Here is a 288,358-nt window from a genome sequence, read left to right as displayed (position 1 = left end):
CTGAATGTAGATTATAAAATTTTTACTAAAATATTAGCAAATAGGTTAATGTTGGTCACTCAACAATTGATACATACGGACCAAACAGGTTTTATACAAGGGAGACAGATGAAAAGTAATGTTAGATTAATTATTAATGCATTAGAATATTTGGGAAAGAACAACCAGATCCCTGCTGCGTTTATATTTTTGGATGCTGAGAAGGCCTTTGATCGAGTTAACTGGCAATTTCTGTTGAAGATACTGCAAAAAATGCAGATAGGAGATAATTTTTTACAGTCAATTAAAGCAATATACCAACAGCAAACAGCACAAATCATAGTCAATGGAAGTTTAACAGACTCTTTTCAAATTGGAAAAGGTACAAGACAGGGCTGTCCTTTGTCCCCATTATTGTTTATTATAACTTTGGAAGTATTGTTGAATAAAATACGGGGCTTGGATGGTTTAAAGGGATCAAGATTAGGCAGCAAGAATATAGAGTCCGCGCTTTTGCGGATGATTTGGTCATAATATTGGAACAACCGCAGGAATCCAGTATGGTTTTAATGAATACGATTAATCAATATGGTCAAGTGTCGGGCTTTAAAATAAACTTAGGAAAAACCAAAATATTAGCTATAAATATGAATATTAAACAAAAGGAAGAATTAGGAGTGATGCTAGGATGTGAGGTAGTTAAAAAAGTCAAATATCTTGGAGTTAACATTTTAACTTCAAATGGGAAATTATATAAGCATAATTATGAACCACTTTGGCATAGCATACAGACAGAGATGAAAAAATGGGAGAAATTGCACTTATCTTTGCTGGGTAGGATAGCGGCAGTGAAAATGAACATTTTACCAAAATTTTTACTTCTTTTCCAAATGTTAAAAAAGATGCGAACCTTTTAGAATGGCAGAAGGGTATCAACAAATTTGTGTGGGCAGGAAAGAAGCCGAGGGTAAAGATGAAAATAATGCAAGATGTACGTGAGAGAGGAGGATTGAAACTACCTAATTTAAAACTATATTATGATGCAGTGGCATTATCTGTAATTAGTGATTGGATTCATTTAACCAATGATAGAATATTGAATATTGAGGGACACGATCTGGTATTTGGTTGGCATGCTTACCTGTTATTCAACAAAAAATTGGATAAGAATTTTAAAAGTCATATTTTAAGAAATGCTTTATTGCGGGTTTGGAAGAAATACCAATATAAATTAAATGACAAGATACCCATGTGGGCAATTCCTAGACACGCAATTGAAAATATGAATACAGCACAAAAACAGGACAGAATTACTTACAGACAGCTTCTTACCTCGGAAAGGGGGGTATTACAATTAAAATCTTTAGAGGTATTAAAAGAGGAGAAGGTAGTTCAAACATGGTTCCAGTATGGGCAATTACAGGCTAGGTGGAAAATAGATCAAAAATTGGTTTTATTCAAGTTGAGGATAATCTGTTTAAACAAATAAGAGATCAAAGCTTAATGCATATAAAGAGGATATATAATGTATTAATACAGATGGATTCGGAAACAGAATTAGTTAAAGATTGTATGATAAAATGGGCTCAAAATATTGAGGAACCAATAATGTTGGATACATGGGAAAGAATCTGGGTAAGAAATGTGAAATTTACACAAGCTCAAAATCTGAGAGAAAATTTTTACAAGATGTTCTATAGATGGCATTTAGATCCTAAAAAGTTGGCTTCTATGTATCCGAATGTACAGCCTAAATGTTGGAGGTGTGGTTCTCTCGATGCTACATATTATCATATATGGTGGACCTGCCAAAAGGTTAAGGCATTTTGGATAAAAATATGGTGGGTCATGCAAAATGTTTTTAAAAGAAGGATAAAGTTTAGTCCTCAGTTATTTTACTAGGTATATGTACTGACTTTACAGTGGTAGAGACCAATTTGATTCTGCACCTGATAACTGCAGCAAGACTGTTGGTGGCGCAATATTGGAAGAAGGAAGACTTGCCTACAATCCAAGAATGGACATTGAAAGTAACAAACTTAGCTGAAATGGCTAAAATATCGGCATATCTCAAAGATCATTCAAATGAGATATATAAACGAGACTGGAAAAAATGGATTGACTATATACAAAATAAATACGAGACTAAGAAATTCCAGTTAGCCTATGCTTAAGATCAGAAATGATTTAAACTGTTAAAAGTCAGTTCAGTAAGAAGAAGCTAAGGTCAATCTAGAATGTCATTAATTTCTTTATTTCTTTTTTCTCAATAGATTTTAGACTGTGTTAGTTAAAAATCCATACCGTGTACGGGTTCTGGGAAGTCGGGGGGGGGAAGGAGGAGGGGGGTGGGGGGGTGGAGGGAGGGAGGGGTACACACAACAACAACAAAAAATTGTACTTCAATGCCTAAACTTTCCCTTTAATAGGATCCAATTTATCATGGAAAATAAATACAAAAACATACAATCAATTAATTATTCATAATCTCCTCAAATTCATTTGATTTTTAAACTGTTTGGGTTTTTTTGTTGTTGTTTAGGAAAAAAATCATCCAAAGTAATAATGGCTGCTTTGATGTTGCTTTTTTTTTGTCTTCATGCATATATACATCAAAAAGAACCACAAAGGTTCCACTCAGCCACTCTTATCATTAGCAACTCTTCAGCAGTTGGGTAGATCAATACACCTGAATATATCCTTCCACAGAACTCACTATCTGTTCTACTTTTGGAGTTGTTTTGTCTCTTTACAAATGAAGCCAACACATAATGGAGAAGAACAAAAATGCAAGATTGCCGTTTATCTCTACACAGAATAGTGCTATTCAGAATTATATCAATAAATTCAGTTATGTTTTTCCAGAACCTTCACATTTACCAGCCCAATCTGGATGAACACTATTATGCATCGAATATATATACCGTATTTTTCGGACTATAAGACGCACTGGAGTATAAGATGTACCAAAGTTTTAAAGAAGCAATTTTTTTAAAAAAGGTTTTGCACTCTGCAAACCTGCTAAAAACGACCCATTTTTCACAAAAACTGGCCCTTTTTTTGAAAAGAAAAAGAGCATGAATAGCCCTTAGAAAGCTTGTATAGTTATTCCCGAGGGGGCCCAAAAATGAGCAACAAACAGCACATTTTCATGAAAATGGGCCCATTTTTCATCAAAAAAGAGCATTAGGACGCTTATAGAGTGCTCCTGGGGGCTGGGGGGGCAAAATTGAGCAAAAAACAACCTGTTTTTTGCTCATTTCTGCCTTCCCCAGGCCCCAGGAACTCTCTGAAAGCCTCCTTCAAGCTACGCAAGGCCATTTTGGCAAAGGGGGAGGGGTTTCAGGAGGCAAAAAAATGCTGTATTCAGTGTATAAGATGCACCCAGATTTTCAGCCTCTTTTCTGAGAGAAAAAGTTGCATCTTATACTCCAAAAAATAAGGTAGTTGTGTTAAGTCCTGCAAAAGTGAAACTAACCTTTAGATGATCCTGTTAACGAATGTCCAAAGTTGCCCTCCAAAACAGTTGGTTTTGGAAGGCAACTTTGGACATTCGTATTTGGGTGGGGTTTTTCATGTATTATGACTGGTTAAGGCCCTGTGGGCCAGAGGTGGGTTTCTACCAGTTCAGACCAGTTCAGCTGAGTAGGTAGTAACTCAGCCTGCCACGCCGCCAAATTGGTTCTATTGGCAGTGCCATAAGCACCGTCATCTTGTTTTTAGTTTCTGCGCATGCGCAGAAGCATTTTCTTTTACTGCTGTGCATGAACACATAGCACGTATCAAGAGCATACATGCCCAAACAGCATCCCTGAGCAAACCGGCAGTAGAAGAAGCTGGAACCCACCCCTGCTGTGGGCCCAGAGTATAAATTACAGACAATTGCCTGCTGTTCCTCAGTTCCAGTTTGAGTCAATAAATGCTGTTGTATCTATGCTGGTCCGTTGCTTGCCTACTAAAGCCCACTACACAATAGACCACCAAATTGAGGAAGATTGCTTTGGACTAGGTTAATGTTCCCTATTCAGAAATGAAAGATTTGGGTTGATCCATGAGAAAAACAACAAGGTAGGGCAAAAACCAAAATTCATAGACCGTAACAACTGTCTGAGCTGTGATAGTCTTGTTTATTTACAGGTTTGTTTAGGATTTTTTTTTTTTTTGGCACAATTTTTCTAGTGGCTGGCAAAATAGTCACTGATTGTGATTCTAACCGGTTTGGGAAGATTAATAATTACTTAAAGTTACTCTTCACAACCTCAAGCTGATAAACATATGGACAACACCATGCCTAAAAGATTTTCAATCTGTGTAAATAGTGAGGACAAATGGGGGGAATGTTAATTGGTTTTGAAGTGTATTGGAAACTATCTGCAAATTAGTAGGCTGTTGGTGTGGCAGTGTTCATTAACTGTAAGAAATTTATGGTTGGACCAATTAAACAATGGCACATTTTTATTGTTCATTTGAACTTATTAAACCACTCAATTCAATTCAGAAGACTGAAATAATCTTAAAAAAGGGCAAAAGCAAAGAAAACACTGTCCCTAGACAAATAATCAACTCCAGACCTGGGACTAAAGCCAAGTTTTCAAATGCTTTCCAGGACCCATGAAAGTTAATTAATACATGAGCATCTTTTACCTATTTGTCATAATAAGGGGAAAACAGAATGGATGATTTTTTTCACTCAATTCAAGTTCTGATCTTCTAGGAACTTTTCTTTGAGCCAGGGAATCAAACTATACTTTTAATTGGGAGTTTATGTTTCAGCTTAAGAGCCAAAGTATGCTTTTGAGACATCATATATAAGAAGACATGCAAAAGATTTCAAAACTGAAATGTTTTCAACTCAAAATGCAACATCACAGAGAGATAGAACCACTCCAGAAATATTTCCAGTTCAAAATGTGTTGCATCTGAAATGTTTTGCACCCACAGTAAACATGCTAAAGGTAAAGGTTCCCCTCTTACATAGGTGCTAATAGTTCCCAATTCTAGGGGGCAGTGCTCATCTTCATTTAAAAGCCAAAGAACCAGCACTGTCTAAAGAGATCTCCGTGGTCATGTGGCCAGCATGACTAAATGCCGAAGGTGCACGGAATGCTGTTACCTTTCTACCAAAGGAGGTTCCTATTTTTCTACTTCATTTTTACATGTTTTTGAACTGCTAGGTTGGCAGAAGCTGGGACAAATAATGAATCCATTATGCAATGCTAGGAATTCGAACCGCCAAACTGCCAACCTTTTTGATTGACAAGCTTAGCCACTGAGCCACCGTGTCCCCAGTAAACATGCTATGTATTCCTTTTATGTCTTCTTTAAACAGCAATGGGAAAGGCAGCTGGTATTTTCCAATATACATCTAAAAAGTCGGCAAGAGTGAATAAAACAAAGATAAAATGGAAGTATTAATAATGGGAGATGGATCTGATTTCCTTTTCTGGATGGAGCCATCTGAATGATCAGGTGTGTTATGCTTTGGAGGCTCCAAGATCTGGAACTGCTTCTGGAATGTAAAGCAACAGCTGTATCCAGGATTGTGTTTTAGCAAAAGAAAACAAGAGGTAACGCTCAAAAGCAGAAGATCAAAGGAAGAGGTGGACTTCAAGTAGTTGCTTGAAAGCAGCAATTTGTTTTATGAAGAAAGGTCAATATGTTACTGACCTTTAGTCTTTCTTGCAGGCAAAGGGTTCTCTTGTGTCTAATTCTAGTGTTAGAATTCTAGTCGATCATCAGCTGCTCTTTGAAAACTTCAGAGAGCATTTCAGAGGTTCAAATGTCAGCTGTTCTGATCCATTATAGAGATACTGAATATTAGAAATGTGGTGAACCACCTTGAAGATTCAATGGAAACATAGAGCATGAGTATTTCTGATCTTCTTATATCTAAAGCTTTGCTGTAAGTTTAAGGTAAGAGCCCTTCCAGTAGCAGCTTCTAAGATGTTGTTCCATGGAGAGCAATCTAGTTCTATTTCTGCTTTCCTATTAGCCAACCATGATAGTTCTGTTCAAATGCTTTTAATAGAATCAGTTTCACCTTTTTCCCTACTTGCTTTCCCTTTGACTTGCTCTAATGCTTCTGTTTGCTATTCTACTAAATTGTGTGTGGCTTTTTTTAGTGCCAGTCACTTTGAATCAAGACAAAGACATACACATACATGCAATAAAGTTGATTTCTCTCAACTGAGAGTGTGAACATCCTGCTCTCATTAATTTCATTGTTCATTCCTATGCAAGGATAAACATGATCTAAACATAGTAAGGAGTGTATTCAATGCTAAACTTCTCTTTCGGTGTAGCTTGTTTGTTGGAATCTTTTGTGGTTTCTTTAACTTGAGGGGACACGGTGCCTCAGTGGCTAAAACGCTGAGCCTGTCAATCAGAAAGGTCGGCAGTTCCGCAATTTGAATCCCTAGCGCCATGTCCCAGCTTCTGCCAACCTAACAGTTTAAAAGCACGTAAAAATGCAAGTAGAGAAATAGGAACCCACCCCCCTTGGTTGGAAGGTAACAGCGTTCCATATGCCTTTGCTGTTTAGTCATGCCAGCCACATGACCACGGAGACGTCTTTGGATAGCGCTGGCTCTTCGGCTTTGAAACAGAGATGAGCACCACCCCCTAGATTCAGGAATGACTAGCATGTATGTGCGAAGGGAACCTTTACCTTTACCTAACTTGAGAAGGTGAGATAGAGTTCTTTTTAGAACACAGAAGCCTCCAATGACAGTGCACAAGGCAGATCTTTTTATTTGCAATTCAGGCCAACAAGGAGTATTTTAGCTGCTTTGCCAAATGCAGAGCATAAATTGCATTCAGGTGGGAGAAGGGAAATGGATGCTGGATTGGATGATAGGTGAGGATAAATGGATGTAGTTGATGAGAGCAAAGGGAAACAGCAAAGAATCAAGGAAGACTGGTGAGATGTTTCAAATTGTGTAGGTGGGGGATAGTTTGAACACAGGGAGCAATTCAAAACACAGCTTGTCTAAAATATTCAGTCAGAAGGAATCAGTGGTGGGATTCAATTTTTTTTTTACTACCAGTTCTGTGGGCATGGCTTGGTGGGTTGGCTTGGTGGGTGTGAAAGGGGGAGGATACTATAAAATCTCCATTCCATCCCACTCCAGGGGAAGTGCAAAATCCCCATTTCCTCCCAATCAGCTGGGACTCAAGGGGCAGAGAATAGAAGGGGTGGGGCCAGTCAGAAGTGGAATTTACCGGTTCTCCAAATTACTCAAAATTTCCGCTACTGGTTCTCCAGAACTGGTCAAAATCTGCTGAATACCCCTTCTGGGAGGAATGCTAATGTCCACATGAGGATTTTTAGGAAGGCAAGAACATTCCTCCTCACTATCCAGACCGTCATTCATAACTGGGAAAGATCAAGAAAGCAAGAATTGCAGAAATGTCAGTGTGGTGTACTTTGGGATAAATGCAGTCTTGAAAATAGTGGAAAGAATTTCCAAGCTGTGTTCACAGTGAGTTCATTAAGGTGGACTCTGTTAGTGATTTGAAACATGTCTTCCCTGAATTCAGTTTTTGAAACTAAACAAGCTGAACAGCAAAGAGGCAAGAGATTCTCTCTGTCTCTTGATTGTTTATGTCCAATCTCCCTCCCACTATTTTCTAGCCTTTTTACAATCACTCACTAAATGTAATGGGCAACAGTGAGAATACCTTTTGAGAGAGAAGAGAGGTAGAGGAATTTCCAGTGGAGGCATGGTGACGTTAAGAAACTTCTCTGTGGCGAGTGGGAACTGTGGCAAAGATGACTAGACCAGTGCTTTGGAAGCCTCCCCAGATAAGGAAAGGATAGGAAATCACCCACATGCAGACTAAACGGCTAATCCTTGTAAGGGAACAGCATTCTCTAGATCAGTGGTCACCAACTGGTGGTTCATGGACCACTGGTGGTCCGCAAGAAAATTTGGGTGGGGTCTGCAGAAAAAGTATTTGCATTTTTTATATTGCACTAAATCAGGGGTCCTCAAACTACGGCCCCTGGACCGGATACGTGCAATGAACATTTGTGTTGCTGCAGAGGGTCTCCCTCTTTGGAGTCTTTTTGTGTGGGTCAGGGGTGGGGGAGAAATTCTGACTTGGGGCCTGTTTCAGTGCCGGGCTTTGGGTGAAGCCAGAGGGAATTGCCACTGGTGGCAAAGAGCTGGAGGGCCTTGTTCCAGTGGGACAGTGGCCTGGAACTGGCTGCCTGAGCCTTCAGGTGCCAGTACCTTGCCTTACACTCCCACAGGTCTTCCCTCTGCTTGGAAAGCCCATGCTCATGGTCCTCAGTGCGGTGCTTCTGCTGAGTCTCCTTCTCGGTGAGATCCAATTTGAACTGAACCAGCTGTTTTGCCAACTCTTTCTTGTGGTGGCTGCTTAGCTCCAGCAACTGTTTCCTGTTGGGCCCCTAAGGAGCCTGGGTGGGCAGGCAAGGAGTGGTGAGTAGAGGCTGGTGAGGCACCCCTTGACGTGAGTGACATCTAGTTGGCCATGCCCACTCAGTCACATGACCACCTAGCCACGCCCACCCAGCCGGTCGTTAGGCAGATCGTATTAGAGGTCCGCAGGATTTAAGATTATGAATTTAGTGGTCCCTGAGGTCCGAAAGGTTGGTGACCCCTGGTCTAGATGGTTTTAGTAGCAAAAGACAAAGGGATTAATCATCAGACTCATAACTGTGGCCGGTGGTTTTTAAGGAGATCAAGTTTGCTAACCTTGTTTCTAAAAACTTTGGGAAATTGCTTAATTAAATATCTTAAGGCTGTTAGAAGTCTTATTCTCTGTTAGAATGACAGATCTGAAAAGTGAATTGGTGAATGTATCTTTATTCCCAAACAAAACTAAACAAAAAATAGCTAAAAGTTTAAGAATTTAAAGAAGTTGAAACAAATGGGGAAAAAAGCTAAACTGACAAAGTTACAAAAAAAATTAAGGCTATTTCAAATTTGGAATATTGAAACATTTACTGTAAGATTTTCGAATTCACCATATAGATTGTTTTTGACTACAGCAAGTCATAACAGAGATAAGAGACCTTATGATTTAAATTGGACACTTGAGGGGACTAAAGTTCAGGCAAAAGAGGGAAAAAAGACCTTTCATATTGGAATTTACAAACAGTACAAAATAATATAACATTTAAAATATTAAAGGTTATCTTTGAAGAATGGGGACAGAAATCAGTAGCCACAATACTAACTTTATCGGTAACAATGCTTCTATGGACAGGCTAGATGTGATTGAAAGATTGATAGATAAATGATGTGAATGAAGGAATGACAGGTATGAAACAAAATTTGCTTAATGCAATCAGAAATATTAGATTTTAAAAAGTGTGAATTAGATAAGGCATTGAAAATGGGAATACAAAAATGTGGCTTACAAAACAGAAAGGTACGAAAATGACCCTAATAAAGGCTTTTTATTGAATACACAAAAGACGTGGTTAAGAATTTGAAAATCAAAGAGGAAATACGAAAGACAAACCAAGACAATGACTTGGATAATTATTTTCCATAGGTTTTACCAAAGAGGTCTGTTAAAACCTTGAAAAAGTCTTTGCAAAAAAGAAAGACAACATCTGAATCAATTAAAGATCAAGATTGTTAGAAACAAAATAGCAATAACACTTAGACATATACCACTTTCCAGTGCTTTCCAGCCCTCTCTAAGTGGTTTACAGAGTCAGCATATTCCCCCCAACAATTTGGATCCTCATTTTACCCACCTTGGAAGGATGGAAGGCTGAGTCAACCTTGGTGAGACTTGACTTACCAAATTGCAGCAGTCAGCAGAAGTATCCTGAAATACTGCTCTCTAACCACTGCGTCGCTATGGCTCAAAAGAAAGGAATATAAAGTTGCTTTGTTTGATTAAGGTTAAAACATTTAAAAAAAAAAATAAAGTTCTGGTACCTCTTAACAAACCTCTTCATGGCACCAGGATTAAAAAGTTGATGATTTATGGTATGACATATAGAAGGGATGAGTTATGGGAAGAAGAAATATTTATATTCTTCTAGGGGTTGATGAGTTATCAAATATGTTTTTACTTGCATGAAAACTACATGTCATTTCTTCACACATTTCACACATTTCTTTTTAATTATATTTATTTTCTTTTTTAATATTTTAATATTTTTCTTTTTTTTTTCTTTGTACTTTTAATTTTTTTCTACCTTTTTTTCTTTTCTGGGTTTAATTTGTATTTGCTTTTACTCTTGTATTTAAAAATCTTTAATTAAAAAAAATTCAAAAGTGAGAAAAGAGGGAGAGAATGGGATCTCCGATTTAAACAATAAATGTGATCCAGGCTTTCTGTCAAAATTAAATATTCCAATAAAATTAAAATAGTAGTATTTTAGCATTTAGATGAAGAAAGGTCAGTCATAAATATGTTTCAGTGAAAGAGGGAATGAAGAGGGTTAGCTTGCTATAGGAAATAGAGTTCACATTAACTCTGAACGATCATCTTTCTCACCCTGAAGACTCCCAGAAACAACCCTACTCCAGTAATTTCCAAATAGGATGGTTGATTCCCCTCAGTACATTGGAAACAGAGGTGGTATTCTACCAGTTTGAATTGATTCACCAAAACCGATAACAGAAATTGTGGGTGGCCCCGCCCAATCACCCTGGCTCTACGGTATCCCATAGAGGCCCTTTTTTGCCAAACATCATCTTAAAAACTTCCAGTATTGGAGCATCCACAATTTCTGGAGGCAAGCTGTTCCACTGATTAATTGTTCTAACTGTCGGGAAATTTCTCCTCAATTCTAAGTTGCTTCTCTCCTTCATTAGTTTCTACCCATTGCTTCTTGTCCTGTCCTCAGGTGCTTTGGAGAATAGCTTGACTTCCTCTTCTTTGTGGCAACCCCTGAGATATTGGAACACTACTATCATGTCTCCCCTAGTCCTTCTTTTCATTAAACTAGACATACCCAATTCCAGCAACTGTTCTTTATATGTTTTAGCCTCCAGTCCCCCAATCATCTTTGTTGCTCTTTTCAACCCTGTTCAACCCTGAGCCACATACATTCTTTTCTTTTAAAAAAATGTCCTAGAGCAAAAGAATCTCCTTTAGTTTAAAGGTTGAAAATGCGACCTTGAATACATTGTTCGCTTACATTTGAACAATCTTTTGTGCATCCTTGATGTCTTTTAAGACTTTTCCTTTTATAGATTTAAAGCTTTTTTACGCAAAAACATTCCAGCCTGAGCAAGGAACATTACTTTTATTTTTGTATTTATTATGAGACCTCTACTTAGTCTACTGTTTGCCAGTTTCTGAAAAATGTCAACATTCAGGTACAGTAGGAAGCAATCAAATATCAGATCAGTAAAATCTATGAATAGTGGGGGAAAATCCAGCTGAAGAAAGGTTTGCTGTTTAAAAAAGGTATACGATTTGAAGCTAACAATAAAACATGATAAGAAATGGGAAACACTCCGCCATCAAAATATCTAGTGACAGAATGTCAGTTATAGTTGATGTTTGGTTGATTGGTTCACTGGCTTTTAACATTACCAGATTATATGATGAATTCGAAGAGGCAAAGGAAACACAAAAAATGCTGTTAATGTTTCTCTTGTAATAGCACTGCTACACTCTTTATTCATCAAAGGTTGATCCAGAGAGGATCCAGAAATCTACTTCTGTGTTATGTGTGATGCTTCAAAAACCTTGGCCCAGGACATCTTGGTATAAGGACATCTTGGGGTTCTTACAAAACATAGTACAGGTAATCCCCGGCTTATGAGCATTCCCTTAGCAAACATTTGAAGTTATGCGCTAAGCACACCCTAGTGTTTACAAACAAATCCCCAAACAGAAAATGTTGCAGCGCCATGTCAGTTGTTTGCCCTTATAAACAACCGCAGAGACTCTGCAACATTTGTCCTGCCTATTCCCCTCCATTCTGCACTTTGCAGCCAAAATGAAGCTGTTGCTAATGCTATCTTTGCACAGTAAGTGACCCGGAGTGGCAGGTTGGTGGGGGGAAAGCAATTGTGGAGAGCATGAGGTATTTTAGCAGGTCAGGGAGGCCTTGGGTAGTCTTAAACAGGTGGCCTGTTCCATCACTACCCCCCCCCATGGCCTTCCCCACCCTGAAATAGCTCATGTGCACTTAACAAACCGCGCATTTGATTAGCGAATGTGTGGGCAAAAGGAGGAAGTGATCGCGTTCAAGGTACAAGATTCACACCCACGAATCCTTGGGTTATGAATCAAATGGACAGGCTCCATTACATTCATAACTTGAGGACTACTTGTATGATCCTTATAAAAATCCCTTTTACATCACTAAAAATATCCAGGATGGAAAATATACAAACACACACATATACACACAAACAGAGGTCTACTTCTCACAAAGTACCTGTCTGATGAGAGGTGATGAAATGACACTATGCAAACTCTTAACCTACTCTAATTGCCCGCTTAATTGTCCAAGAAGTCTTATTAGGGATTAAACTAAATGCTCCTAGTCAACTATTTCCCTATTATTTATAGAGGTAATGGTTCATTTTCCCATTCTCAAAACTGAAAGTGTCTTAAGATCCAGAGAGGCTGTGAAAAAAACGGAACTCCAGTCAAGAGAAGGGGCAGAAGCAGGGGTGGGTTCCTGCCAGTTCTAACCGCTTCTATAGAAGAGGTTCCACAAATCTACACTGCCGTTTAGAACCGGTTCCAGCTCCCTCCCCCTGTCCGTCCGCACATCATCAAGATGAAGAGTGAGAGGAGGAATTCTGGGAGTTGAAGTCCACAAATCTAAAGCTGTCAAGTTTGAACACCCCAGGACTTCCTGGGAGGAGCCTGCTGATGGTGGCAGCTTAAAAATTAGCTGTCCCCGAATTCCTGGTTACGTACCTGTTTAGATGATCACCCATCTGACGTCTTAACAGGTTTTCTTATCCTTCAGGCAAGAAGGGAAGAAGAATTGTTTTGCTGGCAAATGCCCTTCGATTTTTGCAGTTTTTGTGTCTGCAGAGAGAGGGGGGCCAGCCCAAAGCAGAACGGCGTCCGTGCTGGGAACTTCAAACTGCCTTGTGCGGTACAAAGTAGGTCTCCCCCACTCAGTTCAAAGCTTTGATTTATTTGATTTTATCACGAGCTGAATCCATCCACGTGGAAATTAATTGTTTACCAAGATTTTAGCTTCTTTTTTTATAAGAGCTTCCTCTGAAAATCTACTTACTTAGAGGCTTTTAAAATGGCGCCGAGCAGGCTGGACTCTCCGGTAATAATGATTATTACCTTATTTTCTTAAACTTTTTGTTAAATGCTACAGAACTCTAAAATTTCAAAGGAATATCCTTATCACCTTTTTTACAATCGGCCAGCAGAAGCTTTCTAATTAGTTTCACTTTTACAAGACTTCCATTCTCTCATTAATCTTGCTCATCTGGAATTTAAATGGTGATGAATCTGCTGAACTGTCTTGTTACAATGCTTACTTTTTGAAAGTTTTGCCAAGCCTCAAATTTCAAAGTAAAGGGAGAAATTCAGTGTCTTTACTTATAGCTGCATAGTCAGACAGCAGAGTTTTATTAATTGCTGGAACATAAATTTTGGAATGGCCTCAAAACCTAATCCTAATTTGAAACCGTCGCCCTCTATTCCCAGGGGCACATCCCCAGTGCCTGCCACAAGGCTGCAGCCGCCGCTCCCTACGCCCCCTGCTGGGGATTTGTTAACGAAAGAATTCTTCTTGAATGAACTAAGCAGGGCTCTCAACACAGAGACAATTAAAATGGAAGATAAACTTAGAGATCTTAAAGAGGAGAGAAAACAGGAGAGAAAACAGGAGAGAAAAGAGGAAATAAAAGAAATAAAAGAGGAAATTAAAGATGAAATAAAAGGACTTAAACAGGAGTTGTATGAGAAAATCGATGCCAGGGTTGTTAAAATTAAAGATGAAATGCTGAGACTTGTAACTGTATTGACAGAACATGTTTCCGGAATTGAAGATAGTCTAGAGGATCTTAATGAGGCCAATACCAACTTGACATTGAAAACAGAGGCGGTGGAACAAAAAGTGGAAAATGCTGAAAAAGAAATTATTATGATACAGTATAGACAAATGGAGTTCGCATTAAGAGTAAGGGGGCTGCGTGAGGAGAAACAGGAGAACCTGAAACAGATCCTATCAGAAGCCTTTGACCGCTTGGTGGGAAGACCAGGGACCAATCTTGACTGGCAAATTGACAAAGTTTATCGCGTTAACTCTTGGGTGGCAAAGCAGAAGCAGCTTCGAGACATCGTTATATACTTCACTACAAGAGAGCTTAGAAATATGGTACTACAAGAGTCTTATAACACTAAGCTTCAAATTGGCGGTCAGGACCTGATTGTTTTGAAAGAGATACCACCTCAAATGTTAAGAGCCAGGAGAGACTATGCTTTTTTAGTCGAAGAACTCAGAAATCGTCAGATACAGTATAGATGGGACGTACCATTTGGCATTATATTTACATTTGATAGGCAAAGATATCGCCTCAACTGTGTGGAAAGCCCGAGATTTTTATCATAATATTTTGAAGGCTGGATATCCTGCATCATCTGGACCTGGAGAAAGACCACAAGAAGGACAGGACAGACAGCAAATTACACAACCACTAGATAAGATGGAGCATCTCTCTCTTCTAGAAGCGCAAGGTGTTATGGAACAAAGACCTAGACGCATGATTACTAGACGAATGGAGAAACAAGCTAAAAAGCAACAACATCAACAATCACCGGCCATTGATCAAGGAGCTACAATAACAAGTCTGGAAGCAGTGGGAGGAGCTAGACCTAAGGTTAAACAGGCCATGCAGGAAGCTCTAAAAATGCTTCAGCCAACCAAAGATGACAACTAAGATTTTAACATGGAATGTCAATGGACTGAATTCCCCACAGAAGAGAAAGAAAATATTTCACTATCTCAAACAGTTTAAGAATGACATAATTTGTTTGCAAGAAACTCATATCAAATCAACTGATCAAAAATATTTGATTAACCATTTCATTTCATTTATTAAGATTTATAGGCCGCCCTTTTCCCTGAGGGGACTCAGGGCGGCTTACAATCACGGGGAAGGGGGTGCAATATCAAAAAACAAACAAAATGTGAACAAAAGAAAATAATAAAACACAACTTTCATTCAACAGTCAACACTCGGGCGGGTAAATTGGGAACCTATCCCCAGGCCTGATGGGAGAGCCAGGTCTTGAGGGCTGCGCGAAAGGTCTGGATGGTGGTGAGGGTGCGGATCTCGACGGGGAGATCGTTCCACAGGGTCGGAGCTGCAACAGAAAAGGCTCTCCTCCGTGTAGTCGCCAGTCGACATTGACTGGCGGATGGGATTCGGAGGAGGCCCAGTCTGTGCGATCTAATCGGTCGGAGGGAGGTAATCGGCAGAAGGCGGTCTCTCAAGTACCCAGATCCACTACCATGGAGTGCTTTAAAGGTGGTCATCAGTACCCTGAAGCGCACCCGGAGACCGACAGGTAGCCAGTGCAGCTCGCGGAGGATAGGTGTAACGTGGGCGAACCGCGGTGCGCCCACTATCACTCGCGCGGCTGCATTCTGGACTAACTGCAGTCGCCAGATGCACTTCAAGGGCAACCCCATGTAGAGCCCATTGCAGTATTCCAGCCTAGAGATCACAAGGGCTCGAGTGACTGTTGCGAGAGCCTCCCGGTTTAGGTAGGGCCGCAACTGGCGGACCAGGCGAACCTGGGCAAATGCCCCCCTGGTCACAGCTGACAACTGGTGGTCAAAAGTCAGCTGTGGATCCAGGAGGACTCCTAAGTTGCGGACCCTATCTGAGGGGTATAAAATTTGACCCCCCAGCCTAAGTGTTGGAACATTAGCCAAATTGTTGGGAGGGAAACACAACAGCCACTTGGTCTTGTCCGGGTTGAGTACCAGTTTGTTAGCGCTCATCCAGTTCTTAACGGCCTCAAGACCCCGGTTCATCACGTCCACCGCTTCATTGAGTTGGCACGGGGCGGACAGATACAGTTGCGTATCGTCCGCATATTGGTGGTATTTTATCCCGTGCCTCCGAATGATCTCGCCCAGCGGTTTCATGTATATGTTAAATAGTAGGGGGGATAAGACCGAACCCTGCGGCACCCCACATGTTAGGGGCCTCAGGGACGATCTCTGCCCCCCGACCAACACCGACTGCGACCTGTCCGAGAGGTAGGAGGAGAACCACTGCAAAACAGTGCCTCCCACCCCCACCTCCCGCAGTCGTCGCAGAAGGATACCATGGTCGATGGTATCGAAAGCCGCTGAGAGGTCAAGGAGAACCAGGATGGACGCATAGCCTCCATCTCTGGCCCTCCAGAGATCATCGGTCAATGCGACCAAAGCGGTTTCTGTGCTGTAACCAGGTCTGAAGCCGGACTGGAAGGGGTCAAGATAACTAGCTTCCTCCAAGGCCCGTTGAAGCTGGAAGGCCACCACCTTCTCCACAACCTTCCCAATAAAGGGGAGGTTGGAGACAGGACGAAAGTTGTTTAAAATGGCTGGATCCAAGGATGGTTTCTTCAGGAGGGGTCTCACCACCGCCGTTTTGAGTACGGCGGGGAAGTGCCCCTCCCGAAGGGAGGCGGTCACGACCGCCTGGATCCAGCCATGTGTCACCTCCCTGCTGTTGGCAACCAGCCAGGAGGGACACGGGTCCAGAATGCAGGTGGAGGCACTTACAGCTCGAATGGCCTTGTCCACATCCCCAGAGGCAACATCCTGGAACTCAACCCAGAGATGATTTGCCAAGTAATCCTCCTGTGTCTCGGCTGGATCTACTGCGGTGGAGTCCAAGTCCGACCGGAACCGAGCTACTTTGTCCGCCAAGAACTGAGCATAGTCCTCAGCCCTACCCTGCAAGGGGTCTCCCGCATCCCTCCTATTAAGGAGGGAGCGGGTTATCCTAAACAGGGCGGCTGGGCGTGACTCGGCGGACGCTACCAAGGCGGAGATGTGTGATCTTTTGGCAGCTCTTATTGCCCGAACGTAGTCCTTGGTGCAGGTAGTCAGAAGTGCTCGGTTCGCCTCGGACTTATCGGACCTCCACAGGTGCTCTAGGCATCTCCTCCGGCGTTTCTTCTCCCGGAGCTCCTCGGTGAACCAAGGAGGTCTCCGGGATCCACTGACCCGGAGGGGTCGTAGTGGCGCAATCCGATCAAGAGACTCCGACGCCGCCGAATGCCAGGCGACAACCAGAGTCTCCGCCGAACTGTGGGCGAGAGTATCAGGAATAACCCCAAGCTCCGTCTGGAACCTCAACGGGTCCATAAGTCGCCTGGGGCGGAACCACCTGGTCGGTTCCTCCTCCCTACGGTGGGGGTTTGGCCTCCGGAAGTCAAGCCTCAGTAGGCAGTGGTCTGACCACGACAGGGGTATGATCTCATTACCCCTCAGACCAAGATCACACATCCACTGCTCCGAGAGGAATACGAGGTCGAGCATGTGACCCGATGCATGGGTTGGGCCCCAAATTACCTGGGTCAAGCCCATGGCTGTCATGGAAGCCATGAACTCCTGCGCCCCATCAGAGCGTTCACCGAGCGATGGCAAATTAAAGTCCCCCAGAACTATAAGCCTGGGGAACTCAACTGCCAGCTCGGCTACTGACTCGAGGAGCGAGGGGAGGGATGCTGCAACGCAGTTGGGAGGCAGGTACGTTAGCAGCAAACCCACTTGACCCTTGAGGTCCAACTTTATCAGCAGGGACTCACACCCGACAAGCTCCGGAGCAGGGACCCTACGAGGTAACAGAGACTCCCGGATAACAATAGCCACACCGCCACCCCTTCCCTGGGCTCTCGGCTGATGAAGCACCTGAAATCCCTCTGGGCACATCTCTACAAGGGGGACTCCTCCTTCTGTGCCCAGCCAGGTTTCAGTAATACATGCCAGGTCTGCCCTCTCGTCAACAATTAAGTCCCGGACGAGAGGAGCTTTGTGTACAACAGACCTGGCATTTAGCGACAACAGCCTGAGACCAGGGTCCTGACTACTCGCGCCATCTGGTCTTGGAGTGGGGCTCATAGGGCCGGAAGGAGGGATCTCTGTGATGTAGCGAACCCTCCTTCCCCGGTAATGGCTAGCCCTAAAGTCCCCGCCATGTCTGCCCCTCCCTGTAATGACCGTAATGCTCCGACCCACTCCCGTAGCAGTAGTCCCCCTGACCACCCCACTGACCCCCGCCTTCCCCAGCAGGCCCTCCGAGTCAAACATTCTCATTTATCCACCCTAGCAATTCCCACGTAATATTTAAAAACATATAAAAATACAATAGTAACAAATAATAAAAGTGGGCCATTCATTCAATTCCAGCCAACTCCCATACACTCATCATACTGTTTTAAAATTGCGCAATTATAATGTATAGTAATGTGGAAAGGGTGGAGGGAGCGGTGATCCGCTCCTCTCCCTTCTTATGTCCTGGGAAGACGTCCTTGGCCACCAAGTCAAAAGTGCGTGATATATAAGGTGGCCGTATACAAGCAGGATTAGATATAAAGATCCAAAATTCATGGGCGGCAACCATGCAGTCTTACCCTGCCAATGAAGGTTAGCGGGCTGTATATTTAAAAGTCTCTTTCCTGAAGATGGGTAAGGGCCCCAATGTAGGGGGCCAAAGTTCGAGGCTGACTTGTGCCACTCTAGCAGATGGAGGGGGAAGTACTGATGTTTTCGGGGCTCAGTCCTCGCCACTGCAGCCGCCATCCTCTATTGCTCCCACGCCAGCTCAGCCACAATCCTACTCCTCCTAATGGTTAAGCAAGGCCCAGGAGCAAAATCCGGAGGAGGCTGCAATGACGCAGGGTCCAGTTCAAGGATCGTCCTCTTCCCTGCCCGAGTAAGCACACCAGTCAGCCTAGGACGGCCAGATCTTTTCTAGGGGCCGCAGGAGCAGGCAGCAGATAGTAGGTAGTGGGATAGGTAACAGATAGTGAGGTGAGCAAAGGTAGATCCGGGGGGGGGGCGTCTGGGGCGGCAGCGAACACAACCATTCAGTCCGTCGCTCCGCAGTCTCAATGCAGCCTCCGACAACCCCCTTTCTTTAAGATGAAAAATTAAGTTGAAAATTAACCCCTCTAAGCTCACTAGTCACCAGGGCTCACAGTCACAGTCACTCAGCTCCAGCAAGTTCGAACAGGCTGGCCAGGAAAGAAACATCCGAGGTGTAAATGCTGTGAATCAGCTGTTTGGCGCCGCCATCTTTCCCTCCACGCTTTCCTTCTAGTTCCAGCAGCTGCCGTTCCGCTGTTCAGGGGACAACTGGTAGGACCAGGGGCCAGCAGATAAATGGCCAGGGGGCTCACCAGGCAGCACCAGGAGCTCCCAGGGATCCAAAGGTGGTAAGGGGAGATGCCGAACGTCAGCGCGCCGCCGTCGCCGCGCGCCGCCGTCGCCGCCGTCCCCATGCAGCTGGGCGATCCGGGCTGCTGCTGTGAGGGAACGCTAAGCCTCCGGGTTTCTTCAGGTCCTTTGGGTTCCGCAGGTCTTAGGCTCTCCCAGGGACTCTTTCCAAAAATTTTGCGGTTCGTTTGGAAGGCTTCCCGGTGCTTTTTCGCCAAGTTTGCACGGAGTGAAAAAGCCCGGTCGCCATTCCAAACCCGCACATGCGCAAGCGAATTAACCCAAAACTTGGTCAACATTTTGTAGCTTCTGCTATGGAAAAGAAGAATGGTATAGTTGTATATTTAAGAAAAGACATGAAAGCTGAATTAATTGAAGCAGATCCCTTCGGAAGATATATTGCTTTAGACTTAATCCTAGAAGGGAAAAAGACATTACTTTTGGGAATTTATGCCCCTAATCAACAGCAAGATGGATTCTATAGAAATCTTCATGCCAAATTAGTACAGTGGGACTATAGTTCCTGTATACTACTGGGTGATTGGAATGGAGTAATAGACACTAAGAGAGATAAGAAGACTTCTCGCCCAAATACTAAGATGCGAGCAAAGTTACCCAAACCTTTTTTTAACATCATGGATGACTTTGAATTGAGAGATATTTGGCGAGAAAGAAATGCAGAGGAACATGATTTCACTTTCTTCTCTGATAGGCATCAATCCTTTTCAAGGATTGATTTTATACTAACCACTAATGATTTGCTTTCTAGGGTCAAGAAGACAAAGATTGTGGCTAGGGTCCTTTCGGACCATAACCCAGTTTGGATGGAGTTGGGAAGGGTAGTGCAGGCAAGAAGGTCTTGGAGATTGAATGAAAACTTATTTAGATATGAAAAGTATATTAATGATTGTAAAAAATTGTTATCTGAATATTTCATTTTGAATATGAATAAGGGTACATCTATGGAATTTGTATGGGATGCAAGCAAAGCATATATGAGAGGAGTGCTGATGAATATAAATAAAACACATAGATATAAACAAGGGTTAAAACGAACAGAACTGGAAGAGGAAATTAAGAAAAAAGAGTTGGAGTTAACAATGAATCCAGGCGATACAAAGGTTAAGGAAGCTACCACCATATTAAAATCTCAATTTGACATGCTGATCTCTGACCAGGTAGCTACTAATTTATTATATGCAAAACACAATACCTTTTGTAACGCAAACAAACCTGGCAGAAATAGCTTATCAGATTAGGGAAAAAAAGGAAAACTCAAAATATATCTAAACTGATTTACAGAGGGAAGGAGGTGTTTCAACAGGAAGAGATTCAAAAGGTATTTTGGGAATTTTTTACAGAATTGTATAAAGGGGATAAAATTAATGGTCTAGATATAGACAAATATTTAGATAAAGAGGAAATACCTTCAGTTAGAGAAGAGCACAGGCAAAAATTGAATCAACCAATAACCTCGGGGGAAATTTTGCAGGTAATTAAGCAATTAAAGTTAGGGAAAGCACCAGGCACAGATGGTTTGACAGTGGTTTACTATAAAAATTTACAGTTAGAAATGGTAGAACCTCTTAGAGAATTATTTAATAAGATTCAAACGGAAGGTAAAGTGCCTCCATCTTGGAAGACAGCATTCATATCTTTGATACCCAAAGAAGATCAAGATACTACCCAATCAAAAAATTATAGACCTATCTCATTACTTAATGTAGATTATAAAATCTTTACTAAAATACTAGCAAATAGGTTAATGCTGGTTATTCAACAATTGATACACACTGACCAAACAGGTTTTATACAGGGGAGACAGATGAAAAGTAATGTCAGATTAGTTATTAATGCATTAGAATATTTGGGAAAGAACAACCAGATCCCTGCTGCATTCATATTCCTGGCTGCTGAGAAGGCCTTTGATCGAATTAACTGGCAATTTCTGTTGAAGATACTGCAAAAAATGCAGATAGGAGATAATTTTTTACAGTCAATTAAAGCAATATATCAACAGCAAACAGCACAAATTATAGTCAATGGAAGTTTAACAGACTCCTTTCAAATTGGAAAAGGTACAAGACAGGGCTGTCCTTTGTCCCCGCTATTTTTTTTTTTTTTTTGCCAAATATATTTTATTCATTTTCACATTCAATTTTTTACAGTCACTTATATACTGGATATTTGCTATAAGAAAAGAAATAAAATAAAATAAAAAAGAAAACACAACTCATCATCATTCAACATAAAACAAGACCCCACCTGACACTTCCATCCTCCATACACCCCATCTTCCCCCTCCAACTTTCCTTTCCTCCCTCTAACACTCCCCTTTCCTACTTCCCTTTCCCCTCACACCTTCCTTTCTCCCCTTCCTCACCCTAGCATTCCCCTTACACCCTCCTTACATTCCCCTCTTACTCCCTCCTTGCTCCTTCCTCTTCTTTCCCTCTACCTCTCCCCTTGGTGTATTCCTTTATTCAACTCTTATTTATTAATATTGAGCTATGAAGATAGAAAATAGGAAACAAAATATGATAAATAAATTTAAAAAAAAAACCAAGGAAAAAAATATAAAGAAAGAAAAAAAAGAAGAGACAACCGTATACAAGTGCATTCTTCTTCTTAATGAAACTATATTACCACCCACCCACCCACCCCCAGTAGGTCCCCCTCCCTAGTCCCCCCCGACTTCCCAGGGCCCACACCTGGCACTGCCCTCTGTCAAACCCCTTCTTGTGATCCTATGGATTAAAAATAAAAGTAATATGAGAAAAAACTAAATAAAAAGAAATTACAAATTATAAAAAGGAAAAGAAAAGAAAAAAAAAGAAAAAAGAAAAAAAAACTCTTTGTATTAAGCTCAGCCCCCCATCTTTATTAATGTTTAAACAGTATAAATCATTCTATATGTATTTTATTCTCGTCTCTTGCTTCTTTGTTATTTACCCCATCTTCCTGTAGACTCTCCAATTCATCTTCCTTAACCTTATATTCAAATAAAAATTTATGCAGATTTATGCAGAGATCAATTTAGGATCTAGCTCAAAATAATCTCACCAAACTTTCCCTTCTAGTAGGATTTAAGCAGTGTGGATCATTCCACATATTCAAATAGTAATTTACACAAGAATCAATTTGCATTCTGTCTCAAAATAATCTCCCCAAGCTTTCCCTTCTAATAGAGTTTAAACAATGTAGATCATTCCGCGTGAATTTTACCCTCGTCCCTTGCTTCTCTGATATTTACCACTACTTCCTGTAATCACTCCAAATAATCTTTCTTAACCTTATTTTCGGATAATAATTTACACAAGAGTCAGTTTGCCTTTTAACTCGAAATAATCTGATCAGGCTTTCGCTACCTCTCCACCTACCCCGCGTTACCCAGCTCCCTTCCTCCCAAACCAAAGTTCAGTGAAGTTACCATCTCCACTCTCTTCACTTTAAAGTCCTGGACAATTTAAATTAAAGTTCAAACATACAAGTCCCGTGAAATATGTGTTCAGCATCCGCTCCACGCAGTTCAGTCCCAATATCACACCACCAGTATCCAATTCCGCTTTTTCTACCGGAGAGAGACCGCAAACCCCCATTCAATCCACAACTTTGACAAATATTTTGGAATGTCTAATAGGAAAACATCGTAGTCTAGAGACTGAATGTCTTACAAATTGTTGGGTCTAGACAGGATTACCGTATCTTAAACCAGACAAATATTTTGAAGACATAGCTAAATCCTCGATCTCCGCTCTTCTGCTTCTCCGGAAGGGGGAGAGCTACACCCTCCGTCTTGCAACCATGTGGTCTGCTGCTTGCCTTCCCCTTCGCCTTGTCTTTCCTCTTTTCCGAGTGAGTCAGGAAGTCCCGCCTTCAAAGTCTTATAGTAGAAATCTCGAGCTTCCGAAACAGAATTGAGACGAAATCTTTGATTCTCAAATGTGACCGTGATGCCAGCTGGCGCATCCCATTTATACTGTATCTGGTGGTTTCTAAGCTCTTCAGTTAGGAAAGTATAGTCTATTTTTCCTTTTAACATCTGGGATGGTATTTCTTTGAAGACAATCAAATCCTGCCCATCAACTTGCAACCTATTATTGTAAAACTTTTGTATGATCGCATTTCTGGATTCTTTTGTGGAGAAATATATGATTATGTCCCTCGGGAGCTGTTGCTGTTCTGCTACCAACGAATTCTGGCGATAGATTTTTCGAATCTGCCAATCAAAATTAAATCCCGGGCTTCCCACCGCATGGCTGAAGGCCTCAACAAAAGTCTGTTTCAAATTCTCTCGCTCCTTTTCGCGCAATCCTCTGACTCTTATTGCAAATGCCTTCCTGTTAAAATTTATCATAACGAGCTGTTCTTGAGTATCTCTAATTTTTTGTTGAAGTGTTTGGATGTTAGTAGTCAAATTAGAATTAGCCTCCTCCAAGCTTTCCAATTTATTCTCCATTTCAGCGGTGTAATCTGTCAGAGCAGACATGGCTTCAAACGTATCCGCCTTCATTTTGGCAATCTTAATCTCTAGATTATCATATAACTCCAATACAAATTCTTTAATTTCCTGTTTAAAGTCATCAAGCATTTGAGAAAGAAATTCCTGTGTTAAGAAATCTCCAGTAGAGGGCGTAGGAGACAAGGGCAGCGATTTTGTAGCAGATTCTTTAAGCACATTCGTAGAAAGACGCTTCGGCTTTGACCTGGGAGCCATTATAAGTAAAAGCTAAAGATAAACAAATAAACAGCGTTCTCGCTCCCCTCAATTTCCAAAAAAAAAAAAATTTGTTTATAGATTTTGGGTAGTTAATGAGGAATAGTCTCCAGGAAGGTAGAGCCGGCTAAGTACATCCCCTATCAGTCACCAACGGAGAAAAATCGCCATTTTGTAACACGTTTGAACAAAGAAGCCTCTAGGACAAACGAGGCTGGTGTTTAAGATAGTAATAAAAGTAAAACCTCTCAGGGGTGGGACCCGCTCGTATTAATCATAAATAACTTCAAACAACTTTGCTTTGTCCTGAGGGGGGAGTCTCCTGTCTGGAGCTGCAAAAAAGGCAGCTGAGAAGAACTGGCTGGAGATAAGAGCTCAGCTAACGCTGGATCTAATCTCCGTCCACAGCCAAAAAAAAAGAAGGCTGTGAACTACGAATAGACCCTAGCCACTGAGCTTCTCCCTGCCCCTTTCTTGCCAAAAAGGGGTGATATCTTTGATCTTATTTAGATATACAGACCAGATCTCTGAGAGGAGCTCCGTTGAGCCCCTTTCGGCAACAGGCTCCGCCCCCGGAAGCCCTTTGTCCCCGCTATTGTTTATTATAAATTAATAAATAAATTTAGGAAAAACTAAAATATTAGCTATAAATATGAATACTAAACAAAAGGAAGAACTAGGAGGGACACTAGGTTGTGAAGTGGTCAAAAAAGTTAAATATCTTGGAGTCAATATTTTAACCTCAAACGGGAAATTATATAAGCATAATTATGAACCACTTTGGCATAGTATACAGATAGAGATGAAAAAATGGGAGAAATTGCACTTATCTTTGCTGGGCAGGATAGCAGCAGTATGGCATTTAGATCCTAAAAAGCTGGCTTCTATGTATCCGAATGTACAGCCTAAATGTTGGAGGTGTGGTTCTCTCGAGGCTACATATTATCATATATGGTGGACCTGCCAAGAGGCTAAGGCATTCTGGATAAAAATATGGTGGATTATGCAAAATATCTTTAAAAGAAGGATAAAGTTTACTCCTCAGTTATTTTTATTAGATATATGTACTGACTTTACAGTGGTAGAGACTAACTTGATTCTGCATCTAATAACGGCAGCAAGACTGTTGGTGGCGCAATACTGGAAGAAGGAAGACTTGCCTACAATTCAAGAATGGACATTGAAAGTCACAAATTTAGCTGAGATGGCTAAAATATCGGCATATCTTAAAGATCATTCAAATAAGAGATATAAACGAGATTGGAAAAAATGGATTGACTATATACAAAATAAATACGGGACCAAGAAATTCCAGTTAGCCTATGCTTAAGATCAGAAATAATTTAAATTGTTTAAAGTTAGCTCAGCAAGAAAAAGCTAAGGTCAATGCAGAATGTCATTAATTTCTTTGTTTCTTTTTTCTCAATAGATTTTAGACTGTGTTTGTTAAAAATCCATACCGTGTACGGGTTCTGGGAAGTCGGGGGGGGGAGGAAGAGGGGGGTTGGGGGTGGAGGGAGGGAGGGGCATACAAAAAAAATTGTACTTCGATGTTTTACTGATTGAGGAATGTTGAAATATTTGTGTTTTAAAAGAAATAAAACTTTTGAATATAAAAAAAAAACTAAAGAAAAAAAAAGTTTGAACACCCCTGGGGCGTTTTTTCCTAAAGGCTTAGGGCTGCAAGGGTCTTGTAACTTGACAGCTTTAAGACTTGCGTGCTTCAATGCCAGAGTTCCTGAGCCAACATTTTGGTTGCTAAGCAAGAGTGTTGTTAAGTGAGTTTCACCACATTTTACAAGTTGGCCACGCCCACCCAGTCACATGGCCGGCAAGCCTCTCCCACCCAGTCACATGGCCGACAATCCACTCCCACAAAGCAGGCCACACCTACAGAAGAGGTTCTAAAAAAAATTGAAATCCACCACTGGGCAGAAGGGTGAGATGAATAACCCTTCTAAGTTTATTTACAGCATTACCAACATGCATTGTGACGCTGTGGATCAATTAAAAAAAAAATCTCTCCAAAACAGGGTGGGGAGAGATTTAAAAAGAATGAAAACAACAGATGGTTTTATTTGTAGCAGGTAGAAAATTTTTCCATAGTTGTTGCACAGACCATGACTCTGTGTGTCTCTCTCCATTTGTGGTATTGGAAGTTAATTGTCCAGCATGAATTAATTAGTTTGGATTGAAACAAAGGCAGTGACTATGCATTTTTAAAAATACAATGTTCCAAATTTTATGTCATGAATTTAATAGGGTTTGTTGGGAAAATCTGTTTATTGTGTGCCCATGAATTTAAAAAAAAGAAATGTGTACACTAGAATTAAATCTAGCTTTTCTTTCAAAAGTGTTATAATTAATTTTAAATCCTTTTGAGTTTATGTAATTGGTCAGTTATGTATCTGCTAACAGCAAATATTTTAGTTTTAGGGGCTTATATAGTTCTTTCCCTAGATGAAGTCATAGGGTTTGGAAGCAATACATATTTTACCAGTATGAGCACCTATGCTCCGATTAGCATACTATGATTTATTATTGCACAACAGCTATTAGAATTTGCCAAAGGCAGCTTTTGTTATAAAGATGGAAAATGAAATTCAGCACTTCTGGGGTGACCAAGAATTAATCCCACCTTGAGTTCATAGATGCTTGCCTAGCATTCTTTGAAATCTAAAAACTGGTTCGATCAAATAGGATATTCCAGCTCTTTATTGCAATGTTCTTTGAATTTTCAATATGTATCCATAATTGAGCTATCTATTTAAGCTCCACCAACACTCTTTAAACATGATTAATAATTTAGAAATCTCAGATTTGTTTAACAATCAAATACAGGTTGTGGTTGACTTACAACCACAACTGAGGCCAAAGTCACATTTTTCATTGCTGTTGTAACTTTGAAAGGTCACTAAGTTGAGAGCTACCTGCACTTATTTTCAACTTATAACAATGAACGTGATTTTTTCATTAATGTAAAAGACACTGGGACACTGCAACCATCATAAATATGAACCAGTTGTCAAACACACAGTAAATCATGTGTGTAAATCATATGATCATGGGGATACCACAATGGTCATAAGTCACTTTTTTTCAGTACCGTTTTACCGTTTAGTACCGTTCAAACGGTCACTAAACAAACTGTCATAAGTCAAGGACTACCTGCATTGCCACAATCCTGAAGGATTCTACCAATGGCAAATTACAAAATCAAGAAATGTTTTAATTGGGTACCTTGCTACTGAGCATTTTTGATTCTATTCACTCAAAAACTTTAACAGATCTTTAACAGACTCTTTAAAAATTAATTGTTCTGAAGTATTAATTACTTTTTTGCCTGTTTTCTCTGAAACAAGCCAAACGTTTACCAACAATTTTTAAATTAGTGTTACCTAAAATGCTCAGGATCACAATGAAACCTTCATTCCAAAGAACTTCCCATATATCTTCTTGTTAAAGCTAGAAAATAATGTTAACTAAAGTTAAAACCAAGCACTTGCTAAGTTTTCAAAGGACTAAAATTAATCAATGAAATAAATTCAAAAGAATTTTAACACATATGGTTTGAGCTATCTTTTCATCCAACGGTCTCCAACTTCTCTTTGCGGACCAGCAGGGGGGAGAGGGGAACGGACACATGTACAAGCAGCTCCATTTGAACAAGTGACAGGCACATGCATACACCTCTCACACAAATGTGAGTGCACGCTTGCCTGCCTGCTGTGCAGTGGTGGGATTCAGCCAGTTCGCACCTATTCAGGAGAACCGGTTGGTGACTTTCTAAGCAGTTCGGAGAACCGGTTGTTGGAAGAAATCTCCTTTTGTTTTTTCCCCACTTTACAGGGCTAATCCTGTACGGAAGGCAGGAAGAAAACATTCTGGTGTTGTTTCTAGTCTAATTTTTATTGCCCTGCTTACAGAAATTGCCTCTTTGGTTAACCTTTATTACATTGTAACAGCTAAGGGGAAGCGCCCATTGACCTGAGTGACACTGAGTTGGCCACACCCACCCAGTCACAAGACTACCAAGCCACACCTACCCAGCTGGTCATTAGGGCAGAGGACCAGTTGTTAAATTATTTGAATCCCACCACTGCTGCTGTGTACGTAAGTGGAGTTGCATGCGCGCTCACCCATCACTTCCACGGCCCAGTTCTGAATGGGCCTCAGCCTGGGGATTGAAGAAAACCCTGTTTTAGGCTATCCATTGTTGATTTAACATTTGAATATGGTACTGAAAAGAGGGGTGGTGTGATAGCTCAGCAGCTAAGACTCTGGGCTAGTTGACTGGAAAAGCCTGCCGCCCAGGTTCAAGACCCAAGCACTATGCAATGGGTTGAGTTCCCATCCTTGCCTCAACGCCTGCCAATCTAACAGTTCAAAAGCACGCAATTGGGAGTAGATAAATAGGTACCACTGCCATACAAAGTTAACAGCCCTCTGTGATGTCATACTGGCCTCATGATGGCAAAAATATCTTCGGACAGCGTTGGCTCAATGGCTTTGAATGGAGATGAGCATGCCCCCTATAGTTGGCAATGACTAGTGGTGTAAAATCCACAGGGACTCATTTACCAAAAAGAGAATTATTTTAAAGATATAAATGTAATATTAAACAATATCCTGGAACATTTGAATTTGTCAGTCTATTAGAATTTTGGCTGCATCAGACTTTAGGAACAAGGAAAAGCAATGCATGGTTGGAATAAATTACAGCACCTACTATAAAATCTTGGACTTAAGAAATGTGTTCAGTTTTAGCCTTTGAACCAGCTCTTAATGGAAAAATGGATCAATATGATTTCAAGACATTCAGTCATAATTCAATTTGTTTTTAAAAAGGTAATTCACTTAGAATGGAATTGTATTATACAGATATGCTGTGATGCATTTTGTTTTACTTTCCTTTTAGAACGTGTGAATTTTTTTCTTTTATTACTTCTTCTTTTTCTTCTATTTTAATATATACAAGTCATAACAATATTTGTTAAAAAGATGGAGGGCAACAAGTTGAAGAAAACTGAAGATACCTTCAAGTATTGGAAGTTACTTGCATGCATTTAAGCTTCGTACAATTTAATTCTATATGTATCTTTAATAAAAATAATAATGAAGAAATAGCTCTATTTGACTCAGAATTAGATACACTTGAGTATGCTCATTTCAGAAATGAATTACCTAACAGGAAGAAGTGCATGTAAGTGTGCAATTTTTGACTCAGCTGCTGGGAATACACTTCATTAAACTCAGGGGGACATATAGGAGTATAATGAAAATCCAATTAGTTAAAGCCCTTTCTATGCAATCTGGCATGGACCTTATTTCTAAATAGATTTCCAAATGACATTGTGTACTTATTAGGAAGCAGCTACACTTGTGTGTGTGTGCATGTGTGTTGATTTGTGGATAGATCTGTTTAAAGATGACTTGATGGGTCACTAAGCTTCAATACTGGTGAAATTTAATTTTCCATCAAGTCAGTGGTGATTATTAGTGACCATGTAAATAGATTTTCTCTATTACGTTTGGTATCTTATGGTTATTTCAGATCTTCCAATGGGATATCTATTACCAATGAAACTGAGTCAGAATTTAACTTTAAACAAAGCAAACTTAGAAGTACTCTTGTAACATTTACGCTGGAATTTCTTGTATATAATTTCAGGTGTCTTGCTATTCAGCACCCAACAATGGGCAATTTTGGAGACCATAGCAGAATCTCGATCGCAGAAATCAAAAATTGCAGGGCTAACAGCAATAGCAATAGTACTTAGATTTATATACCGTTTCATACTGCTTTATTATATAGCAATAGCAATAGCAGTTAGACTTATATACCGCTTCATAGGGCTTTCAGCCCTTTCTAAGCGTTTTACAGAGTCAGCATATTGCCCCCACAGTCTGGGTCCTCATTTTACCCACCTCGGAAGGATGGAAGGCTGAGTTAACCCTGAGCCGGTGAGATTTGAACCGCTGAACTGCAGCTAACAGTCAGCTGAAGTGGCTGCAGTACTGCACTCTAACCACTGCGCCACCTCGGCTCTATCCCTCTCTAAGCAGTTTACAGAGTCAGCATATGGCCCCCAACAATCTGAATCCTCATTTTACCCACCTCGGAAGGATGGAAGGCTGAGTCAACCTTGAGCCAGTCAGGATCGAACTGCTTGCAGTTGGCAGAATTAGCCTGCAATACTGCATTCTAACCACTGTGCCACCACGGCTAAGGGACAAATCCATATTACTAACCAAAGAAGTTAAAGAGAAGGTATTTTGGAACTAAGGAAATAGAACGTTGGTCTTACCTGAACGTGTCTTTTAAGAGGAGGGGAGGGAGTGGTCACCTGTGGGTATTCTCAAAGCCTGATTGGTCCAAAGACTGAGAGCAAAGCCTTAAATACTGGTGCCTTCCAATCCTGGCCCAGATTCTTGAAGTCGAACGGTACAACTGAAACAACAAAAAAAAAAAACAACCAACCCCCCCCCCCCGGGACCACCCGGGACCTCCCCTTGGCCCCAACAGAACACAACTCAGGGTGAGTCGTGACCACTCCCTCCCCTTCTCTTAAAAGGCACGTTTAGGTAAGACCAACGTTTTTTCCAGAGGAGGGGAGGGAGTGGTCAACTGTGGGACATACCCAAGCTATAGTCCCAGGGAGGGAGAACAAGAAACCACTAGGACCCAAGGGGAGCATCAGCCGCCACCCTCTGCAAGACTCTCCGACCGAACGACACGTCCGCAGACGCGAAGGCATCCAGATGATAATGTCGGATGAAAGGCGTCAGAGAAGCCCAAGTAGCTGCACGACAGATGCCCTCAAACTGGGCCCTCTTGGCCCACGCCGCCATGGTTGCGGCACTCCTGGTAGAATGGGCCGTGATTCCCAACAGGGCAGGACGACCTGAAGCCCCGTAAGCTTCCACAATGGCCTGATGCAGCCAACGGCCGATGGTAGCTGAGGACACCCTAGAACCCAGCGTCCCCGGCTGGAACGAAACAAACAAGGCCTCCAACCTACGGACCCCCTCGGTCTGCCGGAGGTAGATCCGCAGAGCGCGGCAGACGTCCAACCGATGCCAGAGCCTCTCCCTGTCATTGGCCGGACTTGGGCAAAGGTCAGGCAGGACGATCTCCTGGGCCCTATGAAAGGGAGTATTCACCTTCGGGATGAAGGTAGGATCAAGGCGAAGCACCACCCTGTCCTGGTGAAAATGGCAAAGGTCGTCCCTGGAAGACAGGGCGCCTAGTTCTGAAATACATCAGGCGGAGGTAACCGCGACCAGGAAGGCCACCTTCAGAGACAAGAACCATAGATGAACACTGGAGAGGTTCGAACGGGGCCCCTGTCAAGGCCCTGAGCACCAGGGAAAGATCCCACGTGGGGAACCTGTGGATGGGGGGAGGCCTGAGATTAGCCGCCCCCTTCAGAAAATGCTTGATCAGGGAGATTCCGGTGACGTCATTGGCTATGGCGGCAGGCTTGGAGATTGCTCCGAAGCCTTGCTGACAAATCAGGGGTCTGGCGGCATAGAGAGCTGTCGTTCGCTGTCTTGGAGGGACTCAGCGAAGAATAGAGGTGCTTCTCTGCAGGCGGGGGGAAGTGCAATCTCCTCGGCTAAACAGAGGCTCTGCATCGATCCCAGACTTCTGGAGAGGGACGCGTGAGCTGTCCCAGCCATGACACAGCACTTTTGTCTGGCATAAGATTTTTGGAGTGAATCTGGACGCCCTAACTTTTCTTGAAGAGTAAGTTGGAGTTACTATTTGGTTACTGCATCTCTGGCAATCTTTTTTTTCTCTTTGATGGGACTTTTAGCGGCAATTAAGACAAACAGGAGTAAATGAACTAACAATTGAAGACGGATTTACATTATAAAGAGTCTTTGAAGGCGGCTTAGGTTGGTGGAAACAGAAGAGGGAAGCTTTTTTCTACCCAGAGGCATAGCTGAGAATACTCAGCGAATCTGCTCTGCTTGCTATTAAGACCTTTGGAAAACTTTTGCTGAGTAACCAGCGAACTTGCTCTCTTGCTATTAAGACCTTTGGAAAACTTTTGTGCTGAGGCTCCACGTGAGACAGTCAATATTATATTCACCGTGTGCATTGTTTTCTCTTTTCTCCTTTTGGAATTGATGTTGGATACTTGAAAGCGGAACACTTCGAGTTGAACCTTTCTTCTTTTTTATTCTCTCCTCTTTGAGGTCTGTTTTTTCTTTTTTTCTTTCTGTGTTGATGTATTTGCCTCCCCCTCTTTCCTTTCTTCCTGATATGAGCCCCTTCCTGTACTTTTTTTAGACCTTTCTATGGGACTTTATTTACATATAATTTTCGGTATAGATAGCAGCAAAATAAGTTGGAACATTGCTCAAACTGGTAGCAGATAGCTTATGAAGCAGTGGGATATTCTTAACTTAATTGATATGAGCTGGGCAAAGGTGGGAAAAAAAACCTCGACATTACCTACTCAGCCGTCCCCATCTTCAACTCCTCCAATATCACACAGAACTTTAGACAATATGGCTGGGGTAGAGAAGGCACCCACATTGCAAAGTATACAGACAACTTTGCTATCGATACAAAATAATATTGCTAGGAATCAAGAGACCACCGAAAAATCCCTGGCCGACATCAAAAATGAAATGGGAGACATGAGGGGTGAACTGAAACAGTTGAATTTACAGCAAAAGGAGATTTGGGCAAAAATGGAGAAACAGGAGGGTCAAATTCAAGAGTTAGGAGTAAAAATGAAGGAAAGTGAAGAGAATATGGCAAGGTGGGAAATGAGGCAGCTACATATTAATAGAAGGTTGGAAGATGAGATTGCTATGTTGGAATTAGAAAAGTCAGCCTTCTTTCTCAGATTTCAAAATATCCCAGAGGAAAGAGGGGAGAAACTGAAAGAAATCATGGTGGAGATGATTGCAGGGATCGCCCAGAAAGATAAATTGTTGATACAGAGCAACATCGATGACGTATATAGAGTCTATACTTCTTATACTAGGAGACAGAAACTGCCACGTGAAGTGCACGTGAGGTTTACTAAGCGATCCCTGAGGGAAGAAATTTACCAGAAGGCACGTGATCAGAATACCATGTGTGCGGGGGAGATGGTCATAGTACTAAAACAGATACCAAAAAGAGTGAGGGAAAGGAGGCAGAAATATCAGGACCTAACAACACAACTGAGAAAACTTCAGGTGATGTATAGGTGGCTTTTCCCAGAAGGGTTATCTTTTTTCTGGCAAGGCCAGAGTTTTCGGATTGAATCATTGCAAGATGCGCAAGACTTTATCGAAAGCCAGCTGAAGAAGGGAACTCAGAATAACGAGGGAGAACTGGACAATAAGAGCCAAGGAAAGGAGCGAAAGAATAGTGTCCCGGGAGATGAGAAAGGGGGAAATGAGAAACAAAGCAGAGATGAGAGACCGCAAACGAGTCAGACAACAAAAGCTAAAGCCTTAAACAAATAAACATGGCGGATGAACTTCGCTTAATCTCCTTAAATATAAATGGTTTGAATTCACTAAGAAAGAGAAATAAAATACTAAATGCTTTACGGAAAAAGAATTGTGATTTGACATGCTTGCAAGAAGTACATATAGCGAACCACCAGCAAAATGTGTTGAATTACCCCCGGCTGGGTATAATGTATACAAGCTTAGCAGATGAAAAGAAAAGGGGCATTGTGTTGTATGTTAAAGACCATATCGATTCTAAATTGGTGTATACGGATGGGGAGGGTAGAATCTTAATGGTCGAATTGAAATTTGGTCGATATAAAATCTTGCTGGTGGCCATATACGCACCGAATGACAACCAAAGTACCTTCTTTAGAAGGTTGCATTTAAAAATTGCAGAGTTAGGCTATGATCATATTTGTGTGGTGGGTGACTATAACGCGGTGGCAGATAGGACAATGGATTACAACCCAGGAAACATCCAAAAGGGGGGGAAATTAAGAGAAAGGAGGAGAGTTCTCCCCAAAACCTTTGAAGACATGAGGGAGGAATATGAATTAAAGGATGTATGGCGTGAACTCCACCCACAGAAACAACAATTTACTTTCTTTTCACATAGACACCAATCCTGTTCTAGGATCGACATGGCCTGGTTGACACCAGAAATTGGGGACTTGATTAAGGAAGCAGCAATTGAGGTCAACACCTGGGCCGATCACAATCCACTCTTATTGGTGTGGAAGGGAGTAAGGCAGGGGAGGAAGAGAAGGTGGATGATGAATACAGAGATAGTGAAAGAACAAGAATTTCAGCAAATGTTTAAAAGGGAAATGAGGTTTTTTTTTGAAGAAAATAGGAAAGGAGTAACCCCACAAATACTTTGGGATACGGCCAAGGCTTATATGAGAGGCCTAGCTATTAAACATACAATAGGTACCCACAGGAAAAAATTAGAAGAGAGGGCAAAATGGGTAACTAAACTGGAGGTGGTAGAAAAAGCCTTGCAACAGAACCCACTAGACGACAGGAAAAAAGAAGAAATGGCTAGAATTAAGCATGGGATCTCTCTTTTAGACCAGGAGGATGTCGCCCGAAAACTTAGGGGGATTAAGCAAAACTTTTTTGAGCATGCTAACAAACCGGGTCGCTGGCTCTCTTATAGACTTCGAAAAGAAAGAGAGAGCAGACGTATAGCTCAACTGCAGAATAGTAAAGGGGAATTAGTAGAAACCAAGGGGGAGAAACAGGAAATTATCCAAGGCTTTTTTCAGCAACTATATAGTAGGGAAGAAGTTTCTGAGGTCCAAATTAAGGAATTTTTAGATAATGCAAATCTACCCAAGATCTCAAATGAAGCAAAAGGGGTACTGAACCAAAAGATAACATTAGAGGAACTAGAAAAGGCAGTTAAAAAAATGGGAAACAACAAAACTCCTGGCATGGATGGTTTGCCAGTTGAAATCTATAAATCTTTTTTGGAAATTTTAGGACAGGAGATGATAGCAATATTTAATGCTGTCTTGACGGATTCTATTGCACCGAAATCATGGGCCGAGGCTTATATAACCCTTTTGCCTAAAGTTGGAGCTGACCGTACCCAAATTAAAAACTATAGGCCCATTTCACTTTTGAATGTGGATTATAAAATCTTTGCAGCTATATTGGCAGATAGACTCAAATTTTTCCTTAACAAATTTATACACTCTGATCAGAATGGCTTCCTGCCATCAAGGCATTTGAAAGACAATGTCAGAATTATTTTGGATGCCTTAGAATATTATGAAGCTCGGCCAGATAAGCAAGTGGCCTTTATGTTTCTTGACGCACAAAAGGCTTTTGATCGGGTAAATTGGAATTTTATGTTGTCACAACTAGAAAACATGAAGTTTGGAGAAAGTTTTTTAAATGCAATTCGGGCAATTTATGTACGACAAACCACGACAATATTGGTAAACGGAGAAGAGGCGGGTGACATTGTGATTGGTAAAGGCACAAGACAAGGATGCCCGCTTTCCCCCCTACTGTTTATCCTCACATTAGAACCCCTTCTTAGAATAGTGAGAAGCGATACACAAATTAAAGGGTTACGAGTTAAAGCTCAGGAATTCAAGGTCCAGGCTTTCGCCGATGACCTTGTTTTTATCCTGGAGGACCCTATGGCGTCTGGGATACAACTTTTACGTAAAATAGAGGAGTACGGTAGGATAGCGGGGCTACGTATAAACAAAGAGAAGACAAAACTGTTAATTAAAAATATGACTCTGAACCAGAAAAGGGAAGTACAAAGCCTGTTAGGAATCAACATGGCCCACAAAATACAATATTTGGGAATTTGGCTGACGGAGAGATGTTCCTCTATCAAGGTAGATAACTATATGAAATTACTACAACAGGTATCCAAAGATATGACTAATTGGAGTAGCAAACAATTGTCTCTGATGGGCAGGATCGCGACAGTCAAGACATATGTATTACCAAAATTTTTGTTTTTGTTTCAAACGGCACCAACTAAATTGGACAAAATTTTTTTTAAATCCTTGGAGACAATAGTGACACAGTTTATATGGCAAGGCAAGAAAGCACGAATCAAAGCCCAAACTTTACAAAAACGCAGAGAACTGGGAGGCTTCGGAGTACCCAACTGGGAAGCATACTATAACGCAGCAATCATGACATGGGTGAAAGATTGGGTGATGTTGAATAGAAGGCGCCTATTGGCTATAGAGGGACATGACCTCCCCCAGGGATGGCATGCCTCCCTCTGGCAAGAAAGAGACACCCCCCATAGGTACTTCATGGGACATTATATTCGGAATATTTTGATGGGGGTCTGGGAAAAAATGAGGAAAAAATATTATCTTAGGGTTCCGTGTTGGTTGGCACCATTAGAGGCCTTAACGCATCCGAGTTTATTTAATTGGACAAGAAACATAACATATAAAGATATCATGACAGAAGAGGGCAACATAAAAACAAAGATGGAATTAGAGCAACAGGGCAGGAATTTGGAATGGTGGGAATATTTACAGGTTAGAAACAGGTTTAAAAGTGATAAGGCACGTTTCGGGATCTACCCAAACCCTCAGGGGCTAGATAAGATCTTGTTTGGTGGAGACAAAAAATGTTATCGAAGATCTACCAATTTTTGACCTGCCAAGATACTAATGAAGAGATGGACAAAAGCCTTCTAACAGTATGGGAGAGAAACCTAGGTTATGAAATTGAAATGGGCAAATGGTGGGATCTATGGAGTAAGACCATTAAACTTACAACATCCACTGCATTCAAAGAAAACATATACAAGATGGTTTATAGGTGGCACTTCCCCCCAACGAGGTTAGCTAAGATGTTTCCTGGGTTATCTCCATTGTGTTGGAAATGTGGAAGAAAGGATGGCACATTCTACCATATTTGGTGGTCCTGTACTGAGGCCACGAAATATTGGAAAAGGATTAAAAAATGGTTAAAAGAGGTTACCGGGGCAAACATTGAATGGAGACCTGAGAACCTGTTACTAAGCATCAAACCAGATAACATAAGCAGTTCAATATGGCATTTGAGCCTGCATATAATTGTGGCCGCAAGAATAACCTATGCACAATTTTGGAAATCCACCACTATACCGCCGGAAGATGCATTAATTAAAAAGATCTACGAATGTGCAGAAATGGACAGAATGACGGGTTGGCTGAGGGACAAAGGAGAAACAGAACATTATCTTAGCTGGAACCTATGGTATATGTGGGCGACTAGGAGAACAGCAGGGACTTAAAATGGGGAAAGTTAACATAGGTACTGTAATAGATCCCTGAATCTTGCAATGAGAAGATGTGGCTTAGAGACCTAATAATGAGGAAAGAAAGAAAAACTGGGCTGTGAATGACTGTCACCGTGGGGGGGGGAGGGGGGGTTGTATGTCTAAAACGGCATTTGTATCTGTATGTTTTACTTTATATTGTTATGTATGATTTGTCTTGCTTATGTCGTTGTATTTATGTCGCTGTATTGTTTTTTTCTGTTTTTTAAAGGTAATAATGTTTAATAAAAATTATATTTTAAAAAAAAAAAACAAACAAACGCTTGATCAGGGAAACATGGGAGAGGGAAGAAGGATCGAAGACAAAGTTGCCACCTGGCGGCGCAAAGTATTCTGCGAAAGTCCGCTTTCAAGGTCCTTCTGAAGGAAATGCAAGACGTTAGTAATGGTGGCCCTATCGTGAGAAATGCCCAAAGGAGAGCACCACCGGACAAAGGCCGTCCAGGTGGAATTGTAAATGCAGGTTGTCAATGGACGCCGAGACGCCTCGATGGTACAAATGACCCCGGAGGACAGATTAGCCCCCATTAGAAGCCACTGTTCAAGAGCCAGGCAGTCAGATGGAGCCACTGGGGCTCCAGGTGAACCAGAGCCCCCTGCAGCAAGACCACGTCCCCCCGCGGAATCCTCCACGGAGGGGCCACCGACAGCTGGACCAGGTCCGCGAACCAGGGTCTCCTGGGCCAATAGGGGGCCACCACAATGACCAGGGCCCTCTCCGCCACCACCTTCTTGACAGTCCCCAGGACGAGGGGAATGGGAGGGAATGCATAGAGAAGGCCCGGGGGCCACCGGCTCCTGAGGGCGTCCATTCCCTCTGCTGACCTGGACTGGAAACGGGTGAAAAACCGAGGAAGTTGGGAGTTCGCAGGCGATGCAAATAGATCCACCAGAGGAGTTCCAAACCTCTGACAGATCCGCCGAAACAGCGACGGGTGGAGCTGCCACTCGCCATTGTCCAGAGTCGCCCACCTGGACGTTGGATAGCCCAAAAATGTGTTCCAACACCAAGAACAGCAGGTGTCCCTCCGCTCAGGTGCCCAGTCGCAGAGCCTCAAGCCAGAGGGCCCACGAGTGGGTCCCCCCTTGACGATTGATATGGGCCTTGATGGCCACATTGTCTGTCAGGAGAAGCACGTGATGCCCCTCCACCGAGGACTGAAAGTGATGCAGAGCCAGGAGTGCGGCCTTCAGCTCCAGCCAATTTATGTTGTGGCGGAGATCCGAGGCCGTCAACCTGCCCTGAGCCATCCGAGAACCCACCAGGGCCCCCCACCCGAACAGACTCGCATCTGTGGTGACCGTCACCCTGTCCGGCTCCCAGAAGCAGCAGCCCCACTGAATGGCCGGGGAAAGCCATGACGCCAGAGAGACCTGGACCCCCGCCGGGAGATGGAGGGTCCGAAGAGAATTGCTCAACCGCCCCCTCTGAAAGGGGATGAGGTCCCACTGAAGAGGCCGAAGGTGAAGCCTGGCCAATGGGACAATCCCGATGCAAGAGACCATCTTGCCCAATAACTGTGATAGAGAGAGGATGGAAGCAAACCGCCTTCAGCGAACGCTTTCTGCCAGTTGACGAAGGCTGCTCTGACTTTACTGGGACAGACTCACCACCCCCGACATGGAGTCTATGACAGTCCCCAGGTGGAGAATACGCGTGGAGGGGAAAGATGGCTTTTGGCAAAGTTCACTGAAAAGCCCAGACGCTGAAGGCTCCGAATGGTGAGCCGAAGGTCCGAGATGGCCTGAGGGAGAGACCCCGTCTGAACCAAGACATCGTCCAAATAACATTGGAGACGCACTGGAATGGTGCGCAGGTGGGCCACCAGGGCCGCCAGAACCTTCGTGAAGGTCCGGGGAGCCGAGGCCAGTCCGAAAAGAAGAGCCCTGTACTGGTAGTGGTGGGCCCCGTGCGAGAACCTCAGGAACCGGCGGTGAACGGGCAGAATAGGTATGTGAAGATAGGCCTCCGTGAGGTCCACGGAGGCCAGGAAGTCCCCTTTCCTGATGCCCTGAACGATAGATTTGAGGGAGGACATTTTGAAACGCCTGTACACCAGGAACCTGTTCAGGCGCTTGAGGTCTAGAATCGCCCTCCCGCCCCCTGTGTTCTTCGGAACTACGAATAGATTGGAGTAGTGGCCCAGGCCTCGTTCCCCTAGAGGAACTGCCTCCACCGCCCGAATGTTGAGAAGGTGGGCAATCGCCGCTCCCGGCTCTGAGACGGAGGGAACGACCTGAAGAGGTTTGGAGGGGTGGAGAGAAACTCTAACCTGAGACCGTGACGAACCGTGGCTTGGACCCAAGCATCCAACGTGATTTCGTCCCATTGATCCGTATAGAGGGAGAGGCGGCCGCCGATGGGACGACTCGGGTTCGAGTCACTTCCCCCAGCAATAGGGACGGCCGCCTCCTCCACGAAAGGGCCACCTGGACTGTTTCTGGAAACTATTCCTGTCCTGAAAGGATGACCCGGGGAACTGCCTATCAGATTAGAAAGAAGAAAAACGCTGGTTATAGCCGTAATCCGCAAACCTATACCTTTGTCTACGGAAAGGGCGTGACTTAGTCTCGGGCTTCTTAGCATTAAAAGAAAGAACCTTCTTCTTGTCCTTATCCTCTACTAGGATGGGGACAAGGGCCTCCCCGAAAAGATTGGGCCCCTTGAAGGGGGCGGCTGCCAAATCCCATTTTGCCTTGTTATCCATCTGCCAGTGACGCAGCCAAAGGAGCCTACGAGAGGTGACAGAGGTGGCCAAGGCACCGGAAGCAAATTTGACCGTGTCCAGGGTTGCATCAGCTGAGAACTGGCAGGCCGCCATGATCTTAAAGAGATCCTGGTGGAGCCCGCTCGTCCTGAATGGGAATGTGCTCCTGGAGCTTCTTAAGCCACATGACAGTAGCGCGGTTAAAGGAGGCCGAGGCCGCGGACTTGATAGCCCATGCTGTGGCATTAAAATTCTTCTGCAAGGTAAGCTCTGCACGCTTATCCTCTGGCTTCATCTTATTTGCCGCGTCGCCCAATACCACCGGAAAGGAGGAAACAAGGGCGGCCACCGGGGTGTCAATGGCTGGCAGCTGAATGGCTTGAGCAAAGGTTTGCTCCATGTTATAGTGCCGGCAGTCATTACTCCCAGGAGCCGAAAAATTGGAGGGGCGAGCCCACTGATTGGTCAAGACCTCCAGAAACAGGGGAGGAGCTGGAACCTCCTCCTTGTTAGTGGCCATGGCAGAGAACATGGCCATGTCAGGATCCCTGGGGGGGGCACTGAAGGATCCCCCATTCCTACCTTGGTGGTCTGCCTTGCCTTGTCCAAGAGAATCTTGAACATGGCTGGAAGAAAGAGGCCCTTAGAAGAGGGCTCGTCTGGAAGACCCGCATTCTCATCATCTGAGAAGCCCATGTCCTGGAGGTTCTCCCCCCCCCCCCAAGATTGAAGCTTCGCTAACCATGGAAGGAGAGGACACCCGATACTGGGACCTGCCTAGCCCCCCATGCCTGGGAGAAAGGGAGCCCTTGTCCCGCTGGGCAATGCCCCGTGAGATGGCTGCAGAAATAAGCCTTTTAATCCCTTCAGGGAGGTTATCCAAATCCTCTACATCCCCATAAGCAGAACTAGGCCCCTGAGGCGCCAACCTGCGAGAGGTACCCCTAGACGTACCCTCCAAAGGATCACCTGAAGGGGAAGGGGAACTCCTCCTCCTGGAATAGGCCCGAATCCTGTCGGGGGAGCTCAAGGAAGAAGCAGGGCTAAACCCCCTAGGGGAAGACCTGCTGGAAATAGGCCCGAGGGGGGACCTGGACCTGGACCTGTCTCGGGATGAAGGCCTGGCTGACTGGGCCTGCCTTTCTGCCTTGGCAAACGTCTTCTCAATCGCCCTATGCCACCTGGCTGGTGGATGACCTAGGAGAGCGCTGGGCAGCCAAGGATCACGGGGGAACCCCCTGCCCCACCTCCTGCTCTAGGGCTTTCTTGCCCCTAATCGAGCCCACCACCTGGCCCTGGGGAATCTCCGCTCCCTCGTCCATAGCCCACTCACGTGTCCAACAAAGGCAGCAGGAACACAGGCCTCCGAAGGTCCCAGTGGGACCAGGGCCTAAAGGCCTGTGGGGGAACTAGGCCAAAAAGTCCCTTGCCAGGCCTCACCCACAAAGTAGGCCGAAGTAAAGGCCCCGCGCACGTGGCAACCTCCAAAATGGCCACCTGAACTCCGTGCGCGGGCAAAAAGGCCGGCAACTAGATCAAGCGGCTCAGCCGGGCTTCCAGGAACCGGCACCGCACTAATCAGAGTTGGGGAGAGCCATGTGGCACCCAGGCACGCTCTCCTCACCCCCGTTCATCCCCCTCAGCAGCAAGATAAATATTGATGGAGCGGCAGCCGCCCGGAGCGATCAGCTGTTCCGCAGGCGGCTTGTGTGCTCCACGCGGCGCCGAAGCCACTGCTGCCGCCTATCCTTGCAAGGAAAGCTGCTCCTCAAGCAGCTGAAGACTGGAGTTGGCACCCCCGCGATCCCGGGGATAGGGCTGAGGTTCCGGGCCCACGAGGGGGAGCCAACCACCCCACAGGGCCCTCCCCAACCGCCCAAGGCAGAGATCTGTCCCTTGGGGCCGCAGCTGCACAATTTAGAATTTATAAAAACTTTTAAAGTGCCCAATGAAGCCAAATAGAAACCAGATTGCAACAACAATAAATCCTACCTATGGAATTCTCAAACAATACTTGGACCAAAAAAGACTCAGACAATCTGGGCCAGGTTTGGAAGGCACCAGTATTTAAGGCTTTGCTCTCAGTCTTTGGACCAATCAGGCTTTGAGAATACCCACAGGTGACCACTGCCTCCCCTCCTCTGGAAAACCAGCAGGGCACTTTAAGGACAGAAATGCACAGTGTCACCTTCATCTTGCTCTGTTGCCGAAGATCGAAGCTGCTATGGTAAGACAGTAAGTACTCTTTCAATTAACAAGCAATTACTGAATGTTTTATGTTGACATGTGGAATCCTGAAATCCTGCATAGACTTGACTAAGAACAGATCTTGGTGAATTAAGCAGGATGGCATTGCAATACATTGTAAATGCAGTAGCACTGTAAAGATGCTGATGCTTGGAGAAAGTAATGGGGAGGTATTCCTAATGTTTTGGACTGTGGCACTTCTTTTTGTGACATAGCTTTAAATGTTCCTGGTTTTGAAAATGGGTGATGGGCAAACCAGGATATTTAGAATATTTATTTTTATGTCAGCATACGAGTGCCAAACGCTAATGCATTTTACATCCATACACTATGTCAGGAAATTTCAAGCTGCCAAGTTTTAACTAAAACTGCTGATGTTGAGAAAGTTGGCAATATAGAGAGATGCAGCAGAAATGCAACCCCCACCCCTCTTTCTCTAAGGGCTTTCCAATGAGAGTGACCAGTAGCAGGTACTCTGCCTTTCCGTGCGAGTGAGTAGCTGCTTGTTTGTGGACAAAATGTACAGTCAGCAGGAATGTAATCGACAGAAAGACACTTTTTGGGTATGGAAGCTTATCGCCTTTTAATACTGCCAAAGCATTTGCACCCAAGGGATCCCTTCTCTCTATAATGGTGCCAGCACTTTTACAATTCACATCTAAGCACAGTACACAAAATTGTCTGCTACAATGTCCTACCTGTCAATGACTACTTAAATTTCAGCCTCAATAATACATGGGCAAAAAATAGATACAAACTCAAGGTAAACGGCTCCAAACCATAGACCAAAATTCCTGGTATGTGAAATTGATATTCCTTTGTACCAGCTGCTGCAGTGCATGAGCTTCTCTCTTAGATTGTTCAAAGCTTGATCTCCACACGTCCTGGAGAACAGTTCTCTGCACAGAGAGAGGAGAAAAGGCAAATGCTTGAGGACTGGGGCAGCTCAGATGGTTTGCTTTTGCCTTCCATCTTCTTGGTGGCATTCCCTGATAAAAAGATAAAAACACAATCTGTGTTTATTTGTTGTAGGGCTTAAGACATGAAGGTTGGTATTCTCCCATTTCAAATACTTGGTATTCTGGTCTTCTAGGCCAGGAATCACCAATTTTTTGGACCTCAGGGACCACTAAATTCATAATTTTAAATCCCGCGGACCACTAATATGATCTGTCTAATGACTGGGTAGGCATGGCTAGGTGGTCATGTGACAGGGTGGGTGTGGCCAACTCAACGTCATTTGAGGATGCCTTGTGGGCCTCTATTCCCCCCTCCCCTCCCAGCCACTCCTTGCCTGCCCACCCAGGTTCCTTAGGGCCCCAACAAGAAGCAATTGTTGGAGCAAACAGTCACCATGAGAAAGAGTTGGCAAAACAGCTGGCTCAGTTCAAATTGGATCTGACTGAAAAGGATGCTCAGTAGAAACACCTCACTGAGGACTATGAACATAGGCTTCAAAGCAGAGGGAAGATCTGCGCAAGTGCAAGGCCAGGTACCGGCACCTGGAGGTTCAGTGGGCTGAGATGGCCAGCCAGTTCCAGGCCATGATGCAGTCCCACTGGAACAAGGCCCTCTGAAATACGGCTTCGCCAAAATCCCCACACCAGGAGGCTGAAGCACACCCCAAGTCGGAATTTCTGCTCCCTTCTGACCCGCACAAAAAGACCTAGAAGGGGGAGACTCTCTGCAGCAACACAAACATTCATTGCATGTATCCAGCCCAGGGGCCATAGTTTGAGGACCACTGATTTAGTGCAATATAAAAAATGCAAATAATTTTTCTGTGGACCACCAAAATTTTCTCACAGCCCACTAGTGGCTCATGGACCACCAGTCAGTGACCACTGTTCTAGACCTACCACAATATAGAATTTAGCTTCAGTGTCTAATGGACAAATGAACCAACTGATAATATCTTACATTAAAAAATAATGAATAAACAAGACAAGAAAGCCAGCCTGATGTAGTGGTTAAGGCATGGGAAATCTATCCTATCTTAAGCACAAAGCCAGCTGGATGGCCTTGGGCCAGTCACTTTCTTTCAACCTTAGGAAGGAGGCAATGGTAAACCACATCCAAGAAAACTGCAGGGGTTGTCCTGGAATTATCTGGAGTCAAGAGTGTCTTGATCTTACCAAAACAAAAAACAAAAACAAAAAAACCTGACAAAGATGTTTGCCAAGAGCATGGATGGGTAGGTTTGAGGGTTGGTAGAACACAAATCTTAATTTTTCTCTCCCTCTCATCTTACAAAACAAAACAAAACAGAAAAAGGGCAAGGTGCCATTGCCAATAAATCTCAAAATTTACATGGATACAATGGATCATTGTTGTAAGCTCTCATTTAATATTTGCTTTGCATCTATATTAATTTTGAGATCCATTGGCAATGGCACCTTGCCCACTTTCTGGTTTGTTATGTTTTGTTAAGATGAGAAGGAGAGAAAGAATAAGAATACCTCCAAATCAGGGATGGTACTCTGAGGTATGTACTTCCAGCACTTCACCAATAGCCCTCAGTCAATATTTTTCCATTTCTTTCTGCACTTTGGGTGGTGGTAAAAGGTAAAGGTTCCCCTTGCACATATGTTCTAGTCGTTCCTGACTCTAAAGGGCAGTGTTCATCTCCGTTTCAAAGCCGAAGATCCAGCACTGTCCGAAGACATCTCTGCGGTCATGTGGCTGGCATGATTAAATGCCGAAGGCGCAAGGAACGCTGTTACCTACCCACCAAAGGTGGTCCCTATTTTTCTACTTGCATTTTTACATGTTTTCGAACTGCTAGATTGGCAGAAGCTGGGACAAGTAACAGGAGCTCACTCTGTTATGTGGTGCTAGGGATTCAAACCGCCAAACTGCCCAACTGCCCACCTTTCTGATCAACAAGCTCAGCGTCCTAGCTACTGAGCCAACATGTCCCTCCTTGGGTGGTGGTGATGGTGTGTGATAAATTGGCAAAATGAGTACTTTAATTCTTACAGAGGTTTAAAGCACTTGTTACATCCCTGAAATATAACTTCCAAAATGGGTTTTTTTTCAATGTTCATTTTCCTTTTTATCCCTTACAAACTCCAAGGACACATACTTACAAATCACCAGGTAGGGGATGAAGATATTCTTGGTTATAAAACTAAGAGGAGGTGAAGAGCTACAAAAATTGTTTAGGCATGTTGTGATGAAGGTTGAAAGTCACTTCTTTATATATTTATTTTCTATATTTCTTCGCTATATTTTTACTTTTCATTTTTCTTTCTTTTTATTATTTTTCCTTCTCTTTTGCACCCGTCACTCTTTCATTTTATTCTGTTTCTTTTAGTTTTTATTAGACTGTACTATTGTAATTAAAATCCTTAATAAAATTATATGAAAAAAAAGCAAATTGCCAGAGTTTTGTTCTACCGATTCTGATAGCATGGTTTTTATGGGTTCAGGCAGAATACAGTTTGGTTCCAACTTGCTAAATACAAATATATTACAAAGACACACATGTTGAGTTCAGTGCTGGAGAACAAGAAGTACAGATTCACTCAATGTAACTTTAAAAGATTAAATTTAAATCTAAATTATGTTGATGGCGATTAGTCATGCCACTGAAAAATAATTAACCATTTTTAACTTTTAAAAAACTCAGTAGCAGAATTCATAGACATTTTAAAACAATATTATTATTTTAGAATAAAATAGTGTCGAAAGAAATAATTTCTCCCTAAGTGAAGACTCCATAAAAGCCAGAACGAAAATACTCAAAAGAAATGAGGGAACTGATGGATTCCATTAAAAGATTCCAACATTGGTGACAGAAGAACAAGATTAATTATTCTAGCCCATTACAATCAAAATATTTCATTAAACATTCTCAAAATGACTGAACTGCAGAAATGAGTTGAATTTATACTTTTGATCATATTCTGTATAGAGATTTGCTATATATTCTAAATTAAAAACCAACTTTACATCAGAAAAGAGAACAGTAAAGTTTAAACTTTACAGCATAGTTATACTTTAGGTATAAACTTTTCTTCAAATCAGATCATCCCAATATTCAGTTTAAGTGCTAAGATCAGACTCAGAATCCAACAAAGAGGATTGAGATGGAATTACATGTAGGCAATTCTACAAAGTGATGTAGGCAGCTTAGTGACCTAGTGAAGGGGCGCAATGGCGCAATGATTAAAACGCTGAGCTTGTCAGCTGGAAATCTGACAACCCGGGTTCAAGACCCACGCACCACACAACGGGATGAACTCTTGTTCTTTACGCCCGTTCCTGCTTACCTAGCAGTTTGAAAGCATGCAAATACAAGTAGGTTAATAAGTACCACTTTGATGGGAAGGTAACAGTTTTCCATGCACCTTTGGCATATAGCCATGCTGGCCGCATGACCATGGAAAACGTCTTCCAATAGCGCTGGTTCCTTCGGCCAAGAAAAAGAGATTAAAACCGCACCCTTGAACTGGCCCTGATTGAACAGGGAAGCCTTTACCTTTAGTGACCCAGTTCAAATTGTGTCCTTTTAAATTCTCTGCATCTCTGTTTTGAAATTAATGTTCTGGCAATAATTGAACCTGCTAATTATCTAAGGGCTTGTTTAATTGGGGACATCATATCTTCAGAAGATACATTTCACTGAATGTGGAAAAGAATAAAATGGATAAAATATATTAAAATTATTGATAATAGAAAACCAGCAGATCCATGTGAAATACAAAAAGGAATAAGATAGGACTGCCCTAGTGTCCCCCTCTTCTGTTTATTTTGGTTCTTGACATACTAAATAAAGATATAAAACAAGACAAAAGGATTGTGGGAGAAAATGATTTGGAGCTGGTTTTGAAGGATCCTTTAAAGGGAATTGAAATATTGAATCAAGGCTCCGGCTCATGGGATATTTAGATCTGACCCACAGGGTCACCCTGACATGAGTGACGTATAACTGACCACCCCCACCCCGCCGCCCGAGGTCAAATACAACACTGATGCGGCCCTCAATGAAATCCAGTTTGACACCCCTGGTCTAGAATGTATAAAGGTAACTTAAATGTACGTTAGAAATATGAACAAGAAGGGACATTTTATCCCTCAATGTACATCCAAGAAGATGGGAGAGCAGAGAAAATAATGGACCTGAAAGTAAGATGAAGTTGCAGTGGCGCAGTGGTTAGAGTGCAGTACTGCAGGCTGCTTCTGCTGACTGCAGCTGCCTGCAATTTGGCAATTCGAATTTCACCAGGCTCAAGGCTGACTCAGCCTTCCATTCTTCCGAGGTGGGTAAAATGAAGACCCAGATTGTTGGGGGCAATATGCTGACTCTGTAAACTGCTTAGAAAGGGCTGTAAAGCACCATGAAGCAGTATATAAGTTTAAGTACTATTGCTATTGAAGTCAATGTGCTCTATCTTCTTTCAACATTTATGGATCACAGAATGACTCATGGACCTCTCTTGAAGCCACATCTTATTTCTGTAGGAACTCTGTAATTCTGCAAAATTATTTGCCTCTGTTACACTGATTCTGCTTGAGAATCAAAAGAAAGCAGTTGACTTAATGACGACATATCCCTATGGAGAGACATATTTATACTTACCTTTGCTTGTCTCCTGATATTTTCCCATACCCTGGTGCACACCATGCACTCAAAGGCATCTATGTAGTTGTCTTTCATGATATCCTGCACTCCCCATGTGCGTTCTTTGATAACAGCAAGCAGTTGCCTGTTGGAAATGTCACCTTTCAACTTCCATTCAAGGTAGGCCATATATTTCTTGTCATCCGCATCCAAAGCTTTGATATGCTGAGCCAAGTCCTTTGGGTGTGGAAAATCTGTGACGAGAACGGCACTCTTGTTGCTTGGAAGCCAGTCTTGTATAGTGGGAGAGCCATAATAAACAGGCACGACTCCCAGCTTCAGTGGCCTCCAGAGTTTTTCAGTGATATAATCTTCACAGACGGAATTCTCAAAAGCCAGGACGAATTTATACTGAGCGAGTATTTTGTAAAAACTATCGCTGTCCATGGCGGATGGATTTCGGAGATGGTCTGGAAGGTCTCTATTATGCAAACAAGCCCCGTAGGAATCAATGTCAATGTGAGCCATCAGCTCCTTTACGTAGTTGTCTCTGTCAGAGGGAGGGTCACAATCAGATTGTACATAGACCAGAGGCGCAAGGCTCTTCCGCAAGCTGTTCTTTTTTTGCAAAGAAACTGTGTACTTCAGGGACCTCAAGGCCTCAATACTTTCAAGGTACTGGGTGGTAAGCGGTAGGTGTGAGTGGCGGCTGAAAGTGGCTGTGTGGTTGAACAAAGTGATGGCAGAAGGATGGAAAAGCTTGTAGTTGTTCTTGGGGGACTCCTCGTGAAAAAGAGCCCAGTCATGGTAGTCTGCACGGGGCAGAGGTAAGCTGTGTATGCTGAAATCAGTACCTAGATGTTGAAAAATATAACAAATTCCTTTTAATTAAATTCAATGGACTTAGTTGCACTTTCTTCAATAATATAAATAGTCATTATTTCAAGGTAATGTGGTCATCGCCAATAATGCAGATATTCTTCAATTGTAACATTCATACTAATACAGTGGTACCTTGGTATTCATCGTTAATTGGTTCCAGGAGGCACAATGAGTTCCAAAAACAATGAGTACCAAACAAATTTTCCTATAAGGAATAATGTAGCGATTCACAAGGCAGCCAACGTTGACAAATTCTAGCTTGTGAGTCGAATACCAAACAAACAATGAGCACTGGGATGAAATTTTCACATCTAAATGTGTTGAGTACCAAATTCGACGGGTTTCAAAGCCACTTATTACCAAGATACAATTGTTTTAGAAAATTGGAAATGGCATCAGAATGACAGATTCGAAGCAGAACAAAAATTCATTTTTGGGGGGGAAACTAAGAGGAGGAAGAAATCTGGAAATTACCCAATCAGGATACAGCATGCTCAGTGGCCATGAAATGTTGATTTTTCAGGATGAGGAATAAGAAATAGGAGAGAGGAAGTATCTGTACGGGTAGTTTTTGACTTAAAATAGTTGCTTAATGACCACTTGAAATTAAGGTGGGTTTGGACTGGTGGTGTACAACCCATAAAACACTTCTGGCCATAGTAAAATGTGGTACAACCTCCTAAGATCACATGATCCTTTTTCGGGCACTTGGCGGCTGGCTCATATTTATGACTGGTTGCAGTGTCCCACAATCACGTGACCATGATTTATGTTTCATGCAAGTTTCTGGCATTTTTAAATTAATTTCTGGCAAAAAAAAAAAAACCACCCACACAGAAGAATGGCTTTGCACTACATGCAAAAAAGTCAGGTCTAGCCACATTGGTCCTTCCTCTTATTACCACAATGACTTATGATAAGAAAACCTGTCCTAATTATAAGTCAAGGGATACCTGTAATATAAATCACCATATTCCCAGTTGGTTCCACTTTTTTTCTGCATGCCCAAATAAATATGTAAATTACACAAGAAAAGGGGGAGCAAGAGATTACTCAATAACCTTTCCAAAACTTTAGCCAGTCCCTTACCGTAAAAAAGAAAGGCTTTAGTGATAGGATTGTGTTGGTAAGTCCTGTTGATGGTAAAGAAGCAAACATCCTCACCACACTGAGCCTGCCGTCCAGATTCTCCCGTGAGCGGAGACCACCAGAGCAAAACGGGATATGTGCCTCTGTGCAATTTTTTTCCTGCACTGTAGTCAGGTTTTGGCTTTTTGAAAAACAGGGGAGGGTATTTCTGGAACTCATCTTCTCTGAAAGCATTGTTTTGTGAAACTGAGTTTTTTGAGGTCAACTGTTCAGACTTGCCCAGTTCCACAACCACCTTTTGAAAGCAAAGAAAAATTAAGAATGATCAAAGGCTTAAGAAATAAGACATTTATTCTTTAAGAGAGTATGCACTGATATTGATTTTAAATTGACCTTCTAATGAATGCTAGTTTGGTGGAGTGATTAAGGTACCAGGCTAGAAACTGGGAGACTGTGAATTCTGATTCTGCCTTAGGTGATCTTGGGCCAGTCCCTTTCTCTCAGCCCTAGGAAGCAGACAATGGCAAACCACTTCTGAAATTTTGCCAACAAGACTGCAGGGACCAGGCCAATATGCTCCAATACACACATACACTTTCTTCTAACATGTACTCAGTGAGGCTATGATAAGCATATTATTTCTGGACTGTTAACTTATTCTGTTCATATATTAGTCATATCAGGCTACCAGTCTCTAGTCTGTAAAGCTCCCTTCCTAATGGTTTCCAGAAAATCTTTAAAAGATTATTTTATTTAATCAACCTTTCTATTTAACTCTTATCAAAATGTTGCTGCCACTGGGAGAGGGCTGATTTCTTATTACTACTGAGGTTTTTTTGGTATTTTTAACATTATTCTTTTGTTTCATTTATAATTCTATTTTGTGCGGGGCAAGCTATACATACACACTATAAAATAAACCACCAAGTAACCAAACTTACAGAAAACAGTTTTATTCAAAAACATCTAAGGTGCTTGTTTCCTTCTAGTTTTTAGGAATTTTCCTTGTCTGTATACCATGTCCTATCCCCATGATGGCAAACCTATGGCATGTGTGCCAACTCTCTGAGGTTACGCAAGCCATCGCCCAGCTCAGCTGCGCCATGCATATGCGTGTGGCTCCTGCCAGCCAGCTGCGTGCATGCACGGGGGTCAGGGGTCGTGCATGCATGAATGGGGGGAATGTGGAGGTAGCACACATGTGTAGGGGAGCACAGGGGTTGTGTGTGCATGCGCCGGGGGGTGGAGTGCATTGCATTATGAGTGTGGACATGTGCACGCACGCTGTCACGCACATGATTTCAGCACACGAGGACAAAAAGGTTAGTCATCACTGTCCTATCCTGTTCTTCAGATTCCACAACTTTGGTGTAATATTTCTAGAGGACTGAAGATACTAATACAGAAGCTAGGAAGTCTGCTATCCCCATCTCATCTGGATTCCAGCTTACAAACAGCAGATCATAACTTTAATTTAATTATACCACGTCACATGAAAAAATGTAGAGTTTTCCACAGGACCTAGTTAGGACAGGGGTCCCAAACCCCTGTCCCAGCACTGGTCCATGGCATGCCAGAAACTTGGCTATGCAAACAAGCAAAGCCCCATCCACGGGATGTAGGCAGCATACGAAACCACGCCTGTTCTGGTCCACAGAAAAACCACTCTCCACAGAACCGGTCCCTAGTGCCCAAAAGGTTAGTGGCAGGGGTGGGTTTCAGCCGGCGTTTCTGCCAGCTCGCTTGCGTGCGCACATGCGCAGTTCAACATAAATTGAAAAAAGATGGTGACGGCAGACACCAGGGAACCAGTTCGGGGGCGTGGCTAGCCTGGGTTGCTGCCAGTTCTGCAACCCAGGCCCGCATACCATTACTGGTTCAACCGAACTGATAGGAACCCACCTCTGGTTGGGGCCCACTGCCTGAGGAGGAATTCTGACCTGTGACAGAGTTACCTCTGATCTGGCTTCTCCTTTTTAATTGCATTAGCTCACAGCTTTGCTAGAGGAACCAAGCTGTGGCATTATTAGTTTGAATAATTCATGATAGTAGAACCAGAATAATGAGAATGAGGATGTGTTTTGCTCAAAGAAAATGATTTACCCTGTATTTTTTTACTGTTTGTGTTTACAGGTATACCTTGACCTACGACCATAATTGAATCCAAAATTTTCCATTGCTAAGCGAGACAGCTGTTAAGTAAATAACTGTCACTTTGCACCATTTTATGATTTTCTTGCCATAGTTGTTAGACAACTGTCATTGCAGTTGTTAAGTAAGTAACATGGTTGTTAAGTGACTCTGGCTTCCCAATTGACGTTGCGTGTCAGAAGTTCGTAAAAGGTGATGACATGATCCTGGAACACTGCAACCATCATAAATATGAACCAGTTGCCAAGCATCCAATTTTTGATCATATGACCATGGGGACATTGCAACAGTCGTAAGCGTGAAAAATGGTCGTAAGTCACTTTTTTCAGTGCTTTCAAACAGCCACTAAATAAATGGTTATAAATCAAGGACTATCTATATTATCTATTGGTGAAAACCCAGCAATAGAAAAGAACAGAGATTTGAAAACATTGAGTATATAATTAAACCCCTATCACTAGGCTGAACCCCAAAGTTGATATAGCAGTGTCCCCATTATCTCTCCTACAATTTTACGTTACATAGCTATTCCTTCCTCTCTTTGGGGCATTTCTGAATATATTCCCAGCTCCACCCCAAGTATCTTTGGTACCTGGAAAGTGATCAGGAGAAAAAAGAAAGCCATAAAGCAGAAGGAAGATGCCAAAAATCTTTTCTTTATAATTCTTTTCATGCCTTATGATCAGGTACACAACACCTTCATGTTTGGGGACTCAAGAATCCTTAACATGCCCAATAAGTGATCCACTTGTATTTTCCCTAGAAATCCTTGTTCTTCTCCGTTGTCATCACTGGTGGGGGGAAAAGTGCCACCAAACCTGAATCGATCCTTGATCTTGTATTTCTGTAGCTTCCTCAATCAGGGATTCCTTAGAATTAATGCACCTGCTAAATGAAAAAAAAATACAGTTCAGAAGTACATTCTTCTTGGCATATGTGCTAGAAAGCAGGTCCTAGTCTTCCTGATGTATCTGGATGATCATATCCCCATCAAAAACATTTGAGAGCCACATAAACCAAGAATTAGCAAACTGAGTGTGGGTACTACAGCACGTGTGTTCCTCTCCAGGCGGGATCCCCAGGACTCCGACATAATACAAATTATTTGGGAAAGGCGGGGCTTGACATCGCGACAACACGACATGCAATCTTGGGGCTCCAGAATTGCTGTCAATATCTCTGTTGCTGGACGGTCCTTTGTGGATTTAAACCGTTCTGAAGGAATAGTGATAGAGAAGAGCATGTCCTGCTGATCTCAGGGACATCGCAAAGTTCCTGATCGATCCAGGAGAAAGCTCTTTTTGCCGGCTACAAGAGAAGCAGCCAAAATGGCTGCAGAAGGTTGGAACAATCCCCTGAAATGGAAGCAGAACAGGAGAGACAGTGTGTCGAAATGGTGAGAAAAATCTTTATTATTAGAGAAGAGAAAACCCAAAAGACTTAGAGTTAAAATAAAATTGAAGACAGAAGAAAGCAAGTGGCGAATTAACCCTGGTTTAAAACTATCATGTTATCTTTTTCACTTAAATTTTGTTTGTTTTCTATGAATGGACTTTTTACAAATGCCTCTTACTTTTAAACTGGACTGGTCTTTTTTTTTCCTTCTTCCTCTATACTTTTTCCATTTTTTGTATTTGTGGATTAAGTGTTTCTTTCCTTGCAAGGCTCGGCTGGGTCGTAATCTTTAAACATTTTTTTTCTTCTCTTCCAGAGTTCGGAGCTTAGAAAGACAGGCAAAAACAGAGGGAAAGGATGTAACACTGCTATCTAGAGGCTAGAGGCTTGGCAACATCTGATAATACTAATAGATAATACTATTTGTTTTGTTTACTGAAAGGGTCAGTGGAAAATGTCTTGTTTATACAGGTGTTTCTTTGCAAAAAAAGAGAAAGCTTTGGCCTGAAAAACTTTACTGAATTTGTTTGAAACCTAGCAAAAGCCTTGGATGTTTTAGTGGCAGTGTCTATAACCTGGAAAAATGGCCCAATATGAAGAAGAAAAGGGACTAACATTGCAAAGAATTATGCTAGAAATTCAAAAAGTCTTAATAATCAAAGAGAGACTTGAAATTATAGATCAAAATACAGAAAGTATGGAGGGAAGAGTTGAGAATACTTATAAAACAACGATGAAATTTGAGGACAGAGTTCAAAAAACCACAGAGACATATGAAAGTGATAAGAAAATTGTTGATACTGACAGCAAATCGAGAGTGGAGGGAAATGATAAGTGCGAAATACGTAAAGGAGAGATCGATGAACTGGAACTCTATCTCAGATGTCAAAATATAGATGAAGAAAGGGGAGAAAATTTGGCCGAAATAAGTAAATTCGGCAGAAGCACCAGTGACAACAAAAGTCAAGCTGGTGAAAGGAACAGATAGAGGGTTTCAAATCTTTATAAGATATGCAATGAATCACAAGTTGTCAAGAGAAGTCCGCATAAGACTTATCAAGAAAATACTTAGAATACAGATTCTACAAATGGCAAGAGATATTGGACTGCACTATTTCTGGAAGGATACAGGATGATGAAATGAAATATCACAATAAAATTTAGTTAAATGTAGTTAAATTTTGAGTACTATGTATAAGACAAAGTAAGAATAGCTATAGTCAAATAAATGATCAATAATGATAATAAAGCATTTATATATATACTAGATTGATAATATGAAATTTTATACAAACTGTAAGTGAGGATGATGGAGATGATGTTGAAAAACCTTTTTATAAAAGTTAAATAATTCTATATAGAATAGAATATAAAGATGTAATGATTTCAGGATGATGTAATGAAATGCCATAATATAAATTTACTTCAAATTTAATGTTTCATATAAAAAGGATGTAATAATAGCTATGTTTAATGTATGTTTAACAATTATAACAATTTGTATACATGTATATTAGATTGATGATACTAATGGAAAAAATATGGAATTGAAAATTATTAGAGAATGTTATCAATGCTAAAATAATAGAATGACTTAGAATAGGATATAAAAAATTCTTTATTATTAGATATATTGAAGATGATATAATGAATCATTATAATATAAATGGATACATATTTAGAATACCTTGTTTAAAATGGAGAAACAATAGTGATAATCAAACAAATTAAGTATAATAATAATGTATACAAAGATATTTGATTGACAATATGTGATTTTTGATAAAGCTCAAGTGATGACTATGGAAAGGACGCAGAAAGACCTTGTAACCAATCGACATGCTGTATGCAGTTGAAGAGGTTTTTATGTTATATGTTTTGTGTGTTTGTGTTTGTTTGAAAATAAAAAAAAATATTAAAAAAATACAAATTATTTCTTTTAAGGCCCAAAGCTTTTGAGACTGCCAAATCGCTAGACTATTAGGAGGACAAGTCCATGAGATTGCAATAATTTAAAATTTAATCTAATCTAATTTATTTACCAGTACAGCACTAGTGGACTACCAGTCATGAATTGTTCTACATTGTAGTTCCATTCATCTGTAACAAAGATGATATAGATATTGCTGGATCGATATGACTGGAGTTTTGATTCAACATATACAGGCAGTCCTCATTTTATGACTACAAATACTGTATTATTATTATTATTATTCTCATCCTTCCTAATATCTATCTCTTCCCTCTTACAATTATGTTGCTTGTATCTTACAATTTATTTTGTTTTATTTGTTTCCTAGTATGATTTGATTGCTTATTAGTAACCTATGACTATCACTAATTGTTGTATCTTAGGATTCTTGATGAATGTATTCGGTTTTATTTTTCTTTAAGTACACTGAGAGCATATGCACCAAAGACAAATTCCTTGTGTGTCCAATAACACTCGGTCAATAAAGAATTCAATTCTGTTCTGTTCTTTTCTGTTCTATTCTAATTGAGCCTAACATTTCTGTTCTAAGCAAAACAGTTGTTAGGTGAGTTTTGGCCCATTTTAGGACTTTTCTTGCCCCATTTGATAAGTGAATCACTGAAGTTCTTAAGTTAATAACATGGTTGTTAAGTGAAACTGGCTTCCCACTGACTTTATTTGTTAGATGGTCGCAAAAGGTGATCACATGACCCAAGGGCACTGTAACCATCATAAATATGAGCCAGTTGCCAAGCAACTGAATTTAGATCATGTGACCATGGAGATGCTGCAATGGTCATGTTAAAAATGACCTTAAGTCTTTTTTTCAGTTCCATTGTAACTTTGAATTGAATTGAATTGAATTTATTAAATTTCTATGCCGCCCTTTTCCCCTAAGGGGACTCAGGGCGGCTCACAATCCAAGTCAAGGGAGGGGGGTACAGGACTTCCTGGGAGGAGCCTACTGGTGGGGGCAGCAAAAAATCAGCTGCCTCCGAATTCCTGGCTACGTACCTGTTTAGAGGATCTTCCATCTGACGTCTTATCAGGTTTTCTTATCCTTCAGGCAAGAAGGAAAGAAGAAACTGTTTTGCTGGCAAATGCTCTTCGATTTTTGCAGCTTTTGTGCTTGCAAGGAAAGGGGGGCTAGCCCAAGGCAGAACGGCTGTCCGTGCTGGGAACTTCAAACTGCCTTGTGCAGGACAAAGTAGGTCTCCCCCACTCTGCTCAAAGTTTTGTTTGATTTAATCTTATCACGAGCTGAATCCGTTTACTGCGTGGACAATAATTGCTTATCAACATTTTAGCTTCTTTTCTTTTTCTCTTCCGAAAAATTATTTACTCAGAGGCTTTTAAAATGGCGCCGAGCAGGCTGGTTTCTCCGGTAATAACGAACACTTTTTGCTAATCCTCACAAGAATTCAAAACAAAAGAGATTGCTCATCATATGTTTTGGTTTCACAATAGAAGAATTTTACTCCTTCATTAACCTTGCTTATCTGGAAGTTAAATGGTGATGAATCTGCTGAACGGTCTTGTTACAATGTTTACTCACTGAAAGTTTTGCCAAGCCTTAAACTTCAAAATAAAAGCCTCTTTACTTAAAGCTGCATATTCAGGCAATAGAGTTTTATTAACTGCAGGCAGATAAATTTTGAAATGGCCTCAAAACCAAATATTAACTTGAAGTCGTCACCCTCTACTTCCAGGGGCACATCCTCAGTGCCTGGCACAAAGCTGCAGCCTCCGCTTCCTACGCCCCCTGCTGGGGATGTGTTAACGAAAGAATTTTTCCTGAGTAATCTAAGCGAGGCTCTTAATGCACAGAAAATTAAAATGGAAGATAAATTTAGAGATAATAGAGAGGAGAGAAAAGAGGAAATAAAAGAAATGAAAGAAGAAATTAAAAGTGAAATAAAAGAACTTAAACAGGAGCTGTATGAGAAATTTGAGGCTAAGGTTGATAAAATTAGAGACGACATGCTGAGTCTTGTAACTGTATTAACAGAACATATTTCTGGAGTGGAAGATACTCTAGAGGTTCTTAATGATGCCAATGCTAACTTGACATTGAAAACAGAGGTGGTGGAACAAAAAGTGGAAAATGCTGAAAAAGAAATTATTATGATACAGTACCGACAAATGGAGTTCGCATTAAGAGTAAGGGGGCTGCGTGAGGAGAAACAGGAGAACCTGAAACAGATCCTATCGGAAGCTTTTGACCGCCTGATGGGAAGACCAGGGACCAACCAAGACTGGCAAATTGACAAAGCTTACCGCGTTAACTCCTGGCTGGCAAAGCAGAAGCAGCTTCCTCGAGACATCGTTATATATTTTACTACAAGAGAGCTTAGAAATATGGTACTGCAAGCGTCTTATAACACTAAGCTTCAAATTGGCGGTCAAGACCTGGCTGTTTTGAAAGAGATACCACCTCAAATGTTAAGAGCCAGGAGAGACTACGCTTTTTTGGTCGAAGAACTCAGAAATCGTCAGATACAGTATAGATGGGATGCACCATTCGGCATCATATTTACATTTGATAAGCAAAGGTACCGCCTCAACTCTGTATGGAAAGCCCGAGATTTTTATTATAATATATTGAAGGCCGGACACCCTGCACCATCTGGACCTAGAGAAAGACCACAAGAAGGACAGGATAGACAGCAAACTACACAACCACCAGACAAGATGGAGCATCTCTCTTCTCTAGAAGTGCAAGGTGCTATGGAACCAAGACCTAGCCGCATGACTACTAGACGTATGGAGAAACAAGCTAAAAAGCAACAGCATCAACAATCATCGGCCATCGATCAAGGAACTACAATAACAAATCTGGAAGCAGTGGGAGGAGCTAGACCTAAGATTAAACAGGCCGTGCAGGAAGCTCTAAAAATGCTTCAACCAACCAAAGATGACAACTAAGATTTTAACATGGAATGTCAACGGACTGAACTCTCCACAGAAGAGGAAGAAAATATTTCATTATCTCAAACAGTTTAAGAACGATGTAATTTGTTTGCAAGAAACTCATATCAAGTCAACTGATCAAAAATATTTGATCAACTCAAAACTTGGTCAACATTTTGCAGCTTCTGCTATGGAAAAGAAGAATGGTATAGTTGTATACTTAAGAAAAGATATGAAAGCTGAATTAATAGAAGCAGATCCCTTCGGAAGATATATTGCTTTAGACTTAATCTTAGAAGGGAAAAAGACATTACTTTTGGGAATTTATGCTCCCAATCAACAGCAAGATAGATTCTATAGAAATCTTCATGCTAAATTAGTACAGTGGGACTATAGTTCCTGTATACTATTGGGTGACTGGAATGGAGTGATAGACACTAAGAGAGATAAGAAGATTTCCCACCTAAATACCAAGATGCGAGCAAAGTTACCCAAATCTTTCTTTGACATTATGGATGATTTTGAATTGAGAGATATTTGGCGAGAAAGAAATGCAGAGGAATATGACTTCACTTTCTTCTCGGACAGGCATCAATCCCTCTCAAGGATTGATTTTATTCTAACCACTAATGATTTGCTTTCTAGGGTCAAGAAAACAAAGATTGCAGCTAGGGTCCTTTCGGACCATAACCCAGTTTGGATGGAGTTGGGAAGGGTAGTGCAGGCAAGAAGGTCTTGGAGATTGAATGAAAACTTATTTAGATATGAAAAGTATATTAATGATTGTAAAAAATTACTATCTGAATATTTTGTTTTGAATATGAATAAGGGTACATCTATGGAATTTGTATGGGACGCAAGCAAAGCGTATATGAGAGGAGTTTTGATGAATATAAATAAAACACATAGAAATAAGCAAGGGTTAAAATGAACAGAACTGGAAGAGGAAATTAAGAGAAAAGAGCTGGAGTTAACAATGAACCCAGACGATACAAAGGTTAAGGAAGCTATTAACATATTAAAATCTCAATTTGACATGTTGATCTCTGACCAGGTAGCTACTAATTTATTATATGCAAAACACAATACTTTTTGTAATGCAAACAAACCTGGCAGATGGTTAGCTTATCAGATTAGGAAAAAAAGGAAAACTCGAAATATATCTAAACTGATTTACAGAGGGAAGGAGGTGTTTCAACAGGAAGAGATTCAAAAGGCTTTCTGGGAATTTTTTACAGAACTGTATAAAGGGGATAAAATTAATGGTTTAGACATAGACAAATATTTAGACAAAGAGAAAATACCTTCAGTTAGAGAAGAACACAGGCAAAAATTGAATCAACCAATAACCTTGGGGGAAATCCTGCAGGTAATTAAGCAATTAAAGTCAGGGAAAGCACCAGGTACAGATGGCTTGACAGCGGTTTACTATAAAAACTTACAGTTAGAAATGATAGAACCTCTTAGAGAATTATTTAATATGATTCAAACGGAAGGTAAAGTCCCTCCATCTTGGAAGACAGCGTTTATATCTTTGATACCCAAAGAAGATCAAGATACTACTCAACCCAAAAATTATAGACCTATTTCATTACTGAATGTAGATTATAAAATTTTTACTAAAATATTAGCAAATAGGTTAATGTTGGTCACTCCACAATTGATACATACGGACCAAAAAGGTTTTATACAAGGGAGACAGATGAAAAGTAATGTTAGATTAATTATTAATGCATTAGAATATTTGGGAAAGAACAACCAGATCCCTGCTGCGTTTATATTTTTGGATGCTGAGAAGGCCTTTGATCGAGTTAACTGGCAATTTCTGTTGAAGATACTGCAAAAAATGCAGATAGGAGATAATTTTTTACAGTCAATTAAAGCAATATACCAACAGCAAACAGCACAAATCATAGTCAATGGAAGTTTAACAGACTCTTTTCAAATTGGAAAAGGTACAAGACAGGGCTGTCCTTTGTCCCCATTATTGTTTATTATAACTTTGGAAGTATTGTTGAATAAAATACGGGGCTTGGATGGTTTAAAAGGGATCAAGATTAGGCAGCAAGAATATAGAGTCCGCGCTTTTGCGGATGATTTGGTCATAATATTGGAACAACCGCAGGAATCCAGTATGGTTTTAATGAATACGATTAATCAATATGGTCAAGTGTCGGGCTTTAAAATAAACTTAGGAAAAACCAAAATATTAGCTATAAATATGAATATTAAACAAAAGGAAGAATTAGGAGTGATGCTAGGATGTGAGGTAGTTAAAAAAGTCAAATATCTTGGAGTTAACATTTTAACTTCAAATGGGAAATTATATAAGCATAATTATGAACCACTTTGGCATAGCATACAGACAGAGATGAAAAAATGGGAGAAATTGCACTTATCTTTGCTGGGTAGGATAGCGGCAGTGAAAATGAACATTTTACCAAAATTTTTATTTCTTTTCCAAATGTTACCTATACTTAAAAAAGATGCGAACCTTTTAGAATGGCAGAAGGGTATCAACAAATTTGTGTGGGCAGGAAAGAAGCCGAGGGTAAAGATGAAAATAATGCAAGATGTACGTGAGAGAGGAGGATTGAAACTACCTAATTTAAAACTATATTATGATGCAGTGGCATTATCTGTAATTAGTGATTGGATTCATTTAACCAATGATAGAATATTGAATATTGAGGGACACGATCTGGTATTTGGTTGGCATGCTTACCTGTTATTCAACAAAAAATTGGATAAGAATTTTAAAAGTCATATTTTAAGAAATGCTTTATTGCGGGTTTGGAAGAAATACCAATATAAATTAAATGACAAGATACCCATGTGGGCAATTCCTAGACACGCAATTGAAAATATGAATACAGCACAAAAACAGGACAGAATTACTTACAGACAGCTTCTTACCTCGGAAAGGGGGGTATTACAATTAAAATCTTTAGAGGTATTAAAAGAGGAGAAGGTAGTTCAAACATGGTTCCAGTATGGGCAATTACAGGCTAGGTGGAAAATAGATCAAAAAATTGGTTTTATTCAAGTTGAGGATAATCTGTTTAAACAAATAAGAGATCAAAGCTTAATGCATATAAAGAGGATATATAATGTATTAATACAGATGGATTCGGAAACAGAATTAGTTAAAGATTGTATGATAAAATGGGCTCAAAATATTGAGGAACCAATAATGTTGGATACATGGGAAAGAATCTGGGTAAGAAATGTGAAATTTACACAAGCTCAAAATCTGAGAGAAAATTTTTACAAGATGTTCTATAGATGGCATTTAGATCCTAAAAAGTTGGCTTCTATGTATCCGAATGTACAGCCTAAATGTTGGAGGTGTGGTTCTCTCGATGCTACATATTATCATATATGGTGGACCTGCCAAAAGGTTAAGGCATTTTGGATAAAAATATGGTGGGTCATGCAAAATGTTTTTAAAAGAAGGATAAAGTTTAGTCCTCAGTTATTTTTACTAGGTATATGTACTGACTTTACAGTGGTAGAGACCAATTTGATTCTGCACCTGATAACTGCAGCAAGACTGTTGGTGGCGCAATATTGGAAGAAGGAAGACTTGCCTACAATCCAAGAATGGACATTGAAAGTAACAAACTTAGCTGAAATGGCTAAAATATCGGCATATCTCAAAGATCATTCAAATGAGATATATAAACGAGACTGGAAAAAATGGATTGACTATATACAAAATAAATACGGGACTAAGAAATTCCAGTTAGCCTATGCTTAAGATCAGAAATGATTTAAACTGTTAAAAGTCAGTTCAGTAAGAAGAAGCTAAGGTCAATCTAGAATGTCATTAATTTCTTTATTTCTTTTTTCTCAATAGATTTTAGACTGTGTTAGTTAAAAATCCATACCGTGTACGGGTTCTGGGAAGTCGGGGGGGGGAAGGAGGAGGGGGGGTGGAGGGAGGGAGGGGTACACACAACAAAAAAAAATTGTACTTCAATGTCTTAATGATTGACAAATGATGACATATTTGTGTTTTTTTTAAAGAAAAATAAAAAAGTTCTGTTCAAGGGAGGGGGGTACAGATAAAGAATAAAAAGACAAACAGAACAATACACAATTTAAAAGCACACAACAACCATACCATTCGAGGGGGGGACAAAAGCTCTTTAGCCCCAGGCCTGTCTGAACAGCCAGGTTTTAAGGGCTTTGCAGAAGGCCTGGAGGGTGGTGAGGGTTCGAATCTCCACGGGGAGCTCGTTCCAGAGGGTCGGAGCAGCCACAGAGAAGGCTCTCCTCCGGGTGGTTGCCAGTCGGCATTGGCCGGCGGATGGAATTCGGAGGAGGCCTAATCTGTGGGATCTAATCGGTCTATTGAAGGTAATTGGCAGCAGGTGGTCTCTCAAGTACCCAGGTCCAATACCATGAAGGGCTTTATAAGTGACGACTAGCGCCTTGAAGCGTATCCGAAGACCAATAGGCAGCCAGTGCAGCTCGCGGAGGATAGGTGTAACGTGGGTGAACCGAGGTGCACCCACGATCGCTCGCGCGGCTGCATTCTGGACAAGCTGAAGTCTCCGAATGCTCTTCAAGGGCTGCCCCATGTAGAGCACGTTGCAGTAGTCCAGTCTTGAGGTCACAAGGGCACGAGTGACTGTTGTGAGGGCCTCCCGGTTCAGGTAGGGACACAACTGGTGCACCAGGCGAACCTGGGCAAATGACCCCCTGGTCACAGCCGATAAGTAGTGTTCAAAAGTCAGCTTGGGTCCAGGAGGACTCCCAAATTGCGAACCCTGTCTGAGGGGCGTACTGTTTGACCCCCCAGCCTGAGAGATGGAAAACTTGGCCAATTAGTGGGAGGGAAACACACCAGCCACTCGGTCTTATCCGGATTGAGTGCAAGCTTGTTAACCCCCATCCAGACCCTAACAGCCTCGAGGCACTGGCACATCACGTCAACCGCTTCACTGAGTTGGCACGGGGCGGACAGATACAGCTGTGTATCGTCCGCATACTGATGGTATTTTATCCCGTGCCGTCGAATGATCTCACCCAGCGGCTTCATGTAGATGTTAAACAGGAGGGGGGACAGGACCGAACCCTGCGGCACCCCATAATTCAGGGGCCTAGGGGTCGATCTCTGCCCTCCGACCAACACCGACTGCGACCTGTCCGAGAGGTAAGAGGAGAACCACCGTAGGACAGTGCCTCCCACCCCCACCTCCCGCAGTCGTCGCAGAAGGATACCATGGTCGATGGTATCGAAGGCCGCTGAGAGGTCAAGGAGCACTAGGACGGAGGCATGACCCCCATCCCTGGCTCTCCAGAGATCATCGGTCAGCGCGACCAAAGCGGTTTCCATGCTGTAGCCAGGCCTAAATCCCGACTGAAAGGGATCTAGATAATCGGTTTCCTCTAAGGACCGCCGGAGCTGAATGGTCACTAAATGGTTGTAAGTCGAGGACTACCAGTAGTAGGAAACCTTTGAAATAGCAACATAGTGAGTAAGGTCACATTATACAAAAAAAACCCGGAATACACACCTACATTTAATTGTCACCAATGATCTTTATTATATGAAAATATAAAATAGGATAAAATAAGATTTCACATTTGGAATATAGCTAAGAAATTTTGTCTTTCTGCAGAAAATAATGTATCCAATAATTATTGTAAAGCTTTGAGGCAGACTTAGAACAGAAACAATATGCATTGTTCTATAGAATAGATACAATAATACTGCATAATAAATATATGCAAGTTCACATTTATTTGCACTGAAAAATTTGCATACTTGTAGAAACTGATTTGAGGTGTCTATAATTTGCTTTTTTAAAGCAAAGAGCACACAAGACATGCATAATTTCTACAAGACAATTATGGAATCTATCTCCCAGAATTGTTAAATAGTGTTATTAGCACTAATATTTTATTGAGGTTTGTAAGGTTTTCCTTTGAAAGGTAAAACTATTGGTCTTTGCCTTTAAAAAAAAAGGTCGCCTCTGCTTCTCTCTTTCAATAATACTGAAGAAGCTTTAAAACAATAGCTTAGAATTGAGCGAAGCTTTCAACTGCACGCTATTGTAAAAGCTTTTGCTATAGGCAGATAAACAAAAGTTTAAAAATTCAAAGAAAGGGGGAACTAGCTGAAGCCGCTAGTGCTAAAATAGGCCCCAAGTTTTTCCTTTCTCCCTTATGCGAGAGGCGGAGCTGCAACGTTAAAATGGTATTTTTAGTGTAGAAAAGTTAACGCTACGTTTCTCCTTTGATTTGTAATCTTTTGGCTCGTTTGTTCGTTCCTTCCCAGCTGTAAATGCCCCATTGCACTGCAGAACTGAAGACCAAAAGTAAACCGAATGAGGAGAGTCTCTCTTTTTAAGATCTACAGGCGCCTTTTCATACCTTTTGCAGACATGCACAACCAAGAGGGAAACTATCGCAATGCTTCCATAGGAAATAAAGATACTCACCTAAGTCCCCGTTCTTCTTCCTGGTTGTTGCGAGGCGCTTTTTTATTTTCAATTTGTACCTCTTACTTCCCTTAGGTTGACAGTAAAACCTGCAGCGGATCGCGGCCCTCCTTCCCAACAACATCCCTACGGAGGACCATCTGTGTCTGCAGAAGCAGATCCCGGGGATCCACCTTCCACAGTTGCCCGAATCCCGCTTTGGAAAACAGGACGTTCCCGGGTTCGTGGGAAGGAAAGTTGGTCTAATCACGCTCATTGTGGCATCGTTTCAATATAGGCACCCAACGTCCGGACCGAAAGGATCTCCATCAAAATTGGGGGGGGGAGGGGAGATAAATTCGGTTTCTAGAGGAAGGTTTCAAGTTTCTCTTTGTGGGACCGCATTGACGGGGAGGGGGAACCAACATAGTGAACGAGGTTTCCATAGCGGTTTGCACAGCTCTTGCCAACTCGCTTTAGCATAATGCAGCAGTTTGAGAGCTGCGTCAGACACATTCCTACGCCGCCTCTGAGTAAAAAAAAAAGGCTTAAGGTAAATTAATTGCGTAAATGACATTATAAAACTTTAACGTTGTTTTTTCTATTAGAAATAATTGCCTGGCTCCGCTAATAACTACTGCATTCGACTGCAAAACTCCTTATGATCACAAGACGTCAGTAAACATGATACTTGGTACACTTCCTCGTTGTTGCCATCTACTGGTCAGATCGGACATAAACGGCGGGAGAATAAGCCCCTCCACATTTCACCCAATATTTCAGAGATGAAGCATAACATTAATTCTTTTCCACGTTTTTCTTTACAGTTTCCCCTTTTAGCTACAACTGTAGACAAGTATGCAGAAACTTGGGGGTGAAGATTAAAGCATTCATAGGGTTGTGGTTGTGGACAAAGTAGGAGCTTGATCTCCCAAGCCAAATAATGGATTACACAGCTAACAAACTAATTACATAAAGTTAATTTCCTAGATAGGGAAAAACCAACCTGGCAATTAGATCAAATTCTCATGAGCATGAACTTCAGTGGAGGAGGTCTGTATCTTCACCTTGCTAAGGCACCTAAGCAGAGGTGGGTTCCTACCAGTTCGCACCCATTCGGTAGAACCGGTTCATCAAATCTACCAAACCGGTTAGAAGAGGTTCCACCAGTGGACCCGGAAAGCAGGCCACACCTACAGAAGAGGTTCCAAAAATTTTTGAAACCCACCACTGGTCCTTGGATATGATTATTCTACACTATCATGCTCTCATATTTATAAAACTCAGTGCCTCTGTGAAAGGTAAGGATGACTACTGCGTTTGTGGTGCAATCAGAACATTGCGTGTGTTGAAGTTGTTTTAACGCAAATCAAAGATGCCTTTTAAAAAACAAGTTTACATCATATTCTTATGCATGCCAGTGCTGTGTGTGAGGTAATTTAAGGTGGTTCTGACAAGTGTCATCGGCATCTTCATATCCGGCCACATGGGCAGCAAGCCACTCCCACAAAAGAGGCCACACCCACAGAGTAGGTTCGAACAATTTTTGAAACCCACCACTGCACCTAAGGCTTGTTTTGTCCAATTTGCCTGCTGTTCCACATCAAATTGATGGTCAACCATATGGAAGGGAACTCTATAAAAGTAAAAGAGAGGTTTGGCAGCTACTTATGGCCCTGATACCAGGTTGCTCAACTCTCATCTTCGTTTTTAAGATCATATATTTATTTCCCCATGCATTAGCTTTTCTTCTACTAATCTAAAGCCCAAGCCAAATGTTATTCCTTGAATTGATAGATAATATGCTCAGAATATTATTTCTCTGAGAAATGATAATTTGGTATCTCTGTGGCCTTATTCAAGCACAATACCTCTCTGATATTAATAATACTTTTAAAACTTTTTATAGCTGATAAAAGATGCTGCTGTTTTAATAAACCACCATTTACAATAGCATATTTATTATGACTCCAGGCAGCCTATTTTTTTTTACATTTCAGAAATCTGTTGCTAAGCTTGCATTAGCCTGAGACCTGATGTATAGCTCCAAAATTATTTTGAAGAATGCACAACTTTATCTTATAGAATATTGTTAAGAATCAGCAATTAAGTATTTTCTTCATTATACAACCATGAGATGAGTGGCATATAAATTCAATACATAAAATATATATATAAAAACAATTTATTTCAGTTTTTGTTCATGAAAGACTGCAGATGTTTATGTTGTAGAACTGTGGATATTATGACATAGGAGAAATAAAAAAAGAATGAAACTGGTACATAACAATTTTCAATTCATGCATTAGCTATTAGTTCCACCATGAAGCTAAACTAAAACCATACACTGCATGAGTCATTGAGAAAATGAGCTTGAAAAATGTTATAAATTCAACATGATTAAAAGTGTAGTCTGCATGTACTGCATGCTAAATGTGAAATTATATGTGATTGTTAGTAGGGGAGATAGCTGGATCAGATGCATTTTTGTAGCTGCTGTCTAATTTTAAACAATCAAAAGGCCCTTTGATATGGTGGACTAAGCGGTACTCTTTGATATGGTACACTTAGAATGAAAGTAGATGAATAAATGAATGCTTTGTGACATTTCTCTCATTTTATGTGGACAGGAGAAATAGAATTCTGCTAGGGTTCTACTCTGTTGTAATTGGGCTAATTATAAATGTGCTTGCTTTGCTTGTATTAATTAAGGTTGCTTGTTTTTTTCTTGTATTAATTACGGTTTTAGAGCTTTTCTGCTTTCATGTATTAATTATTTTTATTCTAAGCTGTCCAAACAATCACTTTTAGAGCAATATGATATATGAAACTTTTATAAATTAAAATAAACTGGAATTAAGCATTTTCATGTCTTGGCTGTATCTTAGACACAAATATATAAATCAGTGACAATGAAAATAAGTGGAGCTCAAAAGAATAATATCCTCAAGCAGAAATATAGAACTTGCCATTTCAACCCTTACAAACATGATAATGATGATGTTATCTATTCAGTCTTATCTGACACTTGGTGATTTTATGGGCCAGGTCTCTCCACATCTTCCAATCTTGCACTCTTCTTAGAGTTTGTCTTTGCTGGGGCTGGTACCAGCTTTGATGCCATTTATCCAAATGTTCTTTGGCAGCCTAATTACAGATAATTCTTTCCAACATAATTTCTTTCTCCAGTGAATTCCCACACATGACACAACCAAAATAACAGAGATACTGTTTGGGATTTCCCCCCCTCCCTTCTAGTGACATACTTTTATGTTCTTTCTTTTTCTCTCTGGGCCTTTTACAAATAATGTAAATATGAGCCAATCTTATGTTATATTGGTGTAAGAATTATTGGATTACTACAGTAATGTGTAGGAAACATTTTGTAAACTCTAAAGTGCTACAGAATTGCAAGATGGCATTCTAACTGTTGATATTACAAAAAATAGAATCCGTTGTTTTTAAAATGAATTTGCTAAAAGAAATATCTTTTCCAAGTGTTCTGCCATGCCTCAACCCTAGAAGAAGTTCATAGTGAAAGCTTTATTATACAATTCTCTTTTTTCATCCAGCATTGATTGTCTTGTCTCTACTGGTTCTGGACCACCAATTTTGTTTTACTGAGGGAACTGATAAACTCCTATGAGATTCCTAGTCAAACAAACATTGTTCTACCAGGCATGGCCGTACTACATACCTTTCCAGATTATACCCTATCATGTTCTTGGATTAAATAGGGTATGTAAAGACTAAGAAACAAACTGGGTTTTGTTCTGTTGTTTCTTTTATTAGCTACAAATTTAGATACAAGGGTATCTAAGGTTTGATATGTAATTACAGAGATAAGTGATTACAAAATTAATCCTAGCGGAGAAAAGGGGAAGGGAAAAGTGGGAAGTGGGGAGGGCAGAGTCTCTTAAGACACCCGTTCAGGTAGAGGGGGATGGGTACGGTAAAAAGGAGAAAGTGGAAGGATTTGGGGTGAGTCCAAAATTATCTTTCTCAGAACTATCTATCTTATCTGAGCCCATTCCTTTCTTCGTTCTTTACCTCATTTTGCTATACAGATTACCTGACCTTCTGTTTTCTGACTTTCTCCATTTGTGCTGGTATCTTGCATTAACTTGTTAGTGTTTAGTTACTGGCTATCTACTTTAGTGACCTGTATCAATTCAGCTGCCAAAATATACACTGAAATAAAGGAACAAAAGAAAGGTTAAGGGAGAAAGGTTATGTTTTTTAAAAGTTACTCTGCAGCAAAACTAAGTTTTATGCTTTGTTTTTTGGGGGGCAAAGCAAAGCTTCATGTTATATTTCTAGAAGAATGAAGTGTAATTCTTGCAACCACCTGTCATATGTAGGCATGAGATAGAATTGGCACAGGATGTTGTGGGGTGACTTGATATCTGAATGGGTTGTGCCTCTCCTGAGCTTTAGGAGAACTGTCAGTGGTCTTCTGTGCCTTTCACAATGGTGTCCTTTTGCATTTCCTAGATGTGTTCAGGTCTGCTTATGGAGTGTCCTGGGATTTGTTCTCTTTCCCTACTTTTTATAATCTATATGAAAACCCTAGGAGAGGCCATCTGTCACTTTTCCAGCCTAATTGTTTCGCAGAATAGGGACCAGCAATGGGGGCATCACTTATGTGGCTTCAGTTTTCTTTAAGTTAGGATAGCACTTTATCTCAGGTATCTTGAAGAGTCCAAGGCGGCCCAGAACTATCTTTCCCAGAATTAAATTTGGGGACAAACGGGGCAAATGATGTCACAGCTTTCAAATGGAAAATGTTTTTACTCCCAAATATCAGCTTTATAACTTCACCTTCTTACAATCAGACACATGCATGGAGAATACAATGGAATTAACAATTTAGATGGCTTTTGGCAGGGGCGGGATGAAAATGAATAAGGAAAATGAATAAATGAGCGAGCAGCTCCTCCCCCCCATTTTTCTTTAGGGATTCAACCTGGATTTACTGTGAAGGTTAATTGCGCTGTAAAGCAGGATACCGCAGTAGTACCCAAACCCCCAAAACTTTAACCTTAAGACTGTCTACTGTCGACCTCACCCCATTCCTAAAAGGTCAGTAGGGGCGTGCATAAGCGCACCAACGTGCCTACCGTCCCTGTCCCTAATTATTCGTATCCATTTCATGTATCCAAAATCAAGTTTATACATATATATGTTGTCTAATACTTGCTTGACTAAATAAATAAATAAAATAGTTGGGCGCTGCACTCATCTACGAACAAATGGCGTTTCCCAAACGGGGTCGAGATATCACCAAGATTTTACCGAGGGACTAGCAGAAACAAATAACTGCGATTTTTGCTATTCTGTGTCTTAACATCTGGTAGATTAGATTGGCTAATATACTAGGGAGAAATGCCAGCAGAAGGCACTGGGAAGCCGCCTTCCCTTCTCTATCTAAGCGCAGAGCGGAAGCTCAGCCTCCCGCTCAGCCTTTGCAATATCGGAACCGGCTGGGAGCAAAAAGCGCGTCCGCGTGAGATCAGAGCCACTTCCGCCGTACAGCCGGCTGCGACTCTATGGTGCGGGGAGGGATGGCCGTTTTGTTTCTCATAGGCTCCTCCAGGTTTTGTTTCTTCCGGGGTGGGTGGAGGCGTTGGCGATGATGGCGGACGAGGAAGAGAGAGGGAGCCCGGAGGTTTGCACCCTTCGGTTGAGGACGGAAGCCGATGCCGCGGGAGACGGAGAGCTGCTGGAGTGCGGTGAACCCTTAGACTCCGCTGGATACGTGCTGTACAGGTAGGTAGGGCTCTCCTCGACCTAGGCGGAGCCGTCTGATTAGAAGCCGCTTCCCCCTGAACTCGGTTAAGCTGCTTTAACTTTCATTGGAAGAGGTCTATGGGGATTCTCAGTCATCCAGGTCATGGGTGTCCCAAGGATGCTTTTTTCAAGAGGCAACTGGATTTTTCTTTTGGTTTTCTTTGAAGACGTTTTGTTTTCTTCAGCTTCTGAAGAAGCTTCTTGGATGAAAAGCGAAACGTCTTCAAAGAAAAACCAAAAAGTCCAGTTGCCTTTTGAAAAAAGCACTTTTCAATGGAAGAGAGTATCTAGCTCACTTGAACTGGTGGAGTCCTTGGTACTCTCTGAGCTCAGTTCATTACCAGACCAGGTAACATCATCAATGCAGGATTTAATTTTGCTAGTAATTTGGAGAAGCCTCGATGTTTTAAGGCACCCCTTATATTGCTAAATGTCCTTAATTGAGATGTAATTTCATTGCAAGGAACTTCACGTTGGATAGGCATCTAAATCAAGTGACAAATCTCATTTGTTGATGTGGGGAGATGAAGGAACGGTTAAGTCCACCTAGGAAAAGCTAGGTTCTCTCTCCAGCCATTCATTCCATTCCAAATCTAGAATATTCAGGGATGCTTGTTCAGCATGGAGGAAAAGTGTTTTGAATTTAAATAAATGTTGGAAATAAAAACCACAGTAAATACTCTTTGAGGAAGCATAGTGTTTCATGAAATTTAAATGCTTAAATCCCTCCCCCAAAAAATATAAATTTCCTGGTCTGGAAATTCTTCTTCTTAAATATGTTGGGTCTCAGTGGAGAACTCATTTTGTGCTTCTTGCTCTTTTTTTTCCAGAAAAAACATTCAACATATATAAATTGGTAGAAATATAAAACCGATAGTTTAATTGATAATCATTATTTAAATTCATTCCGGATATTTTTATAAGATTGTATAATGGTTTTTAACTTATAGTTATTGGACTGTTTTTACTTGTGAGTCCCTAACTCTAACCCTTAGATGACAAGTTGGATAAACAATAATAACAAGTCACAGTGCCATCTGTACACACTGTCAATTTTCTTGGATATATTGCTACATTAAGTTTATAGGGCTGACTTTTTATTGTTATCCAGCCTTCTGCAACCAAATGTATTAGAGTACAAGTCCCAGAATGCCTTCTTTGTTTAATCCTATATATCAGCAAGGTACCTAGTTGGGTAAAAGACATGTTTCCTATGTTTCTGCAGATAGGGCTCCTTGTGATGTTGCATTTGTACAGGTTTATAGAGAGCCATAGTAATAGGAATGCTTAAAACATATCAAAGATTTGTTTTACATACAAATTATTCTTTCCCAATTGCAAATACAATTCTCAGCCAGGAGCTATTCTGTTCTACAACATACACCAGGGCTGTCAAACTCCTGGACCACAGGTGGATGCCTCACGTGCTGGCCACGGCCATGCCTGGTTTAATGAAGGGGGGAAAGTGCCAATAAGTGATGTGATGCTGCTGTGTCATGAGTTTGACAACCCTGACATACGTGAACAAGTCTTTGATATTTAGGAGATACCCTTGAACTATATATTTCCTTCAAATGTTCTTGCATTTGCTACCTGCTGACTGATTTGTTTTTTTACAGGAACAGGAAGGAATGGGCAGATATTGACCCAGTTCCTCAAGATGATGGGCCACATCCTGTTGTTCAGATCATATATAGTGAAAAATGTAAGTTTAGAGGAAGCTTGAGAGACTTCTTCTCAATAGTAGGGAATAAATGGACCACCTAAAGTTTATCTTCTCTGCTGGTTTTTGGATTCTCTCACTGAGACACTATTGTAGTCTAATTGAATTGTACTGGCTGATACATTACTGAGCAGTGTAAATTAAAAAAAATTTTTTTTTCGGGCTGCTGAGGTTGACTTTGGAATAAATTGTAGGATTTCATAATGGTCCATAAGTATCTGGAATTCTGCAGTGTGTTTTTCATTGGGATTCAAAGATGAAACAGGTGATTAGATCATCAAGACATGAAAGAAACTAAGATTAGAGCTTTGCTTGTTATAAGCTATTACACGAGGTTGCAGTTAATTAAAAGTTATTCTATCTACTTATTAAATAATCCCAGAAGTATGAATGTCATACTTTAAAACTCAGTTCTGAAAGGTAGGTTGTTTTTCCATTAGTCAAATGTTAAGTGCAAAGAAATTAACAGAAGCAGATTATTGCATCAGGAAACAATTATATTGATGCAATGTAATGTGAGTAGTAATTTTTGATCTAGAATTCACTTTAAATGGGAAAAAGAAAGTTACTATGCAATTGGTGCCAAATATCTGGAAACACCAAGATTTTTTTTCCTGCCAAAACTACTAGAATATTTTTCCATCAAAACCCTGATGCCCTCACCAATGACCAATGTGTTCTGTGGTTATTCTAATCTGCAGTTGCTATTACTGTGGTATCAAAATGTCCATCAAAATCTCATCCAAGCTTCTTACCCAATAGAAAAAGGATCTTTGTAACACTGGAAACAAAGACGGACATAGTAACTTGCACCAAAGTTGGTAAAGAATCCTTAGCTCTGGGACAAAATTTTTATCTGGGTACAGATATGTGCAAAATAATAAGGAATGAAAATGAAGTTCATGGTGCTGTAATGCATTCCACTATTTGTCTGCCATGATACACATTAGAATTCCGATTGTAGAAAAGGTGGATGAAATGTTTTTATTTTACATAAGACTAGGGAACAAGGATAAAAATATGTTTGAATAACACAATGCATAAGAATAGAACTCTTAAAAATTATGAATACTTTTGTCAATATATTCGGGGTACAAAATTTGACACCTTACCTCATAATCTCTTTTTTTCCAGTGTCTCAGTTTGTACAACTTTGCTTTATATGAGGTTTTTGGAGAATAGAATTGAATTGAATTGAATTGATTTTATTTGTAGGCCGCCCTTTTCCCTGAGGGGACTCAGGGCGGCTCACAGAAAACCAGGGAGGGGGGAATACAGCACTAAGACGACAACACATAATAAAATAATAAGCAACATGCATACAACATTCGGGCGGGGTAATGGTCCTTATCCCCAGGCCTGACGGGTGAGCCAGTTCTTCAAGGCTGTGCGGAAGGCCTGGACGGTGGAGAGGGTACGAATCTCTACGGGGAGCTCGTTCCAAAGGGTCGGGGCCGCTGCTGAGAAGGCCCTCCTCCTTGTGGTTGCCAGCCGACATTGGCTGGCCGATGGAATGCGGAGGAGGCCTAACCTATGAGATCTTATAGGTCGTAGGGAGGTAATTGGCAGAAGGCGGTCTCTCAAGTATCCAGATCCACTGCCATGTAGGGCTTTATGGGTGATCAATAGCACCTTGAAGCGCATCCGGAGATCGACAGGTAGCCAGCGCAGCTCGCGGAGGATAGGTGTAATGCGGGTGAATCGGGGTGCACCCGCGATCACTCGCGCGGCTGCGTTCTGCACTAGCTGAAGTCGCCGGATGCTCCTCAAGGGCAGCCCCATGTAGAGCACGTTGCAGTATTCCAGCCTAGAAATCACGAGGGCCCGAGTGACTGTTGTGAGGGCCTCCCGGTTCAGGTAGGGTCGCAACTGGCGCACCAGGCGTACCTGGGCGAATGCCCCCCTAACATATCACTCCTAATCCTAACATATCACTCTTCTGTTTGCAATTCTATGCATTTTAGAATATTATTACCTACCTTGCTCTGAGTGGACTCATGGTGATTTGAAATAAAGATGTGGGGCAAGAAGCTGTTTCTTGTCCTTGGAACAATGGAATGGAAGATAAGATAAAAATAAAATAGTATGTGATAGATGTCAGCAAATACAGTTGCCTGTATTCAGTTAAAGTTAAAAATTAAAAGAAGCAATTTTGAAGAAGAGTATCAGAAGATTTTTTTCAGTTTTCTGGGATACAAGTAACCAGTGACAGCTAACATTTTCGGCACCGAGTGCCGAAACTGGAGCATGCGTGCGCACGCTGGAACACAAGAGACCAGCTGGCTTATGTGCATGCACGCAACGGAATCCATAAGAGCAGCTAGTGATGGCGCACGTGCCCACAGAGAGGGGTCTGCATGCCATCTTTGGCACTGTGTGCCATAGATTCACCATCACGGGAGTAGGCAATAAGAGGATCAGTGCAGATGATTTTGAGATGGTGGATTTTGAAGGTACAAGAACATGAAGGTGAGAGCCAGGATCCTAGTGGGAAATATTAAAAGAGAGAATGTAGGAAAAGATACAAAGAGCTGTAAAATTAAGGACACCAGTAATTTGTGCTAAATATGGGGCATGAAAAAAAAACAGTTTTGTATCTGAAAAAGTAAGAGTAAATGTGGCAAAGGAAAGCCAAAGACAGATTTGACAAACTAAATTTTTCTGCCTAGTTAAAGATGTGTATGATTACTTCCGGGCCGTTCTGCAACATGATGAAAGGAGTGAAAGAGCTTTCAAGTTAACAGGGGATGCCATTGGACTTAATGCTGCAAATTACACAGTATGGTATGTAGCCATCTTGGGATTTGTTGTTGTTCTTCTGTTCCGAAATTCTAAAAGAAGACAATTTTAAAATACTGAGACGATTCAGATTATTTACAAGTTGCCTTTTGATGTGATATTTGTAAACTTTTTATTCATTTGTTTGTGCCACCTATCCAAGTGACTCTAGGAATGAATGAATGCATGAATACACACACATTCTCTCTCTATTTGGCCAAGTGTGATTAGACACATAAGGAATTTGTTTCTCGGTGCAGAAGATCTCAGAAGATGCAAAGAATAATCATTATTATCATTATAACACCATTAAGGAGGGAGTAAAGAAAACAATAAGGATGATGATGATGATGATAATAATAATACAGCTATATTAAATGAGTACACTCAGTGGTTTGTAGGTGATTAGCTTTATAATAAGTTTACCAAATGAACAAAATGCTATAGACATTACAAAGTTACAACCTACAACTTAGTTCATAAAGCCAAGTCATAACACACAAAAAGCTTAATGATCCTCACAATAGCAAAGTTAATGAAAACATTAAATGGAACAGACTGTTTAGCCCATAGTTATTTTCTTTCATTGAATGGGTTGTATTTATTTGTGGCTTCCGTTCTTACTGATTGGACACAGTTCATTTTTTAAGTCGAGCTTATCTAGGAAATGTATTACTATTAACAGCAGCAGATATTCATCAATGTGAGACAGTCCTCAATGCTGTCAGACTGCAACATCTGTCATTCCTAACCATTATGGGCTCGAGTTGATAATTTGGGGAGTTCAGCAAGAACTTATGAGCCGTCTCTGAAATGTAGCAAATGTAGCCATCTTCCATCTTACAGGTTTGGGAGTCTGATTCTCAAAAAAATTGCCCATCCTGAACTATTATTTATTTGGAAATGATTTATTTTGAAATACTGACAGTAGTAGGGAGTAATATGGGGAAGCAGCTGAACTCATTGACAAGAATTCCTGCCCCTTCTTTTCCCCTGTAGGCATTTCCGTAGGGTACTTCTGCAGTCTTTGAAGAAAGACTTAAACGAGGAACTCAATTACATTACTGCTATCATTGAAGATCAGCCAAAGAATTACCAAGTCTGGTAAGCATAGATTCTTTGATTTAAAGAATAAATATTTGATTTAAAGAATAAATAAATGAAATATTTAAAGTTATTTCCTATAACTTTATAGGTTATAGGAAAGTTATTTCCTATATATGTAAATATTTGATTCGTTGTAATACGTAGTGCAGAATTGTTACACACAGACTGTTAAGCGGAAGTTAAACAGAAAGTTATAGTGAGAGTTCTTTAAGATGCAGATTTTGTTGGTACGAGGATAATGACGGAGATAATCTGAGAAAATGCTCCTGTTGTGGTGGTCTTGGTTTTTTTTTCTAAATGACAAGATATTATTATATTGGCTATGCTTTGTATATTGTGCTGGAACAATGTGATGGAAATAATATATCTCAGTTACTGCGGGAGCAAAACAAGGGTGTTTAAACAAAGCACAGACTTATCTAAGATGCAGAGGCTGCATCTGTCAAGGAGAAAAATGCAACAGGGAATCCACAACAACAACGGTTCAGTGATTCTATGCTGTGCTTTGTTGGATAATTTGTCTTTGTGGTTTTTATATGCTTGGGTGTTCTCTCTTATGCACCATTGCCACACTTCTTGTGCAACAGGTTTTATTAGCCATGTGATTACAAACTGAAGAGGCAATTTTAGTAGGTATGGCATATGTTTTTAGGCATCTCTGAAGCATCAAATGATAGTTTGGGCAAGTGAAGGAGCTGTTGTAAAGCTATCATTACAAGGGAAAGTTTCTTACATCCATGTCAATTAAAATATTTTTTAGTGGATGTATGCAGGTCACATTTCCAAATGTTATAAGATCTCAACCTCTGCTGAGCTAACAATCCCTTTATTCACACAATTCAGTTAACCTGATTAGTGAATAAAATCATTTTCAGGGTTGGCACAGAACACTTGGTCATAAGCCATTGAAATAATGGAGCTGAGGTGGCGCAGTGGTTAAATGCAGCACTGCAGGCTACTTCAGCTGACTGCAGTTCGGCTGTTCAGATCTCACCGGCTCAGGGTTGACTCAGCCTTCCATCTTTCTGAGGTGGGTAAAATGAGGACCCGGATTGTTGTTGGGGGCAATATGCTGACTCTGTAAACCGCTTAGAGAGGGCTGAAAGCCCTATGAAGCGGTATATAAGTCTAACTGCTATTGCTATTGCTATAAACTGAGTTTGTCTAACCCACAAATAAAACATTTCTCATAGTGGTCCTAGACTCCCAGGATCCTCCTAGGGGAATGCAAAATCAAATTAGTTTTCCAGCCTATGTTGAAAAATAAGACAATATTAAAACCCCATCAGTCAACTATGAGAAACAATATAAAATATAATTCATACAAACAAAAACTTTTAAAAGTGGGAAGAAAAGCTGAGAGAAAAAATTTTTTAAAAAACTCTATACTAATGTACAAATCCTATTTAAGTTTTAACATAACCAGACTCAGCATCTCATGCAAATCTCGTTCATGGCTGTTTTTCTGGCAGGAGCATTCCCATAATGAAGAGATTGCAGATAGTCCTCAACTTATTATCTTATTTGGTACTGGAAACTCAGTTATTGAACAAAGTGGCTGGTCAAGCAAGATGTTACGTGATTGCTTTTTTCAATGACAACAATATCACCACTCCCAGTTGTTAAGGGATTTGAGGGTTGTTAAAGGGATATAGTCCTGAATAAGGAGTATGGGGAGGAATGGGGAGGACCCTGAGAGGGCTGACACAGACAGCACAAGTGCCTTTCGGTTCAGGAGTTGAAAGTCTTCCCTGTCGAAATCCTAGCAAGAAGACACTCATGTGCAGTCTGTGCAGGCCTCCCAGGATCCCCCATCCCTGAGGCCCCAGGCTCTCCTTATGTTATCATGCTACCTTCATTCAGCGCTGAACATCCTGCTTGAATTTTGGCTTCTTCTCATCTGTAGGGACTGGCTGAAAGAGCTCCTTGCCAAAGGATTTCAGCTCTGTGCCTACTTGCATGGAACTGAAATCCTTCATGCCTTCTTGCATGGAGCTTGGCAGAGAGTTCTTTCAGCCAGCTCCTAGAGAAGAGAGGGTGTCTTCTTGGCAGATGGTAGCAACTTGCAACCTTTTCTGCTGGCTTTGCCATTGACTTTCTGGGGAAGCTAGCAGAGAAGACTGCAAATGGTGATCACATGGTTGACGTGCTTGGCAAATGGCTGTAAGTATGAACAGTTAAGTATGCCAAGCAACCAGATTGCAATTACAAAACACGTGCTAACTACTGTTTTTTAACATCCTTGATTTTTTTTAGGCACCACCGGCGAGTTTTGGTAGAGTGGTTGAAAGACCCATCACAAGAACTCGAATTTATTGCAAACATTCTTAACCAGGATGCCAAGAATTACCATGCTTGGCAACATAGACAATGGGTCATTCAGGTATTTTCCTGTGGCTGTTATTAACAATTGCTCATTGTTAATCTGAGCAGGAAATGTATGAAAGGAAAAGTTGGAAGTTTTTGTTTTGCTTTATTTCCCCTCCCCCACTCCCACCCCACCCAAAAGGAACAAACGGCAGTTGTTCATTTATCTGCTGAGAAAGTGAAATGATGTCTATGGATGCTGTTTGAATTCCATGATGTCATTTATAACAGAAGTTGGGGAAGTGGTTTTGTGTGTTTTGATAATTGCATTAGTACGCTTCAGACAGATCAGGTTGTTAGTTCATATCTGTAATACTTTTCCCTACAAATAGTATACAAGGTATATAATAAATATCTGACGTTTAGCATGTGGTTAATTTGGTTTTGACATTTCAGATATGGTAGCAAGATAGTCATGTTGTTGCTTCTGTAATTGCTATAATTATGTGAGAATGCATGTTCACTAACTCTTAAATCTATAATTGTCTCAGTTAAGGTTAGAACTAATGGAAATGAGATAATTTTCCTGATGCAGTGTCTTTATGTTTCCTTCAATTTTATATATTTAGGAATTTAAGCTGTGGGATGATGAATTGGAATATGTTGAGCAACTTTTGAAAGAAGATGTCAGAAATAATTCCGCCTGGAACCAAAGATACTTTGTGATTTCAAACACATCTGGTTACAATGATCCTGCTGTTCTAGAGAGAGAAATTCAGTATGTAATGTTTTATTTGGTTTTATCTTGTTCCATGAATGAATACAAGGGTGTACAAGTATACATGTAGTGTATTTTATGGATAATTTTGTACACATATCCCCAGTGGACTTTTAGAATCCTTTTGCTAACTTAAGCATTTTGCACTGTAGCTTGGGGTTATGGCCACTTCAGTTTTCCAATTACAACTTGATATAGCCACATCAAAAAAGAGAGGTAATCCAAAATTGTAGAACTACAAAATATATTGTAAGAAAATCCCTATCGTTCTGGAAAGTACTCCTAAAAGAGGCCAATTAAACTCATAGACTTGGAAATAAATGGGGAAAAAACCTGGGAAGAGGGTGTGGTATGATGGAGAACCTGGAATTTGCAACATATAATTCATATGGTAAAAATGACTTAACTTCTTTTTGTTTAAAAAATTGGAAATACTTTGGGCATTATGTATCTTGTGATATAAATCTACTCGATGTATGGTTTCTCTCTCCTTTATCTATATAGAAAATGTTTTGATTTGTAAAAGTATCATTAGGCGTAACTCTAAAACAAAAACTGTCCAAAGTATGGAATGGAACAGTTCTATGGATTATTGCATTACTGGAATAAACCCTTAAAACATTTCCATGATAAGGAACTAGGTGAATTTAAAATAAGCCCTTTTTTTCTTTTTGTTTTAATAATACAGTAAAGCATGCTGAATACTATCTGGGTTAAAATTATCCAGATATTGTTTCAAAAATATTAAACTATGTGCACCCAAAGACAGTAGGGATGGAATTGTCCCTACTATTGGCTAAAGCATCCTTCAAATCTCTATAAATTGGAGAATGTTTTTAAGGTAATTACAAGATGACAGAGTCCCTGACGCATGTGCAAAATCCTCTGGATTTCTGTCGTAAAATTAGAATATTTTATGTCTAGTATCCATAAACAAAATCACTCAATAAATTGATGCGTCTGTGTGTGCCATTCAGGATTTATGCTACCTTGACACATATATGGTTATTCCATAGTTTCCTTATCCAGATTGTTTTTCCTTTTCAGGTACACCCTAGGAATGATCAAGCTGGTACCTCATAATGAAAGTGCCTGGAACTACCTGAGAGGGTGAGATTGTTTTACCTACATGTTTAATGTTGCTATGTGTTACAAATTTAATGCACATAAAGAAGGGTAGAATTTGGTACCAGCCCAGGATTCAGATAAAAATATTATTGCTTTATTATTATTGTTAAAGTTTTTTTTTACCTTTTCGATTATAAAAAGTGCTTTGACATATGTGGCTAAGCAGAAGCCACAGAACCACTATTTTTGTTTCACTAAACAAAATGTATTTTGATGGTAAGAGGAGATGCAAATTACTTGCCCTCTCTTAAGACTAGCAAATCCAGAAACTCTTCAAAAATGTCATTTTACTATTGATTTTTTATAATGAAGAGAGTTTCCTTCCCTGGGATTTTCTGGAACCATATATGGGACTCTATTTATTCTGCATGAAAAGGGTTTCCATAGAAGAAATTATGAATACACTTATTCAGAGAATGTCCTGCTAACAGTTCCAATAAAAGGAACTGACAAAGCAAGTAGTGTACTCGTTAAGGTGCTGATCTAGAAAGTGGAAGACCATGAGTTCTAGTCCTCCTTTAGGCAGGGAAGTCAGCTAAGTGACATTCGGCCAGTCATTCTCTCTGAGCTTAACCCAACTCATAGGGAAGTTGTTATGGGAAAAAATAGGCAAGAGACCTTGTATACAAAACAAAGGTGGGATGTAAATTACACGATAAATAAAAATAAACATTCAACTAGCTAACAGCACAGAACATGATTTTAAAAGATGCTTTGCTTTTTTAAATAATATTTTATTAGGTTATAAAATAAGATACAAAATAAAAAAGTAAATAGGAAAACAGTGGGGAGAAAAAGGGAGAAGTGAGGAAGGGCTAGGGAAAAGAAAAAAAAGTGTTGACTTCCAATTCCCTCTGTTATAGTAAAATAAAGCATTAACATCAAACCACAACTTTTTCACAGTAAAAAATGCTTTGCTTTTTTATATTGGATAGGTGGTATCCTTTCCATAGCCAAAGTAGAGTAGTATAAGTTCTTTTAATGCTTAAAATACTGCAGTAAGATAGCTGGCTAATTTTAGGCCCTGGGTTTAATGGTCCTTCCATTAAAAGATCACATTTCATCACCTAATGCATCCCTCAGAGATTGTAGCAAGTGGGCAGAAGAAGTTCTGTCCAGGAGGAAAGATAAGCTTTGTTTTGAGAGTTAAATGAAGGATGAGGGAAAAGCACAGGTGCTTTAATTTTAATTAAAACACCAAATAACTCCCTGATTGATTACATCCTTGTGTTTTTCCTTCTGCTGCTATTAAGATGAGCAAGCAGAACATGAGACTGGAGCTAGGATACCCATGTTTCTAGAATGTTTACATTTTTTTAAAAAATGGCAAGTTGATTGAAATTTAATATGATGTTCATCAAACTTTTTCATTTCAGGATTTTGCAAGATCGTGGCCTTTCAAAATATCCAGACCTGCTAGAACAGCTACTGGAATTGCAGCCAAGTCATAATTCCCCTTATCTAATTGCCTTCTTGGTGGACATATATGAGGACATGTTAGAAAACCAGAGTGAAAACAAGGAAGAAACTCTCAGCAAAGCATTAGAGGTTAGTTCTTTAAAGCTTAAAGTTCTTTACAGTAGCCACCCCCAACCTGCAGTCCTTAACAGAAGTTATAGTAAATCTATTTTTTTTTCTTGACAATTCAAAATTGTATTAGTTTATTGGAATATAAAATACAAAAGACAATAATGGGAAAATAAAGGAGGAAAAGGGGAAAAGTGTAGGGCAAACGGAAAAAAGAGAAAATGGGCATTGACTTCCAACTCCTTTTGGTGCAGTAGAATAAGATAACAGCATCAAACCTCAACTTTTTACTTTTATATAATAACATAAACAACAAACCTTTCTATAACAACAAACCTATATAATTTGCAAAACTCAAAATCAAAGTTTTGCTTTTTTCCACCAAGCATAAAGTCTAAAAGTGATTTCCAAATAGAAACAAAGTTAATTGTGTTCTTTTCTTTAATCAGAGCAATCAATTTGAACATCTCTGCTAACTCCATCAATTTTTGCAGCCTTTCATTCATTGTGGGAATCAAAGTGTCCTTCCATTTTTGTGCATAAAGTTATCTTGCTGCCATCAATATAAATATATATATATAAATATATAAATATATATAACATCAAAGTCAATTTCTCCCCCAGCCTTTTTCCATTAAACCCAAAAGAAAAGTCTCTGGTTTTATCTTTATATTCACTTCAAGAATCTTCTGTATTAGAATATGAATCCTACTACAATATTTCTTTGCCTTATCACATGTCCATCATAAATGATAAAAGTCACTTTTTCTACATTTGCATTTCCAACATTCATTTGACATATCTTTATACATTCTTGACAACTTGTCCAATGTTAAATATCAAAAATAATCCTCTTATAAAAATGTTCTTGTACATTGTAATTTAATGTACATTTTACACCTTTCATCTACATATTCTCCCATTGTTCAAGCATTATGTTATATCCTAAATTCCTTGCCCACTGAATCATACAATGAGAAGTTATAGTAAATCTCCAAAAGGATGAAGAAAATGACATGCTCATTCATGTAATGTGTCATACTCTTATTGTTGTTGGTTTCAAACATGCCAGTTACCATGGTGTTTTAGGCCAAGTATAATAAAATACATTAATCATTTGACCTTAAGGGTCTTATGGTGTAAACTCTTCTTTCCCATATATTATTGCACTTTAATTGCAACTGTAGCTGATTTGGTTATGCTTATAAAATTGTATGCAGATGGCAGTGCTAAATAAGATGATGAGTATTTATGATAACTCTTCTTCCTTTAGCTAGGTAGTTAAAAATTGGCATCTTCTAGCGTAATATTGGTACCTAAGTGATCCAATTATATTTCAAACATTATGTCATCCTTTTCGTTGTAGATATTTTATCACCCTAACCCAAATCAGTGAAATTGGTTTAATTTATTATTATAAGCATTATAAGAAGTTTCAGGGACTGAACTGAAAGGAGCCTGGAATAAGACTGTTAAGTATTTAATAATGAAGAATTCAGAGTGAATACTGTTACCCAGTTCACTGGCTTTGCCCTTTATTCCTGCTAATTTAATTTATTGTATAATATACAGCATATAAATTTTAATTACTGTATAATTTACAGTAATGTCTCCTGCTTTACTATAAGATCTCAATAAATTATTCTGTAAAATACTGTGCATACTGAAGGGAACTAAATATAAGTAAAACTGTAATTTTCCTTTTTATAGTTGTGTGAAATCCTCTCTAAGGAAAAAGACATTATACGGAAAGAATACTGGGGATATATTGGAAGATCCCTTAAAAGTAAATACAGCCCAAATGAGGAACAGACTGTGCCAACAGAAAACGATCAGCATTAATTTCATGTGAAGGAGAAATGATACAGCATTCAGCTTCTGTGCATTTTACAAAATCTTTAAACTAGGCTGGCAATTAATAGAGTGTTCCCCTTCTTTCCAAATATGTTTTAACTATACATTAATTGCAGAGGTATTGCTTCTTAACCACATTGAAGACTGCAAAGTGTTCTGCATAACAAACTGACCCATGGTAATTGCTGCTACACACATTAGCTATGGGGTAATTATAAAGCACTGTGCATTTAAAAAACACTTTGTAATTACCTTATTTGTATCAGAAATATTTTGCCCTATTTGGTACATGAATAACACTGTACAAGCAATTCTGCTATCCTAAATTTTAAAGCGACCCTTCTTCTCATAAAGTAAGTGCAGTGAGACTCTGAATGTATTTGGACTACAGAGATCTACTGCGGACGTACAGGCTAATTTAAGTTACAGTATGAAGAACATGCAGTTGTACATTGGAGCAGCTATGCAACACTATGTTTTCATTGTATCCAACTAGTGCCATCAATAATTTGTCATAAAGATATAAATGCTGTACTTGTACAAGAATGTAATGGCTTTGTTCTATTTTCTAGAGCAAGGATGTCAGAATGGGGCCATAGTTAGTGAGGATTTTCAGTGTGGCCATGGTTCTATATAGATTTTTAAATCACCTGTATACCTACAGTGGAAATAGTTTTTGACAATAGTTGACCTAGTTAAGTCTTTATAAGTTTTCCTGGCTGATTTCTTGCAAGTGGAGAATATTTGTACCTTGGAATGTATTTAAGAGACAGATATCTATATCTACGCATACACACATAGGTTTCATTATTTTAATATTTAAAACCAATTCATCAATACCATAGTAATTGTTTCAAGTTTTTCTCAGTTGTCTCTGAAACTAGGATGGCAGATTAGGATGATCCTGCATTCAGATTTATTTTTAAAAATGGTTTAATTCTTTCTAAAAACTCTGCAAAATTAGGTTAAGACTGAAACCAATTAAAAACAAATAAAACTCCATCTATTTTTACCACATGAATTCAACAGGGCTTCAACATGATCTTTTACAAGCTAAGTAACCAAAGTTATTTTTGTCACTGAACTTGTCAGTTTTGCTTTTTTTCATTCATGTTCTTAAACCTTGAGCATTTTTCTTCCTGTTTATGAAGAATTGTACAAACTTTTTTTGTGAAATAAACTGAACAAATATACCTTTCTTCAATTTATAGCTATCCGTAAATAGATAATTTAATAAAAATAAATGAGAATGTTACTTGGATCAATTTCAGCTGGAGAAATTGACTACTTGGGAAGCCTCGTAAGCTTTAATTGTGATGCGGTAAACATACAGTAGGTAGTCCTCGACGTATGGCCATAATTGAGCCCAAAATTTCTGTTGCTAAGTGTAACGTTTAGTAACTTAATTTTGCCCCATTTTACGACCCTTCTTACCATAGTTGTTAAGTGAATCATTGTAGTTGTTAAGTTACTAATATGGTTAAGTGAACTGGCTTCTCCATTGACTTTGCTTGCCAGAAGATCTCAAAAGGACCCCAGGTCACTATACCCATTATAAATATGTCAGTTACCAAGTGTCTGAATTTTGATCACATGACTTGGGGATAGTGTAACACTAGTCATAAATGTGAAAATAGTCGTAGGTCACTTTTTTCAGTGCTATTATAACTTTGAACAGTCACTAAACAAATCGTTGTAAATTGAGAGCTTCCGTTTCCCTGAAAATATGGTAAGACCTAACCAGAATATAAGCCCTAGATTAATTTTAGCCTGCTCTTAATATAAGCCCTACCCAAAAATAAGCCCTATTAGCTGGGGGGATGGCCAACACCGGAGGCGGTGAGGGTGCACTCAGGTGCTGCACAGCACACACAGCACAGGTGAGTTACCTGCCCAAGCAGCAGATAGAGGCAGAGCGGGGGGGGGGGGGGGAAGGCAGGCAATCCAGACATGTCACACTTTCCTGCGGCCCGCCTTCCCGCCACATCTCTGCTTCTGTCTGCTGCTTGGACAAGTAATCAACTAACCTGCGCTGCACAGCCCCAGTGCTCCAACCAAGGGGCTGGCAGGCTCTGCCGGGCACCCTCGGCCTCTGTGCGCTCATTGCCTCTTGTGCACATGCCTAGGATGGGGTACCCAGCTGAACTAATCACTTTGATATCCTGTTTTCCCAAAAATAAACTCTAATGCTTATTTTGGAGCCCCCAGAAATATAAGACTTGGTCTCCTTTTTGGGGGGAAACAGTACCAGTATTCATAATGCTAGTTTACACTGACAATTCTGAGCTGATTTTTTTTTTTTGATAATCCTGCCTTTCTACTTAAGTGGGACAAGGCATTATTATATATGGATTACTTGTATAAGAGATCTTACCATTCCAATTCTGGAAATCAGAAAAAGTTCTGTCCACAAGAAAACAGCTCTAACTTCATTACTGCATTGTCACAAAATTGAGAGTGAAGGTTCATGAGATGTCTGATAGAAAATTCTGAATATGGGTTAAAATATCTCAGTTTTTGTTCAGTGAAATAAATACGATATGGCTGTAACTCTTCTATGAAAGCTGCTACAGCACAGCAGCTGGTATACAAACTAGAAACTGCCAAGTTAAAAGAATTTCTTTGTCATGAATTCAGTTGGCAAGTTAGGGTTTCTACTCTTGGCATAAAAATATCAAGTCCATCAACAATTAAGAGGAAAAGCAGCATCAAGTGTCTGGATCTGATACTTGGGACCTCCTACACATGGTTTATTTCAGATTCTATAGAGGAAATACACCATACAAATCAATTGTCTTGGGCTAGAATGTAACAAGTTCAGCCATTTGTCACATCTTCAGAACTGGGGGGCGGGGAATCATTTATCAATCAGAGCATCCTCTGGAGAATGGTGGGGATAAGAGGATAGTGGATTCTATTGGGAAACCAAAGTTTTTGCCAACTCTAAAGATGTGACAAATGCCTACACTTGTTACTCTATAGTTCTGTAACACATTTAGCCTGTATATTGTTCAGTACACATCTGAAAGTTGGGTTTTCTGAAATTGATGGTAAAACTGTAGGCAAAGGAGTATTTTTCAGGCTCAGTTCCTAGGTTACTTAAAGTATTACAAAGTTGAGCTTTCATTTAAGTTTTATAAACCAAAAAAGAAGTATTAGTCTCTCTTTTTCAATTTGAATGTGCACCAGACTGGTATATAAGAAGTTAAGCCAATAATTGATCATTATCACTTCAACACTGTATACAGGACAATTCTTTTTTGGGGCAAAAACTGTGTTTTGATTTCATGAAACCCAAATTAGCATGATTTTTCCTATACACCATTTTAATCCCAGAACACCTTCAAGATACAAATCTACAATTATCCTTTCATGGTCTCCCTACTTTCCAATCTAGTAAGATATATTCCCCAGTTTCCAATTATAGTACAGTACATTTCTTTTAAAAACTGGACAGTACTGAATTAACATAAATTTGAATATTCTTCAAAAAAGTATGCTTACATTTGAGCAAAACAGCTTACTTCATCGGCCAGTTCTTTATTGTAATAAAATGAGATTGGAGAAAATATATCTTTTTTATGTTTGGGATATTAGGTTATTCTTAATGTATTTTTAAAATATTTTAAATAATATTTTCTGCTTTATCCAAAAATTATTCTTTCAAAATAAAAATGCCTTCAAATCATTCTCAGCCACAAATTTCAATTGAGTAAAAATAAGGAGCACCACCACTGTTATAATTTGAGACTGAAGCAAAAATGCCTTCAGAAAAGATGGGAGAAAAGAGTAGTTTGGAAAATTCAGCATAGAAGAGGAGGAAAAGAGGAAAATGGACTGTAAAGTAATGTACACATCTGATTTAAAATAGAATGTGTATATGAAATGCATAGTACAGATGGTGATAACAAGAATATGATAGTGGACACATGGTAATGGAACCTAGAACACTTATGATGTTATGTTAACAAACTGAATTGTGTCATTTAGGTCTAAAGAATTTCACAGCAGTTACATAAAACCTTATTAAAATTGCAATCCAAAATGTGTGCCTCTGGATACAATAAAATCACTGGGGTTTAGTTCTCAGTAAATATGTTTAAAGAATAAACAAATGTAGAAGCTGAAGCACTTGTTAAATATAATGTACCCCTTGAAAAGCCAGAAAAATCCAACCTCTTTATAGGACAGGGCTAGATATTTTTTCTCCTTTTCCTTTTTAATTTTTTATCCTCATTTTTTGAAGTTTTTTTTTCTTCTTCCCCACAAGGATGTTGGAAAAGAAAGGCAGATTACTATAACAGGCGTCTTATTTTTCCTCCCCATCAGAAGGATTTTAATATTAAGGAAAATTTGTTTCTTTTTATTTGACATTCAAATTAAGACATAAATTGTATATTGCCAGGATTAGGAGAAATTTACGACTTCAAGGAAAAATAAGTAAATTACCTAATTTACAGATTCTTCCACAAATGTATATAATTGGATACAAAAAAGTAGGGTTCCATTCTTCATTCCCTGGAACAATTTAAAAAAAAATTCAGTAGAGGATCTCAGTAAGGGAGATAAGAGGCAGTGACCAGCAGAAACGAACCTGTCTCCATAATTTTATTTTGTCAAGTTACCTTATCTAAGGAATTACGATAGTTGAGAAAAATTGCAAATTACCATTTCTTTAGTATCCTTAATCTTCATTAGCTAGGACCTCACATTGTGGGTGAGTCACACTTTTGGCTGGGCTAAGAAACACATTGGATTGAACCCACTTCACAGGGTTGTTATAGGGAAAATAGGAGATGGAAGATATATTGGATGTGTTCGCCACCCTGATTTATTTGTAAAAATAATAAAGGCAAGATGCAAACTAAATAAATATGATACAACGTAGGGGAAGCCACACATAGGTAGAAGTGGGATTTTCCATTTTTCCCCCCTGGATTTCAAAGTACTTTTATATTAAAATAAGCCTGTTTTAGGATGCACATTATAATTTTTATTTGTTTTTAACCAAAATTGTGAGAAAAAATACTGCTACTAAGACAGGAAATTTTGAAAGCCTTAAAAAAAAGTGGTGGATGCAGGCTGTAGATGGCTCAGCCATAGGAAGAAAACTTAGGGATAGCAGTGGAGATCAAAGAATAGGAGGAAAGTAAAGGCGAAACAAAAAGTACTTGTAAGGAATATGTATGTGTAAGGAATTTGAATATGCAGGGCAACATGGGAAGGATATTTCTTAAAGAGATAGTATACACTATATTAATGAAATAGTACTGTATGTTGGGAGTAAAAGAAAAAAATCCAGAGAGGGTTTGGGTAGTCTCCTGTCTGAAAACTAAGGAAGTCTCTTCCTACTTCGTTTTTCACAATTTAAGGTCACATAACTGGCATGATAAAATAGATTATTGGAGTTTTACTGGATTTGAAAATTGTGAATTCAGGATTTGCCTTATAAACCTCTGACATATTATGAGTACTTTATTCAGGATTTGAAGAATTACTTATTTTTTATGCACACTATTTTGCCTTTTTGGGGGTGGGATTTTTAAAAACTATTATGATAACTATGAATGGGCTCTCTCATAGTGCAGTTATTTTACAACAGTACCTTTTCAAAATTCCAAATATACCCTCTAACATAAAACAAATCGTGCTGTCACATATGAAATCAGGAGTTAAGGTGGTTCAAATGAATACAAGTTTAATGAATGCTAACGTTCCACAAGAATTTGAGCTACTAATGGTGAAAGCAAATTGGCATAAGTGTCAACAGAATTCAAAATGGGCTGGACTTAGATTCTAAACTGATGATGTACTTGACCCCTCCCTCAGGCTCAGCCTGGTCGTCTCCTACAGGAACATCTTCATTTAAAACTCCATCATTCGCTCTCCCAATTTAATAATTAGTCTTGAGGAAAAAAGCTGTTGTATGACTGCTGCTCAAGGAAAGGAGTGAAATAGAAATAGAAAATAGAAAAATCAGCAATCACTGACTTAGTGATTTCCAATTTTGTTCTTAAAGTACTTTATAGCAGTAGCCATTAATTAAGAGACAAAAATAAAGAAATTCTGTGTCCTTTGTCTTTAACTAGTTTTTATTGAGGAACTTTTGAAAAATAAGAGGTAGTTTGAAAAAGTTCTAATATCAATTTTCCTCTAACTGAGGAAAATGTTCACATTCATAGACTTAATAAATATACAAGGGACAGATTTAGATTCTGAAATTTCCCCCCCACTGTATGGATTCTTCAAAATGTAGTTTATAAATCTAGTTCCCTAAGAATGACCATGAACCTCTGTGACTGTTGAAAAGGGAGGACATCTTCACAACAGATATTCTCTTTTCTCTTCCAGGAAGGAGAGAATTTGTAATGTGTATCTGTTCCGCTATCACTTTCCTTAGGCAGTCAAGCTCTTCTCAGTAAAAACCTAAACGTTGATGTAGCTGCCTGCATTTTGCTTGATAATTGCTCTAGGAGGAAGTGATACAAGATAGGCTCAGAGCTGCAATTACTTCATTATGCCCACATTTTTGATCCTCTGTACCACTGTTCATTATTTGAACATACCAACTATCCAACTTAAATACCACTTGTTCCCACGTGGAAGTTCAATGCACAGTAACTAGTTGAGAAAATTTGCTGGGGATTTTAAGATAATTGGGAGAATTGAGGAAAAAATACTATTTTCAGCATACATTACAGACCCAAGCCAGGGAATTAAAGATGCGGGTAACCACCTGTAAAGTTTGTACAATAGGAAATTCTGGAACTGGACTGAGGACGATTCTTTTGGGGGGGGGGGGGGGCGTGGTGACCCTGAGGACAAACAAAGCCTCCAAATTCCTCAACGACCCTCTAAAAAGGATGCAAAGGACCAGCTGTCTGCAAGGAATATAAATCCTTCCATTCCCCACTATCCTGTCAGAGCCGAAGAAGCTTCTCGGATGAGAGGTGAAACGTCTTCAAAGACAAAAACAAGAAAGTCCAGTTGTCTCCTGGGAAAAAAAAGCGGGGGAGACAAACTTGATGACTGAGAATCTCCACAGATTTCTAAATGGCTAAACGCCTCGCCTTGCCCTCCGTTCGCACGATCCTAGCTCGGCTTTGGGACGAGCGGGAAAACCTCAGTCCTAAGAGAAGGCAGGCTCTACCTTGGGCTGCTCAGCCGCCGCCGCCTCTTCCCTCACCGCTACCTCTCTCCTGCGGGGCGATTTCCACTTCCTCTCCGCGGGAGAGAAAGAAAAAGAGGCTGGAGGAAAAGGTCGCGGCGGCGCTGTTACCGTCCAAAGACTCTCTCGCTCCTTCTCTTTTCTTACTTCTCTTTCCCGTCCTCCCTCCGCCCGCCCTGTGTGTGTGTGTGTGCGCGGATGGCGCGGGGAGGGGACTAGGCGAAAGAGGCCGACGGAGAGCCGCCGCTGTCGTGGTCGAGCGGGTGTTGGGGAGGGTGGGGGGGGAGGCGGCGCTACAAGCTGGCCTGGGGCTGAGCGAGCTTACGAAGTCACCGTGTCACCGCGGCGGCACTCGCCGCGCCCGCCTCATTGCTGCTGCTTAGGGGAAAGGGGGGGAGGGAAACTGCCGCCGCCGCCGCTTCTCTTTACCCGGAAAGGCCCTCTCCGCTCTGCTACCGCCACCATCGCCAACCTTCGCCGCCTCCTCCACCGGAACCGAGTCTCCTCCCTCCCTCCCTACACACACAGACACACACACAGGCGCGCGCGCTCTCTCGCTCGCTCCCCAGCGAGCCCTCCCGAGCCGTGCACACCACCAAGAGGGGCGACTTGGGGACGGGGGGGAGGGAAGCCCAGGCTAGGCCAAGACGGGCCGGGCCGGGCCGAAGCTGCAGAGCGGGCGCCGAGCAGCCGAGAGCCGGGGGGTGGGTGGGAGGGGGGAACTGGAGCCCGGGACGGGCCTGGGCTGGGCCGGGACAGGCCGCTGCCGCCGTCTTCTCCTCTGAACTAGGATGTCCCGACATGAAGGTGAGTGCGAAGCCGGAGCAGGCCGGCGCTGAGCGATACGAACCGGGAAGCGGTGGGGTTGGTGGGGAGGGAGGGAAAGAGCAGCGAGGTAGAGGTGGCTCATCATGGCGCCGCCGACGCTGCACTAGGAGTGGTGATGGGAGTAGTAAGTGGGTCTGGGAAGAAGCCGGCGATCGAGCCCGTCCGAGAGGGCCAGCCAGAGCGACAGAAGGGCGGCCCGGCCCCGCTTTGCATTGTCATGGGGCCTATGGCCGTTACGACTCCCTCTTCCTACCCGATCCACGGGTGGCCTGAGGTGCGGCCTAAAAACCGAGCCGAGGCGGTTCTGGCAGCCTCGGGGCCGGCCCTGGCCGCACCCTGGGGGGGGGATAGTTATTGAGCGAAAGTTTCCCCGGTTTCCGGGACGATCTCTGCCTTTAAGGGGGGCGTCCTTGAGAGAGAGAGGAGGGAAGGGGATCGGGCGAGAGCCGGGTGGATGGCAGTGGCGCGGCTGGGGGTGGTGGTCATAGGAATGAGTAAGGATGGACTTTCGGGGCGGCTGGCATCTGGGACAGAGTTGAGGGTTTGTCCTGCGGCACATGGGAATGACGTGCCTCCATTTGAAGGGTTAGGATTAACGGGCGTAAAAAGTGTTGCGGAATGAAATAAGAGGGATGGGTTTATGATCGCTTGGTGTAGGGCGCATGGAGGGAAAAAGTTTTCCTGGGCGAACGGAGGGTCTGTGTGGAGGACAGATGTTGGGGAAGGTTTGATGAGGACTGGCGTTGTAGTTGCCGGAGAGGAATGGGTAACCGGGAATCCACCGTAGCCGGTTAAAAACTGTGATCATCGAGCGAAGAAGGCGAGCCTAAGGAGGAGAACGACTTGCGGCAAGGCCGCAGGAAAATGCATATCAGGGAGGAAGGAGGGAGGTTAACGGTTGGAGATCATAGGCCCGAAAAGTGGAGGGAATGTACCTTGTGCACTTAAAAGTATATTTGGGGATAGTTGGACTAAGGTTAAGATGCCTGCACAGGAAAATGTGAGATTGGAAGAAGAAGTTGATCCTGAACTTGGATAAACTTCATCTATTTCAAACAATGCACCCTTTCTTGAATTCCAGAAGAGTATATAGTACTGGTACCAGAGAAAAGTGAAAGATAATTTCAAATGGAGAGAAACACACAAGAGACGGATCAGATGGCATATTTAGCTATTGATGAATGGATGTGTGGGATATATGTTATTGACTGAGAAAGTGTTGAGTTTTTAAATGATTTCCTGCAAACTTAAAATTTTATAGATAGTCTTGTCCAATGTGTAAAATTATCACTATTTAGGTACTTCTCTCATCAGGCATCCTTGTGTCTTGTGGTACTTTATAGGTATTTGCAACTATTTTTTTTTATAAGAATGGTTCCTTGAGAAAATCTTGTTGTTGACAGAATATAGTAGGATCTTTTGCTTTGTTTACAAAAGTGATAATTCAACTTTCTCTGCCTTTTCATTCTTGAAATAAGAAGAATTTGGAAAATAATATCCTTAAGAAGAAGAAAGAAAATTATATGCAGGACTGATGGATCATTCTTTCTTCTCATATTTTGAAGATGTCAATAATCAGAAGTTACTTGTTTAAACAACTTCTATTCAGATTTGTGCAAGATTAGTATCAGAGAAAGCAAACTAAAGGTTTCATTATCAGTGGGCCTGAAATATTGTTATGGAAATACATGACAGGCATTTGATTTGGGGTACTCTAATGAAGAACTATGACAAACAGCACTTTTACGTTTAAAGGTAATTGAAGAAATTAACCATTTATTTGAACAAAGATTTTCAATATTTGCTCTTGGTTATTGTCTTTTATAATTGGAATTCCAATAATGGTAGTGGATCTGCGTACTTGAGAGACCGCCTCCTGCCAATTACCTCCCTGCGACCAATTAGATCACATAGATTAGGCCTCCTCCGAGTCCCATCTGCCAGTCAGTGCCGACTGGCAACTACACGGAGGAGAGCCTTTTCAGTAGTAGCTCCGACCCTTTGGAACGATCTCCCCATGGAGATTCGTACCCTCACCACCGTCCAGACCTTCCGCACAGCCCTTAAGACCTGGCTAGCCCGTCAGGCCTGGGGACAAAGATAACCTGTCCCCACCCGAATGATGAATGAATGTTGCTTACTATTTTTACTTCTATGTATTGTTTGTGCCTATTGTCCGTATACCCCCCCCCCTCATTTTATGTAAGCCGCCCTGAGTCCCCTCAGGGAAAAGGGCGGCCTATAAGTACTAATAAATACAAATACAAATTCCATCAGTTATTAGTTGATAACTATCAGAATATAGTTATTCTTTATAATTTAAATAGCTTAATAAGGGAATTCATGAAAGATAGCTCTCTCATAATTATTAGCCATTATAGGTTAATGGATCTTTCAAGTTGTAGGCAGAATGCCATTGAATAAGATTGGAGCCAAATGATAGCAGAAAATTTTTGCTCTCCTCTTAGTTTTCATAGAACCTTTTGGCTGATCACTGCTGGAAGTGATGCTGGACTAATTAAATTCTTGGTTTGTTTCAGTAAAGCTGTAGACTACTATTGTCTTTTTGAGGAATGAATGGTTTTCAAATTGTTTTTAAGGGCTGCAATCAAGTTGTATGGAGATTTAAAGCATGCTAGCGGAATAAGGCACCATTATAGCTATGCTGATTAAAATTATAAAGGAGAGATGCCAAGTACTTGTGAGGTTTGTATATATCCTGTTGATACCAATTCTTCATCTGAGTGATTTCCTTATAAATAGCAATAATAGTGAATTTTCTTTTTTTTAAAAGCTTGCTAGATTTTGGAGAGATTGTAAGCGGACAGTAAAATGGGAAAACTATTTGAAATTACTTTAATTTGTAAATGTTTTTAGTTTTACAGCTGAATCCTATGCTTATTAACTGAGAGGTGCCAAATCAGTGTTAAAGAGACTGAAAATTAGTGTATTCTTCAATAGATTTTAGTGATGAAGAAAAAGTTATTCTGATCAATTTTACAAAGTATTGCTATTTTGTTAGGTTTTCTATGTAAATTATTTTGACTGGATTCATAAGAAAAACTATATTGAATGTATGATGCCAATATAGCTTTGCCGCTACTTTCAGTATACCAGTATTTAACTATAGTAGAGAATCAGCACAGATACCATATCTGGTCTTTATGTGTTGGACAGGTGTCAATAGCAAGCAAGTAATAATTCTCTTTAAAAGTTTATTGTCTTCTTGTTTGACAATTAACATGGAGAATTGAAGCCAGAGAACCAACAGTTGATAATCTTAGAGGCCACAGCCTATCAGGGCCACATTGTTCATTATTTACAAGCAGCAAGGCATTTTCCTTTTATATTAGAATATATTTGCACCACTTGTCTTCATATTTTTTTAGGGAGTCAGTTTATTGCTGATACAGTCAATAATGTTCCACTAGTATAACAACATCTTTTATATTCTGGCTTCTGGGATCCTTGCTGAAGTTTATCTAGATGCAGCCATTATGCTGCAACTAGCTTTATTTATTCTTTTCTCAGAAAAGTGATAAATGTGCCTCACCTTTATTGGCAACTCTTTTTTTGCATTTGGTTTAATAGTTCTATTACTGAGCTAAGATCTGATGAACTCCTTAATTAGGTTTTAGGGAGTTCTGTGTTGACAGTTGTTTTCACTATAAACAATTCTCTATCTCCCTAAACATTTGAATATTAATCTTTAGTTATGGAAATTTGAGCTAGGAATAGCTTTTGCATATCTGAATTCTACACTTTAGCTCTTTGGTGTTTAACTCAAAGTTTTCAAAACATTACTGTACAATACAGACTCCAAGATAAGCTAATTAAAAATATAGTACTTACAGAGATTACTCTGGGGTGGAGAGATACTGGTATGTAAATAAAGCTGAATAGCGATACTGCTTTTTTGTACATTGTTCCAGTTATTGTACGCATTATATTCTGCTTCAGTATTTGCTATTTATCTTGAATTCTTCCTTCTATGATCAGTGTCCATCTAATTCAGCAATTTGTTTTGAACAGCACCTAATATGATGAAGACCTTGGGAAATTCATAAACAGCATGGTGGACAAGTGTCTTTTTACAGTACTCAAAGGCTTATTATCTTGAGTTACCAAATTCCATTTTTAATTTTCTGATTTAATAATGATTGAAAGACACTTGTTCCTTGTTCCTTCTAGTAAACCTGTTTTTAACGTCATTAACCTTTTAAGTACCATGTCTTGAAGCAATAAATTTCTTCTGCTTGCCTAACTTTAAATTATTCTACATTAAAAGGGTACAGCTTAAGCCCATTAGGAATTGTTTATAACAGGGCATACTTCTGTTAAGGTCTGGTACTAATAAGTACTCAGTGGCTGTGGTACAGAATATAGTAAAGCATAATGTGATTTGGTTTAGAAGTTTGTACCTAGTATTGGGATTTATTAAACTATAGTTTAGTATACTTGTGACTTACTTAATAAAAAATTGAAAAAGTGGCTTTTTGTGAATATAAGAATGCTGTTTCAAATAATGGGAAATGTATTTTACTAATATAATTTGTATTAAATTAAAAGATTGCAGTGTATCACAGAATGGAGAGAAAATGAAGAATTGACATAATTTATGGTTTATTACAGAGACATAGTGATATATAGGGAGTAAATATATGAAAAGTTTTCATAGAAGATTGGTTTTATGGAGGAAGAATTTGAAAGGAGAAATTTTAAACAATGTTGGGGAAAACATAAGTAGTAGCATAAATCAATTTAAGAAAAATAGTTGGGTTGTGCTGGGGTAGTAGTAAGGGACAGAAATACATGAGTATATAATAATTTTATATTCTTGTATTAATATTTAAGAACAGTTACATAGACAAAGTTATAGATAACTTTGAAGATATATTTATATTAATCCCAGTGTGAAGAAAAACATCTAGATTTAAAGGACACTTGTGTTCCCAAATGCTTGCGTTTTGCAATTCTTTTCTTCCACTTGGTAGATGATTGTATCTCAGTGAAAAAAGGAAATATGCCAGAGAATGAATTGATTGTTTATTTGTTAAAATACCAAACCTGGAAAGTATGAGTCTATGTAAACTCGGAGTTGAGCTTATGTTCAGGACACTTTTACTGGCACATTTGTTTCAATCGGGGAACAAATAGGAAAACAGTGCGTGCGAGGTGCTGTATATATACCAAGATTGCCAGCCAGCAACCAGTATTTTGTAATAATTAAATCTGTAGCTAAAAAATGATCCAGATACAAGACATTGTCTCAACCTGGAAGTAACTAGCACATGAATAATCAACTCCATTTTCTTTCAAAAGTTCTATCAGTGAGTCAGCAAAAGTTGGTAAAAGATACGCCAATTGACAATCTTTCTTTCCCAAAGACAGTAATGAGCCTGAAATCTCTGATCAGCAGTATCTCTGTCTTACCTGTATTGTTAATAGTTCACCCTTGTCAGCGCCTAAACTGATTTTAAGCACCTATGAATTTTATCCTTTGCTTTCTTGAAACTATGAACATTAAAAAATATGAACTAATAAGATGAAACCTTGTTAGATTTCAGCTAATATCACATTTTCCCTGCATCCTCCTGCAGAAATGAGCACAGTTACTTCATTATAATGCCCATGTATATTTATCTCCTATCATGTCCTGGAAGGATGCCAGAGTTGAAAATTCTAGGAGAGATTTGGGAAGGGGGCAGATTTGATTGGAGGCCTCTATCTCAGTAGTGTGCCTGTGCCTGTATGTTGGCATTTGGGTGAACAGAGGATTTGAATCGTATATCTAGCGATTTCTGTAGGGATCTTCCAGCCCATTTATAGAACACATCTGTATTATATTAGTTTCAACTCAGTGTAATTACTTCACGTTGACAGGGTGGGCAGCTAAATCATGGTATACAAGTAGTCCTCGACTTATAATCACAATTGAGCCCAAAATTTCTGTTAAGTGAGACATTTGTTAAGTGAGTTTTGCACCATTTTATAACCTTTCTTGCCACAGTTATTACGTAACTCACTGCAGTTGATAAAGTTAGTAACTTGGTAGTTAAGTAAATCTGGCTTACCCATGAACTTTGCTGATCAGATCAGTAAAAGGTGATCATATGACCCTGGGACACTACAATTGTCATAAATATGAATCAGTTGCCAAGTATCTGAATTTTGATCACATGATCATGGGGATGCTGCAACTCTGAAAAATGTCCATAAGTCACATTTTTCAGTGCTGTTGTAACTTTGAAAGGTCACTAAATGAACTGTTGAGGACTACCTGTACTTATTTTCAGCTTCTAATAATGGACTTGATTTTTTTCATTAGTGAAAAACACTGAGATATTTCTCAATGGACTTTGCACATACTTCTAAAATAATTTCCTCTTATGTAATCTTTCTAAAATTGTAATTTCCATATACATTTAAAGTTTGACCCTTTTGATTTGGTTTAAGAATATTGTAAATAACTACCACTGAAGTATAGATGGGAGGCACATACATTATTTTAAAAGGTGTACATTTAGTATTTTTTGTAGTCCTAATTATTTATAAACACACATTCTTTTATTAGCTAATGGCTTGGTTTCTTCAGAATTTTTTTCTAAAGAATTCTGTCAGTTTTTTTGAAAGCAAGCTTTAGGTTGTTGTTTTTAAATGAAGTGGTATCCTTGAAAGGCTTAGGAAGAAAGATTTCTCTTTTGTAGGCATTTCTTTGATTTGTTCAGCAAAACCTTGATTAAAACTTATGATCTCCATTTTACTCACCACTTAATTTACCTGATACACTTTAAATTTGCCTCACAAATACTTTTAAAATGCACATTCCATTAGATATTGTCAGATCTTATGACAAACCATTTCACATTTTAGTTATTAAAGAGCTACTGAATTAGATTAAAGCCAGCTTGTAGACTTTTAAATGGTTATTTCTGAAATGTCATCTTTGACTACATTTTTTACACAATTCTATAAATTGATTTGAATGTTTTCTAGTATCTGGTAAACATTAATACCTATAATTTATATGTTGACATTACCTCACTGAAGGAGTTTTGATTAGCAATCTAGTACTAATGATTTTTTATTTCTCTATAATACATTATAGCTGAACCATTATGTTTGATGAACGCCTTGTGAAACAGGAAATATCATAGTGGACAGTGTAATGATCTCTGCAGAACAGTTTATTATACATAAATGGTATACTTAAGATTTTGTTGATTTTTTGCTGCCTCTAATATTTTATATCTAAGCTAGAATTAAAAGTTGTCATGTGAGCTGCTTTGATAAAATAGGTAAGGTCGCTGTGAACATTTCGGCCATTGATCAAGAATGTAGAATTAAAATCAAAAGCCATGGCCATGTGATTAATAAAAGCAGTGACTCACTTAATGACTGAAATGGAAGTGACAGTGTAAGTCCATCATGATCATGTGATTTTCTGCTTGGCAATGGAATTTCCAGTCCCAGTTGTGATCACTAAGCAATTCTACTAGTGTCACTAAAAAATATAACAAGTTAGTGATGGGCCTTTGAACAGCTTGTTTGTTGCTCTCATTTCTGGCACCCAGCAACAATTACTCCCCCCCCCACTACATTTTAAAATGTTTTATAAGCAGTCCCCATGTTAAGAATATTTGATTTATAGACAATGCATACTTACAAATGGACTGCCTGTTACTAACAGTGGTGGGCATTCTCCATCCTCAAGCTGATGAACTACTGAAGCTGCACAATGTTTTCATAAATCCCTGAATCTACATAATTTTTTCATGAGCTTCACCAAGTAGTGCATGTCTTTTGTAATATGTAGGATGTATATTTGGTGATGCTCATGAAACCATTGCATGGTTTCAGCTGTTTGTCAGTTTGAAGAAGGAGAATAATCATTACTATACGATTATGTGCTGTATAATTATTTTTTAAAATGTGGAGTTGGAAGTAACTCTTAAGTTTTACATGTATAGAAATGTGAAGTAAATACTACATACTAAGACAAACATTTGACTGACAATAGCCTGTTTCAATTTACATACAAATTTGAGTAACATACATACAAATTTAACTTACATACAAATAAGACAGACTTAGAATCTTGCATCTTCATAAGAAAGAACCTGGGGAGTTAATAAAACTTTAGATTATCAACTGGACACTCAAGCAGCAGAAATGTTTCCAGTGGCTGATAAATCTGATAGATTATTTGGAATTGACATCCATTAATCAAAATTAGGATATTTAAGTTTTAATCAACTTTTTCAGCACAATTTTCTGGGTTTAGAGATATGGTATATTATTGTTGTTTTAAATGACATAGATAAAACACCTGCCACTAAAGTTTGCATTTCAATTAGGATTACATTTCATAAGAATTGCACTGATAAACTAAATTGGTTGAGTGAATCTGCAGAACTTTGACTAAGATAAGAGTTCATACATGCTTAATAATGATTTACTGAATCAGCCAAAATTATCCATAAACTACGGATTATAAACATTCATGAATTCAGGAAACATGCTAAAACCAAATATACCATATTTTGGTTAGCATGATCAGTTAAATTACTTTCTCCTTTCAGAGTAAATGTTTGCTTTGAATATTATTATGGGACAAATCGCAACTATCATCATTGGGTATAATCTTAATCTGTGATTAAGATGAATGTTTTACCAAAGATGCTTTTTTTTGTTTCAGACTTTACCAATACTTCTAACTGATACTCCATTTAAACAATGAAAATGGACACCTCTATGTTTATCAAGCAAGGGAAAAAATCAAGAATTAGATATTAATTATTGCAAGATGCTAAGGAAAGAGGAGGTTTTGGTTTACCAGATTTGAAATTATCCTTTGATGCCTGTTATTTGGTTTTGGTGGATGACACTCCAAAATAAGAGGTTACTCGAGCTAGAGGGTGATTAATTAAGGTTTGGATGCCACAGTTATTTGTGGTATGATAAGGTTCAAGCAAATGTTGATTTTAATAATACCTTTGTTAGATGTGCCATTCTAAGAGTTTGGCATAAATATAAAGTAAGGTTCTTTCAAAGATGCCCCTTTGGGCATCTCCCAAGGAAGCTTTTGTGTAGTAATGATGCTAACATTTATAAATTGCTATTGAAATTGAACTTGGAGAATATGTGTGTAAAGCATTTCATGATTCAATGGGCAAAGAACTTTGGATTTAGTATAATGCTTGAACAGTGAGAGAATATATGATCGAAACATCTAAAATTAACATTGTTATAATTTAAAATAAAACTTTATAAGATGATATATCTCTAGTTATCTAACACTGGACAAATTGTCAAGAATGTATAAAGGCACCTTGTATTTTGGATATGTAAACATAAAGATGGAACTTTTAATCATTTAAGGTGGACATGTGACAAAGCAAAGAAATAATTGGAGTAGGATTCACGTCTTAAAACAAGATTCTTAAAGTGAATATAAAGATAAAACCAGAGACTCTTATTTTAAGTTTAATGGATAAAGAACTTGAAAAAAATTGGGAACTTTGATTTTCTATATGTTGATGGCAGCAAGAAGATTTTTTATGCACGAAAAAATGAAAGGATATTTTGATTCCCACAATGGCCGAATGGCTGCAAAAGTTGATGGCGTTAGCAGAGATGGCTAAATTGACTGCTTTTATTAAAGAAAAGGACACCATTTTGTTTCTACTTGGAAACAGCTTTTGAAATGTGCTTGAGGTAGAAAAATATTGAAACTTTGATTTTGGGTTTTGTTGATTAGATAGGTTTGTTGCTATAGAAATGGCTAGTATATAATTATCATATAAAAGTAAAAACTTGAAGTTTTATGTTAGTACATTATTCTATTGCACCAAAAGGAGTTGGAAATCAATGCTTTCCTTTTCTCTTTCACCCTCCACTTTTCTCTCTTACCCTTTTCCTCCCCCATTTTCCCATTTTTTTAAAAAAACCTATATTTTATCTTTAAAAAAACACACCTATATTTTATCATTTCAAGAAACTATGATGAACAATTAGAACAGGTGGAAATAATTTTCATGTAAAACCTTCACTTATAACTCCAGTACTTTGTGAACTGCAGCAGGTACTCGGTGGTAGATCTTTTTCTATTGAAGTGAATTTTGATGTTTGTTTGTTTTTTGATCAATTTTCCCTACCAGCTTCTAAAATGATAGCTTGTTTTTCAAATATGTGAATGGGAAGAAATGGATAGACTCATGATATATTTAATGTTTGCTGAAATAAACACCATTATTTACTTGGCCATTATTAGATTCTTACGTGACTATGATAGCTAATATAGTCTTTGAATATTGGATGGACTGTACTAAAATCCATGTGAGGAGTGACCAGATGCCTTTGGGAAGCTTGCAACTAAGATTTGGATTTACTCAAGCATCACATGATTCACTTAGCAATTACAGCAAAAACTCTGATGCAACACACTTAACAATTGTCTTGCTTAGCAACAGAAGTCCCAGTGGTGGTCGTAAGTCAAGAACTACTAGTAACAGAAATAAAGGAGGGGGAGAAGTGCAGTTAAATAAACTCAAATTAATGTGGAATCAATGATCTCACAATATTATTCTTCCTTACAATACCTTGAAATGAATAAGCATATTTTTGCTTATTGATTTTGTCAGCCGTGTTGTGTTGTAGTTTAGGAACCCCATTGAATGTTAGTGTTACTGAGCAACTCAGCAGTGTTGTTTGCCTATTGCTGTGCTTTTAGATTCAAGCATACATTCCTCCGATTGGTTGAGACAGAAGATTTGAATCGAACAAGTGGATTCTTTGGCATCTTGTTCAATATCATATATAGATACAGAGATATTATAGACTGAGGAAAGGAGGCAAATACTATTTAATCTGCTTTTCATCCTAAAGATACAATGTGACTCCATTTGATATTTGATCTTATCTATGGCACAATGGAAATCTTGCTAGCATTACAATAAGTACTTTATGGAAGATTAAATTCTGTTTTGATTAAGTTTTTCTTTTTTTCCTACGTTCAGATTTTCTAACATCTGATACATGCTTTCAATATCATAGGGAGCTATATAAAATATGATGATTGGATTTAATAACCAAAATTTTAAAAATAATTTATATGGTATATGAGATTTGCGTGATTTGTTTTTCATTTGTCCTGAAAACATTCCATTTTAATTTACAGAGTTGGAAGAAGCCATTTGAGCCCTCAAATGCAGCCCCTTGCATAGTATAGGTACCCAGATTGTAAAATCCTAGAGAGGTGCTTGAATATATTTTATAAAGGGGAGACTACAAGTTTTCTGGGTTGTTGGTTTCTCTGTCAAAGTGATCAATCTGTAGTTTGCTGAATTTTTCTGTTTCTGAAGAGTTATGTTTTCTCTATCCCAGCTGTAAGTTCTCCGGGATTTCTGGTGTCCAATTCATCCAGTTGTCCAGTTGTTTTAGTACTTTGGGATGTATTTCATCTAGAGTTTTTAAATTCAATAGTGTGATAACATTACAAATAGCACGAGACTTTAATTTTTTAATTGGCATGTCAGAAAAGGAACATTGATCCTACCTGATATGTTGCTTCTCAGTAGGTTGTGGGAGAGTCCAAGAATGGGTTAACATGTCCTTTCTGCCCAGAGATTGAGTCATCAAATTGTAGCCATGCTTCCATATCTGTCTGGTTCCAGTTTCGATGAAGGCGCAGCTGTGAATAAATGCTGATCTAAAAGACTTCTGGGCCCCTGGACTACAAACCTACCATCTATAGGGTGGGTTTGGACTCTCCCGCAACCCACTGAGAAGCAATGTATCAGGTAGGATCAACATTCCTTCTCCAGTGTGGTTGGGTGAGAGTCCAAGAATGGGACATACCAGAGCAGAAGTCCTAAGTGCGGGGAACTGACTGATCAGAGTCCCTGATGTATGCATTCTTTGAAGGACCCTTCATCCGAAGGAAGCCTCCGCAGATGCAAAAGCATCCAGCTTATTACGCCGGGTGAAGGGCGACGGTGAAGCCCAAGTAGCTGCCCTGCAGATACCTTCAATTGGAGCCTGGATAGTCAATGCCGCTGTTGTAGCAGTGCTTCTAGTTGAGTGGGCCGTTATTCCACTCGGCACTAGTAAGGTTTGATCCTCATAGGCTCGCGCGATACACGCCCTCAGCCAACGATACAAAGAGAGCCTCCATTCTCCTAAAGGAGGAGGTCCTCTTTATGTAAATTCAGAGAGCCCTCCTAACATCTAATTTATGCCACTTCCGTTCCAAATCATGGGATGATCCAGGACAGAAGTCAGGAAGAATGATCTCCTGAGCCCGGTGGAACCAGGAATTGACTTTAGATATGAAGGAAGGATCCAGTTGGCGGACTACTTTATTTGGATGAAAAATACAAAGGTCCTCCCTGACAGAGAGGGCCACTAGCTCTGATATGCAACTAGCTGATGTTATGGCTACCAAAAATGCTACTTAAAAGTCAGGGTGTGAAGGTTGATTGTCCTAAGGGGTTTGAAAGATTCAGTTATGAGAGCCTGCAAAACCTTGGATAGGTCCCAGGTGGGAAATCTGTGAACTACCGGGGGTTTCAGATTGGCTACACCTCTGATGAATCTCTTGATAACAGGGTGCTGAGCCAGGCTCCCCCATCCCTCACTTGCCAACATGGTGGACAGTGCTGCCACCTGTCTGTAAACTGTGTTGTGGGAGAGATCCCTATCCAGGCCATCCAGAAGCCACCGTAGGGTCTAGGTGATCTTTTTGGCACACCTAATGAAGGAAGTCCATGTAGCATAATAAATCCTGGTGGTGGACAGTTGTCTGGATGCTTCGATTGTCACTCTGGAGGAGAAATTATCTTTCCTCAGGAGGCCCCTTTCAAGTGCCACATGGTCCACTTAAGCCATTGTGGCTCCAGATGGGCCAGGACCCCTGGCAAAGGGAGATTTTCTTTTGAGGAAACCTTCAGGTTTTGGATAGAGATAGGCTCACTATGTCCGCAAACCAAGGCCACCTTGGCCAATGAGGGGCCAGGAACAGGATTTCCGCCCTCTCTGATGCTATCTTTCTTAAAAACTCCAGAATTAGAGGAAGGAGGAATGCATAGAGTAACCCCTTGGGCCATTGGCTGTGCATGGTGTTGGAACCCTTTGCTCCCAGGGTCAGAAAACGGGAAAAGAATCTTGGCAGCTGAGCGTTCATCAGGGTTGCGAACAAGTTCACTTCCGAAGGGCCGAAATTCTGACAGATCTCTCTGAAGAGGGCAGGGTGCAACTGCCGTTTGCCGTGGTCCACTGTGGCCCTGCTGAGCCAATCTGCCTGTTGAGTTGACACCCTCGAGATGTGCTTGGCCTTGATTGACAGAAGATGTTTCACTGCCCAATGATCTATCTTTCCACCTCGATCCAGAGGGCTCTGGGATGAGTCCCTCCCTGCTAATTAATTTGGGCCTTTGCAGCCACATTGTTCATCAGGAGTAGGATGTGCTGTCCCCAGAGCAAGTCCTGAAAGTGGCAAAGGGCCAGATGCGCTGCTTGGAGCTTCAACCAATTTATGTTGTTTCTCAGCTCACTTTGTGACCATCGTCCCTGAGCCAGGTGCAAGTGGAGAAGAGTCCCCCAGCCGAAGAGGCTTGCATCTGTGATCACCGTAAGTCAGGTGGTTCCCTGAAGGTGCAACCCCTGGACAGAGCTGGAGATGTCCACCATCGTAGAGAGAAGTAGTATTGGTGATGAGACCTGAATTCGGACGCTGGAAGCACAGCTGCCCCTCCGTTGGAATGGGGAGAGGAGCCACTGTAGTGCCCTGGCATGCAACTATGCCCAGGGCACAATGTCTATACACAAGATCATCTTTCCCAGTAGTCATGATAGAAGAGATATGGGAACCGTGTGTTCCTTCAGAATTTGATGTATCAAGACCCCGAAACTGTCCCAACAGTCCTGGGACAGATACACCTCCCCTTTTCTGGTATCTATCTACTCTCCTAAGTTGAGAAATTGAGTAGTGGGGCTTTTCTCAAAATTGACCGAGAAGCCATCGTCCTTTAGTGTCTGAATCGTTAACTGAAAGTCCTGCTGTGTCCGAGAAGGGGAATCTGCCTAGATAAGAATATTGTCAATGTAGCACTGTAGTCTTACTGGAATGGGGCAGAGGTGAGTGGCTACCCCTGCCAGAACCTTGGTAAAGGCTCTGAGGACCGAGGGAAGGCTGAAGTGCAGAGCCCTTTATTGGTAGTGAATCCCTGGATACAAAAAGCAGAGGAACCTGCTTTGATCTGGAAGAAGCATAATGTGAAGATATGCTTCTGTCAAGTCTATAGAGGCAAGGTAATCTCCCTCCCAAATGTCTTCCAGGCATTGATCGGAGTGAAGACATTTTGAAAATCTTGTAAATAAAATGGACATTCAAATTTTTTATCTCTAGTATTGCCCTCCACCACCCCCGAACTCTTCAGTACAACAAACAGATTGGAATAAAATCCCTGTCTCCTCTGAACCTCTGGGACTACTTTGACGGCCTGGCTCTCCAACAAGTGTTGGATTCTAGTCCGCATGAGGCCGTGCTTTGTTTTGTTTTTAGAGACAGAGCAAATCTTGAAGTGGTTTGGGGGTGTGGAGTAAAACTCTAAACTGAAGACGAATCTGACAGTGCTGAGGAGCCATGTGTCCGATGTGATCCCTTTCCATAGATACGCAAATAAGACCGCCTATAGGAGAAATGGATTGTGAGTAACTTAGGCCTGTGAAAGGAGCAGGTGCCAGACCCCTGAAAGGGCTGCTTGTTTTGGTATTGGAATCTAGATCTGTCTTGAAAGAAAGATCTATCAGGTTGTCTGTTCTCGAAGGAAAGTATCTCAGCTGTGGATGGAATTCAGGATCTGGAGACCAAAAGGCCGGCCTGCAGAAATGTGGAGAGGGACAATGTTCCGCTTGTCTGGTCACAGTGGGTAATTTCTTGCGCCTGTCTTTGTTCTCTATTAAGATTAGGTCTAGAGACTCCCCGAAAAGGAAGTTTCCTGTGTAGCTAGTCTCCATTTTGATTTAGCGTCCGCCTGCCAATTGTGAAAGCACAGCATTCTCCGAGGTGTAACAGATGATGAAAGAGCTCTGGAGGCATATTTCACAGAGTTTAGTGTGGTATCTGCTGAGAACTTCATAGCAGCCAACAACTTATTTATGTCTTGCTGTAACCAAACATTCTGGGGTGAAACTCTTTCCTGTAATTGACGAAGCCAAATCAAGGATGTACAGTTAAAAAAGGAGGGTGAAGAGGCTGTCTGAATAGCCCACGGTACTAGCCCATGAGACTGGTACATTTTATGTAGAATCAGTTCAGATCTTTTGTCCTCTGCCCTCAAGCTGTCCGCTATGTTGCCTGACATTATTGAGGAAGAGGAGCAAGTGTCGCCACTGGGGCATCTACAGTTGGCACCTGGGTGAGTTCACACGCCATATTATAGAACCGCCTGTCATTCACACCGGGAGTGGAAAAGAGCCTGGTCGAGACCATTGTTTTTGGACTACATCCAAGAATAGTTTAGAAACTGGAATCTCTTCCCATTCTTCCAGAGGCTCAGAGAATAGCCATTCTCCTGGGTCCTGCTGCCCCATGGATGTTTCTGGGGCAGGGGGCTTGGTTCCCACTCGGGCCCTGGCCTTGTATAATAGTGATTTGAATAGGACTGGTGGGAATAAAGGTGTAAAGGCAGTAGGATCAGGGGTTAGACCCTTGTCCTCAGAAAGGTCAAGTTCTCTCTGATCTTATCCTCCAGGAGAGAGGCCTCGCTCCTCAGGGAGGGGAAGGTAGCCCAATGTTCTTGGAATACTGGTAAGTCTGCAGGAGGCTGAGACTGCTACAGACAAGTGTAGGGTTCATAAGCTACAGAGGCAGCTGGAGTTCTTTGCTGGAGACCAGTCACTATGCCATGAGTAGTGACCTGGGAAATAATAAGTCTGAGATTCTCAGGTATCTCGGGCATTGGGCCATGAACGTGGCCTGCGGAGCTAGTCTGGGTCTTATTGGATCCTGTTGCCGGGTTGCAGATGCCATGCAGGCAAATGGATCATAAGTTGACTCTCTGTCCTCTGTAATAGACAATGGGGGAGATTACGACTCATAACCTCCTGGAGACCAACAGGGTTGGCCTGATAAGTTGGAAGCGGATACTGATGGGAGGTAGGGGGGATGGCCCGAGATAGTCCTGTAAATCTCCCCTGATTAGTCAGCTCCCTTTCAGCCCTAGAGATCTGCTTGTCTAGAGCTTTCTGTCTTCTTTTGTCCTTCTCTGTCGCCCTGGAAGGACACTTGAGGAGAGAAGGCTTCTTTCTCTTTAAGAGGGCAGATGATCTGCTAGTTGATTGCACTCCCTCTGATTCCTTAGCAGGCCCTTGGGGTGGCCCCCTTCTCCCACAGATGCGAGATCCGCCATCCTTGATGGAACCTCTTGAATACAAAGCGATACTCATGCAGTTGCTGCAGGTGGGCTTAATGTACCAGACTATGCGCAATCGTGATCTGACGATGTACGAGGCTGAAAACCTTGAATCTCGCAGGTGGTTGAATTAAGGCTCGCTGCAGGCAGCCTTCTGCAAGGCTAGAGCCTTGATTCGCTGGTGATCGAGAGGAAGATCGCAGAAGTTGGCTGTTTAAGTATGCCTGGGTCATGCAGGGACTTTGAGAATACCCTCATGGTGGCCACGACTTCTCTGGGAGCTCCCGGGAGAGCCGGCACACTCTGGGTGGCTTCAGGAGAGTTCCCCATTCAGGTAGTCAGTCAGGGGAATCCTGTTGCGGCTGCTGATAAATGGATGAACCTGGCCTCGAAAATGTGGCAGGATGCTTTGAAGGTGGCAAGGGGAGTTCCTCAATCAGGTGGTTTGTGAGTGGAATCCTGAGGCAGTCGCCGATAAACGGGTGACTCTGACCTTGAAAACATCAGCAGCACTAATGGCGGACAGCAGAACCAACACACTGAATGAGCTCTGAGCCAGCCATGTGGCGAGCAATAGATGTGTGCAGCTACCGACCCTGAGTCCTTCGCGAATAACAGCTCAGTTGAAGTATTTGGTTGATCCAAAGAATGTTGAAAATCCTACAGCCAAAGAAAATATGTCTCTCGGGCAAGACTGAGTCAAAACTGGAACCAGACAGAGATGCATGGAGGCGTGGCTACAATTTGTTGACTCAGTCTCTGGGCAGAAAGGATACATTAACCCATTCTTGGACTCTCTCACAACCACACTGGAGAACGTATGTATAGTTACAATGTAATGGTCAATGTGCTCACATTTACAGACCTTTTCATTATTAGGAGCATCTAGACAAAACCTAAAGTTACAAAAGCTTGCTTTTATTTTTGAGTTGAGTCTTCTGAATTATCTTTGCTGCAATACACCATCATCTGAATGTACAATGTGCAACTTTTTTTTATACCTGACCTATGATACAGTGTTTTTATTCAGATAATTCAGTGACTGGGATCCAGGGATAGTATTAACCTCTGTTTCTGCCTGTTGCACTCTTTTTTTCTGATCCCTATTTCTATTTACTTTTCTCTTTGCTTAGTTTTGACCAGTAGTAACAGGATTCGACTTGTCCATGCCATTTTATTTGCAATGTTGGATTTTTTAAAAGCCAATTACAGAATTCTTGGAATAAAATAGTATATTTATTTTGTGGTCAGGATAAACTATCGCAGGATGGGTGTTTTATTTAAATTCAAAGTGCACAAAACAATATCTCCCACTTAGGATATTTTGGTCATCCCTTGATAAATGTAGAGCATTTCAACTGCAAAGAATTGAGCCCTTTTTAGTATGTTGGGCATAAACCAAAATATGCTTTTTTGTCCCAAGGATGAAATAAAAATATGTTTTGTATCTAGAAACAGAATCCATTCAAGTGGATTCAAGTGGATATAGGTGGGTTGTATGAGTGTAACAGACAGATACTGGCTGGGAATGAATGTTTATATGCTGTGTATGTGTTCACTTCTGTTTTGTAATATTTATGTTACTCATGCTGTTAAGAAGCTCTAGCAGTCTTCTTTTTCTTTCTTTCACCCACTCTTTTGCACAAGCAGCAGCACTGGAGAAGAATAACATAGTTCTTTTGCATCTGGCAAACAGGCATCACATTTTTGACAGCCTAGTCAAAGAAATTAAGAAAAAAAAACAACCTTATCGGGCTGATGCACCAATTAAAAAGAATGTTAAATAATTTAACTGTTCTTTTTTGTTCTATTATGTGGTAGCTCAGCCACCCGGAGAGGTTATTATTTTTTTAAAAAAAATCACCTATCCATTCTTTATGTTGTGGGGTGGGATTTATAATGTGACATGCTAAGGTAAACAGTGATGCCCTTGGATAAACTTTCTGAAGTTTGGGAGATGGGTAGCATTCAGTAAGGGAATATCACTTCACTTTTGCAGACCTAGGATGAAAAGCAAGGGAATGATCCTGAGTTTTCATTGCATTTGAAATATTTTGTGATTTGTTCATAGTGTTTTGTTCCACGAGATTACAGCCAAGATAAAACGTTTCAACAGAATTCATTTGAGTCAGACTGTTTTGTTATGCACTTGAAATTAAAAAATGTTTTTATTTTGTGTATAGTCCTGTGATTCCTAAACCTTTTTGAATGTAAGCCATGTAAGTTTTATCCATATATGTTGTGCATTGTATTTTCTACAGTCTTGAATCAATATTAGGAACAATAAAATGATGCAATGTAGCTTTAGAAATCAATACTGCACAAAGTACTTAGTTAATCAGGTTGTTGGTAAAATTAGATCATTAAGAATGTAATCTGTAACAAAATTATCCTGAATTTGAAATAGAAAAACGTTCCTGTATGCTAAGTAAACCATAGTTTAAAACAAGATTGTGAACACGAGTTTCTTTCAAATATAGAAATAATGGGGTTAATGCAAAAATATCCATGAAATTAATTGTTGCTCTGTATCTCTGAGTAACAAAATTTAAATACCGGTAATATGATGCATGCATTGCAATAAGCTTCCTGTGGGCCTTCATTGTGAGAAAGGCTTCTACTCTCTAATGTCATAATGTTCAAAGATTGTATCTTGTTTCTATTGGCATTTCAACTCTGTTGGAGAATTAAGCAGGGAGGGTCCAAGAAGGCATAAAATAACATTAGAAATTGTTTCAAGCTTTGAAAGACAGAAAAGCTAATTTATTTGTAACACCATTGTTGGGTAGTATAGACATCCATTAAAATAAAAGAGTGTTAGCTGAAAATATTGGGGTAACTCAGGTTTGGAATGCAGTTATATTGAGTTGCCACTAATAGACATGCATATATCATTTATCAATAATATACTAGGTATAGTTGTGTTGGTATTAAAAACGATATATCATGTATATTTATTATAAGTTGTTTGTATAGCAAACATATTTCTGAGTGCTTGATCTTTGGTACAAAAAAATACTGTCATACCTAAAACATTTTTATAAAATTATTGAAATAATCAATCATGAAAATTAAGTATGAACTAGAATATATTACTACAATTGTGGCATCCTTGGTGCTGTCCAAGCATGGTGGTTTTTTTTTTTTTTTAAATAAATGTTTTTTAATTTTAATTTAAAACAGGTACAGCATTTTTCTTTACATCTGTAGAAAATGTATCAATCAGTTACAGATAAGTTTTGGTACATCTCCTCCACAGTCAACCAACATAACTCATATTAACTCAAGCATTATTATATATCCATTTTCATTTAACTGTAATTATTATTTAGAAATATTAATAAAAGTAATAATCTTGAACAATACCTGCCCACACCGGTGGGAGAAGAAAAAAAAAGGGGCAAATAAAAAATTAAAATAAAAAATAAAAAATAAAAATAATACAAAACAAGACAAAAACGACAAGAGACAAGGCAGGAAAACAAAACAAAACACAGGTGTCTATTATGAAAAAAAAAAGAAGTATATCAACTGGTTACAACATGCTTTGGTGCTTCTCTTCCATTAGCTCATATTAATTCAAATATCTTAACTCGGATATTTACCATATCAACATCATTATACCTCCAGTTTTAATTACCTATGGTTATTTAAACATCCTTCATCCTTAGCTATGCTAAAGAATTAATCCATAACACATGCTGACAATTCATTTACTTATTTGTAGAATCCTCTATTATCATCAAATCCTCATGTCCTATTTTAGCTGGACATCCATAATATTTAATTATATCATATATCATAACATTTCCCCAGTATTGATTAACATTTGATTATATGTATTTTATTTAGTTTTTTTAATAGTGATAATTATTGTAGTTAATACTCTTTATGTATAATCTAAAGATGTTTTCTCATATCCAATTGTTAGTTATCATATCAACTCCACATTATATACATTACTATCAATATCAATTATTATTCAACTATATCTGTTACAAAAAAAACAATTAGGTTTAGCTAGTTTTCAATTGTATTCTTCAATCTATCAGCCAGTTCCAAATTATATATATTACTATCCATATCAGTCATTATTCAGCTATATCTATTCATTAAGGTAATCAGATTTAGCTAATTTTAAATTACGTTCTTCCATCTGTCAGCCAGTGTCTCTCCAGTGTCCATCTGTGTCCATCTCTCCAGTGTCCATCTCTCCAGTGTCCATCTGTCAGCCAGTGTCTCTCCAATAGCAAAATCTTCTCAAACCAATTGCCACGCGTTGGATAAATTTACCAAATGTTTTCATAAGCAAATCCAGACAAAGATATTTTCGCACCTTTGGACTCTGAATGTCAGTGATGAAATAATAATGTTGTCCTGGGCTTGTAAAATTTTCCAAATTAACTTTGATTCTCAAGGGTGGATTTTCCATTCCTCCTGCACTCTGTCTCTTTAAATGAGTCTTCTTTATAGCTCCCCCCCTCCTTTCTTCCTCTGAGATAGACCAGACACCATTTCTCACATTTTCCATTTGTATTTCAGGAACATTTAAACATTCAACGATCTCAGTTTTTACTTCATATTTTAAAATCAGATGATCCAATTTTCTTTCCAGCCTTTGATAAGAGTCAAAAAGCCCTCTACATGCGGAAAAAAGAATCTGAAATGAAATCTTAGAGGTATTTTGAGACGCCATGATGTGTCGCAGTTAAAAATTGCAAGCTCTTTTTTTTTTTTCCCACAGACTTCGAAGAACTTTTCTTATTCTCTTGCAGGCTGTGCAATCTTATCTGATCATAAACAGAGCCAAGTAATAAAGTAATAAAAATGTCGAATCGTGACGGGCTAATTAGTAGAAAATAAATTTTACGATCCACTTAGGGAGAGTCAGAGGGGGGAGGATGTCGAGGAGTTTCTTGAAGCATTTAAGAAGTAAAGTAACCACCAGCCATAAATCCATTAAAAAAAGCCAATTCGCCGCTAAATTTTCCTATTCTTTGGTTCAGGTTAGCTTAAGTTTTTAACGCGAACAGTCTCTTGGATAATAAAATCAGCTTACCAGATGACATCACTTCTACCATTCTTAGGGGCAACCTGCAGTTTCAGTTAGCACGTAGCTAATCCAGAAAGGAATTGGCACGAGGAGTTAATACCCCCCCCCCCAGAGACTTGCGGGTGTCTCTGAGGTCCTGGGTCTCTCCTCACCTTCACTGTTGTCTCCGGGACAGCTAGAGTTCAAAGAACCCGTCCAAAAATCCTTCGGTATAGAGGAATTTCAGGAGTAGCCTGAAACTCCATCTTCTCACTGCTAAACCCCGCCTTCTTCCAAGCATGGTGGTTTTTTTGCAAAAGTTTCATTACCAAACCTAGGTAATAACATGAGTCCTAGTGGAACAGTGGTTAAAGTGCCATATTGCAGGCAAACTCTGTCCACTGCGTGGAGTTCAATCCTGGTGGGGCTCAAGGTTGACTCAGCTTTCCATCCTTCCAAGATTATTAAAAGGAGAATCCAGATTGTTGGGGAAAATATGTAATATGTTTCAATGTTTTAAAATTTGTTTTATAATTTTAGAATTGTTAGCTGTCCAGGGTCACTTGGTTGAGTTGGGCACCTAGAATTGATTGTTGGTCGAGTGTTAATCTTGGTTTTTATCTCTGTTCATGAGGGTGTTTGATTGCTAGTGGAGTGGAATTTTGGTCTTTTTGTTTTGTGGCTTTTGAATGGTTATCAAAAGAGATAATCAAATTAAGTTTAAGACCAAGATTAACACTAAACCAACACTAGCAGCGCTCATGCCATTGCCACTGTTAACCAAATTCCACCAGTCACTAGCCAAGGACCCACCCCAATTCAAGATATTCTTCTACGTTTAGGTGGGCAGTTTGCTAAATGCCTAATTTTAATAACGTGACCATGGAAGTGTTGAAATTGCCATAACTTTGAGGACCAACAGTGAGTTACTGTTTTCAGCACTGTTGTAACTTTGAACGTTCACTGAACAAATAGACACAAGTGAAGGATTACCCTTGTAGCATTATTACGTAACAGTATTGTAACTTTGTAACATGAGTTCTGAACATTGGGCAGAGCATTTCAAATAATATAGAGTTAGGTTAATATTTTTTCAAACCTGCCTTGGCTGTCAAGGCAATACAAAACATTGTAGAATATATTTTCAGGACAGGAAAGCTTCGAGAAGCAGTAGCAAAATAGTGAAGCTATTTACCAAAATGATTCCATGACTGCTTTATATCCAGTGTAAATATTGTTTATAGCAATCGTTATTCTTTTTTTTAATTATTGTTGATTTTCTTCTACCTATTCTATGTAAAAATTTGGAAGCTATTTTTTTTTTTTTGTAGATGAGGTAGTTTCTATCTTTCCTTGTGTTGGCAAAGACCTGATCTGCTATAATAGTTTTTCACTATGAGAATTTCCACACTTATTGGAAGCTTCCTATATTGAACAATCAAATTTAATGGGAAGAATCTCTTCTGCTTTCGTGGTGGATGAATAACCTAGATTAGGAGAAAGCAAACGGACTGAAGTTTTTATAATCGTTGACTACTGTATGTCAGCTGTGGTGGAGGTACTTGAGTTGTGGTGGGGAGCTCTGAGGTAATAAATTACCTCCTACAGATTGGCATACCTTATGAACTCTTGCAGAAGCTAAAATTTATGGAATGTTAATGTTTTATTAAACTAATATGAAAGAGTGAACCCCCTTGGATTGAGGTGCTGTTCTAATCTGTCTTCTGCCTCTTTGCCTTTTTATTCAACTGCAAAAGCTTTCACCAAGTAGCAGCAGTCTCCTCTGACTTGACCTTGCCACAGGAATGGAATCTTCTTTGACATTTTATCACTGATGATCCTCATCCACAATTTGAGATCAGCCGATTCTGTTCTTTTTCTCAGCCTTTTTATCACTTGGCTGTTCTGTCAAGACAGCAGCAATGCCAATCCTCTTTTTCTGTCAAGTGTTGAAGCAGTGATATTAGATCTATACACTCCTGAGAAGAAAAAGAGGAATACAAAAGTACATCAAAAACAAATGTCTAATCCGCACAAGCTTTCTAGTTGTTGACACAATATTTTCAGGACATGAAATGAAAATATCAAACAAATGAAAAATACTAAGGCTATTTTATACTTTCTGGTTCTCAATCCCGATTACAATATTGTCTCGACCAATCTTTGTTGATGAAAGCCACATCGTAGGGAGAAACTAAACATCTGCATTGCTGGGTTTTATTAAAATAAAGGTTCTTCACTAGACTATTATCTTAAAGAATTGTAATACATAAAAAATGTCTTATAGTGCAAAAAGCAAAGAAAATTCTGTTTAACATCTTCAATTCAGAATTTTCTGGAACCTACTTCACTAGAACCGAATCTGTACTTTCAAAACTGTATACATGTTGCAGTTAATGATAACTACTGTATTTAATACACTATAATTATTAAGCATGATCAAACTTTAAATCCTTCTGCAATGTTAATTACAGAGACAGTATCATCAATAAGACTTTGGATAAATCATGGGGTCAATTGAAATGGAAAATATAACTATTGGAAGATTCTAAATAAAACTAGCATTTCCAAGTTTTAGCATACAAAAGGATTTAACAATATTAACACTAATTTCACCTAAATCTTCCATCTAAAAATGCTATAGAATTATTTTGCTTTTATTTTTAAACTTTCAGATGGAAGCTTAAAATAGTTTACTGATAATACTAACCAAATATCATACTTCCTAGTTTGCTAGCATTTTATTTTAAATGCTTTGTATAAAACAACTGTATTCTGTGTTGATTATTTGGTTTAAATACATAAACATTCTGAAATATAAGAGAAAAAAATAAAAACCTCAGTGTTAGCTAAATATGCCACTTTGAATATAAAATTATATTAGAAAAATTGGAAACATTTAAATACAAAACTATTTACCTTTCCTTATTTAAATTAAAATGTACTGAATTTGTATTGAAAATTATACTAATAATTTTGTGCACTGTATACTGTCTACCACATAATTAGATTTTTGTGGTACCTATTACATTGTTTGTGCTTTTACAAATTTGGTTATTGTTTTTATTCAGATTTTAATTGTTTGCCATTCAGAGCCACATGTGATGTGATATGTGTATATGTAATGGGCAGCTCTATAAAGGTATTAAATAAATATTTGAGTTCCAACTCCATTAAGACAGACTGTGATAAATGATAATATGATAACAATTGATATACAAATTTGAAATTTTAATCCAGTGCAGAATTTTGGTTGGAAAGATGGGTACTGTTTTCAAATCAGTGCATCACTCTTTATTTTCTTGATTTTCTTATGAAATTGTATTTGTAAACACAATGACTTCCTTGAATAGCTGCTATTAATTTCTGAATTTTACAGTTTTACCATTGCAGGAAGTACCTGGAGATACTAATGAAATTTTGAAAGCAGTCTTCCAGTACTTGGAGGACTCTCACAGGGAAGAGGTCATCAATTTATTCCCCATAGTGAGGGGGGGGAGGAGTATCCAGAATAGGTTGACCTTGTCCTCTCATGATTGGATGAGTCAGATAAGCTCTTTGGGCAACGCCCCCTGGCCAGCCGATATTCCCCATATTTGACTCATCCACTCACTGGAAAGCTTGCATCACTCTGGACTTCCAGTAATTTACAAAGGATTAAGGAAAATAAACTTGGACCCAGCGAATCCTGCCTCCCTACATCGCACACAGCCTCCTTCTGCAAGGACTGCCACAAGCCCCCTGGGGCGGCACGCTGCCCTGGCCACTGAGTGAGACGGAGTCACTCAGTGAGGACCTTTGCCGGGCAAGCAGGAGGACAGGGCACATGCTTCCTAGAGGCAAGCCCTTGCCGCAGAGGCTTCTCAGGAGCAGGAGCGCTCCTCCACTCCCCTCAGGGTTTTTTTTCTCCATGTAAATATGTTTTATTTTCATTTCATTTCGTACCGTCACATGTATACTGTGCATAACCGGGGCCATATAACATTGAACAATAAACACAGCCATCCCTCTTGTCAACAATACCCCCCAAAATACAAACCCAATATACCACTTCAACCCTCTGTACACCCTTTCTTTCGCCCCCCTCCAACTTTCCTTCTTCCCTCCAACATTCCCCTCTACCCTACTTCCCCTCCCCCTCTATCACTCCTCGCTCCCCTCAGGGGTTGAGCCACGAACCACGGGTTGTTAAAACCCCCTGGAAAGCCTGCGCTGGCAGCTATCACCAGTGAACAAGGTGAGAGCCGGAGAGGCTCAGAAAGAGCTGTGGGAGGCAGGGGGAGGCGAGAGAGACAGCTTCTAGTGGCAGCGGCAGCCACATGGCAGCCTGCAAAGGTACAAGCCATTTCCATGTGCTCCAGCAAAGAGGAGCCTTTTGAATTTGGAGCCGGGGGCCATCTTGAAACCACGTGGTCCAAGATGGCGGCCCCCAGCAGCTCAGAGGAGCCCAGCTCTTAGCCCTCCAGCAACACCACCACCGGAGGCTCTGAGGAGCTCTTTAAAAGGTGAGAAACCATCACAGAGACATTAGCCAAGGGCAGGGGAGGCAGCAAAGGGCCAAAAGGAGGCTTATCAAGTAGGTTAAAGAGGCAGGGGGTGGATCAATACCCCCCCCAAGCCTACCTCCTAGATGAATCATAGAGGCAGCTGCCACAAGGTTTGCAGGAAGAACCCCTACCCCCCACCCCCAACCTGAGAACTCCTCCCCCAGGGGAGGATCCCCTTCGGCTTGTCCTCAGGTGTTACAGCAACCTTGCCTAACGATGTATGCAAGCCCGTTTCTGTCCCTTTTCTGATTGCCAAGGAACAGGAGAATTCCAGAGGCTTCCCCCTTAAGAACACTCTCCTTTAAGTAGGAGAAAGAGGGGGGGGGGCGAGAAGGCTCTCAGAAGGAGGCCGGCCAGCAGCTCTTAGTAGCACAAGCTGTGTTTTTTGTGGCTAATTCTTGAGGGCGGGGCTATGGTATTTGCCCCGCAGAGCCATTTGGGAAGAAGGGGGAGGACAGGACCCACGTGGCCCAAGACGGCAGCCCCCTGCAGCCTGGAAAATCACAAGTAGAGGGGGGAGGAATAATCAGCCCGGCTGCTAAAGGCTGCAGCTCTCAGTGGAGGGACAGAAGAGCCTCAAATCAGGTTAGAGATTACCTCTGAAGGCCTTCCAAAGGTGGGGGCGACTAGGCAAAGAGCAAAATACAATGCAATACAATACTATGCAATACAATAGCAGAGTGGGAAGGGACCTTGCAGGTCTTCTAGCCCAACCTCCTGCCTAGGCAGGAAATCCTATACCATTTCAGACAAATGGCTATCCAACAGCTTCTTAAAAACTTCCACTGTTGGGGCATTCACAACGTCTGGAGGCAAGTTGTACCACTGATTAATTGTTCTAACTGTCAGGAAATTTCTCCTCAGTTCTAAGTTGCTTCTCTCCTTGATTAGTTTCCACCCATTGTTTCTTGTTCTGAACTCAAGTGCCTTGGAGGATAGTTGGGCTGCCTCTTCTCTGTGGCAACCCCAGAGATATTGGAACACTGCTATCACGTCTCCCCTAGTCCTTCCTTTCAGTAAACTAGACGTACCCAGTTCCTGCAACTGTTCTTCATAGGCTTTAGCCTCCAGTCCCCTGATCCCCTCTGTTGCTCTTCTCTGCACTCTCCCTAGAGTCTCCACATCCTTTCTACATCATGGTGACCAAACTGAATGCAAAATTCCAAGTGTGGCCTTACCAAGGCCTGATAAAGTGGGATTAACACTTCATGGGAGCTTGATTCTATTCCTCTGTTTATGCAGCCAAAAACTGTTGGTCTTTCTGGCAGCTGTTGCACACTGCTGGCTCATATTTAAAGGGTTGTCCACTAGGACTCCAAGATCCCCTTCACAGTTACTACTGTGGAGCAAGGTATTCTGTACCAGTGCACTTCATTTTCGTTGCCTAAAGGTAGAACCTTACTTCATTGAATCTCATTTTCTTAGAGAGTGCCCAATGTTCAAGTGTATCAAGATCCTTCTGTATCTTTAGCCTGTATTCTGGAGTGTTGGCTGTTCCTGCCAGCTTGGGGTCATCTGCAAATCTGATGAGTCGCCCCACCAATCAGCATTTAACAAACAGAGAGCTAACAGTCATTCTGGCTCCTTCTTATGACCACTTGAGATAACAGCAGTACTTAAAGAAACAGTACTACTATCATGGCATATATATTGGTAACCCAACTGTTAGCTTACAGACCTCATTCAAATCACTGATGAAGATGTTGAAGAGTACTGGGCCCAACACAGAGCCTTGGGGTACTCCACTGCATTCTTCCCTCCATGAAGAGGCAGTTCCATCGAGGAGTACAGGTGTGTGCGGTTGGTCAACCAGTTACAAAGCCATCTGGTGTGACAATGTCTAACCCACATTCTTCTACCTTATCTTCTAGTATGTTATGGTCTACCTTATCAGGACTTGCTGAAGTCCAAGTTAACTATATCGATGGCATTCCTATGGTCCACTAGTGTTGTCAGTGTATCTAAGAAGGCAATATGGCTAGTCTGGCATGATCTGTTTTTGACAAACCCATGTTGGCTTTGGGCTCTTGATCTGTTTTTCTCCCTTTCTGAAGAGGGGAACCACATCAGCAATCCTATAGTAGTTCTCCGGTACTCCAGGATCTCTGATAGATATAGTTCAGTTGTTTGGAGATCTCTTCTGCCAGTTCCTTCAGATCCCTGGGGTGTAACCCATCCGGTCCTGGGAATTGGACTTTGGCTAGGGTAGACAGGTGCTCACTTACTTTCTTCCCTATCTCATCTTGGGTTCCTAATCTGATTTTTGGGGTGCTGTTCTTGATAGGTTGGACTGTTTTATCCCTTTGGGTAAAGACAGATGCCAAACATGAGTTAAATAGTTCTGCCTTACCCCTGCTGCTTGTCACCTTCTGGCCACTTTCTCCCAGCAAGGGACAATCGTTTCCTTAATCTTTCTTTTTAACATGTGGGAAAATGCCCCCTTTTGTATTTTATTTTATTTTATTATTATTATTATTATTATACAATTGTATCACAGCGGCCAGTTGTTTCGCCGGATTTGGCATTGGTTACTAGTCGGGCCCCACCCAGGGGCCTAGGACGTTGTAACGTATTTTCGTAATATGCGTGCAGATCCAAGCAGTGCGGCTTTTTGCATTTGACTGATGGTGATTTTGTCAATTTTTAACTGTTTTAAATGTAATTCCAGTGCTTTTGGAATAGCAAAATTATTATTATTGTTGTTGTTGTTGTAATTGTTGTTGTTGTTGTTGTTATTATTATTATTTTACCTTTGTGGCAAGCCTTTCTTTATTATGAGCCTTAGCTTCCCTCACTTCATCTTTACACACACTCTAGTGGCTGACCATTGAACTCCATCTGTGTTTACATTCAGAATATCTCTGCACTAATCCTAGCCATAAAATCATAGCATCCTTATGGCCAGGGGAAAAAGGGTCGGACAGGCTGGTCCTCATGCCAGAACACACCACAAACTCAGAATGGGATGTCCGACTATGAGAAATCGCAGAAGCACCTCAGATAGCCTATGATCTTAGACAGCATTCGCTGAGGGCAGAACATATAGCAGGGGTGGAGAACATCAGAGCCGACTGGCTCAGCCGGACCGAGGTGGACAATTTGGAGTGGAAGTTGCAGCCAGCAATCTTTGAGGACGCCCAGAGGTCGACTTATTCACCACGCCCCTCAACGCTCAGCTCCCGAGGTTCTTCTCCAGGTACCAGACACGGGCAGAAGGGGTGGACGCTCTGCGAAGCCCCTGGCGCAGGGGTCGTCGGTATGCCTTTCCGCCCCAGGGTCATATGGAAAATCCTTCGGGAGGGGGCGGAAGGGATTCTGTTGGCGCCTCACTGGTCCTGGAGGCCATGGTTTGCAGATCTCCAGTCGCTTTCAGTGGAGAGGCCCTGGGGAATCCCCCAGGAGAGGATATCCCTCAACCAGGGGTCGCTGGAGCACCTAGACCCTCAATGGCTCCAGCTGACTGCTTGGCTCTTGAGCGGAGCATCCTGGGAAAAGACCTCCCCCAGGGTGATGCAGACTATCCAGACTGCCCGAATACCCTCCACAGAGCGTATCTATGGCTCCATGTGGCGGGCCTTTGCCTCATGGTGCAACTCCCTGGGGTACAATCCTATCCAGGCCTCAGTGCCTCAGATTCTGGACTTCCTCCAGGGAGGCCGGGACAGAGGGTTAGCTCCTAACACGATTAGGAGAAAGGTTTCAGCCATCTCGTCAGTTCTCCTGTGTGGCAGGAGCCAGAGCTTGTCTCACCATCCTATGGTCAGGCAATTCCTCAAGGGGGCTTCCAACCCCAAACCGCACATGGTATTCAGGTATCCTTCCTGGGACTTACACAGGGTAGGGGACGCTCCAACAGACGCTCCATTTGAACCTTTACGAACAGTTTCCCTTAAGTTCCTGACTCTTACGGTGGCCTTTCTGGTGGCCATCACCTCTGCCAGGCGGATATATGAACTGCAAGCCCTGTCCACCAGGGAGGATCTCTGCGTCTTCCACCAAGACAGGGTGGGGTTATGACTGGATCCGTCCTTCATCCCCAGAGTGGGCCCCTGCTTCCATCGAGCCCAGGAACTGATTTGCCCAACTTCTGTCCAGACCCTTCTCACCCATTGGAGAAGTGGCACACTCTGGGCGTAAGGAGGGCTCTGAGGATTTACCGCAGGAGAACCGGGCCAAACAGGAAATCCGAAGGTCTATTTGTCTCCTTCCAACCAGGTCCTGGGTAACAAGGTGACTTCCACCACAATAGGCAGGTGGTTGCGAACCTGCATTGCCACTGCATACCAATCGCAGGGCTTACAGACACCAATCATATCATAGCTCACTCCACGCGGAGCGCAACCACATCCACGGCCTGGGCCACGCAGATATCCCTGGCCGAAATCTGCAGGGCAGCCACGTGGGCTTTCCCCTCTCCCTTTGCTAGGAACTATAAACTCGACTCTTTTGCCTCGGCAGAAGCCTCTTTGGCCACAGGGCGTTGCAGGCGACTCACAGGGCGGGGCCCACGCGTCAACTGCCCTGAGGGGGGGGAATGGGGCCTCAGGGATCTCCCTCCCTAGGGACGTGCAGGTTTTGGTACGTCCCATTCTGGATACTCCTCCCCCCTCACTATGGAGAAAGGGCGTTGGTACTTACCTGATACGCCTCTTCTCATAGTGGGGGGAGGAGTATCCAGTCCCTCCCTGACTATGTTTGTACGACTAAGTATTACGTTCATTGTTTTATGAAGTTATATAATGTCGAAGACGATAAAGCTAAGAACTGAATTAAGAGTCTGGAGTGAGTGGTGCAACGAGTCGGATAGAGCTCTTCCTCAAATATGGGGAATATCGGCTGGCCAGGGGGCGTTGCCCAAAGAGCTTATCTTACTCATCTAATCATGAGAGGACAAGGTCAACCCATTCTGGATACTCCTCCCCCCACTATGAGAAGAGGCATATCAGGTAAGTACCAACACCCTTTCTCCATAACACTTGAAAGCAGGACAAGAAGCAATGGGTGGAAGCTTCTTAGAGAGTGATTCAACCTGAAAGAGAAAATGATTATTCAATGGAACAGCTTGCTTCCCAGAGTTGTGGGTACTCCATTGCTGGAGGTTTTCAGATTACACAAAAATTAAAAATAATTTTAGCAGATAAAATAAATCGCCTGAAAATAACAATAATTTTAATAAAGAAAAACATCAAGTTCAGCTAGGAAACAAAAATCAAATGCATGAGCATAATATGGTAATGATACTTGTAAAAGAGATCTTTTAGTCAATAGTAGTTGAGTAGAAATAGAATATTAGACAGGAGTGTAGTGTGGCTGTCTGCAAAAGTCAAATACAAATTTAGACTGCATCAACAAATGTAATTTGCAAATCACAGCTTGCACGTGTTCCACTTTATTCTGCTTTAGTTAGACTGTTCTGGGCACTATTCAAGAAGGATTCGGAGAAATCGGAGCATGTTCAGAGAAAGGCAATATAACAATGGTCAAAGGACTAGTAAGTAAGTTATAAAAGAAAGAAAGAAGGAATTGAGGATGTTTCCCTTGAGAAAAGAAAATGGAATGGGAAAACTGTATTATTCAAACATCTGCAAGGATGTCACATAGAAGATCAAGATGGTTCTCTAGTGTTCTGCTGTTCAAAACATGAAATGCCGTAATGGAATTTAAGTTACATAAAAATAGGGTTTGATCAAATGATTCTTGCCTTTACTAGTTTTTTTTTATTCAGAGAGGTAGTGGGAAGAAGCCAGACATACAAACAAAGAATTTGTATTTTTTTACATTGACTGGGGGGAGGGGGGGTTAGTCTTGATGTTTCTAAATGGTCCCTTCCAGTTCTTATAAGTCCATGATTCTCTTTTAAGCTTACTAAGATTGCAATACTAAATGGAGCAGTTAAATACTTTAGAATGAGTATCGTGGAACCCAAATAAACTCACATTTGAGGAAATTTATAAGTAGACATGTGTTAAATTACAAATCTACTTTTTGCTTTCCCTTCCAGTAAAATATTTCAGTTCAGCTGTTTTTTGAACAAAAAAAAAATTCAGATTCTTTTTTTAGTAGAAAATAGGATTTGGAAGATTTTGAAATTCAATAACATTTTGGAATTTATTTATTTTTTAATTTGACATATTTACAAAGCTAATATGAATATTTCTGTACACGGTATGCCTTTAATGCCATACATTATTTGCTTCAGCTATGTTATGCTCTTAATCTGTGCTTGAAATATTTTATCAGTTTTTTTCTAGACAACTTTAAACAATATGCTTTTAATGGACAAACCAGTGATAATTTTTGTCTGTATATAACCAGAATCAACTAGTACAGATTCCTTTCAAACCAAAGATTTAGCAGTAATCTCAGTCTCTGTTTGTTTTAACTTACAGTAGTTATATAGTTAAGATACATTTATTAAACGAGTATTATGTCAGTATGCCTTGGTCAGCATGAAATGTATTACAAGAACTATATCCGTTTGGTTTTTATAAAAATGCTTTTATCTGGTAGTGTGAACTATCAAAATAATGGAGTATAGAAAGTCTTCGGACTTTAGGGCAAGGATCTCAAACTTAGTTCATCACAAGCCTTTCAAAAAGACCGGTTTATTAGTTTTAGGTCTGCAACTTTAAAAGTTTTATACATTGCCATAAACACCTATAGTCACTATCAGAGTTTCTGGACAGCAGCTGCTGGTAACAAGAGCTGCACCAGTGATGTGGGGAACACGCAAGTGGAAAGAGGAGGTTTCAGTCCTGGGCATTGCTATGATAGCACTTCTATAGGAGACAAAACATGCAGCCATCCTGCTTGTCCTCTCTGGACATGGAACAATGCCTTCTTTCCTGTTGGTCTCAGTTTGTTTGATAAACTTGCTGAATTCCACAGCCTTGCATATCTCCATCAGTCTCCTAGTCTGCGGGAAGGAGGGGATGGAGAGGGTGAAAATAGGATTAAAGTTAAAGACTTGATAGTTCCTGTTTTGCTGCAGTCAATGAAGGAGGTGCTTTCTATTCTGGGTAGCCGGCAAGCTTGTACTGTCTTTTTCTATCCGTTCTTGTCTGTCAGTCCACCTCTCTATCTTACTGTTGTCTCACATGTTACCCTCATTTAAATGGGCTGCACACAATACCATCTTCTTTTGAAATAAACTTGTAAGCATGCCTTAGTGGTCTTACTTTTTGTAAGTAGTATTATTGGTCTCAAAATGGACCTGGAAACCCTCACGTTGGAGAGCCCTATCTGAGAATATGAATAGTCAGCATTTTAATTGATTGATGTAATGTGAGAAGCATGTTTAGGATAATTATGAAATCATGAACATTAATTTTCAACTACAAGGTAATTGATAGAATTGATAGTAATTTAGGACAGTGGTATTACAATGAAATTGCATAGATGTTGATTGTTCATGCAAATGGCTAATGATTTTCTGTTTATTTTTTTTTTGCAGGTGTCAGCTGCGATGCATGTTTAAAAGGCAATTTCCGAGGTCGCAGATACAAGTGTTTAATTTGCTACGATTACGATCTGTGTGCATCTTGTTATGAAAGTGGTGCAACGACGACAAGGCATACAACTGACCATCCAATGCAGTGCATACTAACAAGGGTAGATTTTGGTAAATGATTCTTGTCCTTTATTTATTTACTTACTTACTTGCTTACTACTTAATGTCCTATATTTTGAGGTAAACAAAAAATACTTCTGGAATTTTATTACAGAACAAACAGAAAAACAGAATAAACATAAAAGATGGTAAAAACACAAAAGTCCAATAGGATCCATGTATTGTGGTTTTGCAGATTGTAACTTTATAGCTCTATTAAACTAATGAGTTTTTGGTAGACTGATACATGTCCCATCACAGATTTTTGCTCTTTTTCTTTGGCATCCTCGAGGAGAGGCTTGGAAGTGAGGCAGGCTAGAGTATGTGTGCCATTAAAAAATGTGGTAACTTGTCTTCTTGTGTCAGATGTCAGGAGGCAAGTCAATAATGACAGCATTTGTATGACGACTTGTACTTGGGGGGAGGGAGAGGTTTTACATTGGAAGTTTCTTTAGAACTAACAATGTACCAACAAACAGATCATCCAAAAATAAGTAAAACTAAGGTTCTTCTAGCCAACTTATGATTTAAAACTGCCAGGTCTTTTAATTCAGAATCAACCTGTATGAGTTAAAGGGTATTTTCTTCTACTGTTTGAATTGTAAATTTGCTTAGGGTTTTTGTGGTTTAAAAATTAGAAGAAGAAAAAAACAAAAGAGAGGAGTTAGATATGATAGGAGAAACAGCTAAGAAAATATATTAGTAGAATGAACATTCAACAGAAATTGCTGTGAGAAAGATTTCATTGTTGGCTTTGATATTTCTATAGCTTTTACGCTTTTTCATGTTTCAAATATTTTTTAGAATTGTAGATGATAGAGGGATTGAACTGCTGTAAATGTGCTTACATTCTGCTTGATAGTTCTCCATACTATTAAAATCAAAGCATTTCTATTCATGAGATATGAAAAAAGTGACATAGATCAAACTTTTATGGTGTTTTCAGTGCTGTTATAACTTGAACAGTTGATGACATTTTTCGGTTCCTAACAGTTGTCGGAAATGGTTTAGGGTCTCCTGCTTTGGGGTGGGGATGGGGATGGGAGTGTTGGACTAGATGATTTACAAGGTTTCTTTCCTACTCTGTTAATCTGTTAAACGAATGGTTGTAAATTCAGGACTACTTGTTTAAATCAGCCAGAGACAATTTCTCCTTGACAAATGGCATTTACTTACTGCAAGTATTTCTTTTTCATCTGTTGATACCTTTTTCTTTTCCTTTTTTGGGAAAACTTTTGTGTAAAAATATCTCTTCAGTTTCATTTTTGTATGTGTGCTTTCTATAAATCTTAAAATAGAACATTGATGTTCAAATGGATTACATTGTTTGTGCTTCAGTGGCCTATAATAATAATGTAGTCATGTTGATTTTTCTTTTAAGTCAAAAGGGCAAAAATTGTATGTCACAAATTCTAATTTGCATATGACTTTCTGTGAAGAAATAGGATTTTTGACACTAAGAACTTGTTTTAATAAGAAAATGTGGGCTCCTTTTTAAACAGGGATTTCCAAAACTGTTTTTCTTTTCATATTCTACACACACACACATGGAATGAAAAGAAAAACAGTTTTGGAAATCTCTACACACACGCACACGCACACGCACACACACCACATATATGCATACCCATCTGTGTGTTTATGCATCTGTGTGCAAGTGTACCTTGAAGTCAGTCTTGCCTCCTTTCAACTATACAAAAAGTCACTGCAGTTTTCATGACAATATTTTCTGAAGTGGTTTGTCCTTGCCTCCTCCTTAGGGTTGAGACAGAGGAGCTGGCCCAAACTCACCAGCTGGACTTGAGCCTAAGGTGGGATTGGAACTCAGTTTCTAACCTGGTGTCTTAACCATTACACTAAATGGCACTCACTCATATGATGATCATGATGATGATGTTATCCATTCAGTCGTGTCCAATTCTTGGGATATTCTTCTGATCTTGCACTGCTTTTTCTATGCTGTGGTTGGTGCCAGCTTTGATGGCATCCAACCCTCTGCTAAATCTTCCCAGCATAATTGCTTTCTCCAGTGAATTCTGCCACAGGACATAACCAAAAGAAGTGAGACCTCACATGCATACCCTCACAAAATAAATTAAAAGTACAAATAAAATAAAATAACTAAGTCAGTGAGAAGAATGGGCTTATGAGCCAATGATAGATATGGGAAGGTTGGCTGCTCTTTCCTATTTTCCCCTGAAACAACAACCTTATGGGTAACTGTGGTAAGAGAATGTGACTTGCTCCAAGTCACACAGCATAAATTTAGCTTTTCTTTTTATTTTCCAGGTCAAGAACACAGTGGGAAATGGCAATGAGACACTGAAGGTCTTGATTCAAAGCACAACAAAATGAATACTTACAATTTTAAGTTTGATATAGAAAAGTTTGCAGTTGCCCAGTCTGAAAGCCTTTGAGGCATATGCAGAGCATGGCAGCTAGTAGATTAGTGGGACACTTGGTTCTATTAATGCCTTTAGACTGTAATATTTTGTCAGAAAATTGTGTTAGGAATGTCTGTCTGAGTTTTTCTTAACACAGATGAAGTTTAAATCAGGAGGTTACTTTTATACTAGTTTCAGACTAGAATAGAAATTATGTATGTACAGGAAAGATTTGAGGGATTGAAAAATCCAATTTCTAGTTGCCAGCCAAAAATTAATTGAGACAATTGTATCAGAGTGCTCTGGGAGGAAAAAAATATCTTTACATAATACTTTGCTTCTACATGCTTTTCCCCAGTTCTCTCATCTGAACAATAAAGAAAACAGTAAAGCATTTTAGAATTAGTGAGAGGAGAGGATTTTGTAACTTGTTTATCTCCCTACTTTTCTTATCTTTCCATGTTTTTTCTTCCTACTTTTCTTTTCTTACTATGTTTCACTCTTCATTAGGTTACTTTGATCTTGCATCAAATTCTACCCTAGGTTTTCAGTTCTTTTGTTTAGGAGTGTTTTCATGTGTGTGTGTGTGTGTGTGTGTGTGTGTGTGCGCGCATGCACGCGCACACCAGTATTATATCATTGTCATTATGTATGTCCTGTTGTCTTGGTGTATATTCCCTGTGATACAACTCTTACTAAATTTGCTGTGAGCACTTTGATGAGCGCTTCAACTGTTACTGTTTACAAACAGAAAAGAAATGACAAAATCTCACCAGTTTTGAACAGATGGGTAACAGACCTTTTTCCTGCAAATGACATTTTTGGGGGGGGGGGGGGGCTGGAAGATTTAGAAACAATGACAGAAACCTCGGCAGTGACATTGAAAGGGGCAGGCAAGAACATTTTGGCTATACAAAAAAATTCAGAAGTTTGCTGATTCAGTAGCTTAGCACACAGATGTTTTTTTTTCTTTCACAGCTCTGCTATTTCCTTAGAGGAGTTAGTAGCAGTGTTTCTACGTGAAAAATGGAAGACAAATGTTTTTCCTTTAAAGCCCTGTAGGCTGGAATGGCTGGAATTTAGGCAGTGATACTGAGTCACAGAAAAGACAGAAAAGTATTAGCAATTTGCAGTTTTATTTCACTCTTTCCAACATAGATAAGAAAGATTGAAATCAATGCATTTAATTATATTTGAACATTATTACATTATTATATTTTTATCTCATGTGTGGTTTGTGTGTGTGTGTATTTATTGTCACCTCAAGACAGCTAACATATTTGGTATTTTTGCCTTCTATTTTTCCTGCAACAACAACCCTGTGGTGGGGTGTCCTTGACTGAAAGAGTGTGACTTGCTCAGTCACCCAGCCAGCTCTGCCTAAGGGAGGACTAGCATTCACAATCTTCTGCTTTTTAGGTTAGCACTTCAACCACTACGCCAAACTGGCTCTCATAATCATTTGTCCTCAATCTACAACCATTGGTCAGAGATTATCCCAAGCTACGAAGGCATGGTTACAACTGATCCTTGGAGTTCCAGCTGTTCTTGCACTTATGGTCAGGTGATCCCAAACTGCATGCCTGACAACACCTTTAAGTTTACAATTGGTTGCCAAGTGCAATTACATGGTAGTGATTTTCAGTATTCCCTGTTGACTTCCCCAGAAAGACAATGGGGAAGCCAACAGGTTAACTCGGCTGCAACTTCCTGATTGCTTCCCCACTGAGTTTGGTCATGGAAGCCAGCAGGAAGTTGCCTCACCTAATGTCTATGGGATTCAGTTAACAACAGCAAATGGGACTATAGGGATTGCCATCACTAAGTGAGAGTCTTGCTTTACAATTGCATTGCTTAGCAATGGAAATTCTGGTCTCATTTGTTGTAAGTTGACAGCTACATATACTTGCAATGAATTCATCTAATGACCTATGTGATACTTTTGAAGATAAGACAGTACAGGTAGTCCTTGTTTAGCAGCTGCAATTGGGACAGGCAACTTGGTTGTTAAGTGAAGTGGTCACTGAGTGAAATGACAACTGTGTTACCAGCTTTCTTTTGCTTTGCACATCTGCAAAGGCTGTAAATATGTAGACTGGTTGCTAAGCTACTTTTTCATTACCATTGTAATTGCAAACGGTTGCTAAAAGAGGCAGTAGCTAAACTAGAATACCTGTAAAATGGGCTTGGAACATCTGCTCGCTCCCTCTGTTTGTATATACAGTATTCCATAATGATGGCTTTATTTTCTATAATTAAATGTCTAACGTGATAAAGTCATCTACCCTTCCATCTTGGCAAATTTATCTTCATATTGGTTTTTAAAAAATGATGTAAGGGGTGTTGAATTAGAGAGTATGAACTATAAGTAAGTGAAATGTTTAATTTTCCAGAGTGGGAGGAGGGAGTGGTCACGTGTGGGTTTTATCTTAGCCTGATTGGTCCAAGACTGAGAGGAAAGTTATAAATACTGGTGCCTGTCCACTCCTGGCCCAGATTCTCTCAGTCTGGTCCAAGCACTGTTAGAATAATTTTAGGTAGGCTTTCTTATTGTTTCAATTTGACTCCCATTTGGTTTAATTGGGCACTTTAAAACTTTGCAAATTTTCTAAATTGTACTGCTGCGGCCCCAAGGGACAGATCTCTGCCTCGGGCGGTTGGGGAGGGCCGTGTGGGGCGTTTGGTCTCCCCCCCGCGGGCCAGGAGCCTCAGCCCTATCCCCGGGAGCGCGGGGGTGCCAGCTCCGGTGTTTCAGCTGCTTCCAAGCAGCTCGCGTTGCAGCAGCGGCGGCAGGAGAGGTTTCGGTGCCACGTGGAGCGCACGAGCCACCCGCTTTACGGCTGATCAGCCCAGGCGGCTGCCACTCTGCCGCTTATTATCTTATTGACTGGGGGGGCTGTGCGGGGGTGAGGGGAGCGTGCCTGAGTGCTGCGCGGCTCCCCCCCGGCTCGATTTAGCGCGGCGCCGGCTCTTGGAAGCCTGGCTGAGCCGCTGGAGTGCTTTGCCTACTTTTGCCCGCGCACGGAGTTCCGGCGGCCATTTTAGGAGGTCGCCACGTGCGCAGGGCCTGTTTCGGCCTACCTCGTGGGTGAGGCCTAGCACGAGGCTTTGGGCCTAGCTCCCCCCACAGACCTTCAGGCCCTGGTTCCAATGCGACTTTCGGAGGCCTGTGTTCCTGCTCCCTTCGTTGGACACGTGAGTGGGGAATGGACAAGGGAGCGGAGATTCCCCAGGGCCAGGTGGTGGGCCCAGCTGGGGGTGAGGAGGTCCTGGAGGTGGGGTGGGGGGCTCCCCCCCAGGGCTCCTTGGTCACTAGGCGCCCTTCTAGGTCCTCCACTAGGGAGGAGGCCAGGCGGCATAGGGCGCTGGAGAAGACTTTTGCCAGGACAGAGAGGCAGGCCCAGTCAACCAGAGTTGCTCGACTGAGCCAATCCGCCTGGATATTGGAGAGTCCCAAGATGTGTTCTGACACCAAAGACCGCAGGTGTTTCTCCGCCCAGGAGCCCAGCCGCAGAGCCTCCAACCAGAGGCCCCGTGAGTGAGTCCCACCCTGACGATTGATGTGAGCCTTGGTGGCCACATTGTCCGTCAGGAGGAGCACATGACGCCCTTCCACCGAGGACTGGAAGTGACGCAGAGCCAGTCGCGCAGCCTTCAGCTCCAGCCGATTTATGTTGTGGCGGAGGTCCGAGGCCGACCACCTACCCTGCACCATCCGGGAGCCCACTAGGGCCCCCCACCCGAACAGACTCGCATCCGTGGTGACGGTCACACTGTCCGGCTCCCAGAAGCAGCAGCCCCGCTGAATGGCCGGGGAGAGCCACCATGCCAGAGACGCGGAGCCCCGCCGGGAGACAGAGAGTCCGAAGAGAATTGCTCAGGCGCCCTCTCTGAAAGAGGATGAGCTCCCACTGCAGGGGCCTGAGATGAAGCCTGGCCCATGGAACCACCCCGATGCAAGAGACCATCTTGCCCAATAACTGTGACAGAGAGAGGATGGAAGTGGACCGCCTTGCGCGAACGCGGAGGCTGTCCTGCCGTTCTTGAGACAGACTCACCACCCCCAACCTGGAGTCTATGACAGTCCCCAGATGCAGAATGCGAGTGGAGGGAGAAAGATGACTCTTGGCGAAGTTCACCAAAAAAACCCAGGCGTTAGAAAAAAAATGAAAGAGTGGTCCTTTTGATTATTGCTTCCTCCTTTAATTAACGGTAGGACTTTTTTTGTCAGTTCCAACTCTTGGAAACTACATTGTTGGAAGTGTTTTTCTACTGCCTCCTTTCTAGGCCTGAGACAGTGATGGGCTTAAAGTTGCCCATTTGGTTCGTGCTTAAGACAGGACTTCTACTCATGTTTCTCAACTTCTAATTCAGTGATTTAACCATTAATTATACAAGCTCTTTGTTACTGTGTTTTTAATTCCACCTTGATTTTACATAACTAGATTCATAAATATATATTTAAAATTATTTCCAGTCCTTTGTAATAATATCTAATCCAGCTACTGTGTAGAATTCATCCAAAACAATTTGTAATCATGTACCCACCATTCCTGTAAAAGAAACCTCCTCTAGGTTTCATATTGCTGCAGAGCAGATAGTCCAAAAATGTCAGAAAAATATAAAGTCGAGTGGTAAACCAGGTTTGTAAAGAAAATAACAGAAAACAAAGGGCTAGAAAGGAGGAGGCAGAAAGATGTTTCTAGCAGCAACCCAGATTTCCTTCAGAACATGGCTAAAGGTATTGAGATTGTGGAGTAGAATTCAGGCACAGTTACGGAAAAGAAAAGCAACGAGACCATCTGCCAGGATGACATTCAGCCAGACATAGCATATTACCTGGCCAAGTCAATGAAGGAATAGTTGAACATACCCACTGAGCCCTGGGCAGCCTGCCAGGAGTTGGCTGCATTTTCCTAAGAGCTGGTATTACGCCATCAATCAATGTATCAAGGAAGAGGCTGTAATTGATGATGGGTAACCTTTTTGGCATCTCATCACAGTTGATTGACGTGACTTTGGTGGAGCGATTAATGCTGTTATCTCAATTGTTGTACGCCATTTAATTTTTCATTTAACTTTATGTTGAAGTCTGCACTGGTCCAGCACACTTCCTCAACTCCAAAAGAACTTGTTTTCTTTTGTTATGTTGTTTTGCTATGCTGTGAAACCATAGCAAAATCAAGTGCAGCTCATAACCCCTAAGTTTCACTGTGCAGTCCATGTACCATGCTCCTATCACAATACAGGAGCTGGGTCTGCTTAGCTTGGATGTTTTTCAATTCTGTCAGCCACTTTCTCTTCGCTATATGTGAAAAGAAGTTTGTGGCAGTTTGGACACTGGCCCTGTATGAGCCAAAGGCAAACTTTAAATGTCATTAGGCATGTTATACAGCAAAGTTTTAGTTACGTCCAGCTTCTTTATATTTTTAAGGACTTTATCTTGTTGAATGTAAAAAAATGTGGATAGAGGACATGCTTTCTGTCTCTAGACTTCTGTTCAGTGCTCCAGTCATATACAAGCATCTCTTTCTCATGTGTATATAAAGAGAGCTGTCACCTTACTATTATACAGGTATCACAGCTTACTACTATTAATATACTTACCTAAGGCGTTTGTTGTAATTCACACTATAGTTGTTAGTTCGGCACATTCAATAAGTGTTAGTGATGTGAAGATAGGAAGCTTAATGTTATGCCTTTGATCGTTTCTGGGGAGGCCAAAATAATGTTGCACTTCTGTTAAATTGGGAAATTGTTGAATTAAGTCTCGAAGGAAGGCTGATTGTATTTTTTTTTTTAAAGCCTGTCTTTTTCTAACTTCAATCTTTCTTATAGGCACTTTGTGAATGCTTTTCAACATTGGCTATACTTAGCATCTGTGAAGCCATAGCAAAATCAAATCTTAATTTATTAATTGGCAAAATAATGTAGCTTAAAACCACAATTTACTTTTTTGTGATGGTGTATTAACACTAGCCTGCCATTAGGTATCTGTGCACAGTACACTTTGGCTTTGGCTAATCATGAGACACCTAGGCAATGATTCAGAGAGACCACAGTTGATAATGGTTTCCGTCTATTGCATCTCCCGCCACCTATGATACCCCAGAAACATGGTTGACCAGCATAAATAAAAATAGGCAGATAGCCTGATTGAGACTAGAGCCATTGTACATGGGTGAGTGCAAGGGAGATGGATGATCAGAACTGGGAGGAGTGGAAAAACTGGGCAAATATTGATTTTATTTTGGATCTCTTCCTAATGCTACCCTAATGTCTAGCAGTAGGAAGTGAGAGTTCATAATTTTGCAATAGCAATAGTAATAGCAGTTAGACTTATATACTGCTTCATAGGGCTTTCAGCCCTCTCTAAGCGGTTTACAGAGTCAGCATATTGCCCCCACAGTCTGGGTCCTCATTTCACCCACCTCGGAAGGATGAAAGGCTGAGTCAACCCTGAGCCGGTGAGATTTGAATCGCCGAACTGCAGCTAATAGTCAGCTGAAGTGGCTGCAGTACTGCACTCTAACCACTGCGCCACCTCGGCTCTTTAAATTTCATAACTTGGATAGCAGACAGAACAATGATTTTGTAAGCCGTGATTCCTGACTGGTGGTTACAAGGAAACTTAACTATAGGATTGGGTCTAAGGATAGTTAGATGACCTACTTAATGTAAATCTGGTAACATACAATGTGTTGTATATGCTGTATGAATGTTAACTTATGATTCAGGTATTGGTAAAACAAATGAAAGTCTGGTGGCAAGCCATGATTAATATGTCTATGTGTAAGAATGATTTTCAATAAAGCGTTATTGGAATAATCCCTGTTTTGTGGAAAGGCAGTCAGAGCTTCTTCCCTGCTAAAAGTGGCGATTTCTCTAACTACTTGATAATAACAAATAATGCAGGTAGTCCTCAACTTACAACCATTCATTTAGCAACTATTTAAAATTACAACAGCACTGGAAAAAGTGACTTCCCCATGGTCACATGATCAAAATTCAGGTACTTAGCCAACAGTATGTATTTAAGATAGTTGCAGCATCCTGGTGTCATGTGATTGTAATTGATGACCTTCTCAACCAGCTTCCAACAAGCAAAGGCAATAGGGGAAGCTGGGTTTCCTTAATGTTCACACGATTCACTTAACAACTGTGGCAAAAAAAGGTTATAAAATTGGATGTAACTCACTTAACAACTGCCTTGCTTAGCAATGGAAATTCTGGTACCAATTGTAGTTTATAATTTAAGAACTATCTGTATTGCTGGTTTAAAATTTGAGTTGATCAGAATTGTTGTTCCTTAACCGTGATTTAATATTTTGCTAAGAGGCTGCTGTAGCACAATTAAGTTATGGGAAATATCCACCTGGGCTCATATAGTTATTTCAATTGTGGGTATGGCATCTTATTATTCATAATATCAAGCCATCAAATATATAGCTGATACATGAAATTCATCATTGTTAGGAAGTTTTTTGCCCACATAGCTAGTAAGAGCTCACATATATTCATTCTCTCATAGAGAGCAGTCATGTTGCGGATCCAAGAAACCAACAACTTGGATAATGAAAAAAGATTATTTGGGGATTTGGAGCAGTTTTGTGGTCTGTAAAAATATGATTTAGTATTGCAGAAGGTTTACAAGACACAGAGTGCCCACTGGTGGCATTTGTTAATTTGCAGTGCAACATTTGTCAGGGGGCATAGCAAATAATTCCACTTGGATTTGAATGGAGAAGTTTTATATTTTAAGAAGAGTTCTACAATGGAGACCAGAATTTTCATCATGAAGTAATGCTGTCACACAGTGGAATGTCACACAATTGCATTGCTGTCCTGGTCGCTATCACAACCCCAGAACCATATCAGTCACTAAACAGAAAGAGACTGGAATTCCAGGGGGGGGGGGGCAGGTTCTCCAGAGGATGGGGGGGAGGTGCTTCAGGCAGATGCTACAGAGTGCAGATAGGTGAAAAAGTGGCTGGGGTAGCTTCCAATTTCCTGCCAGTTTCCCCATTGACTTTGCTTGAGGGAAGCCAGCAAGAATTTGCAATCACATTGGAAATTGCAATCATGTAACTGCAGAATTCTGCAGCATCATAATTGAAAGCCTGGCATCAAGTACCAGGATTGCAGCCGTTGGGATACTGCAACTGCTTGAACTGCTCGAGGACAGGTCGTAATTACTACTTCTTCACCATTTGAACATAACTTTGAACAGTCATTGAACAAGTGGTTATAACCTATGTACTGTCGGTATTTCAGTTTGAACAACGGCGAAGAATGGCTGTTTATATTTCAGCTTGAAATTTTCTCTTACTTGTTTAGTTATGAACCTTCCCTAAGAGTCAGACTATATAAATGCTATAAAATTTTGAGGAAATAATAATGTATATCATTACTTCAAAATGTCTTAATAGTTGCTGGCATTCATGTGTTCTCAATACAGGAAGCAAAGAGAAAGTAGATGCTACCAGTATTCAGTAGGGTTGGATCAATTTGTGTACTACAAAAATTCAGGTTATAGATTGATCAATAGCATTGATGCTTGTAGTTTAAAATAATGTGATTATAACATGTAACCATGATAGAGAAAAATAGGATAATATTAGCTAGCTGAAGTTATGTGTGGTTCATTTTGCTTTTGAATGGTAAATATTAGTAGTTTTATATTCAGAAAGTTCAGTCCAGTAAATTGTATGTTGGGCTAAATAGTTCTTAAAAGCTTTTTAAAAAAGAATATTTTCTATATTTCCAACATGATAATTTGTTTTGATTGTAGTTGTCATGTTCTTTATTATTTCAGATTTGTACTATGGTGGAGAAGCTTTCTCTGTAGAGCAGCCACAGTCTTTTACTTGTCCATATTGTGGAAAAATGGGTTATACGGAAACATCTCTTCAAGAACATGTTACTTCAGAACATGCAGAAACATCAACAGAAGTGGTAATTATAATAGCCATACTCCTCAATTAATAACAGAAATTAATATTTTTTGTTGCAAGGTGCCCGGATTTCTTTGCACAGTGTAAGAGATATAAACGCCTTAAAATAATATAAAACACATATTTTTCATGTTGTACTGTTAGAGGAAAACAATAGTTAACAGAATCATTACATTTAAAATTCATTGATCTTATCTCCAAATGTAGCTGATGCAATCTATTGTTTTTACATGGAAAAATATAAATGAACTCTGGATGCAGGTAAAGGCTTGCTATTCTTAAACAATGAATGATTACGAAAAATAGATTTATCATTAAAGCAGAGTCAGTGAAAAATGCAGACTCGCACTTTGTAAGGCAGTAGTGAAAGCCTTGGAAAAGATACTTGGATTCCATGACATGATTTTATGTACAAATGTTAGAATTGTGCAGGCAGTGATTTTTTTCCCCTTTGGCCCTCAATGGAAACAAAAGTTGGATTTTGGAAAAGCAGGGATAGAATTTTGCTTTTGAACTTCCATGTCGGAGAAGATTCTTTTTTTTTTTTTTTAGTTTATTTTTTTGTTACATAAACACACATACCCACAACAATGAACAAAACAAAACAAAACCAAAACAGAAGAAAAACCCATCATCACATATAGCATGTCATTTGGTTACAAGTGTTTTAACATTTATCATTCTTATACATTTATTATTTCATTTAATAGGTTATAATATACGGTTTGGGTTGCTTTGTTTACCATCCCTTCCTCCTGTTATAACACCACCTTATTTTCCTTTCTTTTCTCCCTTCCTCCCTTCTCTACTTTCTTCCTTCCTGCTCTCCTTTCCCTTCCTTCTTCCTGTACCTTTCTCCTCTTCCTCATCCCTATCCCTTTCCTACCCTCTCTCCTCCTCTTTCTCTCTTTTCCATCCTTCTCTTCTTACCTCTTTCTTTCACCCTCTCTCCCTTCTCTACTTTCTTCCTTCATCCTCTCCTTCCCCTTCCTTCTTCCCTTGTCTCTCCTTCGCTCCTACTCTTCCTTTTTCCCTTCCTACCCTCTTTCCTTCCTTTTCTCTCCCTTCCATCTTCTTTTCCTTTCCCTTTCCTTTCTCCCTCTCTTTCCTTCCCTTCTCTACATTCCTCCTTCCTCCTCTCCTTCCCCTTCCTTCTTCCCGTACCTTTCTCCTGTTCCTGCTCTTCCTCTTCCCCCTTTCTACCCTCCCTCCTCCTCTTTCTCTCCTTTCCATCCTCCTCTCCTTACCTCTTTCTTCTTTCCCCATCTTCCTTTCATTTTCTCCTCTTTTTTCCCTTTCTTTTTCTACTATTGTTGGTGTTTCTACTTTAAATCTCAATTTACGTTTCCTTGGGATGGTACTTCCGCCAACCAGATATAATTTAGTATCATTTCTTATTCCCTTACCTTTGTTAATCTATCCTAACTATATTTCCCCCCCAACAGACACACTTTGTATCTCTCTATTGTATATGCACTTATATATTTGATATACACAACAATTAAAAAAAACACAGAAAAAAAGAAAATAAAACACAACAAGTATATGTTATAAAAAAGTATATCAGCTGGTTACAAAAAAAAATTTGTGCATCTCTTCCATTAATTCATATTAATTCGAATGTCGTAACTCAAATGTTTACTATATTAACATCATCATACCTCCACTTTTAGTTGACTACAGTTATTTAACATCCTTCATCCTTAACTATACCAAGATTTAATCCATAACATGCTGGCATTTCATTTACTTATTTATAAAATCCTCCATTAACATAATGTCCTCATATCCTGTTTTAGCTAAACATCCATAATATTTAATACCAAAAATTTAATCCTCCATGTATAAATTATTATCATTCTCCTTTTTTAATTAATTATATCCTATGTCATAGCATTTTCCCTATTATTTAAGATTTAACTGTGTATAGTTTTATTTTATTTTTTATAATAATTATTATTGTTATTAATAATCTTTATATATAGTCCAAATATCTTTCCAACCTTCCCTTCTCATATCCAATTATTACTTATCATATCAACTCAACATTGTATACATTACTATCATTATCAATTTTATTCATCTACCTATTGCAAATGAATTTAACTAAGTTTAGCTAATTTTAAGTTATACTCTTCCATCTATCAACCTGTATCTCTCCAATAACAGAACAGTCTTATATCTGCTGCCTTTTGTGGGTCCAGTTCTCCAAACATCTTTATGAGCAAGTCCATACGAAGAAATCTTTGCACTTTTTTGTCTGTAATGCCTCTCTTTATTCCCTCTTTATTTCCTTGATCAGTTTGTCTTTAATTCTCAGTGGTGGTATCAAATGTTTTGCAGATGGTATTTCATAAACTGTGGATTCTTTGATGCTTCCCACTCCTCCGCGCCCCGTCTTTTGAAGTACATTTTCTGTCCGTTTAATTCCTCTTCAACATTCCATTCTTTCCTCCCTCAGAAGTAAACCATTATCATGAGTATCAGGTTCTTTATCTCCGACATTCTTATTTTGTATTTGAAAAACATTCTCAGTTTTTTCCTCATATTTTGTTGCCAAAAAACACCAAATAATCCAATTTTCTCTGAATTCTATCTTGTGTGTCAGACAGTTTCTGTAGTGCTGAAAAAATCATTTGAATAGACGCTTGAACAGACGCCATGTTTGTACGCAGTTAGTATTTTTTTCTTGAGAGCTCTGAAGTATTTACAAGTAAAAGCAGGACTGAAAGCTGTGCAATCTTATCAGATCTTAAGCCAATACAGCCAAGCAATAAAAGTGTCAAGTTGTAAACAGCCAATTATAGTGAATTGGTTTACAGCCCGCTTGCAGAAGATCAGAGGAGATGTTGAAGTAATCTATCCATTGTCCGTGTGAATAACATTTAAAAGGTAGGATACCACCGTCCAAAAATCATTAAAAAGATCAAAATCGCCGCTAGATTCTTCTGTTCTTAATTTAAATTCGTTTGAATTTTAGGCGGTCCGTTTGTCTTTGAATAATAAAATATTATTACCAGCTGGAAACACTTTCCTCTTTCTATAGGGCTGTCTGCAGTTTCAGTTAGCCTTGTGGCTAATCCGGAAGTCACTGGCAAAGGAGGTTTTTCAGGTCCCCAGAGACTTTGCGAATGGTCTCTGGGACCACTGGGTCTCCCCCTACCTTTCACTGTCTCTTCGGGACAGCTTGGTCCAAAAAGGAACCATCCAAATGCTTTGGAATAGAAGGAGATCCAGGAATAGCCTGAAAGTCCGTCTTCTCACTGCTAAGCCCCGCCTTCTTCCTTGAATACTTCTTGAATACTATAAATACCCAAGAAAGCAGATAACTGGATCACAAAACATCTCAATTCAGAGTTTCTCATTTGAGGCACAAATGACTAGTCTCAAATGATTATGTTTGGACACATGGTTGTGAAGTCCCAGCTCCCTTGAGAAATCTATAACTACTGGAAAAAGCAGAGGGAAAGGAAAGAGGACAGCCAGCAGTGAATGCACCTTTCAGGGACCGCGAGTGCTCATCCTAGAAATGTATCTACATAGTCACTTTAATGTCAACACCAATCAGTCATTATTTCATTTATGTTATCACACAATTCCTGTTATCCTATAAGACCTATATTACCCTTCCTATGCGGTTGCATTTAGACTCTACATATTTCAATGTGTGCACATATATGAGTTCTTGATAATTTGATTGGCCATTTTTTTGACTGGGGCATCCAGGAAAAAATTAATTTATATTAACATCCGTATAGTTTCTTTGTTCTGTTATAAGAAAGAGCTTAAAAGAATGCTGTTTACTTTTACTTTAAGAATGATATAGCAGGTATTATTAATGTTGCCCATATTAGAGTCTATTTGCATGTAAACACTTAGTAATAAGAGAATGGAGTCTTTATAGGTAAGTGCTGAGCTACACATTCGAACATATTTGGTGTGGATTTGAGTGGCAGTCAATTAAAGAACTTCCTTAGTATGTTCCTTTTCCCTTCAGTTATATATAACTGTGTTTATTGGGAAAAGAATATATATTATTGAAAAAAGAAATTCTTATAGGAACAACTCAAATGAGCTGAATTGGCTCAAAGGCCATCTTGTCTAAAATTCTGTACATAATGTACCAACTTGCCTGCTTCATTAAATCACACAAACAGGCCATGAGAATAGTAACATTCTTCCACACAGATTCTCTATTTATTGAACTTGGATTCTGGGATGAAATTTTGAAAGCTATTTTGACTTACCTGTTTATAACTTTTATTGTCTGTGATTTCTTGTTGTAACTCAAACATGTATTTAATGCATCTGCATGAATAAAGTCTTAGGATATTTACAGTGTGGTCTAGTGTAGAGAATTACAGGAATATGTTAAAGTGGTATAATTTCTACCTGCAGAGCTGCCACCAGAGAATGGCAATGAGACATTTATATTTTGGCCCAAAGTACTTGATTCTAATGGTTTCCCCCTCCTGTTCGTATCTACATAAAGCATTGGGAACAATTATCCAGAGATTTAGAGTACTGCCTCAATCAGTATACTGATTGACACTGGACTCTATTTCTCCTTTCCACCAGAAAAAGATTGTACAGATGTTTGAAAGTTGCCTGGAGCCACTGGTGACCAGATAAGGGCAAAAACCCTGAACCTAGATAGATAAAAGAATGTGGATAGATAGATAGACCAAGAAATTTGGAAAATGCACAGAGGAAGCTGTGCTTCTTCTGAAATAACAAAATATATAACTTGGGAGCTCTCCTTGATTCAAGCCTTATCATTAGAGGCAAAATGGCCTGAATGGCAAGGAAGGCCTGTCCCAAACTTAGGCTGGCATGCCATTTTCCTGTGCACCACTTGGAGAGTCCAAGCAACGGGTTAAATCAGTCTGGTTGCCCTGGGACTGAGGAATCTTTTTCCTTGGCCATGCCTCCTGGTGTTACTTGGCGCCAGAATTTTTCCTCAGTCTGCCACTCAGGACTTGTTTTTGTGAGCTCCAGCATAATTTCCCCCACCAGAGATCATCGGTCAGGGCGACCCAAAGCGGTTTCCGTGCTGTACCCAGGCCTGAAACCGGACTGAAAGGAGTCTAAATAATTCATTCAAGGTCCGTCAGAGTTGAAGTGCCACCACCTTCTCAACAATCTTCCCTAAAAAAGGAAGCTTGGAGACAGGACGATAGTTTTTTAAAATAGCTGGGTCCAGGGAAGGCTTCTTGAGGAGGGGTCTTACCACTTGCTTCCTTTAATAGTTGCGGGAAAGACCCCTCCTGCAAAGATGCATTAGTAATCGTCTGGAGCCAGCCTCGTGTCATCTCTCTGCTGGTCGAAAACCAGCCAGGAGGGGCACGGGTCCAATAAACAGGTGGAGGCACTTATCGCTCCCATGGCCTTGTCCACTTCCTCAGTGGTGACAAATTCAAACTCATCCCAGAAATCCGATTAAGACTAGCCCTTGGCATCCCGGCTGGTACTGCCCAGCGGAGTCCAGGTCTGTCCGAATCTAAGTGAATTTATCCGACAGAACTGAATGAACTCTTCAGCTCTTCCCTGCAGGGGATTCCCCGCCTCCTCACCTTTCAGGAGGGATCGGGTCACCCTAAACGGGCTGCTGGGCGAGATTCCGCGGACGCAATAAGAGCGGAAATGCGTACATTTTGCCGCCCATATCGCCACTAGATAAGTCCTAATAAAGGCTCTTAATAGTGATTGATCGGATTCAGAGTTACTAGCCCTCCAATGTCGCTCTAGGCGTCTCTTTTGGCGCTTCATCTCCTGGAGTTCCTCGGTAAACCAAGGTGCCCTCCTGGATCCACTGCTGCGGAGGAGCCTCAAAGGCGCAATCCGATCCAATGCTCCAGCCGCCGCAATGTTCCAGGCAATGACCAAAGACTGGGCCGGATTGCGGACAAGGGAGTCAGGTATCTCTCCAACCTCCCTCTGAAATCCTTCCGGGTCCATCAGGCGCCTGGGGCGGAACCACTTAATCGGCTCCACCTCCCTGGAATGGGGGAGTAGCGTCCTGAAGTCAAGCCTCAGCAAGGAGTGATCTGACCATGACAAGGGCAAGGTCTCTATTCCCCTTAACTCGAGATCACGTCTCCACTGCCCCGAGAGAAATACAAGGTCAAGCGTGTGTCCCGCTCTATGAGTCGGACCCTGAACTACCTGGGTTAAGTCCATGGTTGTCATGGAAGCCATGAACTCCTGTGCCCCATCTGAGTGTTCACCGAGAGACGGCAGATTAAAGTCCCCCAGTACTATTAGTCTGGGGAACTCCACCGCCAACCCGGCTACTGCCTCCAGCAGCACAGGCAGGGCTGTCGTGATGCAGCTGGGAGGCAGGTCCGTCAACAGCAAGCCCAATTGAACCCCTAGGTCTAACTTCAAGAGGAGAGACTCCACACCCCACAATCTCTGGGGCAGGGATCCTGCGAGGAACTAACGGCCTTCGGACGATAACTGCTACTCCTCCACCCTTCCCTGGTGTCGTGGTTGGTGAAGCACCTGAAACCCATCTGGACACATTTCTGAGAGTGGGACTCCTCCCTCTTGGCCCAGCCAGGTTTTGGTTATACATGCCAGGTCTGCCTCCTCATCTAGTATTAAATCCCAGATGAGGGGGGCTTTGTTCACAACCGACCTGGCCTTTAGGAACAACAACCTGAGACCAGGGCCCTGTACTCCTCTGCCACCAGGTCCTTGAGTTGAGCCTGAGGAGCCGGAACAAGGAATCGCTGTAATATAGTGAGTCCTTCTTCCCCGGTAATGGCTAGCCCTACAGCTCCCGTCATATCTGCCCCTCCCAGTCGTAACCGAAATGCTTTAACATCCCCCCATCCCCGTAGAGGCCCCCTCCCCCATGGCCCCCATTCTTCCGGCAGGCCACGTGTACCATTCACACCAGGACGGGAGGCGAGTCTGGGCCCCCATCCACTTCTGCTTCTGCACATCAGTGGAGGGGACTCCCAGTCCTATCATACTCACCAATGAAACACTCTCTTCAGACACACCCCACAATAGTTATTAAAATACAATAAATTAAATTAAAAGTGGGCACACTTTCTCTCACATTCATACACTCATACACCAGCAAACCAGCTAAAAATGCCGTTCCTAAATCGATGGCAATTAAAATAATTTAAGAACAGTAAAAAAAGAAAAAAATGGAATGTCCCGAAAGGGGAAAGAGGTTGGGATGGGGAGAAGAGGAGGGAGGGAAGAGGGGAGGAGCTGAAACTGAGATGGAGCGCCTTCCCTGCGGGGCTCGGACGAGGGCCCGGTCTCGGGCCAGGCTGCGGGAAGCAGCAGAGGAGAGGCCCCGTGCCGGAGTGGAGACGTGAGTCAGCGCGAGTCCGAGGCGGCTGGAGCCGGTGGTAGTTGGGGGGGGAGCTCCTTGTTCTCCTCTGCGGGGCCTGAAAGCGGCGCAGTTTGTAGTTGTGGCCGTCGTTGTTGTTGTCCCAATACTCAGTGTCGGCCACGCGGTAGCGAACGTGCGAACTCGAGCATCGTGGTCCCAAAGCATGGGCAGGTGGAAGGCAAAGCGGTCCGTCTGGCCATCGTGAGCAGCGGCGGGCGGCAGCAAGTAGCCGGCAGGCACCTCGTTGCAGCTGGCCCAACACGCATGGCGCCGCGCAGCCCGGCCGCCTCGGGCCGCACCCATTTCAGCTTGACTCTGTGCTGCTGCACTCGCTCTGCGAACCCCGAAACAGCGCCGGGCTGTGGTGGACTAAACCTGCCCCAACGGTGCAGCAGCGGCATTTTCCATCATTGCTCCTCTGTTCGGGCTGCTCCCTCCGAAAAACGCAAGCACCTAACGCCAGCACCAGCACCATTCCAGCCGCAAAAGCTGGGACTCTCCCGGCACAGTTAGAAATAGAGATAGCCTTTGAACGGAGGTCGTGGACGAGGCCAAGGGTCAGGTCGGACGACGGGGGTCCTGCTGCCTAAATAATCATTTAGGAATCGCACTCGAGCGAGCATTCAGGGCTTGTCTTTGCTTGCAAATCCGGCCAGTGTGCTGTCTCCGCTCCCTTCCGCAGCCTCCGCTCCCTGGCGGATAGTTGGATAGTTAAAGTATCACGTGATGTTTCCTGGTACATTATAACTTAAGGGAAGGTCTTTCAGCGATGACAAACCAAACAATTCTTGTCGGGCGTCTCCTTGGCAACACTTGGGGCATCCAGGCAACACAAGTTACGGGACGACTCATTGTTTTTTTCTTCTCGTCGTTTGTCTTCTCCTCAAGACTCGGAGGTAGGCATGGTGGTGGAGCTGCCGTATCTGCCTTAAAGCATGGAAGGGGCGGTGAGGCTGCTGGCGGTTTGCTTTTTAGTTGATCCCCACCCTTTTTTTGTCTTTTGGAGGACAGCCTGCCGCGGAGAGGTGCACGGCCGTTTTAAAACTTGTGGCCGCCATCTTTATCTCCTTCTCCCTCGCACCGGAGCAGTGGCCATTTGGGAAAGGCCTAAAATTTGCATCTTTTCCATTGGTTTTCCCGCTCAGCCCGCTTCAGCAGATAGCCGCAGGGTGGTTAGCTGGCCTTGTTTCGGGGTCTCCGGCTGGTTCACTGCCACCCACAACTTCTCCCCAAGCGGCGCTGGTGTCTTGGCCACCTGGAGGTCATACACCGGCACAGGGAGAGCCTCTAATTATATCCACTGTCTCTCCCTGCCTTATCTGTCTGGTCTTGCAGCCTCAGTTGCTTTTCCACCTTCTCACCTCCCGTTGAGTGGCTGGATTGCACAGCCCCAGTTTACTCCTCTGGCTTTTTTTCCATGAACTGTTCCTGATTCCACAATACCTGTGTGTCATCTGATCCAGCATCAGCCACCATAGTCTCCTTCATCACCTGGTCTCCACCTGTATTGGCCTCTTGTCTGAAGATTGTGCCATCAGGCCATGGAGCACCCTGGCCCATCTGACTCCCCTGACGGTAGACCAGGCCCTCTCAAGCCCCTAGCAAGGGAACTTCTGCAGGCAGCGGCAAGGGTGTAAGGAAGGGCAGGGTGGCCAGTCAGGATAGTCATCCCTATAAGGCAGTGTTTTTCAACCTTTTTTGTGCAAAGGCACACTTTTTTTCACGAAAAAAATCACGAGGCACACCACCATTAGAAAATGTTAAAAATATTTAACTCTGTGCCTATATTGACTATATCTTCTCAATTTACAATTATCTCAATTTGCAATTGTCTTTTGTGAAGTATAAATCATTTATCAATTTAAAATCCACTCTCTTGAGATTATACTTCCTAGAATGCTAGCATCCATCCAAGGGTATGAGGTAGGTATTACCTAGTTCCTCACTCATTATTCCAAAACTGAAAGCTAACAACAGCATCATTGAAGTATAGGAACAGTATTGGGAGAGGACCAATTGAGGGCATTCAAAATCTTGGAACTGTTTTGCATGAGTATAGCTTGTGCTTTAGCTTCGGAGCCATCCTACAGGAGCGAGTCCAGTGAATTTGACGGGGGGAGCAAAGCTGCTCCCCGAGGCGCCGCAGGGAAGAGGCGGCAGAGGTGGGGTGATCGCGGGAGAAACTGCGCTTGGGGCGGCGGGGCTTGGGCTCCCTTTCTGAGGCAGCGCAGGGAAGAGAGCAGCGTCTGCGCTGCTTTTGCTGGAGTGGGGGGAGCGCATGGGAGTCCTGCGGTCTTCTGCCTTTCAGGTTCAGGGCGAGGCTCATGCGCGGAGTTGCCCCTTTGGGCTCGTGTTCATCGCGGAAGGTCTCCCGTTCCAGCTTTGCGATTTCCCCTTCCCGAGTTTGCCTTGAAACCTTGCCCCTTCCTCCCTTCCCGGACGAGAAGAGCCCCGTCGGCTTGTCTGGGCCAAAATCTGCCTGCGGGAGGGTGACGGGAACGGGAGGAGGAGGAGACATTGCTAGGAAAGCGGGGATGCTGGCTTTGTTCCTCTTGCTTTGCGTTCAATCTCCTTGTCCTGATTTCTCTGCCGGGAAATAAGCCCGGAGGAGCCAGGTGCAAGTCAGCGGGCATTTGCGTGGTGCCGGCGAACGCTATCCCGGAATCCCCGGCTGGGGTTGTCAAGCAGACCAATCTGCAGCGCTCCCCGAAACGGCGGGGGAAGCAGTGGGTTTTTTTGGAAGTGAATGGCCTCAAAACCTGTGGAATTCAACAAGTCTTGTTTTGAAGAGCTCCGCTGAAAACTACCCGGCGGGTGTTTTTTCCCACGGCACACCTTACACTATGTCACGGCACACTAGTGTGCCGCGGCACAGTGGTTGAAAAACACTGCTATAAGGCACCTTCCACAGTGGCGACTAGGGATGCAGAGAGGCGGCAGCCCAACGCCAGGGAGTGAGGGAGACCCCTAAGCTTACCTCTCCTGTTGGGCCAGTCATTCTACCATTTCCAAGGGGGGATTGTCTGTCAGTGATTGATGAGGAAGTGGACTCCCCAGATAGGTCTCTGGCAGAACCGGATTCTCCTGTCCTTTCATGGCGTTTCTGAGTCAGGGCTCGCTCCTGAGGATCCTAACCCTGGGTGGCTCGCGGATCCCATCCTGTCCCAACAAGTTTCCCCTCCTTCCAGGGACCCCATTGGGCCGGACACTGGTTTAGCTCAGGAACCCAAGTTTATCCACCCGCATGCAGGCGGTGGTTGCCCGTTGCCATCTCTCAGGGCATAGCCAAAGGGATACACAGACGTGACCAAGTGCCCGTCGCCCCCAGTACTTCCCAGCCCAGGCAGGAGGCTCCCCCACCACCAGGTGGGTCCGTCACCCTTCTCTGGAATCCTCAGCGCTCAGCGAGGCTTCCGTTTTGGAGGAAGCCTTAGGAAGCTTCCAGAGTGCTCCTGGGGGCTGGAGAGGGCAAAAATGAGCAAAAAATGGGCCGTTTTTTGCTCCCCACGCCCCCAGGAGCACTCTATAAGCTTCCTAAAGGCTATGCATGCCCTTTTTTTGACAAAAAAACGGGCCCGTTTTGCAAGGTCTGCAGAGTGCAATATTTTTTTTTTTAATTGCCTCTTCAAAATCTTGGTGCGTCTTATACTCTGAAAAATACAGTATATTCAGCAATGCTGATAAATCACAGGACAGACATTAAATAAATAAAATAAAAATGTTGAGCTTTCCATTTGTGTAATGTTGTTACCTTTGAATATTTTCTTGATTTTTTCTTATTGTTAACAGCATTATAATAAAAAGGTGATGGCATGGACTTAATGCTAATTTAAGGACTGATACCATCGTAAATATGATTATAATGAGGAATTTTTAATACTATACATCTCTAATGCAAAGTTTTGCCTGCATGGTGATATCTACAGATGCTCCTTTGGCAGGCACAAAAGCCCTTCTCCCAATTTGATTTTTTTATCTCTTTACTCTAAATTAGAAGGGTGAGCATATTGTAAGGGCCATTCATTTTCTGAACTACCTCTGAGACATATACAAACATGTAGAAATCCTGAAGAATTAAAGTGTAGAAAATAGTGTATGTTAATGTTTTATTTTGTAATATGCCCTGGAAATAAAGAAAAAATAAAGTATACAATAAATACAACAAACTCTATAGCAATAATGTTTTATTTGGCTTCATAGGGAATGAATACATAAAACCCTAACACAAAATTACAAAAAAAAAACAAAAAAACCAGAACCACTAATATTTTAAAAATACCAGTGCTTTTTTTGTGCCTATCTATTTCATCACCTTTCATCTATCAGTTTATGCAGTTGTAGCTTTCAGGAGGTTTTGCTGACCCACTCGGTGGCAGTAATGTTTCATAGCTACCGGATGTTATAAAAATCTACAGATGATGTCAAAGCATAATCATACTGAACAGTTATTAGATTCTTGCTTAAAAAAACAGAATTGGATAACAGTTTATTACAGTTATTTATCAGATTTGATGCATACATTGGCAGCATTGATAGATGAATATTTAGTCTTGCATGCATACATGTTTAATTTTTCTTGCCCTCGTACCCACTTCTTGGTATATTTTTCTTAAGTTAGCATTCCAATTTATTTAAGTGCTTTGTGCTCTTTAATGTGGCAGCTCCTGCTAGAGATTTCTTGTTGTTGAAGACCATAATGCAGATAGACTTTCTAACTTTTTATCATTTTCAGATTTGTCCATATGTGCAGCATTACCTGGAGGAGATCCCAATCACGTAACAGATGACTTTGCCGCTCATCTTACACTGGAACACAGAGCTCCTAGAGATTTAATATCCTTTCCTAAATTAAGAAGAAACAACAGGATAATTATTGTTGTAACGCATTAAAGAAGTTAATTTTGAACTAGGTTATTTTATTAACATACAGGTTAGGCATTGTCCAAGAGGACATGGTTTGAGTTGATAGCTACGTCCAAGAAGCTGTGGTTGATCACTTTGTGCAAAATTGATTAATTATATAATAAGTTTATTTTTCGACCCTTAAAGAAAGACTTCAAAATTTGTCATCTAAAGAGGTGTAGTTCAAGCATTAGACTGGATTAGGAGTCAGGGTTAAAAGCCCCAGTTTACCATATTGTTCCTTTAGTGGCATCTTCTCATCTCTTCTCAGTCGACCTTATTGTGAGAATTAAGATTCCTAAGAGATCTATATTGAACTCCTAGAAGAAAGATGAAAATATACATGTGCAAATGGTTCTTGACTTACAAACACGGTTGAGCCCAAAATTTATGTTGCTAAGTGACATAAAAGAATCACATGGCCCTGGGACATGTGCAGCTATCGGAAATATGAGTCATATGAATTTTGATCACATGACTTTGAAGATGATACAACAGTCGTAAGTGTGAAAAATGATTATAAGTCCCTTTTTTAGTGCCGTTGTAACTTTGAGTGGCCATTAAACCAACCGTTGTAAGTCAAGGATTGGCCTTACTAATGAATTCCTATTTGAAGAATTGTTCCTAGAAACCTATGTGAATAGTTTCCTTTGGTATAGAAAGCATAATGAACTGACTGCTGTGATTTAATTTGCTAAATATTATATAAGCAAATTGTTTAATCAAGAGATCTTCAGATAAAAATGTGCAGGTTTTCACCTGCAAGGATAATTTTATGGTTTTGTCATTCATGAGTGCTTTTTAGCCACAGTTCAAGGTACTTAAGAGCAAGATACAGAAGAATGTTAGATTCAAATCTTTATTTAGATGCCAGGATGTAAGAAAGGCTACTTTAATGGGCATTTCAAATCATTGCCCATGAAACCTTCAGTGTTTTGTAAATTCTTAAGGTGGGTCTCTCTTTTGTCTGTTACTTCATGATGATGGTTTATTGTATGGCTTTGTCTTAATGTAAGGTTTCTTCTAATTGTGTAACATTAAATTAAAAATGAATCCATGAAGTAGCAGTTAACTAAATAGCTTTTATTTTTGTCTTTAAAGTTCTTTGGTGAGGTGTCTATGGAGATTCTAAGTCATCCAGGTCATGGTTGTCCCACGGGTGCTCTTTCAAGAGGCAACTGGACGTTCTGGTAATGTTCAGGATGACTGTGCATCTTCCTTTATCAGCTAGCAGGATGGTGATGTTGGGTTTCTTCCTAGTGATGTCACTGCTTTCCTTTCTTGAACTGTGAGATTGGAAAGGGGGTGTTTTGGCACCAGCGAGGGCTGCATATACCTTCATCCATTAATTCTTCTGGTTCTGCCAGTTTATTGCTCTTAATGGCTGACTCTGTGGCTGCGAGAGAAATCTACAATTGGTAGCTGTTCTGATACTACTGCAGAATTCAGACCTTTGGCCAAAACATTATTTTCTGTTTGGATAAGCTCTCTGTCAGACAGATTTCTCACCTGTCTGTCAGTTTTCTGAGACATGTCACTGTCCATCTGGGTTGGTTTTACTGTTTTCTGTGTGTTTTTTTTCCTGTCTAAGCTGTAGGGTATACAATTTGCCTTTTTGTCGTTCTTTGCTCTTGTTGTGTTGGACCAGAAAGTTTCGAGTTTAATAAAATTTGTATGCCGCCCACTCCCATTGGGACTCTGGGCGGCTCACAACAAGACAAAAGAAACATTTAAAATTTAAGAATAAAAATACAATTAAAAGTCCACATCATCCATTCCATCTAAGCGGGGCTGGATATCAATCAACAGCCCCAGGCCTGCCGGAACAGCCAGGTCTTGACGGCTTTACGGAAGGCCGGGAGAGTGGTAAGGGTCCGGATCTCTACGGGTAGATCGTTCCACAGGGAAAGTCCAGTTGCCTCTTGAAAAAGCACTTTTGGGATTCTTTAGGTGGGGGTGGGGGAAGTTTTCTTTGTTTGCAGCTCTGTGTTGATGCTTTTTCGTTAACTTGTTGGTGACGATGAATCCAGCGGTGTTCGGCATGTACGTAGAATGTTTCATCCAGGTCGAGGATTGGGTGGCCCCCGCGCACGTAGATCAAACATGCACTTTACTAGCAGTTCCACTGGTGGATTTTCATCATCACAGAGTTCGTATTCTCCAAGCAATAGAGAAGCCATGGATCCTATAGCTGGTAAGATCACGATTATTTGCATCTTTTCCTTGCACATCGCCGTGTTCTGAATGAAGCAAAACCCACTTCTAAAAACCAAGGATTTGTCACTGTGTAGATACAGATTAACAGAGTTGGAAGGAACCTTTTAGGTCATCTAGTCCAACCCCCAACCCAAGCAGCCCCTACACCATTTTTGACAGATGTCAGTCCAGTCTCTTCTTGAAAGCCTCCAGTGATGAAACTCCCACAACCTCCGAAGGCAAGCTGTTCCATTGGTTGATTGTCAGAAAATTTCTCCTTATTTCCAGGTTCCCCCTTGTTCAGTTTCCATCCATTATTCCTTTTCTGGCTTGAGTCCTGTTTAATATTATTAGTTGAAATTATCATTTACCAAGAGTGCCCATGTCTTGGAGGTTGTCAGTAGTTAGGAGTATTTCACACAGTCGCAGCAAAAAATCCAAAGTTAATGGAAAGCAGCATGGCCATGGTTTTTGAATAGATTTTAGTCTCTTTTCTTTTCTTGTTGGCAGAGCTTTTATCTCAGTTATCTGGTGTAAGGCGTTCTGCAGGGGGACAGCTCAATTCCTCTGGTCCTTCGGCGTCTCAGTTACAACAGTTGCAGATGCAGCTGCAATTAGAAAGACAACATGCACAGGCAGCAAGGCAACAACTGGAGACTGCACGCAATGCAACGAGGCGTACGAATACGAGTGGTGTCACCACCACTGTTACACAATCTACAGCAACAACCAACACATCTAATGCAGAAAATAATCAGCAGGCTATCCAGAACTCTCAATTTCTCCTTACCAGGTAATGCATTCTAGTGAGATGACCGTGATTGTTCTCTTTTTTTGCTCCAGGCATTCAAAGCTGCCATTGTATATTGTGATGCTATCCTTCCACCCACCCCAATCCTCCTGAAGATTGGTTTTCATTCAATGTGGAATATCCAGCTAACATTGAGAGTGTACTTTTCCCATGACTAATTGCATCTATTAGGGAGATACTGTATGCTTATATTCCAGAGATCAGCAAGTGACTTAAACTAAAACGGAACAACAGAGGCTGAGAACATGTGCCTTGAAAAGTAATCAACAGTCTGAAGACTGTTTATATATGAAAGGTTTGGCAGTTTTGTGGAGCTGAACTTCACATTTTGTTCAATTTGGTTTTGTGGCTATGGAATTTTTATTGATCAAAATTTACCAGATAAACCCCTAACAAACACAGGAATGATTTATTTCATATTATTACAAGTAATATGAATAATTTGTTTTCTGTAGCATGTTTTTAAAGAATTGTTACGTTCTTTGATCCTTATGCATCAACGTATAATAAATTTTGAAGTCATATCATGTCTTATCATGTCTTTAACTTTAATCTAGAAAAAGGAGAAGAAAAGTGTGTGTATATATGTATATATAAATGCCCATTTTAAACTGTAAATTTTAAAACAACTTTGAAGTTCATGGAGTAGAGCAAATTTCAATACATGTATATGTGTGTAGAGAATGATTTTAAATAGTTGAGTCAAATAATAGATAGTCCTCACTTAATGACAGGTCACTTCTGGGCTCAGTTGCAGTTGTTAAGTGAGGACTGCCTATTTAAAAAAACATGTGAAAACTAAAGGCTTAGATGTAGAGAGGCACTATTAAATTGTATATACAATCACATCACAACCAATGATAACAGTCATGATCTGTATACGTAGAATGCATCATATTTCTTCAACAAATCTGTATGTGAAAGCTGTCCATTATCTATTCTATTTGCACAGCAACTTCACATGATTTAAGAGCCTCAGGGGCCCAAGTGCTACCTCCAGCTGGCAATACCTAAATTTTTCTAGTAGGCAAACAGTAAAAAAATATGTAGAATCAATGTAATATCACAAATACATAAAGAAGCAAGTAGAAAAATATTTCCTTTTTTAATGTTGCTACTATTGATCTAAAAGTATTTTTAATGAAAGAATATCAACTGGACATGCAAAATGTAATATGTAGAATTACAACACAAACCTAGCGTCTTACATTTGCAAGTAGAATTATTGGGACCTCTTTACCTACCTACAGTATTTATTTTAAAGTGACTCTTTTTCTTGTGCCCAGTCATATTACTTAATAATGCTTGTTATTAGGAAATGTTACCCAACGTTCCCTCCAAACCCAAAGGGATTCCATCTAGTATAACAGCAGTAGGTGCTCAGAAGCAATTATGTTAGTAGTCCCTCTTCATTTTCTTGGGCCTCAACAGAATCGGTCATATCATCTAGAAAATCCTCAGAGCCTTCAGGATTTCCTGACTATCTGGCTCAGATCACACAAATGGATCCACTACTTCTACAGGATTTAGGCTTAATCCACTTGCACCTCACTAGGGAATGATGATGATCTGTCAGTGACAATGAAGAATGCCATATTACCTTCCCCCATTACCAGCATCTCACTCCCAATCTGTTCTGACTTTCAAACCAAGTTGAGATGTGATCTGTAATTCTTGTTGGGCCCATGTATATGAAAACAATCCCAGGATGGTCACAATAATGATGAAGTCAGAGCCGTTACTTAATAAGAAACAACAAGATTCTTCTTCTATTCAGTGGTCATCTGTGCTTTCACCCACATGGCTTTGCTCCATGCAAAGAATTTTGGGAAACTATTTAAGCTGAGGTTCTTAGCAGGACACTATTGCCCACCCAATGTATGTTTACAGTCCTTGGCTTTGCTAATTTCCTTCAGTTCCTAGATTTCCACTGCTGCTACATTCATTGATGGTAGGGGTATCTATAGTGGTATAAGCTGATGGATTCTAGGAATATGGAGATGATCAATGGAAGAGCTACAGTTAAGCAACACAGTTTGTTGTTATCCGTTAATCAAACTTACAGTAGCTTTGTACAGCTTTAGGAGGAGGGGCAGATTGCATTATGTTAAAATAACAGCAAAACTATAAGCATCTGCTCTGACTTGGATATCTAGCTGATAATGTTCCACAAACATGGAAGGTGTGGACAAGCCAGCAACTCCACATATTTTGGGAAGAAGCCCTCCTCAAGCAAATGCAGTCAGAAATTGCTGTAGCTCTGGTGAAGTGACCATGAACAGCTGATGGAGCAGGTAAGTTTGTCAGCTGATAACAAAATAGTGCCAGCAACGAATAACACAATAATTGCTAAGGGACAGATAAGAAATTCCTAAGAAGTAGATTTTGAATCTTGATCTTTAAAAAAAAAAACCTCACACATTTTTAATATTTTACTGATTAGAGCAGAGATAGTTCAACCATGTTTCAGAAGCAACTGTAATTGATATTGGTTCAAGAAAATGCAGTCTCAGAATTGAAGATGATCACGTTAGGGTTAGGGGTGGCAAGAAAACAGTGAAAACCTCCCATACTGATTTTAGATTTGGTATTTCAAGATTGCAACTGTAGAGGCCAGATGTTGGCCAATTTGACACACTAGATCAGGGGTGTCAAACTTGCATCATCATGGAGTCATCACATGATGTATCGTGATTTTTCCACTTTGCTAAACCAGGCGTGGCCAGCACATGATGCTTCTGGTCTGTGGCCTGTGAGTTTGACACCCCTGCACTAGATTATTTGACTAGAAATGTAGCCACAGTATGTGTTCCCAAAGAGAACCTCTCAAGTGAGACCATTGGATTTCAGAATGCCTGAAAGGTAGGAAGCATACATTGCTGATAAGTTCAGACAAATATTTACCCTATTCAGAACAATAAGCAGTGGGAATATACTGTATATAGGGGAGAGTTTATATGGTAGTTTGGAAAGAATAGATGAGATCTAACTGGCTTTTCCAAAGTGAGCAAGTATGCTGAGAAAAATGAAGAAGACAATGAGATAGGAGGATAGGAGAGGGATCTAAAAGGAAATAAAAATAAATGAAAATCAGCTGGTTTGGAGTCAGAAAGATGAGAGAACTCCTCTCTTTAATTGGTGCCGAAGCAGCAGTTAGAAAGGGCTAATGGAGTTTAGCCAAGGCCAGAGTGCAGAGCAAGAAGGAAGCAGCATTTTCACCAAAAGCTCAGCTGGGGAATTTTCCAGGTTGATGTTTTGTGCAGGCACAAACCCATGAGTGATGCACAGAGACCACAAAGAATAACCATTGCCTCTATTCAGGCTCAAAGTAACTGAAGTAATAATACTTCTCAATAGATTTTCAGTTAACCCCCACTATACGTATTGGATGTAATCTGTGTGTTTCTGATTTTTTCTTCTTCAAATTTGTGTCTGTGTATGTGTATGCCACAATGAATTCTGGTCGTAAAGGCTTGTGTACTGTTTAAGGTGCTCACGCCTCTTTATTTGCCTCATTGTGATCACATTCCTTCATGGTGCATAGGTTCCTGATGGGATGTCTTCAGCCCCACAATAGTCACCCTTTGACTTGACTTGGAATGAGCAGGAATGAGTCACTTAAACTAAATTTACCTGGGGGCGCCATGCTTGAATTGGAACTTGAATAGTCCAGCATTTCTCCCCTGACCTGTTTATCTCTTATTTTTCAGGGTGCTAGATGATTTGCAAGCTTTAATTGTATTTTAATTAGTTTAACAAAAAACATCCAATTGAACATTCCTTAAGTACTATATGCAGTCTGGAATAAATGTATATGAAAACTATTTTAAAAAAACAATAAACCATAAGCATCTCTATAAGAAAGGAGTCCCAGATATAGGGGATCAGCAGTGAGAAAGCCTTCTCATATCCAACAGCCTGAAATGTTAGATCATCTTAGTTCATCGAAAGATAACCTTCCTCAAATAGAAGAAAACAAAAACAAATACCTTAAAACTGACCTTTGAAGGAAAAAAACAAGGAAATGTAAGCAGAGTACTAAAGTGTAATGGGCAAAGAGTCTGCCCTCCTTCCCCTTGCTAAATAAATAAATAAATACATCTTCTCCAGATCTTCCTCAACTCTTGGCACACAATTGTTGAGCAGTAGTGAGCTTACAGAATCAAACGTAGAAGCTCTGGTTATTAGTCATAAGCAACAAGTAACTATTTCCCTTTCTCTTTTCTTTATGGCCTGGAGATAAACTTTGGATTTGTTTTTTGTTCCCGACACCACCCCCCATAATTCATTTAAAAGACTTGTATGGCTGCCCATATTGGAACAGCAATTCCAGGTAGCTTATGACTTACATATTAAATTCAAAATGATTACCATTCTAACATCCCCAGAGCCTTACATGGCTTTTTAGAATTATTGGTCCTACAACGAAACACTTGTGATCTTTTTCAGCTATATCCTGTTCCATCTTTTATGCAGGTTGAATGATCCCAAGATGTCTGAAGTAGAGCGTCAGTCAATGGAGAGTGAGCGGGCTGATCGCAGCCTGTTTGTTCAAGAGCTTCTATTGTCCACTTTGATGCGGGAAGAAAGCTCATCCTCTGATGAGGATGAACGTGGGGAATTTGCCGATTTTGGTGCTATGGGCTGTGTAGATATTATGCCTTTAGATGTTGCTTTAGAAAATCTAAATTTAAAAGAGAGTAATAAAGGAAATGAGCCTCCTCCACCTCCTCTTTGATGACATCCCACTTCGCAGACAATGTCCTCTGTGCTGTATTTGCCAATGAAAGTGGACAACAACTATCTTGGGTTTGTTTTGGTGATTGTAATTTCAGGTCTGTCACTCTTGTTACATTGTGTACATTCAAAGGAAGAGAGAAAAAGATATATATGATAATCATTTCCACTTAAAATAATTTTTACTTCTAGCAGGTAAATGTAGGTTTCAGTGCAGAGGGGAATCCTCTGTGCTCTGTACTTTTGACATGCAAAAGGCTCTCCTAATACTCCACATTCAAACTGAAGAGGAAAAAAAAAGAAATTCTAATGAAGCTGCTGTGTGTATTTATGAATATTAATGAATAAAAACTGCTTGGATGGTTTACCTTTACTGCATGAGGTTTTTTGCAGCGTGCATGAGTTTTAGTGACCTTGTCATTTAAAAAAACACTTTTAAATACAAGGAATAAAACTACAAACAACTCCCTCTCCCAAAGCTTTCCTATTATTCAAAGGTTACAAGACGAAGACGTTAGTGCTCATTTAGTGACGTGTGACCATCAAGTAGCTTTTGAATAATGTATATGGGAACCACCCTTTTTTCGTGTGCTGTTGGCACATCACGCAAGCTCTGCAGTGGGACCGCTTGTTGTTTTTCAGGGTGTGGCATTTTGCTCAGTGTGTCTTTTAATGTTGCCCACTTTAACCATCAAACTTAACGTATGGAATAAATCAGCCTGGTTTTTATGCATCACCGGGAAATACAAAAGTAAGACCACTGCCAAGCTTGGCAACAGGAACTTTTGTGTACCTTGGAATCTGCACACTTGTTCAGCTTTGTTTAAAAGGGTTTTTCCCCCCTTCTTTTTAATGGTTGCTTTTTTAAAAAAAAATTCAAACTGTTGACACGTTTTATTCAGGTGTAGATGGTTCATTTATTCACTGTCTTAAAGTAAAAGTTAACCTGGATCATAATTGTCTTCTTTTAAAACGTTCACCATCTTGGTCATATGCCTAGTTATTTATGTATTTGCTTCCTAGTTGCAGAGACTTATCAGTATCAGGAGAGCTTAAGATGATTCCCAGACTTTTGTCAATATATTGCAACTGCATTCTTAATGCTAATTCCAGCACCTTTTAATTTATTATTTCTTCATATATTTTTTTCTGGCATAAAACATTTTTAAGCCTTTTAATGGAATCATGCCACCTACATGCCTATACTATTAATCCTGTATGTATAAAATGTACAGTGTTTTGTGCATAGACTTTCATAATAACTCCAAGGCAGGGACAGGTGGGGGTATTGTGGTTTGGGAGGGGTGGAGGGTGGGGTTGTGGGAAAGGGAATGTAAAGTTAGACAATAAAGACAAAATTGCACACTGCTTCTGGTTAAATCTAAACTAGGCTTAGACCACAATCATGTTTCTGCCTGGTTCTCTCACTTTCTTCACCCCTCGTTTGCCTGTATATTCTTCCACTTCTGCCACATTACAAGCTTTTTAAAATAAAATAAAATAAAAATCCAGATTCAAATAGAAGATAGAGTCTTGACATGGATACTACTCTTAAAATGGTAAACTATTGACGGCTGTCAGTTTGACTCCAATGATTTCTTTATAAAATACAATACTAGATTTGTTTTTCTCTTTACTTTTTGAAACTGAATGTTCTAAGGGGGGGAATTCTATAGCTGCCCTCTGGTTAACTTGGGTATTAAACCCGGTAAGGGTTTTTTTTTTTAAACTGTTGAGGATTTAAAAAACCAGTTTTCAAGCTGTAGTCTTTTCAAACACACCTGCACATTACAGTAAGACCCACAGTTCAATAAAGCATTTTCAAGACTGTTTGTTCAGTTGATTCTTTGATGTTGCTGTGTTATCCAAACAAATTGATTGCAGGCCTCTACACTATGCAGGCCTCTACAATGATGCTTTAAGGAAGCTTACACTGGAGAAAGTCTTGGTTCTCTCTCGCTCTCTCCGAACACACAACTTCCTTTTAAACTTTGGTCACAAACTTGAAAATACATTAAAAGACTACATGATTTGTTGAGGCTTGCTTGCTGACTATAGAGGATGTGGTGTTCTGTCATGAAACATTAAATGTTTCATTATTTCACTAGATATGCCAAAACTACGATGCTCTATTAAAACCATATGCTCATTTAAAGTGTTTCTAAGTTGTAGGAGCTTAAGTGGCCAGGGGCTTTCAAATGTTATGGGGCTTTTACTTCACATAATTTTGTAAATAAGTTAGTATCTTGTTTGGAATGTTGTCAACATCAGTTTCTTAAAAAGCATGAAATGGAGGCAATAAAAGCTTCACAAAAGAAGCATAAAATTGAATCTTATTGGAAATCTTGGAATATGAAGCAACCCATCTCACAAAGTTGTGGGGAAAATAGAAAAGAGTATTATATGCTCGCCACCCTGAGTTATTTAGAAAAATAATACAGGTGGGATAAAAATAAGGTAACAGAGCATTTCCATAAATAAGCTATACTTAAAAAGCCTTCGATCAACATTGTTTAACTTCAAGTGAATGGACAGATTCAAGGCACTGAAAGTTTATACTCTTAAACTCGATATTTTTTTTTCAATTTGAATTGGCTGAAGGAGCCATTCAACAAATTGTAGAGTATTACAAGACACAAAACGATGATCTGACTTTACCAGGTTGGTTATTAGGTTTTTTGATTGCAGTTTGCTGTTCAGAAATTGGACAAGGGAAATTCTCATATTCTCAGTTGACAAAAACGGAGAAACCTCATCATCTCATTTTTAATTATTAAGAATATATTTAACACATTCTTAGATTACATACTGGATGTTTGGTTGGTCCTGTTGTCTTACCCCTGACAATTCAATACAGTATTCTCAGTTGCCTCATTTCAGACTGATATATTTGACAGTTAAAATATTTAATTGATTTAAAATCTTACCCAGAACAAGGTTGTCAAAATTAGTATGACTTTTCAGTTTGTATAATCATTTGATTTGAAAGTACAGCTTTCTAGTTTTACTTGTATCAGGGTAGCCTTAGGACCCCGGATTACTTTTTTAAGATATATTTTATTTACAAAATGTTTCAGAAAAGTTGTTAATCTACATCAGATAAAACCTAGGAATTCAAATCAAAAGGCCATTTTTCATTTAATGCAAACAAGTAATTTCCAAAAGCCAGCTTCGTTTTTTGGCTTATTGGCACAAGAAATCATATGTGAGTGAATTAAACTCCTTCCACGTGGTGGGTTTCAAGTGTTTTTATTTTGTATTCCTCGCAGCAGCAGCAGCATCTCACTAAAGCAACATGTTTAACTTTGGATTTTTACTGTATACATATAGCAGATAGAAAAATCTTGTCTATACCTTGTAATTGTATAGTGCCATTCCAATAATTCAAATCAAATACTTTTAAAGATGCATCCATAGTTTCCCACATCACTGCATTTTGCACAAGCTGAAGCTTTCAAATACTGTTAAAGGTAGCTCTATGTAGAACAAGTTGCAGAAATCTAATTGGGAAGTGACCAAGGCATGTGTGACTAAACAGGGATTCCTGGTCCAGGAGTTGGTGCAGACGTAACTGCAGCCTCATCCAAAACTCAAGATGGAAGGTTTACAGAGATTGGGGAGGGGAGAGGTTTTCCTAAAACCTAAGAGTTATTCCATTTTGCTTGGATTGCATTGAAGCCTGTTGTTTCCCCATCACACCTGTAACCCGACAACGATTCTTCCATGGCATCAAATGGCCTACTATGGAGACGAAAAGCTAGCATACTGATACCTCACCCAGAGACTTCATGTTTATTTATTAATCAGATAGTTCTATAACCTCATCTCTCACCAAAAGCAACTCTGGTATTTGTGTTGTTAGTAACGGAGATGAGAGTACTAGCCCTTGTGGCACCCCACCAAACAGACCCTGTGGCCTAGGCATTCCTCCCTGTATTCTATCATTATCCAGCTTCTTTGGGGAACAAAAGTGCTTTTTGACATGGATTTGCATTGATAATTTCATGACTTGGTAAGAAGGGAGTTGGAATGAGCACTTAAAATCAAAAATTAGTTTTGTAAACATGCGGCCATTACAAACATTTTAACCTTCCCTCATATTTAGCAGTTGGATTAAACCTGTATAGGTAGCCCTCAATTTACAACAGTTCATTTAGTGACTTACAAAGGCACTGAAAAAAATGACATGAACATTTTTCAGAATTACCACCTTTGCAGCATCAACATTCAGATGCTTGGCAACTGATGCATAATTATAACGGTTGCAGCATTGGGGGGGGTCACCTTTTACAAACTTCTGATATGCAAAGACAATGGGGATGCCAGAGTCCCTTAACAACCAGATTACTAATTTATGAACTACATAACTTAAGAACTGTGGCAAGAAACTCAACAAATTCTGACTTGGAAACAAAATTTGGGCTCAATTGTGGTCGTAAGTCGAGATCACCTATATATGGTGGGTTGTATAAGTTTTATCCATATGCTTTAATGGAAACAAATCCAAAAACCTAAAAGATGCAAATGATGAAAATAGCAGGACTCCTGCTATAGCAGGGGACATTATCCAAATTTTCAGTTGGATAAGGTGAAAGATATTTCTACTCCCAAAAAATTAAAACATCCCTATAGATCTTCTTAAAAAATCAATAGGAGCAATGAAGAAAGGACAGCATAACAACCTCCAAATTATCTTGCAAAGAGCCCATTTGATGTGTGCCTGGGGTATAGGCAGTCTAATGTAGCTTTCTCTTCACTGGTCTTGAGATGTCTGGTTAAATAGACAATTTTGGCAAGACATTACCTCTTCTGGATAACACTCAGAATTCACTTGGAACTGTTTTGTTGCCTCTGCTTATTGATTTTCTAGGCTGCTGTCAGAGCTGGCTGGCAAATTCAGCCCCTTTGTCACTGCCAGGAGTTGGGTTATGTTATTGTTGCCAAATGCAGTGTTAGGAAAGGCAACAGAAGCAGGGAGGCACAGTAAGATCTACTGTATTATCAGAGGTGGCCCAGCTACGGAACAAGACATTTGGGGTCTTGGGGTCCACTCCTACTTTTACAGTAATAAAACACTGAGTCCCCTTTTAAGTGTCAACTTTGCATCCATTCATTGTGAGGAGTCTTCAACCTGCCCTAACTGCAAAACATAATGGCAGGACCAGACTCGAAGCAGTACTAATAATGGTGAGAGCCAGTTGGGTTGGCATGATCAGCATGGAAGCATTCCATTCCATGAACAGAAGACAGCAAATGTCTGGAGATTCTCAGTCATCCAGATCATTGTTGTCCCTTTTTCAAGAGGAAACTGGACTTCCTGAAAGGCTACTTTAATGGCAGCTGAGAAAGTGAGTGAAGTCCAACACTTTGCCACTCCAAAAAGATTTATCACTGGCTTCCTTCTACCCCATACCACACTGAGACTTCCATTCCCTACCATTGAAGCAGATGGAGACTCCTGGAAATGTTATGAACAAAGCTGCACCAAATGGTTAGAAATCCTAGGGAATATAAAAGCCCCCTCATTTCCTTGCTCCTCTGTAAAGTATTTTTCATAACTTTTTTTTAAAAAAGAAATCTGCTTTAATTCCTACAGGAGCTTCTGTGAGTAGGCTTTAGATTATTGTACATAAGTTCTAAGGACTGCTTTTGTTCACTACAGCAGCAAAGTGGATCCAACAACACCTTCTGATACAAGTAGACTGGATAGCATATATGGCTTAACCAAGAAGATAGGAATTCATATTCAGTATTGAAAGCTAAGCAATTGACTGTCTCAATTTCCTCAAAGAATTCTTCTGAAGAAAAAAAGACTGCTAGTTGTGACAAGATGTTCTCTTGTAATAAAAAGCATCACACATTTTATAGAAGTCTTTATTTACAACTTGTTTAACAACTGTACACTGGTTTTGTAGTCTTGGAAGAATGTTCCGGACTGAGAGGAAACATCCCGATCTCCTTCCTCCCAAAAGATATCTGAACTTACAACCATTATTATCATGTTTATATACAGATAGGTTTTTAAAATCACTACAATGGCGGTATGGTGAGAAATCATACTTTGGGGAAAATTAATATCTAGTAATCCTAGAACTTCATTCTTACAGAAAAAATACATTTTATTGGCAATGTGACAAACAAGTAATTTTGGTAGCTCAGGACAGTCAAACAAGTTGTTATTGAAACACACAGATAGGTCGAACACATGCTTAGGATCTCAAAAAATGGCAGTTGCATCATGATATTAATGTTGAAGAAAACCTAAATCATTGCAAGTTGACAGGCCAAGTTGCCTAATGGGGCTAAAAGCAACATACTCTTTCCCCTTATCTGATGGTCTAAAGAGTTTCTGTAGGTGGAAAAAATTAAAACAAATAGACATATTAAAAACGCTCCCAATCGCAAGCACATATTTTAAGATCAGGCCAAAACACCAAGCAACTCACCAAACAACTACAAAGCAAGTCTTCATAGGAGCTAATACAGTACAGACAAGAATATGCAAGGGAACCAAGGTAGCAGGACACATGATTTTTTAATTGGAGGTATCTAAATAAGGAAGGCCACTCTTATTGTGAGACAATGATAATTTCATTTTTATGGCACTGCTACCAAAACAACTCAGAAGACTGACAATGTTGAAAGCCAAATTTCCAGAACTGGCTTCTCAACTGCCAGGTCCAGCCAAACATCTTTTCCTAGTATTGTCTATGTACCTGCAACAACTCAGTAATTCCAGCAGTAAACTTTCTCTGGAAAAAAAATCTTAAGTGTCATAACATAGCCCCCCCCCCCTCACCCCAAATGAATCAACACAGCCAGGAATTGACTCTACTTCAGAGTCTGAAGTTGCTGGAGGACAAACATTTCGGCCTCACTTTCCCACCCTGTCACTGTTGAGCCACTATTAAGTTTTGCCTCAGTCTGATGGTAGAGGGGGTTAGCCAGAGGTATCCTTACTACTCAGTATAGTTTTATTTCTATCTTTGATGCTGAATGTTAATGTAGGACACAATCAATTTATTTGAAATAGTAGCCAGACTGGAACTGCCAAAGATCTCTCTTCCACCATGGTCCAAACAACCCCATTCTAAGTTTTCTTTCTCTACATCTTCCCCCTGCAGATGGAAAGACCCTGTCATGTTTCACAAAAAAGAAACAGACTCTTTCTGAAACCACTGAATACTAAACACTCCTTTGTTTCACTTGGAACACGTGGGGAGACTGTTCTTATGGTTTAAAAATAGAAGCCAGCAACCGGTGGTCTCAAAGCCAAACCCACCTCCCAGGTAGCTACAATTGAGAATCATAATCAGATTATAAACTTATTTCAGATGCAGTTGCTCCTGCAATGAGGCTTAATGGAAGTGAGGCTGGCTTCCTCCCTTCAATCTCCTCAAAGCGGTTCTCCCATAAAACTGACCAACTCTTCCAAAAGCTTCATCTCTAACTACGAGATGAAAAGTAGTGATATAAATATAATCGTAATATTCCCTCAGGTTTTCTCTCGTAGTGCCGTGTTTCCTACATCTGCCTCAATATAAAGTGAAATCTACAGCAGAACAAGCCAATACTTACAAGTGTGGGGGGAAAAAGCAGCTTTAAATTTTTTAAAGGCAGCACAATGCATTCCAACTGTCAACGTAGTCTACATGAACAACAGCAATATTTCATAACATAAAGAAAGACACATTAGTGCAATCCAAAGGGAAGGTAACATAGATGAAGGACAGAGATCTTAAGATAAATACACTCAACCCAAAGAACAATCTAAGAAAGTTCTATCACATAACACTGAAATGCAGGAAAGGCACAGTTTTTTTTTAAAATGTTCCTGCTCTCTACATTCCTTTCCAGAGCTGCTTGTGCATGTATAAATGGATAGAATAGAAAAACAGAAGGGTAACAAATCTGCTGAAGGAGATGCATAAAAACAAAAACAGGGATCTATATATTAAGATGGTAAGCAGTCTCAGTACATACAATATTGCATCTATTGAGTGACAAATCTTGGGTATTAAATTAAAAGCTGGAAAAGAAACTGGCAACCTTTCCTATCCATTTTCTCCAACAATAACAATGACAAACAAAATTGTTCTGGTATATATATATATATATATTGAACATTAGTGCACTTCTAAATCATACTAGTAAATAAAGGTGCATTATAAAACATACTTCAGTCTAAAGGTGTGTATTGCAAGAGGTCTGTGTGTTAATACTGTTTAACAGGAAGAACGGAAGTCGTCAAATACCACTGCCAATGAATGCTAACATATTATGTGCTATAGGAGCTTGGCCATCTACCCATCTTTTTTTCTAGAGCTTCAATTTTTTGCTAGGTGGGAAAGTGGGAGATGATATGGTTATCTCTTTCTATACTTCTCCTTGCAAATAAACTCCACTCTTTAAAAAAAAAAAAAAAAGCAGATGCCCAGATGATATGTATTTGATATTAACTAAGAAAAAAATTCAGCTAACTTAGAACAGACTGGGGGTGGGGGGGGAGAAATTCAATGTACGAAAGCCCTATTTTCTAAGCAAGTTAGCAAATTTTGGGACAATTGTTACTATGTAGTTAGCTTAAAACAATGCAATTAGATTAATAATACAGTGAGCGCGTCTAGATGTGAAGATATTTGCAAAAAAAAAAAACAGTCTACAGAATTTATCGGCCCTCAAAAAATCCAAAATGGTGTGATCCTTTGGGCATTATCTGTACTAGACAATATACTAAAAGAAAGAAAGGAAATTCTATCTAGCAGTTCCCTGCCTGGTTGCATATATGAATTCATAAGCTATTTATATAGGAGACTTTGCTGTATATAGCAATCAAGCTTTTTAATATGCCAAATGTAACATAAAACAGCTGAAAACACTTGAAATTGTTAAGTCATTTTGCACAAAAACTTTCCACAGCTTCTCTTATACTATGCCTCTTGCAGTTTGATTAACAAATCTGCTTTTCCCTGATCGCATTCAGTCCTCTAGTTGCCCAAATGTCTTCTGAAAACCCAGCTCAAACTGGGCAATTATTTGTGGAAAAAATAATTAGGTATATTTTCACACATGAAAATAGTCCATCTTGAATTATATTCCAGCTTCAGACTTTCAGAATCCAAACTGAAAGTCTAATTAGTTTTCTAGCCAAAAGGCAGCTTCAGACATCGGTACATGAGGCCAGGATTACCATGTAGATGGCCTAAAGCTCATTATAAGGTAAAGACTATCTGTAACCTTTATGCAAAAAACATAAGACTGAAAAAAAACCCTGGCTAAGGAGCAATGTCTCTTGCTGCTTCTGTAAAAGAAGGATAATGGAAGTGAGCAACCCACTGTCAACTGTCTTAATAATGAAGCTGCAGCCTAGTTTTTCAGCCATGTAAATTCAGCTAAATGATATAACAAAAAATTCATATCAAACATTCCTTTCCCAGAAATATGAACAATGTTTATTGTGCTCATAACCCAATACTGAAATGAAATACGTCCCTCCGGTGTATTTTAATGGCTAATTAATGGTTAATTTTCTCAACCTGATATGCCTACCCTAAAGGTACATTCAAGAATGCAGTAGGAAATATTAAATATTTGGTGTGCTAGCAGGTTACCTGCATTCATTTCCTAGAATTCCTTAAGTTTTCAGTATCTCATTGGAATTAAGATTTAACTGATCATTTCATACATTAAAAATCATGATTAATAGGAGAAAATTAGCCATGTCACAAGTATGAAAGAAGAAGAAAAACTTGTAACGGAAAAAAACCTAATTATAAAATTCTAGAAACAATAGTATAACAAAATAGAATCCAACTTTAACACAACTCTATCAGAATTTTTGAAATCTTGATGTTGCAAATAGTGTTATAAGAAATGTTTCAAACTAAAAGTGTAGACTAGTTTGAAGATCCTACATGATTTTTTCTTCAAATTACCTTAGCCAGAGAGTCTGCATGTAGCAACAAATTACACAGCTCCTGAATTCAACAAATTACACAGCCATACATGACTCCTCCATAAATTAAGGACAGTTAGATGCAACTAATATCCCACTTATTTCAGTAGGAAATACCGGCCACTAACTTTCTTTGGCTTTCTTAATATGATATTTGACTTTCATTTTTTTAAACTTCCAGAAATGTGTGTCTGGGCATCAAAATCAAAGAAATATGTAAATTGCAAAGCCTTAAAAGAATTAGATTTTACATCGGACATACTTATCACTTCTGCACAAGTAGATCTGAACTAGCCAGACTGGAGAAATAAATTCAAGGTGCTTTCAGGAAAGGTGAAAAATATAAAAGACTAATTAAAAAACATGAAATAAAGCTGATCAAAACCTCAATAATAACTAGTCAGAAAGGAGAGCTAGTGAATAGACTGAAAGTTGAAAAAGAAGAGAAGATAGATCTATTTATGAAAAATTACATTCAAGGGTTTTTTTTCAGGCAAGACTAAATAATCAGGTTTCATTAGATTACCATAATAGTTGGCAGAAAAAACATCTTCAGATATGAGTTTTGCTCTGTTTTTGCATACAAAAGCACAGAAGTAGTCAATTAAGAATGTTAGACCTTCTATATAACTTGAACAAGTTAACTCTCGAAAGAGTAAGTACTGTATAGGCTTTATCAAAGTAAGTTTAATCAACAAAATCTGATATATATTTTTGCATTAGCACAAAAATCATAATGATTACCTAATATCATTTGCTTATAGGTGTAAAAACCTATCAAAGGAATTAGCCATACACTGATTATGAAATGATTTTTCTGCAGCAGGGACATCATCTGGCCTACTTTATCAAATACTGGAACCATTCTACAGAAGGACCAATGGCATTACATCTTATTTTGTCACCTTTACATGAGTGGATTTCAAAAACTTCTTTCATGTGCTTAGATGGCAATGAGTTAAAAACAAGCGTCTTTAAGTCAGAAAATTGTTGTGCACAGTATGAATGCATTAACAAAAATGAGGGGAATAATATCCATACCTAAATAAATATGGTGATAAAATCCATATACACTCAGTTCAGAATGAAAAACAGGGTTCTTACCTTACCTTCGACCCAAAGAGAGCCAAGGTTCTTGAGATATTCTTAAAAAGTTAACATAAGCTTATGTTTAGAAAAACATACAGCAAAAAAAATCTCTCTACTAAAGTTTTCAATAAAACCTCCATCCATATGGAACTGTTTAATTTGAGTTAATCCCAAATATTTGAGAAGGGTGTAATAGGTAGCTCCGAAACCATAATTCATAACTTGCAGAATCAGAGAAACACTAACTGTACTTCTGACAGATCGATAACTGCACAGGCATGAAATATCACTTAGCACAACAGGTTAGCAAGTTTACATGGTAGAATGATCTTAATTACCCTAAGACATCAGTACCAATGTCAATGGTTTGTCCTTCTTATTGACCTATCAAAACACTCCTCAGTAATGGAGGGCATTTTTTTTAAAGCAGCATTTAAACAATCAACCAGATGAAGCCAAAGTAAACGAATTAACAGCAGCATAAGATAATGTCATGAATATGTCTCATCGGGTTCTTACAACTTCTGCCAGCATGTCTATCTAATCTTTGCAAGTAATATTACACATCTTCCTGCGTAGCAAAGTTAAAAATTGCAATACCCAATTCAAACAGATCAAATTAGTGTGAAAAAGAAAACATTATAGGGTTTTTTAAGAGATGACAACTGCATATGAAAAGGGGTATGGGAAAATTCCATTAATAACTTTCCCATTGGGTGTTTTTTCAACATCTTGGCACATTAAAAGACAAAAGGAAGACTCCAGAAAAGAAGAAGAAAATTAAAAAGAAAAGTTCTCTTCTGGAAATGAGACATGAAGAGACAATACTGAAAGAATGCTGGCTAGGTTTTCCTGAAATACAGTCACTTATAACAGAAGTACGTCTTGATTCCAGGATGGCTTCCATTCAAAAGGCAAGGCAAGGACTCTCTACCTTGCTGCGGCTGGCTGGACATGGCCCGGATAAGCTCTCCTTGTGCTGGTGGCTTGCCTTTGCCTAGCTAGGAAAGACTGTCCTGAACCAGTACTAGCAAGTCTGTCTTCTACTGCTTTTTTATGAAGAGTCATCCCCTACAGAGAGAAAGAGATTAAAAGAAAAGGCATGTAGATTTAGTCTGGAAAGCTGACTGGTCTGCACTATTTCTTCACCAAACCTATTAAGTCACTCCACTAAACTATTTCCAATAAAATAAACCAAGGTTTGCTTGGATTAAGCGGATGGCCTTAGACACACTTCATCCCTCTTTCGGAAGAAAGAATGTTTTGGTCCACCCGGGGAAGCTCCCTTATGTTAAAAAAACAGACCAGAAAATATAATTGAACCGAGGTGGCGCAGTGGTTAGAGTGCAGTAATGCAGGCTACTTCAGCTGGAGTTCAACAGTTCAAATCTCACCGGCTCAAGGTTGACTCAGCCTTCCAAACTTCCGAGGTGGGTAAAATGAGGACCCAGATTGTTGGGGGCAATAGGCTGAGAGAGGGCTGCAAAAAGCACTATGAAGTGGTATATAAATCCAAGTGCTATTGCTATAACCCTCTGGGTTAGGTTCTGTATATCAATCATGGCCCTTTCTGATTTTCTGATTCTAAATTGGATGCCCTCTTAACAACAGTTCTCTTTGGTTGCTTCCAAAGGCATTCATTTTAATTTTCCCTGTCACCTCCATGAAACTTCTGGGGGAGGCAGATACACAGGATGAGGGCTGCACTGTATCAATACACAGACAATACATTCCTTAACACCCTGAGGCTGCGTTGAAGCAGAAATATATGTTTCAAAACTGAGCATTATAAAGGGAACGTTCTACAAACAATTATGATACCAGGGACACATCACCTTTGAAGTCTGAATATCAATTTAGTTTTGAAAAACATACTACAGAAGTGAAGCAACTAATTAATCTTTGCTGGGACTCTTATTCTACAATCTGGACTTTACTTACCATATTGTACCAGGCACTGACAATGTATCTCTCCTCCATTTCTCTTTGACTCTTTGTCTTTTCATATTCTTTCTATTGGGGGGAAAAAGTATTTCTCATGATTTCACATGCCTACTACAATGGGAGTATACTGTGCTCAGTGCTCAAATCCATATTTTATTTCTGTTGTGTGGAATGGTGGCAAACTGTGGAATTTTAAATTCATAAAATTGTATATGGTTCTTAATTTTCATCATGAAAGCTCATATTTCAGATTAACAGCTCAGGATAAAAACCATAATGGTTGCCTTTCATGTGCTTAATGTAATTGCCAAGAAGACTCAATTGTGTGTACTCAAGATAAGACCTACTGAGATAAGACCTACTGATTTTGAGCAGGGCTTAATTTGGTTTAAATATGCACAAGATTTCATAGGAAATTACCTCTAAGGAATGGAACATCCTCTCACGTTCCTGCAGTTGATTCTTTAGTGCCTGAATTTCAGGTGCTGAACCTTGGTTCTGTTTGGGATCTAAAGTACGGATGACCTGCAAAAGCAAGAATCACATACTAAGAAGTTAACTCCAAATAGGAACACAAGAAGTTGAATATATGTTAATCTACTCCATAACAGTCTGTTCTGATTGGTGCAGTTATCCAGATCTTAGACAGGAAAAGGTCTAAGCAGGTGACTGCCAGACTGAATCTAAGATCTTTTGCATGCAGAAGCTGTGTTACATTACTGAGGCAGTGAATCTTTGGCAAGTTAGAGTTGCTTAAGTTTACAGAGTCTACTACAGAACATCCAGAAGTATATCAATTTTAGCTTTATAGGAATTAAGAACAACATAAGCATTTTACCACAAGGTACAACTGATCTAATGTTATAAAAATACTCAATTTAAATACTTGGGAATATATGAAGAACCTAGCCTAGTTCTCTTCCTAGTATTTATGTTCCTTCCTATGAATATACTGAGGGAGAGGGGATGGAAGGGGAGAGGAGAGGAGAGAAGAGGAGGTGGAGTAGAAATTAGAAGACATTAGCTACTAAAGAATGTGAGCTTCAAAGTCTTTTGTCATGAAAACGAAAATCATCCTCATTATCCCTCCAAGGGGTAGATCATTGTGTGGAGGACCTGCATGCTCTAGCGATGATGTTGAACAGATAAAATCATATCAGACAGATCTTAGCTGAAGAGTCTGACTAAATGTATTCCAAAAAAGCCATCTGGTATGGTGAGAATGTGTAATTCAAATTTCATGCCGGATCGAATGTTGCCCGGATTTTAAAAAGTCACATTGGATGCTATGACTCCTGGGCATTCACTGAAAAATGTTCTATAGAGCTCAGCTGCCTCTACTAGGCAACCAGGGCATGGATCTGACAGGCAAGAGAAGGCAACAGACAGCGAAGAATTTGGTTGAAAGAAGAAATAGCAATAGCACTTAGACTTATATACCACTTCAGAGTGTTTTACAGCCCTCTAAGCAGTTTACAGAGTCAGCATATTGCCACCAACAATCTGGTCCACCTTTCACTGACCTTAGAAGGATGGAAGGTCAAGTCAACCTTGAGCCGATCAGGACTGAACTGCTGGCAGTCAGCAAAGTTAGCCTACAATACTGCATTCTAACCATTGTGTCACCACAACTCTTACTACTCAAAACTACTCAATTATGGAATGTTTCGGTTAACAAACAAATTTATGGACCAAACGAACTTAATTTTCAAACACAAGTTCTTTATCAATGCTGAATTGATTGAATTGAAGCAACTCAAAACCAAGCAATTCAAACTTCAGGTTTATTTAGAACTACCATCAAAAATGCCAATTTGCATAGTTAGCAAAAAACAGAAAGTGAAAAGACTATAGGACATAATGGAGAACAACAAAGAAAAGAAACTGAAGTTACCAAAGAATTGCCAACACTATCGGTTAATGAAGAACTAGTTGGGAAAATGGACCGAATGAAAGAAGCTAAAGAATATATTTGCCTAAACTTTTTGCCTTTTTAAAAAACCTTCAACTACAATAAAAACAAATATTAATGGAGCTGTCAAAAATATTCCAAATGAAACAATGACCCAAATCAACGTCTGATGTATGCCATAGTCTATGTAACAACTCAAGAATTGGAACTTAAAATATGAAGGAATGAAGGCATTAAGGCAGGAAATCCTAAATGGAACATTTGTGTAGCATTGAAGAAAAAGAAAATTCACAATGGGTTTGAGCAATTTGAAGAATCTGAGGCAAGGAAATTTGACGAATAAGAAAATCAAAACTAGCCTGTGCATGAAGTACAACCTAGACAACAAAGAAATAGCAGACACTGCAGAATAATTGAAACAAATAGTTGTGGCCATCGCAGAGAAGATCAACTGATATGGCAATTAAATAATTCAATTCCATCAGAATTTGCAGTTTAGGGCAATACATTCTACAAAACCTTTGAAAATGGGAAACTACAAATAATAAAAAACTTGGCAAAGAAAAGACCTTGAATTTTGGACAACAGGAATCACAGTAAGAATGCGACCCGAATCAAATTGAAAACAGTCGAAATATCCAGCATGGGAGACATTAAGATAACTGAGAAATGCCTTGTGGGGTTAAGAATGAATGGCAAATGATGGCTGACCTAAAATCTCTTATTAAGATTCATCGTAAATTATAATCTGTTTCCGCCCTTCCCCCAAAAAATCTACCTTTACAATATGTCCATTTTGGCCTTGCTGGCTCTTATGTTTTCTCACTCTGTTTTAAATGAATCTTCAAAGTGAAGTAATTCCGTATTTGATTTAATGTATGTTTTTGGACCTGGCTTGCTGAAGATCTCCTGCTTAGAATTCTCATTAATCAAGCAGCAGAACATCCTGACATAATTTCTGCTCAATCCAGCAGTTGAAATTATCATTGTTAAATGTGTCAGGTGAAAGGGAAGATACTTTCGAGGATCATTCCTTGTTCAGTCCTTACCAGAATTAACAAAAGATAATAATAATACAAAGTTGTGCAGCAAAAGGTGGTAAAGGAACAGTTTAATAACAGAAGCTAGAAGTGCGGTTCATAAATAATCTTGCCACTCAATGATCAATATCAGTATCAATATCAATATAATTATATTAATAACAAATTGGGCTCTATTCATTCACCAATTTCTCATGGGGGTCAATAACGTTTGGGGATTAATTTTTTTAATAAATGTATTAAATACAACCACAAGCATAAACACATCTTTATACGTATCCAGTCATCTTCAAATACTTTGGCCATGGCTAATGAGAAGGAAGGACTCACTGGAGAAGAGCCTAATGCTGGGGAAGATTGAGGGCAAAAGAAGAAGGGGACGACAGAGAATGAGGTGGCTGGATGGAGTCACCAAAGCAATCAGAGCGAGATTAAATGGACTCTGGGAGATGGTAGAGGACAGGAAGGCCTGGAGGAATGTTGTACATGCGGTCGAGATGGGTCGGACACGACTTTGCAACTAACAACAACAACAACAGCCATCTTGGGTTTTAATTAATTCTTTTGAAAATAGATTTAAATGAAATAAGACAACGTAATATAAAGCATCCAAAGCTGCAGTTCACAGACTAATTATTAGCTATTCTACATTATGTTAGCACCCTTTGACTCTCTGTCAAAGTTGTAGAGGGAGGAAAATGCTAGCAAAACATGAAATACTTACACTTTTAGCTTTTTCCAAATATTTTTTGTATCGTTCTTCCATTTGCTTCATTTCTTCTTCTTTTTTACACAAAGCTTCTTGCAATTCTTCTATTTTGAGTGCTTTATTTGCAGAAGATATCACATTTCAGAATAATGCAAAGGTTTAAGAATTTTGAGATATTAGGCATACTAAACAGCAGTTAAATCAGATTAAATACAATGAAGAAACATAACAATTAGAATATATATTTGAACCATAAATTACAAGCAATTCTAAAAAATGGGTGAAACTCAACTGGCGGTTGATCAGTACAAATTTCTGTTTCTGATTACAAATAAGAAGTGGATGGCACCTACATTAAGCAAATATCTGTGTGGCACTATGGCAGCCTTACCTTAAACGTTTGTATAGTTATACACAAATTTTATGTGTATAACTACAAATATAGCTTATTTTTCCAAACAAGCTACACAACCAAAGCCATAATTACAGTGAGTGCATAAAGGTTGTCCTTGACTTACAACCACAAATGGGACCAGAATTTATACTGTAATTCAGTATAGTTATAAAGTGGGTAATCACAATAGTAGACACAATTTTACCTTCACTTTTTTGCCACTGTTATCATGTAAATCTTGACTACGTAGGAAAAAAACTGGCTGGGAAAGTCACAAATCATGATCATGCAATAACAAGACAATGCCATTTTTGTAAATGTGAGCCAGTTGCCAAGTGCCCGATGACCTCTGAGGCAATGCAACGGTTATGCCTTCAAGGGTGGACCATAAATCACTTTTTCCTAGGTTGTCATAATTTTGAACCATTATTAAACAAAAGGTGATGATTAGTGTTCAGAAATCTATTTTGAGAATTTCCCCAGAGCAGCCATAGTAGTAGTCCCTTACCTACAACCATAATTGAGCTCAAAATTTATGTTGCTAAGCAAGACAATTTTTGCCCCATTTTACAACCTTTTTGTCACAGTTGTTAAGTGAATCACTGCAGTTGTTAAGTGAATCTGGCTTCCCCATTGACTTTGCTTATCAGAAGGTAGTAAAAGCTGATGATATGACCCCTGGACACTGCAACTGTCATAAATATATGCCAATAGCCAAGCATCCAAACTTTGATCATGGGGCTGCTGCGATGGTCATAAGAATGAAAAATGGTCATAGGTCACTTTTTTCAATGCCATTGTAACTTTGAAAAGTCTCTAAATGAATGGTTGTAAGTCAAGGACTACCTGTATTATAGTTTCTAAGGAGTCTCCATGTATTGCAGGATGTTGAAAGAAGAAAACAGAGAGGTTTATGTATATTTCATTTCTGCTAGTGAGCGTATTACATTCAAGTATATGTTTATTCCATGACCCAAATAATAAAGGAACAATTAAGCAGGTTTTGTTTCATTAACAAAAATAAATACTACATAGCAACTAGCTGAAGCACTAGGCTTTAGAATAAGAGCTGTGTTTAAGATCTTTATTCACAGCTTGGGAGGGGGGAAAATAAGCAAATATCTCTGAGCTTTAAAAATCAGCTGCAATTAAATTATTTGAAATAAAAAAAAACTACTCACAACTATTGTTATAACGGGGTTCTAAATCTTCAATGATTGCCCGTTTCTTCTGAAGCTCATTATTAGCTTCATGGAGCTTTTCACTGCAAAAAAGAAACGAATGTGCACATAAAACAACTGCTTTGTCACTCTTAATTGGATCAATATTAAAGAGAGAAGAAATTAGGATACTATAACTGTGGATGATTTCAGCAAAAAATAGAGTTTTGTTAAAAACTAGTATTAGCTGCTAATTATGTTTGTTCTGATTTTTGCTTTGGGGCACTGAGGATCCTTAGAAATAAGCGAAATTAAGGAAGAAGTAATGAAAGTAAAGAGACAAGGGAATGTAAACTTTAGAGATTGTGTATGTGGCTACAGATTATTTATGCTAGGTTGGAGAATATTAAGTGAAAAGAAATGTTGAAAAAGATGGAAAGTGGAGGAACTAGTACCATGCCTAGACCCATTTCTGTTGATAAGCCTATGAGGAAGAAATGATGTCATTGGGAACCAACAAATGCAACAGGATACAGTAAGAAGGCTGTAGCCACCACCATTAGCAGGGGTCAATAGTGGAGCCAACAGATGTGGAGCCCACCTCTTGGAACAATGAACTCTGCATACAGAGCTCCCTAAAGAGCTTTTTTTAAGGTACTCAGGAAATTACTGGGGTTATTTTGGAAGGCAAGGGAACTTTGAGGAGAGGCCTTGGGTAGGCTACTGCAGGAGGAGAGGAACCTGCATTTTCATTCAGATCTCTTTTTCTATGGCTTTCAACACCTACTGATAAGGTGCACTAGTCCACATTCAATCATGATGGCTGTAATGAGACTCAGGGTTTCATTAGATCTGTTATTTGAAGCTCTTAGCTGTTTATCTGATATGTATTAGCAATTTATCTTGCAGATGAATTTCTACCCATAGATATTGTTTCATTTGTATTGCTTGGAACTTAATTCCACAACCGTAAAAAAAAAGTTAGTATATACAAATATAGTATGCCACAGTATATACAAATATGTGAAGACTATATACACATAGTGGGATAATAAATACTGTTAACAATATAACTTCATCATTAAATGTCAAACATTAATAGCTCTTCATTAGAAATCCCCTTTCTGTTAAAAAGTAGAAGTTATCAATATCATAGCTACCCGTATAAATTAATAGACTTAAAATGTCTTTGAATATTAGTAGGTCAGGTCAGTAATTAAAGCTGTGTGAAAAAGTCCTGCACGGTTTATGGTTTATGACATTTTTTGGATAGGACATTGATTTTATGCTAACTGCTGTGGAAATATTGTTATATTTAAATAAATACAGGTGGTTTTTAAGTGAAAAGCATAAGCTTTTTGCAATTTGGTGCTGTTTGGATGGGTATTGTGAATTTTCTTGCATGCTTACAATGCATGCTTACTGTGATTAAAACAGATTAACTGATGCATACCCAGTGGCATATGTGTTGCAATTACTAAGGCCGATGCTAGTGTTTTGTTAACATTTTTATTGTTTGTGGCCCTGAAAAGGACCATTTAGGTAATCAAACATGGTAACTAATATGAAATTGGCCAGCCCTTATTGTTATCACCAGGCAGCATCGCTTCAGTATAGACTGTATAAGCCTTTGCACGTGATCTTTGGTGACAATGTGGTGCCAGGCTGCAATAATGAATTCAATCAGCTCCTGCTTGGTCTTCGGATGCTTCTTGCTTATTTCGTAACCAATCTTGGCCCACAAGTTCTCAATGGGGTTCAAATCAAGGCTCTGAGCTGGCCAATCCAGGAGTCGAACACCATGCTTCTTCATCCACTGTTGGATTGACTTGGCTCAATGACAAGGAGTGTTGTCATCCTGGAAGTAAAAGTCCTTCCCTACAAGTTGCTGTTCTGAAGGAAGCATAGTCTTTTCCAGGACTTCAACATACTGCTTGAGATTCATAATTCCCTGCACGATTTGTATCTGACCAATACCAGAAGCAGTGATACAGTCCCAGATCATCACATACAATCGATGCTTTACAGACAGATTCAGGCAGTACAGCCTAAATTCTTCAGCTGGAAATCTTCTGACATACTTATTGCACTGATTCCCAGTCAAGTAGAAATTGCTCTCATCACTGAGGATGACCTTGGCCCACTGTTCGTTGGTCCACTTTGCATACTTCTTGGCCCACGCACGTCGACGAGAGCGGTGAGCATCTGTGAGCAAAGGTTTGCTTCGAGCCCTGCAGCCTGTGAGCCCTCTGGCAAGCAGTCTGCGACACACTGTGCTTGTGCACACTTTTACATCACATTTCACCCCAAATTCTTATAATCTGAGGCGAGGTGAGCTTCTTGTCAGCCACCAAAATGCATTGCAGAGCCCGATTTTGCCATTTTGTCGACTTTCTTGGTCTTCCAGAGCGGAGCCTGTCATCAACTGAACCAGTTATTTGATATTTTTCAACCACTCTGTTCACTGTGGTGCAATGGCATTTCACTCTCTTGGCTATTTCTGTACAGGAGTAACCCTCTTCATGAAGCACATTGATGTGATGGCGCTGCTCAGTACTGGTGAAAGCAAAGGACTTCATTGTTGTCCACAGGCTTATTTATAATTACAGAGTGTGACAACATTGATTGGCTCATAGAATTAGCCTCTGTGCGACTTCCGGGGAGGGACTTGCCGTCGTCGGCAATTTTGTAACTATGTTATTGAAATTAACACAGGCAGAGACCGAACTTGAGAACTTTATCTTTTTTTTTTCTACCAAAAATCCCAGTTTCAATGTGTCAAAAAAAAAAAAAAAGAATTAGCCTCTGTGCATTTTGATTGGTGAGCCAAAGTTCGCTGCTGATTGGCTACTTTCAATCCTAACATTCCCAAAAATTCAAGTTGTGTTTATTTTAGCACATAAACTCACTCAAAATCTTAAAAAGACTTGCATCTCAATCCAACTACAGAATTTTTCATCAAAGTACTGCATTTTTCAGAGCATAAGATGCACCAGAGTATAAGATGCCCCAAGATTCTGAAGAGGCAAATTAAAAAAAAGTTTTTGCACCTCCCAAAAACAGCCCTTGTTCATGAAAATGGGCCCATTTTTTTTCCAAAAAAGGGGGATGAATAGCCTTCAGGTGGTTTGTAGAGTACTCGGGGGAGGGGGGAGAAATTGAGCAAAAAATGGCCCGTTTTTCACTCATTTCTGCCCTCCCGAGTCCTCAGGAACACTCTGAAAGCCTCCTAAAAGCTATGCACAGCCATTTGGGTGAAGGGGGGCAAAAAAATGCTGTATTCAGTGTATAAGATGCATTCAGATTTTCAGCCTCTTTTTTGAGATTTTCAGCCTCTTTTTTGAGATTTTCAGCCTCTTTTTTGAGGGAAAAAGGTGTGTCTTATACTCCAAAAACACAGTACTAATTTTGTGTGGTTTCTATGAGTGAAAAGTTGATTAAACATGTAAATACAGCTTAAAACTGAAAGCGTGCAGGACTTTTTCACACAGCTGTATGTAGTTGGTTTGAGCTTCGAGCTTGGCAATTTGATTGCAAAAGTTTTGTTCCCATTCAAGGAGACTTCTTTACTGAAAATGTTTCCTTGAATGGGGACAAAATGTTTGGAACCAAATTGCCAAGCTTGGATCTCAAACCAACAACATAATTAATAGAATTATATAGTAGAATAATAGAATTATTGGGAAGGGGGAGAGTGAATATACACAAACATATAAAATCACACACACACTTTATCCCACACCAATCCCATATACACACATCTCTCTTTTTTAACTAGCCAGTATGAATTGACAAGACTTTGGTGATATTAACTTTCACTCCACTCACTACTGACTTCTTATAAAGATGTTACTACTTTAAATTAATAATTGTACAAATTCTGCTTGCTAACTTATATAATAAGAAAATTCCTACTTCAAACCATGATTTAAACACTTTATCAAATTATTAAATTATTTCTGAGCCCTATGGAATAACTTTATTAAACTAAGAATATACACTATAGATTCACATCAGGAGGTAAGAGTCTCAGAATTGGTACTAATATACTTAACAATTTTAAGTGATTCTATCCTAATTATTCTCCACAAAATAAAAAAATACTTATTATTATTAAAAATGAGGAATATTTTTATTACTTACAGATGTTCATCAAGTTTCTTTTTCAGAATGACTGACTATAAATGAAAAGGAAAAAAAGAATTATTTGAAACAAAGGACTTTTTTCTATACTTTTAACTGAAACAGGATTGACATTCAGGACAAAGAACATGGGGAAAAGAACTAGGCTGTCTAATTTCCCTCCTCATATGTTTATATGCAAATTCAAGGTATTTATTGATGTATTCATATGCCAAAGCATCTCAAAGCAATTTATAATAAAAACAGCAATACAAGTAATTAAAAATACTTAAAACAATGCAAACAATATAAAACAGTATTCTCTAAAAAAAAGTCCTTAAAAGATATAGCAAGTCTTTTTTTTTTCTTTCTAACATTCAAATTGAGAAGGGTTGAATGGAAAGAGTGAGTTCTGAATATGTTCCTATAGTTTGTTAAGTCAGGTGCTCCACCCAAAAGTCAGGATGAGGGCTTTCCACAGCATCAGTGCTCTTCACAGGGAAGGCCACCCAATATTCAGCAACTCTTGGTTTACAGAGCAGGATCATGTCTGATGATTTCAGTGACCCAGGCTAGTAACATGAAGGCAACTTGGATCAAGTTACTGAGGGGTTAATATATCCTTAAAACCTTGAAAATAGTTCAACAACTAACTGACAGCCAATACAGCTACTTCAAAAGAGCCATAAAGGGTACATAGCTACATGCGTCACTCAGCAACATAGTTGATGCTACATGTACCAAATACAAGAGCAGACCCATACAGAGGACATTGCTATAATTAAGTATGAAGTTACAAGCATGTGAATGACTATAGCTAGACTATCCCTGTACAATAACGGACATAATTTGTACAGCACATCAGCGAACAGCAAAAATTCTAACCACAGAGTTCACCTGCCTCTCCTATGATAATGATAACTTTAGAAGTTCCTCCCTCTTTCTAAAGGAGTGAAATGACATTTACAACAGATTAAATGCTCCAACTCTGAATCAAGGAGCCACAATCCAAAGCCTCCATCTTGTTCAGAATCAGTTTTATTTTAAAGGAAGTCCTCGACTTACAACTGAAATTGCTGCCAAAATTTCAGTTATTAAATGAGATATTTGTTAAGTGAATTTTGCCTCATTTCACAACCTTACTTGCCATAGCTAAGTGAATTGTTGCAGTTGATAAGTTAGTAACCCAGTTGTTAAGTGAATCTGGCTTCCCAATTGACTTTGCTTGTCAGAAAATGGCAAAGAGTGATCACATGACCATGGGACACAGCAACGGTCACAAGTATGAACAAGTTTCCAAGCATCTGAATTTTGAACACATGATCATGGGGATGCTACGAAGGTCGTAAGCGTGAAGAATGGTCATGTCACTTTTTCCAGTATCGCTGCAACTTTGAGTGGTCATTAAATGACCTGTTGTAAGTCGAGGACTCCTTATACTAGTATTCAACTACTCTATTACCACATCCAGAGTATGCTTCAGAATATCAGTCATCAACCCATCGTTGACATTTACTTGTCCCTAGCTGTTAAAAAGTGATGAGGACACAACAAAAGCTACCAAGCTGTAAAGGCAGTCACCCAATCTATGCCACCTTCTCTGAAATTATCCCTGCAAGTAGTTTAACACAGTGCTCTTAATCCTTAACTCACTGAGATAATCCAGGAGCATATTGGGGTCAATGGTGTCAAAAGCCATTAAGAGTTCAAACAAAATCAATAAGAGTGATGTTCCCTTTATCTCTTTTCCAGAGACAGGGAGACATGAATTGATTTGCTCCCAAAACCAATCTCCAGACTGAGATGAAAGAACTGTAAATATAATACAATTTAAGAGCATTATAGCTGGGACTATATGTTAAAATGTCTTTTACAGAAATTTTACAGTGGATATTTTATGGATAATATATTTCCATTGGTATTTTAAGTGTTTCGCATTTAAATCACCAGGAGTGCCTGGCAGATTTGGTAAGAATCAATCCAACAAACCAACAATATATTTATTTGGGGAAGCTCACATATGACAACACCAAAGCCTTTTCCATGGTGTGAAAACACAAGAGGAATAGTGTGCATATATGATTCGGAATTATCTGATTACTTGCACCTGGATTTCACATGAATTCCTTTAGTATAAAGGAATTTTATACTATATTAAACCCTCTCAACGAAATATAAGGTCCATGTCATTTGAGAAATAATTTGAGGAAACCCCTCATGGATTAAATTTATAATTTAGGTGCAACTTCAGACATTTCCAATCATTTGTATACCTGTTTCTAGGAAAACATGCCTGAGTTGTGTAGAAGCTGCCAGAAGGATAAGACGTAGAAAAATAATCAAACAACAAACAGATAGCACATAGCATGCAAAAAAGAATTAAGATATTGTCCAATTAAATGTTTTTTTAAAACATTTGAGTCACAAATGAGACTGATTCAGAGCAGGTTGAAATAAATAGGAAGCCATACTCACAATAGCCTTGTGCAGAAACCCATGCCAAGAGACAGAGGCGACAGTTTAGTACGAAGTGAACAGCAGCCAACAGAAGGAAACTATTTAGTATCTTTTCTGAAGAATATAAAATTAAAGCAAGGCATTCTCACAGAGCATGCACATTATCTTCTCTTTCTGTGCTCTCTAAGGTTTCTTTCTCCTATCTCTTCCTCTAGAGAATTCTGAAAAACTATCACAAAGTGTGTTAAGGATAGGAGTGAGCGTTTGTACTCAAAGCAGATATACAGTAAACAAGATAACTTTATGAAAATATGAACTCAAATATATAACAATAAAAAAGGGATTATTATAATCCCAACCTTTTTTTGCATGTACAAGGTTTTGATGCAATATATACATAAGTCTGCCGAATGCAACCTAGTATAGTCTAGGTTAGAGACCAAAAAATATAATGCTTATATTTTATCCAAAACATCTGGTTCTTATTTGTATAATGTTCATTTTTAAATATTTCAGTAATGATTGGTCATGTAATGTACAAATCTAAAACTGCTATGCTCACAAAATTAAAGGGGAGGGCATTGGGAGTCTCAGGACTTATGGCAGTCTTGTGCTGTGAACATATTAAGCCATTTATCAGTGTCACTTGCTCCAATGCGTTTATCATTCTTAAAAGGTAAAATAGCACCCTCACGTTATCATGGCTCCAATGCTACAAATCAATGTGGACTACATTGATATATATGGTCTCTAAGTCAGAAGATGAATCTTTCTATCAAGTAAATTATTAGCTACCCAGAAAGCTGTAGTTTTTACTGCTGCCACCTGTCCTGTATAGGTTTAAAGCTGGATGCCAGCCGAGTCTCCAGCTGAAAATATCTACTCCAAACCCACCCCATCTCAGCTATTCTTTGACTATCCCATCAGATTTCTGACAGAGATCTGAATGCAAACGTTAGACTTTTTCTTAACCACCAGCTTTTCTTTTGAGAATATCAACGGGATTTCATTAAGAGGATAGGGGGGCAAGAGGTAGGCAGTTTATCAATAAAAAGATTAGGAACAGAAAATGGCATTACTTTACCTTTATATACAAAGATAATGAAATTTGACAGAAAAATTAATATGATTAGCAGGAAAGTAGGGGGCACTAGAACTTTTAGGGCCATGTATTTGTGTATCTTTTCACTTACATCTTCAGCTTTTGATCCTTGCTCCTGCAAAGACTTCTGTAATTCTTCAACCTGAGATTGTACTTCAAGCAATCTCTGGTTTACAAGCCTAGAAATAAGAAACAAGATTTAACTTTTAAGAAGCAATGATGGGTTTATTTTTCTCCTTAAGAAATCATCCGCTAGTCAAGGATCTTGTGGGTGTTTAGAAATATTTGTGGAAATAATGGCCTCAAGGTTTTATTTTCTTATCAGCACATTCTCCTGTCCTTCAAATGAAGCAATAGTACTAAGTCTCTTTCTAATTATGGTAAAAGTCAATGAAATCACAAATGTATATTAAGGCTGTGTGAAATACAGTTGTTCTTTTAATGAAGTGGATTAGTTTGCTGCCATGGGCTCCATGCTACTTCTCATTGAGTCCCCTTCGGGGAAAAGGGCGGCATAAATGAAATAAATCCTAATCCTAATCCATCCTTTTTCCAGCATCTCTAGCAGTTCAAGATCACACTGCTAAAATACACACCAAACTATTGATTTTTCTCAATGCAGTTTCTTGAGTTCTTCAAATGGAACCAGCACAAAAAATGGGTACCTATAGTCATCTTATTTTTCTCTTTTTTACCGCCTCTTTTACTGCTTTGAATGTCTAGGGAAATACAAAGTTCTGATTCTTGCTCTTCTGGTGACTTTAAACTCTCTCAAATTGCAACCTATCACATCTATATGGTAACAGGACTAAGTAAGGGATTGCTAGGAGTTGGCAATGTATGGTGTGGCCTTGTGCCAAAGGTCCTTTACGGTAGTCATGAAGGCCATCCTGGGTCACTCTGAAACAGCCTTGCCAAAGGTCTCTGGTGAAGTTGTGACAGGCCCAGCAATCCTCAATAGATAATATATTGCTACAAAAAAAGTATAACTAGGTACATATAGGAAAACCTGTATTAAGCTCAACACATCTTTTGAATAAGAAACATTCAAAATGTCCTTTTTTAAAAAGGACAAACATTCTGACCCTTACTCTAGTGATGATTACCTCATCATCCCAATATATCTTTGAAGCCTTCAGAATTAACATAAACAGTAATGTGCAGTCCCAGCTAAAAAATGTTCTTTTTAATATCTTTAGAGTAGAAGCAAGTGGTTCCAATCCACTTCCACCCCACTAGCCTAAAAGAAAAACACCACCTTCTTACCTGTTCTCTGTTTCTAATTCATTCTTTCTCAGATTGGCATCATCCAAGAGACTCTGCAGCAAAGCAATCCTCTCATTGTCAGAGCCCTCCTGGTGAAGTTTTAGCACTCTGTTTTCATGTTGAAGGCGAATAAGCTTTTCCCTTGAGAAATGAAGCAGGAGTAATGAAATAGTGTCACTTTCTGGGAAAGATCAATACCATCACTAAAGAATGTATGCATTGTGAAGTAACCCTCCTACATTAATTGGACAGCATCTAACTACTTTGGATCATTTTTCTCAATAAATAAACAAATTTGTTTAATTCAGTCCTCTTGATCTAGTTTTAGGACTTGTGTTAGGTCATATGTATGCAGAAATAATGAAAAGCCACAAACGTTTAGTCCCCTCCCCCTATAGCTTAATCTACTTGACAACATCAGTTATACATCTCCAGCCTTTCTATCCTTGCAAACCATTTGCTTCCATCATATCTACACACTACTTCATATACTGTATGTGTTATCTCTTCTTTTTTCAAGATCTAATCAGTTCCACCCATTCATGTTCTTCCCTTTAAAAAAAAGTTTGGCTCGCCAAACTGGCAGTAATGCTGGTAGCAACCCATCCCTGCAGTAAATATAATCAATTTGCAAATCTGCTCGTGTAAAATAGACCATATATCCATGATGGCGAACCTATGGCACGTGTGCCATAGGTGGCACGTGGAGCCATTTGTTAGGGCACGCCAGGCATTTCCCTGTCAGCTACAGCACACATGTGCATGCTTGCTAGCTAACTTCGCCCTCCAGAGGCTTCCTTGAAGTGCGAAAAACCACCCAACGCGTAAACCAGAAGTTCAGGAACAGACTTCCGGTTTGCACATTGGCCCGTTTTTCACTACCGGAGGCCTCAGGGAAGCCTCCTGAAGCCTCCGGAGTGCAAGAAACAGCCCTACAGACAAACAGGAAGTCACTGTTCCTGAACTTGCGGGTTGCTCGTACGGCCATTTTTATTCCTCCAGAACCTTCAGTGAAGTTCTTGAAGCCTCTGGAGGGCCTCTTGGGGGGCTGTTTTTGCTCTCCTAGGCTCCTAGAAAGTTTCTGTAGAGGGTGAAAAAAGTGTGCCAAAAGCGGGGGCTGATCACATGAACATGCATGCTGGGGTCGCATGCATAGCATTATGTATGTGGGCATGCCCATGCACGACCCCGCTGCACTCCCCCCATTTTTGACACGCGACCCAAAATAGGTTAGCAATCACTGCCATATATATTCCCAATCTCCTTTTATTCAACATGATCTTCAGTAGTTTGGTTTGGTTTAGTTTAGTAGATGAAATGCTTTTTTAAAAAAAATGAAAAGAGGGGAAAGGAGATAAAAGTACACTCACAATTTTTTTGAAATTCAAGGAAGGATTAAATTGATTCAGGCCTACTAGAGTTTTATTTTTCAAATATTTGCCTGAAGAACATTAAACCCTTTTTCAGTAAATTTAAAGGGAGACTGGGCAAGATCAGTAAGAACCATTAATCTTAGTCCTGATAAAATGTCAGTAATATATGAAGTTAAAAGTGTGACCATATAAAACATTTTATGTTTATCTTACTTTATTTCTGGAGTAATAATTTCTGCTGCCAAACTGTCAGAAGATTCTTGACCTTCCAAAGGTAATAATCCTTTTTTAGGGAATGGAGAAGAAAGAAAATATTAAGCAGGATAGAATAGTAAAGATGAAAAAATACTGTGGTTTCAGTTTAACTCTCTCCTATCTGAACCCAATAAATACCTAAGTATGCAATTCAGAGAGAAAAAAATAGCAAAACATTATCCTCTCATAAAAATATCCCTTAAAATATACATTTTCAACCTCCAATAAAAATTTGCAATCTTGTAAATAGCGATTTTTCCTAATTCTTGCTTAAGCATCTCCAATATTCATTAAATAATTACATGACAAATAGTTCCTAAGTAAGTACTATTTCTTTCAATACTCTTAACAAAAGGCAAAAATGGAAAAAGTGATGCAAGTTTTAATAAGGGATATAATTTTCTCATAAACCATTACATTTCTAGAATCTTACCTGAAGTAGTTAGTTGTCCTTCTTGTGCTTTTATGCAATGGATCTCTTCAATTGTTTCCTTTAAAGAATCTCTTTCTGTCCTTAGCCGCTACAATTTAAAAAGCAAGATATTTCACTATTCCAGTAGAATTAATTATTATTATTTATCACATAACATGGCCCAATATTTCTGGAGGAAAGCTATTAAAATCCATGAAACTTTTGAATAATAATCTTAGATTAATAACAAAGTTAGCAGGAATCATATTGCTATGTCAAGAAAAACTAGGTGAAAAATCTACAACTGATATGTGGATTATCATGATACAGATGCAACTGTAAAAAAGAACTGCAGTACATTATGGTTTATCAATAGAGCAATGCTTGCTTAAGTACACTAGCTCATCACAAAACTTATCATCATCCCTGTGCAACTAAATCCTCTATTCTATTCAGTTTATTATTATATCTTTATATAGATTATAGGGAAAGATAACCTAGCTGAATATACACAGATAAAGAGTTCAAACTTTCTTATGAGATATGAGATAAAGAAAATGAAACAGCCAATTTAATTATCAATATTTTAAGTATAAAAGGGAACAGCAACATTTATATGTTGAATACATACATCTTTTTCTTTTTGGAAACTATCTACTTTTTCTTTCAGCATCTTGTACTCAAATTCTAGTTTGTCTGCTTTTTTGGATTCTTCAGACAATCTGTTTTGAAGTTCAACCACCTGCAATAGCAAGAAGGATCACAATGTATTGATATAAAGTGTAAATCTTCATTAAGAGCCAGTAATAAACTTAAGATAAATCACAGCAACTTTTAAATTGATATTTTCCTTTTCCTTCCTTCTCTCCTCTTCAGTTTCTCATTTCAATTAATCAGACATATTCAAGTCTACAACTATGGTATTTCATGGTAATCAGTACTATTGGAAAAAATCAGTACTGCTGGGAAACCTGGAATAATAGTCTTGCACTCAGAAATATACAATGGTTTATTCATTAATTATTTCTGATTCACACACACACACACACATATCAGAAATAATTAATGAATAAACCATTGTTTATTGTACTCTTGGGAAACCTGGAATGATAGTCTTGCACTCAGAAATATACAATGGTTTATTCTGTACTGATTGCCACTGCTAAGTTTTAATACAATAATTTATTGTTAGGAGAAGAAACCTAAGCAAATTTATGTATATTCCCTGTGTCTCTTAGTTTGACCAATATGGAGCGTCTGAAGCTTCTACTTGAGGTAACGGGGAAAAATATTGCTGTATATTAAGTGATAGCAATGTTAATAATTGGACTCCTAGCATTGAAAGCAACATGTCTTTATTGATGAAAGAATAAGGTCAGTTAACATCCCACAATCACTACACTACTTCCCATTTTGATTTGGCAAAATTATACTTCCTATTCAAATCTGTTCTTTTATTGAGATATGTAACAAATAGAAATGAATACAATAAGGAAATATACCAACAGATACAAATGAAAAAGAAATTGGCAAAAGAATTTGATTTGAAAAGTTATCTGACTCCCAAATGAATTTACATAATTAAAAAAAAGGAAAAAAACAATTAGAATTTAACAGAGAAAACAATGAGACAAAATTTCTCAACACGTAACCAGAAAAAAAAAACCTGTTTGGCAAACAACCTAACCTTCGGCCTGGGAGCACACCATGACTATTCTAGCACTTAAGCCATCACCACACTGGCTCTCAGGAGAAAATGGCAAAATGACTGGCATAAATTATTTTCAAAACAGTCAAAATTATATTTTTGTTCATTCCTGTCCTCACCTGCCTCTTATACGTTTCCAATTGGCTGCGAGCTGCATTGGCTTTCCTCAGTTCTTCTTCCAAGCTCACCGTGTTTTGCATGTACATTGTGTTTTTCTCTTCCAAAAGTTTTACTTGCCTCCGAAGGTCTCCAAGATCTTCTAGCTTCTTTTTGTATGATTCTACTTGGCCTTCTAACTTGGCTACTTTGTCAGATGAGTGCCTGGAAAGAGAAGTGTTGCCAAGACTCAATTATTAGAATCTCTTTGCAAATATATTTCAGTTTATTGGAAGAATAGCCTTAGATTCATCTATTTTAAGTAACTATTAAAGCTGTGCTACTTAAGGGGAAATGGGACAGGAAAACACATTCAGCAATTGGCACATTGGGACTTTTCAGTGTTGGGACTTCAATCCTCTTGGGAACATAATCATCCTACGGCATAATATAAAACTTCCCAAGCTATAGTAAATGGACCGCTACTGCCCAAAAAATGAAGATGGGACCGAGCAGTAGAACTATAAAAAATCCATGTCCAGTTCTCACAGTGATTTAACCTGGAAGTAGAATTTAAGCATCCAAATAAGTTTACATTGGTGTTAGTGATCTTGCAGTAGCGGTCCATTTACTATAGCTATATAAAATGGAGTTACTGGATAATTATTATTGAGCATAACCAACTGTTCTGTCCCCCCTTCACGGCTCTTAACAAACAGCAAGACAAATAAACTTAAAAGGACTTTCTTTATCAGTTCTCAGTTCAAACTGGCTTCGAGCCCAAAAATAACATAAATACAGTCTCTGACTCGATAACGGAATGAAAAACAAAACAACTCTTACAAGCAATGCACTTCTCCAGTGTAGCCTTGAATCAGGGTTACAAGAAACAGAAAGCACTTATCCAAGTGTATCTTCCATAAACCACGATTGATGATCAAGCAATGTTGTACCAAACAAGAAACGCACGAAGGAACGTTGACTCCTGCGACTAAGGCGTGGCAGCATCCGTCCTTTTATCTCCAAACCTGCCCCTAACAAGCCCCAGCTGCATAATGAGTCTTGTATCCTGAAAAGACTCACAGCAGACATCTGCTGAGTCACAACAACCAACTATGCAGGGTATCTGAGAGATCACCTTTTTCTAAGAGTCTCTACCCATCCAACTAGATCAAGCAGAATTGGCATGCTGCAGATCCCAACAGCCAAAGAATGTTGACTGATGGGAACCAGAAGATGAGCTTTTTCCACAGTGGCCCCTGCTCTATGGAACATGCCCCTGCTCTATGGAACATCCCTCCCCCCCCTTTGGAGATTGGAATGGCCCCAACTCTTGTTAGCCTTTCATAAGGCCTTAAAAACCTGGCTATGTTTCCATGCCTAGGGTGCCGAATGTGTTAAGAGGCCCCGGTTTCTTGGCTATATTGCTAACTGTCCAAGTATTTTGCTCCTATGTATATTTAATCTGGATATTTTTAGCATTTTTAATGGCTTTAATTGTAATGTATTTTTTGAATTGTAGGCTGACCATAATCACTGACTGAGATGGACAGCTATAAAAATTATTGAATGAATGCAATGTTGGATTTATTCTAATCAGCAGATAATGAAACTATAGCAGAAAGTATATAACCTAAAGCAGGAATGTCAAACTTGTAGCCCTCAGGCCAGATGCATCAAACGCTGGCCACGCCCACTCCGTTTAGTGAAGGGGGGGAACTGAAATATGGAGTTTGACACCCCTGAGGAGGGAGGATCCAATGTTACGACGGTACGGATGTGCAGTCTCGATGCTCCGAGACCGCAGCCGATACTTTTGCCGCTGGGTGGTCCAATCGGACCTAAACCATCCTGCAGAGATGGTGAACAGGAATAATAAGTCTTGCTGACCTCAGGGACATCGCAAAGTCCCTGATCGATGCAAGAGAAGTTCTTCAAAGCCGGCGACAAAATCCAGCCAAGGCTGATGAAGTCGGAGCGGCTCCAAAACGGAAGGATATGGAAAGAGAAAGTGTTTCCAGCTGGAGAGGAACTTTTACCATTTTAAAAAGAGACTGCCTACAAAAAACTTAAATAATTTAAATTGGAGAACAGAAGAATTAAGCAGCGGAATTAAATTGGAATGGTTTTGGACAGTGGGTTATCTTACTTTTTAAATGCTATCTTCATGGATAGAATTTATGCAAGCCTTTTAAAACGAATGGATTAAGTTTTCTTCTTCCATTTTTTTTTCTTTTATTTTCTTTGTAACCTATGGACTAAAATTCTCCTCTTTCATTACTGTGGGTGTTCTCCTAACTCATTCAAAAATCGGACTTTTTTAACTTGAAATACAAAAAAGATACAAAAGAAACAAGGAAATTTGCAACAATAACACTGCTACTTGGAGGCTGGAAAGTTTGTGTATTGGAAACAAAACACTCTTATTTTGATTATTTTGCCTTGGCACTACAAGGTCTCACTGCTTGGTTATAGAGAGTGATAAGAAGAAAGCATACATATGTCTCTTTGAAGTATATCTTTAACCAGAGAAAAGTGAAAACAAAACATTATTGTGAATCTATGTTTAATCTTATTAACCTTCAAAGCTACAGGCAGCTGTGTTTGTTAGCTGGAGATAATGGCACATTTCAACAGCAGAAAGAAACCTTAAGCTTGCAAAAGTTATTCTCAGAAATACAGAAATTATCAAATATATATGAGAGGATAGAGAAGAAGCTGGAAGATTTAGAGCATCTAACAGCAAAAATGATGAAGAAGTTGAGGATATTTATCAAATAGAAAATGTGGTGGTTAAAACCGAAGTGGAAAATGAATATAAAGAAATTAAATTTGCTGATATTTATGGTGATGGTTTGTCTCTGAAAATGGAAAGAGTGGAACACTGAAACAGGAATTAAATGAGGAAATTCTGTCCCAGATGGCAAGATACAGAAGAAGAAAAAACAAAAGAATTTATGGATTTAAAGAGAGAAATTTTATTAGCAATATCATTGATAACACTACTGACAATCAAAGATAAGCTGACTAAGGAAACAGAAGAAGGGCATCAATATTACATGAGAGATCTTATAAGCAAGGAGTTGCTAAGAGGAGTCCATACAAAGTTGATCAAGGAGATGATTAGAGGACTGACACCACAAATGGCAGAAGATATGAGACTGTTTGCTTTTGGAAAGACACAGTTGATAGATGGAAGAGTATAATTTAAAACTAGTGAATTTAGTGAAATTTATTGACAATAGATATAGTTAAATAAATAATTGATAATGTTACTAATGTATACGATGTGTAGTGTTATGATGAGTATAATTGGATATGAATATTGAATGGTACCCATGAAAGGAAGATTAAATCCCTTTGGATTATATATAAAGGTTAATAAAAAAAGAACTAAGTTAGATACAGTTAAAGTTTTGATTATTAGGGGGGAAATGTCATGATACAGGATAGTTAAATAAAGGGGGGATAAGGATAACAACGTGTATATATAGATATGGGGATAACATAAGGAAACTGGATGTAAATTCTAAACAGTAATTTGGAAAGGAAGATTAGAAAATTTTGTTATTAAATATTATGGATGTTTAACTAGAATAGGACATAAGGATCAGTGTTAGTAGAGGATTTTAGAAATAGTAAATGAAAGGCCAGTATGTGGTTATGTATTAAATCTTGGTATATATTTATGATGAAGGATGTTAAACAATTATAGTCAAATGAAAATGGAGATATGATGTAACATGTATAAATATTTGAGTTAAATACTTGAGTTAATATGAATTATGTTTGTTGACTGTGGAAAAGATGCATGAGTCTTTTGTAACCAACTGATAGACTTTCTACAACATGTAAAGAAGGATGTTGTGTTTGTTTTGAAAATGAAAAGTAAATTTTAAAAAATTATTTAAAAAAAGTTGACACCCCTGATCTAAAGAGCTAAAAATGATTTACCTTAATACATCCATCTCATCTTTCAGAGATTGAGCTTCGTCAGCTAGATTTGTTAATTCTTCATTTTGTTGCCGTAAATCTGTAATTTCTTTTCTAACTCTTCGCAACGAATTCTATAATCATCTTTTGCTGCTTCTAATCTGAAAGAAATGCTACAATATATTACATAGGGAAAAGTGCTTACAATCAAGTTCTCTTCTGTGTATCTACTTTAAAACAAAGAGACAAATAAATAATCCTGAATAATGCCAATGTAAGGAAAAAATTCCCTTGGATATTCAGAAAAAAATAAACAACAGCAAATTATAACTTTCATTCCCTCAACATTTGCAGAAACTATAACTTAATTCTTATTGGGTACATATATTCAGGCAGAAACATGATCCTATTAGCAGGCTTTGGGACTCCAGGTTGATTCAGAGTCAATAAAGAGGCTTGTATGATTGTATTTGTCACTGCCATATTGTTGACTTTTAAAACTCTAGGTCATGTATGCAAGTTGAGTAGCCATTAGCAGTGAATCAACTTAATAATTAACTAATACTACTTAGTAAAAAAACAAATATACTTATGCATACAACCTTAGAAAACCGTTTGTTTTCCCTAAAGTAATGAAAATATTCTGTGGATTCAGGTTGAGCTACCAATTGGATCCTTCTAGGCTGCACAGCAAATAATGAGAAATTAAACCGAAATATATCCAAGAAGTTAGAAGTTAGAAGTGAGACATCAAATAGCCTTTTAATTATGTCTTTTTAAGGTCAGCAAAACAAACAGCATTAATGATCAATGCCACTTTTATGCAAATCTGGCAAATTCAATGGTTTTATATATTTAGGATTATTGGCAACTATAAAACATTTCAGTTTTTTATTTAAATCACCATCAACATAAACATACATTTTCTTTCAGCTGTTATTGCTTTTTTAAATAAAAAAAAAACTCTTTTAATCCTTAGGATCCCAGCAATACAGATTTTAATTTACACCTCATCAGTCACTGACCCCAAAAGTGTTACAAATAGACACACCACACAAACACTTAGCAATTAGTAAGAAAACTTTTAGTACTTTATTCATAAAGTACTTTAGAATCTTGCTATCTAAATATTGTTGGCTGGTGATCACAATAATAATCGGTAGTGGTGCAGTGGTTATAATGCAGTATTGCAGGCTAATTCTGCCAGGAGTTTGATCCTGACTGGCTCAGGTCGACTCAACCTTTCATCCTCCTAAGTTGGTAAAATGAAGACCCAGATTGTTGGGGAAGAAAATATGCTGTCTCTAAAATGCTTAGAGAGCCAGTTTATCTGATTTGTTTAATAATAAAATTAATTTTAAATTGATTGGAAAACTCTTATTCTATTTGAATTTGAATTTAATAAAATTTGTATGCCGCCCAATCCGTAGGACTCTGGGTGGCTTACAGAAACGAGATAATTTTTTAAAAAAATTAAGAATAAAATACAATTATTAAAATTACAACAACATCCATTCTGTCTAGGTGGGGCTGGATCAACAGCCCCAGGCCTGCCGGAACAGCCAGGTTTGGTGGCTTTTCGGAAGGCTGAGAGAATGGAAAGGGTCCGGATCTCAACGGGTAGGGTCGTTCCACAGGGGCCGGTGCAGCTACAGAGAAGCCCTCCCCTGAGGGGCCCAGCCAGCTGGCATTGTCCACCCGGAGGAGGCCCAACCTGGAGATGTTGTTGGTCGTTGGGAGGTATGTGGCAGGAGGCGGTCTCTCAGGTAGCCAGGTCTTAAACCATGTAGGGCTTAAAAGTAATGACTAGCACCTTTAAATGCGTTCGGAGACCAATAGGGAGTCAGTGCGCTCGCGGAGGATGGGTGTAACATGGGTGTATCTAGGTATACCCTGTATCGCTCACGCGGCTGCATTCTGGACCAATTGTAGTCTCCGAACACTCTTCAGGGGCAGCCCCATGTAGAGCGCATTACAGTAATCCAGCCTTGAGGTGACGAGGGCATGAGTGACCGTTCGAAGTGCCCTCCCGGTCCAGGTAGGGCCGCAACTGGTGCACCAGGCGAACCTGGCAAAAGCCCCCCTGGTCACAGCCGACAGATGGTGTTCTAAGCGTCAGCTGTGGGTCCAGAAGGACACCCAAGTTGCGGACCCTTTCTGAGGGGTGTATAATTTCACCCCCCAGGCTAAGAGATGGAATGCCTGGACTATCCTTGGGAGGCAACATCAATAGCCACTCGGTCTTATCTGGATTGAGTGCAAGCTTGTTCGCTCCCATCCAGACCCTGACAGCCTCCAGGCACTGGCACATCACTTCCACTGCTTCACTGAGTGGGCACGGGGCGGACAGATACAATTGAGTATCGTCCGCGTATTGCTGATATTTGATCCCATGCCGGCGTATGATCTCACCCAGCGGCTTCATGTAGATGTTAAATAGGAAGGGGATAGGACCGAACCCTGCGGCACCCCATATTTGAGGGGCCTAGGGGGTCGATCTCTGTCCTCCAACCAACACCGACTGCGACCTGTCCAAGAGGTAGGAGGAGAACCACCGTAAGACGGTGCCTCCCACTCCCACCTCCCGTAACCGTCGCAGAAGGATACCATGGCCCGCAGAGATCATCGGTCAGCGCGACCAAAGCAGTTTCGCTGCAGTAACCAGGCCTGAAACCCGACTGAAAGGGATCCAGATAATCTGCTTCATCCAAGGTCCGTCGGAGTTGAAAGGCCACCACCTTCTCAACAACCTTCCCTACGAAAGGGAGGTTGGAGACTGGACGATAGTTATTAAGAATGGCTGGATCCAGGGAAGGTTTCTTAAGGAGAGGTCTCACCACCGCATCCTTTAGAAGGTGCGGGAAGGATCCCTCCCGAAGAGAGGTGTTAACAATCCTCTGGAGCCAGCCTCGTGTCACCTCCCTGCTGGTCGAGACCAGCCAGGAGGGACACGGGTCCAGTAAACAGGTGGAGGCACTCACCGTTCCCATGGCCTTGTCCACTTCCTCAGGGGCAACAAGTTGGAACTCGCTCCAAGAAATCCGATCAAGGCCCTCCTCCGGCACCTCGGCTGGTACTGTCCAAGTGGAGTCCAGGTCCGTCCGAATCTGAGCGACTTTATCCGACAGAAACTGAACAAATTCCTCAGCTCTACCCTGTAAGGGCTCGCCCGCATCCCTCCCTTTCAGGAGGGAGCGGGTTATCCTAAACAGGGCGACTGGGCGAGATTCTGCGGATGCAATAAGAGCGGAAAAATGAGCACATTTTGCTGCCCGTATCGCCAATAGATAAGTCCTGATGAAGGCTCTTAATTGTGTTCGGTCGGATTCGGAGTTACTAGCCCTCCAACATCGCTCTAGGCGTCTCTTTTGGCGCTTCATCTCCCGGAGTTCCTCGGTAAACCAAGGAGCCCTCCTGGATCCACTGCCACGGAGAGGCCGTAAAGGCGCGATCCGGTTCAGAGCCTCAGCCGCCCCTGTATTCCAGGCAGCGACCAAGGACTCCGCCGGACTGTGGGCAAGGGAGTCAGGTATCACACCAAGCACCGCCTGAAATCCCAGAGGGTCCATCAGGCGCCTGGGGCGGAACCACCTAATCAGTTCCCCCTCCCTACAGTGGGGGAGTGGTTTCCGAAAGTCGAGCCTCAGTAGGAAGTGATCTGACCATGACAAGGGCGAGATTTCGATGCCCTTCAATTCTAGATCACGTCTCCACTGCTCTGAGAGAAACACGAGGTCGAGCGTGTGACCTGCTGTATGAGTCGGACCCTGAATTACCTGGGTCAAGTCCATGGCTGTCATGGAAGCCATGAACTCCTGCGCTCCATCCGAGCGTTCGGCAAGTGATGGCAGGTTGAAATCCCCCAGCACTATCAGCCTGGGGAACTCAACCGCCAGTCCGGCTACTGACTCAAGGAGCACAGGCAGGGCTGTTGTAACGCAGTTGAGAGGTAGGTATGTTAGAAACAAGCCCACTTGACCCCCTAGGTCCAACTTCACCAGAAGGGACTCACACCCGACAGTCTCCAGAGCAGGGATCCTACGAGGAACTAATGACTCTTGGATGATGACTGCCACTTCCCCACCCCTTCCCTGGCAGATAAGAATGAAATGAGCATTTCTTAGTGGCTAGTACATTATTATGGAATTCTCACCTGAAGGTTTCCTCTTGGAGCTGCTCCAACTGTGTCTGGAGCTGTAGATGTCTACGTCCTGCTGGACTGTTTGGGTCTTCTATGGAATCAGACTGATTTAAGCGTTCCATTAAGACCTGGTTCTCAGCTAGCAAACTACTTTTCTCTTCCTGCAATGCGGCAACCTGTAACCAAAATGCAACAATAATGCACTATGCTTCACCAAGAGTATACTTTGGCATTATAATGAAAAAAATAGTATAGCACTTTGAATCTGAACTATGTGTTACAATGAAATAGCCTTCCACTTCCTTCTAGGACTAACAACTGCGGTTCATGAATTTGCATGTATGTGCAGTAGATATATTCTCTATCCCTCCCTACATATATTCACTCAGCTATATCTTACTGCTTAACCATAATAATTTGGATGTAACTTCTTCTGAAACTAAAATACCTTGAAGGATTCTTCTATTATTACTTCTGTTATGAACTAAAGATTGCAATCCTATCTATAGTTAATTTGGGATTAATATTGTAATGAAACCAGCAAGATTTATTTGGAAACACTAAAAAATGATTTTTTAAGAATTTGATTACATGAAGTTCTCCTAAAATAATAATAATAATAATAATAATAATAATGATGATGCACGCATATTACAAAAATATGTTACAATGTCCTAGGCCCCTGGGTGGGGCCCGACTAGTAACCAATGCCAAATCCGGCGAAACAACTGGCCGCTGTGATACAATTGTATAATAATAATAATAATAATAATAATAATAATAATAATAATAATAATAATAATAATACCAGGTGATAGCAGGGTCGCCGAGAAGGAACATGAAAAAATCGCAAAATACCAGGACTTAAAAATTAAAATTCAATGACTATGGCACAAACCAGCAGTGGTAATTCCAGTGGTAATTGGCACACTGGGTGCTATTCCAAAAGCACTGGAATTACATTTAAAACAGTTAAAAATTGACAAAATCACCATCAGTCAAATGCAAAAAGCCGCACTGCTTGGATCTGCACGCATATTATGAAAATACGTTACAACGTCCTAGGCCCCTGGGTGGGGCCCGACTAGTAACCAATGCCAAATCCGGCAAAACAACTGGCCACTGTGATACAATTGTATAATAATAATAATAATAATAATAACAACAACAACAACAACAACAACTCCACCGTTGCCGGTCCCAAGCCTGGATGAGAAAGGAGGAAGGTTGGGGTCAGGTTGGCATCTGGTCCCGTAAAAAAAACCCGCCAACCCATACAATATGGTGAAAAAAACAAATAAGAATTCCATACCGCATCGGTTGTCGCGCGGGTGAACAAGGGCCGCGGCGGATGTTGGGGTCCCTGGACATCCGTCGACAAGTGGGCTACAAGTGGACCAGCCAACAAAACGACAAAAATATAGTGCAGATGAAAACCGTGCCATAATGGCCTGTTACTACAACTCAGAGCCAGAAAAAAGAGGCTATTTAAAGCGAATGTATGAATTATGGAAACAACAATATCCAGATTCAAATGTTAGTGAACAACGACTAGCAGATCAAAGGCGATTTATTATACGGAATAAAGTGTTTAGTGAAGTTGAACATGAGGAAATTCAGGCAAATTGCAAAACCCAAAAAACAATATCACAAGCGGAAATAACTGATATTCAAGACACAACTAAAGACATTATAGTAGAACTCCCAGAAGAAGCTCTCGGGGAGGAAATAACATCACCACCACTAGAACCAGTTATCACTGAACCAACTGATGAACTAACTCAAAAACAAAAAGAATTGAAGGATAAGATCATGGAGCATTTTCTGCTTAATGAGGAAAGGCAACGTTTACCATCACTAAAAACTGTGCCTAAGAAAATTTTGGCCCCTATCATGAAAATGGTTAATGCAGTGTTTTCAACAATTGAACCGGAGTCCATCTTGGAAACAAACCAGTTAATGTACAGCGCAGCTGTAATAGTCACTAATGAACTAGGCATTAAAATTAAAGTACCTAGTCACACAACAGAAAAAGCATCAAAGCCAAAGTGGAAAATCCGTTTAGAACAAAAAATAAAAAAATTAAGAGCAGATGCTAGTAACGTAAAGAACATGCATGAGCAATGGCTTAAAAACAACAAAATCATAGATCGGCTAATCAGAAGATATAGATTGGATACAAGAAACATCAATGAAGCTGTAGAGATTGTAAAACAGCAGATAACAGCAACAGCTAGAAAAATTGAAAGATATGAGGCACGAATCATCCAATATAAACAAAATCAGCAATTTCGATCAGACCAACGGCGTTTTTATCAAAGTCTTAATGTGAATGGTGACACCAAAAGTGAAAAACCAGAAAAAACCGGCCACAGTTGAATTCTGGAAAGAATTGTGGGAAAATGCAAAGGACTACAACAAGGAAGCAAAGTGGATACATGACTTTGAGAAAGCATTGGCAACAAACAAATGCAAGTATTAGAAATAACAACTGAGATGGTCAAAAATCGAGTAAAAAAGGTAAAGAATTGGACATCACCTGGAAAGGACCAATTACATGGTTTCTGGCTCAAATATCTGACCAGTTTACATGCAATATTGGCCAGGCAACTGAATGAAATTTTACAAAAGGGCCAAATTGATGAATGGTTGACAACTGGAAAAACATACTTGATTCAGAAAGATGCAACTAAAGGAACAACAGCTGAAAACTACAGACCAATAACATGCTTGCCAACAACCTTCAAATTACTCCCAGGCATTATTGCAGATAACATGATGGATTATTTGGAAACAAACAACATCTTGCCAGTAGAGCAAAAAGGCAACAAAAGAAGGAGCAGGGGCACAAAAGATCAGCTTCTAATTGATAAATGATATTAGAAAATTGTAAGAACAGAAAAACGAACTTGAATATGGTCTGGATTGATTACAAAAAGGCATTTGACTCACTGCCACATAGTTGGATCATAAAATGCTTAGAAACAACTGGCATTAGCAAAATATTACATCCTTTACTGAAAAGGCGATGAAACAATGGAGAACTGAGTTGGTGGTAGGAATGAGATCTACGGAATGGTTAATATCAAGCAAGGAATTTTCCAGGGTGATTCACTTTCACCTCTTCTCTTCATCATCGCAATGATCCCACTATCAGTAATCTTAAAAAAATGAAATTAGGCTACCAAACAGCCAAAGAAGCTGAAAAAATTTCGCATTTACTATATATGGATGATTTGAAACTCTATGGAAAGTCAGAAATAGAAATCCAATCATTGACAAACACAGTCCGAGTATTCAGCACCGATATTTCAATGCAGTTTGGCATGGAAAAATGTGCCCATAAAAAGGGGCAAAATCACTGCATGTGAGGGAAATGAAATGCCCAATGGCCAATTAATTAAATGCAAAGAAAATGAAGCCTACAAATACTTAGGCATTCTGCAGTTGGATAACATCAAGCATGGAGAAGTAAAAACTATTGTTAGGCGAGAGTACACCAACAGAGTTAGGAAAATTCTGAAATCTAAATTGAATGGTGGAAATACAATCAAGGCCATAAATACCTGGGCAATACCAGTTATAAGATACACAGCTGGTATAGTTAACTGGACACAAGCTGATTTGGACCTTTTGGACCGAAAAACCAGGAAACTAATGACAATGCACTACAGTTTACATCCACGTGGTGATACTGATAGACACTATATCTGCCCCGAAAATCAGGTGGCAGAGGATTATTACAAGTGAAGCAAACAGTTGAAGAAGAAAAACATGCACTGGCTGATTATTTAAAAGAAAGTCAAGAACATCTATTAATCGAAGTAAAGAACAAAAATCTACTGAAGGCCCAACAGACGAAACAAGAATACAGAAAAGAAGTGATAAAATCAAGAATGGAGAGTTGGCAGAACAAAGCACTGCATGGCCAATTTCTGGAAAAAATAAAAGATAAAGTGGACAGTGAACAAACTTGGTTATGGTTAACAACAGGTACATTAAAGAAAGAAACAGAGTCACTAATCCTGGCTGCGCAAGAACAAGCTATCTGCACAAATGCCATTAAGGCCAAAATCGAAAAATCCTCTGATGATGCCAAATGCAGACTTTGCAAAGAAGCTGATGAAACTGTTGATCACATACTCAGCTGCTGTAAAAAAATCGCGCAGACTGATTATAAATTGCGGCACAATTCAGTAGCACAAATGATCCATTGGAATTTGTGCAAAAATTATAATATTAAAACAGCAACAAACTGGTGGGAACATCAGCCTGAAAAAGTCACCGAAAATCAGATGGTCAAGAGCTTGTGGGATTTCCGTATACAAACCGACAAAATACTGGCGCATAATACACCAGACATCACACTGGTTGAGAAAAATAAGGTCACAATCATAGGACATCGCAATACCAGGTGATAGCAGGGTCGCCGAGAAGGAACATGAAAAAATCGCAAGATACCAGGACTTAAAAATCGAAATTCAACGACTATGGCACAAACCAGCAGTGGTAATTCCAGTGGTAATTGGCACACTGGGTGCTATTCCAAAAGCACTGGAATTACATTTAAAACAGTTAAAAATTGACAAAATCACCATCAGTCAAATGCAAAAAGCCGCACTGCTTGGATCTGCACGCATATTACGAAAATACGTTACGACGTCCTAGGCCCCTGGGTGGGGCCCGACTAGTAACCAATGCCAAATCCGGCGAAACAACTGGCCGCTGTGATACAATTGTACAACAACAACAACAATAATAATAATAATAATAATATCATCATCATCACCATTATCATTCAGGACCAATTAAATGCAACTTAAATCCTCTTCACTGGTTCTTTTTATGACCAACTCTAGTTCATTGGTATACTTGAATAAAACAGCCTTTGATTTCCTATAAAATATAAATCAGGAAGAAGGCAAGGAGACTTATGTAGGACGCTATAAAGGCAGCTACTAGAAGTAGTTCTACAAGAATTTTGAAGTCTGCTTGTTTGTTTAAAATAATGTATTCATTATTTCAGTCAACCTTACAGACTGTTCACTTATAAACCAACCCAAATCTTTCAACATTCATAGGAAGGATTTGGGTTGTTTTGATAGGGTTACAATGAGTAAGGCAAAAAACACAATGTGGGAACACTGTTATTTGGCGGACAGGCTTGTTCAGTTTCTCCCTGTATTGGGTGGTGATCTGCGGGAGTTTTCTTCGTTTTCTAACCCAAGTATAGCATATGTCACAGCACAAATTATCCTTTCTACCTCAAAATGAAAAACTATACTGTGGTTGTAGGTTCATTAAAAAAAAAGCAGCTGAAAGCCTACAGACTACCTTCCCATTCAGACAACACTGCAAATTATAGCAAAATTCAGTGCCTACTTGCATATCCAGCTCATGGCATCTCTGAGCAATTTCTTCTTTGGTTGCTAAGGCTTCATTTAATTCTTCCGTTGTTTTCTTCAACTGTGTTTTTAAATACAATATATATTTTATTTATTAAAAATAGTGGCATGAAAAAATAAAAAAGATAGGGATCCAAAGAATTCATTTATCTGTACTTAAAATAATTATCCATAATCCTCCTAATTTATTTTGACAAATTATCTGCAAAGCTTTCTGTTTCGTGGAGATAAAACCTACCTGAATATTTTTCTAGTGTCTGTATGGTAAAATCTTGTATTTTAGGAGATATCTTTCTACCAGATATACTCTGTTATTCATACACTAATTAACTTTGGAGTGCAGCATCCAAGTCATACAAATCATGGAGCAACAATGTTAAAATATAATTGTAGTTAAATTTCAATCATGTATCTCTGGATGCAACTCTAATGGAGGAAAACCAGAGATGGGAATACACTGATGGCATCAGATTAGGGGCATATCATCCTGGAGAAAATCTATATGCGGTCACTAAACATCTGCAATGACTAGATCATACATAATCCATCAGGTAAACTTAGGCATTACAATCTTTCCATATAAGAAAATTTATTATCTATAATGCTTTACCTCTTACAACATTTCACCTTAAAGAAGGAACAAAGATAAAATCTGCAAATAGTGTTTGGCTATTATAACAATTGCTTAAGCAAGCTATTATTTGGTTATAAACAGTTCAACATCACAAACATTTTGTATCAGCAGTAAACCAGAAAAGGTGGCTTCTTTAAGGAAGAACTCTTTACCAGGTCAGATTCCTTGATCCAATCATCTCATTTCTGTGTATTCTATCAGGTTCTTGCTCATTTTTAAGTAAAGAAATAAGAGACTCAACTGTATATCTGCATTCAAAGTAACTATCCATTCCAATTCAATGAAATACAAAATGTTTTTGATGTTGAACTATTTATTGCAAAGTAATAGCTTGCATAAGCATTTGTTATAACAGCCAAACACTCTTTAATATGGCTTTAGAAGTATTATACAGTAATCCTCAACTTACAATTGAGCCCCAAATTTATGTTGTTAAGTGAGAAATTTGTTAACTGAGGTTTGCCCCATTTTATGACTTTTCTTAATATATTTGTTAAGTGAATCACTGCAGTTGTTATGTGAATCTGGTTTCCCCATTGAATTTGCTTGTCAGAAGGAATCAAGACCCTTTTCAGTCTGGTTTCAGGCCTGGATACTGCACCGAAACCATTTTGGTCGCACTGACCAATGATCTCTGATGGGCCAGGGATAGAGGACATTCCTCTATCCTAGTGCTCCTTGACCTCTCAGTGGCCTTCAATACCATCGGACCATGGTATCCTTCTGCGACGGCTGGAGGAAGTGGGAGTGGGAGGCACCGTTCTAGGGTGGTTCTCCTCTTACCTCTCCGACAGGTCACAGTCGGTGTTGGTTGGAGGGCAGAGGCCCCTTAAATATGGGGTGCTGCAGGGGTCGGTCTTGTCCTCCTTCCTATTTAATATCTACATGAAGCCACTAGGTGAGATCATTCGTCGGCACGGGATTAAATACCATCAATATGCGGATGATACACAATTGTATCTCTCCGTCCCGTGCCAGCTCAGCGTAGCGGTGGAAGTGATGTGCCAGTGCCTGGAAGCTGTTAGGGTCTGGATGGGAGTGAACAAACTCGCACTCAATCCTGACAAGACCGAGTGGCTGTGGATGTTGCCCCCTAAGGACAGTCCAGATAGTCCGTCCCTAAACCTGGGGGGGTGAAAATTTACACCCCTCAGAGAGAGTCTGCAACTTGGGGGTCCTCCTGGATCCGCAGCTGTCATTAGAACATCACCTGTCGGCTGTGACCAGGGGGGCCTTTGCCCAGGTTCGCCCGGTGCACCAGTTGCGGCCCTATTTGGATTGGGATGCACTTCAAACGGTCACTCACGCCCTCGTCACCTCAAGACTTGACTACTGTAATGCGCTCTACATGGGGTTGCCCTGAAAAATGTTCGGAGACTACAATTAGTCCAGAATGCAGCCGCGCGAGCGATACTGGGTGTACCAAGATACACCCACACTACACCTATCCTCCGCGAGCTGCACTGGCTCCCTATCGGTCTCCAAACACGATTAAAGATGCTGGTCATTACCTTTAAAGCCCTGCATGGCCTGGGACCTGGATATCTGTGAGACCGTCTTCTGCCACATACCTCCCAACGGCCGATAAGATCACACAGCGTGGGCCTTCTCCAGGTGCCGTCAGCCAGACAATGTCGGCTGGCGGCTCCCCAGGGGAGGGCCTTCTCTGTAGCCGCTCCGACCCTATGGAATGAACTACCCCCCGAGATCCGGACCCTACCCACTCTCATGGCCTTCCGAAAGGCTATTAAAACCTGGCTATTCCAGCAGGCCTGGGGCTGTTGACCTCTTGACCGAGGTCCAGCCCCGATTAGACTGGGTGCATGATATGCTTTCTTTTAATCTGTTTTTCTTCATTTGTTTTTAACTCTTCACTTTTTAAAATTTATTTTCTGTAAGCCGCCCGGAGTCCTTCGGGATTGGGCGGCCTATAAATTTATTAAATCAAATCAAATCAAATCAAAAGGTGATCACATGACTGTGCAACCATCATAAACATGAGTCAATTTTATTCCCGTAACCATGGAGATGCTGCAATGAAAAATGGTCATGTCACTTTTTTCAGTGCCACTGTAATTTTGAATGGTCACTAAACAAACAGCTGTAAGTCGAGGACTACTTGTGTAAAATAAAGGCAACTTAAGAACAAATAGTGTATCCAAAGCAGGCTTGATGTTCCCTCAAATGCTGGGAAATAATTCACTCATATTAAGTAAATTATTTTTGAAAAACATTAAACATAATTCTCAATTCTTTCGAAGTTTAATTCTGCCTATTGAGAATAATGGCATGGAACATAGTCCCAATTATATTCAATATTATATTGTTGCATTATAGTGAATAATTTATTAATGTACAGCATTTAATAACATGAGTAGCATTTCTCTAAACTAATCATTTTTTTTAGATATGTATTGGCAAAGAACCTGACTGCTAGTTTAAAAAGAATCATAGCATTTTTAGATAAAGCCAGTTTGACTGTTGAGATAGCAGAGAAAGAAAATAATGCTACAAATGAATTAACTATTTGATTTTATATGTAAAGAGAGAATATGAAAAAATACTGAGTTCGTTACTCAATGCCAATAGTATCAGTTTTATAAAATCAGATGTTTTTGCATCTCCAGCTTTGCCTCTAATTAGCTTTCAAAATTTCACACTGGACCTAATAAACGGACTTTTGCTTTGATCACATTTCTGGTAATAAGATTTTAAAAATTCAAAATGTGGCATAACAGTGTCAAGGCTGTCTTTTGGCAATGATACTAACCGAATAATTATGTTACTTTATTGATGTTAATTGCAACTCCTACAATTTACCAGTTCAAATAAGAAACTAATTTGCTGTCTGCTTCCTTTACACTTTTCCAAATACACTGATAAAAACAAAGCAAAATAGATGGGTGGCTCCAAAATTATTCAAATTGAATTCTACTAATGGAAGGAAAAACTAGCAGTAGGTGTTACATACCTGACGGTCAAGATCAACGTAACCATCATTTCCAGCAGTGACCGGAGACTCTTTACTCATCAACTGCAATAAGATCACACTGGATTAGAAAAAGCAAAAGACTCATTTGTATCTGTGTAAGAATTAAGCATTTAAAATGCACGGTATTGTATTATGGGTGTTGGTATATCCTTATTTAATCAAGAAAGCAATTTACATTTTACTATTTATTTTGGGTCAACATAGCTTATTTTAGGGAGAGAGATAAGAATTAGAAATATTATTTTTAATGTTAATGAAATGCTTGGGCTGGATATATAGAAAACATTTCTATATTTTCAACTTAAAATAACTTACTACTCCAGTACAATGTTCAACTTATGAAATATTAAAAATATACATATCATAACATCAGGATATACTGAAGCAATCTCACTTATTATTAAGTCAGTAATATATGAAAAACTTTTAAGATTTCACTCAAAGGTGCTTTTTCTACATAGACTTTTAAGATTTGATTTTTCCCTTTTATTGCTAGAAAGATATATAATTTAAACTAATCAAAGGACAGTACAAATATACATTATGAAATAACGCTATTCAGGCCAACAACATGAATTTTAAAAAACACATCCTTACGCTATACATATTTTCTGTACCTCAAAAATTATCAGGTTATATTATAACACATTATTTAATAATGATGTGAAAAAACAATTTTTTATTAAAAAATGAATCCAAATTTGTCACAATAACTATTTTAAGTATATCCTTCCTTATTCCAAAGCAAAAAGATCTGATGACTATGCCCAAATGTTTTCCCCAATTCATTTGAGATTAATTTCTCTTTTTCTGCTTCACTAAAAATTATTATAATTAATGTCTTATTTATTGGGGCACAAAATAATTCCAACATCACTGCAGGATCTTTTTACTACTCTGTAACTTATTGCTATGTACAAATACTTATACTATATATTGCCACACTTAATTAAATTGTCACACTTAATAAAATTAATTCACCAGCTTTAAAAAAAAATAGAATAGCATGGCATCAAGAAGCAGTAATGAATTCATCTTGCTCAAACTGATACAAGCCATTAACAAAGCCAATGTCAGAGCACTGATAATGTTATATAGTCTGGTAATGAAATGAATCCAAGAAGAAGAAAGGCAAATTCAGAAAAGACCTATAAAATGTTTTTTTTCCTATGCATGTATGAGCCAACTTGTACCAGTTTGCAAGAGCCATTTTAAAAAAAAATTAGAAATTTTGCGAGTCAGTTTGAGAGCAGAGCTAAGCCGTTCTGATCAGTTGTTTGGCAGCTTGTCGCGCAGCATGGTAACAGCATGTCCCAATGGAGCTTTTTCAAAAGGCAAGTGGACTTTATTCAGTTGCCTCTTGAAAAAGCACCTTTGGGACAACCATGACCTGGATGCCTAAGACTCTCCATAGACATGATAGCAGCAATGCAACCAGCAGAGCTGGTTGTTATCCATTTGTCAGCCACTCAGTACGTCCCAATCAATTTATTTACAGGAAAATTCACAGATTTTCCAAGTTATTGAGCCTTCCCTATTTCATTAATAATAATGAAATTCGGTTGTTAAAATATCTACTGCTAAATATCCTATTTAAAGGTTTGGTGGAAATTAATAGGAAAGGGAATGTAAGAAGGGGACCAAGTGTTAACTTTCAGAAATGTAAATATTCTACATGAAAGCAAAGTGGAGCATATCATTAATTTATGTTTAAAAATATTCCATCTATTATCTGATCATATTTCTGAAATGGTAAAGGTTCACACAGGATGAATTCTGGAAACCGGTTCCACTATATAACAAAGATATGTGTCTTTTAACTCCTTACCTCCTGAATGGCTGTCATGACCACATGTTGAACAGATTCCTCCATCATCATGATGGTCTGAATATACTCTGTAAGAGAACGGTTGTAATAATTCATACTTAAAATGTAATCGTTCATGCTTAGAAAATTCAGAAGGATATATAGTACAATATGCCAACAATACTAAAATGTTCCATTTTAAATTTAGTATGGGTGAATTTTTCTCTTTTAATGTATGAGTGACAAAATCAGCATTCTTCAAAGGGATTAATTTTAAGCAGTAATAGGGAGAATATTCTAACTGATCTAACGAATCTACGTTACTAGCCCTGATACAATACTAATACAAATCCATATGTAGGAACTGAGGAATGCAAACTTCAAGTGATGAATGCCTGAGTAAATTCAAGTTCATTTTGGCTCAAGATGAATTCCTTTAAGGAGCTTTTAGCATTACATTTAATTTATATTATTACATATTTGTATTTTGTATTTTAATTATTATCTGTTTTAAGTATTCAATCAAGTATAAAGGTGAGATATAAAGTAAATAAACAACAATACATAAACGTCTCAATTATTTGTTTATTTATTTTTGCATTTCTCTATGCAAAAGAATAGAAGACCGAAGAACTGAAACTGATTGTCAAGAAGTCTCTTATAAGCAAGTCTAATACATTTCACTCCTAATTAAAGACCACAAAAAATGGCATAGCAGAAACAATAAAGAAAATTAAAAAGCTTTGCAGCCATATCTTTCCATCTTTTAAAAACGCAGATGTATACAACCAACCCACCTCCTTCCCCTTTGAATATTCCACAAAAATTGTTTCTAAACTTATCAAACCTTGATTGTAGCTGGCCATGCAAGTATTAGTTGTGACAGTCTGGTCATGATTTTGTGGACAAGTTCCAGTTAGCCTTGAGCACAGGCCGTATCATGTTGCAAAATCAGTTTTAAAGGAACTGAGGGAAGCAAAATATAAATGTCTATATTGTCAAAAAGAATTATTCTACAGCACATTCTTCAGTTCACTGGAAGATGTAGCTGTAAGCAGTTAAGTGACAAATTTACCTTTCTGACATTCATTTTGGTGATCCTAATAGAAAACAGTGCTCAACAGAACATAAAATACTTTCTGTGAAAATATGAGATACATAAACACCTAACAAATCTTTTCTGACCCATACACTGCCTTCCAGCGACATCAAGAGTGTAATTCCCAAAATTTCCAATCGGTATACCTTTTGGAGACTAATTCCAGGAAATACCATCTAAAGATAAGGGTGGGGGGGTGTACCAGATTGTAGCAGACAGTACTATTTATTTAATACATATATTTGATTTATATCTCACCTTTCTGCTTTGGCAAGCAATTAAACAGAGTTAGCAACAGAATACAATTCAGCAATATTTTCTATAGCACAGACCAAATCAATATACTATGAGACCCTTTCAACTCTTTAATCATCATTGTGTATCCCACACCGCTACTGTATTTTACTTCTGTTTCATGACTGTAATTTGTGTGGAAATCAGCAAAAGGAATGTGAACAATGAAGCAATGAAACCAGGCTCAGTAGTAGTAACTGAGAGGGACCTTGGAGTCCTAGTGGATAATCATTTACATATGAGTCAGCATATTTGGCAACAGCAGCCAAAAATGTCAATACAATTCTAGGTTGCATTAATAGAGTGATAGAATCAAGATCTTGTCAGGTATTAATACCACTTTATAAAGCCTTAGTAAGACCACACTTAGAATACTGCATCCAATTTTGGTCACCATATTATAAAAAGATGTTGAGACTCTGGAAAGAGTGCAGAAAAGACAACAAAGATGATCAGGAGTTAGGGGCTAAAACACATGAAGAACCATTGCAGGAATTTGTCTAATCTAGTGAAAAAACGGACTAAGGGTGACATGATAGCAGTGTTCCAATATTTAAGGGGCTGCCACAAAGAGGGTGTCATCCTATTTTCCAAAACTCCAGAAGGCAAGAAAAGAAACAATGGATGGAAACTAATCAAGGAGAGAAGTAACATAAAACTAAGGAGAAATTTCCTAACAGTGGGAACAATTAACCAGTGGAATGGCTTGCCTTCAGAAATTGTGAGTGTTCCCTTACTGAAGGTTTTTAAAAAGAGACTGGACAGCCACTTGTTTGAAATGGAATAGGGCAGTGATGGCTAACCTTTTCGTCACTGAGTGTCGAAATCACTGAAAAATCAATCTACAATGATTGAATGATTCAGAAGTGCGTTGAATGTAGTCAAGCCCAATACTTCTCAAGTACTCATTACAGCAGTCTGATCAAAAAGATGCTGCCGCTTTAAAGATTTCCATGCAAATCTTGAAGGACCAATGCCTTTTTTTTAAAGACTGACTCCTTCTGGATTAAATAGAAGACATCAAACTAATTGTCAATTTTCTTAACACTCACCAAAGAAACTGGGGGGAAAAACCTCAATGTTAATGTTGTGTGTGTTAATGAAACAAACAAAAACTGTGTATATAGTTTGAATAATGTACCATTTTAATAAAATACCAACTAACCTTGTTTTTGTTCACAGTTTACAGCACAGCCTAAAATAAGCTGAAGCATTCTTCCAAGCTCTGCTGCATCAGAATGCTCCCCAATCAAGTTAACATCAGGAAGGATAAAATCATTAATCTGTTGTCCCAAAATCTGTGCAAGGATAAAAAAATATATTAACATATTTCCAGGTTTCATGGCCAAAGTAAACAGAATTGCAGGATTAGGAATCTAATGAGAGGAAATTGTATTATTCATTCTGTAGCATAACCAGCCAGAATTCTGCAAATCCAGTTTGCTAAGCAACTAACGGAAACTTTTTGTTTCTCTATCTCTGACATATCTATCTCCTGTTAATAAAATCTTTATCCTCATGCCAGACATCTAACCAAGCTCTCCAGCTGAGGAGTCAAAATGGGTGGGTTGTTCTTAAGTGCCTCAAATCTAGAAGTTACCTTATCTTTACTGTACATAGCTGATGCTTCATGCTGTTGACTATTCATTGTATACAATGCTTATTCAGGACCACTAATGTATAGAGGTTTGGCTGAGACACATTTCCACAAGCGGACTAAGTACTATTTGCACAAGAGTTGGCACTAACACCAAATCCTTTTACTTGTACTTCAAAAAAGCAACATTCTTTGAACCTGATTCAAATAATCTTTTAACATACCGTATATACTCGAGTATAGGCCGACCCGAATATAAGCCGAGGCACCTAATTTTACCACAAAAAACTGGAAAAGTTATTGACTCGAGTATAAGCCTAGGGTGGGAAATGCAGCAGCTACCGGTAAATTTCAAAAATAAAAATAGATACCAATAATGTTTTTGAATATTTATTTCAAAGAAAAACAGTAAACTAGCGGTGTATTCAATGAAATACTTCACTCACCTCATGATGCTGATGTCCCACTGTGATGATGATGTCCCGTGCAGCCGCGGGAGCGATGTCCCGCCTCCTATGACACACGGCACAGTGATTCCTATCATTGGATCACTGTACCAGAGGAGGTGGGACATCGCTATGTGGCTGCTTGCCATAACAAGGAGGAGGTGGGACATCGTTGCAGAGCGGCAGGAGGGGGAGGAAGGGGAATCGTAAGACAGCCCTGCATTACATTAGAACGTGAGGAGGGGGGATGGTGCGGTGCGCGCTGCGCGGCAAACTGACACAGAGGGAGGGGAAACTCACAGGGGCACTGGGCCATTCACGAGTGTCACCCAGCGGCATGGCCCCGCCCCTTTTTCTCCTCCATTTCGGGCAAATTTTTCACTGACTCGAGTATAAGCCGAGGCGGCTTTTTTCAGCCCAAAAAGTGGGCTGAAAAACTAGGCTTATACTCGAGTATATACAGTAAATACTAAATAAAATGTTTCAAACAAATACTATCAAGATAAAAAAGATCTTCTAGAACCATCACTCCAAGAATTATTAATAGTTCCAACACCCATGAAAAGTAGTAAACATGGGACATTTTGATTTAGAACAATTAATATGTAGGGTTTCCCCCTCTAAAATAAACATTAGAGTAATGGTTTACTAAAACATTTCACCAGAGAGTGCAAAGATATATTTATTCTCTCATTCTTTTTATGAAATCTGAATGGATTATGTAAGTATTTAAAGTGAAAAGCTTCCCAATGGAAAGATTCAGAATTTCATTCAGGTTTTGTTTCCATGATACAAAATAATCAACAAAAACCATTTTAATGCATCAAACTTATTTCACATTTCCTTTAGGAGACAGGAAATTTTATTTCACCAACAAAAATATGCAGCCATTCTAGCCAACTAAAATTAAGGACCAATCACAGAACAGAATAAAACTGTCATTTTATATATTTATCATATTTTTCAAGCCAACTACTTCATATCAAGAATTCTATTAAATGTGTTCAAGATCATCTTCATTAGACTGATAAAGTGTATATCAAAGAATTCATCAGCTTTCAAAACATGCAAGCCTGCAATAAACTATGTTGCATATTTATTAAAAAATTGTAAATGCTCTTTTCATATATATATTAAATGTAGGCAAGATATTTTTAAAAAGAGATCTAAAATGTTTGAAACAATTATAGTAAGATAATCTACATATTATATTCAAAGAAAGGAATATATTACATATAAGAGTTCTTACTTCATGGTTGTAATCCAAAATTCCTTTTAAAATTTTCTTCAGATTGCTCACCTTAGAGTGAAAGAAAACAATTATTAAAAAAAAGAATTATCCTAAATTAATATTAAAACTCAACTTTATAAGAATTTATTATAAATTAAAGCAGAAGAGTGGTTTCTTTGTGTTTTGTGGAGGGGTTTGCCAAAAAAGCCAATAACGAAAATCACAAAATTATGATTCCATACTTTTCTGATTTCTAGATCCTGTTTGGTCACAGGAGGACATAAAAACCATCATATATAATAGTGATTGTTTATACCTCTAAATTGGATTAGTATTCCCACTTGTTTTATATAATAATTATTCAAATAAAAATATTTTGAATATTCCTATCAATACAAAATATATTAAAGCAAAGATTCAAAATCAAATATTTATTGGGATTAGCATAACTTCCAAAATAGCCTCAAATACAACATTAGTAGTTATTTCTGATGGTTGGGGAGCATCATATTTTTAGGCACATGAAAGCTATTAGATGTGCTGAAAAGATGGTTTCATTTAGAGGTTCTTTGTTCTATTTTTTAAATGTTTCAGACCATCCTGAACAAATCCATGAAGGATTATAATTTTCATAATTTGAAAAAAGATATTAAGATTAATACCCTTTGCTTCCAATTTTTAAACATTTCTCATTATAAACTAGAACCTACATACGAATTCCTCACTTTTTTTCTAAAAAGTAAGTCCAAGTATGGCATTTTTGGCAAAGTGTCAAGATTAATGAAAGGGAATTCAGTATTGTAATAGCAATCTAGCAACTGAAGAAAGCAAACTTTCTGCATAAACATGAGCAATTTCAAGCAAGTTCTTTTTAACCTAAACCAAAGAAAAATATGGTGCCAACTTAAGATGTGGTCTTGAGTCCCAAATAATAATAAAAAAGTCCAGTTCCACCCTGACATTGGATTGTAAACAATGAAAAGAAGAATTTAAATTAAATAATATTTTTGTTGCTCCTTCGAGGGCATGAGATTTACAACAATTTATATATCTTGCGTCTGTAATGTTAATTATTCTTGCAAATACTGCATTCTTCAAAATCCTTTAAATCAAAACTTCATTCCATTACCATTTAGCTAGCTTTTAGATTAACACTTTGTATTTTATATGTAAATTCTACAAGCCACCTAGAATCCTGGTTTCAAGTGACAGGCAAATCCCATAAATAATTAAGCAAATAAGCAAACTTTATAATGAACAATTATGTTTTGCTCTTCTACTCTGGGGCTTCCCACCCTGGAAAAAAAATCAGCAAATTCTTTCTTATTGAAAATAAACAGACAAATGCATAAATAAGAAGTAAAACAACACACAGTCTAAGGATAAATACTTCTCAGGTAGCCTTCAATTAAATTCATATGTCTTTGGGTCATCCAACAGCAATATTTATTGTATAATTTTATGTCTATCTAATAAGAAAATGCCACATGAAGATCACTATTTGGTTTCATAACATGTTGAACCGTGTTTAGTACAGCTGAAGAAAAATGTGTCAGCTTGTCTCAACCATATAATTATTATGTTTGGGCCATGTTTCACAATGACTCTTAATTAAATATAGTTTCTGAAGACTTAAATGCATTAGCAGTGCTAATAACTTTGCATGTCCTAATTTGATGGAAAGACTATGGGCTTTAATCTTTGTTAGTTTTTTCCATTTTTTGTGGTAGCGAATATTTCAGCATTTCCTACTGATACAAGAGAACCTTAACTTTCCCCAGAATTTGATTTCAGAAGGACTTAAATGTTATTACATGGAAACAAGAACCATCAAGAACTTTAAATCAATCATGAATCATCACAAAACCAGATTAAACAAAAATAATAATTTTATGTGTAGAATGATCTGCTATGGCTAAAGATCTGCCAAGAAGCAATTAAGCAAAGAATCAGCAAAAGCTTTTCAGACTTTAAAATCAATAAAGACAGAGTACTGATTGCAAATGTGCAGCACTCCTTTCCCATTGCATGATTTTCACTAATCAAGAGGAGTCTGGGACTTGAGAGAAGCTCCCATTTTACCTCCACATCTGCAGATAAGACTGAAAAAGACTTCAATAGGAAGCAATTTTTGGCTTTTGCCTTCTGCAAAACTGTACTGCAAACATAAAAAGGAATAATTTAACATTTCAATCTATACCAGAGACCTTGGTCAACAACAAATATCGTGTCATTAATGTTTCTTCTATCCTTAAGGTAGTTTATTTCAAATTCAAATTGGGTCTTCTGACAGAATAAAACAAGCTCTATTTGATAAGGTATCCCTATCTGTCTTCTCATGGACAAATATTTTATTTTTATCATGGGACACCAGACTTGAAAAAGCTAGCTGAAAATAGAATAAATTTATTTAAGAAACAAAATGCCTCTTAAGTTTGTAGAATAGGGCAGCATAAAAATTATGTAAATAAATAAATTAAAATATGTTCCATTTGAAATTTTCAAATAATTGTACTACATGGAGGCAACTATGTTATGAGATGCCTCGATAAATACTATTGATGGGGAGGAACGGGTCATATCGATTATCGCCCTTCCTTCTTTTATGCGGTCTTCTTCTCCATACAAAAGCCCCGAGAAAGATTTATAAATAAAACTACTAATATCTTATGTATGCAAATGCATATTTTTCATAATTAAATGAGTTTATCAATGTTGTCAGGCGTGAACAACCAGATCCACATGTGTACACTATAAACTAGATACTTTATTGTTGAAGCCTATTTCACAGCAATTTTCTAAGACTGGCAGTTTGTCCCTGGGAAAGACTAAATAAAGTTCAATGGCAATGGGGGGGGGGTTGGGCCTTGCCCTCTTGTGTCTACTTAATAATTCCAGACTGCTCCCCTGCTTGACCCCACCTCCTGACTGGGACAGCCTGTCTCCAACAATGTGAAGTCATTTAGATCCTTGCTTCAGTACAATTGATTCTTGTTTTGCATTTTTTTTCTTATTCATTTTAATTGGATACCAGTATACAATAGTCCCACCCAGACTAGATAAAGCAGAATAAACTGGGTTAAAATCCCACAAGAAAAAAATATTTCTGTAAGAAAATTCTATATACATGACATGAAGTAGCATGGGTTTAAACTAGAAGCTTCAAATAATTGACTTAATAAAAGTTATTAAATATTTAATAATGCTTAAAATTGAATAATTTTACTGCTTTTTAATAGAGTGCTAACTTGAATCTTGCAGAATTGTATGCAAAACAAAACAAAACAAACAAACAGTTGTGGTAAGTTGACAAAAAAACCAACAATTTAATCAGTAAGCAATAAAAATACCTTCAATCTCCAGTTTTCTCCTACTTCTCTTTTTATTCTATTTAGCCAATTTTCATCAAAATATGTTGGATCTCTGAAAAAATAAAAGCACAATATTTTGTTAAACGTATTTTCTTTCAATCTCTCTATATATACACACACAAACACATACACGTATATATGCATATAATACATGTCTGCTTACACAAAATGACAAATTTATCAACTAAAAATCCTATAGTTCTGATATTTAAAAAATGGCTTTTATGCTATATTCCATGGCAATCAAGATTATTTGGAAATGGTTTCCAGAAATTTCAATAGCAGTGACTTTAAAATATTTTCATACAACATTAAGCATAAAACATTCCCATTAAATATAAATGTTTACATTTTATTATTATCCCACTGTTTTACATTCCAAAACATTTGATAAATTAAGAATATTTTTCTTTTCTATACAAATTATATAAATCATTCATACCCTGTTTCCCTAAAAATAAGACCTCTCCAGATAATAAACTCAATCAGGCTTTTGAGCACATGCATTAAAAAAAATCCTTCCCCCAAAATAAGCCCTTCCTGAAAATACTGCAACACAGCAGCAGCCATGAAATGACCATGCTCACTGCCTCCTGCACCTCAAAAATAATCAGACCTCCCTGAAAATAAGGCCAAGTGCTTATTGCGGGGTCAAAAGAAAATAAAACCCTGTCTTATTTTTGGGGAAACATGGTAGGTTTATAGTTATTTAAGTCCTACCTATAATCCTATTCCTATACAGCTAGCTATTTAAATTACCCTCAATATTTAATTGATAATATCAGAGTATAAATTTCCTATCAAAATCTATTTATTATGCACTTGTAGAATTCATATAATAAATCACCAGAAGCACTGTCTGTAATTCTCTTTGAAAAGTATGTATTTACAAAATTTTATATTTAACAAAAGCATACATCAGAATTCACAATTTCCCATAAATCATGGTTCACCAAAACCATAGCAATGAGTTTTAATTGATATTTTATACACATGCAAACATAAAAATAACAATTCCAGATATAAGAAAATGTAACATATCCCTGTTAATTTAATATTTGAATTTTTCAGTAATTTATTCAAGAAGAGTAATTGACCATATTTTAGCAAACTATTGTTGAATTGTTATCAATAAGCTTCCACTGCTGAGTTATTATTAATTGGATGAAAGTAAAATATAACAAGTTCCTTATTATATAATGTAATAGTATACTTCATTTCCTTATTATACAATTTATCCTAACATGACACACCTTTTTATATAATAACATCCTTAACTCACATCTGAGGTCTACTTTTAGCATAAAAAGACTCATGTACAATACAAGAGCATACTTTTGAAAAAGTCACTCTTTTAAAAAGTGGGGAAACCAGTTTAGCTATTCATATAAAACTGTCCTAAGCTATCTTTTCTGTACATAGGTTCTTATGGGTCAAAGGATTCTATTTATACCATTATGCCTTGGCACAGAATTTAAGAATTGTTGATATAGCACATTTTTTTGGTATGCCTTTCTACACCCGAAAAAGCTGCTTCATCCTACTATTTGATTAACAAGTTGAAATGTTAGTTTTAAAAGCATGGGACGAACTGTTATTTCCCTAGACATTCTCTAAGTTATTACATTCACAGTTTCCACACAATTTTCACACAAACAATACATATTTGGGAAAACACATTGTGCTCACATTTTCCCAATAACACATGATCCTTTAATCCATATTACTAGCAGAGATAGAATACGACTATATTCCATTAATGAATATGATTATGCATTCATAGAATTTGATATAACAAAGATTATTAATGTTGGTCAACTTAAGGTTGTATCTATTGTAATGGCTGGGTTCACATATGCTAAACCATGATTTATTTAACATCAATAAGTGAGCTAACTTATTATACTACATAATAAACAATGTATAACAAACACTTCTCCACCTGACTTGCCATACTTAAAATCTCTTACAAATTGCTTAGAAAATTCAATATTCTACCTTCCTCAACTCAGGGCCCTGAGAAATACCCCTTTTCAAATATATTATGTGCCAGTTCCTTGCTCATCTCATCTACTTAAGCGAACTTTTGATAATAATTGCTAAATTAGTGGTTTTACCTCTAGTTCCCAGTGTATTGCTGTTTGCTGGTCAGAAGAAAGACAACTGTCAGTCAAAATAATCCAATTTCAGGAACATAAAATATAATAATATATCCTTTATTCTCACTGTTCCTGCAGTTCCTAGCTATCTCTGGGAGCAGCTAACAGCTGATGTTGCTGTTACATATGTGTAATGGCTTACTTTCTTTCAGTGAGTTTACTTTCTTCAACTTTATGCTATACCTGTGCAGACCATTCTTTTCTTTGTTATTCTCTTTTATGTGCTGTTAAGTAAAATTTTAAGTTAAGTAAACGTTTTAAATGTTAGGATCATCCAACACAGATTAGAGCCTTACATGAAAAGATGCCAGATGTTCAAGGCTGACTTCAGAAAAGGCCAAGGAACATGAGACATTAGTGCTGAGGCATGCTGGGTAACTGACAAAGCCAAATAATACCAATAAGATGTCAGTATGTATTCATTGTTTGTTGAAAGCTTTCAATTGTATCATTTATGTCTAGCTGTGGAATGTGCTTGGAAAAATAGAAATCTCAGAACACTTGCCATAGTCACATAAAACCTAGAGACAGGCCAGAAAGCCACAGTTCAGACAGAACACGGTGAAAAGGACTAAGAGACAAGGCTGTATGCACTCCCCTTATTTATTCCATCTATATGTGGAATATGTCTATTTCAACAATAGAGACAAAAGTGTATTTTACACTGCCTCCAACATACAGTCATAATAAATACTACTCTGGAAAAATAGCAATATAGATATTTTATTAAACAAACATTCACCGGCAATGTTTTGCCATTTTCTAATTACAGCATAATTTAGTGAACATGCAGATCTACTTTTATTGTTTAATAAGTATTTTTTTCTGCCTCTTGTATTTCCCATTTTAGAATATGGGTTTGGGGTTCCTCTTTTTTTTTCCTATGGAAGCTACTATACAAGACACATTGATTCCATTGGCTATCAGTCTGTCAGTATTTTCAAAAAATTATTTAACACTGAATTAACTAAAAATGTTGTATCTGATAACTAAATGTAAAAAAAATGTCCCCTCCCCGTAAAGGACTCTTCAATGAAACATGCTTACCTTCAATATTACATTCTCAGGGGGTCCAAAAAAAACCCTGTCATTTTGTAGAAATGACTAGCCTTCTTTCATATCAATATGGTAATTCAGCAAATATTAATCTTTTTACAATAGTCTCATTAAAGTTTGACCTTACTATAAATTTCTTCCTAAATTATATTTCTCTCATTTACACATTTGTATTTTCTGTGCTTAAAAAAAGTCTTACCTTAACTAGCTTGTTCATTAATTCAATGAATTCAATTCTTACTGTCTTAAAAAATCATTGTCCAATTGTAAGAAAACTAGAGGTAATAAAATGAAATAGAAAACTGACACTATTTTTCTGATGCAGAAAATTGAATATGAATAAACCATTTATTTACAAAAACATCTTACATCTTTTGAAGTACTTGAGCCATCACAACTCCAGTTGTTAAATCTTCTACAGTCTGGCATGGTGCTTCAACATTAAATGTCTGGATCTGAAGAGAAAGAAAGTTATATTTAGTCAAGCTATTTCAAATACATTACACCAATGCATCAAGAAATTTCAGAAATTGTACAAAGCTACAAAGTTGTACAAAGAGCTGCTGGAAGAAGTAAAATAAACCAAAGAAATAAATACAAGATCTTGATGATTATTGACATTACAATTAATGAATGGGTGAATTTATTTCTGTAAACTTGAAAGACCCTATTTTAGCATCACGTCTGTAAAAAAGCAATTCTTTCTTTGCCCTTTAATTACCTTCAATGGATTAAATACAGTAGAGTAATAGGTGTAAAAGCAACATTTGAAAATATCTATTCATATACTACCTTCAAAAAGTTTGAGTTTGAGTTGCGTTTATTTATAGGCCGCCCTTTTCCCTGAGGGGACTCAGGGCGGCTAACAACTTATGGGAGGGGAAGACGTACAATAACATAAAAACACAGTATATAGTTAAAATCAAACAACATTCATTCAACATTCGGGCGGGGGCAAACTAAAAACCTGAAAAAGGTATACAAAAATCATGATTAGTTATAAATGTTCCATAAGAAATGAAGCTCAATTCAAAGGAGATTTTTTAAAATATGTCTTTTGTCTATTTAACTATTCTTCATCTTTTTGCCCATTTTTTTGCTATAAGGATTCCATCAGGGTAGTGTCAAAAATTACTGAAGTGTTAATTGATTCTTCCCCAAAGAAAGAAAATCACAAATATCTGCATAACAATAAAGCAGTAGCTGTATGTAGCAGTTTAATGTTTTTTTTCAGAAACAACATGGAGTTTGGATTCTCCTATCTTTTTTAAAAGGGGGGGGGGGCAAGAGAGGACAGGCTATTCTCTTCTTCCTATATCCTATGACAAAAAGACAAAATGCATTCTACAAAATAGTCTGGAAGAGGGTGAAAAAAGCTAAAAATCAATAGCAGCATACCTCCAAACATGAACTTTTGTGAAAGCCCCACCCTCTAATGAACCAGTTCTCCATTTTACTAGATTATAAACTTTTTTTGCCATTCAATTTGTTTCTAGTTCTATTCTTGATCCCGAACTGCAAATGAAGAAGAAACAACTAGAATATTTAAAAGAGATCTACTTCCTTTTATTAAGCAGATGTTAAGGAATCTTTCTAGTAACTCATAAAAATGGAGGCACTGCAGCATCAATGATTTGTTCTTCTATTATAAAGATGAGCATAAAACTGTAAAAAAAATAATGATTTTATAATAATGACAATGTTATTAATGATTTTGAGCCAGTCATTCACTCAATTCAACCTATTTCACAGGGTTGTTATTATGGGAAAATAGGAAGAGCAACTATTATGTATGAATTGCAGCTAGACTTATCAACTACGTATCTATCCAGTTGACTAAAGTTCAAGAGACTAGAAAAATAATCAAGTTGAGAAGAAGTCTGATGCAGAATTGGGAAAAATAGTGAACTCATGTTATGATTAAATCAACATGCATCTACTAAATGGAATTCCAACACATAAGCTGTAGTGGGTACAAACTTGGTAAGTGTGTGCAGTGGTGTTTAAAAGTTAACATTCTGAATGTTCAATATTTCTACATAAATATGACTGAGAACACTATCTGTTCTCCACACGTTCTAAAAGAACATAAAGAGAGCCCAATGTCAAAAATATTATACTTGTTCATTTATTCATTGAGGAAAATTATCCAAAGCAATATACCTTATGTTCAGCAAAGGTATATAAATCTTTGATATGTATCGCCCTTGGGTAGCAATATCTGCTATGTTTCTGATAACTGTTTATCAGTCCTGCACATTATCTTTGAGGAATTTTAGCCTATTCCTCTTTACGAGAAAATTTTGGGGATGTTGGCAGGCTTCCTTGTGTAGGAAACAGATGTTAAGATTACATTTATGTAGAAATATTGAAAATTCCAAAGAGCTCACAAACATTTAAGACCTTTTTATGTGTGCACATTCTTGTGTGCACCAACACAAGAACTAAAACTTGATTACGGCCCTCAGCCATTTGATTTGACTTCCATATTTTTTTAAAAAAAAATTCAGAATATCTATATAAAGCAGGGGTGTCAAACTCAAGGCCGGAGTGCTGGATTCAGCCCGCGGGGTGCTTGGATCTGGCCCACCAGACCACCCTGGAAACAGCAAAGGACAGGCCTGCAGTGCTTCTGCCAGCAAAAACAGAGCTTGGGAGGGCTCTGGTTGGTCCTCCTGAGTTCCGTTTTCGCTGGCAGAAGGCTGTCGCAGTTGAAAATGGAGCTTGGGAACTCATTTCCGCTGCAGTGCTCAGCCTACAGGCCCCCCAACACGTGATATCAAGCTGGCCACGTCCACCCTGGTCCCCCAGGGTCAAACACAACCCTGACGAGGCCTTCAATGAAATTGCGTTTCACACCCCTGATGTAGAGCATCTGTATGGGTTTAAGAAAATAAATGATTCAATATAATTCCCAGAAGAATTAAATACCAACATTAAAACATATTCTTCTGGATTATAAGTCCTCGCCCTTTGACCACACTTGAGACTAAAATGTTTGTTGCTAAGCGAGACATTTGTTAATTGAGTTTCGCCCCATTGCACAACCTTTGGTGCCATAGTTGTTAAATAAATCACTACAGTTGTTAAGTTACAGTTGTTAAATTAACCTGGCTTCCCCATTGACTTTACTTGTCAGAAGGTGGCAAAAAGATCATGTGTAACCAAGACACTACAATCATCCTAAATATGAACTGGTTGCCAAGTATCCAAAATTTGATGATGTCACCATGTAGAAGATGGAACTGTGGTAACTATAAAAAACATGCACTTTTTTTAGTGCCCGTTGTTAACTTGAAACCATTGCTAAATGAACTGTTGTAAGTTGAGGAGTACCTATACTTATTTTTTGTTGAATTATGACATTTAAACATTTTTAGATCAAAATATAGTAACCATACCGCAAACAATTCAGAATTGCTAATACTATATACAATGGTATGAAAACATTTAGAAAGCCCCAGTCTAATTGTATGTTTCAAGGAATTCTTAAGTGAAGAAATGCTGACATAAGCTGCATGTGGTACTTAATTAAACAGGAGATCTTTCAGAAAATTTGAATATACTTGACATACAGAATTGTTCTCAGCAAATACCACTGAAAATTATCTTATTTTAATAGAAACACTAACATCCTTGTATAATGGCACATAAAAGTATAAACAGCGATATATTTGCAAATTTACTTAAAAGGCAATGTTTCGATATTGAGATTTTCCACCCCCGGAGACCAAAAATATTCAATCAAAATCCTTTTTTTAAAAAAAAACAGGAAGTTAACCCCCTGAAAAGGGGAGAAACATTTTTAGCCTGCTTTTGTTCACTTAAATGCTAAATGGTTTTAGTTGGAAATGTTTTAACTGAACAAGCCCGTTGTCCTACTGCCTATTTTTGCAATGTTCACAAACAGGTTAGGGCACTTGGGTGGACATGAGAAGTTTTCTGAACATCTCAACTACAGGTTTAATATATTTTGTAGCACGTAGCTGACTTTGGCACATGTCAAATTGTAGATTGTAGATTGTAGAAGTTTATTTATATGCCGCCCTTTTCCCTGGGGGGACTCAGGGCGGCTTACAACTCGAGAGGGGGGGGGAAGACAAACTTTTAACACGTAAGACAATACATAAGACAATACATCATTAAAACACAGCATTTATACCATTCAGGTGGGTTACAGTCTTTAGCCCCAGGCCTGACGGGATAGCCAGATTTTGAGGGCTGTGCGGAAGGTCTGGAGGGTGGTGAGGGTACGAATCTCCACGGGGAGATTGTTCCATAGGGTCGGAGCTGCCACCGAGAAGGCTCTCCTCCGCGTGGTTGCCAGTCGACATTGACCGGCAGATGGGACTCGGAGGAGGCCTAATCGATGGGATCTAATTGGTCGAGTGGAGGTGATTGGCAGTAGGCGGTCTCTCAAGTACCCAGATCCACTACCATGAAGGGCTTTATGGGTGACAAGTAGGACCTTGAAGCGTACCCGGAGATCGACAGGTAGCCAGTGCAGCTCGCGGAGGATAGGTGTTATGTGGGTGAAACGAGGTGCACCCACAATCGCTTGCGCGGCTGCATTCTGGACTAGCTGAAGTCGCCGAATACTCTTCAAGGGCAGCCCCATGTAGAGCACATTGCAGTACTCCAGCCTAGAGGTCACAAGGGCACGAGTGACTGTTGTGAGAGCCTCCCGGTTCAGGTAGGGGCACTAGGCGAACCTGGCAAATGCCCCCCTGGTCACAGCTGACAAATGGTGTTCAAAAATCAGCTGTGGGTCCAGGAGGACTCTCAAGTTGCGGACCCTGTCTGAGGGGCGTAGTGTTTGACCCCCCCAGCCTGAGAGATGGAATACTTGCCGAATTAGTGGGAGGGAAACACAACAGCCACTCGGTCTTATCTGGGTTGAGCACGAGTTTGTTAGCCCTCATCCAGTCCCTAACAGCTTCAAGGCCCTGGTTCATCACGTCCACCGCTTCATTGAGTTGGCACGGGGCGGACAGATACAACTGAGTATCGTCCGCATACTGGTGGTATTTTATCCCGTGCCGCCGAATGATCTCGCCCAGCGGTTTCATGTAGATGTTGAAAAGTAGGGGGGACAAGACCGAACCCTGCGGCACCCCATATATTAGGGGCCTAGGGGTCGATCTCTGCCCTCCGACTAACACCGACTGCGACCTGTCCGAGAGGTAAGAGGAGAACCACCGCAAAACAGTGCCTCCCACCCCCACCTCCCGCAGTCGTCGCAGAAGGATACCATGGTCGATGGTATCGAAAGCCGCTGAGAGGTCAAGGAGAAACAGGATGGAGGCGTAGCCTCCGTCCCTGGCTCTCCAGAGGTCATCGGTCAATGTGACCAAAGCGGTTTCTGTGCTGTAGCCAGGCCTGAAGCCGGACTGGAATGGGTCAAGATAACTAGCTTCCTCCAAGGACCGCTGGAGCTGAAAGGCCAAGGACCTCCAAGGGCCGCTGGAGCTGTAAAGAAGATCAGCCCTTATTAATGGGATGGCAGAATTATTTCTGAACCCCATGGTTGTAAGTTAGACCGGTAAGTCAAATGAAAAAAAAAAAACCCCTCTTAGAAGAAAGTAAATGACAAAGCATTTCTGTAACATTGCCAGAAAAACTGCATCATGTAATTACTGTTCCATGACTCAAATTTAGTTTAGAGTTCTCTTAATCTAAACAAGCTTTTGGTAATTTTGCAGAATAATCCTCCTGTAATTAATTATAATCCTTTGAAATAAAAATTCTGAAGTTAGTTTTTATTGTAACTATCACAATCGAGCAAAACTATTGCAAAATGCAACAGGGGTTCTTTTGCTACCGCATACTACTTGGACATAGCAATATTTTATTTATTAATTTTATTGCTATTAGCTGCCTTAAAATCAAAGGAAGTAATATCGTAAACATTTTCCACAAAGCCAATAGTGCCAACATGAACAGGTACAGCAAAGCCTTTCAGACATCCTATTTGTAGTGCAATAAGACATGTTTTATCTGATCAGAAATAACTTGAATGGTTTATATCTTTCCTCCCCATTCTACCTCTTGTGTAGTTTCTCTACTTCCTCAGCACAATAAATCCAAATTTCTTGTGGAATCTGAACTAAAAAACCCTCAAAAGTTCAAAACTTACTCAGTGTATTTCCAAGTTTGGTCAATGATGCATAGAATTTCCAAATTAAAACAGAAAAAAGAGCGTGTACATGATTCATTCTCAATCCAATATTTTGGGATTTTTCAGACTATGGAATTTGTTCCTTTAAAAAATTTCTCAGAAGAGTTTTGAAAAGCCAAAACTCTAAGAAACAGAAAACAGGATCCATTTCAGTAAATGGAGTATTTTTTTTACCTTTAGTCTTTCCCAGAATCCTGATATGTTCCCTAGGATTCCTCAGAATTCAAGTTACTAGAGTTCCACAGAACAGTTTGAAAACCTCTGCAATAAACCATGATGTACCAGATTTTTTTTATTACATCTGAATTGGGTTTCTGTTTCTTGTTATTGTGACACACAAATGGCTCTTTTAGACTGTTACTACGCTAAAAGTCAACTTTCAAAATCTACTATTTCACTGCCAAAGTACTACTGTATGAAAAAGAATGCACAAAACATTGCAGTTAATATTAACTGTGTATCTGCTTCTTTGGATGTTAGGCCATAATGCCAAACACAACTAGTAAAATAATAAAAAAAATATTTTGAACTACTGAGTCCTGAACAGTATTTGAGAATTAAAGACTATGAGAAAGATAGCTCAAGTTAGGAAATACGCTGATCAGACCTTTTTTATGAAGGTCTGCTTTTGGTTTTAAGAAAGGAAAAAATATAGTGTCCCATAAGACAGACAGCTGGTATTTTTCCTACAAAGACTCACTTTCAGGATAGGCCTCAAAATACTGGGATGGGGATGGAGCTTCCATCTACATAGTGTTCCTTGATCTCTCAGTTTTCAGTACTGGATATTGTTGACTCATTCTAGTCCAGCTGCAGGAGTTAGCAATGGGAAGCACAATGCTTCAATGATTCATTTCTTTCCTTATCAGTCGTTTCCAGTTGGTGTTTGCAGCGGGGGGGGGGGGGAGGGGGAGAGAAATCATGTCCATGGACCTTCATGGGTATGTCAGGACTCGACCCTCTACTCTCTCCTGTTCAACATCTGCATGGAACCATTGAGTGAGTTCATCTGCTAGTTCAAGGTGATCAAGGTGAAACCCAACATTATATCTTTATCTTGAGCAGCGCAGTTGAAGCTGTTAGTATATTGACCCAGAGCCTGGAAGCTATTCAGGTCTGCACAGGACAGGACAGACTTTGGCTCAGTCTTACAAAACTGATTGGCTGTGATTGTTTGGATCCCCTTGGTTGTGGATATTAAGACTGGTGTGCAGGGGATCCTTCTGGAATCATAGCTATGGCTTACAGTTGGTGGCAGCAGTGATCAGGAGGGCCTTTGCACTGGTTCATTTTGTGCACCAGTTGCACCCTTGCCTCAATCATGAGGCTTTTCCAACAGTGACTGATGCCTTGATCATCTCTTAATTAGATTACTGCAATGCGCTCTACATGGAGCTGCCCTTGAAGATTAATCCCAGAGACTACACCTGGCAGCAGCATAAGCAGTCACATAAGTAAGCACATAAGAAAGCAGTTTTCAGTCTCCTTTATTTACCAATAAAATTATTACTAATTTATTTTCCAACAAAACCTAACAAAAGTCACTAAAATAATTTAGTGAGTACTATAAACTATACCCTAAATCAATATTTTATAAACATTTTTTCTCTCGGGATCCCTCCCCACTTTTAAGAATTGAGGTGGATTTTAAAAAACCTTTGTTTGTATAAGTTATATTATCTATATTTACTGTATTAAAAGTTAACATTAATATACCCTGTTTCCCCCCAAATAAGACCTCCCTGGATAATAAACCCAATCGGACTTTTGAGCATATATGCTAAAATGATACCTCCCCTCAAAATAAGCCCTCCCCAAAAATATTGCAACACAGCAGCAGCCATGAGGTGGCCACGCTCGCTGCCTCCTGCACCTCAAAAATAATAAGACCTCCCTGAAAATAAGGCCAAGCACTTATTTCGGGGGTCAAAAGAAAATATAATAAAATATATCTTATTTTGGGGGGAACACAGTTTTTGCATCTGCTTTTCACAATTGTTTGATGGGATTTTTACTATCTCATTTTTCAACATAGTTATTGATCTTGCAGATCCTTAAGGTAGTCTCGAGAATCCGAGGGATTGTCAGACTGCACTTTGAGAAATCCTGCCCCAATGTCAATAACTTCATATAATTAATTATAAAATAATTAGTAATGTTTCATGCCACATGAAATAGAGTACCATGGAGTAATTAATGAATCCAGGAAAAGACATTTCTAGGAATATTTTAAATCAATGACGCTTCGATACTGAATTGTCCACTTCCAGAAGCATTTGATGCTTTTGTCAACATAATGAATGCAGCACCATGTGGTTGGAATGCAAGCTCTCCTCTTTCATATATGTAAACATACAAAAGAAACAGGGCTTGCAACATCACAGTATATTACTTTCATTGCTTCTCACCTGCCCTCTCTGTTGTTTGTGTGTAAATTTTAATTTAAAGTCTAGATGAACTCTGAAGATAGTCTATTTCTAAAAATATATTTTCTTCGTAAATTTAATCAAGAGCAGATCATGCTTAAGTCTGCAAATGCTTATAAATGAAGGTTCAATCATTCAGGTCAAATGTATCTTAAAAGGTTAAATCATGGCAACAGGACCAAAGTTTATTAAAGTTTTTCATTCTGGGGAGAAACTCCCTGCAGTCTGTATGCCAAGAGTTGGTCCTTTCCAACGACTGACTCTCTGCCTACTCAAATTTTTATTTTGACTGAAGAAGTTACTTGGATGAGTAATGAAACATCTCAAGTTTTTAATAAACTTTTGTCTAGTTGTCATGATTTAACCTTTTAAGATAGATTTGTAAATGGCAGTAACTTATGCACTCTCACTTGTAATAGAAGTAATAGAACTCTTTATGAAAGAGCACCAACACTTCTTTTGGAAGGATTAGGACAATCACGAATAACTGTGTGTTTAATATGGATTTATGTGTGACAAGAATGTAAGAACTTTAAATGCCCACACACCTACCTAGCTGAATGCGCACAGACTGGTTTGGCTAAAACCCTGAAATACTATGCATGTTGGGACTCATCTTCTCTCTCCATGGTACCTTACAACATAGAGAGAAACACCCAATGCATCTTCAATATAAAACTGCATCTTTGTTACATCAACAAACAAGCAGTCCTGTAGAAATAACTCCTCTCTCCCAGTAGAAATACTTATGCATGCCCTACATGAAAGGAATGCAGGAGACCAATTCAGAATGCAATCACAACAGGATGTGATACCGTGTTTTCCCGAAAATAAGATAGGGTCTTATTTTCTTTTTAATCACAAAATATGGCTTGGGCCTTATTATGAGGGGAGGATTTATTGTTTTTGGGTTGCCAGGCGACTGCTCTCTTGCAAGCGGGCTCCCAAAGAGCCGAGCAAAGCCTCAGGGGCAAATGGCTGTGTTGTGCTGTCACAGTAGCACAACACAACAGCCATGAAGTGACCACGCTCACGAGCAGTCACCCAGCAAACCCCCTTTCCAACCAGGCACAGCTCCATTCACTGACCTAGGGGTATCGCCAAGCCGCATGAGCACCTGTTCACCGCCGCCCGGCTCCCGCGGCTTGGCACCTTCGAAATGCCAGTGAATGGCGCTCTACATGACTGGAGAGGGGGGTTGCACGAGCGGCTGTTCTGCTCTCGCTCACACGCCTCCCAGCCTCATGATGCCCTGGCCCAACTCTCCCTGCGGAGCCAGGGCACCACTGTTGCCGCCTCCACCGCCATCCCAGCATGGCTTTCTCGGCAGCTTCCAAACCGAGTTTTCCAGCAGTGGCCGCTCTGAGCATACGCTCTATGGTTGTGGGCCAGCTGCTGGCAGAGCGTACAACCATAGAGCATACGCCCAGAGCGGCCACTGCTGGAAGACTTGGTTTGGAAGCCGCTAAAAAAGCCATGCTGGGATGGCAGCGGCAGCAGAGGTGACCTGGCACTCACGGGGCTTGGTGATACCCCATAGTCAGTGAATGATGCTGTGCATGGCTGGAAAGGGGGTTTGCTAGGTGGCTGCTCATGAGCATGGTCGCTTCATGGCTGTTGTGTTGCACTGCTGCGACAGCGCAACACAGCCATTCACCCTACCTGAACCGGGAGGCTCTCACAACAGTCACTCGAGCCCTTGTGATCTCTAGGCTGGAATACTGCAATGTGCTCTACATGGGGCTGCCCTTGAAGAGCATCCGGCGACTTCAGCTAGTTCAGAACGCGGCCGCGCGAGTGATCATGGGCGCACCACGGTTCGCCCATATAACACCAATCCTCCGTGAGCTGCGCTGGCTACCTGTTGATCGTCGGGTGCACTTCAAGGTCTTACTTACCACCTATAAAGCGCTCCATGGTAGTGGATCTGACTATTTGAGAGACCGCCTCCTGCCAATTACCTCCCTGCGTCCCATCAGATCGCACAGAGTAGGCCTCCTCCGAATTCCATCCGCCAGTCAGTGCCGACTGGCGACTACGCGGAGGAGAGCCTTCTCAGTTGCAGCTCCGACATTATGGAACAACCTCCCTGTGGAGATCCGTACCCTCACCACAGTCCAGGCCTTCCGCACAGCCCTCAAGACCTGGCTATCCCGTCAGGCCTGGGGATAGGATTACTCTCACCCCGCCCGAATGTTGAGTGAATGTTGTGTTTTTATGGATAATTTTCTTTTATTCACGATTCTTTTTCTTTTTAAGTCTTGTCTTGCACTCCCTTCCCCTCATTGTTGTAAGCCGCCCTGAGTCCCCTCAGGGAAAAGGGCGGCATATAAATCCTCAATAAAATCTAAATCCTAAATCCCTGAGGCTGTGCCTGGCTCTTTGGGAGCCCACTCGCAAGAGAGCAGCCACCCAGCAACCCCCCTCTTCAGCTAGGCACAGTGCTGTTCACCAACCTAGCAGTATCCCGAAGGGGCCAAGCAACACGATCACCTTTCCCTTCCCCGGTTCCCGCGGCTTGGCACCTTCGGAATACCCCTAAATTGGTGAGCGGCACTCTGCCTGGCCTGAGGTGGAGGGTTGTCCAGGGGGCTTATTTGCGGGGGAGGGATTATATTTTTGCTCACCAGAAAAATGTGGCATGGCCTTACTATCAGGACATGTCGTATTTTGGGGAAACACGGTAACAGAGTACAGAGACAGCAAACTAAGTATGGAAATACCAAACTAGATAACATTTTAATATTCTTTTTTTTTTTTTTTTTCCAATTTTTTTATTTTTCTTTAAAGAACATTAAGAACATTTTAATATTCTTAACTGGACAGATTTGAAATAATATTTCGAATACAGATATTCATCACTATTGCAGATTCTAAATAATCTCCGGAGGCATAAAATATTAAACATCCTGTACCCAAAGAATAACGAGTCTTAAATAATAAGTATCTCAAGATTAACTCAGTCTTCCATTCTTCCAACATTGGTAAATAGAATATAATAGCATTTATTGGCCAAGAGTGAGTGAACACACAAGGAATTTGTCTCCAGTGTATAAAAATCGCTCAGTGTACATACAAGCAGTAAGTGATAAATCATGATCATAGTCATCATAAAATACATCCATAATAAATCATAAGAATAGTTATAAAATAAAACGAGGACCCAGATTGTTGGGGGTGGCAATAGCCTGACACTGTAAACCCCTTAGAGAGGGCTGCAAAGCACTCTGAAGTGGTATATAAATCTTAAGTGCCATTGCTATCCTCTGCCCTTTCTTTCCAAGATTGCACAGCAGCGAACCAGCCCAGTTAACTTTTTTTTTTAACCAGCAAGGCAGGAAGAAAGTCCCTACACCATTGGAAAGTCGCGAAATGCATTTCAAGGAAGGCGGGGAGGGGGGTTGTTTTTGAAGAGATGAAAGGACAGCTATTTTAACTCAGCCCCGGTAGAGGAAAAAAAAGCAGCATCTCTGCCTCCGCCAAGAACAAAAAGAAAGCTGCGTGGAGCCTTTCGCCCGCAATTGCAGTCTCCGGTTAAGACCAATCTACTCAGAGGCATTCTGCAGCCCACCCGCCCCCGATTCTAGGGCCAACCTAACACATTCCCGCATCTCACGTTCAGCCCCCAACCCTGAATAGCTCAGCCCAAAATTGAAAAACACAACTTCAGAAGACCAACTACGCCCGGCTACTTCGGAAACCGGCGGGTGGCGGTGACCAGGAAAAAAGGCACGCAAGGCCGAGCCGGGGCGGAGGAGGAGGTTGCCGGCGACAGCCTAGGCGTTGCTCAGCCCGGGGCCTTCCGCCACTCACCCAAGTCAGCAAGCTCTCCCCGAGCTCGGCCCGCTCCAGACTCTCGACGTTGAACATGGCTCAGGGCGAGCGGGCCGGCGTGCTTTCCCCTTTCAAAGCAGCGGACAGCAGAGGTGTTTAACAGGCGCCTTTCCGGTGACACCTCCGTCTTTCTCGCCGTCGCCCTTTCTTCTTTCTCTCCCTTCCACCTCACCCGACACGCCAAACCCAGGCCGGCCAAGAGCCGCGCCGGGGCGGGCAGCTGTAACACAAGACACGTCACCGGGTCCCGTCGGGATCCGCCCTCACCGCTCATGCGCGCGTCTTAAAAGGGGAAAAAAAGCGCTGGCTCGGCTCAGTCACGCCGAGGGCGAAGGGGGCGGAGCAAAGCCGGGGTTGGCTGGAGCGCGTCGCTGTCTCTGCTGGGGGCTGACAGGCCTGGCGGGCGCCCGTCGGGGACCGAGGTACAGAAAGCGCGCGAGGGCCGGCCGGCCAATACCGCTGACTCTGCGGGCAGTAGCCCTCGCTGCGCTCCCGCTGCGGTTGACCCGCCGCGTGTTGAAATTCGGCTTTTCCTGCCTGCTTTGGCCAAGGCGGGTTTCCCCTCCGTTCTCCTCCTGCAGAACCGCCTGCGAAGTCCCGCCCGCTTGCAGAAATGACCGACTTGCGAAGATATTCTTTTCTTAAGGGAGGGGGGAGCCCGCGGTGTCGGCGAGGGAGAGGGAACCGCCTTAGGAGTCCCTTTCCGTCGCCCCATTTTATTTATTTATTTATTTATGCAAAGAGTTATTCCGTAGTAACTTCAAGCCCAGGAAAAAACAGCGGTCCTGATATCGGCCGCGCTTTGCAGGATGGAAGACTGTTTCTAAACTTTAATGGTAGAATCTAAACTGTCTGCATGGTTGTTGTAACAATGGCTGAGGATGTCCCAAAGGTGCTTTTTTTCCAAGAGGCAACTGGACTTTCTGGTTTTTCTTTGAAGACGTAAAGAAGCTGAAATGGCTTCTTGGATGAGAAGCGAAACGTCTTCAAAGAAAAACCAGAAAGTCCAGTTGCCTCTTGAAAAAGCACCTTTGGGACAACCATGATATGGATGACTGAGAATCTTCATAGACAATGGCTGAGGATGAGAAATGCTCCTTGGTTAAGTTTTGGGGAGAACTCCGAATTGAAAGAGGATCTGTGCATGTTTGTTAGGTTTGTACAAAACCAGGCTGCACAGTTACAAGTAGTACAGACGAAACCAGAAAAGTGGGTTAACTCCATAGCCTGTGATTAACTTAATCAGAAATAAGTCTATCAGGTGAACACAGTCATGGTATATTCTTTAGTGTAACTCCATGACTGCTTCAAAGTTTACCTGGAAATGCCGAAGTTTGAGCCCTGGGGACTTCCGCATGGAAGCATGTGGAATGATAACTAAGATGTGTGCCCTGCTATACCTCAGGATGGTTGACTTTCATTAACATATATAAATGTGTTTTTCTATGTTTTCTTATGCTAATCCAGTGTTTTCCTCTTCAACTGCCAGAATTCTACAGCCAACATTGCTGGCTGGGAAATTCTGGCTGGGGAATTCCAGGCATCTTAAAAGTTGCTATAAGATTGACAAATATTCTGCTTATTTCTAAAGCATTAACGATGTAATAGATTGTAGCTGCTTCACCTAGGCAAAAGGCCAATTTAGTGAAAGAAATTTAAGTGGGGGAAAAAATCAAGTTGCAGACAGTGAAGAAAAATCCTGCAAAGTTGATAGTCAGTGATAAGTCAGTTGATAGTCAGTGAAGAAAGTAAACTAATTGGATTTTTTTGCATTTTTTTTTCTAAAGAAGTGAGGATGGAGCTTATTGTGTTAGCAGATTCACAACATCAAGATAGCCAAGTGTTCTTTGTATTCTCTTTTTGAAGTCAAAGTGCTGTATGTTAGAGTGAGAAAAATTTGTAGACACTAATGGAAGCTCTTCAGTTAGCCAGAATAAATAGTACCTGTGAATAGATCTGGAATGGTAAGATGGTTCTGGGTTGGTTGGTGTCTTTCTTAGGTTTGGGTTATTGACAGGTTTAATCCTCAACTGCAAAAATGCAATTATATTTTATGGACAGTTGCATGTATCAAAGTAAACTTCACTCAAGAAAACTTATTTCATAATTAATTTCCCTTCAGATATCATAGAATTCTTTGGAATTTTGGCATTGCTGCAATTGTATCACTATTCTCCATGGCAGTTTTCCTTTCAAACTGGCTTATTTATAGTTTACTCAGCATGAATGGTAGTAAACTTTTAAATGTCAAGCACCAACACTAAAAAATAAAATAGATTATAGAATATTGTACTTAAACTATTCAGGGAGATTTTAAGTTTCTTTAAAGGAACATTATCTTTTTTAAAAAATCTTACCCATAAAGGCCACCTTATGGTAATAAATGGCAACAAAACATAGTTATTTTTATATCCATATAGCATATTCACATTGTTGGCTGATGACTGTTCAAAAGGAATTGACACCCTTTGGAAGAATAGAGTCAGATATGCACCAACAGGGCTGTTCAGGCTCCCTGAAGAGATCCTACAAAATTGATAGAAGGATACTCTGGCTGTATTGCCTGGAATAAGTGTGATTTTGTTTAGTTCTGAGGAAGTAGATCAGGTTCTCAGTGCTGTTAGTTAGTCCCATATACCTCCTGGTTATCGTATTTTTTGGAGTATAAGACACACCAGAGTATAAGGTTTAAGGTTTATTAAAATTTGTATGCCGCCCACTCCCATCGGGACTCTGGGCGGCTCACAGCAAGACAGAAACAGTTTAAATTTAAAAATAGAAAAATACAATATTAAAAATTCACATCATCCATTACATCTAAGCAGGGGCTGGATATCCATCAACAGCCCCAGGCCTGCCGGAACAACCAGGTCTTAACGGCTTTATGGAAGGCCGGGAGAGTAGTAAGGGTCCAGATCTCTGCGGGTAGATCATTCCACAGGGCAGCAGCAGATAAGGCCCTCCCCCGGGGAGCCACCAACCGGCATTGTCCGGTTGACGGCACCCGGAGGAGGCCCAGCCTGTGCGATCTTGTTGGTCGTTGGGAGGTGAGTGGCAGGAGGCGGTCTCTCAGGTAGCCAGGTCCTAAACCATGTAGGGCTTTAAAAGTAACGACTAGCACCTTGAAGCGCATCCGGAGACCAATGGGGAGCCAGTGCAGCTTGCGGAGGATCGGTGTACCATGGGTGTACCTAGATACACCCCATATCACTTGCGCGGCTGCGTTCTGGGCCAACTGTAGTCTTCGAACACTCTTCAGGGGCAGCCCCATGTAGAACGCGTTACAGTAATCCAGTCTTGAGGTGACGGCATGAGTGGCTATTCGAAGTGCCTCCTGGTCCAGGTAGGGCCGCAACTGGTGCACCAGGCGAACCTGGGCGAAAGCCCCCCTGGTCACAGCCGACAGGTGCTTCTCTAACGTCAGCTGTGGGTCCAGGAGGACACCCAAATTGCAGGCCCTCTCTGAGGGGTGTATAATTTCACCCCACAGGCTAAGAGGTGGAATACCTGGACTAACTTTGGGAGGCAACATCAATAGCCACTCGGTCTTGTCTGGATTGAGTTCAAGCTTGTTCGCTCCCATCCAGACCCTGACAGCCTCCAGGCACTGGCACATCACTTCCACTGCTTCGCTGAGCTGGCACGGGGCGGACAGATACAATTGGGTATCGTCCGCATATTGATGATATTTGATCCCGTGCCGGCGTATGATCTCACCCAGCGGCTTCATGTAGATGTTAAATAGGAGGGGGGACAGGACCGAACCCTGCGGCACCCCATATTTGATGCACCAAGGTATTGAAGAGACAAATAAATAAATAAAAGTTTTTGCACTCTGCAAAAACTTCCCGGAAATGGTCCGTTATTTTCAAAAACGGGCCCGTTTTTCTTCCAAAAAAAGAAATGAATAGCCTTTATAGGGCTTGCAGAGTGTTCCTGGGGGGTGGGGTGGGTCCAAAACAAGCAAAAAGCAGCCAGTTTTGCGAAAACAGGCTCATTTGTGAGGGAAAAAATGCATGCATAGCATTTAGGGGGCTTATAGAGAACTCCTGGGGGCTGGGAGCGGGGCAAAATTGAGCAAATAACGGCCCATTTTTCACTCATTTCTGCCTTCCCCAGCCTCCAGGAAGTCTCTGAAAGCCTTCTACAGGCTCTGCACAGCCATTTTGGTGAAGAGGCGGGGTTTTGGGAGGCAAAAAATGCTGTATTCAACGTATAAGATGCACCCAAATTTTCAACCTCTTTTTTGAGGGAAAAGGTGCGTCTTATACTCTGAAAAATACAATAGTTAATCTTCCTGGATAACGATGCATAGCTAAGTCCAGGCAATGGTACATTTATCCTTGAGAGATGTGGTAGTCTCCTTTCTCAAGAAGCCATCAATGGATCAAGACAATTTTCATTCTATCTCCAATTTTTTAGAAAAGGTTGTTAAAGTAGTTACGCTGCTGCTTCAGAGGTAGGTAGATTATCCGGACTCTTTCAGATATCAGGTACAGGTATGAGTAAGATCATGATGACTTCTAGTGGGAATGAGATGGGGTGATGTCACTGTGGTCCTCTATTTAATTTTATTTAGCTCTCAGCCTTACTTCTGGTAAGACCTTGATTTGAATTCAGCTGATACCTACATGGAGATACCCAAATAATTTTTTTAGCAGCAATATAGACATGATTCATTATTTATGTCTTCTGGATTTTTTTAAAAAAAATTCTGGTTCAGTAACAAGAACGATAGGGCAGGTGCCTTAATGTAGATTGTAGAATGTTCAACACTAACATTATAGTTATATTTATGTGTGGCAGGATTGTGATCTTTCAGAGGATCTATAAAATAGTTTATATTTTACCTATAGAATAGTTCCACTGTAATCCGTGAAGAATGGAGCAAAACACCCAAAGTCTCATATTATATATGCAGTTTAAAATATGGGGGTCCTAAATTTGTTGATTTAGGTTGTAGGAAATATTGGGTAATCAAACTCACCACTCTCAATTCATTGGTAGAATATCATAAGGCAAAGGCAGATTTTTTCTTGCAACAGGTACAGGTAGTCCTCGACATGCAACAATTCATTTAGTGACCAAAATTACAACAGCATTAAAAAAAGTGACTTATGACCATTTTTCACAACCTTTCCAACATTCCCATGATCATGTGATCAAAATTCACATGCTTGGCAACCGGTTCATATTTATGACAGTTGATGTGTCCCACGTTTTGCAACCTTCTGACCAGCAAAGTCAATGGCCAACCCACTTAACTGGGTTAGTAACTTATCAACTGCAGTGATTCACTTAACAACTGAGGCAAGAAAGGCCATAAAATGGGGTAAAATTCACTTAACAAATGTCTTAACAACAGAAATGTTGGGCTCAATTATGGTCATAAGTTGAGGACTACCTGTTATATACCTTTATTAATATCTATGAGGACTGCAGGAGTTTTTTTCCAGTGCAGAAAACAACAGAAATTTTGGAGTCAGTTGTAGTTGTAAGTCAAGGACCACCTGAATTTCGTTCCTGTCTTATTTGTGGATAGATGTGATTTATAGTTTCTTCTGATGATATTTTTACACCCTCATGTTTTATTCCATGCGAGGATAGATTTCTTTATATCTCTGTTTCTGGACATGAAATAATGTAGGACAAATGCTATGCTAAAATAAGAAGCTAAGAAATAGCCTGAAGGGAGGAGTAGAGGGATAGAAGAAAGAGGGGTAGAGAGGGTGGGAGAGAGGACTGGAGGGAGGGTGAGAAGGAAGGGAGGGAGTGTACCGGGAGAGGGGAGTGGTAGAGGGGGAGGGGAAGTAGGGTAGAGGGGAATGATGGAGGGAAGATGGAAAGTTGGAGGGGGGCGAAAGAAAGGATGTATGGAGGGTCGAAGGGGTACATTGGGTCTTTATTTTGGGGGGTATTGTTGACAAGAGGAATGGCTGTGTTTATTGTTTAATGTTATATGACCCCGGTTATGCACAGTATATATGTGACTGTACAAAAATGAAAATGGAAAATAAAAAACACATTTACAAAAAAAGAAAAAAGAAATAGCCTGAAAATATCTCTTTTTTCCAAGGCAGAATTCAAGAGGTTTCAAACTCCAGCATCTGAAACATTTCCTTTGATTCTGAAGATGACACAGTGATGAGTCTTCTCATTCCCAGCTGAGGTAAAAGAGTGGGCATTGATCTAAATATATCATTGTATTAAAGCAAGGATTTCCCTTTTTGGCATTTGCACAGAGGTTTTCTGACAACTTACAGATCTCTGCATGAATTGGCTTCATGAATTGGAAAATGCTATTTTGTCTTTTCTTTAACCTAAAGGTCTCAGTGCTGTCAGATAGTTTTATAGTTGCACGTATTCTAGAGAGTAGAGGAAGACAGACTGAAGCATGATGGAAGATTACAGAAATAGAGAGCAATCATAGTTTAGGCAAGACTAGTGGTTGATTCTTCTGCTGTTCTTTTTTTTCATTACATCTTTTTATTGCAACATTCTATTGCACTTTTATTGAAAAATAGCATCAAAATGACCATCAACATTTTGGTGACTTTTTTGAAACTACCCTGTTTCCTCGAAAATAAAACCTCCCCGGATAATAAGCCCAAACCGGATTTTGAACACATGCACTAAAATAAGCCCTCCCCGAAAATATTACAACGCAGAGGCAGCCATGAGGTGACCATGCTCGCTGCCTCCTGCACCTCAAAAATAATAAGACCTCCCCAAAAATTGCTTATTAAGGAGTCAAAAGAAAATAAGACCCTGTCTTATTTTTGGGGAAACACGGTACACAAATTGTTTGGTTGTTTAGCTAAAGACTGATCCAGAGAGTCAAAGTTGGGGTGGCTTTTTAATGTAATTAACATTAAATTTTAAGCATAGGCAGACAGGAGACACAGAGATGTTCTGTTCATGCTCCCATCAATTTTCATTTTCATATTCTAGGGTCAAATTCTGATATTGAAAAATCTCTAAGAATAGATAAGGACAGCTTGTATCTGTTTCCAAGGAAGATTTGCTTTGTTAAAAAGTATTTTTTAACTTGTAGAGACTTGGAATGTGGAGAGGAAACATACATTACTGTTATTTATCCCTAGTTAAGTATACTGCATCTTTCCTCACTGCCTAGTTTTAAGTTATTCAGTTATTTAATTATTATTTTCTGGAAGTGTTTTAGTCATTGGAATATAAATACCTTTACAAATAAAAATATCACCAATGCAATAATAAATTCACAATTTATAAGAAAAAAATCAATAAGCCATCTAACATCCTGAAAAATATAAAATCAACTATCTGTTAGAAAGCCAAGAATATTATATTTCATAATGTTATGATAATAGTGCTAACATTAATGCTATGTGCACGTTCTCATCAAACTGAAACCCAGAATGTTCTTTGAAAGAAATCTCAGGTTATTGCTATACCTCAATATTCCTAGTTTTAAAATACAAATCTTGGGAGTAGAATCTGTCTTTAGTACATGCTAATATATATATTTGTCTTATTATGCATCAGTGACTTTCCCTTTCTACTTTCTGGAACCATTTTCATTCAAAGACGTTTTATTCCTACTTCCTACTGGACTGTTGTAGTCCAGGAAATCAGAATATTACTCAGTATTACTCTGTTTTAACTATATGGAAAAGGAATTAATCTTAGCCATTTGAAAGTCAAGCAACAAGCTAAAAATTTGAAAGTTGATTTTTATTTATTAGTTTGTAAATAAGAATATAATAATAATTGTGCCTATGAATAAATGCATATTTATATGTTTCCCAAGTTTTAGCTCTGGAATGGCCAGCCAGGAAACTGAAGTTCAAAGACTGGTACTAGATAGTGATTCAATGATAGAAGGAATAAGTGACCAGGTTCTGCTGGCAGTAGTGCTTAGCATCACATTCCTTGTTGCACTGACATACATGCTATTAAGGTAAGGTGAAGTAAAAGGTTGATAGCACTAGAAAATTTGTTGTTGTTAAAGTATGTCAATTTTATTCATTTCTTATAAATTAAGCTATTTGGAATAATAGTTTAGTTTTACTTGGTTACACATTCTGAGAGAAACATCCAGAAGAGAGCTGCTAATCAACATGCTTGGAAGTTGGGGAGATTTGGTTCAAACAAGCTGTAATACTCATTGATGTTAGACTGTTTTCTTTTCATCTTACTTATCATAGAGGATAATTAAGATAAATTTTGATTAACGTCCCTGCCCCACATGCAAATGCTCATCATATGCAATGTAATTAAAAGAAATTGGAAAGAAAGTAAAGAAAGTATTACTATAATGCAAAGCTTAAAAAGAACTCAGATTTAAATCACATAGTAACATAGTTACTGACTAATTTTTAAAATTAAACAATTAAGAATATTGAATAAAATTATGACAGTTCCTGTCACGTGTGGGATTTGTTTACTTGTTTTATTGTGGATGTTAGGGATTTTAAAGTTGGATCTGCATGTTTACCTCCAAATATTTATATGGTCAACGATAAAATACAGTGAAAAGCAGAAATCAACGCTTTTTTCCCCTTTCTTTTATACACTTCTCCTTTCTCTTCCTTATTTTTCCTACTATTTATTTTTGTATTTTATATTATAAAAATGAAAAGAAAAATATAATGCAAAGCATGTTCAGCCAAGAATTTCATTATGCAACAGAAAAATAATGTATTGTCACTTTTATCTTAAGTACAATAGGTTATTAAAGTTTTAATGTTTTAGTATATTTTAAACCTTGATTAATATTATCTTTGGAGATTTCATTCTATAGTTCAAGTAATGTAGCAGCTCTTAAAATAACAGCATGCAAAGATTAGAGACCCTTAGGAGTCTAAACATGATGAATTTATATTTTTCTGTTCGATTCCATTTTTGAAACGTTTTATTAATAGTATTTCTTCTCTTAACAGAGATGGGCAATCAGATATTCATCCAGAAAACCAAGAGCTCGTGAGGGCAGTTAGACAACAAATACAATTGGAACAGGTATATTTACAATTACGCACAATTCTTTTTGATATAAATCAATAATATCCCAGAAAAATTTCTTAGGTAATCACCAAATGTAGCAATGTTTAAGTTTGATAGGATTTGGATATCTTAATTCTTTGTGCTTGATTATATCATTTCAAAATTAGGTATTGATGTGGATTTGCAGGAATATGTACTTAAAATATCTATTAAAGATTCTTTTTGCTATAAATCAATTATATTTCAGAAAATTTCCCAAGTAATCACCAAATGTAGAAACAATTGATAGGGTTTGGATACCTTAATTCTTTGTGCTAAAAATAAACTTTATTATGTCATTTCAAAATTAAGCGTTGATGTGGATTTGCAGGGATATATATTTAAAATGTTTATCAAAGAAACAAAACTTTAGGGGAGCCATAGGGTCCTAAAACTTTAACTATAATTTGAAAGCTTGGATCTTTTATGTTATAAGTACTATGGTGCAGCTATTCTAAGTTGAAACATAAGAATTATAAATAAACTCTGTTATCTCCCTCTTAATCATGGTCATCAAAGGGCAACCCAAAGAGAAAGTTTCTAAGAAGTTTCAAAATGAGTTTTCATCTTATCCAAGTGTATTTGTTGAATGAGCTGTCATGTATCTGTATTGTTCTATTGTATGATCTTATTGCTTCCTTCCTTTATCAAAGTCAGAGATTTCTTTCTTCTAAATATGCCACTCTAACTATTTTGCAGCTTGTCACAAATATAATTATTTGTTCTGCTTAAATTAATTATATTTCTCTCCCCACACCCCAGGAAAATAGTGTTGGTGACAGGCAACATTTCTATACTGATTTGTCCTGCCCGGTGTGTTTACAACAGGCTACATTTCCCATTGAAACAAATTGTGGACATCTTTTCTGTGGTATGCAAAAAGAAAAAGAAAATCTGAATAATTTCTTGTATTCCTTGAAATGGAAAGAGTTTCTGAGGAACTGTGCAAAATAATGCTATTTTTGGAAATGAATTGGCCTTAAAGAAGTGAAAAAATTCTATTTTAATTATTTCAGCTGATCTCTTGTTATTACATTATATATAATATAATTATACACACACACACACACACACACACACACACACACACACACACATATATATATATATATTCGTAGATTTTCATGGGTACAGGTATGCAGGTCTTGGCATATTTGGGTCTTTTCCTGTGTAAGATTGAGAGTATCTTGGCCACATTTCAACGAGGTCCCACTCGCCATCTTCAGGCTGATGCCTTCGGCTTCGTGCTTGTGCGAGCAAAATGTGATTGGAGCTGCCATCTTTCTATAAATATTGGTGGGTGGGTGTGGAGTGCTAGCTTTGCTGCTGTAAGCAGATTGGTTGGCGGTGTTGTAACATCTTGATTAGTTGATGGAGTTGATGTTTGCAGATTAGTCAGCTGTTTCGTAACATCCTGTGTGGCTGAGGTACTGACTGTGTTCCTATTGTTCTTTTGTGTTGTAACGACCTGGGTAATGGGCTGTGTGATGACATCCTGAGCTCTATTGTAGTAATATCCTGAGTCCTGTGCTGCAACCTCCTGGGAGGTTGGCTGCCTTGTAACATTCTGAGTCTTTGCGTTGTAACCTCCTAAGTTCTGTGATGTGATGTCCTGAACAGATAGCTGTGGTGTAACATCCCGGGCTTTGGTTTGGCTCCAAGTTTGCGGTCTGGCCATGTGTTCATGGCGTGTGTCAGTTTGCTTTGTATGTGGGTCGGAGGGGGATGCAGCAGTTGGTGATGCCGCCGTGGTTTGGTTTCTGGATGATGGTTGCATTTGAATTTTTTGGCTTGTGCGAGTAAGGCGTGGTCGGAGCTGTCGTCTTTCTATAAATCTTGGTGGGGGGGGTGTAGAATGCTGGCTTTGTAACTGTAAGTGTGTTGATTGGCTGTGTAGTTGCATCCTGATTGGTAGCTTTAGGGCTGGCCATTACCGGGGAAGGAGGGCTCGCTACGTTACAGAGATCCATCCTTCCTGCCCTATGAGTCCCACTCCAAGGCCAGATGGCGCGAGTAATCAGGACCCTGGTCTCAGGCTGCTGTCGCTAAATGCCAGGTCTGTAGTTCACAAGGCTCCCCTCGTCCGGGACTTAATCTTAGACGAGAGGGCAGACCTGGCATGTATTACTGAAACCTGGCTGGGCCCGGAGGGAGGAGTCCCCCTTGTAGAGATGTGCCCAGAGGGTTTTCAGGTGCTTCATCAGCCGCGATCCCAGGGAAGGGGTGGAGGTGTGGCTATTGTTATCCGAGAGTCTCTAGTACCTCGTAGGATCCCTGCTCCGGAGCTTGTCGGGTGTGAGTCCTTGCTGGTGAAGTTGGACCTCAAGGGTCAAGTGGGCTTGCTGTTAACGTACCTGCCTCCCAACAGCGTTGCAGCAGCCCTCCCCTCGCTCCTCGAGTCAGTAGCTGAGCTGGCAATTGAGTTTCCCAGGCTTATGGTTCTGGGGGATTTCAATTTGCCTTCGCTCGGTGAACACTCTGATGGAGCACAGGCGTTCATGGCTTCCATGACAGCCATGGGCTTGACCCAAGTAATTCAGGGCCCGACTCACTCGGTGGGTCACATGCTCGACCTCGTATTCCTCTCGGAGCAGTGGAGTTGTGATCTTGGTTTGAGGGGTAGTGAGACCTTACCCCTGTCATGGTCGGACCACTACCTATTGAGGCTTGACTTTCGGAGACCAAACCCCCACTGTAGGGAGGAGGAACCGATTAGGTGGTTCCACCTCAGGCAACTTATGGACCCTTTGGGCTTTCAGACGGAGCTTGGTGTTGTTCCTGATACCCTCGCCCTCAGTCCGGCGGAGACTCTGGTTGCTGCTTGGAATTCAGCAGCGGCAGGGGCTCTTAACCGGATTGCGCCTTTATGGCCGATCCGAGGCAGTGGATCCAGGAGGGCCCCTTGTTTTACTGAGGAACTCCGGGAGATGAAGCGCCGAAAGAGACGCCTAGAGCAACGATGGAGATCCAGTAAGTCCGAGTCAGACCAAGCGCTTTTAACATCCAGCATCAGAGCCTATCTTCGGGCAATTAGGACGACCAAAAGAACACACATTGCCTCTCTGATTGCTTCCGCTGAGTCGCGCCCAGCCGCCCTGTTCAGGATAGCCCGTTCCCTCCTAAATAGGAGGGATACGAGCGATCCTTTGCAGGGCAGAGCTGAGGATTACGTCCAATTCCTCGCGGATAAAGTGGCTCGGCTTCGGACGGACCTGGACTCCAATTGCGCAGAGCCAGCCGAGGCACCAGGGGAGAATCTGGAAGGACATCACTGGATTGACTTCCAAGCTGTTACCCCTGAGGACGTGGATAAGGCCATGGGAGATGTAAGTGCCTCCACATGTGTACTGGACCCGTGCCCCTCCTGGCTGGTTGCTAACAGCAGGGAGGTGACACGGGGCTGGATCCAGGCGGTTGTTACCGCCTCTCTTCGGGAGGGGTTCTTTCCCCCTGCTTTAAAGGCGGCGGTGGTGAGACCCCTTCTGAAGAAGCCATCTTTGGATCCAGCCGTCTTAAACAACTATCATCCAGTCTCCAACCTCCCCTTTGTGGGGAAGGTTGTTGAGAAAGTGGTAGCCTTTCAGCTCCGGCGGTCCTTGGAGGAAACCGAGTATCTAGATCCCTTCCAGTCAGGATTTAGGCCTGGCTACAGCACGGAAACCGCTTTGGTCGCATTGATTGATGATCTCTGGAGAGCCAGGGATGGAGGTTATGCCTCCGTCCTAGTGCTCCTTGACCTCTCAGCGGCCTTCGATACCATCGACCATGGTATCCTTCTGCGACGACTGTGGGAGGTGGGGGTGAGAGGCACTGTCCTACGGTGGTTCTCCTCTTACCTCTCGGACAGGTCGCAGTCGGTGTTGGTCGGAGGGCAGAGATCGACCCCTAGACCCCTGAATTATGGGGTGCCGCAGGGTTCGGTCCTGTCCCCCCTCCTGTTTAATATCTACATGAAGCCGCTGGGTGAGATCATTCGATGGCACGGGATAAAATACCATCAGTATGCGGACGATACGCAGCTGTATCTGTCCGCCCCGTGCCAACTCAGTGAAGCGGTTGACGTGATGTCCCAGTGCCTCGAGGCTGTTAGGGACTGGATGGGGCTTAACAAGCTTGTACTCAATCCAGATAAGACCGAGTGGCTGGTGTGTTTCCCTCCTACTAATTGGCCAAGTGTTCCATTTCTCAGGCTGGGGGGTCAAACAGTACGCCCCTCAGACAGGGTTCGCAATTTGGGAGTCCTCCTGGACCCACAGCTGACTTTTGAACACCACTTGTCGGCTGTGACCAGGGGGGCATTGCCCAGGTTCGCCTGGTGCACCAGTTGCGTCCCTACCTGAACCGGGAGGCCCTCACAACAGTCACTCGCGCCCTTGTGACCTCTAGACTGGACTATTGCAACGTGCTCTGCATGGGGCAGCCCTTGAAGAGTATTCGGAGACTTCAGCTTGTCCAGAATGCAGCTGCGCGAGCGATCGTGGGTGTACCTCAGATCACCCACGTAACACCTATCCTCCGCGACCTCACTGGCTGCCTATTGGTCTCTGGATACGCTTCAAGGCGCTAGTCGTCACTTATAAAGCCCTTCATGGTATTGGACCTGGGTACTTGAGAGACTGCCTGCTGCCAATTACCTCCTCTAGACCGATTAGATCCCACAGATTAGGCCTCCTCCGAATTCCATCCGCCAGCCAGTGTCGACTGGCGACTACCCGGAGGAGAGCCTTCTCTGTGGCTGCTCTGACCCTCTGGAACGAACTCCCCGTGGAGATTCGAACCCTCACCACCCTCCAGGCCTTCCGCAAAGCCCTCAAAACCTGGCTGTTCAGACAGGCCTGGGGCTAAAGAGCTGTTGCCCCCGTCTCGAATGGTATGACTGTTGTGAGTTTTAAATTATATATTGTTATGCTTGTTTTTTAAATTTTTTGTCTGTATCCCCCTTCCCCGGTTCGAGTTGTGAGCCGCCCTGAGTCCCCTTCGGGGGAAAAGGGCAACATATAAATACAATAAACTGAACTGAACTGAAACTGATGGAGTTGATTTTGTAGATTGGTCAGCTGTTTCGTATCATCCTGTGTGGCTGAGGTGCTGGCTGTGTGTCTGTTGTTCTTTTGTGTTGTAACGACCTGGGTGGTGGGTGGGGTTCATTTGTTGACTAGGGCTGGTTTCTGTTGAAACGTTGCCAAGACAATCTCAATCTTACAGAGGAAAATACAACAAGACCAGCATACCTATATATATGTTAAATTAGTAACATGATTGTTAAATGAATCTGGCTTTCCATCATCACGGGAATACTACAATAGTTGTAAGTGTCAAAAATGGTCACAAGTCATTTTTTTCAGTCCTATTGAAAACTTGAACAGTCACTAAAAATATGGTTGTAAGTCAAGGACTATCTATGTTTAGAGTGTAAGAAATTAATACATTCTTTTTTTTTTAGGTTCCTGCATTATTGCATATTGGAGGTGTGGATCATGGCTAGGTGCAATACACTGCCCTATCTGCAGACAAACAGTAATATTATGCATATTTTGATATAAAATTCTAGCTCTAATTTTACAAATGTTGTTGTGTGCTGTGTCTTAAGTATAAATAGAAACTTAGGAAATTTAGTACCGTCCTAGGCTTTTTTTTAAACTGTGATTTTAAATACATTTGGTTTACTATGTCTTTTGCCTTTCTTGTCTTTAACGTCAATTTGTAATATATTTAAAGAATGATGCAGTATGTAGCTAGAATATAATAACATTTTCTTTAGAATCTAATGTAGGATTTTATATATGAACTGCATAAGATAAAAGTAAGGTGCATTTTATAGAAAAATAACTAAACATTCCAGAGCACCAACAAAGGTCACTTGAGATAAACTTTTCATGGATTAGAGTTGAAGCCAACCAGAACATAAGTAGTTACATGTTGCTATCAAATGCTCTCACAGATAAGAAATAATTTAATCTTCCTTTAAGCTTCTTTCCTGCAACTATTCAGATAAAAGTTTAGAGTGCTTAATGTCCTGGCTTTCTGAACTTTTTACTGAACATTAATTTGACAAGTGCCTCAACAAAGAACAGATATGTAGGTGTTTAGATCCCATTTGGATTACTCCAATTTACGTAGTGGACTTCAAAATGATTGAGAAAGTTCAGATTCAAAACAAGGCAATTGGAATTTCATACAGTTCTAACAAGCATTCCCATAATATGTCAATATTTTACCATCTGCACTTTTGCCATTCCTTTTTTAATTAATTTTTGCTTTTTAATGTCTTAAGTAGCATAGTTTAAGCCCTGGATCCCCTTTCATGTTTACTTAGACTGTAAGATAACCACCTGAGCCCTTTTCCTCTGGTTATCCCAGGTATGAAATATCCACCAGGCTTACTTGGCATCTGTATTTTGGTCTCTTGGTTTCTAGACATCCTTATTTCTCTTCTCCAGACCTTTAGCAATTATGTACATCAAATGCACTCCTCTTTATGTTTTTATGTTGTTATTCTGCTTTTGTATGTAATTATTTTCTAATAGTTTCTTAATCTATTTCTATTCCCTTCTGAACATCACAGTTGTTATATAGTTTTAAAGTATAATAAGTAACCACCTGAATTTCTCTCTCTCTCTCTCTCTCTCTCTCTCTCTCTCTCTCTCTCTCTCTCTCTCTCTCTCTCTCTCTCTCTCTCTCTCTCTCTCTCTCTCTCACACACACACACACACACACACACACACACACACACACACCTTTAACATACATAAATATTCAATAATCAGTGTATTGTCTGGGTAATTTATAATAATAACAATAACAACAATAATCCATAATAACATCTAATTTCTATTTTTATTATCTAACCATTGGTTGAAAGCAGTGTGGGAAGGTCACAAATAATGATCACATGACCCCAGGATTCTGCAACCATTGTAAATACATTCCAGTTCTCAGGTGCTCAAATTATCACAAATTTTGTTGTGATAATTATAACTGCGGGAACTGCTTGTAACCACTTTTTTCAGTGCCATTTTAACTTCAAACGATGGCTAAATGAATGATTGTAAGATGAAGACTACCCATATATTTCACGTATTGCACTCTTTTGTACAAAATAGAATTCCCTATGCTTATAGGCTTGGAATTCTTGGATATTTTAGAACTGTGTCGCTTGCCGTCAGACCTAGGTATTGCATACAAAATTATATGTAGTAATGCTTTACCTGTAAATGACTTTTTCTGTTTTAATCATGAATAACTGCTTTACACTCAATGTAAATCATTCTGAACTTGACTATAAAAATATGATTTCTGTAATAAAGTTGTCAAAATCTGGAATACGCCGCCTGATCCAGTTGTCTCAGCCTCAAATTTTCAGTTTCAGTCACAAATTGACTTCCACGAATTTTACTTCATACTTAAGTGGTCAGTAGATGGGGCGTGCATAAGTGCACTAATGTACCTATGGTTCCTGTCATTGTATTTTTATTTTTTTATTGCCTCGTTTTTGTTTGACAGATTCTAATAAATAAATAAATAAAAATAAATATACACTTTTAAATATATATACTGTATAAGAAAAGGAAGGTAGATTCTACATGAAGATATTAAATATCTGGTGTGTTTTTTTTTAATTCAGGTAACTTTATTTTTACCACTCTTTGATGAGGGACAAGAAGATGCAGCACAAGTGCTTCATGACATTAGTGATTATAATAGGAGATTCTCGGGACAGCCAAGATCGGTATGTATGGGGCTAGAGTAATTAGAATATATGCCCAATGTTCTGTTTATTATGACAAATGCTGCATTTCCTTATGTGAGTTTGACAAGACTAGCAAGAACAAGTGGAAGGATAATTTCAATATTTTTCTTAACAGTAGCCATTGTTAAGCCATTGGATGGAAATAAATGGGAATTGTGCCCATTTTTGTCAGTTTCCATCTTCTTCTCTGGTTCACATTGCATAGTACAGCATTGTTGAAGAAGCAGTCTTCGTCTTGATTCAGAGTCCCATGTCATTCAGAGGACGTAGTTAAAAACCATAGTTTTAACCCAATCAGATAAATTTGTGAAATCATAAATAAGATAAAGAATCACCATTAGTAGCAACATTCTTAGCATGTTGTTTAGGATAAAAATATGAGATTTTCTAGAAAAAATACAAGCTTTTGAAATCTAAGGTAGTCTACCAGAATAATCTTTAATTCCCACCCACCCCTAAACTTTAGCAATTCTACCTTTCTGCTATCTCAACAATATAGTGCTTCAACATACAATATCTTTTGCGGGATAATACTATCCATACTGTAGTAATTTATATTACAGAGATATGACTGGTGATTTCAGTTGTTTTTGTTCTATTTTTGTGGCAATGTGCCACCTGTCATTGCCAAACAGGCTTGCTCAAAAAGTACTAATGTAGTTAGAAGAGATAGCTGTGAGCCAAATGATCTCTAGTCGAAATCTCATGCAGGCCATGAATTTGTTAGGGAATCTTTGACACACTACTGGCAGGCAAGCTCCCTCTGATATTAAACAATTACGATACCAGTCTTTCTTATTTAATGAAGCTGTGAAGATCATTTGGAGAGATACTGCTTGTACCAAATTTATGTTTGTTATTTTATTTATTATATAAATTAATTTGCCACCCATCTTGTTTTGAAGCAACTCTGGGTGACTTACATAATAAAAACATTAAAATAATCAGAAATAAATATCTCTAATCCAATAACATGACAATATGCTCTTCTTATTCTATATTCATATGAATATGGTATCTTGAAGTATAAAGGTGATTATGTCTCCTTGATAGCGGTCCTAGCAGAAGCATTTCCTTGCGTGTACATGCACGGAGAGACAATCTTGAATAATCAGCTCAAAACTTTGGGGGATGTGACTACCTTGATACTTAAAAGCTTTAGGGGAGATTCTCCTCAGAAGATTTTGCACAACTGTGTTATTTCAATGTGTTTCACTTGTTTTATAGCTTGCCCAACCTTGGTGTTTAAGAGATTCCATGCATTTTTAAAAATTGAGGTTGAGTTCTTATTGACCACTATAGATCATTATGTTAAAGGTCATGGGGAAAGAAATTTAATGCTCTCTAAAGCAGGGTGGGGAACTATATCCCTTTTATGACTTGTGGACTCCAACTCCCACAATGCCTGAGCCAGCCATCGTTCCTCAACCTCTGCTCTAAAGTGATTTGATTGCACATTAAAAGCTTCAGCTATGGTCTGTTAAATGCTCCTGTGGCAAATTATATCTTGCGCATAAGATAAACAAATTTTGACTCTGTATGTCTTGTTTAGATTATGGAAAGGATTATGGATTTACCTACATTATTGCGTCATGCATTCAGAGAAATGTTTTCTGTCGGTGGTCTCTTCTGGATGTTCCGCATCAGAATATTCCTCTGTCTCCTGGGGGCTTTGTTATATCTTGCATCACCGTTGGACTTTCTACCTGAAGCTTTGTTTGGAATATTAGGATTTTTAGATGATTTTTTTGTTGTTTTTCTGCTACTCATATATATATCTATCATGTACCGAGAATTTGTGACACAGAGACTGAACAGATGAAGACAGATGTCAGTAATTAACATTAAGGTGCATTAAGTGAATTAACTGTTTTGAGAAAACTATTTAGACACAATTTTGGTTATTAAACAGCCTTCGTTTGATCATCTTATGCAATCAAAAAACACAACTTTATTTCAAACATAAGTCAGCATAAGATAACATGAGATTATAAAAGTAGATTATGCAAGCATGAGGAATTAATGCCACAGTGATTAGGGAACTGAAAATTTGATGTGCGATATTAAAAAAGGTGTAACCCATGCTTATATATGTTTACAGCGGACAAATGAGTAAATGCCATTTAAGCCACCAGCAATGATAAAAGGGAAATTGTCTTGGAATATTTTATTTGCATTAGCTGGACATGTGCTTAAACATTGTTTAATGTTTAATTTCATATTAAATGTAAAGTTTCAAAACTGATTTTAGGTTGTGGGTAAAGAGATGAAGGGGATTTAATTTTAAACACAATTGTTTAGAATATCTGCCTATGCAGGAAATGTTCAAGCAGTGCAGTTATTAAATAAGCTTGTGTTGCATATTGCACCATCAGAGTACATTACAGTGTTGTAACTATGTACAATTATGTGTTGTCTCAATATAATTGCCATGAAATTGCACTGTCCACTGTGGAGAGGATGCTGTCTTCTCCATAACAAATGATTGTATGTAGTAAGGTTTTGCATTGCAATATTCAACATGTTTTTTGTAAAAGTAGAAGTTAGTCTAGCCTAACATGAAGCTATATTATGATACAGTATTAAGCAAAACTTTAAGTTTAAATTGTAACTGGCTTCTTTAATCAAGTGAAATACTAAATGACATATTAAATAATTGCTGATAGAGCCACTAGCTGGAATCTGAAACTGAATTTTATAGAAAATATACTTGAAATAATAACTGGTAAACGGGACCATAGATATATGGTTATATCATATAACCATAGTTTATATGAAAAGTATATAATCCTTAAGAGTAAACCTCATTGAACATTATAGGCCTTGCTTCTCAATAAGCACACATAATTTCAGATAACAAAATCTTCTGAAGTTACATTTCATAAAACATGCCTTGTTTAAGCCATGCAACACTTCTTGAAGAAAGAGAAAACAACTAACAAACCTACAATGCTGGATAAACTGTAACCTTCCATATTGTGTGAACTGTAACTTCCAGCTTTCCTTGCTATTTGTAGTCCCGGTTTGGACTAATGGAATATAATAACTATAAATTCTCCAGCCTGCTTATACTATTTCATTTCATATCCCAACTGGAAATATACTAACCTGTGAAGAACATGCACTATTTCCTTAGACATATGCAGAACAGTGTCTTTGCTATAAAAAAAAGAAAGAAAGAAAGAAAGAAAGAAAGAGAATAGGCATAAAAGTGCTTGGGTTATAAAGGGTGCTATAAAACATTTAATCTCAAAAAATATAGATATTGAACACTGAGCTACATGTAGAATGTTCTTAACCCCTTAAGCATCCATGAAATAATTATTTGGGTCTTGCTTTTTAGCAAATGCCTGCAGGGAATGAAAACTTTATTTTAAGTTAATAAATATAACATTTTTTTTTTTAAAATAAGAAGACGTGAAGACCAGGTAGTGCCCATTTCTGGTCTGAATTCTCTGGCAATGTTGTCATGAAGACTTATATTGAATTTAAAATTATTATTAGCCAGATTTTTATTATTTTTATTTATATCCCACTTTTATTTTTATAAACAACTCAAGTCATTGAATATATCTAATACCTATTCCTCCTCCCATTTTCCCACAACACTCAACACTTTTGTTCTCATTTAAAACTGAATTTTGAATGCTGCTTTAATGTTGAATATTGATTAATTTTAAACATTTAAATGCCAACCCAATTCTAAAGTATGATTAACGGAGGGGATAATTGATAGTCAGAGAGGAGGCAATGTTTACGTCTTATTTCCAATCATATAGCTACGGTTAGAGAAGAGGAAACATTGTGTGCATTAACATTGACTTTAAAAAAATCCAAGACTTTCAATTTGATGAAATTGTTGCCAAAGAAACCTCCCATTATAAGCTTAGTTGATACAACAATAATCTTTTTCATATACTCTATATAAAGACTGGATTTGAAATGCCATTTGGTTTTTGCTTCCATTTCTATGCAGGAGTTCCAAGTGCCAATATCAACAAATGAGTATGTTGGAATGTACATAATTGAGTACATTTGAGTAGTAATTTTTGTAAAATGGACTCTCTCAGAATGCTGAATGTGACCATGGTCTAAGTTTTCTTTAAAAATATGGAACCATTTTCATTATTTCTATAAACATATGTCTTAAATTTTCAAAGTTATGTTTGGAGAACATGTTTGAATGCATCTGCTCCATATTAAAACTTATAGCAACTTGTTCTATCCATGTTTGAACTGAAGAAAAGGGAACATGATACAATAATTTAGAAAAAGAAGGTACTTTTATACTAAACTTTTTAATACTTCACTCATTCCCTTGTCCTCAATGGCATCTTGACACACTCAGGCTTACTCAGGTAAAATTCTAGCATGATGTGAATTTTGAATGAGGGTAAATTTGGCAAGTACCAATCCTGTGTTTCAAGGGCAGGAAAGTTAGAGTCATAAGTTATGAAACATAGAATCTTGATCTTGTATATATGTTTACAAAGAAGAATTATCTTCCATCTTATTTTAAAGGCCTTCATGTGATGTAAGTGAAGAGTCAAAGTAATTAGCTACTTATTGCTTTCTGTTTTTAGTTTCATTTTTGGTTAAATTGAGGCATTTATTATGCTGAGCAAAATAGCTATAATTACAAATAGAGCTTTAATACCCTACTTTTTTCTGTACTGATGTTTTTCTTGTACTCTGGTCAACAAATGTCCTCTAACAGAATTTTGGGATACATCCCCAATGAGGCAGCAATCAGTACCACATAATACAGCTCTAATATGGCTTCTTCGATTTTAGTGTGCTATGTTGGCCTAGCTCCAGATAATTCAGTAAATATTTGTTCAATAAAACATGGCATAACAAATTGTCCTCATGCAATGTATGAACCCAGCATTAGTGTTCTAATGATGCTCTGAGGAGTCAGTTCAGTTGATATGCTTTCCAATTGGTGACAGTTTAGAACTTTTTTCTGGGAATTTTTCTAAGAAATCTTTCATCTCATGCACACAGTTTAGGATAGCCCTCTCAACCTAGTTCCTTCCAGATTTTGGCAGGGATTGGGAAAGACAAAGAATAAGCTTTCCTATTATATTTTTCCTTTGCTTGTACCCACCTTCCAACATACACCCAGGTTGAATCTATAGAAAGAATGTTTCTGTTTACATTGACTATTAACATATAGTTAACTAAACCAGTCTCTGATTGTTTGTTAAGAATTTGTCAAAAAGTATCATAATGCCTCTAATGCAGTTGTAATATAGAAATAGTCACACAATTTTGCATTACCTCAGATGAGAACAGTTGCTTTTATTTTGCAAGGTGAAAATAGCTAGATTTGCTTGTAATTCCTCTGTCAAATCTTTAGATACAATGATCTAATCTCACTTTATATGCTGCCTACAGATTTAGATAGGTACTGCAATAGGTACTATTGCACTAATTTCTAAAAGGAATTGAGATTCTGTATACAAAGGGGATTCAATCACCAGTTTATATGCAGTAATCAAATGTCACATGCAAATTTAGTTTTACATTATGTGATTTAGAACTTTTTTTTTCCTTTAAAAAATATTGCCCATTCAGGCTTTGTTTTCAGGATGGATTGTACATTTTATGGCTCTGAAATCCTAGTATTGTTATTGTATGGCATTATTACATTAGCCAGGAGATCACAATGTTATTGCAGAGTAGTAGATTGGCTTGTGAATTTACCAGCTCTGTTCTAGTACATGCTTGTGTGCTTCCAAAAGTGCGCCATAGCAGGGCGAGCTGGCTTTGCACCAGAAAGAAAGACCAGCAGCTCTTCCTGCAACTTCATCCAAGTTCCTCATCCTCCCTTCCCCGGAGCCACCTTGTAAATAGGAAGGAAGGTTCAGCACCAGCAGGAATCTAACTGCCTGAACAGAATATCAACTCGTCACCCGACCAAAATGGTACCTATTTGCCTAGTCGCATAGAACATGTTTCCAAATTGTTAGGTGGACAGAAGCTGAGGCGAGCCGATGGGTGCTCACCCTGCTACACATTGCTAGGACTCGAACCGCTGGAGCAGAGACCATCTCCAGTGTCATTAAGCCGTCGAACCACCGCGCCTCTTCTGAAATCCTAGTTTATTAATCAGACTTATACAAACATTGGTTTAAGCTATGCAGCCACTCTTTTTAGAAAATGTTTTCAAGATAAAATATTTAATGGAAAATCTGTACAGATAGTGCTCGATTTATTACCATAGTTGAGTCCAAAATTTCTGTTGCTAAGCAAGATAGTTGTTATGTGAGTTTTGCCCCATTTTACAACCTTTTATACCAGAGTTTAGTAAATAATTTGGTTATTAAACGACTTTGCTTGTCGGAAGCCAGGTGGGAAGATTACAAATGGTGATCACTTTACTCTGGGACAGTGCAACTGACATAAATACATGCCATTTTCCAGGCCCCCAAATTTTGATCAAATGACCAAGGGGATGCTGCAATAGTAGTAAGTGTGAAAAATGGTCATAAGACACTTTTTTCAGTACCGTTGTAACTTTGAACAGTCACTAAACAAATGGTTGTAAGTCAAGGACTATCTGTAATCGCATCATGCTATCTAGTTGAAACCACAGTATTTTAAAACAAGTCTGCTATCTATTGATCTTGCAATTAAAAACAGTACTGTATATTGGAATTATGCTAAAATGAGTTTCATTTAAGGAAGAATTATACTACAATACTATCTATATTCAAAGAAGGGCAAACTCCACTGAATATACTGAGTAGGCATATATTATTATATTACAGTATTAGAATCTAAACTTGCTCAAGAGACCTGAGGCTGTGGATTACATACTATTACATATCTTTTGTAGAAAAATCTAAGCTAATTTTTGTTTTTATTGTAATAAAACCATATCTGAAATAAGAAATGTACTCTGGCAATTTATTTTCCTATCATAGTTTTGCTTTCTCTATTTTTTAAATAATAGTTATAATTTTATTAAGACTTTTAAAAACAAAGATTAAAAGTTAATATAAATTAGCGTAGATAAAAAGCTAAAAATGCAAGAAACAAAAAAGTCAAATGCTGAAAAAAAATACAAAGAAGTGGCTTCCAATCTTTTTTACAGCAGTTGTAACTATAATTCTAAACTTACTTCCTTTCCTCAAATTAAATCATTACTCTCTTCTTTCTATGATATATTCTGCCTACTCAGAAAAACCACAAATCATAAGTTTTTCTGTTTTACACATAAGGGATTTCCAGTTTTCTAATCAAAAAATTTAATAGGCCACCTCAGCAAGTTCTCAACCTTTCCTCCTTTGTAGATATTGCCAGAACTTTCTAGCTCTTGCTGCAGTTATACACGAAAAAAGTTCCCTGCCATTTTTCTAATTGTTTTTCCATCAGTAATGGACCACAATAAAGTCTCTGGTCTCAATTGTATATTACATTTTAAAAGCCTTTAAATCAGTGTATTTATTTGAATCCAAAGTATGATAAAATGTCCCTTCTTATTTCTCACATTTCCAACATAAATCAGAACATATTCAAACATAAAATGCCTTTATACATTTTAAACAATTTCTCTTGTGTCATATCCAACGACATCATTTTATAATATTTATAAATTACATTGAGAATTTATAAAAATTACCTTAAGATTATAACACAATGTAAATGTCATCCTTTCAGCCACTTAGTTTTCCATTGTTCAATCTGTACATTATAGCCAAAATTTTATAATACATTATTTCATTTGTTTTTCTGTTTCAAATTTCATCATTTTATAATATTTATAAATTATATTCAGAGAATTTATAAAAATTCTCTTAAGATTATAACACAATGTAAATGTCATCCTTTCAGCCACCTAGTTCCCCAATGTTCAATCTGTACATTATAGCCAAAATTTTATAATACATTCTTTCATTTGTTTTTCTGTTTCAAATTTCAATAAAGGTTTATACTTTTATATGTTCATTTGTACTCAGTTGTATTTCAAACTCACAATCTAAACCATAAAGTCTTGTCAACTTTAATAACCATAAATAAGAAAACCATTGACAATTATATCCCTTTGCCACCAGTTTTGATTTTATGTTCCCTCTTACTTTTTTTTTGTTTTGTCTTCTGTACCCTTAATACTTTTGTCTCAAGTGGCACTCTGTAGTTCCAGTCAGTGTCTGCCATATGATCTGCCTCATATTTCCTTTGATCTTTTGTTTTGCAAAATCTGATAATTGTCTGCACTCTTTAATGGTACAGAAAAAATATTCCTGCCAGGTGTTTATTTTCATTTCAATTTGTTCAAAAGCACTTTCATCCAATACTACCACATTTATATCCATTTTAAACTTTCTCATATACATTCTTGTTAAGCTTTTTGCACACACAAAAATCACTCCTTCCCCCTTCTTTTTAAAGAAAAGTGAAATTCTCTTATCTTGCCATTAAGAAAATATCTCTAGTTGTATATTAATTACATCCAAAAGTGTTTAAGAAATATTACAGCTGTAAGCTTGATTGAAATTCCTCAACTCCCAGCCTCTCAATTCATGAGTGAATTGCAGAAACTTCAGTTTCTGCAGTCACTGTATGAGGAACAGCTTTCCAGAGATCAGGTGGGCAATGTCTCCGTCTGTCCTTGTCCGGATAAACTCCACTGAACGGAATTTGCTGTCTGGATGCAGATTTCCTCTGTAAGTGCCATATCCATTCCCTCAGAGATCTAGTCTTCCAAAGATCCTCATCCAGAAGCTTAAAAATATGCTTAAAAATATTAAGTTAAATTGGGGAAAGTTCCTTTCCTTTTAAACCAACAATTTCAGGGGGGGGGGGATTAGTTAATGTAGGTTCTGGTTGACAAAAACAGCATTTTTTTAACTTTGTGCACTGCTTGCTGTACAAAGCATCTACAAGCGATCAAAGAGTAGAGAACATATAAAATCCAGAATCAAATGCGAGAAGATGCATAGAATAATATAAAAAATAAATTGTCTACATCTGAAAAGGCAGGGTCAAATTGTAAAAGTTTTTGTCATGATAAGAGAACTTCCTTAATGTTTGCTTATCTGTGGAATAGAACATTGCTCACTACATTGCTGCAATCCACTCAAGAAGACAGTTCAGCCCTGAGCTACATACATTCTCTTCTATTGGAAACTTTCCCATATTGGAACTATGATTCCTAATTGCCTAATTGCCATACTGGCTAAGAGCTCCAGAAGTTGTCATCTCGGCACATCAGCAGCTGACTACAGAAACTATATTAAGAAGTTGTGAATAATCAAGCTTTAGGCCTCAGAGAAAGAAGGTGGGGAGAGGACCTGCAACCATAGCAACAATCCATTGTTAAAAAGATCCATCCCGGGTACCTGTTTTTAAGTCGCATTTCTGAATGGAAGGTTCCATTTTAATATTGTGTTAATATTTTAATATTGTATCTCCTTAAGGTAAAGGTTCCCCTTGCGCATATTTGCTAGTCATTCCTGACTCTAGAGGGCGGTGCTCATCTCTGTTTCAAAGCTGAAGAGCCAGCGCTGTCCGAAGATGTCTCCATGGTCATGTAGGCAGCATGACTAAACGCCGAAGGTGCACAGAATGCTGTTACCTTCCCACCAACGGTGGTTCCTATTTTTCTACTTGCATTTTTACATGCTTTCAAACTGCTAGGTTGGAAGCAGCTGGGACAACTAATGGAAGCTCACTTTGTTACGCGATGCTAGGGATTCAAACCGCCGAACTGCCGACCTTTCTGATCGACAAGCTGAGCATCTTAGCCATTGAGCCACCGCATCCTTCTCCTTACCACTAGGCATAAACCAGTTTTTCATCTCTTGGAACATCATGGTTGTAACAATACTCTCATCCTTAAACACTGCTTGATATAATGCCGCTTGGGAGCAAAAGTCTTCTTGATTGTTGATGGTTATTGTGAGCCTGTTAAGATGCTCTACACTACATTAGGAAATAATTCCTACCACTGTTTCCAATCTGGTCCCACTGTGCATTACAGGAATTTTAAGAAAGAAGAGGAGCTAGCACCACTTAGTGATTGGAAGGTAGATTATATAGACACCTTCCCACCTAATCTTGGTTTGTGAATATTAATTGCCATGGTTACACCCACTGCATAGAAGAGTATTTTTGTAAGAAACCTTATTTCAATGGAAGATTGCCCATGGTGGGACATGTTATCCGAGATCTCAATACAATCTTTGTTCTTGTCTAGGCTCAACCATATTTAGGATGGGTTTTTTTTTCCCTCAACATTTTAATCATAAACTTAAGTATCTGCGCCCTATTCTGACCTAGGCTTCCCCAAAAAGTACAAAGCAGGTTCCTGGTCCTGACAAAACCCCTTTTATTAAACAAATGTGAATTCCCCTCATTCACATTCATCAAAGACCTGGCAAACAGTCTTTCAAAGGTGAAGTTATGACCATAGACCTTATCTAGCTTGGAAAGCTGCCACGTAAATATTTTCTAAACTCAATGCTGTGCAAGGAAAGTCTTAGCATAGAGTCTCTGAGACTCATGGACAGATCTTCACATTCCTGAAATGAACGAACAAATTGTTTTCTGAAAAGCCCACTCCCCTTTCACTCCTCTTTTATTTCCTCTGGGAGGGGCCAATCACCATCCACCTGTGGCTTTACTCCCAAAGTTGACTCTGATTTCTTAGCTGTTTTCTTTTGGCAGCTCTGTGCATGTGTGCGCTGGGAACAGGCTGCAGCTGTTCCTCTGCCTCACTGCTGTCTAGCTCCAAAGGCAGCTCAGAACTGCCAGACAGCCTTGGTCCCATTTCTGCCTCCAATGCAGAGCCCTCATCCGAGCCTTCCCCAGCCCCCAGGACAGGCCCATGTTCCTTCCCAACATCCTCACTGTCTAACTCTGCTGCCAGCTCCGCAGAACACTCAAGGAATCTACCAGAAAAGTAGTTTTATTGAATTCAAAATCCCTAACCATTTGACTAAGTCTGTCCTTTTTCCCTTCCCATAATCCAAAAGGGCAATTAGACACCGAGGTTCAGAAAAATCTTATAAACATTTTTTTTACAAGCCAATTCCAGCTCTTCAATGCCTGTAGAAAAACTTCTACAATTATGCTCTACTTGGACAGGGAGGGTGGAGTTGTTTTCCTTTTAGTGAGAGGCACCTTGACAATGTCTTTTTTTTCTCCTTTAATTATCCTCCTAACAATGTCAAGGAACAATTATTCTTTTTTTAAGCACTCCTACACTATAAAGACTCCTCTTGCATGCACCCACATAGTACACAGAGAAGACAATTATGCATACAAAATATACAGTTTTGTGAAAGCAAAATATTATAAAACTTTCTTATTTTTTTAAAAAAATCCAGAAACCTAGAATCAGCCTTGTGTGTCTATTTATATAAATTTTGTTAGATCTAGTCACCTTGAAAAAGATTGTGTCTACAGATTGCATTATGTTCTTTTAAGTAGTACAAAATAAATATCTATGGCCATGAAGAAAATAGGGGAGATGACAATGGAGATCTTCACATTTTCCCCATCAATATGGACTCAAATTGGACTGGAGAAATTATCTTTAAATCCATACTAATTGGCCATCTTCCAAAACTCAGAAATAGTACAATCCATACCTTTCTAATGACTTCTTCCTATTGTGGAAAGTTATCACCCAGCCCTCTCCCAGAAAAATGAAATATCCTAGGAAATATTGAAAAGGCAGAATATTATATTTTTCTGCATGTGAAAAGGAAGAAAAATGTTTTATAAAGAGAGAATAGCTCCCTGTAGCTTCCTGCCTCCACCCACTTTGTCAATGGGCCATTAAGAAGGCCAAGCCAGTCCTTTTACATAATAAAGAGTTCTCCCCTTCAGCTCCAGGGGGGTGGGATTAAGGCATGATAATAATGGCACTTTACCCAACTCACCACATGGCATCTGAGAACTCAACCAAACCTGGATTCAAAACACAGCTTAGAGAGTTGCATGGGCCCATGGGAGTCTGACAACCAATCAGAATACAAGCTCAAGATCAAAGGCCAAAGAGGGCATAAAACCAGAGACTCAGCATCTCAGTCCTTCTCTTCTCCACCAACATTGAAGCATGTGATCACCTTTTCTGTTCAGGACTCAAGCCATGTGGTCCTGTCCTCCATTCAACCATCTTTCCAAGCAGCCTCCATGTCTCCAGTATCTTTTTCCCCACTTGGAGCTGAACCCAGAAGGACATTTCTTTCATCACTATGTAGATATTTCTCCTCATTTGAGCAGAAAAATACAATTACTCACAATCCTTTTTTAAAAACTTTCTTTACAAAGCTTACATTTCATGCCCTCTTCTCTGAATCCACCACCAATTTATTTGTCCTCAAAGTACAGTCATCAAGAGTGAGTACTCTCTTACTCCGCATGAGGTCTGACTAATGTAGAACTCCCCTTTACTTGAAAGCAAAGGCTCCTAAACTATGACCTCAAATTATAGTAAACAACATGTGCTTTTGCTACCTTGGAAAAGATATGGCAATATATTCCAATCACCTTAATAGTGATTGATACAATATACACACATATGTATCAAAATGCATCTGTTTTACAATATACACACACATATATACATAGAGTCATGAAGTTCTTATTCTAACCGGACTGCTTCCTACATAAATGCAAGCTCTATTCCTTGTATTTTCTTGACAATATTACTAGCTCCATTGGGCAGGAAAGCAGCCCTAAACAACAAACATGGATTTTCCATTGTTGTTGTTGTTTTCTAGTTATTGTTTCAGCTTCCTAGTCTAATGTAACTGTCCCAGAATTTCCTATTGATTCCTCATCCAGTCCAAATTTTCTTGAGTTTCTTTTCAAGATCCATTCAAAGTCAGGTATTTGTTGCTTGGGAAACTGGTTAAATTTATACCTTGTGCTATATCAGGGTGTATTTAACGAGCCATAATTCATAGGTTCACACAAAATGTTATGGCCAAATTGGACCCTATCACTTAGTCTAACCTTTCCTACCAGGATATAACATGCTTTTTTAGAAGACTAAAATTGAGAAAACAAACCTTTAAGGACCTGCTGTTTTCTTAAAGTTCAAAGAAAATTCACAAGTCACCTACCTGGATTACAACACAATTTTACAAAGCAGCACTCAACAGAAACTTTCAGCAGATTCTACTTACCTCCGCCTCTTTTTAAGTTTTTTTTTCAAGCAATTATTATTATTTGTAGTTTTTATTCCAATTAAAAAAAAACAAATGTTTGTGCCTTGTTTCATAAGGAGATGGTCTGTTTTTGCATGGCAAACAGATGCTTAATTTGTGGCAATGCAGAAGAGCAAAGGCGTGAATGCTAATGGGATGGCTCATTTTTGGCACGTGATTCACAAGCATAGGAACTTATATCAGGTATTACTAATAGCTTGGCTCAACTCTGGCATCAAAAGCTGTTATGCCCGTTTAAAACATATGCTGTGCTTCAGATATCAATTTTTTTTCTCCCACTCTTCCCTACAATTTTTTTGTAACTGTCAATGAAAGGGAGGTTATGCTTAAGGATTGTCAACTGACCAGAAAAAAAACCAGCTCCAACCTGCTCTACCAGCTGCTGGTTTGATGAAAACAGCAGCTGAAGCTTCTCAAAGTAAGGTGAAAGATGTCATTATGTTCTAATATCTTCAAATAATCCTCTCTCAACCTAATTACCTGTATGCTGTTTATAGTGATGGGAAGGAGCACTATTCATGTTAAGGCTACCTATCCTGATATTTTTATACTCTTGCATGGATGTAGTCCCTTTTTATGTTTTGTATCAATTATAAGTAGCAATAGCACTTAGATGTATATGCCGCTCCATAGTGCTTTACAACGCACTCTAAGCGGTTTACAGAGTCAGAATATTGCCCTCAACGATCTGGGTCCTCAGTTTACTGACCTTGGAAGGATGGAAAGCTGTGTCAACTTTGACCTAGTCAGGATTGAACGCCTGCCAATCAGCAGAGTTAGCATGCAATACTGCATTCTAACCACAATGCCACCACGGCTCAAAGTATCTTTTAGTCATAGAATAAGTTCACTTCCCCTCATTGTAAATTGGGTTTACAATTCCTAGAGTTAGATCTAGCCATCCTGGTTCAGAATTCTAAGAATTGCCCTCCCAACGTACTTAGAGACCACTGTGTTGGAAAGACTGGCCTAAATGATAAACCCTTTATCTTTTTAGTTCCAAAGACAATTAGTATAGGCTATCCAATGACAAAAAGATTGCGTTATCTTTTCATTCAGTAAACCAAAAAAAATCAGAACAAGATTAGCCTAGATATCTATCTGCTTTAGGGTGAACAGCTGATAAATAAATCGTACATGTAATCTGAAACTTGATGCAGGATATAAATCAAATTATTTAAACAAATATTCAAGAAAGGGAGCCTCTTCTGCATCCAGTTACTGGAATATACTCAGCTAAGTGGCACCACCTAGTTGTGTTTGGCTGATCTCCGAAAAACTAAGCAGTATTGGATGGCGATCATTCAGGAAATGCCAGGGCTGCCAGCTAGACTGGAAAGTTGGAAAATATTATGGGAGAAGGCAACAGCAAACTACTTTTGTATTATTGCCAAGAAAACTAGATCTTATTCGTGAAGTCATCACAAGTCTAGGTCAACTTGAAGGAGACTTTACTTAACTATAAGTGGGAAGTTGTGCCAAGCTAACTGATCCCACCAACTAACATCAGATAGTTTCTGATGGCAAATAAATGCATTTTTGTTCATTACTTTTATAGTCTACTCTCCTTCAAGAACTGAAAGGTTACAGAGGTTGATTGGAAAGTATGCTTGTACCTTTATAACTGTAGCTTAAACAGGAATATTTAAATAAACAGAACAAGAAAAAAATGAATTCTTTTGTTATCTTATTTTTCCATGTAACTTGACACCAGTTCTATCGTCAATGGAAAAACTTAAAGATGTCATGAAGGAATTCCACTTTATCTTTCAAACTGGTTCTGATAGCCTTTTCCACCTTTTCATCTGAAACAATAAAGAAGCATGGTGGCTCACATGGTTTGATGCTAGGTTGGAGGTTAGCAAGCTCACATTCGAGACCCAAGTGCTGCCATGGGGCAGGATCAGAGGTGGTATTCAGCAGGTTTTGACCAGTTCTGGAGAACCCGTAGCAGAAATTTTGAGTAGTTCAGAGAACCAATAAACACAACCTCTGAGTGGCCAGGCCCCCATCTATTTTCTGCCTCCCAAGTCCCAGCTGATCGGGAGGGAATGGGGATTTTGTACTAACCTTCCTTGGAGTGGGGTGGGAATGGAGATTTTACAGTATCCTTCCCCTGCCAAGCCCACCAAGCCATGCCACACCCACCAAGCCACGCCCATAGAACCAGTAGTAAAAAATGTTGAATCCCACCACTGGGCAGGATTGAGCTCCCGTCGTTTGCTCCAGCTCCTGCCTTGAACAGGACATGAAAAGAGCACCCAACTGCGTGTTCCTTGGCCACAATGATGTCACTGGTGAATCCTTTCAACCTGGAAGCACCTCGGTGCTTCTGACGCGAGGGCTATGTTCTGAACCAAACAAATGCCCATAAAAGCATTACATCGATTTTGAAAGCGGTGGAAGTTACATGCCATTAGGTCTGGGTGATACAGTGGATGGAGTGAGATCCAACTTTGCAATTCAAGGAAATCCATGCGAATAGCGTAATCTGAATCCCCAAAACATACCAATAACTTTACTGCTAAAGCCTGAGTTTTAATTATTTGCAGGTGAAGGAATCACAATGCTATGAAGAAACCTCCATTCTCACAGCATGACAACAACTACTAGCAAATTTCAGCTGTTGAAGTTTTTGTCTCTACTATCAACATGCAAGGGATCGGTGGTGGGTTGCAGGCGGTATGCCCTAGTACGGGTGTACCAGAGCCTGCCCAGAGCACTGGGTACCATTCCGGTACGGTGCTCCGGAGGGTCTGCCCACCCGCCCGAGCTCCTTACCTGTTGTTTAAAGCCTTTGGCATTTCCACGCACGGGTATAGCATGCACAGCGCCTGCGCGATGCTCCGCCGAGCAGCTGGAGTGAGGCAGAGGCTTGCGGAAGCGTCTCTGGCAGCTACAACGCACTGTGCGCGTCCATGTGGGCAACGCTGGGCCTGTTCCAACTGTACCAGAACGGGATCCTGAACCCACCTCTGCAATCCCACTGCAAGGGATTCATCCCACTGCAATCCCACTGCAAGGGATTCATCTTACACAAATCTCCTGCTATTAAAGGAGTTCAATAATGTGACTATGTGTTCCTCTGAAATGCCAAGATTATCAAGATATTCCTTTCAGTAAACTGCCAATTGTTTTTAACCAATTCATCTGCAGGCTCTTCAAACAGACGCTCATACTCTAGCCACTTTATGGCTTGACTACTGCAACATTGTCTACATGGGGCTGCCCTTGAAGGCTACTCCCAACTGGTCAGAACATGACAGGCATGTTTCAGGATGCCCATGTAACATCTCTACTTTGCAAGTTGCACTGGTTGCCAGTTTACTTCTAAATGCAATTCAAGATGCTGATTGTTACCTATATAGCCCTACATGGCATAAGGCCTGGTTACCTGAGGGACTGCCCATTTTCCATAATATCTACCCAGCTGATTGAACCCTGAAGGGTTGGTGCACTCTGAGTTCCTTCAATTATGTCATCTATCAGGACACCAGAAACGCACCAAATCCTTCTGGAATGAGATTCCCCCACTCTGCTGTTATTTAGAAGAGCACTAAAAAACCTCGCTCTTCATTCAGGCCTTTGGCAAGGGAGAATGAGAGCCCTTACGTCATCACACTTGGCATCTTTTATGCTTTATTGATTTTATTGCAATTTCTTTGTTGTGCGTTGCCCAGAGTCATTGAGAGTTGAGTGGCATTCAAGATGATGCCACTTTGCAAGTTACAAGTTACAAAGGTCCTTTGCAAGTTACAAGAAGCCCACTTCATTCTTGATCCCCAAAGTCAGCTTTTTCTGTTCACTACTATATTTCTTATCAATATAGTTGTCACCATAAATAACTTGTACCAGCAGTGAATTTCAATTGGCAGGGCTATAGTGTATATATGTGTGCTTTCATTCCAGAAACAATAGCAACAAAAATATTTTCTCACAGCAACTTCCAACCAGCTGATGGAAAGATCAGATGCTAAAGAGCTTCTAGCCCATCGGGACTGCAATCTGTTGCCAACTTATGAAAATGAAGACATTAATTTTCATTCAACCATCATATAACGGTAAGTAAAATTCTCACACTGAATACTCAACATTAGTGTTTGAGTTATGCTAGGCTGAGAGATAGTGGCTTGATTCGTGTATCAGACTAAACTATAATTTTAACCTATAGTTTATTGAATATGCCACAATTAACAAGGTGGGTATTTCATTAAATAATAAATCATAGACATACGACTCCAATATCTGGGTTCATACAACAGCTAAACCAAAGCCAAAGAAAATCAACCAACTCCATATTCCGCCAGCTACAGGTCAATATCTTTAATTTTTAAAAAGCAACAATTCCTTCTTAAGACTTCCAATGTCTTCATGGAATCTTTGATTTTGTGTTCCACTGGATTTTTCAAAAAGAGCATAACCCAACAATATCATCCTTAGTAATTCAAATGGATTCCGTGATTTAATTCAAGTCACAGATTTGAACTGCTTACCTCAAGGTAATTTGAACACTTAGTTTCTATTCTGATTCATTAGTAATGTAAACTCACAATGCCAATAAGAAAACTTAAGCAGTAGAACAAAGTAACACTGCCCAACCCCCTGTTTCCAAAACTAGGAACAACTTTTAAATATTTCCAAAGCTTGGTGAAAAACAATCATTGTCTAGTGTCTAATGAATTCAAAAGGAAAAAGGATTCTAAACTTAGTCCCCCTCTGAGAATGCTCTATCCTTTTTCGTTTTTTCCCCTCCATCCCCAGTGGCAATACCTGAATCACCATCCATTGATTTGCAAGAGAAGAACTTTGGAAGGAAATAACTTGAAGATATTTTGCTTCTGAACCATTTGAGATTAAGGCTAAGCTCTTGAGTTTTGCCTGGCAGCCAATTATGAGTAAAAAAAAAAAACAATAATTAATACATTTTGCAGCAAGTCTCCAAATTAAATGCTACATACTTCTGGTATGCCCAGCCCAATATTTGAACCCATTTCAGATGATGTCAGAATGTGAAGCCATTCAATTAATTACAGATACAGATGTATAAACCTCAGTGATTAATACCTGGACTCCTGGTGACTGCATCCATATACAGTGATACAACTTTTTGGGCAACAGTACCAAAGGGCTTTGCCACCGCTGCCTTTTAAGATGCTTTTTGACTTCCCAGTTTTTGTGGTTAGGCTCCAAGAAAAACTGGCAATATGGTGACAATAAAGCTCTTAACATAGGAAAGGTGAATCAACTTGGAGCTTAGTCACTGGATGAGTGGGCTTTAGAGAGGAGTCAAATGAGACTGAAAATGTAAACTAGCTTCGCATCCACCCACCGTGCCATCATTAGCAAGAAATGCTTTCCTAGTTAAGAAATAGATGAGAAACCAGATGCTTTATTGCTTGCCAGATTTTCTGTAGTTACAGGTCACCATTTTATTTTGCTGGCAAACATTTAAAGATGCTCAGATTAAAATGCATCGATGTTTAAGCCAAAGATAGATGATAGCTAGCTAGCTAGCTAGCTAGATAGATAGATAGATAGATAGATAGATAGCCTAAAAGTTTTGTTAAACTATTCCAAATACTTCTCTAGCTGCTAATGGAATGTTTTGTTCTAAAACAATGACAAATATTGAATATTTTGTTTCTGCTCTACCTCAGGCAATACAATCACTTGAATCGTCCTTACTGTTCTGTACTTTGCAGTAACAGCATTATGAAAAAGAGGTCTAAACCAAGAGCGGCAGAATTGGTCTACGTCATTGGTAGCACCAGAATTTCAGACATCACACAATTTATGCTGCAGATCATGGTGAAAGCATGGTTGGGTCATAGAAACAATAGCACAAGAAGCAAAAGAAATGAAAACAACAAGGAAGAAAGGAAGATTCCCCAAAGGCAACTGAATGCACGTTCTGCATCTGCTGCTGAATGCCGTAACCCAGCTTTGCAGAATGGATCATTGGAAGTACATTCATTCAAATAATCTTGCTGATATTCAGAATGGCAGGTAGTAAAAGGATGTGGGAAGTGAGACAATCTTTCCAATAAATGAAGTCTTCCTTGATTTAAGCTCAACTCCTGGTGATTACAGGTAGCTCTCAACTTATGACCATAATTGAGCTCAACGTTTCTGTTGCTAAGCAAGATAGCTGTTAAGTGAGTTATCCCATTTTACGACTTTTCTTGCCCCGGTGGTGAAATGAATCACTGCAGTTGTTAAATTAGTAACATGGTTGTTAAGTGAATCTTGCTTCCCCATTGACTTTGTTTACCAGAAGGTGGCAAAAGGCAATCACCGTTGCCAAGCCTCCAAATTTTGATCATGTGACCATTGGAATGCTGCAATGGTTGTAAGTGTGAAAAATGGTCATAAGTCCCTTTTTTTAGTGCTGTGGGAACTTCGAACGGCCATTAAATGCATGATTGTAACTCGAGGATTACCTATGCATAGATATAGCTATGGTGACTCAAGGTTTTTGCAACAACATGGAGAAGGTTCACCATTGCAATCTTTTGGTATTTTCAAACATTCTGGTCTAGTTTATATCCTACTGTAATACAAACCAGCCACAGTCTGCTTAGAAGCTCCCACCCCCTAAACCATCCCTATTAATAAACCTACTCTTTTTGTTTGCCTGATGGCTAATGTTGAGCTTCTATTAAGCCCTAGGAAAATCAGAAAAGCCAGGCAGTTCAAATGAGTGTACAGATTTATTGCAAGCTCATGCTGCCTACATGAATCTGAACTACTAGGTCAAAGCAAATTGGAGGTAGATGAGAGTCATGGGATGAGGTGGCTCAGTGGCTAAGATGCCGAGCTTTTCGATCAGAAGGTCAGCAGTTCAGCAGTTCAAATCCCTAGCGCCACATAATGGAGTGAGCTCCCGTTACTTATCCCAGCTTCTGCCAACCTAGCACTTCAAAAGCATGTAAAATGCAAGTAGAAAAATAGGGATCACCTTTGGTGGGAAGATTAAAGTGTTCTGTGCGCTTTTGGCATTTAGTCATGCCAGACACATGACCACGGAGACGTCTTCGGGCAGCGCTGGCTCTTTGGCTTTGAAACAGAGATGAGCACTGCCCCCTAGTCGGGAATGACTAGCACATATGTGCAAGGGGAACCTTTACCTTTACCTAACAGTCAATGGAATTCAAGGTGAGCTGGTCTTAGATCTCTTGTGGGCATGAAGAGACTGGAGATTAATGATGTGCTTGACCCCTCCCTCAGGTTCAGTCTGGTTATCTCCTACAGCTCCTTTGCCCATCCAGAATTTTTATTAAATAAACAAATGCCCAGTTGGGCAAACTAAATTGATTACCTTGAGGAAAACAATGTATATCTTAAGGGAAAAGTATATAAGTAAAGTCTAGCATGGATCAACAATGAATTCCCTCTCTGTTTTTTTTTATTATTATTATGCCTAAAGCTTCAAGAAGGTGGACTATTACATTCTGTGTTGAATGCAGGGGTGGGTTCCTGCCATTTCTAACCTCTTCTATAGAAGAGGTTCCACAAATCTACCGTCCCGTTTAGAACCGGTTCCAGCTCCCTCCCCCCGCCCATCCGCACATCAAGATGAAGAGTGAGAGGAGGAATTCTGGGAGTTGAAGTCCTCAAGTCTTAAAGCTGTCAAGTTTGAACACCCCTGGCTTTTTTTCTAAAGGGTTAGGGGTGCAAGGGTCTTGTAACTTGACAGATTTAAGACTTGCACACTTCAATGCCAGAGTTCCTGAGCCAACATGACTGGAGGAGGAATTCTGGGAGATGAAGTCCACAAGTCTTAAAGCTGTCAAGTTTGAACACCCCTGGGTTTTTTTCTAAAGAGTTAGGGATGCAAGGGTCTTGTAACTTGACAGCTTTAAGACTTGCACACTTCAATGTCAGAGTTCCTGAGCCAACATGACTGGAGGAGGAATTCTGGGAGATGAAGTCCACAAGTCTTAAAGCTGTCAAGTTTGAACACCCCTGGGGTTTTTTTCCTAAAGAGTTAGGGACTCCCACAAAGCAGGCCACACCTACAGAAGAAGTTCTAAAAAAATTTGAAACCCACCACTGGTTGAGTGCCACTGTAGAGAAAGTGGATATCACAGACCAATATGCTTATATGAACTCTTCAGAATTATTAAGGCTGTAAAGGAATGAACCAAAAGAGATTTTTCTCTTCGTTTTACAGTATTGGGAGCTTCTGGCAGATGCATCACTTCTACAACAGGCTAGCATCCTAAGGAAAAAAGTATGCTTGCAAGTTATTATAAACAACCCAGCTGGAAGAAAATAGTTGTATTTCCTGTAGGACAGTCTACTGATCTGTACTGTATGACTGATCAGTCAATTTCACTTAAGGAATCTTAGCAGCGCTATGATCGTGTTAGTAATTATAGTTTAAGCACTGGACTTTTATTACATTTTTTGGAGTTTTGACTGGAAAAGGAAAAGAGGTTGATAACAAAGTCAGGAATGGAGCATAGTGAGTTCAGAAACATTTTTTCCTCTCACACATAACTCTAGAATCCAGTCCAGTGTTGACTATTTGCAGGTTTTTGAAAAGAATTGTATGGATTGATCAGCACTAGTAAGGGAAATATTTCTATTTCCTACTATACTGTTGCTAAGCTATGGGTTTGGCCGGGCGGGGGGGAGGAAACCAGGCAAATATATAGTAGGGAAGTAGAACATTTTTCTACACATACACATCTCTATATTATAGCTGGAACACTACTGTAAGATTAAAACACGTAGCCTTTTCTTGACAATTTCTCTTGGGTAGTTTTCAATCCCCAGAATTGTCAGCAGTGGTCATCCCAACTGGGAATTCTGGGAGTTGAAGTTCACATGTCTAGAAGTTGCCAAAGTTGAAAAAGGCTAGATACAGGTAGTCCACGACTTACAACCAGTTGCTTAACAATCATTCAAAGTTATGGTGGACCTCCCCAAAGCTACTTATCACCCATTTTCAGAGTTAGGATGTGTCTAGAGTCACAATCATGTGACTCTAGACACATGTAGAGTCACACGATTGCATTTTTGGGCTCATGGCCACTGGTTCACCCTTGCAGCGGTTCGCAGTGTCCCTCAGTCACATGATCATGATTTGAAATTGGATTGTTTTTGCTGGTTTCTGGAATTTATTTCTAGTTTCCAACAAATTAGAATCCAACAAACAAATTTGCTTAAAAACTGATTGCTGTACTTACTTAATAGCCACTGTATTTGCTTAACAACCATCATAAAAAATAGTCATAACTTCAAATCCAATTATGTGATGCCTTAGCAATAGCAATAGCAATAGCAGTTAGACTTATATACCGCTTCATAGGGCTTTCAGCCCTCTCTAAGCGGTTTACAGAGTCAGCATATTGCCCCCAACAATCCGGGTCCTTGACTTATGACTGCAATGACTAATGAGCATAATTCTGGCCCAGTTATTTTTTGAGGACTACATGTTAGCTTCCTGACTAGAAATCTCATGGTCTCAAGATAAAAATGCAAATACAGAATGAAGGAAAATATAAAGTTAGGGACCAGTTTTTATATATTTTTTAAATTGTGCCAAGCCATCTGTGGCTAATGTAAAAAAAAAACAAAATAAGTTTTCAGTACTAGGTGACACATTGTTTATACTTTGCCATGTGAGCCTCCATCTGTCATAGAAAAAACATCAACCCCTTCAATGTTAACTCTCAATGCTTAAGGATAAAAATATTTTTTAAATAAACTATCTATAATGATCAGCTTAACTCTTATCTTCCAGGCAAACTCCATTTTACCCTCATTAAGAGTATCATGCACAAAAATAATACGAAGCATGATTGCCTGATATAAAACAGCGATTGAGGATTAAACAAAAAAAAAATTATAATATCCAACATTTTTCCCATTGGAAGCAATTCATACATCCTGTTACAACACAGGAGAGAGAAAAAGAGAAAAAGTGTTGGATCTCCAGTTTAGGGCAAGAAAAGACTAGTTAGAAGACAATCTTAGAGAGTCATTTTCAACTAATTTAGAATATGGTACACTAGATGTTAACTAGTGGTACACTTCTCCTCCCCATTTAGCAGTTTGAAAGCATGCAAATGCGAGAAATTAATAGGTACCATTTTGGTGGGAAAGTAACAGTGTTCCGTGAGCTTTTGGCATATAGCCATGCTGGCCACATGACCATGGAAAATGTCTTCAGACAATGCTGACTCCCTCAGTCAAGAAACGGAGATAGCAATAGCACTTAGATTTATATACTGTTGTAAGTCAAGGATTACCTGTGTACTGCTTCTAAGCTCCAGGTACTGTAATCTCAAAAAACACCCTGGGAAATGGAGAGGTATAGCAGTCAGAAGTGTTCCTCCACAGCTACCTGGATGCCTGTCGACAGGGCAATATCAACATTTAAAATCTGTATGCTTTGGTTTTTGCCACTTATTCAACCTCTCAATTGATTCAACACTTGTACAAAAGTTACTAAGTCTTAGGCATCCGTGAGTGCCAGCAAATGTTTACCATCGCAGCATAGTTGCTACAGACCGCACAGTTCCAAAGGGTCTCCTGCCAATAATGTGTTGACTCAGTGACTAAGACTCTGAGTTTGTCAATCAGAAAGTTGGCAGTTCCGCAGTTTGAATCCCTAGCGCCGCATAATGGAGTGAGCTCCTGTTACTTGTCCCAGCTTCTGCCAACATAGCAGCTCGAATGCACGTAAAAAATGCAAGTAGAAAAATAGGGACCACCTTTTTTGTTCCATGGAGAAGGCCCTTCTTCTTGGTTCTACTAGATGGACCTTCTTAATAGGGGGACCCATAATGTACCCTGCCTCCCCACTCTGGGTCAGATAGATGTGACTGAGAAAAGATGATCCTTCAAATAACCTGGCCTCAAGCCATGTTTTAAAAGTGACAATCAACACCTTGAACATTGAAGCAAATTGGTGACTAATTCAGCTCTCGCAAGATAAATGACCCGTGTGCAAATCTAGACTTGCACAGAATCACACAGGCCTCTACATTTTGAATCAATTGAAGCTACTAGATACTTTTCAAGAGCAGTCCCATGTAGTGTGTATTATAGTAGTCAAGAAGGAAGGTGTTGGATTTCAAATGCTTTAAGTTTAATATCTGATATTGCAAAATAGAAATGGCTATTGTGTTTTACAGGGTATTTGAAAGAAAGTATCTGGAGATTTATAGAAAAGAAAAGAAAAGAAAAGAAAAGAAAAGAAAAGAAAAGAAAAGCTAAGTTAATCTTGGGAATCTAGTCTGAAAGAGTTAAGAGTTGGTACATTGTAATTAGCTTGCTGTCTATTTTGCAAGCTATTTACTTAAGATGACAAAGGACCCTCTAGCATGATTAATCAGATTAAGCTTAGTGATTACAGAATATGCTCATTGCACTATGCATTGTTCATATTTCTGCAACCTTTGCAAGTTCCCCAACATGTTCTTGTTTGTCTGTAGCCATGTTTTGACTCTAGTCAAGTCAGCCCAGAGTATTGAACAATATCCCTTTGCTGTCCCAGCTCCCTAAACACAGTAATATGAACTATCACATCAAGTGGCTGGTAAAATGGTCTGTGGGAATATCCTTTAGAACAGTGGTGGGTTCCGGATCCCATTGCAACCGCATGCGTATGCATACTTACCACCCATGATGCTCCGCAATGCTCCAGCTGCTTGGTGGAGCGTTGCGCAGGTGCCATACATGTACACGTAAGCCCCAAACAGCTCAAATACAGATAAGGCAGGCAGGCGGGTGGGTCCTCTGGAGTACCATAGCGGAACGATACCTGGTGCTCCCAGTAGGCACCGGTTCGCCAGTACCGGGGCGTACCAGTCATATCCCACCACTGCTTTAGAATATCCGTTAGAGCAGAAAGCAGCCAGAGCAACAGTCAGATAAGAGATATCCCAGCCCAAAGAAGGAATGGGGATGTGGAAAGTGTCTCAGTAAGGACTCTCCCTAGTTCCCTGGAAAGTACAGGCAAAGGGAGAGAGAGAGATGCATTCAAACTTGCAAGTTTCTGTTACTGTAGAGGGACGCAGTGGCTCATTGGCTAAGACGCTGAGTTTGTCAATCAGAAAAGTCAGCAGTTCGGGGGTTCAAATCCCTAGTGCCGCGTTAACAGAGTGAGCTCCTGTTACTTGTCCCAGCTTCTGGTACCCTAGCAGTTCAAAAACATGTAGAAATGCAAGTAGAAAAATAGGCACCACCTTTGGTGGGAAGGTAGCAGCGTTCCATGTGCCTTTGGCATTTATTCATGCTGGCCACATGACCTCTGAGACGTCTTTGGACAGGGCTGCTGGTTCTTCTGCTTTGAAATAGAGATGAGCACCGGCACTCCCTAGAGTTGGAAACAACTTACCAGGGGAACCTTTACCTTTACCTTAACCTTTGCAATAAAGGTAGTGTTAGTACTCACTATATTGGTTTCTTAGCTGGACTAGCTTGAAGAGTTGACATCTAGTTAGCAAGGTGGGATATACCATAGAGGAAACTGGCCGACAGAGGTGGAAGAGATAAACATCAGCAAGATTTTTGTGATATGAGCAAGTCAATGTTTCTCCTAGAATTAAATCCTGGTTATTCGTTTATAGCAGCAATTAATCTGGCACTGAAATATAACAGGCCAACTTCACTATTTGCTTGATTTCCTTAGCTGGACTACACACTAAAAAGGAGGAAGGCCAATCAATGCCCTACCATTCTTTTTCTAGATTGGTCAGTTTCTTTTCCCATCATCTGTCTCCCTGCAGTGATTGTTACTTGCAAGGGTAGAACACCTTTATTATGATGACAATATATCATTTGTTTTTAAATTATTAGAAGTGACAATATAGAGTAACATGACTTAGAAGATGACATGGAATGTTTGCTTTCAGTTGCCTTTACCATCCCCACTATTGTATCTTTGGTATTTTTTCAATTGTTTAAGACAAATGCTATCATGTGATGGTGATTTGGATAGCATGAGATCCTGTAAGGATAGGATATGAACAATGAGCTAATTGAGACTGTTATTTGTTATTTATTATATTTAGAGGTGCAGTGGTCAGAGTGCAGTACTGCAGGATACTTGTGTTGATCACCGGCTGCCAGCAGTTTGGCAGATTGAATCTCACCAGGCTCAAGGCTGATTCAGCCTTCCATCCTTCCGAGGTTGGTAAAATGAGGACCCAGATTGTTGGGGACAATACGCTCACTCTGTAAAACCGCTTAGAGAGGACTAGAAAGCACTGTAAAGTGATATATAAGTCTAAGTGCTATTGCTATTTATCATTTGAAAATTCTGCTTCAGACATTAACCTATCATAGCAAGTTGTAACCAAGCCTTTCATGGAATAAAGTAATGTGAGGGAAAGCCCAAAACTTTTATTTGATTATCAACTCATTGTGAGATAAATCAAATCTAGAATATCTTAAAATTTGATTATGCAGACTCTTAATTCTGTATTTTTCTTCAATACATATATCTCAAGCATTCTGAGGAGAATCACTGGATCTCCTTTGCTTTTGCAACTGTAGAGGGATTCAGGCAGTGATGGTGAGCCTTTTTGGCACCAAGTAGTACTCGTCTGGGCCATGACCAGGAAGAGGAGCTGCCCAGGGGAAAATGAACTTCCATCTTCCGGCGCACACATGCCATGTTGCTTAGCATGCACGGCGTCGCCTGTTCCTCTTCCGGTTTGGCATGTGCATGTACCGATCAACTGGCCGGCGTGGATGCTCATGCAGGAAAATGGAAAACCAGCTCTTCCGGTTTCCAGCACTGCCACATGCACAAAGGTCAGCTGATTGTCACATACACATGCCCGCCAGAAAACCAGAAGAGGAACGGGCGATGCTGCACATGCCAAGCGACATGGCTCCGCATGCCTCTTTGGTGACACATGCCATAGGTTTGCCATTACGGGACTAGGGAATGGTCTTGAGAAGAGACAGCAGGAAGAACCACAACCAAGGGAGTAGTGAGATACGGGCCAAGGAAACAAGTTGAGAAAATATCTCAGGCACTCCCTTTTCTAGTTCACATGAAGGATGAGGAAGAACATTCACAGGTGGAAAATTCTCTAACTATAGCTATTGCAATAAAGTCGCTGTTAACACTAAAAATGGTCCTGGACCTATATGGCATTGGTTCCTTAATCTGATTTACCTTGTGGGGCTCACATCAACTCTTCTTAAATATCAGATTCCTAGACTTCATTCCAGAAACATTCAGGAAATGCATATTCAATACATCACTGTAAAAAAGAAAATTATACCTCTTAAAAACCCAGTATTTAAATGAACCTTTTTGGTATTTAGCAAATGAAGAAAGAAAAAGAAGAGGAAACAAAACTTGTACCAGAGGCTTATGTCAAAACTTTTCAATAGACATTCTAGGCAGATCAATTCCATTTGCTTCTAAGGAAAAGACGCTTCTCTTAATTATGTATTTTGTATGCACACTGGATCCACTCTATTCCATCCTAGTCTATGGACCTGACCAAAACTGCAATCAAATCAGCTGAAATGTTCTAACTTCCATTTTTACTCTAGTACATTTCCTACAGTATATTTCCAAAAGATTAAAGGATCAATTCCAAGAAGAAGATCTGTTCCAAACTTTATGATCCATTGATCATCCATTGATCATAAAAAGCCGTGTTTGCCAAAAACTCATTTTCTCTGAGGTCTAGACTTGGTCTCAAATTAACCACAAGGAGTCCTCAATTTACAATGGTTCATTTAAAGACCATTTGAGGTTACCATGGCACTGAAAGAACTGACTTACAACTCTCAGTTATGACCATCGTATCTGTCAGCCTCTGCTTTGCTGTTGCTTCGGCTGCCCTGAAACGGGGAGGGAGGGCATGGTATTTGGGAGGGGTTACTCATTGTGCTGGAGGAAGATTCTGGAGCTCAGCTGCCTGTCGGACTACGCATGCGTAGGAGATTCCCGCCAGGACTAACGGCACCGACATTCCATCTTCGTGATGCCTTTTGAAGTTATCTCACACCTGACACTTGGGAGAATTATGATTGGACTGTAACTGTGATGCCAAGGGGTGGGGAATGGGCTATTCTATATATCAATCACTTTCGCGCCTAAATAATCAGACTTCGCTTCACTATGCCTTTAATCATTTATAATTAGTAAAAGTACACTTGATTTCTACTCATGGAGTCTCGTGGTCTTCTTTCCTAATTATCTAATGGAGAGGATCTGACAGTAAGTGAAGTCTCACTCACACCCCACCAGGAGATTTCAACCTTCCATGGGGGGTGTACTTACAAGAAGGAACGAGGGAGATGTCTTTGTGAGCAAGCGATGAAGAGATTGAAAGGGAAACTGCAGACCCATCATTATCTGGGAGAATGGCTGGCCTAGGAATAGCAGATCCTGCGATTCCCCCTCGATGGTCCCTAAGTGTGGGGCAAAAAGAGGACAGCGAAAGTTGGGATGCTGGAGTTACTAGGAGAAAACAAAGGGCGAAGCCAGCCGAATTGGAAGAAACCTTGCCCGAACGGAAACCCCAAGAAAGAGACCAAACGGAAGACTTTGAACAAAGGTACTCTATGCAAAAATTTAGGGAGGGTGAAGAGGCCAAGGGAGGATGGGAGCAAACTAACCCAGAAACAGCTTCTCCCCCCCCAGCCAGGGCGGCTGCCAGAGCAGGGGGCCCCCCCAGAAGACGCAGAATGGCAAAAGTCCCTCCCTTACCTGTAAAATATGACAGGAATTCCAAGAAACTGGGTCTCTTTGTTATACAAATTTATAACTATATGGAAATTTATGGGCCCGATTTAGAAACAGATGAAATGAAAGTGCGAATGGTGTTACTTGCTTTGGAGGAAGAGGCGGCCGAATGGATGATCAGCTTGCACCAAAGCAATTCCCCCCTCCTGAGGAATTTTGATGCTTTTATGACTGCGTTTAAAAGACGATTTGATGACCCTCTAATTGAGAAACGGGGGAAGATGAAATTTATGGCCCTCAGGCAGGGAGATAGACCGGTGACTCAATATATTCAGGAGTTTCAACAGCTTTCTTGTTATATGAGAGGCTGGTCTCAGGATGCCCTTTTGGACCAATTTGCATTAGGATTAAATGAGGACATTTACCAACAATGTGTTAACAGACACCTTCCCAAGCGCGTTACAGCTTGGTATGAAAATGCAGCAGACGTTGAGCTCGATTTGATTAGACTTCAACGTCCGAGAGAGGAGAAAGCAGGAAGATCAACCCCCCCCCCCAAATCAGAAGCCTCCTTTCCTAACCAGGAGTGAGGGAAAGGGAAGCTCCACCGGCAAGGGCAAGCCGCTCACATGCTTCCGTTGCGGGAGGCCATCGCGCCACAGATTGCCGCGCTAAACTTCCTACAACCGCCCCGCCCCCTGCCAAGAGGGAAGGGAAGACGAGCAGGGCCCCAGAGAAGAAGAAGAAAGAGGCTGCTTTCGCTGCTGATAATACCCCCCCCCGCGCTTCAGACAGGAGGTGGAGGAAGAAGCTGACGTCACCGCCAGCTCCTCTGATGACTCCGATGACGACGCCTCGCCGGGTGAGTTCAAATAAAGGCCCAATAGAATTAAGAGTACCACCCAATGGGGTGTCAGAACAGCTTCCTGCCCTCCTTGACTCGGGCTGTTCGAGATGTATGATCAACCCTGCAATGGTGGAAAAACTAGGCCTGAAATTAAGAACTTTGAAAACCCCTATTGTGTTTTGCCAAATCGATGGGTCCATTGCAGGGGGTGGCCCAGCCCATTTCTATACTGAACCTCTAGAGATGAAAATGGGCACCCACGTAGAATTGATCTCTTTTATTGTGGCTCCTGGAATGGACAGACCCCTGATTTTGGGCCTCCCCTGGCTTCGTAAATGGAACCCTCGCATTAATTGGAGGGAGGGATGGCTGTGCATTCGCACCAGCACAGCTCCAAACGGGGAGGGCGATTCCCCAGAGCCTGCTGGCTCCAGCCCTGCATTGGCCGCCAGGGGCCAGGAGAGAATTGAGGGTGAAGAAAAGATTCCAAAAGAGTATTGGGACCTGAAAGGAGTTTTTAGTGAAAAATCTTCAGATAAGCTTCCGCCCCACAGACCTACTGATTGCTCCATCGATATTTTGCCCAGGGTTAAGCTTCCAAAGCCCCAAATATATTCAATGTCCCCTAGAGAGATGGAGGAAATGAGAAAATTCATTGATAAAAACTTGGAAAGGGGTTTCATCGAGCCAGCACGACCCAAGGTAGCTGCACCTGTATTGTTCAGAGAGAAGAAAGATGGCTCCCTGAGATTATGTGTTAATTTCAAAAACCTGAACTGTATCTCTGCTCAAAACCTGTACCCGTTACCGTTGATGAAGGACATGCTAGCCCAATTGGGAAAGGGCCGCATTTTCACTAAATTGGACCTCAGAGAAGCGTACTATAGAGTCCGCATAAAGGAGGGGGATGAGTGGAAGACTGCTTTCAACTGCCCCCTCGGTTGTTTCCAGTTCTGGGTGATGCCTTTTGGTCTGCAGGGGGCGCCTGCCATTTTCATGCAATTAATTAATGAGATCTTGCATGACCATCTTTACAAAGGCGTTATCGTATATTTGGACGATATCCTTATTTACACTCAGACTTATGACGAACCCGTCACGTTGGTCCGCACTGTCTTGAAAAAGCTCTGGGCCGCTGAACTGTATGCCAAGTTGTCCAAGTGTGAATTTCACCAGGAGAAGATTGACTACCTGGGGTATCGTATCTCCCCCGCTGGTATTGAGATGGACCCCGCTAAGGTGAAGGCAGTCACTGAGTGGGAGGCGCCCCGTACACGCAGACAATTGCAGAAAATTTTGGGTTTTGCCAATTTCTATCGTCAGTTCATCCCTTCTTTTGCCAAAATTGCGCTTCCCATCACTAACTTGTTGAAGTCCAAAGGTGGGCCTAAACCTAAGCCTAGCAAGCCGCTGAATTGGACCATGGAGTGTCAGGCTGCTTTTGAGAAGTTGAAACGCCTCTTTGCGGCGGAACCAGTTCTGAAGCATCCGGACATGGACAAGCCTTTCGTCGTCCAAGCTGATGCCAGCGATGTGGCTGTTGGGGCCGTCTTGCTTCAAGCCAATGACCAAGGTAATTTGCAACCATGCGCTTACACCTCCCGTAAGCTCACAGACACAGAGAGGCGTTGGGCAATCTGGGAGAAAGAAGCATTTGCAGTACGCTGGGCTTTGGCCACGTGACGCCACTTTCTAGAGGGCGCTAAGCACCCGTTTGAGGTGTGGACTGACCATAAAAACTTAGAGGCTTTGAGGACTCCAAGACGCCTCTCCCCTAAGCAGATGCGCTGGGCTCAGCATTTCAATCGTTTCAATTTCACACTCAAGTACATCCCGGGAGGGAAGAATTTCATGGCTGATGCTTTGTCCAGACTCCCTCAGTACAACTGCTCTAAGCTGAGTATTGTTCAACCCGTAGTTCCCGCATCCAGCCTTGCTGCTCCGGTTGTCACTCGGCAGCAGGCGCGCTCGAAAGTAGAAGTGCCTCAAGATTTCCTTTCTGACCTCAAACGGGCCCTTCCCCAGGATGACTGGTTCCAGCAGCATCAGGGTGAATACATGATGAGGGACGATTTACCATGGATTGGGGCTAAGCTTTACGTCCCTGCCTCTCTTCGTCTCGTTGTTCTCCAACGGGCTCACGATTCCAAGTTGGCGGGTCACTTTGGATTTGTGAAGATGCTGCATTTGGTGAAGAGGCAGTTTTGGTGGCCCTCTTTGAAAAAAGACATTGAACTTTATGTTGCCAGTTGTCCAGTCTGGTCAGCTGCTAAACGGCCACCAGGAAAACCGCAAGGCCTGCTCCAGTCTGTAGCCCTGTCGCCCCTTGGAAGGAAATTTCTATGGACTTTATTGTCGAACTTCCCGAGACCCAGGGGCACGCCGTCATATGGGTGGTTACTGACTTATTTTCAAAACAAGTTCATTTTATTCCGTGCCACAAGATTCCTTCTGCGAAGGCACTTGCTAAGCTCTTCATTTCTCACATTTACCGTTTGCATGGGGTGCCTGATCGCATCATTTCCGATAGAGGTGTCCAGTTCACTTCTGTTTTCTGGAAGGAATTTCTTAAACGCATTGGCTCCGCCCAGGGACTAAGCTCCGCCCACCACCCTCAGACTAATGGGGCTTGCGAGAGGACTAATTCTGTTCTGGAACAATATTTACATTGTTTCATCAATTATCAACAAGATGATTGGGTGGACTTGTTGCCGCACGCTGAGGTGGCCTATAATAATTCTGTCCATAGCAGCACTGGGTTCACTCCTTTTCATGTCGTTTTTGGTCAGGACTTTGTTCCTATTCCTGAACTTCCCCTTGAGCAGCCACAAGTTTCTTCCATCTCTGAATGGAGCGAGCGATTGAGCCATGTTTGGCCTTTGGCTCTTAGTACTTTGGATGCTGCGCATCGTGCTCATAAGAAACAGGCTGATAAGAAGCGTGCGCAACCTTACCAATACAAAGTTGGTGACCAGGTTTATTTGTCCACAAAGTTCCTTCAAACTACACAAAAGTCTAAGAAATTGGGGCCTAAGTACGTGGGCCCATTTCCCATCATCAAGATCATCAATCCTGTTTCAGTTCTCTGCTTCCCCGGCCACATGATCAAAGTTTGGGCTATTGCTAACCGGCATGTATTTACAACAATGAAAACATCTGGGAGTAATGCAGGGGTGGTATTTACTTACCTTCGCTACCAGTTTGCAAATGTGACCATGCCCATGTGTGCAGGACCTTCCGCGCATCGCAGAGCATCAAAAATAGGATGGGAGGCTGCGCCCACCCACCACCGCCACTACCGGTTCACCGAACCAGATAGAACTGATTTAATACCATCACTGGAGTCATGTGATCACCATTTGTGACCTTCCCACTGGCTTCCAACAAACAAAGCCAAAAGAGGAAGCCAGATTCACTAAAAGACCACATGATTCACTTAAAAACTACAGTGATTTGCTCAAACAACCATTGCAAAAAACGGTTGTAAAATTGGGCACAATTGAGTTGTTTAGCAATAAAAAATTCTAGTTCTGATTGCGGTTGTAAGTCGAGGACTGCCTAGGATGCTGGTTATTTAACTTGAAACTTCTATAGCTGTGAATATATCATATTTGCAAATGACTTTTCGAGCCTGGTTTAATTCTCATTACAAGAAGCAGAAACTTCGCCTTTCATGCATGCTCTACAGATTCAGCCCGCATGAGCCACCCTTCAATTATGTGCCAAAATACTTTGTGGATAAATATTTGTTCTGCTGTCTGAGACGCTACCTCACTCCTGTTTCCCCAGGATCTTAATCCAGCATTTTATGCTTAGCCCATCAATATCATAAGGTGCTTAAATAGAAACTTAAGTACTTTGCAACACAAAACTTGTTTGTATGTGTGCTTTATAATACTTAATTCTTTTAGCTTAGAATCATACCAAGACTGTAGTTTCCTGCTCCCCCACTACATCTGCTAAATTTGTAGAGCAAAAGGACAACCCTATCTTTACTACACAATTGCACAGGCTCATCATGTTTATCTTTTATAAATGTTTCAGATTTGAATCACAGTGGTATTCTTGGTCCAATTTTATAAGATATACTGTGTTTCTCTGGAAATAAGACAGGGTCTTATTTTCTTTTGACCCCTGAAATAAGCACTTGGCCTTATTTTCAGGGAAGTCTTATTATTTTTGAGATGCAGGAGATGGCAAGCATGGTCACCACATGGCTGCTGCTGTGTTGCAATATTTTCAGGGAGGGCTTATTATTCAGGGAGGACTTATTTTGGGGGAAACAAGGTTTCTAATATCAATCCACCCAAGGTAACATATTTGGCTACAGAGCTTGAACAATGAAATAGGGCTGTTGCCTTGAAACCTGCTCCTTTTCCCCCTCAAAAAATGCAGGACTGGATACTGGATACATTTGCAGTCGCTTCTCTTTTTTCCCAATTGAAAAGAAGATCCAGGTTTGAAAATATCTTTGCTAATAGCCTGAGCACCTGGAAGATCCTAGAACAGATCAGTGGGATGAGAAGGCGAGCTTTCGAGTATGATCTTGCAAATTAGATTAGATGAGTTAAGAGACAAGCGTTCTTTGCCTGTGAATTGTGAGTTCATGTATTTTTGCAGTTTTAAATTTTGCTCTCAGTAGTGAATCTGGGATATAGCAAGGGGAATAGACCCTGTACTTCAAATGGCAACAGGAAAGAAAAGAAATGGACTGAAAGAAAAGAGATGGATTACGCATTGGACTGGATATATACGGGATAGCCAATTCTGTAGCCTAGTGGCACTGTTGATGAGTGTCAACGTCAGTTCAGATTAAAGCATCAGTCTTCTATGATTTAATTATACATTAAGGAAAACTAGGCTGATGAGTTTGATCCAGCTCTACATGTCTACGTATTTGGTAGTATACCAATGCGGATTAGAGAATTAGGGAAGATTCATACATTGTGGTTGTGGTCGATAAAGACTGCTTTGTTTCCCACCATAAACCGATCTAATCTGGATTTGCATTTGTTTGCACCTGACTAAAGAGACACATCGAGTTTGCTATTATGTTCTACCTATCCCATGGCCCACATCTTATCCAAACTGGCAAAAGCAACAGTGTGTTGGAGAACCAATGGTGGTCTTTGGAGCTTCATCTTCCATGCTTTGGCAGTGTTGGCCCAGGACTTTATGGTTTATGTAACAACTATACATGCTATCTCTTATATGAGACCAACTCTGTGCATGGAATGTAGAGTACAATCAATTTGTGCTTGAGTGAGAGTGTGAATAAGATGTCTCAAAGTAGAATTCTCCTTCTTTACCATCCTATTGTCATCTTTTATCTAACCACTTTTGATGATATATGGACTGGTGACTTCTCTCCCGCCTATAGGAGATTAATTAGCATGCTCCATGCTTGGTAACATACAGGAACTGAAGAATTCCAGAATGTTCTCAGGATTTTCTAAGAGAATATATCGAGGCCAAATTTACTATGGAATAGCAAAATGGTGCAACTGTCCTAAGCATACATTCTGCTATAGTCCTCTGCAGTGGTCTAAATGATGGCATATGTCATGACATCACTGTGCAAGCAATCCAACTTTACATAATTAAGTTGGATTTATTTATTTCAAAGATTTATACAGCCACCCATTTTGTGTATTATAGTCCTGAATGGTTTACAAACAATAATAAAATAAAAAGAATTTCATAGTACAAGTCCCAGATGTTGACAACATTGCAGCTTGTAATGGATATTGGCACTTTTCAAATGACCTACAAACAGTGCAGCACATCTGAAAGCAACTAGGCTTTTTTAAATGGTTATTTTGGTCTTAAATAGTTTTTGATAAGGTTATCCAAGGGATCTTTTGTGATTTTTGTATCAGTTTGCATATACAGGTTCTCTGTCTCCTGAGATATGCCTCCCCACCCCTCAATCTAATAGTCAGCAGCAATTTCATGAGCATAAGTTTCTTTGCTTCCTCTCTAATGGTTGAGTATTTTTTAGTCCCAGAATCAAGAATATGAAGATATGCTGAGCATTTAATTCAATTTTTCAGCACTGCTTTAAAAACTATTAGATCTACATTAGAAGAATGTTATGCACTTCATGTTTTAATAATTTTAATTATGCACTAGAAATGGCTAGAATTCCATGTTAACTAGATCAAAATTGTTTTAAAGCAATAGAGCCAGTTGGTCTAATGCTGAAGGCACCACCGGCCTAGAAACCAAGAAACGATGAGTTCTAGTCCTGCCTTAGGTATGAAATCCAGCTGGGTGGCTTTGGACAAGTCACTGTCTCTCAATCCATCCCACTTCACAACACTGCTATTATGGGGAACATAAGGGGAGGAAGAAGTATTAGGTATGTTTTCTGCCTTGAGTTATTTATAAAAATAATACAGGTGAAATTAAAAATTAAAAGGTCAACACCTGGTTAGAATTCAGATTCAGAGTCATCTGTCCAGAAATTAAAAACATTTGGGAAATAATAACGTAAAGAATTACAACCAGATGGCTATTAAATTCCATTTTTCCCTATTGGAATTTCTATATCACTTGGAATATACAGGTTGTTTCCCTGCTTGCACTGAACAGAACAAAACTCAGAACTTCCCAATCTGTCTTTGCCTATGTATGTATAGGTGTATGTGTATATAGAGACACTTTAGCACAGAATGGCATCCTTAGGTGAAAATAAGATCTAAATATACACAAGGAATTAAGTTAAGAGAGCAGGTTACATGGCTGAACACTGAAGGAGGCCTGGCACTGGTTGGATGGATCAATCAATTATGTAAGCTAGAGCACAAATCTAACAAATACGTAAGACATTTTTTAACATAGGAGGCAGTGATTAATAGTAATTACTATTCATATAGATTTATGTGTAAATTTCAAGCTACTTTAATTTGTTTCAATGTTCCTATTTTTTTTCAAAATAGCTATTTTATGAGTAGGCGTCTGATCACAAAATATCTATAGAGATATTTGTATATTTTCATTTCAGAAAGGTACACAGTATCTATAATTCTTTCTTTAGTTAACCAAATTCACATGCTTAGATGCTGATCTCTAATTTGCCAACATAACTTTTCCAGTGTATATGTACATTTTACCTTGCAGTTAGGTTTGTGCAAATCCTTTAATAGGAGTTTTCTGTAATGTATAGGAATATGTAAGAAGTATTTGTCTTTGGCTCATTAAGGCAACTTTTTCCCAATGTGTGTAGTTGTTTCATAAACTGCTCTTAGCTATGAATGTATGCATATGCATTCACAACTACTCTAATTTCTCCTCCCCCTCCCCCAGCAAAATGAAATAGTTGTGTATATATCAGCAGGCAGAGAGTTGAGCCAGCTTGGAAATACCCAAATGAGATTGAAGAAAGAGGCAGCTGCTTTAATTAGCCAATGAACAGGGCTTCATACACACTCCTGTGTGTTCCAAAGCCCATCTTTCCCAGGATCTTCATAGGACTAAAGGCAGTGATTTTGAGCTAGTGCTAATTTTGGTGCTTCCATTTTGGGAAGATACAAAGAAGAACACATACAAAATTAGTATGAATATAAAGACAATTTAATGTTCTGATGTTTATATCAAATACTCCGTCAAGTATTTTTTACATACAGTATCTTATAAACATAGTTTTAACACAACATATACAAAATTGCACATTAAAGATTACAAACTAATAAATGTAATCTTTTTTTTATGTAAACAATGTCAGCACAAGAATGTTATACATTCCACAACGCCCATTATCTCCCACTTTTTCATTTCGGTCTCCATTAATTATTCTGGTTAGAAAGTGATAAAAACCAGAGAATGTCCACATTAGTCCCTACAGGCAGAGATGCCCTATTGGTTAGACATACAAGGCAAGTCGCCTTTTAGTCATAAGTGCTTAACACAAAGATTTGAAGATCTAATCCTGTTCCCGTGGAGTCACAGACAAAAGATCCACTATTTGCAACAACAGCAGGTTTGAAATTAGCATTGCAAAATTTCCAACTGCTGCACTGAATGAAAAACATCCACAAACTCAGTTCATAAGGAAACAAAAGCTAACTGCTCCTTCGCAGTATAAATTTGGAGTATTCTTGTAAACATGGATTCAAATCACCAGTCAATGAAAAGGTGTAGCACTTTTATTTCCTCAATCACTCACTACACTAAAGCAAGATACACATTTAATCAAGTAAAATTATGTGTTACTTTAAAAAGATGTGTCAATAATAATTAAACACCTTTTAGTTCTACACATTATGAACGTTATGAAAAAAATGCAGGACCTGAATGCATTTTTACTGTCCTATATTTTATGTCTCATACACCATTCCATGCAAATGTTTCAATTCCATAAAAGCAAACCAAAGCCGGAAATTGTGAATGAGGATTTCACTATTAACATGTGAGTTCACAATCCAGTGCACTTACTTGAAGAAAGTCACCATGAATTTAAAAAAAGCTTACTTCTCTACAGACAAGTACTGTATTCATTTCTGCAACGCCCACCTTACTCCTACTAAACCGGAGGTTTTGTTTGCAACCATTGACCATATACCAGTCCTTGGGCCTTAGATCTGAAGACTCTCTTTACAAAGCGGTAACTGGAACCACTTTTTAGTTTGGTTCTGGACATGTTCCCAGACATCAGCCTTCATAAATGCATCTTCCCTCTCTACATCTCAAAATCTTGACACATCTGAATGCCACCTAGAAGTACAATATAAAATACGCAATACAGTATGATGCTCCTCAAATAAAGCCAACACACTTCTGACAGTACAAAATATACCTATAGAATATCTCTTCAATTCATTTGTCAGGCTACTGTAGGAAACAGAAGCAGAGCAAGAACAGAAGAATACCAGATTAAAGAACAAAAGTTATTAAAAAATAGCTAATTCTGAAATAGGGGTAAGCTATTTCAGAGAAAGAGCCAAAAACTATTTCCAGTGTATTATCCAGAACTGTGCCCATTGGTTACATCATAAATTTGTAAAAGGCATTATGACACTGGCAGTTTTATATATGATTTCCTTATTTCCACCACCAACACAGAATTGGCTCTTTTGATGAAAACTGCAAACTGCCAAGATTTTCAGTGAGCTATCACAACCCTAAGATATCTTTTCTCATTAGTCATCAGCTCAAATGTATGTGCAGTTGGAATGTGTGTGTGCATGTACGTGTGCATTGCTGTAAAGTTGTCTACATTTAATGGAATGTGCTATTTGGAAAAAGCTTTTTGGAATGCTTTGCTGTTCAGGAGGGTTTTTTGTACTGTTTGTTTGAGCAAAACATTAAAGAATTTGGTATCCTCAGCAATCACTGTCATCTCTAACTTCAGAGCATTTATGAAATTAAGAACCAGTGGTTCCAATACAGAAGTCTGGACAGATCAATTTGCCTTCAAGCTTTATATCCTCTTGCTAAGGGGAGTATCCATTTATTCTGATTGGCAGTCTTGCAACAGTCTCTGAAAGGACCATCTCTTTAATAAGAGCCATGGTTTCGTTTTCAAATGCTTTTTTTTTTTTTTTTTTTACAAAGACAGTGGTTCTCAACCTGTGGGTCGGGACCCCTTTGGGGGTTGAATGACCATTTCACAGGGGTTGCCTAAGACCATTGGAAAGCACATATTTTCAAAAAAATATGGAAAACATAAAATAATTTCATGGTTGAGGGTCACCACAACATGAGGAACTGTATTAAAGGGTCGCGGCATTAAGAAGGTTGAGACCCACTATGCTAAGCAATTAAGAGACCACAGAATCAAACAAATCCATTTACCTCCTTCACCATATGATCATATCCTAAAGTTAGTGTTTTTGGACTTGGTTTGTTGTCTGACCTATAACTACAGTATGATCATGGCACAACTTTCTGCCTTCAGATAATATTCAAAAACTGTACAAAAAACCCTGTATCATTCTTAGCTCTGAAACTAAGTGGTACATTAGCAATATATGTGAAAGGCTTAACTTGCATGCTTGTTTTAAAGGCACAGGAACACTGCTTTCCTATGATTTCTTATCATTTAGAATGGCATTATTTGGTATTATTTTAAATACTTCATTTGAATATTTTTGTAATTATGGTGGTTTCAGATAGACTGTGAGGCCATTGGCAATACTGTCATATCTGAGAGGGGTAGAATTCAATAAGAAAACAAGGAAAGATAGCCTAATTGGGATACTGGTATTTATTTTCAGAATGAAATCAAAGCCCCACTCCAAATTTTAAGCAACTACAACATTGCTTAAGGTAATTGGTGACAGGTTTAATTTCATATAGGATTTTTTTAGGATTTTATTGGAAATTTATATGCCGCCCTTTTCCCTGAGGGGACTCAGGGCGGCTTACAACAGTGAAGGGAAGGGAGTGCGAGACAAGACTTAAAAAGAAAAGAATCGTGATTAAAAGAAAATTGATCATAAAAACACAACATTCACTCAACATTCGGGCGGGGTGAGAGTAATCCTATCCCCAGGCCTGACGGGATAGCCAGTTCTTAAGGGCTGTGCGGAAGGCCTGGACTGTGGTGAGGGTACGGATCTCCACGGGGAGGTTGTTCCATAATGTCGGAGCAGCAACTGAGAAGGCTCTCCTCCGCGTAGTCGCCAGTCGGCACTGACTGGCGGATGGAATTCGGAGGAGGCCTACTCTGTGCGATCTGATGGGACGCAGGGAGGTAATTGGCAGGAGGCGGTCTCTCAAATAGTCAGATCCACTACCATGGAGCGCTTTATAGGTGGTAAGTAAGACCTTGAAGTGCACCCGACGATCAACAGGTAGCCAGCGCAGCTCACGGAGGATTGGTGTTATATGGGCGAACCGTGGTACGCCCATGATCACTCGCGCGGCCGCGTTCTGGACTAGCTGAAGTCGCCGGATGCTCTTCAAGGGCAGCCCCATGTAGAGCACATTGCAGTATTCCAGCCTAGAGATCACAAGGGCTCGAGTGACTGTTGTGAGAGCCTCCCGGTTCAGGTAGGGCCGCAACTGGCGCACCAGGCGAACCTGGGCAAATGCCCCCCTGGTCACAGCCGACAAGTGGTGGTCAAAACTCAGCTGTGGATCCAGGAGGACTCCCAAGTTGCGGACCCTATCTGAGGGGAATAAATTTTGCCCCCCCAGCCTGATAGGTGGAACGTTAGCCAAATATAGACACGCATCCTGTTTTTTTCTTCTTCGACCCCATTACATTCTACTTGTGAACCAGCTTTGAGTTAAATCTACCTACAGGAACCTAATTCTAGATATTCAAAACTAGATTACAGAAAATTCTGCTTCTAGAAAACCATCCAAAAGTCAAAACTGTTAAGTCACTTTTGAGTAGAACCCAAAAGGGTATGAACAGAAAATCCCAATCTTATCAAAACTCTTTCTGCTTCGGAGAATTACCTTGATCCTCACTAAGCCTGAAGTCAGTCCCAATTTAAGGTATGTCTCCAGCATAAAAATAAATCAATTACATATGTCTCTAATATAAAAAGATAGCTTTGCGAGATTAAATGTTAATGACTATGCTGGATAAATATTTGACCGCACTTACTACTAAACTACCTAAAATTCCACCAACTTCATAGGTCTGAGCATGAGGTATAATTAACTCCAAATTCAACTCATGATTCTTAAACACATACATACA

The 288,358-nt window shown here is 39.7% G+C and overlaps 5 protein-coding genes across 8 annotated transcripts; 3 read left to right on the top strand and 2 right to left on the bottom strand.

Moving 5' to 3' along the window:
- Positions 1-42,867: 42,867 nt before the first annotated feature.
- Positions 42,868-65,027, bottom strand: FUT10 (fucosyltransferase 10). 3 transcript variants are annotated; one of them, XM_032214579.1, is made up of 5 exons: positions 64,717-65,027; positions 52,580-52,875; positions 49,837-50,131; positions 47,884-48,719; positions 42,868-43,288 (listed from the first exon to the last, which is right to left on the bottom strand). In XM_032214579.1, the coding sequence occupies exons 2-5, from the start codon at positions 52,658-52,660 to the stop codon at positions 43,058-43,060; spliced, it is 1,443 nt and encodes a 480-aa protein (XP_032070470.1). In that variant the 5' UTR covers positions 52,661-52,875; positions 64,717-65,027; the 3' UTR covers positions 42,868-43,057. The 3 variants fall into 3 exon arrangements, with proteins under 3 accessions (XP_032070470.1, XP_032070472.1, XP_032070471.1); XM_032214581.1 differs by having other exon boundaries at positions 52,685-52,875; XM_032214580.1 differs by lacking the exon at positions 64,717-65,027 and adding an exon at positions 64,649-64,708.
- A 5,217-nt stretch (positions 65,028-70,244) lies between these two features.
- FNTA (farnesyltransferase, CAAX box, alpha) lies at positions 70,245-84,880 on the top strand. Its single transcript, XM_032213747.1, has 9 exons — positions 70,245-70,464; positions 72,105-72,190; positions 74,878-74,992; positions 75,986-76,090; positions 78,350-78,476; positions 79,030-79,178; positions 80,226-80,288; positions 81,683-81,854; positions 83,544-84,880. The coding sequence occupies exons 1-9, from the start codon at positions 70,328-70,330 to the stop codon at positions 83,673-83,675; spliced, it is 1,086 nt and encodes a 361-aa protein (XP_032069638.1). The 5' UTR covers positions 70,245-70,327; the 3' UTR covers positions 83,676-84,880.
- A 6,254-nt stretch (positions 84,881-91,134) lies between these two features.
- KCMF1 (potassium channel modulatory factor 1) lies at positions 91,135-157,370 on the top strand. The gene is made up of 8 exons (XM_032213144.1): positions 91,135-91,662; positions 125,131-125,298; positions 136,486-136,625; positions 142,113-142,128; positions 148,714-148,814; positions 150,903-151,077; positions 151,590-151,872; positions 156,367-157,370. The coding sequence occupies exons 1-8, from the start codon at positions 91,647-91,649 to the stop codon at positions 156,626-156,628; spliced, it is 1,161 nt and encodes a 386-aa protein (XP_032069035.1). The 5' UTR covers positions 91,135-91,646; the 3' UTR covers positions 156,629-157,370.
- Positions 157,371-165,330: 7,960 nt separating this feature from the next.
- HOOK3 (hook microtubule tethering protein 3) lies at positions 165,331-230,491 on the bottom strand. Its single transcript, XM_032213143.1, is given in 23 exon segments — positions 165,331-168,742; positions 169,613-169,684; positions 170,036-170,140; positions 173,292-173,392; positions 174,852-174,934; positions 178,974-179,008; positions 182,603-182,690; positions 183,778-183,918; positions 185,364-185,433; positions 185,839-185,926; positions 186,449-186,559; positions 187,645-187,846; positions 191,576-191,669; positions 191,672-191,715; positions 195,708-195,871; positions 201,078-201,161; positions 204,706-204,768; positions 206,555-206,622; positions 209,092-209,224; positions 211,219-211,269; positions 214,551-214,623; positions 218,156-218,241; positions 230,204-230,491. Coding segments are annotated over 23 exon segments (2,154 nt in total). The 5' UTR covers positions 230,261-230,491; the 3' UTR covers positions 165,331-168,601.
- Positions 230,492-230,559: 68 nt separating this feature from the next.
- On the top strand, positions 230,560-250,396 carry RNF170 (ring finger protein 170). Of its 2 annotated transcripts, none has more exons than XM_032213985.1 (8): positions 230,560-230,646; positions 236,305-236,393; positions 238,014-238,163; positions 239,146-239,221; positions 240,008-240,116; positions 244,689-244,762; positions 246,870-246,974; positions 248,548-250,396. In XM_032213985.1, the coding sequence occupies exons 3-8, from the start codon at positions 238,027-238,029 to the stop codon at positions 248,815-248,817; spliced, it is 771 nt and encodes a 256-aa protein (XP_032069876.1). In that variant the 5' UTR covers positions 230,560-230,646; positions 236,305-236,393; positions 238,014-238,026; the 3' UTR covers positions 248,818-250,396. The 2 variants fall into 2 exon arrangements, with proteins under 2 accessions (XP_032069876.1, XP_032069877.1); XM_032213986.1 differs by having other exon boundaries at positions 236,301-236,393.
- Positions 250,397-288,358: the final 37,962 nt, after the last annotated feature.

This window comes from Thamnophis elegans, chromosome 3 (assembly GCF_009769535.1).
Source record: "Thamnophis elegans isolate rThaEle1 chromosome 3, rThaEle1.pri, whole genome shotgun sequence".
Taxonomy (NCBI): domain Eukaryota; kingdom Metazoa; phylum Chordata; class Lepidosauria; order Squamata; family Colubridae; genus Thamnophis; species Thamnophis elegans.
This window is presented reverse-complemented; position numbering and strand designations above follow the sequence as displayed.

Excerpts from the sequence above, each read along its gene's own strand:
- FNTA (XM_032213747.1), top strand. The coding sequence starts at position 70,328 with ATGATGGCGGACGAGGAAGAGAGAGGGAGCCCGGAGGTTTGCACCCTT. Across the intron at positions 74,993-75,985 it reads GCTGCAAATTACACAGTATG|GCATTTCCGTAGGGTACTTC; the intron begins GTATGTAGCCAT and ends TTTCCCCTGTAG. Across the intron at positions 76,091-78,349 it reads CCAAAGAATTACCAAGTCTG|GCACCACCGGCGAGTTTTGG; the intron begins GTAAGCATAGAT and ends GATTTTTTTTAG.
- RNF170 (XM_032213985.1), top strand. The coding sequence starts at position 238,027 with ATGGCCAGCCAGGAAACTGAAGTTCAAAGACTGGTACTAGATAGTGAT. Across the intron at positions 239,222-240,007 it reads AACAAATACAATTGGAACAG|GAAAATAGTGTTGGTGACAG; the intron begins GTATATTTACAA and ends CCCACACCCCAG. Across the intron at positions 246,975-248,547 it reads TCTCGGGACAGCCAAGATCG|ATTATGGAAAGGATTATGGA; the intron begins GTATGTATGGGG and ends TGTCTTGTTTAG.
- KCMF1 (XM_032213144.1), top strand. Across the intron at positions 148,815-150,902 it reads ACAGAGCTCCTAGAGATTTA|GATGAATCCAGCGGTGTTCG; the intron begins ATATCCTTTCCT and ends CTTGTTGGTGAC. Across the intron at positions 151,873-156,366 it reads TCTCAATTTCTCCTTACCAG|GTTGAATGATCCCAAGATGT; the intron begins GTAATGCATTCT and ends TCTTTTATGCAG.
- FUT10 (XM_032214579.1), bottom strand. The coding sequence starts at position 52,660 with ATGAAAAGAATTATAAAGAAAAGATTTTTGGCATCTTCCTTCTGCTTT. Across the intron at positions 50,132-52,579 it reads TTCTCCTGATCACTTTCCAG|GTGGTTGTGGAACTGGGCAA; the intron begins GTACCAAAGATA and ends TGCTTTCAAAAG. Across the intron at positions 43,289-47,883 it reads ATATCAGGAGACAAGCAAAG|GGAATGCCACCAAGAAGATG; the intron begins GTAAGTATAAAT and ends TCTTTTTATCAG.